A 288,358-nucleotide genomic window follows, 5' to 3' on the forward strand; every position below is an offset into this window, starting at 1 on the left:
CTTGGAAGAACGCTAACATCCTAATCCATAAGAAAGGGGACGCCAAAGACTTGAAAAATTATAGACCGATCAGCTTACTGTCCGTTGCCTACAAAGTATTTACTAAGGTAATCGCAAATAGAATCAGGAACACCTTAGACTTCTGTCAACCAAAGGACCAGGCAGGATTCCGTAAAGGCTACTCAACAATAGAACATATTCACACTATCAATCAGGTGATAGAGAAATGTGCGGAATATAACCAACCCTTATATATAGCTTTCATTGATTACGAGAAAGCGTTTGATTCAGTCGAAACCTCAGCAGTCATGGAGGCATTACGGAATCTGGGTGTAGACGAGCCGTATGTAAAGATACTGAAAGATATCTATAGCGGCTCCGCAGCCACCGTAGTCCTCCGTAAAGAAAGCAACAAAATCCCAATAAAGAAAGGCGTCAGGCAGGGAGATACGATCTCTCCAATGCTATTCACAGCGTGTTTACAGGATGTATTCAGAAACCTGGATTGGGAAGAATTGGGGATAAAAGTTAATGGAGAATACCTTAGTAACTTGCGATTCGCTGATGATATTGCCTTGCTTAGTAACTTGGGGGACCAATTGCAATGCATGTTCACTGACCTGGAGAGGCAAAGCAGAAGGGTGGGTCTAAAGATTACTCTGCAGAAAACTAATGTTTAACAGTCTCGGAAGAGAACAGCAGTTTACGATAGGTAGCGAGGCACTGGAAGTGGTAAGCAAATACATCTACTGAGGACAGGTAGTAACCGCAGATCCGTTTCATGAGACTGAAATAATCAGAAGAATAAGAATGGGCTGGGGTGCGTTTGGCAGGCATTATCAGATCATGAACAGCAGGTTGCCATTATCCCTCAAGAGAAAAGTGTAAAACAGCTGTGTCTTACCAGTACTAACGTACGGGGCAGAAACCTGGAGGCTTACGAAAAGGGTTCTACATAAATTGAGGATGACGCAACGAGCTATGGAAAGATGAATGATAGGTGTAACGTTAAGGGATAAGAAAAGAGCAGATCGGGTGAGGGAACAAACGCGAGTTAATGACATCTTAGTTGAAATCAAGAAAAAGAAATGGGCATGGGCAGGGCATGTAATGAGGAGGGAAGATAACCAATGGTTATTGAGGGTTACGGACTGTATTCCAAGGGAAGGGAAGCGTAGCAGGGGACGGCAGATAGTTAGGTGGGCGGATGAGATTAAAAGATGTTTGCAGGGACAACATGGCCACAATTAGTACATGACCGGGGTAGTTGGAGAAGTATTGGAGAGGCCTTTACCCTGCAGTGGGCGTAACCAGGCTGATGATGATGATGATGATGATGATGAATATTACATAGGATGCGCCAACCGGCCCGCCAATTTCTTTTCTCCTGCTTTGTCCGCCGCTTCGAGCACGATAGGGGAGGCCGGGGGACCTCTTGGCGGGAAAAAGCGTTCAGTGGACGCCCTATGTTGCCTGTGTTCGGCGCAGCTTCGCGTGACGTCTCCGTGCGTTGCGCTTTTTGTTCGCGAGAAGTCCGCGTCGATCGCAGACGCGAAATTTACAGCCTGCGGATTTTCACTTGGAGCAGGCGTACAGGTGCGAAGCAGCAGCGCAGCAGACGACGTAGCACACGGGCGCGAGTGCAGTTAAAACCCCCGCTTGCGTGCGCCTGAAGTGTTTACGGAAGTGTAGGGTATATTCGATCGACTCGTAAGGCCATCATACCTGCAATTCGAGACCCTCAAACTCACGCACTCGATGCACATTAGTTGGCCAAAACTTAACGTCTGCACCGCGTCTGCACCTCGGCATTTGTTTCGATGGTCACGTTGTGCATGCACTACAGAAATCGAGCTGCACTTCTCATGTGCCCTGCTGTGAACTGGTTCAGAGTGGTGTAGGCAAATCGAACGGACCTTGTGTTACAGCATCTGTAAGGAACACGTTTTGGAGGCGCCACTGATCATGTGGAATGTAGAAAAGGTGAAGAAATAGCTCTTTGGGGCGAGTGAGCGGGAAAGAGGCCGCATTGAGAGGCCAAACCGCTGCCGGAATTAGTTTTATTTTTGTAGTCACATATATATATGTGCAGTAATACATTACCGCAAACGTATGTTTATTTATTTATTTGTAAGACCCTCAAGATACATAGTAGTGCATTGTACTAAGTACGGAGGGGCGAGAATACAATGCTAGAATAAAACATACAAGGTTAGTTGTAAGAATTCACAGTATAGGGAGCAAAAGACAGTATCGAACATGTAGTAAGAGTGTTTTAGTTGAGCGTCTTTACGATACGCTCCGCTCCGAGTCGCCCCGCTAAGCCACGGCGAAAATGCATACTGCTGGCCGAGCGCTGCTGATGAGATAAACAACCCCCTGCGGCTTCCTCGTCGCCAGTCACGATGCAGCCGACTTTGTTCACCGAACGCGCGCTTGAGAGCAGCACAATGCCACTGCGCAAACGCTCCGTCACGTGGCTTCTTTTTTCATATTTCGCGGGCTTTCTTTGCAACCCAGAAAAAAGGACTACGTGAGACGTATCGTAAAGAAAAAACTCGATCGGTGGTTTCTGAAGGTGCTCTACAAATCTGCGTATCATACTTTGGGTCCTCAGCGAATAATTAATAAGTTGGGTAAACTTAATTAATTAGTGAGTTATGGGGGGAAAATGTCTGCGTTACATTGCGAATAGTATGCGTTCGGTTCGATTCCCTTCCGACGCGCCTTTCATTTTCAAATTCTTGGCTCAAGTTATGTGGTACACAATGTATGCAAAGCTGGATGTAAGCAATTAGGACACCATTCGATTTTGCTACACACTTCGAGTGCGTATACATCGAAACTGATGCTAGCTACGAAATTGGTTCCAACTGAATAGGCCCTGCATGTTGAAGGGCAGCGGATTGGGCGAGTTGGTGTTCCATGGGAACAATAAAATTCAAACAGCGCTAGACGACAGGACCAGAAAGAGGAGGAGACGAACACGGCGCTGAACTTTTCAACAGTTCTCAGACCAGGGTCGAGGCAAAACTTAGGTCCAAGGCGCAAGGTCTTTTCGTGCTTTGAATCCAAAACGACGTCTCCGAGGGCCAGCAGCTTTCCTTCTGCAGGAATACTTCTTGTGCCTTTCGGAAGGGATGTTCGGACCGTGTTCCAAAGGAATTCCGTGAGATGGTCAATGGTCACACACCACTCGCGAAACACACGCTGACCTCGGCATCTGGTCCGAAGTAATTCCTTGAACAGCCTCGCCTGGCGCCACCACTCACTCTTGAGAATTTTGCACATTCTTCTGTTGTGTCCTGTAGACGGACGTAGCCAGCCACAAAGCGCTTGTAAATCCGAAGGGCAGGTATCATACCGGCAATGCCACGACGCGGTGCGGGCTCGGCAGATACACACGTTACTGTTGAAAAGTTCAGCGCCGTGTTTGTCTCCTCCTCTTTCTGGTCCTGTCGTCTAGCGCTGTTTGAATTTTATTGTTACCTGCATGTTGACGGGATCTAATTCTACCATTAAAACATGCGCCCTAATGCCATAAATGAAAAGGACAATTAGCAAGATTTTTCCATTATAAATGCCTCTGCACTCACAACTTATCCAGAATGTGATTACCATCAGTTAAAATAGCCCAGCTGAAGAAGCGTAATGAGCTGGTATCTTCTGCCCTTCTGTTATCTGCGACAGGCATGAATCAATATCTTAAAGGGACACTAAAGCGAAACAATAAATCAGTTTAGACTAATGCAGCATTGTTTGAGAACCCGCAGGCAGTCATTTCAAAAAGATAGTTTGATTATTAGATGAGAAAATGAAGTTCCAAGTATCAGTATTTGAATTTCGCGCCGACACCCCGGCACCGGTACGTCAGCGTGACGTCAGGGATTCCAAAGTATGTTTTCGCATTTGTGCCGCGTTGGCTGAATAAAGGTTCCCGAAACTTGCCATGTTTAATATTTGGTTCCTTTAGAACACAATGTAGTCAATCTGTACCGCTATATATAATTAGTAGGCCCTAGAAGATGCCATCAAAATCCAAGACGTCACAGCACCCAGGTGCGGGAACATAAGTAGGCGTCGTCACCCGTATTTCGTTTTTGCGCTTTTTCTGGCTTACCAAACGTCTTATCGCTGTAAGAGTGGTGTTTTTGGTGTTGTAGAACGGTAATTTACTGATGCAGAAGAAATCATTGTTCACTTTAGTGTCCCTTTAATATAGAAATTGTAATGTGAATATAACATGATGTATATATAAACAATGAACGAGAAGAAAGAGGGTTAACAGAGGCCCGATATTTTAATATCATAAAAGCCAACAAACAAGGACAACACAGGGGAAATTACTTGTACTTAATAACTGAATTAAGGAAATGATAAATTAATGGAAATGAAAGTGTAACAAACAACTTGCCGCAAGTGGGGAACGACCCCACATCTTCGCATTACGCGTGCGATGTGCTACCGCGGCGCCGTTTTCCCATCCACATTCCGAGGTATTTATGTGTTACTACAAGAACTAACCCTGGGAATGTTAGCCAGCGCCACCACTCACAAACCTTGGTGGTGGATGTGGAACATCCTTTCTGCCGCAGGCATCACGAGAATGTGATCTTTTTGGGTGAAGGCAACTGGTCAATAAACCCACACGTGCTGCCTGAAGGCATCAATGTTGGCGGATTGTTTCGCGCTGTTATTCGTTCACTATGTCTCCAGAGCAAGCAAGAAGAGGGAAAAAAGCCCACACATTCAAAATACACTAAACAGCATCTGACCCAACCAGACGCACCACAGAACCAACAGCAACAAAGTGAGATAAACAGTGAAAAGGTGACCTGTCCATGTGCACAGCTTTTGTCACACTGTGCAAGCAGCCCTCCATATATTACACTTCATATATGCACACATAGTTCTTGTGGATGTGCCACTGGGAATTGTGAAACATAGTTAACATATTCGGGTGTCACATTGGAAATTCAAAGTATAAAGTTACAGTGCATTTCAGACATACAGCCACCATCACATTTAACTCAAACTTAAGTGTCTTCTTGATTCTCCTGCAGGTGCTGGTGATTCCTGGTTGGGGTGCCTTGAATGTGGTAACTTAATATGCGTCTTCCTTCCAAAGAATTTAATGGTTGCTCCTTACACCCATGTTTGTTAAAGTCAAGCCGCTAGAGATCCGTCTTTATTGTTCTGGTAAAGTCCAACAGCAGCTGTAACATCTACATTACAGCTAGCAAGTAGACTGTGTGGTGTGTCTAGAGTAGGTTTCCTCCCTTCCACAGTGAAACAAAAATTTTCCCAGTGGTATTCGTCAACTGCCAGTTGCCGTGTGCAAGTGTCATTCTTTATTCCAGACTTTCGTGCTTATTTTTTAGTGCATTGAGGGTACTTCGTGCACTTTCTGGGGGCTATCTAGTACATACACGTTTGTACCTAACCATTTTTCTGCCTTCCTGGGTCACGAGGTAGTCCGTGGTCGAATGGTTAGCTCATCGGGCTGCGGTGCTGAGATAACAGGGTTCTAAACCAGCCATCAGATTAACTTGGGTCCCGAGTATGAGCCAATGTGTGCATATGTGCCTCACTTCAATCAAGCTCTTTTATGCCCACTGGGTAGGCACCGCTGTTCGAAGAAACGCTTTGACGCCGACTTGGAGCACCAAGTATGTACCACTCAGGCAGCGCTGATCTTTAATGAATCTCTTTGATGCCAGCTTTGGTCACTAGGTGTGTGCCAGTAATTGTGTGCAGCTCTTCAATGAACCTTAAAAAAAGATCCCTTAAGTTTCTCCAACGCTGCGCTCAATCGAACCCTTGTCACAAGCGTTCTTCAAGGACAGCAACCTGATGCATTAGCAGGCTGCGCCACAAATGTGCGGGGTAGGTACTGCTTTTCAATGAATGCCTTTCACACAAACGCTTCAGCGAGCTGTGTCACGAATGCACTGGGTTTGTGCTGCCCTTCAATGAACGTCTCGCCAACTTGGGTCATTGAGCATGTGCCACTGAGTGTGCAGCAAGCTAGGGAACAATGCTCGGCACTTGCAGGCATTGGGTGCCAGTTTCTCCTCCCTAAGGCCACACGCAAACTTCTCGGCAGTGCCACTAGATGTTGCAGCGCATTCAGAATGAAGCGCGAGAGCGGAGCCTGATGGCTGCATGACGCGTTTCTCATCATCAGCGTGCAACGGTGCACCATGAATTTTGGGTATCATGCCAGGCTTTGTGGCGATGGCTCTAGATGGTGCAGTGTTCATAGGGAAGCGCAAAAGAGGAGCCCCTGCAGTACACGCTTCCTATATAACTAGTTTTGATGGCCGCAATACATTGTGTGGCTATATTGATTAAATGCTAACACATTACTATAGACAGTCATTGTGGAATGGGTACCACCACTTTTTTTTTCAACCTTCAAGTTTAAATACCAGATGTTATTTTTTCAGATATTTTGATAAAAACAGAGAAAACGAAGACCTGGATGGGGGAGCGGAGAGGATGCACTGTATTTACTGTTACAAACTTTTCATGCAAAAAGCAGTTCACCATAACTGCGTAACATTTAAATAAACAGGAGAGAGAAAAAAAAAAAAAAAAGAGTCCATGGAAATATATTTTTTATATATTCACCCGGCACATCCTTTTTATTTTTCACTTTTGATTACACACAAATAACTGCAAGTGCTGAGAGCAAATCCGCTCTAAACATGTAGGACTCCTGTAGCAGCGTGCAGTAGCATAAAAACAATACCTACTCTGCATTGCATAGGGTGTGGTCGTACAATGTGAATTGACTGCTAAGGCTACAGCAGTGTTTGAGGGCAGGGGAAAAGATGCTCACTTCCAACAGATCGCATTATACACATGCTGGTCATAAACAGTCAAATTAGTGCAGTTAGTACAGATGTGTAAGCAGCAAACAAACAAATGAGGAGAACGTTTCCTTTGCCATTCGAGAAACATTTGAAATTTAGCTGGTGCGCTTTCTCAGCACAGGAGCTTCAAGATAAAGATTGTTTTTTTACGCACATTTCAATGCAGAATTGTTTGCAGCACAGAGGAAACATCTGGTAGTACTTTTCTTACTTTTGAAACAAACTATATATTAACCAAGAGCATATTTTGAATGGAAACTCATTTCATTTTCCGTTCTTTGGTCTTCGCCAGTAGAGCTGAGTGGCTAATCCCAACCATAACATTAGCACAACACCGTCAAAGAGGACAAAAAGAGTGGAAAGTGAAATCGATTGTACAATTTTCTTTTGAGCACATTCATGTTTGGAAAGATATCTCTGCACAATACCAAGAAAGAATAAATACTGATACCAAACAATAAAATGACTAATATGGCACTCTACTACAATTACAAGACTGAAAAAAAAAAAAAGCAACTGTAACGTGTGAAGGGAGAAAAAAAATATCCCCATAAACCAACTAGAGCACAAGAGTAGAAAAACTGAACTAAAGGCACCCAGTGAGATCTATTGTATGAAGAGCAGCAAGTGGCAGCTTTACACTTCTGTGCATAGCCTCTGCCTATGAGATTCCACAAACTTAAAAAAAAAAATTTGATATAATTATAAGGTTTAGTGTCCAGAAGCTGCATTGTGTCCTATGAGGGATGCAGTAGTGGAAGGTTCTATTAATCTTGAACAACTAATGTGTGCTGAATGCACGGCATGCAAGCGATTCTGCATTCTGCCCCCATCGGAATGCAGCTGCTGCGACCTGGAATTGGACATATGACCTCGTGCACAACAGCAGGATGCTGTAGCTACCACGACGAGTCTTCACCAAGTTGAGCAGCTTACTTAAAATACATGCAAGTTAAAAATAAACCAACTACAAGCCATAAGGCTGGTAGAGAATAACAGACTTCCCAAAACACTAAGCACCTCTCAGATGACATAGTCCCCATACATGCAGAAAATTTGTTATAATGAAACAAATAAGAAATAGGAGGATTCCCCAAGTTTGTCACAACAGGACTATAACAATGTTCAAGAAGCTGAACACCATTTTTGAGGAAATGAAAAATTACATTGTAGATATAATAAACCACATATATATCAAGGACCCCACGGGCCACTTTACATAAAAGAAAGATAGATAAAAGGAAACAAGAAACTGTTGCTGGGTTGGGTACTGTAACGTTTTTATTTCCAGCAGTCCCAGCAATACTTTGCCTACATCATCACCAAGATTGCCAGTTGCGAGCAGGGAATGATAATGAAAGAAAAGAATCGAACAAAAGGAACTGTGACACTCTAACTGCCCTGGACTATCTTGCTGCCGATACCAGTTTCCAGTGGGAGAGTAGGAGTGCAGAGGGAGTAGTGTTTGAGAACAGTGTGTGCAGAGGATCTCAGACTGCATAGGGTACCCTTGTGCTTTTCTGAGAGCAGAGTAGCAAGGGGGAGGATGCCACACCAAGTGCCATGTGAAGTTTTTTTTTTTCAAATCAATGGGATTGGTTGTTCTTCTAACACAGGGCCATACACTGCCTTCCATAACATTTTCTTGAGTCTCCCCAGGAATGAAAAGCAGAAGTGGCATGACAAGCATCAGAAGACTCCCTAGCGCACCACTGACTAGGCAGCAGTGAGGTATGCAATTGACTGTAAAAGTGTGCCTGTTTGATCACTGGATCACAGTGCCCCTGCCCCACCAATGGAAGGCAGAAACGCTTGTGAACGCATTTTCATTTACACAATGGAAACTGGTATAAGCGCAGGTACAAAACATGAAATCATCTTCCTGAGGCATGCATATGTGCATGCAGCATCCTCTGTGTTAACATTCCACGAGTGCAAGACCAGAGCCAGAACCATGTACATAATATAGAAGGCTGAACGAGTTTCCCAGTAAGCACTTCTTGGTTCACGTACCTGACTGCACACATTCAAACACTATTGGAAATTTCAATAGTGACCAAGAGCAAGCTAGGCTGAGTGTAGATCTGGAAATTCAACCTCATATGACAATCTCGCATGCAATAACTTAGCAGCTACACAGGCATGCACTTGGTCAGGCAGCACACCACCAATGGCCAACACTATGCTCACTTCTGACTCTTGAACTACACGTGTTTCTGAATGGCAGAATAAAAAAAACTAATATCACTAAAGAAAGAGAAAGAAAGAAGCAGTAGCAGCTGTGCCTTTAGCTTTCGCATAATATGTACACACCATTGCTTGTGTAATTTGGGCCATACTGACTTGAGGGTTGTCGCCTGGCCAGTTCTTTACCGGCACAACCAGCCATGTGCACTTGTACTCATTCACTGGTTCAAACATCACAACGACATGCCAGTCTTGCTAGTTCCCCCTAGATGAATGATTGCACTACAGAGATGTCTGCCAGGAGGGCTTAACATTGCCGAAAACAACAAAAACTAGACTGTCACAAGACTAGTTGAAAAATGTTTTTTTTTTTATGCAGAGTTTTCTGTTGTAACAAGCTCTAAACGGGGAAGACAGTGAGAAGACCGACTTAATTTGTGTTTTCATTTCATCCTCATGTTTTCTCCAGAGAATTCTCTAAGAACCCTTTTCACCTTTTCTTTAATCATCAAACTATCTCACAAAACAATAACTGTTGGTTTTCTGGACTACAAGGAGCCCCCCATCCTCCAATCACCACTGCTGTCATCCACATAACCTTGGCAATCACGTGATAGTTACCGCCCATGCTGCATTATATTCTGCTCTGCTATAAATACAAAAGTACATATAAGAGATTTACCTAAATGTTACGCACTGAGTTTGCTAAAACTTATCACAAATTTTTCTACGCTGTTTGGTCTGATGATGCATTAAGTTTTCACAATAAATCTGCCACTGAGAGTAAGCATTCGTCTGTCCCCTGCCAAATTTCCTGTTTTCCCCTTGTACAAAGGTGGCAACCACGGTACCAGCACAAACTGGGTCATTCTGCATGCTCGTACAGTCCGGCCCACTGCTAAAGGGAACACGGGAGAACGGTTCACACTTTTAAGGCACTGCAGCTGCAATTGCTCATAGAAATGGCGTCAATGCATTGTGCAGGTGTGCAGAGAAGGCCCGACACCCCCTTGTCAAAATCTGTCTGCTGCGGAGCTGGACAGTAGCAGACTAGCAATACAAGAAAATTTGTTCGCAACATAAACTTATGCATTCTGCCTAACAGTGTATCGGACTGTTCAAACAAAATCTTGAGGTTGTTTTAGTGCCAAGTACAAAGGCAGTTGGAACACAAAGCTTTGAACATCCTTTGAAGTAATATGCAGGAGAGAACTGCGCTGGCACAGGCAGGTACAATGCTTCTATCTTAACATCCTTTAGCATGTAAAAAATGCGATTCCTAGAGCATGTGAGTACAAGAAACACCCTATCATGGTGCCCAAACATGTGTACTCCATGACTTGTGCCATCTGCAGCAAAGCTGGCTTCGAAAATAATGGTTTTCGAAGCAAAATTTGCTACCTTACCAATGGCACTCAAATCACGAAGGCCTATTTCTCACTTTAGACATGCATTTTGAAAACTGTGGCAAGTACCACTGTAACTGCACAAATAATACCAGCTAGCTAATGAGACAAGATAACTAGTGTTCTGGAACACCAATGCGAATGACATTTTAGTAACAAAACACACAACTGCATACATCTGAAAATGTTTTTTGGTAGAAAAACACAACTTGTCCCACTGTCGCCTCTTTGAGTCAAGACCAACAGTGTAGTTCAAACCTTGGCCCCAAGCATTCCAAAATAATGTTAAAACCATACAGAAGTGCAATGCCATAGGAAACCATAAGCTAACAGGCCTCCCAACAGTGGTCTTTATAAAAAATGTTATTTTGTAATTGTACTTATAAGGCACTGTCCTCAGAATACATTCTGGAAATTTTTAGAAAAGATGATTGGCAAAAGTTAAAGCTGCTTGAATAAGTTCAACTCTGCTCCGCATCACATCCTCTCTTCAATGCAAGTTGTCGCCAGTGCCCCACCTGGAAGTGTGGGGTGTCATGTATATCCTAGAAATGTCAAACATTACTAAATGACTTCATGGCATTCTCATGAAACACAAAAACAGGATTACAGCGTGCAACATTTTCATTTTCAGCACAAGTATTTAATGATTTGGAAATCAGTTTGCCAATGGTGTAAGCTTCCAAGAGCAGACAACAAATAATCTCATCCAGTCTTGTTTAATCTAACAGTTTCTATCAATACATGCCAGACCATGACCACTAGACTGCCAATGACTTATCGTATGCTACGTTGGCCATTTTGTTGATGCATAAATGTTTACATTTCACTCTACATGCACTTTTGCGGTCACACTCCATTCACAAGACAACTGCTGAAGCTTTTAAAAATGCCTTTGATATATATTCTAATTCAGAAGGTTCAGGCTAAGCTTTTGAAAGCAGGAAAATACTAAAATTCTATATCCCTACTCAACAGAGTCTGAAAGTTAATGAAGTTGTTGGCTCAGAATCAATTTTTCAGTATCATATTTGTGTTTGAATAACTTTCAAGGTACTGCTCAACATTCAGCACAACTCATTCCAGCATGAAAATATTATTATATTATTATTATTATTAGGTTAGAAGCATGTGCAACTAGAAAAAATATCAGTTATAACAACAGTTCTTGCCTTGCTGAGCTCCCTTAAAACGAGGTTTTTGTGCATCCTTCCTAAGACTTCATTATAGCTGCCTTCACTTCAACAAAACTGGCAGATTTCGCAGGCAAACAATGATGCTATCAGCCTGCAATAACAAAGACCATATTAACTGCTGTACAATCATTCAGCATCAAATTGTCATTTTGCAAAACAACATTTTTACCGTTTGACGCAGTAGTTCTGCAGAAACCCACAAGGTGGAGAGAAGTAATGAATAAAGGGAAAATCAGACATCCACCCTTTCGTAGCAATTGCTACAAAGGAAACCCATATGGGTTCCTCGAAAGAAAAGCCTCATAGTTGAAGAAAAATTTTCCCTTTATTTCCCTTTATTTTCACTTTATTCAACATTTTTACCACTCTTCATGCAGCAATGCCACCATCAATCTCCTTTTAGTGTTTCCTACCATACCTTAAGAAGGTGCCAGCACCTTTATGTTGAATTCCCACTAATTCTGAGTGCACAAATAGCTTGAATAAAGTTTAATTTAACTAGGGTTCAGCAGTGGTAAAGGAAAGTCAAGCATGGAGTGATTCAAATACTGAATTGTTTTTCAACTAACGCGTGTTAAATGTTTTTACAGCACCCTCATGACCAACATATTATTGTGAAGTGGTTGTAACGGGTATACTGAAAAGAGCAAAAAAGGACCTCAAGACAAAAGATGACATGAGTTGCTTCATAAAGGACATAAAATTGTGAGCGAAGAGAAGTGTTTATGTACATTTGCTTGCTCGCTGGCTCTTTATAAATAATGCCGCATAAGGGCTCTCTATTTTTAGCAAGAAATTCAAGCTGCACTCAGAAGTAACAAGTCTTGTGGTAATGTGGGCTTTTCCATGATTTTATCAGGATGACGTTGCACAAGTTATGATTGACACACAGACTACAATCAAAAACTGAAAGTGCTATGAAAATGAAACACAAAAGGCAACCCACAAGAGCATTTTATGGCTCTTTTGCATGCAAACTGCATGCACTAGTGTTTGCATGAAGCACTATTTTTGCTCCAGCTAGGCCGAGCTTCTATGCCATCACCCACTTCTGCCTCAGAACAAGATTAGAAAGCGATTGGTATATGCCTACAACATCGAGATCACAGGCCTTCTGAACCATTTGTTTAAAGCCAGAAGTTCAGGGAAGGCACTCTACGCAGAAAGCACCTTGAAAACACGAGCTCTATTTTACTCAACAAACAAACACAATAACAGATCACTACGTTTCTACAATCAGGTTAATGGAGAAGCACCTACGATGATTTCTGACATGGTACTACTTTATTGACTGCTGACTAGCAGTGGCCATGAAAGTAAGCTAGGCAACACAGAAACTTGGCATTCACATGCTGCACAGAATAGCACGAAAAGTGAGGTGCATGTGGGAAATTTTCATGTGAAACAACAATTCAGCACAATTCATGTAAATGTTGACGCAGTGTTGCGCCCTCTGAGGTTTACGACAAAGCCATGTGTGGACCTCGCTGGCCCTTGCTACTGACCCTTTTCATGGAGCAGTTTGTTCTAGAAAAAGAAGATGGGGCTTTCAGCGGCCCACCACATGTCACTTCAGCGACAGCACACGAATACAGAACCATTAGTGCTTCCACCTTGCTTCTGTGCCATCAACTGCTGGAAATGCAACCGAGTTTTCGATAACGCACTGTGCTTCAATCATGCTGAATTGAATCATGCAGATTGAGAATGTGTGCAGTAGTTGGCTGCAAAAATAGTGACTGGCATATTAAGGAATGGAATGAATCTGTGTAACCATGCTCGCAGACCATTGCTGCAACTGTCCGTACATGTTACCGGCACTTCGAGATGTACGGCTTTCTTTCAGGATACAGAAATTTTCTCATCCGCCAGCGTTGTATTGCTAACCTTCAAAGAAGGCAATTCAGCCCTGGAATGTCGGCAAGAGTGAGTACCGCTTGCTAAACAAATGAAAACGGGAGTAGCACTGCTTCCAGTCATAGTACGCTTCGCGCGAAGTATTTACACACATCTATCCCAACTGGCACGGAATCTTATGCCCACTCTATCGCCAATGCGTCAATAAGTGAATGGGCGCATACTTGAATATACAGGGTCCTAATATTTGTCTGTGCACATTCAAAAAAAGATTTTGTGCTCACCACTGCACTGTTTTTGCTCAAATTTTGCAGAATGAACGCATTTTGGCATTCTCGAACACTAATCTATCACTTTAGCTTGACTTAATATTTGCCTTAAGTGTCCCTTTCAATGGAGGCGAAAGGCAAGAACACCCATGTACTGTGTATTGGGTGCATGTTAAAGAACCTCAGGTGGTCAAAATTAACCAACTGTCCCCCACTACGATGTGCCTCATAACCATTACCATGGTTTTGGCACGTGAAACTCAAGAATGAAAAAAAAAATATGCATTCAATATCTGACACTAGAGTATTTACAGAGATTGCTCAGGTCTGCAGACGTTTCTGTAAAGACCGCACAGAATGTTCAGAAAGCTAATGCTGGCTGCTGCAGAGGCTCACCTGCTCCAAGATGTTAAGACTTTACCTGACTGAATCTTAAAGCACATAATTATTGAACAGCCATTAAGGGTCTTATCAATATCTGAGCTTGGTCAACTCGCAATTTGCAATTATGAAGTTTAATGTGACAAGGCAATAACCTGGGGGGAGAGGGGTATTCTGTAAATGTCCACCTAGTGGATATGTCCATTTTGTCTGCTGCTGAAGTGATGATTGGCTAGTGATTGGCTGGGACCTGTCACCTTCAGCAGCAGATGAAATGGACATGTCCACTAGGTGGACACTTACAGAATCCCCCCCCCCCCCCCTCCAGCTCCACTGGACTATGACAGGTAGTGGAGAGCTCCAGATTATTTGTGAGTGCCTGGTGCTCTTTCAATCCATACCCCGAACTTTTTAGCACAAAACATTTTAGCATTCTATTTCGTTCAGAATGTGGATGCCATGACTGGAAATCGATCCTGCAATCCTGTGCTTAACGCCACAGTGAATGTGGCACCGCACGACCGCATGTGTCTATTGGCTACAAAAATGCCTCGATGCCTCTACTCTCCTGCCTGTGAGAATCCTTAAGAGATACAAACACAGCCACTGACGACAACTGGAAAGGGGCATCGCTAGAGCTTATTTTTAGCCATGTGAGCTGCATAGAAGACACCAGATGCAACAAAGCATGGTTGAACTCTAGACAGCTGACGTGATTCTGTAAAGCTCGCACTTGAGCTAGACGTAAAGGAATACTTTTAGCTTACACAATGCCAATTTCGTAAAAGGGTCCACAGTAAGCCATAGCAAGTCATAGCCACAGCACTGTGCATTACTACAGCTCCAGTTTCATCGCAAAGGCATGGACAGTGCTTGAACCTGTCGACTACACAATGATAAATTCAGTAAGCACAGTTTCCAATTAAATTTTCAAATCTGTTGGATTAATTAAACTTTACCGTGGCACTACATGATACCCAACAGAATCAACGCATATAAACACAAATGAAATTTCAAATGCCACACAATATCATGCTCGGTGTTTTGAACATGATCTGCACATGCCACATTGCAACTAATATATTTACTCACATAATGAACACACTTTTTTTCCCCTGAAAGATCAAAGCAAAGTTGGAAGGTGCAATATGTGGGGTAAGTTTTATAGGAACTTTTTCGAAACAGAACAAATTTAAAGGTAAGATGGTAATGACTAGAAAATTCATTAGATAACTTAGCTTTGAAGTAAATATAGACGCACACAATTTGCAAACAATAACAGTTTCCTGTTGCGCCTTCCTGGGCAAAGCACAACGTGCCCAATTCAGCAGTGAGAAGCTTGTCATGCTGCTTCTGCCAGAAGCACAGGTGGACTTCACCCACACCAAAAAGCCTTCTGGCAGCACAATTACCATGCTCGACTGTATACTCCATAATATTTTACTTAAAACCAGCTGTATTAGTGGAATTGCAGCCCATGGCCTACAGAAAAATGCAACACGGGCAGAAAATCGAGCAACAGACAATGCCGTCATGGAATAGTTGCCTTCAAAGTGAAAAAAAGAAAAGTATGCATGGTGGTAATTGGTGCAAGCAAACCTTTGATGAGCCAGCAAGACAAAACAGTACATCGCAATAAGAAACGTGCTGTGTATTTGGGCCATGAACGCATACAGTAACAGTCATAAGTCACAGTGGCATAAAAGGCGAGTTTCATTCAGGGACAATATTCTCAAGAGATTGCTTTAGGTGATGCTATCACTGCGAGATTTCGCATGAGTCTGCACTAGATGCATCTAACTAGATGGCCGAAAGCATTCCTGGCACTGCGTGAAGATAGCATGGGGCAGTGCCAGAAATGTTGTGAGCTGTATGCGCCAATGCATTCAGTGCTTACTCACACAAGGCCTCGCGAAAATGATTGTATGGTCCAGTGACGGCTTCTACTCGGCAAGACAGCCGATGATGATGATGACATACCAAGTCGTGCAGAGGCAGGCAAAGAAAGCTTTGTTTCAAAAATAGGGCTAACATATTGCTTACCAATTCACTTGCTTCTAGCTGTGCAACTGTCTACACGTTGTTTTGATTAGCTGTTGCAGTCGTGCTGCAGCAGAGAGAATACATTTTTTTACCAAGGGGTGGCATGTGGCACGCGCTATCATGATCAGCTGGAGCGAGTGAAATGGGAAACTACAGCACAGCCGTACAGCACGGGACTGAAATTGAGGCTGCGATTATCACAAGGGGGGAAAAACTACAATATTGAAGAGTGAAATTGGGGGTGCGTTTATTATGCAAGTACATTGATTGTGCAATACCGTATAGTGCAGCTGTGAATGCAGTTGCTGCTAGTCTGCAGCCCCATACCTTCGTTATGGCTGAAAAGGAAATTTCCAGTGGTGCCTGGTAGCTAAGACTAGTACTAATGAAGTGCTTTTGGCTAGCTTTTTCAATCTCTAACTATTCTACGACAAGTATATGGCAGGAAGTGTCTTATAACCAAGCCATATTTCATCACTTTGTGTTTCAAGATGTAGCGTTCAAGCATGGCAAGCCAGGAGTCCTCATGAGGGCAAGCTCAATAGCTGTTGCTGTGCCGTACTTACAATACTGCAGTGGAGCACTAATCAGCAAAAATAAAGTTCACTGAGCAACACCCATGGGCTCGATTGGTAGCAGCAGGTCAGTTGTTTAGGCAACCAACCAAAACCAAGAACACCGTTCAGTCCCTAATTTATAACAACTTCAACTATGCGCTTTCACGATAGGGTGCATAAAAACTGCGTAAACATCACTAGTGACAAACTGAATGTCTTCAATGCAGCCTAGACAGCCAGCTAGTTGCTATTAGGCAGGACATGTCTGACATCTGCACACTGCAGCATTGTGATGACATGCGGGATGAGGTGGACAGGCAAATTTGGTGGTCAGGCAAATGCAACATAATCAACTATCTGAAATTTCAACTAGGTGGTATTGCATTGAAGTGTGAGACATAGCAACAGTACATTAATGAGGTTTCAGCACTGGTGGCATTCTAAGGTGCAGCAAGGTTAGTCTTTTTTAAAACCCAATACAGCTGACTCCCGTTAATCTGACTGGTCAATTTCATCTGAACCGAAGGCTCTGGCTAGCACCCATGCATTTCTATGGGCCAAGACTCAAATCCTGAAAGTGTCCCTCACTGAATAATTCAAGCTTCACTGGTCAGCACATGTGCACCTGACCTCTATGGCAACTCCTAATCATGGCCCTAATGGCTGCAGCACTCGTCATGGTGGCGCTAGCGGTCAGTGATCAGAGCCATGCTATCTCCTGCCAAAAATGATGAGTTTTGGCCTTGCCTAGGCAAAGTTTCAAGTGAAAAGGCAGTTCACAATTAATTATCATCATGGCTACCCAATATCAATGCCTAACATCAATATCTTGTCAATAGCCTAACATCAGAGCCAGCGTCATGACTGCTGTCATCACAAGGTGGTGACAGAACAAGTTTTCGTGTAAGCAGGTGATGTCGCTTCAATTACGAAAGAGCATTTACAGAAAAAGTCATTTTAGATGCTAAGGTAGAAGCAACAGAGTCGTGTTCCATGTTCTCAGCATGTTGCAGTCGTGTGTGCATCGCTGGATGAACTGGCAAAGTGGTTAGGCTACGCATGGGCCACCATCCCATTCGCAATGGCTGTGGAGTCATTCCAGAAATGCAGGAGATGAAACGCAGGGGACTGCATGGAGTACACATTATGGTCCATAACAATTAAAGGGCTGTCGGAGGATGACAAAGATGGACATTATATGTAAGAAATGCTTAATCTATGAAAGTTTCATTTTTTTTCTGATTGCACAAATTAGACGTGCGCTAATGTTTTCATGTTATAAAACTGGGTGCACATTATTTTTGGGTGTACATCATTTCCTATATACTTTGAAAGTGTAAGAGGGGGAACATTACATTCAGGTAAGCACTGTGAAATAAGAGCAGCAGTGGCGTCCTTGTGCCTTTTCTTTTTCCTTTGGCCTGATGGATAATTCGATCAATTCGATCAGTCCCATCAAATTTGAATTAACAGAAGTCAACTATCTATTCCGTCTGCTCTGTTAATAGGACATTTTCATAGTTCCCTCTATATCGAAAAAATTTTAGACTATTCTTGCCTGCTTTACCTAATCCTACTAAAAGAAATAACATATGAACAACATGTTAGTGCCAGCAGTTTTTGCGCAAATTTCAGCTGCCACATATGATGCACAGTACATACGTGATGAAGACAACAAATCAAGTTAGTGACACAATGATAGCATTTTGATTGGGTCGACATGCTGTGATCCTTATATTAAACACAGCTGACGGCTGTGCTTCATGTTTCTCAATGCAAGGCACATTTACATTATACAGTCAAGTCCGCTTATAACGATACCGGTTTTAACAATACATCGGTTATAACAATGACAAGCTACCGCACCGTCAACATCTGTGTGTTTTCCATGGTGAAATAACCTGCTTACAACAATGCCCCAATGCTGCATTATCAGTTATAACGATGAAGTCTGGCTGCTGGGTGTCCGTGCCGAAAGGTCGTGAAATGCAAAATCCTTGAAAAAAAAAAAAAAAAAAAAGAGAGAAAACAAGAAATACGAGCCACAGCACGATGCACCACTGCTTCAGCAGCCTCCGCGTACTCATTCTCCAGCCATCTCCGCGTGCCTCTTTCCTGTCACCCTTCAACCCACCCAAACACGAATGGGCTGTGCCCAAGCTCCCCACCCTCCGAAACACGAATGGACCACGCCAACTGCACTGCTTGCAGATTGCTCGCTGGCTCCTCATTCAGCGCAGTTCTGCAAACAGCTTAATCGCTCGTGTTTGTCTTTGTTGGCTGCGGCGAAATCGTTCCTGGCCACGTGGTTTCTCTGCCTCGTTTGACCAACAGTTGGTTTAACTTGCCGCCGAAGTGAAAGATGGCTGATGCGCCCACTGATCATTGGCAATGCTGGTGAAAAGGAAGCGCACGGCTATAGATTTGGAAACTAAGTGCTTCTAACCGATCAGGCTATCGTCGCGAACATGCTTGCATCGGATAGCAACGGCGATGACAGCAGTGATGACGCGGTAGGGCAGACTGCCTCAACGTTGTCCTCACAGAAGGCCCAGCAGAGGATTCAGTCCCTTCGAGGCTTCGTTTTCGCATGGAACCTTCCGCTGCACTATGTGGAGCACCTGGATGTCTTGGAGAAGGATGTTGGCAAGCTTCGCGTAAAGCATGCAAGGCTGACGGCGATAGGGTTTTCTCGTGCAAGCCAGTGAGAAGTTTGTGGCGAGATGCTTGTGGCGATCTCGCCTCAGCGTTTCTCCTGGATTTCTCAAGCTGACAGGCTGCCACAGCAGTCTTCTCGAAATTTTTAAAAGGCCCCTTTTGGGGCCACCAAAGCGATGCCTCGGTGGTGCTCACATATCGCTTGCCACCCATGACCCCTCTTTGCAGTTGTTATAGCGGTGCCATTCTTTAATTCTGACAGCCACGGCTTGTTCCACACGATCGGAGCACCCAGGAACCAATTAAACGAGTGAACACAATCCACAGCCGGATGGAGGAATGTGGTGGGGAGGGACACTGGCCTGCCTGCCATTATAGTTTTTTTACATCATCTCTGCCATCCCCCTATTTTGATTTTTTCATGCAACCCGGCTATAGCAATTATAAATTTTCATGGCACTTGATAATTGTTATAAGTGGGTTCGACTGTATAGCAATAAATTCTCTGCTGAATTTTGTTCTGGATCGGACAGATGATAAATAAATCAACACATTTACACACTATTTCCATTAAGTTTGTTATACCTTTGCTTTAGACATCCACTGTAGAGCCAGCACTAAACTCAATGGTCCACAGAGCAACTATAAGCAGTAAATCATCATGCCACAAATACTTTTTTTTACTAAAGCCAGTAGTGTCAGCACATTTGCATACAAGATGCTGCAATAGGGATCCATACAACATCTAGACTTCCTTAGAATTTTTTACATTTAGGGCTGCACCAGTCCAACATTCAAGCTTTTCATGCAGCCCTGTCACCACTTTTCTTGTTGCTGTTCCAGAGTGGCTATGCTTCAATGGGAAGCATGTCATACAATATAATTAACCAAGCACATGAACACACTAAACATGACCAACCTTGAGATGCTTGTATGGTGACTATCACACTAACCTATGCAGTGAAGGAGTGTAAAAGTAAAAGAAAAAAGAAAAGTTCTGCAGCAGCACAATACAATATTTAGCTAAAAAAAAAGCATGCAGACACCTTCAAACCCCTGCACCCCGTTTTTTGTCCCTTTTTTATCTTTCAACCCTTCTTGAATGCTCAGGGTAGGGTTTCACTGCCTGGTGGCCTTTTGATCCGAGGAGAATCACTTGTACAGCACCTAATCTACCACTGCTGCAGTCCAGTCTCGTGCCTGTGGTTAGACAAAGCACGGTCCTTTCTGATCACTACGGCTCTTTGACAAGGCTGGCAACGTAGCCCTTGCTCTGCAGGAAGCCTCGGCACTTGACAAGCACTGAATAGCGGGCCACCCAGGGTGCCGACCAGCGGTGGATGTCCTCCTCTGCTACATAGCCCTTGAGTAGGCGGGCCATGCCATCATGGTCAAGCAGTACTGCAGGGAAGGGAACGGTGCAAGAGACATTGCAGTGAAGTGCACAGCAGCCACTAATGCTACTTGTTAAAGTGCTTCCCCAAAACCTTTGCAAGGCTATGGCTGTAAACACTACGACATGTTGAAGCCACTATGTCATTAGCTTTAATTTAAGAGTTCATTGGCACAACATCCATTATTGGTTAATGTCTCTATGAAACTGCTATGTTCTGTATGCACACACACACTCACACACATGCATACACACATTGAGTGACATGCACGTACATACCCATGCAAAGCACAGCACCTTACACCCTTCCGCAAAAACCACACCTTATACCCCTGACACATGGGCACTTTAAGGTCCTTTAGGTAAGGGGGCATCTACAGAAAAGGCGTTCAAGTGCAGTGACGCATGATAAAGGAGCATCTACCTCACAGCAAAGTTTCTTTGCTGAAAAGCAGATCGCGCATCTACTTTTCGAGCGGAAAGGGCGTTACTTTTGCACATGGCGTGCACAACTCATCGGTAGAAGGAAACCTGACACAAAACTATGGTGTCCCATAAGTATTTGTTTTTTACCTTGCGAAAATGTTTTAATTTTTACCGGTAATGTGATTTGTTGAACAGAGAAGATTTACTCTAGCTATACTCTCAAACGCTCGGATCACGTCGCTTGTATCACAACACAAACATAAAAAAACAGGGCAGAAATGTGGGCAGTACTATGGCAGCACCACAAGAAACAGCATGCACAGCAAAACACCGACTGTCCATAGTTGCTGGACCAATTTAAATTGATGCTAAGAATGTTTTTAAAAACTTGAAGAAAATAAATGAATTTGTGCATTATAAGTCATCAACGATAGAAAAAAAAAGTTTTTAGGTTCTACAATCGCTAAATGTAATCTACATATGCAGCTTCTTTAAAATGTTTTCTCTCTTGCTGCTCTAACAAGCAGCACAATTTTTTTTTCAGCGTTTATCTGAGGAATCACCTAAAGAAGTTAGTGCAGTGCTGTGTGGCATCGGCGCAACTCTTTTCTGCTAAGGGCCCTTCAGGGTAACAAAAGGGGTTTACTGCAAAGGACTTTACTTTGGCCCGTGTGTCAGGGGTAAAGAAAGGAAAAGAGAAATAAAGAAAAGCTTTGCATTTAATAATGAAACATGGTGTTGCAAATGCTAAAAAAATAATTTAAAAAAATGAAAAATAAGTAATAATAAGATATTATGCACACGTGTTCTGCGATTCAATGTTTGTAGAAGGGTACTCGATTTTTTTTATTTTTTTTTGAAATTGACAAAATGAGCAACTTCAATATGTTTGATGGCCTGAAGCACAGTATGAGTGCTCATTCGAGTGGCATAGCCAGAAATTTATTTCAGGGGAAGGGAGCTTCTCCACCGACAACTACCCATCCTCCCCTACCTTCACTTCTCTCTCTCTCTCTCTCTCTCTCTCGCACGCACGCACGCACACACACACACACACACACACACACACACACACACACACACACACACACACACACACACACACACACACACACACACACACACACACACACACACACACACACACACACACACACACACACACACACACACACACACACACACACACACACACACACACACACACACACACACACACACACACACACACACACACACACACACACACACACACACACACACACACACACACACACACACACACACACACACACACACACACACACACACACACACACACACACACACACACACACACACACACACACACACACACACACACACACACACACACACACACACACACACACACACACACACACACAGTAGAACCTCATTGATAAGTGCCCGTAACATATGTTTTTCCGGTGCCAATGTTTGCAATCGAGAACACAAAAAATGATCGAATAGAGTTATGCTTATCTTTTGCTGGTTCATATGTTCCTGGAAAACACGACTTTTCAGCACCAACATTCAGTACGTCACCAAACTGCGATTGTGTAACACGTTTTCCGGCCACTAGATCTCATGAAAACAAGAAAATTCGCAATACACGCGCGATCGAGAAAGTATATAGCTGCCCGCTGTGGCAGCTTCACCACAATGCTTGCCCGCCTGCCTCACGTGAAAATGCTGACGCGCACTAAGTTTCCCATTTCGGTACCACCATATCTCTGGGGTTGTCGTGGGTGGCATTCACAGCTATCATTGTCAATCCTATTGTGATAACTACCTTTGCCTATCTGTTTCACAGTACGTAGGGCCGTTGGATAAGCACCTTCACCTATCTGTATTGCAGTGCGTGGTGCGTAGTGCCACTGGTACCGTACTAACCGCTTTTAGTAGGCAATAATCCAAATGCGTCACCGTTCCCTGCTGCAGGCGGCGCGATGCAGGCATCCCGTTTCGCTTTTGCGGCATCCGGCGTCATCCACCAGCTCGATTCCGTTTCGGTTTCCCGCCGCCCTCTTAAAACACCACGTAACAGGAAAACAACAAAACGAGTCTCAGGCATCCAGAGCACCACCAGCTCGACGCGCATTGGCGTCTCGTGCCGCAACGATCCGTGCGACGCTTCAAATTACATAGGTGTCAACAATAATTGTGTCTGTCAAATTTTTTTACTTACTTCGGATGGTACGTTTTCCTGGTTAGTACATTTTGCCCCTGCGGTTTTTTTTCTAAAAATGTATGAGTGAGCTTCTACTGTGTGTGTGTGTGTGCACGCATGTGTGCGTGCGTGTGGAGGTTGTACTCCTAGCATTCTCCGGACAAGAACGCTTTAATGCGGATGCACGTTTTTCCATTGTCAAAACAACACTTAGCTTAACTTCTGACAAAAGATTTTTATTGCCAATGTGTGCAGCCACTTCGCATCAAATTATGCTATCATTCTCATGCTATTTTTAAAAATGATGACATTAAAAAAAACTAAAATTTCATTTACGAATTGATGCATTTGTATAATGTGTATCGATAATCTAGCTGGTACATGACTTGGAAAAATAAACAGGGCTAAAAACGGAGCTGAACAAAACCAAGAGCGCCCACTATCGTGTGTCTTCTTGTAGGCAGGCCAGACTTGTTGCACCCAGGTAACAGTGGAGATAACCGATTCAAGCCTGATCTTCTAGTACGGCTACATATTTTGCAAATCGCTTATCAATCAATCACGCTGTTGGCGTTCTGGGCACGCTATATTATTCTAAATGTAAAAATATGGGAGCAAAGGTTTGCACTAGAACTTTAACAGAATCATATGATGCAAGTTTCACTCACTTTCGGTGACCTGCTGTCCGACTTGTTTGAAGAGATGTTTAGAATAACTTACGATCATGGCATTGTAGGCAACACGCGAGGCATATTGTTATTTGACCCCACTCTGGAACTGATGAGTCAGACAGTCCCAAGCAGGGCTGCTTCTTGTTTAGAACCCTTTGTGAAAATTACGGCATTCGTACTTAGCAGTAAAATAAGGGCCAGTAGCTCTGACAGATTTGAAAGTGTTGTGTCTCCCGACACCCGTATATTCTGAAAATTGCCAAGATGTTTAGTTAGGATGGGTTCTCCGCAGCAAGCAGAACGTGTTACGATGGGGTAGGCGAGCCTCAGCTAGGAGATTGGCTATGACCGTCTCATGCTGAGTGATCGGGCAGTAACGAGACGCTCTCCCTATGTCTACAATTATCCGCCAACTTTGTTCCTGAAGCCTTTTATGCATGTTCCCCCCCTCCCCCCTTCATATCCATCACTCCACTCCCCTTCTTAAAATTCTTTTCCGTTAGTCACTGTCGTACTCTTTCAACATTCACCGGGTTGTTCAATGGTGCGGTGGTTCCTAACATTCCTATATTTCTGTTTCTGCGTGGACTTCAATGCCATTCACCTACCTTCCCTACCAACTGCTTGTTGTGGCAGTTTCTTAGCTTTCCTGGCCCAGCACCCCCATCCTTAATATATTTTGCTGTGCGCAAATCAGCGTCCTGTAGGTCTTTCTTTCTTGTCCTGTTTATTGCCCCATTTTGCGCAATAAAAAAGAGGGCATTGTGCGCATTCGACGCAGCGCAAATGCCCGAACGAGTTTATCACATTGCCTTTCCTCTCTGCCGCGCTTCTGCCATGTATACACACACTCTGAACCACCCCAAGACGCGGTGTGCCAGGCAGCAACAGCAGCAATAGCAGCAGCAGCAGCAGTGGGAAAGTTGAAGGAAGAGGCGAAGAAAGCGTCACATTAAAAAAAAAGGGGGGGGGGGGTTGCTTACTATGCGTTTGCGAGACAAGCAAATCGCAAGATTTTCTGACTGCTTTTCTTCCGTGCAGCATGGTCGACAAATTGGTCAAGTACCAGAAATGAGAGGCTCTTTGACGACTAGAAGGCCTGGTGGGGAGCAACAGTGCCTTCAAGTTTTATGCACACTCTCGTCCCATCTAAAGGCCCTCCTTCCATCTTTCACCGACTAGGTAAAAGCGGCGGTGGCGCATGGATGGAGGAGCTTTAGTCCCGTATTTATCTCTATGTGGAATTTTTAACACTGATTCTCCCTCAGCAATTATGGTTAACACGATCCGGAATGAGGCAGAGGCGTACCCTGAGTGGGGCCGCAATGTTCTGTGCATGGGAGAGGGAATTGCCCCCATAACACCCCCCCCCCCCCCCTTTGTACCACCACTAGCTGTATGAAACTTGGACGGGTAATCGTGGATTTTCGGGGCAACCATGGAAGTGGCTCCACACTGCCCCCCGCTGTCGGCTAGGTGGCAAGCAAGTCTCCAGTGGTATTTACCCAGAGAAGCTAAAGGTTGCAAGAGTAGTGCTGATCTACAAAAATGGCGACCATAATGATCCTAGTAGTTATAAGCTAATCTCAGCGCATAGTGCAATTTATAGCTTGTTCGAGAAAGTAGCAGCTCTACAGTTAAAAAAATTTCTAAGTGTTCATAATGTAATACGGCCACAGCAGCATGGATTTGTATGCAACACATCAAGTGCCATGGCTGTAACAGCTCTCTCCGAGTATATCCATTCCACACTCAATCAGAGCAGCCGTGCTGTTGTGGTGTTCCTTAATATAAAAAAAAAGCTTTCGACACTGCTTGCCACTTTATACTGCTGAACATATTAGAGTACTATGAGGTTTCTGATAGTGTCCATAAGTTTTCTCCAGTTATTTGTCTTCATGCAAGCAAAAAATAGTATTTAGAACCATCCATATTGTATATGGTCTTGTGACATGCGGAGTACCGTAGGGATCAGTTTTGGGACCTATATTGTTTAAAATTTTTATCAATGACTGGCCTGAAGCTCTTCAATACTCTGAAATTTTAATGTGTGCAGATGATACTGCAATGTTGTTCACAGGTAATTAACTCACACATTTGCAAGATGAAACAACTCAAGAATTAACGAATATGATACCTTGATTCTCTCATTATCAGCTGTGTTTATATATAACAAAACAAAATATGTTAACTTTCATTAGCGCATCAACTACGCTTTTCAATCCTGCAGAAAGGGCGCTTCAACATGCCCACTCGGCGAGAGACATCGACAAGGTGAGGCCGGAGCGGCCTGAGCTGGGCTTCGTCATGTGGCTTTTGAAGACAGCAAGGAGAAACCCAAATGAAATCGAGCTGGTGGGCAACACCAAAATACAATGCCATCAGAGTGAAACATGATGCGCACACACTGTTATCGCCTATAAAAAGCGTGCAGTACACTTCTAGTGGCACTATGCTGCACGCGCAGACAAACAGTTAGATAAATGAAGGAAGTTATCGCAATATGGTTGGCAGCGACAGCTATGGATTCAATGTGCAACAACCTGTGAGGTTTGCTAGTACTGTTAGTGTAAAGTGAGATTTTTGAAGACGGCAAGGAGAAACCCAAATGAAATCGAGCTGGTGGGAAACACCAAAATACAATGCCATCAGAGTGAAACATGATGCGCACACACTGTTATCGCCTATTAAAAGCGTGCAGTACGCTTCTAGTGGTACTATGCTGCACGTGCAGACAAACAGCTAGATAAATGAAGGTAGTTATCGCAATATGGTTGGCAGCGACAGCTATGGATTCAATGTGCAACAACCTGTTGAGGTTTGCTAGTACTGTTAGTGTAAAGTGAGGTTTTTGAAGACGGCAAGGAGAAACCCAAATGAAATCGAGCTGGCGGGCAACACCAAAATACAATGCCATCAGAGGGAAACATGATGCGCCCACACTGTTAGCACCTATTAAAAGCGTGCAATACGCTTCTAGTGGAACTATGCCGCACGCGCAGACAAACAGCTGGATAAATTAAGGTAGTTATCGCAATATGGTTGGTAGCGACAGCTATGGATTCAATGTGCAACAACCTGTGAGGTTTGCTAGTACTGTTAGTGTAAAGTGAGGTTTTTGAAGACGGCAAGGTGAAACCCAAATGAAATCGAGCTGGTGGGCAACACCAAAATACAATGCCATCAGAGAGAAACATGATGCGCACACACTGTTATCGCCTATTAAAAGCGTGCAGTACGCTTCTAGTGGTACTATGCTGCACGTGCAGACAAACAGCTAGATAAATGAAGGTAGTTATCGCAATATGGTTGGCAGCGACAGCTATGGATTCAATGTGCAACAACCTGTTGAGGTTTGCTAGTACTGTTAGTGTAAAGTGAGGTTTTTGAAGACGGCAAGGAGAAACCCAAATGAAATCGAGCTGGCGGGCAACACCAAAATACAATGCCATCAGAGGGAAACATGATGCGCCCACACTGTTAGCACCTATTAAAAGCGTGCAATACGCTTCTAGTGGCACTATGCCGCACGCGCAGACAAACAGCTGGATAAATTAAGGTAGTTATCACAATATGGTTGGTAGCGACAGCTATGGATTCAATGTGCAACAACCTGTGAGGTTTGCTAGTACTGTTAGTGTAAAGTGAGGTTTTTGAAGACGGCAAGGTGAAACCCAAATGAAATCGAGCTGGTGGGCAACACCAAAATACAATGCCATCAGAGAGAAACATGATGCGCACACACTGTTATCGCCTATTAAAAGCGTGCAGTATGCTTCTAGTGGCACTATGCCGCACGCGCAGACAAACAGCTGGATAAATGAAGGTAGTTATCGCAATATGGTTGGCAGCGATAGCTATGGATTCAATGTGCAACAATCTGTGAGGTTTGCTAGTACTGTTAGTGTAAAGTGATTGCACACCAGCATTTTCATGTGACATGGGTGGGCTAGTACTATGGGGAAGCTGCCGTAGTGGGCGCTTACTGCCCTCGATTGCGCGTTCTTCGCGCCTTTTCTTGTTTACACAGGATCTAGTGACCGCAAACGTAAAAGGTATAAAATTTCAGTCTGGCAATGTATTGAACACTGTTGCCAAAAGATTGTGTTTTCCCGGAACATATTAAAACAGTAAAAAAAAGCTTAACTGTATAGGGCCATTTTTTGTGTCCTCGATTGCAAATGTTGGCACTGGAGAATCATATGAGAGGGGATTATATCCAACGAGGTTCTACTTATAATATTCACATATGAACATTACTACTAATATAACCTATCTTGACCACTTGCTACACAAGGTAGGAAACGTTCATTAGTTTTGTAACACCTACACTGACTATTATCCTTAACGAAACAACAAATTTTGGGAACAAATCGGGTTTCACCTGTTATTGATAAACTTGTACGGGGAGAGAAAATATAAAAATATTGAATTATTTATGAGTTTTACCCAAAAATAAAGGACTCTATAGGAATTGCTGCACGTCAAGGGGATCTCATACTATAAACTCCTACAGAACACATTGGTTAAGGCTTTGTGCTCTTTTTCCAAACACCCATGGGGTTCACAGTCTCACTTGAGGTATGTAAGCTGAGCCGGGCCAGTTTCAAAGAGGCCGAGAAGACAACAGAGATGACCTGCCTGCCACTACTTTCCTGCTGTTATGGGCAATCTTGTGTACCTAGGGCACCACTTCATGTATTATGGTTTTTTCATCCTTGCTGCACATATATTGCCCTTGACCTTTCTGGGATTGTCTATGCCACCAACTTTAGCAGTGAGCCGTGGAACTTAGCCATCCTTAGACAGGACACCGAAATGTGCAAAAGAGGTGTGCAGACAGCTTGCTTCGACAACTGGTTGTCTCATCAGCCACTGATTGTGATGACTTTTCCATGTCACTTCTAGTGTTACATTCAGTGCCTGCTGTCTCTCTGTTAACAGTATATACCTCAATTGTTCGGGAAAGTAATAGCTCTACAGTTTAAGATCAACCGCCACTGGTGTAAATTTTGTCTGTGTATAGTATATCCCTCAGTTGTGGCCTAAATAGGCTAGTCGGAAATGACTAGGGGGTACATATTACCGTGATGTGGAAATGAAGACTCAGATGAGGGAGTAGGAAAGAACACAGCGAGCGCTAATATGTACCCTCTAGACTTCAACCAACTTTCCCAGCAACATATTGTACTCAGAAGTTATTGCCTGGGTCATCTATGTCCATTGCAGTGTAAAATAAACAAAGAATAAATTTTGGGGTATTATGTGCCAAAAGTAAGATCTAATTGTAAGGGATGTTGAGGTGCAGGGCTCCAGATTAGTGTTGACCACCTGAGATTCATTAAAATGTGCCCAAATATAAGTACGCGAACGTTTCTGCATATCGCCCCCATAGGAATGCGGCCACTGCGGCCAGGATCGAACCCACGACTTTGAGCTTAGCAGTGCAACACTATAGCCGCTAAGCTACTCTAGTAGGTGTTTCTTGCAGTGTATTTGTCCCTCTAGTGTTCGTGTGTCCTTTACCAAACACAAACTAGTCCAAGATCTAAAGTTCTTCCAAAGCACGGAAAGTTTTGCACAAGTGTCACTACTTTGTCACCCGTCAACTTCCTGCGTGGCAGCTTACTGTCACTAATGTGAAGCTTTCTAGCCACTAGGATAAATCTTTCCATGCTAGCAGCCCTTGGTATGCAACAAAGTCAGCAACACACTAGTATTGTAAGAACTGAGCAGCTATGACCAGGCAACTATACAAGCACTCAACATGTTTCACTGATGCTAGTCTGAGCACTCTCTATCTTACCCTTTGGGTCACTGTGTGTCAGAAGCTGAATGTTGTTCGCCTTGGCAAATTCCTGCATCTCCTGGGGGATGACGCAGCATGAGTCGAGGTTCACCTGGTTCACGCTCGGCTTCACCTATGGATGATAACACACAAGTTTATCTGCCTGCTTGTACGAAGCTTTGTATTTTGCAAAACTTTAAAACTAGTTCTTGCAGAAAGAATTTACACAAGTGCACTAGAACAATTTTTTAAAGCAACTGCATACATTTGAAAGCTGATCTTTTAAAGATTTGCGAACACCTTGCCATACATTAGCTGCTAGCTGTGATGCAAAGCAACAATAAGTTAGCACTGAGAAAACAGTGTGTCCTGAAGATAGCAGGCTTTGCTGCACTAGATGTCATAAGTGGTCTGTGCTAAAACGGAAAAGAACAACACAAAGGCAAGATATGACAGACAGCAAACATAATTTAAGTTAAGAAATTTGGCTTGTTCATGCTTTTTTTTTGTGCAGCAGCTGATACAACTATTTAGAGTCACAGAAAAATTAATTTATCTTTTAATGCCAAAAAGTTACTAGCTGGTGCATTAAGCCCTAGACCTTACTTTAAGATTACATTTCACAACGGTTTATGTCAAATATCATTTTCATGCATGTATCGACCAATATTCAAACTCAAAAAACTCAAATGAGTGTTTTTTTTTTTTTTTTTTTTCTGGGTACATAAGCTGGGAAGAGAGGTGCACGGTATCTATAACATTCATTAAAATGTTTCGTTCTGACTTTCATACTAGGGACAGGCAATCAGAATGTGCAGGACTGTTAATTGTTAACAAAAGGGTAGGCATGAGGACTATGGTTCATTTAGGAGGAAACTGTGGGCCAGTATGGTGTCATCTAAATCTGAGGTTGCAGAGAATAACCTAATAGACATATTTTCTGTGGTGGCAATTTCTCCCTTGCCTTAAGATAGTTTTCACTAATTGGAGTTCATAATTATTTGTTATCATTCATTTGCCTCATTCAGCCTGACATTATTTACAGGTGTTTTGCATCAGATGTGCTGTGCAATCCTAATAGGATAGTAGGATGTCTGTGATCCAGAGATTCTTTGCGGCAGTGGTCAGCAAATCTGCTTCCTCGTTTGCTTGTATACCTACCTGTGTGGCTAGGTATCCAGTAGAATTAATGTCAAGACCTAGGCTTTGGCACTGAAAATATTCATGCCAGTACATTTTGCAATGAACGATGTTTCTTAATTCCCCCAGAACACACAACTTTTAAGGCAATCGAAGAATATACATATATTATTCCATGGAGTAATAAACGAATATTCTTCCTGGAAAAAAATGCCTACAAAAGGCAACCTTGACGCAGTGAAGTACCATCACGAATTCTTTTACATAAATTTGGCTGGTCGAGCAGTGTGCCAATCTTTCAGACAACTTTGTGTGGGTGGCTCGAAAACATGCAGTCACGTAGGCTGTGTAGCTGAAGCCCAGCTGAAGACTTGATAACAAAGCTAACATATTTTCAGCCGAACTGTACCCTTTTCTTCTGACACTAGCACTCACAGAAGGTCACAAATTTAGTATATCTGTCAGCTGCAGTGATTCTTCGAGTGCCTTAAAAGCTGTACGTTCTGGGGGAATTAAGGAACACAGGTTATTGAAAAATGTACTGGCATGAATATTTTCAGTGCTAAAGCCTAGGTCTTGACATTTAATTATGCTGGATACCTAGCGCCACAGGTAGGTATACAAGCAAACAAAGAAGCAGATTTGCTGACTACTGCCGCAAAGGACTTGTGGATCACAGACATCATAGTATCCTATTAGGATTGCACAGCATATCTGATACAAAATGCCTGTAAACACTGTCAGGCTGAATGAGGCAAACAAATTATAACAAACAAATAATAACGAACCCCAATTAGTGAAAACTATGTTAAGGGAATGGAGAAGTTGCCACCACAGAAAACATTTCTACGAGGTCATTCACTGTAACCTCAGATTTGGATGACACCATACTGGCCTACAGTTTCCTCCTAAATGTACCATAGTCCTCATGCCCAACCTTTTGTTAACCATTAACAAGTGTACAATGTTTTTTTTTTTTTTTTACTAGCTGCACTTCACAGAGAGCTTTAGTTTATTAAAAGGTGTTGCACACACAATGATGGGGCCCGCTGAGACCTGTTTCTAAATAATATCTTGCAAAATGTGGTAATGTAAGTAATCAGTAGCATAGATGACCTGCCTGTGACAACACCTATATAGTACAAAGCAATTTCCGAGAAATAGCCAGCGTTTTAAAAGTGACCACTGGTTCCTTTCTGTACAAAGGCTCTTGATAGATGATGTTCAAAATGCACCTGTGCAGACATGCAAACGCAGGTGGTGAACTGGATCCAGGTGTTTCAATGCAGACTTTCTTGCAGCTCAACAAGAACAAAATAATTGAAAAATATGTATAATCCAGTTGCAAATGCATGACGCAGTTATACCGTGATTTTAGTATGCAAGTTTCTGTCTGAGCCCTAAAATTTTGTGCAACCTTATAGCTTTCGCACATCTTTAGTGTTTTTTTTTCCTAGAGTACATGGCATGACTTTTTCTTTTTTTTTCCCCTTTTTGTCAAGGACATTTAAATTTCGATGTTCAAATCTCAGATTTATTTATATTTCTCTTTTCAAGTTAAATGTGGCATCATAGTGTTTTTTTGTACCTGCATGTATGTGTGTGTGTGAAACATTTAAACCAATTCTGTCTGTCCAGAACACCCTGATATTCACAGCTACCTGCAGTTGTCACTTACAAGAGTAGATGTTGCACAAGGACCAGTTGAGCTTATATCGCCTACATAAAATAAGTGTGCGATTAATTAAAACACCATGCGAATGAGTTTATTTCTACGACTGGGTGTGTCGCACTCAGGGCTCCATCTTGTGGTACACCACTTTCATGCCCATGTTAGAAAAGTCATCCCCAATTTGACTCGAAAGTAATGGTTCCCAAGAAATATAGGATGGCGAACATCCGAACCATAAATCCATGGTACACCAAGTCTGTAAGAATGCTTTAACTCCATCTTTAAAAAAAACAAAGGGTTCACAGGAAGGTGGAAACTTGAGGTGACCAACCCTAGGCAAATGTGGAAAGCCTAAGCCAAGAGCCAATGGTTCGATACGAGGGCTTGTCTTCATCAGGGCCCTAGCATTGCAAAGACTGGCTCCAAGCTGATGGTTTTCTTGGAATTGTTGAAGCTTCAATCACTTTATGTACGTCAAGTTGAAAATACAGACATGCAGTGCTGCTTCTGAACAAATAACCAATACCCTGAATCCTTTCCATTTGCAGAATAAATTATTTGCAGAGATGGATGAGGTGGCTGACTGCAGAAGAGAGAGCTAAAAATCCACGCTGATACTTATCAAGCATTCATTCCACTCCTAAAATGTCCATAAGATATTGATTCATCGTCCTTTCACACATTTTCCCCATACAGCTCGTCAAGGTGAGTAGTCAATAACTATGCCAATTATAAGGTATCCTTCCTGGGCTTTATAAAGATTAATAAAATTAATCTCCATGAGGTAACATCATATTAAATATTACAGAAGTGTATCTACAGTCAAAAGAGTCATAGTACTGGATTCACACGGACAAGAAAGACGACAGGACGTGCTCTTCTGAAATAAAACCAGTTGATAGTATAGCACATGTCCCGTCGTCTTTCTTGTTCGTGTGACTCCAGTGCTATGGCCTCATTTAATGTAGCAGACCAATTAGCCCAAAAATCTGCACTCCTCTGTATCTACAGGGCTGTGCTACAGAAATTTCAGCACTTCATAATTGAAGCTATCTGGTCTTGCAGCCTTACTTTCTATGCTGGATATTAAAAAAAAAAAAAATTATTGGGTTTTACGTGCCAAAACCACTTTCTGATTATGAGGCACGCCGTAGTGGAGGACTCCGGAAATTTTGACCACCTGGGGTTCTTTAACGTGCACCTAAATCTAAGTACACGGGTGTTTTCGCATTTCGCCCCCATCGAGATGCGGCCGCCGTGGCCGGGATTCGATCCCGCGACCTCGTGCTCAGCAGCCTAACACTATAGCCACTGAGCAACCACGGCGGGTTTTCTATGCTGGATATCAATGATTGAATAGCAAGACATATTTATGAGCATCTCTGTAGCTCAGGATAATAATTATTTCCTGCCCTTTCATCTCACATTTCTGATTTGGAACTTCTGTTAGTAATTCTATGAACTCAATACATCTAGAATATGAGTGGCGAAAATATTTGCCTGACGTTCCATGCCTCCATCAAGATCAAAGCAGCAAGATCAAATAAGTTCAATGATTACTGTTGATTTTGTACATTTTATCCCCAAAAGCTTTTGATTGGAGACAACTTGTCTATGGACCTCGCATAAGATTAGCACGATTTATTTTTTGCTTTTTGCCTTATCCTCCTCACCACAGCATGTAGATTCCTGAATTCGAAGGATTTATTCCTATTAGGTAGCATCGAAATATTCCCCAAGCTTGGCTTCGTTCCCACCACTCTGCCAGACAGTATATTTATTTCACCAAGGCTTCAGTCTATGAGGAAGCCGTCCACAAGAGCACAGTATTGTTTTCTCAACAGCATCCTTAATTTGTCTTGCTAGTATATAGAACAGGTCATGTTTATGGGTATTTCTTTAATTTCCCAGGGCTGTATCTGTGGTAACGTCTTAAATGTTATACAATTGCCAAGTTCGAGTTTCCAATAGCGTAATGTTTTAGGGAGTGCAGGTAAGTTCCGAGTGGCAGTACAGAAGATATGGTAGTCGTTACTACCTAAATTACTTCTGCAGATCTTCCAAGCCTGCTACTAATAATGAGCTGATGATACATAAATCAATGCATGACTCTGAACCAGTGGCAGCCCCAGAGATTGCTTTTGGCGAGGAAGGGGGGGGGGGGGCAAAAGCAAGCAAAACGGGGGAAAGCAAAATTTTTTCAGACAAAAAAAAAGGACGATTCAATTTTGTCTACAACCCGATGGATTTGGACAAGCAGCAGCGTTTTTCAACCCGAAATAAACAACACAACCTATTGTGACCCCAATCATTCTTATTCCTTAATTACTAAATAATGCTTCCTACATTGTGCAAACATTTCTACATTTAAAATACACTAGGAAAGCTTTGCGTAAGAACTTTGATAGTAACCCCGATAGTTTCCCTCACTTTCAGTGACTTGCTCCATGACTTGGCATCCTTCTTTGCTTAAATGAAGTTTGGATTGAACTCAAGATTATGGTTTTGTGGTTAGTCAATATACTCTTTGTGGTCCTCATCACACAACACCCATCATTATTTGATCACACTCGCGAACTGATGAGGCAGACAGTAATATAAGAGAGAGAGAATATCGGATGTCATTGTTATGCTTGATTGCCTCCATAGTTCATAGTGGAATAAAGGCTTGCAGCTCCAAGAGATTTTAAAGCATTGTATTCCGACACCTACTCCTGGCTGATGTTAACGCTCTTGTGAAGACAGCAAACATGTTTTGTTAGGATGGGCTATTTAGCTGCAAGCGACCCGTCTTACAACGGGGTAAGTGGGCCACAGGAGGCTAGCCCCCTTCCCCCTACATCTAGCATCGAGGGACCGAGCAGTTACGAGAGACACTGCTTAGCAAAACTGAAGTTTATGTACATGATGGAAATCAGAAACAGGAAGAAACGGGTAGCGACGATGGCTTGGTGGGAAACAACAATGCCCCTACTTATTCACCTAGCAGAGTTCTGTCACGCGCACTGTCGTGTTTGATGCTGAATGGCTGGCTAATCACGATCTGCAATGTGGGAGAGGTGTGCCTCCAGTGGGACCGCAAAATTATGCTGCTACATGCAGGGCACCTTCTTGCCTTGTTGGAACGCATGGGTGACTGAAGCACTTAGCATAGTGTTGATCAATATCCTCCTGTCACCAGAGTTGTCATCGATGTGTTATCCTTAAGCAAGTCATAACACTCACGAAGCATGAGACAATCCGTGCCAACCAACACCAACTTCACCCAGGCGGGGGCGATGCGGGAGAAGCCTTTGCTAGGTGTAAACCCTACCCACTGGTCTCTATCACCGGCTTCACGAATTGTTGTCTGCCCGAACAGTGGCTGTTTTTGCCCCATTTGTCCACATAGCGATGGCAACATGACATAAGTAAAAATGTTTTTTTAGGGTTAAGGGGGTGACAATCACCTCATCGCCTCCCCCCCCTTGGGACTGCAACTGCTATGAGCCTATTATTAGGAACAGTGCTTGCTCTGTCATTAATAAGTACAACAGATTGTCAGTACAGGTACATATGTTTGATATAATATCATGCCTCATGGATCAGTTCTCACACAACCTTAAAGAACAATGTACACTAATATCTTTCATTAGAAAATATGGTTCTGGTAATAACTGTAGGATGTTGCTTATTGCTACTAATGCTGAAGGAGGGAGGTACAGTAAGCAAGGTGTTATGCTTTTGCCTAGGCACAGTCATAGTGCCACTGGTTATAAGCTTATGTTAATCTGTATTTCTGTAACAGGGACTTCTTTCTGCCCATACAGCAATGATCACTCAATGGCCACTTTGATGCAAGTGTGCCTTTCATGCATGTATGCATTGGTGCAGTAAACATGCTGATGTCCAGCACCCCTTCTGCGAAGCTCGTGTTTGTCTTCATCTTCCGAAGTGCTGAAACTTTGTTTCATAATGCCAATAAGCAACCAGCACAAATTTCAACATTAGCCACATGTCTGCGGTGCTGTGACACATCGAACACAAGAAAGAAGTAAGAATGTAACTGCTTTTAAAAAAAGAGTACAATGCGCTTGCTGCCATCTTTTTAGATTTTTCTAAGGCCTTCGATCGTGTTCTGCACTCGCACCTGCTCACAACACTCTCCTCACTAGGCATACCTGATAACCTAATAGCACAGAGTGATCAATTTCTTAAAGGCGTATGCAGTTCATCTCAACAAACGGTTACCGCTCTTCTCTTACAAGTGTTACATCAGATGTCCCCCAGGGCGCCGACTTATCACCACTGCTATTCCTCATTTACATTAACGACCTTCCAGTATACATAAACGCTAAATTAAGACTATTTGCGGATGACTGTGTTATTTACAGCCCTATTCACCATCCTACTGATAGTCACCTACTGCAGAAAGACATAGCCACAATAGCCACATGGTGCGAAAGATGGTTCATGCCTTTAAACCTGGACAAATGCCAACTGCTGTTATTCTCCCGTAGCGCACTGTAATTAACCATTCATACAGCATTTACTCAGTCCCGATTGCCCCAGCAATATCATACAGATACCTTGGATTACACCTGATGCCTTCATTATCTTGGGTAACCCATGTCCAAAAAATATGTTCCAAAGCCTCACGCGTGTTAGGTTACCTAACGCTGGCCCACCAAACATTCGTCCGACCCAAACTTGAATTTGCATCGTCCGTCTGGTACCCATCTCAAGCATACCTCACTGCTGAACTTGAGACGATCCAGAACTGTGCAGCCCAATTTATCACATCCAAATATTCAAAAGAAACTAGCCTCATTGCACTCAAACGATCAATCTCCCTCCCCCACTTCAGTCGCGTTGCATCATCTCACACCTTTGTCTGCTGCACAGTTTTTACTATCATCCGAAATCAAGACACCCCATGCTAACACCACCGATCCAAACTTCCAGTTGACTTAGCCACAGTCACCCCATAGCCAATATCAAAAGCCGTACTCAGGCAATGACGAGCTCATTCTCCCCCGACGTAATAATCCTCTGGAATGCCCTACCAAACAACATAGTTTTGTGCAGCGATTGGAAATCATTTCACGTAAAACTCGCCACTCACCTTCAGGATACGTGAATATTTTGCAGACTTCACCATGTATCACACATTGACTTTGATCTGTGCACACTGCCGCACGTGCATTGTTTTCTGTATATTGCCATTCTCCTACTAATCCCTTGTTTATCTTTATTTATTCTGTTTAGCCCTACACCTTTGCAGTGTTTGTGTTCATTGTGACTGTATTTCTATTATGCATTGTTTTACACGAATTGTAGCTCCTCCTTATGTAATGCCCTCGGGCCTTTAAAGATGAAATAAATGAAATTAAATTAATCTGCAATGACCTTGGGGAGCCTTTATTTTAGCTTCATTTGTTACCTCACTCATTGTCATTGGAACATTAGCGCAGAGCTGGAGCAGCTCGAGTCTGGTTCACTGGAAGTGTTCTGGTCAAAACCAAAGCCATCCTCAAATGCAGGCTAGGATGTTGTGTAGCACATAAGGTTTCACACAAACACACACACACACACACACACACACACACACACACACACACACACACACACACACGCACACACACACGTGCACACACACACGCACGCACGCACGCGCGCACGCTCACACACACACACACACACACAAAAATAGAAACAGCAAAAAAAGAAACTGCCAGGGTTTTGTGCAGAAGCAGTTCCTTTTGATGATGTTTACTCTGTGTGCACTGTTAAACGCAAACAAATTTAAAGAAATAATATACGGGCAGAAAGTGAATGAGCAGTCTTCCTCCCTCTGCCTGTCCCCTATTTCTTTAACTCTGTTTGCACTGTGAACACCATTGAAATGCCAGGGTCCTTACAGGAAATGTGAACACAATGTTAAAATCGATGGCACGCACATGCGTTTCAGGAGAGACAGAAGCAACAAGAGTTCCCTGTACCAACTTACTGTGTGTATGAAGTGTGAAGTCTATGCACATTAATATGCACTCGGTGTTGTGGTAGGTGCTGCCTAGAGAAAGCAGGGTACGTTTGCATGAATGTGTGCACAGAGAAGCCATAGGTCAACAGGATACCAATTTCGTGACTTTGTGACAACGCTGACACAACAAGCTTATCTTTCACAGATTAGCAATTGTAGAACTGGAGAAATTTCAAAGTCGTGGAGGCACCACAGGAAATTCCATAATTGCTGTCATAGCCTTTAGAATGCACCTCTTAGCAGTGAATTAAATTTTAGAATTGTTGCTGTATGCAAACAGCTCTGCATGTTTTTTTTAAACTTTGCACACATATAGTATGGGAGACCGTGTATGCTTCAAATCAACAGTTAGGAAGTTTCACTCCAAATTCAGAAATGTTACTTTGAGAGTGTTAGTTGTACGCGGTCGTGTATTCAGCACCACCAATGTTGGTGCGACAGCTATGGCTCGGCGCAGAGGCACTTGGGAGGATGCACAAGGTCAGTGAGGAAGTTTCACAGGAACTAAGAAAGCTGCACACTGCAGCCCCTTTGCAGCAGACTTTGCTTCACTGGAACTTGGGTTACGATACTACAAGGTAGCACAAGTATGCTAGGGTTTCTGAGCAGGCATCTTCCTTTTCATGTAGGAATGACAATCAATCTTCGACGCCTTTTTCAAGAGTGCACCAGGGAAGTTCAAGAAAAGTGCCACGTGCCGATTGTTTCACATGCAGGTGTGTTCTTGTCTACCTTCATTTATAATTTGATTCAATTGTGAATAGTTATGAGAAAAAAAGTGCTGTCTGAAACAACTGCGTTTTATACCATTCTCTTAGTCTAATGTGATCTGAATGCTCTCAGCGTAAGTTAACCCTCTCAGTGTAGGCTTTTTTTCAGCAGTGACGCACCCCCAGCGTCGAGTTTTTTCTTTTGACATTGTAAGACGAACACAATGGTTTATCTTTGGTTGTGCAGAAATGAAAACATGACACGGATAATGGCAAATGCTATCTTGGTGTGGTCCTCACATTCCTATCTGAAAAAAGGAATGTCAAAAGGAAGGTGCCGAGACAGAAGCACGGAAACGTACCGGTATGTCAGTTGCGTTGAAAGAGTTAATAGCAATGAGTATATTACTTTTCTAATGCTCATCCGTGAATGGTAGCATACACAAAGTAGCTTCAGATGTAATTTTTATCAAAGAGTTTTGAACTTTTTCCTATGCCTTGTTCCAATGCACAAATCCTATACCATGTTCTTCCAACACAAACTCAGCAGCCTAATTGAGATGCATTCTCTCCAATAGTTAAAGGGACACTAAAGGCAAATACTAAGTTGACGTAGACTGTTTAAATACCTTTCCAGAAACCTTGAAATGCTTGTTTAGCTCCAAGAAAAGACTTAGCAAATTGCATCTGAAGGGACCGAACACCTCTATTGAAATTCAAATCTCCCGTCACCCAACCGGGGGAGTGGTGAGGTTGCATATGCCATCACCACCCTCTGCTGCTATCGGTAAGTAAAACGGTGCCTGACAGATGGCGATACTGAGCCAAGACAGAGCGGTGGATTCACTGCTGCATCTGTTGTTTGGTCAAGTGGCGTAGACCAATCAGGTATCCCGCGACATCACATGGAAGTTGAATTCTTTGCTACATGCAATTCGTGCGAGTGTTGTGAGCCAGCAAAACTAGTGCAGCACTACGTGATAACGAAACTACTGAAACGCGAAAGCGTGGGCGGCGCAGAGTCGAGCGAAAACGAAACCCTTTGACTGCCCGCATCATCGTCCGGGCTTATTTCAATGAGTACTTTTTTCTAAAAGTGAAATAGAACTGGACAAGTAGCATTTTATTTCATCTTATAATACAATACAAGGATGTTTTTTGCAACAAATGGTTGAGTACTAGTGACAGAATTTAACTGAGGAGTGCTTTCGTCATCGGGCAAGTGCTTGAATGTCCCAGGGGAGTCTCTAACCATGTCCTGCATTTACCTCAATTTCTCTATTATTAAGGCTCTGTTCGCGATAATATTGACACCTCAGAGATTCTCGAGCATTAATCTATCACTTTAACTTAACTACATATTTGCCTTTAGCGTCCCTTTAATACAGCTGAACCTTGTTATAATGAAGGTGAATCTGACGTTAAATACCTTCACTATGGGCATATATTGTTACCTGCTTATGTCGGTGAAAAGAACTTCAGATTTATTTCAATTATATCTGATAAATCATTATACAATGAAACCCCACTCACTTGAACTCTAAGCGAACCAAAACATTATCTGAATAAAATGGTATTCTAACAAAAAAGGTGCCCCTTTGAATATCATGGTATAATGCACGGTACAGTGCACAATACAGTTGCTGAACAATAATTCATATTTAGCGGGGAGAGTCTAAATGTCCAAATAAATGAATTCCAAAATGTCAAATTTGCCAGAAAATCACTCTTTTTTCCATAAGCGGGTAGAAAAGCTGGTCAATGCGTTGCTGCATGCACTCATGCTTATGTATGTCAGTATTTCGACCATTCTCATGGCTGTCGTTAAAGACAGACGAAAAGACGGCCTCTAAACGCACCACGTATCCATCCCCTGAAACTTGAACACAGGCTGCCTTCATTCCGATAGCCATATGATTATGGGTTCTTTCGCAACAGTCACTGTCCAGCAGTTCTCTCACTTAACCCTCCTCTTCAGCAGAGACATTAAGGGTGGAGTTGGCACTGTCTGGATCTCCTTGATTGTAACTGACAAAAATTCGCAATTGCAGTCAAAGAAGTCACCCAGGACCTTGTTATAATTTCACACAGAAAGGAATAAATCTGGATGCACAGAACTTGCATGACAAACTGCAAATGTAGTCCCTTACAACTTAGCACCTTGGCTAGGCTTGTTCCATGGTTTGGGGCTACGTTGGCTGCGACATATCAAAATATTGCTTTTTGTGTGCAACTCAGTCAACTTGGTAGCCGACTTGCATGTGGTCGTGCAGGCAGAACAAAACCGAGTCCAAATTCCTGAGTGACATGCTGTAAGTTGGCTGAAATTTCTGCGAAGCTGTCCGAATTATCGGTGGGTGACTGCACTGTATCACCGAGGGTTAGTGCCTGACCACGTATTTCTGGAAGCACAGTCTCAAAAATTACAGATCACTAGTGAGTGCAGCTGATTCGAGCTGGGAATGCAAAGGATAATTGCACTGGCGTGCCCATATATGGCACCACAGCATTTAGCACTGGTCATTCGTTGGAGATGAGGAATGCCTTAACCATTTGAGGGTCGATTTTTTTCGCCACATGCGACCGCCCAGGGTCGATTTTTTTTATTGCAGATTCCAATTCTTCTTAGGGACTTATTTCGAAAAAAATTTACCGTAATTTTTCTAGGGTGACCGTAAAGTGAGAAAAAATATTTTGCGTTGGTATATATGTACTCTTCATAGTAAAATATTTAGCGCGCACAATTGACAAGGACACAGTGAAGGGGGACACATGAGCCAATGTACTTGTCAATTGTGCGCGCTAAATATTTTACTATGAATTTGTACCAACTCGCCGAACTATCAGTTCTGCTGCAGTTCATATGTACTCTTCATTCATGAATAACAATAAAAAAGGAAATAGACTTATGAGAATGAAAAATTTGATGCACTGTTTTACACATAGTTCAAGGCTTTGAAAATGCGTACACGAGAATATTTTGCAAGACTCAAATGTTCCTGCTCTTACACTAATATGTACATCCATAGCGTAATCGAACTGCAAAGGTGCGCACACTCAAGAAAACTGTATGGTTGCGTGCCGATCAAAAAAGCTAAACGTCTGACGAACTTTTGCTAATCTTCATCTTATCGGCAACCAGAGGCAATTAATTTTCGTGTGTAAAAAAAAAAAAAGCAACAGAAATGCATGCACGGTGGCATCCTTTCTATGCGCACCCCTGTGAGCACTAAACGAGCGAGAAACAAGCAGTCGCCCTTTGAGCAATTAGTAACGAGATAGCCATCAGTTTTGCAAGCGCAAGAAGCTGAAACCGTGCACGGAACAAAACCCAAACTGCCGCATGCCCGCACGCGCGCCAATGTGCGAGTGGTAGTATATAGACGTGCGGGAGCAAACTAGCTCTAAAACAAACCATGCCACAAAAACTGAGAGATTCGAATTCTTCTTAGAGACTTATTTAAAAAAAAATTACCATAATTTTTCTAGGGTGACCGTAAAGTGAGAAAAAAATATCTTGCGTTGGTATATATGTACTCTTCATTCATGAATAACAACAATAAATAAGGAAATGAACTTATACGAATGAAAAATTTGATGCATTGTTATGCACATCGTTCAAGGCTTTGAGAATGCGTACACGAGAATATTTCACAAATGTTCCTGCTCTTACACTAATATGTACATCCGTAGCGTAATCGAACTACGTAGGTGCACTCTCTCAGGAAAACTGTGTGGTTGTGTGCCCTTCAAAAAAGCAAAACGCGTGACAAACTTCCGCTAATCTTCATCTTATTGCCAACCAGAAGGAATTTGTTTTTGCAAGTCTAAAAAAAAAAAAAAAAGCAACAGAAAGCATGCACGGCGGCATCCTTCCTATGCGCACGCCTATGAGCACTAAACGAGCGAGAAACAAGCGGTCGCCCTTTGAGCGATTAATAACGAGATAGCCATCAGTTTTGCAAGCGCAAAAAGTCGAAACTGCCCGCGGAACAAAACCCAAACTGTCGCCCGCCCGCGCATCAATGCACGAGCGGTAGTATATAGACGCGCAGGAGCAAACTAGCTCTAAAACAAACCATGCAACGAAAACAGAGAGGGAGGCGCACGAAAAAAATTCCCTGTATTCCCACATAGTGGCAGCACATGACAGAAAAGAAGAAGTTAGGAAATTGGCGCGCTTTCTAAACGTACAGATGGCGGCATAAATATACGGCATCAATCATTTTGAACTTGTTCGCGGTGCCGTATATTTACATCACTGATCCTGAAAGGGTTAAATAGATATGTTTTACACAGGTAGGAACACAGTTCAGGAAGTACTGAATTTTCATACATACAGAGTGACATCAAGGCCTTCACGATGCTTAGGGAGTTTGTATATATAACTGCTTTTTGGAGTTTTGATTTCCTTATATGCTTCACAGCTGACAATAGTGCGTAGGCCTTGGCCGTAAAGATACTTGTTTCCGGATGCAGTACATCGGATTTCAAGAAGGTTGGACCGATGGCTGCATAGGACACCCCGGCATGTGACTTGGAAGCGTCTGTGCAGAACTCTGTGCACGAGTGCTTGCACTGGAGTTCTAGGAAATGCATTAGGATTTCGACCTCTGGAGCATGCTTTGTAACTTCTAGAAAGGATACGTCACATTCTTCCACCTGTCACTCCCAAGGAGGTAACAGCTTGGTTGGATGCATTAAGCGATGCTCGAGGAGTGGGACATGCATTTCATTGCCAAGCCCCTTCACACGCAGCGAGAAAGGCTGTCTTACAAATGGATGATTACGGAAAAGTGTAGCATGTCATATCGTTAACGGCATTAAAACATGGGTGTTCATGATTAGAGTGTATTTTGAGAAAATATGCGAGGCTGAAGTATGTTCTCAGCAGATGGAGTGACCATTCATTTGATTCTGCTTATGAGCTTTCAATAGGGCAAGTCCTAAAAGCACCAGTGGCTAAGCGGACACCTTGGTGGTGGACAGGATGTAGCATTTTTAGCATGCTCAGGGCAGCAGAGTTATATACGATGGCACCATAGCCCAATTGTGATCGTATTAGGCTCCTATAAAGATTAATCAAACACTTCCTGTCGCTACCCCATGTTGTGTGGGATAGAATTTTCAGTGTGTTCATTGCTTTTAGACATTTTCTTTAACATATTTAATGCGTGCGATGAAAGTAAGCCTGGAGTGAAGTATAATACCCAGAAATTTATGCTCTTTGTTGACCCCACAGTTCTACACAAGAATCTGGGACCAGGCCTCTCTTTCTGGTAAAAAGAATACACATGGTTTTGTAGGGGTTGATTTTAATTCCGTTTTTGTCTGCCCACTTGGACACCTTGTTCAAGCAATGCCGTACCTGTCTCTCGCACACTGCAAGGTTACAGGACTTGAAGCCTATTTGAATGTCGTCCATGTAGACGGAATAAAAAATGGCCCGTGGTCATGAAGCACAAAGTGTGGTCATTTTAACGATAAAGAGCGTGCAGCTGAGTACACCTTCCTGGGGTATACCAGTTTCCTGTGGAAATGGATGTGAGAATACATTCCCGATTTTTACGCAGAAGGTACGATTAGACAAATAGCTTTCTATTAGGTTTAGCATGTTGCCACGGATGCCCTTTCCGGACAAGTCTCTCATAATTCCGTAGCGCCCCATGTTGTGTCGTACGCCTTCTCCATATCGAGGAATATGGATAAGAAAAACTGTTTATGTTCAAATACGTCACAGATATTTCCTTCAATGCATAGAAGATGACTGGCTGTGGACCGCCCTTCTCTGAAGTCACACTGATAGGGATTAAGCATTTTGTTCAGTTCAAGGAAATGGATGAGTCGCGGATTAATCATTTTTTCAAATAGCTTACAAAGGAAACTTGTGAGAGCTATCGGGCGGTAACTTGCCCGGTTTCAAAACAGGGATCCCAATGGCTTCTTTCCATGTGGATGGAAGGTATCCGGCAGCCCAAATAGTGTTGAAAAGTGCAAGTAGTGTAACTTGTGTGTCAGTATGTGTGTTTCTGATCACACGATTCTGTCAGGTCCCGGTGCAAAGCTATTGCATGCGATCAAGGAAGCTCTCAACTCGGCAATACTGAAAGGCTGGTTATATAGTTAGTTCTGTCTGCATTTACATACGACTGGCTTACGTTCTTCTATTTGTTTGTATTTAAGGAAGGATTGAGAACAACGGCTTGAGCTCGACACAGGCTCAAAGTGCTTCCCAAGAGAGTCTGCCTGGTCTTGCAAGGTATTGCCTTGTTCGTTCACCAGAGGCAATGGATGGATTTGTTGCCCTTTTAGCTTTCTTAAGCCATTCCACACCTTTGCCTCCTGTGTGTATGCATTAATACCCAAGAGGAACCTCACCCAGCTTTCTCTTTGCCTGACGTCATGTCCGCCTTTCCTGTGATTAAAATTTTGTAAATTGAATTAGATTTTCAGCATTTGGCAATCTGCGCAACACGCCCCATGCCTTATTCTGCCTCTTTCGAGCCTCTCTATAGTCTTCTTTCCACCAGGGAACACGTCTTATAAGCGATATACCATTCGTTTGCGGGATAAACTTTTCGGCTACATCAATAATTAAAGCGGTAAAATGTATAAAAACATCATCCATATTAAAAATCGTTTATAAAATCTTGTGGTAGATAAGTTGATTCCTTAAAATGCACCCAGTCTGCCGACGCTAATTTCTATCGAGTAATATGGGGTGGGTATTCATGCAGAGTTATCAGATCTAAAGTTGCAGCAAAGTGGTCACTTCCATAAAGTTTATTGATGAAGTTGCATTCCAAGTGAGGCAGAGGAGAAGAGCCTATTGCTAGATCTATTGATGAATAACTCTTGTGTTGGACGCTGTAACAGGTTGGCTCCATCTTATTAAACAAGCAGGCACGAGAGGTCAGAAGAAAATTTTAAATGAATCGACGTCTTGCATCACTTCGCGAGTCTCCCCACATTGTGCTACGGGCATTAAAATCACCCACGAGTATGTAAGGGTCCAGAAGCTGATCAACGAGTTTATAGAAATCGATTTTTCTGAGATGATAGTTAGAGGGTATGTATACAGAACACACAGTGATCAGTCTATTAAAAAGGATTGCTCGAACTGACACCGCCTCAAGGGGCGTCTGAAGGGCGACGTGTTGGCAAGCCACAGACTTGTCGGCAACTATTGCTACACGGCCAGAGGCGTTAGCCTCGTAGCGGTCTTTTTGAAAGATGGTGTAGTTGCGAAGAAATTAGTGTTTGTAGGTTTTTAAGATATGTCTCTTGAACACACAGCAACTTTGGATTATGTTTGTGTAGGAATTCTCTAATATCGTCAAGGTTATGAAGAAGTCCTCTAACATTCCATTGTAGTATTTGTGTCTCCATTATGATAAATGTGTTTGGTGCTTTGTGTTAAAGAGACGAAGATTAGTGCTCACGGGCCTTTTCCAGGCGCCATGACACGAGGTTTGTCCTTTTTGGAGCGATCGCGAGTCTCACTGCTCCTTAAGCGCGGGTGGCGCCGTCTGGCTGGTTGTTGTGTCCATTACATCTTGCGAGGCGCTGGACATGCGTTCTTGCGAGCGCTGCATTTGACGAGAAGGCCTCGTCTCGGCAGACGAGACCTTTGAGGCCACCAGCCCGGAGGTGGATGGTCCCTTCGGCTGGGGCAGCAGAGCAGCGCTAGCTGCAGCCACCGGGGGTGGGGGGGATGGCGTTACTGCCACCTCACTGCGTGTGGGTCGGACAGCCACCGGGGGCCATTGTGGCGTTGCCCCCAGATGTGCCACATTGGCAAAGCTGGTCTTTGGCAGGTAGGATACCCACCTGCGTGCTTCTTTGAATGAAATATTCTCTTTTACCTTTATTGTCACAATCTCTTTTTTTTTTTTTTTTCAGGATGGGCAAGACCGTGAGTATGCGGCATGCTCCCCATCACAGTTTACACAGTGGAGAGAGTTCTCGCAAGATTCAGAGGTGTGTTCATGGGTACTGCATTTCGCACAAGTTTGGCAGCCTCGACAGTTCTGCGAACTGTGGCTGAAACGCTGGCATTTAAAACATCGGAGGGGATTTGGCAGGTATGGCCTTATGCGAAGCTTGATGTACCCGATCTCGATGGACTCGGGAAGAACACTTGAGCCGAAGGTGAGTATCAGGTGTTTAGTCTCGATTACTTTGCCGTCCTGCCTCATCTTAATTCTTACAACATTGATCACATTCTGCTCACTGAAGCCCTCCAGGAGTTCCACTTCAGTCAGCTCCAAGAGATCTGAGACTAAGCTGAGACTACACCAAGATCATCTGAGACTACGCCAAGGGTGGTATTCATAGTACGGTGTGGGGTTACTGTTACTTGGGTCTCCCCAAATTACACAAGTTTCAGCAATTTCTCATATTGCTTCTGATCGTGGAGCTCCAGGAGGAGATCACCGCTTGCCATCCTCGACGCCTTATAACCTGGACCAAGAACATCAGTCAAAGACTTTGAAACAAGGTACGGTGAAATTGTTCGAACTGGTTTATCTGGTTTTTTTCAGAATGAATGATATATCATAGAGGAAAAGATTCTTTTTGCCGACCAAAAAACTGGAATACTTCATCGGTGCGCCCTCTTTTCTGAGGGCAATCAGAGAGTGGGGGGAAGGAACTAGCCATAGAGGAATGCATAGTTTTTGGCAATAACGCCAGCCACCCACCATGGAGCCCTACAAGAGAATGCTACAGGGACTGAACAAACAGGTCTTGCAGATGCCAGCTGCACGTTATCACTATAACCAAATATGAAACAACCTAGGTTGGCTATTCACCCAGGGTTAACCCTTGCTGCCTGGAAAAATTGGTATTAAAGGGAAGCCAAGAGAAGACAGGAAAAATGGAAAGTGAGAGAAAGACGAAGGTTGGAGGGAGAGAGAGAGACAGGAAAAGGCAACTACCAATTTCCCCCGGGTGGGTCAGTCTGGGGGCGCCGCATACACGAAGCAGAGGCCAAGGAGGAGTGTTGCCTCCGCCGGGGGCCTAAAAGGTCCGAACACCCAGCATCGGCTCAACCCCCAGGATCTCCCTTTCCCCGGACACGGCTACACACGGGAGGGTCCAACCCTCGTATGCTCGGGTATGTGGTGTCGCAACATACCAAATGCCTGCTGACGCAGATGCCCCTGTGGGACACAGCAGGCGAAGACCACATGCTAGAAGTTGATGGCATGGCACTTCACCCTAGTTTCGTGGAGAAGGTGATGGATGCACTGTGAGACGAATCACACAAGGCTAAAAGGCTCAATTTTGCTAGTGGTCATGGTTACAGTGGCTATCGATGGACCAGAATTTGGCCTATGGCTTGGGTTTGTTCGTAAGTCAGTCTGCGGGAGCAAGAAATTTTGTTAGAAATAACTATTAAGCATTACACTAGGAGTTTAAGTTCGCAGGAGTTTTTCCCTATTCAAATACATGTGACTCTGTTGGGAGCAGCCGTTCAATTCAAATTAAGAGATTTTTAATTATGGCAACTTCCCTGTATTTATGTTCATTATATCTGCAACACATTTTTCATTTATAGTGCTCAAGCAGCTCTTGCTTGGCGAACAGCTGATGCACTGGCTTATAAGTAAAGTGCTTAAAGGGGCCCTGAAACACTTTCCTAACTAATCATAGAATGGCATCACTATTAACAAGATTCTACTCTGCCAGCACATTGCCTCTAAGATTTTTCAGTGTTTCACAGGCAACCACAGGCAGTAGCTAACATCGGAGGTCATGTCAAGGAGTCTCATGATCTGAGTCGTGCATCACTTCTGGCGAGTAGTAATGCCGTGATTTTTTTTTGTTTCGGTGTCAGAAACACCTACTTTTGCGAGCCTTTTGCGACGCATCCACTCGTTTTTCAAACGTAAGATTTTGCATCGAGGTTGTTCTGTATCTACACTATCTCAATCTAAGCTTTTTACAAGGCCCAAAATTCCATTGCAGTTGGCCTTTAAAGGGGTCCTGAAACACTTTATGAATGCAGTAAGAAATCCTAGCCGATCTGTTGTAGAGGCTGCTGTGAACATGTCAGCTGGCAATTTACAATTTCGTGTCAAAAACGGCGAAAAATTCATTGCTCTTGCTTCCGCAATGCTGCCATGCAGCATCATCGCAAGCAGCAGGACCCACCAACTCTATTGACTGATTTTGTGATCATGAGGGCATTCTCAGTAATACAAAATTCCTAATTTTGAGTTAAGTAAATGAAAAATTTAAATGTCTGCAATCTCAAAATGACAGAAAGATCATTTCATCTCTGCACTGTGCGTAGCTGCGTCAGCTGTGCATGGCCTACAAGGTGGCAGCGGTGTTCTGCGTAGCATAGTCTACCGTGGCTACCACGGGGTACGACGACGAGCCCTTTTGCCACTGCGACACTCAACTTTTGGCCAGGTCTACCCCGTCTTGGCTTATCTGCTGTGTAGCTTCCAGCGCGCTAGCGGAGATGAAAAGAGAGAGAAAGCTTGGTATTGGTGTGATAACTCCACTTATAGTTGAAGGATTAAAAAAATTTTTTTCGGCATGACATTTAGAGATGGTGTCCTTTAATTTGAAACCTAAGGGGACCAGAAATTTATTCGAATAAAACACAGTTTTAGTCATGACTCAAAATATATATAATGCCCGATCAATTGTGCAGTACAGTGCGCAAAACCAGTACCATCACTGGGCTCACACTGAAGAAGTAATTAAGCTTCCTCCACCAGTGCACAACGACATGTACAGGAAGAAGCCTAGGTTCTGCATAAAGCCCCAGAGCGATAAGATTGCATCTCGTGCGCCATTTGCTGTAGATGCGAGGGAAAACGTGTGAGGGTGAGCAGAGAAGGATGGGGCTTTATGCGCACTGTCCTCCCGTGTACCCACTGTTAGAGATGACGTGGTTGACCGTGCGCCGCTCTGCTTGCTCCAGTTCAGTCTCAGCTTCCCGTGTGTCCTTCCTCGTACTTTTCATGGCACACGACAATAAGGCAGCTAGCGACGCATCAAACCTGAGCCATGGGCTAAGGTTTGTTCAAAAAGTAGTCCAAAAGTAGTCCAACAATTGCGCCATTTTCGAAGTTAGAATTCATGAGAGTTTTTCTCTATTCAAATATAAAGCACTTTGCCAGGACCAACAAAGCAATTACAATTATCAGACAATACGATTTATCAGGATTTCCCTGTACTTGCGTCACAGCCACTAACCACCAGGTGCACGTTTCATCTGCTTAGGCGCTATTAAAGGCTATTAATCAGAGAACTACATAGTTACTAGCACTGCAGCTTTGCCAAAATTACTTCAGAAATATATACTGCTCACTTATAGCCAATTTAACCAAAGTCAAATGACGTTGCAGTTGGACTTTAAGAATGTAAAAGGTTGTGCAACTTTGTTTGCACTCAGTCACAGGGCCTGGCAACATTCACGATGGAATTCTTATGTAAAGAGCCCCACTTTAGAATGCTGCCATGTATGTCGCCATGTCTCGTTACCAATAGAGCCGAGAAGGCCTTCGAGGTCACCATTCTTGCAAAACTACATAAACTGACGAAAAAAGCTGGACAGGACAGGGACAGACAGAATGCACATCCTGTCCACATACTTTCATTAGTCTCTGTAGTTTTATGCATCCAATTTTACAGTATTTACACACACCAACTTGCCTGCTGTCAATCATTATTTTCACGGTACCATGTCTAGCTGGCTAGTAACAGGGTCTTATTGGAAGTCATTACTTGATTGATGGACTACATTTTCTCCTTTCTGGCTACAAGGGCAAGCTGAATTTAGCCCATCCTCTTCACACTGTTTATATAATCTTCCTAAAAAGAAAAAAGAATGAACTCTTGGGTTCAGTCTTCATGGATTGACCAAGAGAAATAGGGCTGCTTTAAATGCAAAAATTTTGTGCTCGACTTTCAACTGCATTTCCTTTCTTTTTGTCCTTATCATGGAACCACTGTCATTATGCTAACAGAACGTAATTCATAAAAGTCATGGCTCAAAAGGCCCACAAACAAATGATGTCGCTAGTCCTTGCAGCATTTCTTTTATCTTGCCAACATAGAGCTACTCACAAGGCCATGTGCCCAAATGTGCACACCGCCAAGTGCATGAGTAAATAAGGCACATTCAGGAACAGGTGGAATAATTAAATGGAGAAAAAGATGGTCATCCCCATGACAGTACCTTGGAGCTACAAAGAGAAGCCATATGGTTTTCTCAGGAAGAAAGCTTCATAGTTGAAGAAAAATTCACCCTGACCAAGCGATTGAACTTGGTACCAATGTCTTTTTGTAGCAGTCAGCTAACCTAGAGGCTAGCGGTGCAAGGTTGAATTAACTCGAAGAAAGTGCTGGGACACATATTGAGCAAATCAGTTCTTCAGAAATCCACAAGCTGGAAGAGGAGTCTTACACCCGCATCCTCTGTAAATTAAGGTCAAGTTTACTGAAACAATGAATCTTCCCCTATTTCTTGAATGACCGTCACTCCGTAATCACCAGAGAAATCCTAAAATACACCAATGTGCAATACTATCATGCTCAAAATAGCAGGTAGTAGAGCATAACAGTAGAAGATGCTCTTCTGCAGAGCACACTCGGTGCTGGAAGCAATCACGGAGGAGATTCATGACTGAGTGCGTTTAGCACTTCCTGTACTGTGCCCATTGAGCATCGTCAGCCTGCTAACGATGGTTTGAAACACCGGTTTCGAGACTTTCAGCGCCGCTCACGGACACACTGTGCTATCAGACGTGAAGAACTGTTCTTTTGTTTTTTAAGCAGTTCACTTATTTCCCCCTCCAGGCAGTGATTTTTGAATGCGCTCCAAAGTTTTCACTATCGTTAAAGTAGAAAGAAAAACTGGCCGCCTGCTATCGATGGTTTCAAATGCCACTTTCCAGACCTTTTGCACCGCTCACGGGCACTCTGTGCCATAGGATGTGAAGGAGGAAAGCTATATTTTTGTTTTCTAAGCAGTTCGCTTTTTCGCCAATAGGCATTAATTTTTGAACGCATTACGGAGCTTGGCGATCGTCAAAGTAGAAAGCAAAAATGGCAGCTTCCGAGAGTGGCGTGCACTTCGAAAGATCACATATCTCACAATTCTGCTGCGTTTGCAGCTGATTTTATCAATGGATGGAGCAGCATTGACTCAGGATGCTGCCTTTTCGTCGGACTTTGACTCTGAGAGCGACGACGACGCAAGCCAGCCGGGAACATCGGCGGCCGCAGCCCAGCCCGCCAAAGTAGTAGTGCTAGCACTTAAATTTTTCTAATGGAATACCTATTCAATTAATTTTTTTTTTTTATTTTGGCGATAGTGCCTATTAGATGGCAATGCCTTTTGTATATCTCATACATTTTGTAAAATCTTTTTCTTAGTAGACACAACCGTGTTATTACAAACTTTGTTCAATTTTATCCTACAATCTTCATTCTGACAATTTACACCTTTTTTATGACATACATCTCGTTAATAAAGCTTTTATGCGTGAAAAGTGCATTCATTCTGCTTTTTGTTTATGTATTACATAAAATATTGAGTGCAGCAGTTCCTTCAGAAAGAAAATCTGGCATAAACTACAAAACACACCTATTTTCCCCATGGTAGAAAGAGTTAAGTGGCATGGAACGCCAATGGGAAGTGACCCATTTCTGCTCACGAGACCCTTAAAACTTTTGTCTTTTACAGGTTCCCTCCTGCTTGAAAGATTCAGTGGAGGTAATAAATATGAAGCGAAGAAGCTTGCTTTTAGTAGAGACCTAACATGGTGGCACTCAGTTATGCAGTCTGCAAATATGGGCATCCGAAAAGTGGAGATCCTTCACAAGTTCTATGAAATTCTTTTCCACCTTGGCTGGCCAAACTGATATTTAGGCGCCTTCCATTTGGCTTCTATAAACAACTTCAGAGCTGCTGGTAGACAAATTACACAAAATGAATCCATAACCTTCAAAAAAAAAAAATTACAATTTTTTTCCCAAGTTGAAGGATACAGCCCCCTTAGCGCATGTAAAATATACACAGTGAGTTAGCAAAACAAAATAGTCCTCACACAGGCAGTTCTGTGTAGCAAGAGAGCATGACATTCTGCCACTATGCACGGCAACAAAAAAGAAAACAGCTGCTATTAATTGCCTGGCATTTTCGATGTGGTGGCATCCGCCGACCAATACTGTCTGTTCTAAATGATAAAAAATACTTTCTTATTCACCTGAGCCCATGAGTGAAGATCCCGCAGCTGCGCTGTGTCCAGGTCGCAAACACCGACTGAGAGTGCCAGGCCCTGGCGGTAGAGCTGCTCAGTGGCAGCCCACAGGGGGCGCACTTGTTCTGTGCTAGACTTTGCACTTGGTGGGAAGGCCACAATCAGAGAGTCCAGCTCAGACACACCAAGCTCCTCCATCACTGAAAAATTGGGCATGACGCCACATTATGGTAAGCTAGTTATACAGCAATAGTCACAAGATGGTGCAAGATAAACTGAGCATATCCAAAAACAGACAAAAAGGTTAACAAGTGGACAAAGTGATGTTTAAATCAGCCTTAGTGTGCACATAGGTTCAAGAGACAAGTGCCAGTACAACACAATGATTTCTTTTGAACCAACTTTATTCCATTCTTTAATTTGCAATTCCAGACCGGCCCATTCTGGTGGTGGCACAGGCAATGTACCCCTTGAGCCAATGACAAAGTACAAAAAGGACAAGAATTGAAATAGATTCACTACATTATTTCGGCCCAGGAGTTCCTATGTAATTATCCTAGATAGTTCAGGACACCAACATAAAGGTCATCCTGCTGTACTAATGATACTGCATTTTGACCAGCTTAGAACAGTAAAGAGGCACGTGATGTCCCGCTAAATCATTGTCAGTCAAGTATGTGATAATTTTGAAGGCAAGGTCTTAGGCTTCAGACTGGCAGTGGCGGCAGCATTGGAGACACACGGCTTACGCTTGTGTATCGTATTCGGCCCTTACAGGTTAGAAATCACATCAGTATCTACTTTTTATGACTTATGTAAATATTGCTGTTGCCGCTGCCATATCTTGACTTGTCGTTCTTGTTTCTGTCGCCCTATTCTCTTATTCCAAGCATGACACCTGATCCTGAAATGTTAGAAATGTTGAAAGAAATCAAGCAGGAAATTCGTGACATGCGCGCTTCTCCGGAACGAGAATTTAGGAAACAGAGAAGTAAAAGCTAGCATGGAACTGATTAACCAATGTTTCGAAGAAATGAAAGTTAGCATGATAGCCATTCAAAAGGAAAATGCAGAAATTAAGGTTCAGAATGCTTGCCTTCTGTCTGAGTATGCACTCCTTAAAGAGCAGGTGCAAGCAAATGAACCAATAATGGTACAGCTGGAACTGCACTCAAGAAACAAAAGCCTAGAAATGAAAGGTATTCCAGTTTTGCAGTATGAAAGTCGCCTGAAAATTTTGCAATACATTGGCGATGCTGTCGGTGAATCAATTGTACAGGGCGATGTTGAAGAATGCCACAGGATTCCCAATCAAACATTCTTGTACAGTTTTACAGCAGATCAAAACGCGATGCAGTTTCAGAAAAGGCCAGAAACAAAAGATTTTCAACGGCTGATATTGGTTTCGCAGTCTGCCCCAGTATATATGAACGAGCATTTATGTTTCGGATTAAAGAAGCTGCTGGGCATGACAATTGTGAAAAAGAAAGAGAAAAATTTGCGTTTTGCATGGACAAGGGACGGCAAAGTTTTTGCAAGGAAAACAGAGTCTTCCCGAGCAATGCGTATAGCTTGCATCTAAGATCTTGATAAGATCGACTAGGAAAAGGATGTTTTCTTTCAACGACGTCACACCTACAAACACCTCCTCTCCTACTTTTCTCTCGCCTTGCGAAGTAGGTAACTTATATGCAAAAAACAAGAATTTATTATCTTTCATCCACATTAACGCACATTCAGCCAAAAATAAGGAAGACCAAATTGTTGCGCTTACTGCCTCGTTTGGTTTCCCCCCAGATGTGCTGATAAATGAAACCTGGCATAAAAATGAAATAGATGTGCTCAGTTTGCCCGGTTATAAATCATTCTTCGTAAATCGACCCTCTCTAAAAGGAGGAGGCGTTATGTTGATGGTAAAAAACACACTGCATTGCCAACTAATTGAGTCATTTTCCTTTGTTACTCTTGATTATGAACTGCTTTCAATTAAATGCAATGATAATGTATATTGTGTTGTATACAGACCTACAGGTACAAACATACCAAGCTTTCTGTCCTTTATAGATGAGTACCTAAGCTGGATTAACGATAATGGTTTCAAGCTCATTATGGCAGGTGATATAAACATTGACTTGTTGAAGACTTTTAAACCACGTGATGAATTGTATAGGACACTTGAATCTAATGGTTTTGCAAATGTAGTGAACTCTCCCACTCATATTTCCGCTGACTCAATTATGCTAATAGACGTCTTCATAACAAACATTGAAGATACAGATCTCTCATCCGGTGTTGTAGGAACTTGCATCAGCAATCACCTCCAAATTTTTTTATTTTTTAAACATGTCTATTGGAACCACGAATGACATTCCTTTTAATGTATAAGTCATTAATGCACATAGTTTAAACAATTTTCACAATGAAATATTGCTCCATTGACTGATCACCTCTACTGCTTATTACAGACCCCGAGACAGCTTACGAATATTTTCACGAAAAGTTTAAATCTGCTTACGAGAAATGTTTCAGGTGCAAGGTTTTGAAACCTGTGCGTAAATGTGGAAAGCCATGGGTTACGAAACAGTGTTCAAAAGAAATACGCACAAAAAATAGTTTATTTCATTACTTTATTTCAACGCAGTCTGAAGAAACTTTGCGTCAACTTAAGGTTCAAAGGAATAAAGTAAACAGTCTTCGGCGTCGCGAGAAAAGGATGTACTTACAAAATTTATTTAATGTTGGCGTTATGAAAAAGACAGATATTGTTTGGAAGCGTATTAACACAGTTCTTGGACGAAGTGGTTGTAATGAGACTATTAGGGAAATTACAATTAATGGTAATGCTATATCAGAAAAGGAACTAGCCGAATTTTTCAACAAGTACTTTACCAATTCAGCAAAGAGTTCTCATGATCCAAATTTTTCGCACTATCTAACTACAAAAACCAGCCAATCTTCATTTTTGACTCCTATGACAAATAGGGAAATAATCGACACTTTCTTATCAGAAATAGTAAATGTTGCGATGCCGATGGTTTTGAAATTGGGCCTGCAAAATTCGTACTAGATGCAATCACTCCGGCGCTGACATACATTTGGTACTGACATACATACATGGTACTTTTCCAAAAATCCTCCAGGTTGCTAAAGTTATAGCGTTACAGAAGGGCGGCGATAAAAACGATTTAACTAACTATAGACCAATATCCGTCTTGCCAATTTTTTTCAAAACCTCTGGAAAATTAATTCACAACCGCACTACATCCTTTACAACTAAGCATAAGTTAATAACAAACATGCAATCTGGATTTACGAGAGGTCAATCTGTTGAAACTGTCCTTCTAACACAAAAGGAAATTATATTAGATTGTTTCGAAGTCAGCTATGTACATTGGGTATTTTTGTTGACTACTCAAAGGCGTTTTACTGCATAAATCACGCTACCCTACTAGAAAAGTTTAATTATTATGGTTTTCGAGGTGTTTTTTTGAAGTTAATAGAATCCTATATCCAGCACCGCATGCAACACGTAGTTATAAAGAGCCACGCGTCTGATTTGAAACCACTTATCGCAGGAGTACTACAGGGCAGCATTTTGGGCCCCTTGCTTTTTTGCATGTATATTAAGGATCTAGTGACTATGGACAAAGACGTAAAATTTATTGTACATGCAGACGACATGACCATTCTTGTGACCGAAAAAAAATGCTGTAGATGTCATGATTAAAGCCAACGAGGTGCTGTCAAAATTATCATCTCAGAGTATCGTGAACTCGTTAACAAATGTTAGTAAAACAAAGGCTGAACTATTTAGGCAAAAAATCGAAATATTGATACTTGTACCCTTTTACAGCTTAACAACTCCATTTTGCCTATTGTTCCTTCCATTAAGTGTCTTGGAGTTATATTTGAGCAACATTTGTCGTGGAATGCTCATGTGGAAATGGTAATTGGCAAGCTCTCTTGGGTGACAGGAATACTATGCAAGTTGCGTTTTTTCTTCCAGAAAGTATTAAACTTATTTTGTACAAATCACTGTTATTACCATACATAAACTATTGTCATCTTGTCTCGGACACTACAACGCTTTCTAATATCAATGTGCTGCATAGAATACAGAAAAAGGCCATACATTGTTGTTGTAATCTCAGTGCTGACGCCCGTTATTGCAAATGGGTCGCAAGCCCCGAGGGTAGCGTTGGCCTGGCGGCCTGGGGCACAACTGGAAGCATCCGAAGGTCCCGGCAAAGCATGAGTCGACTGGTAACAGAACAACTTGTTTATTCTAGCATCGCAAAAGAGCGGGCGGTCAGGTCGACCGAAGTGGAGAGACGGGAGAGCACGTAACTCAACGGAAGAAATCGGAGCCTCTCTCTCGGCGTCCGGGGGCAGCTGCTCTTATACTCTCGGAGTTGAGGGCAAGAGGAAGGCCTCGTGACGAGACCACGTGACGGCGGGGCACGGACACGCTGAGAGACATGTTGAGACGAGTGTAGTGACGCATCCGCCGAACAGGCGCCAGTCAGACCTCCTCGCTTCACACTTGGGGAGCTCCTCTCCCCGGCTGCCGCGCTTTGACAAGCGTGGGCACACACACACACACGTACACACGAAGACACGTGGCACTGAAACACGCCTGGACGCGCTAGGCGGGGAGGCTTTGCGGGAGCTCCGAACGGGCCAAAATATCCGCCGCTTTGAACGAAGCCCCGGCGTCCGTTGCATCCGCGCCGGCTATACCGCGCGTCGTAGGCGAAACGTAACATTGTATACTAGATGTCGCTTACTTAACGCATACTAGTCCTCTATTTCAAAAGCTCAATTTACTGTACCTAACATTTATGAAAATATGTTACTACGAAATTATATGGCCAGTACTAAAAGAAACAATTACACCCTAAAACGTATTTCCAACTTAACAGCAAAACATAAGGCCATCAGTACAAGGAGTTCTGAAATATAAGAACTACCAAGGCCTAAAACAAATTATACTTATCAAACGCTACGTTTTCGACTACCCTACCATTTAAACAAGGCAAACATAAAGTAATGTTTATTTCTGTGCTAGGATAATCATACGAGGGTCGTTCAAGTCAATCCGGTACTTTTTTTAACAACAAAAGAACAAATTTCAAAGTGTGGAAAGTGGATTTATTTTTCCACATAACCTTCAGGTACAGTTATACACTTACCCAGCATACAACAGCCTGAAATGCCTCGGCATAGAAAGATTTATTATCACGATGGTACCATTGTAGGACACCATTCTTCATTTCATCATCAGTGTTGAAATGTTTTCCTCCAAAGAATTCGTTCAGGGGCCCAAACAGGTGGAAATCACTTGGTGCTAAGTCAGGACTATACGGGGGTGTGTGGTAATATCTGCCAGCTAAGTTCCTGGACTGTTTGGAATGTGCGTTGAGCGGTATGCGGTCATGCATTGTCTGGCAAAAAGACCACACCCTTTGTGATCAAACCGGGACGTTTCTTCCTTAAACTCATGTGCACATCAGCAGAACACGGCAGTAACACTCACTGTTGATAGTGACACCATGGGGTAAAAAATCAATGTGAATGATTCCCTGTTTATCCCAGAATACCCTTCCCATCACTTTACCAGCAGACGCAGCTGTTAGAAATTTCTTGGGAGGTGGTGATTCGGTATGCTTCCACTGCATCGATGCTCTTTTGGATTCTGGGGTGAAATGGTGAACCCATCTTTCATCATGTCATGATGCGATTCAGAAAATCCTGGCCTTCCCTTTCATAGCATTCCTTCAGTTCTCTACAGACTTCAACTCTACTGTCTGTCAAAAGCAGACAGCTGCTTTGGGACCCAGCGTGCACTCATTTTTCGGAACAACAAATGATCATGAATTATTGTGTTCACTGTTCCTGATGACAGATTACACACCCTTGCAATTTCACGACAGTTTTGCGACGATTGTCCACAGTCAGCTGCTCCACGCGCTGAATGTTCTCAGGAATGACTATTGTGGGCTGTGACCCAGCCCGATTGCGATTGTCAGTAATAAAGATACAGCCATCTTTGAAACACTTACACCATTCAAATGTCTTACTGTGACTGAGTGTCTTATCACCATAATGAACCTGAAGTCTTCTGTAAATTTCAGCAGGTTTTACGCCCTCATTCACTAAAAACTTCATCACAACACAGTGTTCCATGTAGATGTTCACACTGTTGTCCGCCATCTTGAATAACAGTCTATCCAGAAGCATGGGAAATGAGCGCAGTCTACCAGTAAAAGGACACAGGTGCCAGTTTCTACTGCATACAAAACTTCCAGACTAGGTGTCCATTGATTGATTTGATTTGGCATATCTGGGACCTGGCTATCTCGCAACCACTTCTAGAAAGATGGTTGGTTAGTTGGGGTTTAATGGCACAAAGGCAACTAAGGCCATGCTGTGCCAGTCACTAGACAAAAGGGAACGCAAGGTTAGAACAGGCAAACCTGCATTGCATTATACTTTGTGTAAATAACCAATTGTCTCTAAAAAGTGGAACAGGTTAGTAAATGGCACAAGCAGGTCATCTGTCAGTAATAGGGCAGGGTGTAAAGGTATATTTAAGTTATATAGGTTGTCTAAAAGTTTCTGTCGCTGTGTTTCAAACTGCGAACATGTTATAAGGATATGTATTACTGTAAGAGGTTGATTGCATTTTTCGCAAGTCGGCGGGTTTTCTTTTCGGAGGAGAAATTTGTGTATTAAATGTGTGTCCAATCCGAAGTCGACACAGGATCACCTCGTAGAACCGTTGCTGGTGAGTGCACAACTTCCACTCACCAATTACGGCTTTAGTAAGATGTAGCTTGTTGCTTAAGCAATGGTCCCATTCCTGTTGCCATTTTGATGTCAAGGCCTTCCTAATCGCCGTGATACTATCCTGATATGGAAGCGCCATGTTTGTTATGCATTTGCGCACTGCCATTGATGCACACCTATCCGCTGCTTCATTACCCGGTATACCAACATGGCTTGGTACCCAGCAAAACCTAATTGACCGGCCGTACTTGTTTAATGTTACCATGTGTAAAATATCCCCTATCAGGGGTTCACATTCGGATCTCACGTGTAGAGCCTTCAGTGTGCTTAATGAGTCAGTGTATATGACTGTGTTTTCGTGTTTGTCAGCGATGCCCTTTTTAACTACAGTCCATACTGCGCAGACTTCGCCTGTGTAGACAGAGACATGTTGTGAAAATCGAATACTTATTTCCCAATGTTCCGTTACGGCCCCCACACCCACGTGATTTTTTGTTTTAGAACCATCGGTGTAAAATTCCGTGTAATTTTCGTATTTGTCCTGAAGAACGCGGAATTCTTGTATAATGTGTTCGTGTGGGGTGTCTTTCTTCTTTAACTTCTAGAAAGAAAAAGATGGTTAGACTACATGTAGATGTCGTATTGAAATGACAATGGTATTAAATAATACCTTGTTATGCTGAGAATACGTAGGAATAGTCAGCAACTAAGGATATAATAAAAAATGAGTGTAAGTAGCCGTAAATAAGATGGGATGCAAGTCTCAGTGTCAATGTCGCCTGCTGCCATGCCGCCGCCAAGTACCATCTAACTTAACTGCAGCACTCTCTGCCGGATAGTGCTGAGTGCCTGAATTGAATAACGTGCCTCACTGCTCGTGTGCCGCTGCACATGGCGGGAGGGAGGGCGTGCATATCGTGGCACCTAGAATTCGGGAGGGATGAAAGCTAGGTCTAAGGAGCGCGTCTGAGTGCACATGTGTGCTGTCATTCTTGAGCACGCGGAGGTGAGAGCCGTGACCTCACTGATCTGTCCGGCCTTGATGAAGCTTTAGTACGGTGCAGTATCTCAGAATGTGTAAAGGGCAAGTTACACTCCAGCGCAGCTCAGATGCACGATGCACGGCACAGTTCTCCTACCCCGATGAAAAGTGTACGCTTAAACAGTCTATCGTCTGGTGAAGTCAGTATGACCAGCGGCATTTGGTGCACTTTGGCGCACTTTGGCACGACTGGCATGGGAGTAGAACATGTCCTATCTCACACCGCAGCCACTAAAGCAGAGTGCATGGTGCGCTAACTTGGCTAGCCAGCAGCATGCTGGCTTACAGTTCGGGTGCAAAAAAGACAGTGTTTAAGTTTGCACCTTCACCAAACGAAAAAGCGTTTGTTCTCCGTGCACTTGTGCAAATGTGTTGCGGCAACAGCTGATCGCTGTGCTGCTGTAGGCGAAGTTCAACATGCTGAACTATATAAGCGGCAAATCTTTAGTGATTCTGGCATCACTGGCCACTGCCTGATGTACTGAAAATGCCATACCATAAATTGATCCTGAGGGATTCATAATGACAACATGTCACTGCGTCAAAAGACAGCTGTCAACACTGAAGAGAGGAAACACAAGTGCACTGAGGCTGCACACGTTCGACGGGCCAATGAGAGTGCTGACACGTGTTAAGTATGCACCAGCCTTGCCAAGAAGGTGGCCGAAGCTCGCAAGGTCCGTCTCGCCCAAAATGTGTAATTTGTATGCTGCCCACCAGGAACTGCAAGACATCAAGCAGTGTCTGGGGGCCCTAATGGAAGAGAGTCACCCAACACAGACACACGGACGCCAAGCCTTCTGAAGAATACAATGAGCACCTCCTACATAATAGAGAAAATAGGGGGAAGGCAGGAGATGGAAATTCAAGACGATGAGCAAAATGAGAACAAGGTGAAAGCAGGAGCCAACGTTTCGAGAAGTGGACCTGTCATCTTCAAGGCGACATATACTTTCCTCGCCACAGTATATTTAGGTGGGGTTCTTCTAAAGGGGAGAGGGTGCAAAGCAGGTAAGTGCGGCAACGAGCTAAGGTGTGTTAGTGGCAAGGGTGTCGAATTGAGAATAAAGGAGTCCTGTGCACAAGGCCATGGACACGGCCTTCTGTCAATCACATGTCAACGGCCGTGTGCCAGCTGGCGTCTGGTGGTAGTGGGCTATTGTGTCACTGAAAGAGATAATAGAAGGAGCGACAGAAACTGGTGCTCGAAAAAAAACAAAGAAATATTGAAATGGAATAAATAAATAAATAAATAAATAAAAGAAAAAAGAAACGGAAAGAAAGAAACAACCACTAAGCAAACAAACTAAGTGTTGTTGCCTATAGCTTGAAATTTAGCATAGCGAATAGATTATAATGCTCCCTTTGAAACGTTTATGCCTATTGGTTGCAATGTCTTGAACTTATGGATAAGGCATGATTCTCTGTATTTTCTTTTTTTGTTCAGAACAGAAATTTGGCTGTAAGATGTAGGCTGTAGAGATGTAGAGGATGTAAGATGTAGAGTTTAACTTCATCAAAGTTATGACCTGGTTGGTTGAAATGCTCGGCGACCGCTTTGTCAAGCTTTTTAGCTGTGTCCGTGTGACGTCCGTTTAAACTGACGTTCATTGATTGTCCCGTTTTACCGATATATTGTTTCCTACAGAAGGAACATTCAAGCATATAAATCACATCCGGAATTGTACAAGTAAAGCTAGATTTGACTTCGTGTGTATAACAATTTGCGGTGCTTTTAATTTTAATGTCACTTTGAAGGTGCCTGCAGGTTTTGCACCTGGGGCGACAACATGCTTTTATTACGAAGGAATGATGTTGGCCGACTTTTGCGAGCACTAACATGTTTTTAAAGTTCCTGTTGCGGCGATAGGTAACCCTTGGTACATCTGGGAACGCTTCCGGGAATTTACTCAATGTAATGCCGTTCCCAACTGTACGTCTACTCAACTAAGCAGCTTCTGTATTATAAACAGCTACTTTCAGTTATCCGGAGCACTATCATAAAGACAATAATGAAGCAATTAAAGGAACGGCATGCCTCACATACACATGGAGACATAAACGAAGAGTACATCTGCTGTGTTCGTTGAAGAAAATAAGTGTGGGCACCAAGTTTTAATGGTTGGAGACATTGTGAGACTGTCAAAAAAATGTTTTCCTGGCCTGAATCAAGTTAGCAGATTTACAGGCTGCCACCAAATTGAATGATAGCTAGGAACTTGTTCAGCTGAACCGATTAGCACCCGTGCGTTAATTCTCTCAGGAACTGGTGTGCCTCTGTGCAACAGCCGTGCTTCTCCAGCATCACAATCATTCGGAATAAGAGTCCTGCACTTGCATCGGCCCCTCACCTTTGGCCCCTCACCTTTGAGACTTCAAAAGTGCTGTTATGCATTACATTCAAACGGAAACTGCTATTCGCTAATTTTTATTAGTGAATTCTGAAGTCGAATACGATCTGAACAGCAAATACCATTCAATTAGATTACATGTTTCTACTTCATTTCGCCTGCTGGCATGTTGAAGGAACATTGTCTGGCAGAAATTGCCAGACAAGCGACAGAGATTACATTGGTAAAGCCTTCCCGGCCTCCCCAATTTAGCCTGAGTACATAAGAAATATAATTTCCCTAACACGGTTGTTCATATTAACATACAATAATTGTCGATTCCTTTTTTTGGAAAGTCGATTGGTTTACCTGTAGCTGGTGCAGCTTTTAAAATAAACACGCTTATTACGAGCAAAAGTTGTCACTTTTTCAATCAGTGCATTTAGAATATTTGATAATTTTTCTCTTACATACATGTTGTGGATATATGACTATGTACCTTTATATTTACCTAGAAGTGCATTGGTCATCTGCATCTCTTCATGCCACGCATTTAATAAACCTGGTTTATTTCACTATAACATTGTTTTCTTTGATCATTGTCCCTGATCAATATTCCACCAACAAGAAGCGTGCATAAAATGACACAACATGAATAAAATTTTCTTATGCAGCTTCATGTTGCAGATAGGCGGCTTTTGTGGCAAAAATTATGTGCTACTTTTAGAAAACATTGTTAAAAATAGCTGTCCACCTGGGTAAAACTGCAAATGGTACAGGCCAACAAGAGTTGTGGGTGCACCAAAGCAAGTCAAACCATAAAAAATTTTACTGCACAGACTTTCTGCAATAAAAACTGGGCATCTGCCAGCGTCTGTGCAATGAACACGCACTCACTAGTAGACGATGCACTTGACAACGACAGCAAAACTGAAGACGTCATGTCGTATAATGCGCGGCTCAAATATGTATACGTAGCAAAAAGGCATCAATATAAATTTGGAGTTGAAATAAACCACCATTATAAGAGTGTATGTGTGCAATTGGTCTCACCGCCCGCAGCGAAATTACGTTGAATATACCGCGAAGCCTGCCTCCGCCCCAATCCAGTTCGCTTGCAGCACCAACGCAAAATTTTTCCACATGCGGCACCTCAACGGGCGAGCACCGTTTGGCCCACTCAACGATTGTCTAGTAGTACACTCTACATACAACACATGCACAGATGCCAATGTACCAGGGCCCCGATTTTGACAAAACCCTAATCTGCCCCGACAGCCTTTCTGACACGAAAATAATTTTTTTAAAAGATAAGCCCCAAAATGACAGTGGAGAGCAAACTGCACACCCACTATTTTACATATATCCTTGAACAATCCCTGGCCTCTGTTTCCCCTCTAACACCTCTCTTCACTAGTCCCGTCACACTTCATGTTCCAAGGAAACTGGTTACCTTAAAATGGGCCTAAGGAGGGCCACAGTGTCAGATGCATTAAAAACCTATGAAAATCTGCACTATTTAAACGTGCATGATTCAAGCTGAAGCGTTACGCATGAAGTTGAGAGTCTGACAATCTTCTCTGGTCCAGAGAATCACGCCAAAAAACAAAACAGATGACCAAGGTTGAAAATTCACTGACCAAGAGAGAGAGAGTGAACTTTAATGAGCACCAGCAGTTCAGTCGGCTGGGCCTAGGCCTCCCACGATGGGAAGTCGAGGTCTTGCCTCTTCGCCGCTTCGTTGGCCTGCTGGGTCGCCCAGAGTTGGTCGTCGAGATGGGAGCTGCGCAGGGCGGCGTGCCATCTCGACGAGAGGGTCACGGGATGAAGCTCTTGGTATTGATGTTTGCACTCCCATAGCATGTGGGGGAGTGTTGCCGATTCAGTTTTACAGACCTTGCACGTCTGGCTCGGGTAGATGTCGGGGTATATAGTGTGATAGCGTGTGAGGGAGGGGTATGTATTCGTCTGTAACAGGCGAAGGGTGGTTGCCTGTGCCCTGTTTAACTTGTGGTGAGGGGTGGGGAAGGTTCTTCTTGCGAGGTAAAATGACTTTACAAGGTCGTTGTATCTTGTAAGGCGGTCGCGTCCTGCGGGTGCACCTGCACCGTCTCCGGCACGGTTGACTAGTCCTCGTGCTACGGAGTGTGTAACCTCGTTGAGGTTGGTGAGGTGCGGGTGGACAACGCCGGCGTGTGCTGGGATCCAGACGAGGGCGATTTGATTTTCAGACAAATGCGGGGCTTGTCGTAAGATACGGAGTGATTGATGAGAAATACGACCTTTGATGTAGTTGTTGACTGCTGCGCGAGAATCGCTCAGTATGGTGTGACAGGCTGGGTCAAGAGTGGCCAGGGCGATGGCCACTTCCTCGGCCGTCTCGGCATTTTTGGTAATGATGCTGGCAGCATGTCGGAGCAAGCCGCCTGCTGTGGTAACCGCCGCAAAGCGCTGTCCATCTTGGTACTCAGCTGCGTCGACGTAGGTGACGCCCGCGGTGTTGGCGTAAGCTTTGATGAGGGAAGTAGCTCGTGCCTTCCTGCGTTCTTTGTTGTAGTCTGGGTGCATGTTTTTCGGAATAGGGTCGGCGTGTATCCATTGCTGAATGTCCCGTGGTATTGGGTGTTTGTCTCCATGTTGACGGTAGTAGGTGATATTAAGCTTGCTTAGAATGCTGCGGCCTGTTTCCGTGAGAGTCAGCCGCTCTAGTTGAGATCGACGTTGGGCCTCGATTAACTCGTCTAGCGTGTTGTGGATACCTAATTGTAGTAGAAGTTCCGTGCTGGTGTGGTTGGGTAGACCTAAGGCCTGCTAATAGGCTCCTCTAATGATGATGTCCAGTTTAGTCTTTTCAGCTTTGTACCAGTTGAGAAAGGGCGCAACATAAGTAATGTGACAGACGATAAAAGATTGGACAAGGCGGATGAGGCTTTCTTCCTTCATACCCCCTCGCCGGTTGGTCACTCGTTTCAGCAGTCTGGATGTATTGGCGGTCAGGCGAAGGATCTTTGAGATAGCCGTAGAGTTAGCTCCGTTGGCTTCTATGGTCATACCAAGAACGCGGATGCAAGGGACCACGGGTATAGGTCTGCCATCCCTCAGGTTGAGCTCTATTTCCTTGCATTGGCGTTTAGTCGTGGAGCCCCGCGGGGGGCGTCCACGGAGTGTGGGGCGGTATAGGAGAAGCTCCGACTTTTCAGGGGAACAGCGGAGTCCCGTGCCTTCAAGATAATTTTCTACGACATCAATGGCGTCTTGTAGGGCAGTTTCGATTTGGCCGTCACTGCCCTTTGCAGCCCAGATTGTAATGTCGTCGGCGTATATGGTGTGTTCAATGCCGTCGAGCTTTTGTAGTTCTTGTGCTAATCCGAGCATAACCAGATTAAACAGTATTGGGGAAATCACAGAGCCTTGCGGTGTGCCCGTGCTGCCGAGGGAGAGTTCCTCCGATCGAATGTCTCAGACCGACAGGAAGGCGTTCCGATTGGATAGAAAGTCTCTTACGTAGTTGTAAGTGCGTTCTCCAAGGTTGAGCAAGGAGATGCGCTCGAGGATGGTGGAGTGCCTTATATTATCGAAGGCGCGCTCGAGGTCGAGGCCCAAGATCGCCTTCGTGTGACGGGATTTACCATCTAGGATTTGATGCTGAAGTTGGAGCATACAGTCTTGGGTGGAAAGATGCTGTCTAAAGCCAATTATCGAGTGGGGGCAAGCACATGTGTCTTCGAGGTGAGCGTTTACACGGGTTAGGAGTGCGTGCTCCATGACCTTGCCTACACATGAAGTTAGCGATATGGGCCGGAGATTGGCGAGGCTAGATGGCTTACCGGGTTTGGGGATGAGAATTACTTTGGCCGTTTTCCATGTCGGGGGAATGGATCCCTGGCGCCAGCAGTTGTTGATGTATTCGGTGAGTTGTTGCACCGAGGGGTCATCTAGATTTCTTAGTGTTTTATTCGTAACACCATCTGGGCCTGGCGCCGAACGGCTGTTCAGCTTATGTAGGGCAGCATGAATCTCGGCCACGCTGAAATCTTCATCAAGGGCAGGGTTGGAGGTCCCTGTGTATGGGCCGTGAGGTTGAGTGGGCCCAGATGGGATGTACTTTTGTACTTCTTGTACAAAAGTACAAAAAGTACTTTTTCACTGACCAAGGTGAAATTTATTTAAAAACTCAGCATTTGGGCTCCCACATAGGAGCCTTGTTGAGTTCGTCAGCAACTGCTTTGTTTTTCACTTCACACATACTTTCGTGCCAGACAGAATGACGTACATTTCATTTGTGGCATGTTGAGCAGACGATACTCAGGAGGAGACGTTCTGGGCATACAATGCAATCAGTATCTTCTGTGAGTTCTAGATAGCTAACAATTTACACAAAATTTCACTTCTAACATCAAAAAGACTGCTATCTACACAACTGACTGCTTACTTAAGAAATGAAGGCAAGTGAAAAAGACAGTGAATATGGTGACAATGAAAAATTTGTAAAAATGTTCAGAGATTATGCTGAACTTTATCTATGAATAATTCTCAGACTTGTTTGCAGTGCCCTCCTTCGTCACATCCAAAGATAGCAACATGTGACGGTCCTACTGCTTTCAGCAGTTCACATGTCCATTGCGCTGCGATCATGTTCTAGATTCTTAGCACAGAATTTTAGGATAACACTGAAACATATGAAACAACTGGCCGAAGCTTCCAACTAAAGTTTAATGCCAGACACTTTGAATAGATATAAAGAGGAACAAAAGTAAAAAATAAAATGAAGAGACACCAGCCAATCGCATGGCAGAGTCGGCATGTATGCACTGTCGACAAATATTGAGCTGTCAATAGCTGCCATTGAGAAAACCCAATTTCATTTATAGATAAAGAAAATGATAGCATGCTCAAGCACTCATTCAGTGTGTTTCAGTATTAATTTATGACTCATGGACTACCAACTAGTCTGAACCAATGCTCTGCAATGACGCTGTGATTGTCGTCTTTAGTCCTAATTTCAGTTCATCGGTATGTCTCTCGATGCACTACGTCTGAACACATTTCTTGCATCATGGGATGCATGGGCTGACATATAAACATGGGAAAACAAGAAATCACCCTGTCTCACCCATTTCTATCACAATTATGCAGACTTGCAGGCCAAAATCTTTGGATAAGTGTTGCACACTGGAAAAAGCATGCCAGTGGATTTTCTTAGTCTTGGTCTACTCCTTGAAAGAGGTGAGAGTGTTTATGGCACCTTTGCATCACAACCTTCTCCTTATGCTGAGCTTCTGTGAGCAGTAACGCAACACCACTGAAAGCAGAGTTACATTTTCAATTACGCCCCACATATGCAACTGTCTCTTGTCTAGGTTTATTGGTTTACTAAATGAAGCACTAGTCTTGTCTTTAGCAGTAATTTAAACTAATATTTGTTGCATTATTGTCCAATTGGTCGTTGCAGCTGGCCATATGGTGTCTGAATATCACTGAAAGCAGTGCTGACACATAGTCAGGGCAAAACATTGATGATGTGATTAAGCTTAAGTTATTTTGGTCCCGGCCTTTGTACAGCAAAATCACAATATATAACCACTGTCACAAAAATCAACTCAAAAGAATAAAAGCACAAACGATTGTCACACTCAGTAAGCATACTTCATGTTGTGGGGGGTAGCGTTTGGTTGTGCTCTGGCAGCTTCACTGAGGGTACATTCAGCACTGCATTCCTGTGTCTTGATCTTATGAACACACCAAGCTGCCGTGCAGGCAGCAGTCTCTTTAAAGGGCCCCTCACCAGGTTTGGCCATCTTGGTCTGACAAGCACAGAGCATACATTGCACGATAATGATCGTGTCTGCAAAGTATTACATCACTACGCGACGCGGAAAGATCTTAAATTTCAAACCAAACACCACTTTTCCTTCTCGCGGCCGTGGCGCTCCACGCTGGATGGTGACGTACTCACGTCCCTGTGCCCACGTAGTCGTGTCCACAATGTGATGTTGCTCGTGGTGACACGTGACTTCCAGAATTATTAAAGACAACATCTGTTATCTGTGCAATCTGTTGCTTGAATTGACAAATTGAAGTTTAGAGAAACAATAAAACACACAAATGGAACGCCTGTGCATTTTTTGTTTTACTTTGCACCGAAGCAAGAGAGATGTACTTCCGCTTCGTCTGCTTGTTCCCACGATCGTGCGGCATGTGTGCGGGTACCGAAACTATGGCATTTTCTACCGTGTTCCAGCGCGTGATCACGCTCTGCGATCCGCTTGTTCTGCCTCCGTATTCGTGTAGCACTGAATTATACCGATGGCCATGTTTCCTTGTGCATAGTGCACAAAATCGTGCGCTGAGCGAACGAGACAACAGCTCGTTGGCGACGCCGTCAGTGGAAAAGCGTAGCGATCGGAAAAAAAAAAAAAAGAGAGAGAAAGCGAGGAGAAAAAAAAAAGAGGAAAAAAAATGAAGGCGGGGCTTGTGACATATGCGTCAGGCGATCCTCGAGGTCTGGTATGGGAGAACGGAGGGAAGGAATTTCACTTGCACAGGCTAGACAGGGCGAGTAAAGAGAGTTGCTCGCTATGCAGTGGAGCTCGCCTCCTGGAATCATGGGTTTGCGGCACTGAAACATTTATGTCTCGGCTATTAATGAGCCTATTTCAAAAATTTTTGTGGCACAACGCTCCCCAGAGGATATGTAACAACTTTTAGTGTATAACCAAAATTTGCTGTGGGGCCTGGTGAGGGACCTTTTAATGTTGAAGGTTTATAAAATCCCATTGGAACTCCAGAAGGCTTAACACCATGGCAATACATACACAGGTACTGTTCCACACACCCTTCAGTTTTCCTTGGGAATGTTGTTTGCTACACATGCCACGGACAAAGCCTCTTTCACAGGTGGCGCTGTTCACTAAAGCATTGGCGACACTGTACGACAGGTGCACAGTCCCTATATTGTAGCAATTGTTTCACCCAACTGAATGAAGCACACCGAGAAAGAAAGACTTGCCATAAAGCTAAAAATTATTACAATTTATCTACAATTAACTAACTATATTCATTTGAAAGCCCCAGCTCTAATCAAAATCCCTTAGTATTCATTGCATTACCACTGGATGTAGGTATCACGAATGTCATGACCTAGGATTGTATTGAACACTAAACATCACGACATCAATCACAGAACAGAAACTACAGAAATGTTATGGCTCACTATGTGATGGACATTAAATTATTCTACTCACAATTTGCTACAGCAGCGCGTCAGTCTCTCTAAGGGCCACTCAATGAAAAATTATATAATTAAGCCTCTGTTTCACACCAAGGTGCCAGCAGAAACATTATTTTTGCCACTTTTTTTTTGGTAAAAGAATACTGACTTGAGATTTTTGACTGGTCATCACTCTTCTTTTTATTTTAACCCCTTAATTCTTTCCATACCGCACCCACTGGGCATCGTTAGCGCACTAACGATGGTTCGAAACGCCACTTTCAGACACATTGCGCTATCAGACGTGAAGGAGGAGAACTATATTTTTGTTTTCTAAGCAGTTCAAGTAGCGACCGAGCATAGCCTCCACTATGACCGAGCTACAGGCATATAGAAATCCTTTCTTAATGCAAAGAAAGGGTAAGGCGTGCAGACACGGACACAGGAGCAGAGAAGTGGACAACACGAACTCCGCACGGCGGCCCGCGAACGGCAAACTGCGTGCGGCGAGTTGCCGTGCGAACGGGCCGAAAGCCGTCGGCCGGACATGTTGAGTGTCCGGCTGACTCCGAAAGGGACCAGGATATGCGGCGTTCGTGTTGTCCGCTTCTCTCCTTGCATAGTTGCATAGTTCGGCAGCTCGGAGTGGTCTCTCGTTCGCTTGGCCTTTCTCAATGTGAAGGCCCGTCCACGGAAACTCGCCGCTGCCGTTCGCGGGCCCCCGTGCGACGGCGGTTTTGCTCGCGAACGGTGAGATTTCCTCGCCATAGAGAGGACGGGCCCAGGACCCATTTGTGCGGCAGCCGTACGGCGAAGCGGCCAATCAGCGACCGAGGAGTGGTCACTCTGGCCCCGACGGCAGCCTCACCGCCTAGCTCTGATCGTTCGGCGCCGCCGATATCGTCGCTAGGCTTTTTCCGGTTCACTTCAAAGCTAAAGCTTACGGCGCTTCGGAATGAATCACCGACTCTCACAATCCGCAATATTTTCTTACCGTTGTTGTCGCTCTTCGCAATAATTATAATAATCGCGACATGCACTCCGAATCGGAAGTTGTTTACCTCTGCTGGCAGAGCAGGCATATGCGCGAGCAGACGACGCAGCATAGTTTTACGTCACTATTTTTGTGACCCACGTGACCAAGCCGTGTTGCGTTTCCTCTCCTATGACGTCATAGCATCACCCGGAGCCCAGAAACTGAAACCGAAATCGCTCGGTATAATAATGCCATTATTAAATTATTTATCGGGTACATATAAATCCCGCGGTGTGTATCGTGCTTCCTGAAGCAGTACGCAACGCTTGAATTGAAGAACGCATGAACGAAAATTTTCATGTCTCCACCCCTTTTAAGGCTCTGTTTGCGATAATACTGATGCCTTAGAGATTCTCGAGCACTAATCTATCACTTTAGCTCGACTTAGTATTTGCCTTTAGTGTCCCTTTAAGTATCCTTAAGCGATTTGAATGCGAAATCATGACTTCTCTAATTGGTTAAGCCCGTAATACGTGACGTCGCACATTGCCATGTGTCCTTCACAGCTCTACCTTAATCCACCTTGCTCTAATTTGTACTAATCTTAATCCACTTTAATCCATCTTAATTCACCTTCATTCACTTTACTTCACCTTAATTCACTTTCCTTCCTCCACTTTAAGTCAGCTTTCTCTATCTTGTTTTCTAATTCTGTATTACTACTGACGTCATATAAGAGGATGATGATGTCACTGATGATGACCTTCGTTACCAATCACTGCATACTTTTCTGCCTCATAGGACCTAGAACGCTTTTGCATTAAAGGGACACTAAAGTGAAACAATAACTCAGTGTAGACTGATGAAGCATTGTTTCAGAACCCTGCAGGCAGTCATTTCAAAAAGATAGTTTGATTATTAGATGAGAAAATGAAGGTCGAAGTATCAGTATTTGAATTTCGCGCCGAAACCCCAGCGCCGGCACGTCACCGTGACGTCAGGGCTTCCAAAGTATGTTTTCGCATTTGGGCAGCGTTGGCTGAGTAAAGGTTCCCGAAACTTGCCATGTTTAATATTTGGTTCCTTTAGAACACAATGTAGTCAATTTGTACCGCTATATATAATTAGTAGGCCCTAGAAGATGCCATAAAAATCCATGACGTCACAGCCACCAGGTGCGGGAACTTAAGTAGGCGTCGCCACCCGTATTTCGTTGTTGCGCTTTTTCTGGCTTACCAAACGTCCTATCGTTGCAAGAGTGGTGTTTTTGGTGTTGTAGAAATGTAATTTACTGATGCAGAAGAAATCATTTTTCCCTTTAGTGTCCCTTTAAAATTTGGTGGAAATCACGAAAGAACAGCGTTTTCAAGCCACACTATCTCCGGGACGGTGCAATCATGGAGGAAAGGAAAAACTGAGGAGAGGCTCTACCCACTTAGTACACTGGAAGAACAGTGTGGAGGAAGTCGCATGATAATTTTTCTATGTAGCAGCCACATTGTCAGGGCACAATGGTGGTTTTGTTATGGTGGTGTGCACTCATGCGTGTGCTGCCCTGTAGGTCTCATACCGTGGCAAAGGTGTCGTATGTGCAAGATTGCGTTAGCCTCCATTTTTTGTTCCGCTGTGTTATCTAGACCATGCTCTCCCGGTTGTTGTTGTGGCCCGGTGGGACTGGAAGTGAAAAGTGTGAAGCGAGCGCGCATGCGACACTGTACACCACGTACCACGCCACGGACGAAGGACAATATGGGAATATATTGGTCATCTTCGGTGCATTCATCCTAATGTTTCATCACAGACTGAAACCGCTGTGCTTCAGTATATGTACGATAAATGCCTTGCAGGTCAGTGACAGCTGTGTAGTGTTCCTGCTTTTGACAGCGGACGATGCATTTGTGGCACATAAAACAGCCACGTTGAAGAAAGGGAAAGAAGCGGTTGCTGCGAGTAATAAAAGGACAAACCCTGCATACCGCAGACATCTTATCTGTGTGCTCAAGGGGTGCAGGGAAGTGAAGGTTGGTGGATGCAATGCAAGAGTGAACAAGGCTCGACAGAAGAATGTATGCCTATGCGCACATCAAACGGCTGGTGGTCGCATGTAGGCCTGGTCAACACACAAGCCGCACGCATATGTGCTTACTGTTCGGCACCACACAGAGGATACCACAGAACTTAGTTTCCGTGAAGCTTCACTTACCGTGAGAACAACACATCTCAAGCTGCAGTCATTGTTTTTAAACGCGTAACGACGTTCTCCCGTGCAGGCCTCTCCATTGGCGCACTGAGGCTCGTCACATCTCCGCTGTGCACAGCCGTCCGAAACTTTTTCATAAAGCAAAACGATTATTATGAGGCTACAAACAGCATACGTGTTTGTTCTCATAAACTGCTGAGGGGCTAGCCATAGGTTGTGATGTGCGTAAAGTATGCTGCTGGCTATTGCCTGTGCATTCTTGCAGTGCAGTGAGAATGCACGGATTCATTTTCAGAAAGCCAGCAAAAGTAGCAGGGGACCGGCCTCACAGCCTAACTTGCAGAGTTTATTATGAACTCCTTTCAACGCTAGAGCACTACACTCGGACGATATGACTTAGGCAGCATTATCGCGATGGCATACACCGCAATTGAGTCCACAGGTCGGATCACTACGGCACAGAGAAAGAAGTATTTGAGGAGAGGAATCTGCTAGGCCGCGACAGCCCGCGCAAGCATCCCGATGAAGTCACGAAAAGACGAGGAGGAAATAATGACAACATTCCCAACGCATCATCTGTTGTGCTGCAGCGAAAACTGCATTTACATGTTGCTCTTAGGATATGATGCACAAAAACTGTGACATCATCTCGTATGTTGCCTCTTTGTAGAGCGCACCACGTGCGTTTTGCCTTCTCAGCGACCCAACTTATGACAGAGGGCGCATCGGCGCTGTGCCCGACAGCGTGACTTTAATGGAATGCCCAAGCAAGCACTGTTTCGCCTTTTCAATAATTCATATTCCGTGCACTACAGTGCGCACACGTTCGCAAAGCACAACGTGGTTGCGCACCAAAGGCGAGAAATGCAAACAAGAGAGGAGAATATGCCCCAACAAGATGGCGAAGTAACGCCAACTTCCGGCGTCACTGATCTTCGCAAAGAGTAACATCAGGACTCTCTTTAGCTTTTCCTTCCTCCATGGTTGCAACCACGACCTACTGTGTATATTGACCTGCCCAGTTGGTGGCGCTCTGCGGAGACGCCTGCGCCAATTCTTGTTCCAGACGTCGCTGCTAAGGAGGCGCTCGAGTTACACCTCCCATGCTTCGACAGGTGAATGGTTTCAGCACATGCAGGCGTGCTGTACAATTGCTTCACTCGCTCAATGTGCTGAAATTTAGGCATACTTTGATTTATTGTAATGTTTGTGATAATGAGAATATTTATCTACACTTCGGCCAACATTTCAAAGCATTTATTTACAAAAGAAGCAACTGAACCAAAGCTGGTGCATTAATTGGTTCTTCAGCAAATATCGTGCATGTTTATTTTTTTGTTTCGTTGGCGGTGCAAGTAAGAAATGAGATTATTTATCATACACGAGCTTAGCAAACCTTATTATGTGCTCTACAGTAGAGCCTTCCTGTGTAATTAGTATTTCGAGCGGTTGCTTGGAGGGCAGTTCAAATGGTTTCAAATGGTTTTTTTATTATTATTATATTTTAATATGGCAATAGCTCATAAGCTTTAGCGTCTACCTCATGTACGTAGAAACAGGACTCCTGTCTCGGCTACATCAGCCCGCCTTTCCAAGTTATAGTGATCCCCGCAATCGCAGCTACGACGGTAGAGCGTGGGTCCTCTAGCTATAGCTTTCCATGCTCCACTGAAATATCGCTATATCTTCTTCTGCAGCTCTTACTATATAAAGCTAGCGTTAATTTTTTTTTCATGCTGCTAGATTTGTTCGGGAACCTTTAACAATTATGTTGCATCCCGGAGAATGTTTAAAGTTCATTCTACTGTTCAAGAAAGTAAACAATAAAATTGAAAGGCCTGGCATCCAAGTCTAGGCACCGTCAACTTCGTAATCTTCTAAACTCTCATTGAAGGTTAGTGATGGATCTGTTTGTACAGATTGATGACTTATTGTTCTGTCACAGGCTATGCAACACGGGTAATGTATATGACCAAGGACTGTTTATTTACTGCATAAGAATTCGGCTGTATAACGTACGTGTTTACACCTCGTTCCACTTTCTTTTTGCTGATTACATGCGGCTTGCTTCTAGTACAACAGGCGCTGCATGTGTACCTATAGTAGAAAGGATAGAAGTATTGAAAGCATTGCATCGCCTTCAGTTTTTATGTTTGATTCTGGCCCAGAACTATCTCAAGTGAAGTAAAGGCGATATGCTTCCAATCTGAACTTCATTGTTAAGACAAATAATGAAAACGTACGCGATAAGCCACCAATGGTAATACAGTTTTTTTTTTTCTGCAGGACAACATATTTGCGTGAATGTTAGTTGCAAAAATATTTTGTGCAAGCCTTGCCTCGATTGCTCACGCAGGAAAATTTACACCGACAGCGAATGAATTCAGGAAATGCCTCGAAGTGAAAATAAATGCGTGGGTACATCTCGTTAATCATAGAGCACATACATATAGCAATTTAATGCATGTAGCTGCATCTTTGGCACACCAAATAACACTAGGGCATCCTCACCTTTTCTAGAAACTGCATCCATCTTTTTCGCACACATGCGTGAACCGGGAACTCAATAAAAAGTTGATGCCCGGCATCTTGCTTTGCTGTGATTTACTTAAAGGCATGCAGCAGTATGGCATTAACGTTGATTTTACTGAATCAATGCACGTTTGCTCATCTTCTTTGTTGTGAAAAATGCATACCCACGCAAACATCAAGGCTTGGCGAGAGCAGATGGCAGCAAAAGTGTGGTGCAGGTGAGGTAACTGGAAGTGCCATAAAGGTCGTAGTGGCAGAAATATGAGCTAGTACAGGGGTGCTGGCATTCTGCTCGCTGGAAAGGGCAGTATAGTACAGTAGGTCATGGTTTCAACCGAACGCTGCCATCTTAGTCTCATTGGAAAGTGCATTTCTCTGTCTTCAAATTTGCCACTTTGGCTACCTCTTCCATTCAGAAACAAGTGCACAAAAAGCAAATGAGTGAATGTCATTCTAGAGTCTCCGATTGGCCATGCCCACCACGCGAGTCTAGCAGGATTTGCCATTGGTCCAGCGCTCGCTCCGTACAAACGTCATCTGCTCTTCGTACTTTGCGTGCTCGATCATGCGAGATGCAAAGAGCAGGCGCACAAGCTCTTTGCACCTCGACCTTCATGATGTTGAAGAGTGTCAAAATGGGCACGACGTGGACACCACAGAAGTGCGGCCGACCCCTCCATCACTGGACCTCTCAGACACATGGCTAAGCATTCCGAGCATCGGTGACACAGACTTCACAACGAAGCATTTCACGCATGGAGCCCTCGGTGACATGGATAAGCCATTCAAGCATTGGTGCCATGACCAAGCACATCGTGCGCATACTCTTCAGACCCGTGGTTGGGAATTTAGCGCACAGGACTCGGCGATCAAGAACCTCGTGCGTATACTCTTTAGACCCACGGCTAAGCATTTCGCACATTGGCTCCATGAACTCGGCGATCAAGCACATTGTGCGCAAACTTCTTGGACCCGCAGTTAAGCATTTCACACATCGCCCCTCAGATTCGGCAACCCAGCATATTGTGCACAGACTCCTCGTATTCGCAGCTAAGCATTTTGCACGTTGGCTCCCTGGATAAGGCAATCGAACACATCACGCACGAACTCTCCGAACCCACAGCTAAGCATTTCGCACATCGGGCATTTATTCTATTTATTCATGTGTTTTTATTGGACACGGTTTCATGAGCTACAGTGCAGGTTGGGACCTCCTAGCTTTCTTGGCTTCATTATTTCAATTTGTTAACACCCAAAGTGTGTGTCTGGTGTGAAGTTGCTAAGAAAAATGAAAGTGCTAATTAGGGAAGGGGGCACCAAGAATGTTACATTTACCTATGCTCACAATATTCAACAAACCTTACACTGCATTCTGTAAGCTCTCCAGGCCCTCACAAGGTTCAAAGGAGAAAAAGTTTGTAAAATACAATGTTCTCAAAATATGGTAGCAGGTGCAAAAATTAGGCTGCAATAACACAGGGTAAACCTCAACATAAGTGCTGGCTTGCAAGGCATGCATGTTTCAGCTGCATTTCTGCCCATGTACCAGTGCCTTTTTCACGTGCAGTTAGCTTCTCAGTTGTTGTCCGGGAAACGAAATTCAAAATGCTGCTGAAAGTCTTTGTTTAGCCATTTGGTCATTGCTGCAAAAAGACATACATGTGCTAATGAATGTGACAGAGACATTAAGTGAGTGATGCTAAGGAGCAAGCCTCCCTGCTCCAGTAGAAACAGCCGTCAGCAAGACAGTATGCAAACACAATTCTGAGACCCACTGTGCTTTTGTGGGATATTGTGAAACATTTGGTCTGTAACCTGGCCGATATGCTCTTCACAGAGCAGTGGAGAAGGCTGTAGACAGTTTGAGGTTAGGGAGTTGGTCTAGCTGTTGTGTGGCCCAGTTTATGCGAGTGCTACAGTAAAGCGCAGGACGATTTCACACGCTGCTGTATCGGCCAATAACCGGAAACGAAGGATGCAGGTGGGTTCCACGAAGAGGGGACGCCGGAGACACCCACGCGTGGAAGGAAATCGGATTAGTGGTTGCGCTGTAGAAGAGGCGCCAAATCTGCGCACTCGCTCGGAACAAAAGGGGAGACGGTGCGAGCTGAAGGGGAGCGTTCGGGGAGACGGGCATGAAGATAAAAGGTAGGGGGTGCTTGATGTCATCGCCACTGCTAACGCTCATGCGCATCCCACATGTCCCGTCGACCTTCTCAGTCACGACTGCACTTTGTGGGCCTCGCCGCCAGACGTGGAAACTGGAATCAAGGCCGATACTCGGAGCCTAACATAGGGAAGAGGGAGATGATACATGTCTTTGAGCAAACCTATCCCCTGGCGTGTTGTAAAGTGTGCCACTGTTTCCACCAATGCTGTGTGCGGCACAAAGGTTGTTGCGATATTGGATCCAATGGTGTGAACTTGCATGTGTGATTGGCTGGTTTGTGATTCTTTTGTGCAACTGAGGGTTTAAAAAGTCATGTTTTGGTTGTGTAGGGGAGAGCGGAGCTCTGGGCTTGGACTTGGACAGATGCCTTGGCATTTGAATAAAGCGCCTCTTTACCGGACAACTGCTCTTCCTTAGCGCTGCCACCGTGCACTCGAATCATCGAGGGACACCGACTTCGGACCTTAAACACCTTCCTTCCTTAACTAGTGTTGAAGCTAGCGGAGGATAAAGGGAAAGGAAATTAACTGATGTCTTGGGGTAAAAAAAGGCAAGCAAAGCCTTTCAGACTAAAGGCAAAACACTCCACAAGCTATGCATTTGATAGGACATCAATGACTACAGCCCTGGTGCCTTTTGATAACTTAATATCGAAGGTACAACTTTGAAAGCCATTTTCTCAAAACCGGTTTTGTTGCCTCCTGCTGATTTCCTCGCGACTGCTCGATCCATTTCAATTCTGTATTTTTTACTATGTTCATTGAAGTGAAGTTCAGGGTGTGACATTCTTGCTTTTCCAGTAAAACTTTTTTTGAATTAATGATTCAACTAGTTGTTCATAGTCTAGATGCCTGTTCAGCCACCTGATAAACAATGAGAACTAATAAATCATGTTGTACATAAAAAAAAAATCTAAAGATGTCACACACTCGGCCATTCCTTTTGGAATGCACAGTGCTTTCAATGAGTCTTCCTTATTTCTTCATGAATTTTGAAAAAAATTGACAGAGGAAGTGGTAATGTTTCTGTGATGTTATCATAGAAATTTCAAGGTTATATCTCAACAACTTCATTACTTACAAATTTTGTCTTCTTATGGGCTTGTCCCAAGACTGAAGTCATTCAGTCTTGGGACAAGCCCATAAGAAGACAAAATTTGTAATGAAGTTGTTGAGATATAACCTTGAAATTTCTATGATAACATCACAGAAACATTACCACTTCCTCTGTCAATTTTTTTCAAAATTCATGAAGAAATAAGGAAGTTAATTTCGAGAGCCATGCCCCCCCTCGAATGAAGGTCAAGATCCTTTAAGCTCTAGAAGAAATACTAGTAAGCACCAGAGCGCCCTAAATAACTTACTGTATTACTAGTTTCTATGAACAAGTTTTGGTACCCGGCAAGTGGATGTGTCATGATGTCACGACACACTGGCTCGTTACGTTTCTGCGTTTGCTGCGGCTGCCCAATGCGAGAAATGTCATCACACATAACCTTATTGCTACACAAGGTCAGTAACTTTTGCTCTACGTCACAACATCACAATAATGGTGACAAGACCACTTGCGACATTTTGAGACCAATTATAATATCAAATAAAAAAGCCGAACCTCGACAGAACGACGACAGATATGACAAAATATTGGATGTAATGAAGTAAACATAAAACGCTTTTTTGCCAATATCAGTGTGTAATGAATATATTCTTTAAATGAATACTGGACATAATGAAGGCATTCTTGTGCCAGACGTAGATTCAGTATAAGGTGACTCGACAGTATGAGTGTTTCCAAATCTTCATACATGCTCATGGTCATCCATTCACACGTGAGAAGCACATAACAAAGTTTCTACAACTTGGAATATATGTCTCAGTGCTCCTTCAAATATATAAAGAAATAGGAAGCCTGTTAAAATTTGACAGTGTCACTCTCACGTTGCACAGACATGAAAGGGTAGATCAGATTTGCACTCGACAGCCATGGTTTTCCTGGCCCTCACACTGAAGTTAGAATAGTGCCCCCAGGCCCATTCTCATCACAAGAACAGTGTTTCAGATAGTGCAAACTAGGGCTTGAACTTGTGTGATTGCAGGAATTGTTATGTGAACACAGGTCGAGTGTTCCCATTTTACATTGGTACACAGTGCACATGGCCGTCCTTTATGAAAGGGTACACATGAGCTTGTGGCCTGTGCTCTGTGGCGGCAAATTAGAGCACTAGCAAGGGGAAGCGCGTCTGTTTTTGGCGTCATCTATTGGCAGCCAGAATCACCAGACATGGCCGATAAGCAAGCGCCTGCTGGATTTAGCTGGACTCCCTCCCCTGCATGACTGCTGCGCAAGGAGCGGGTACCTGCAATGCAGTGTCTGCTCCTAGTAAATTGCACTTGGTATGCAAGCGCACTGGAAACGTGGACATGTCAACATATGCCTGGTAGTAATTGGGCACTCCCAGCATATTTTAATGCATAAGCATACTAGGGCTACTTCACTCCGAAATCTGTCTGCCCGTCTGTAATAAGTCACATGACGCGCTCTATAGGTATCCATGCTGTCCTGTGGAGGTATATATGAGAATGCCTTATGACTACTGAGATTTACTATTATGACTATACTTGTATATAGGAAGTACTGATGAGTAATTAAGGTTAATAAAATGAATTATAATGAAATTAGTTCGCGCTACCTGTAAGACTAACGACAGGTAGGGCAGCCTAATGGAGATTGATTGCAATGAAATTACTTAAGCATAAGAACAATTATTTGAGGGTAATTGAGAATAGTGAGCCAAGTTAAAATTATTTCAGGTTAAATTATTTACTGCAATAAGGAGTAATTAAGGGTACTTAAGATTATTTGGCCTTGATTTTTGAAATCTTGAATGTTTTAAATAATTCAACTACAAATAAATGAATAATTTGATGATTATGCAAATGTGTTCATCATATGGCTAATTAAAGTGAATTATACAGTTAACTAGTAATAACTAATTAATTGATCAATTAAGTAATGTTGCCACTACATGAATAAATAGAGTAAATAACTATTTAATGAATTAATGGATTAGCTTAATTACCACCTCCAATGTTTGTTGCGAGTGCATCATTCTCTCCTAAATTGCTTCGAATCAGGTGAGGTTTATTCGTGCTATGCGGGAAAGTGGAAAGCCAGAGTTGCATGCTGCAAAAAGATATGCAAGGAGTGCAGTAAAACCTCGTTAATATGTACCCGCTTAATAAGCAATTCCGGTTGAAATACAGCAGCAATGAATCCCCCCCCCTGCCACCACTGAACTATGTATTGGCTGCCCGCTTAAGCCATAGTCACTTACGACATGCCAAACGGTTAGTGTGTAGCATTTTCTTCGTTTGTTTTGGCACTTACAACTACAAAGTCAGCAAAATGATGTGCGCAGACCATAGACAGGGAAATTGCAGCACACGCACACAACTTTTCATGGACGGCAGTTGCCACCAATAGTGACGTCAAAACATGGTGGCCATGATGTGTTTCCTGCTCCCATAGCCTCTGGCGCTTTCACGTTGTCCACGCCAACAATGTGGAAGCGGATGATGGCCCTTCCACATCCGACATGGTGCATGCATTGACCGTCATGAGGGTGTTTGCAGAGAAATGGGGCCTGCTGGGGAGAAACTAGCTCGTGGCCTTACGGAGTTTGAGGATGTAGTCGTCACTGCTAGGCCACCAGGCAACAAGTGAAAATCAGATATTTTTTTCCGCTTGCTTGCAAACAAAACTTGTCTTCGTGTACTTGAGTGTGAATAAAGACGTAGTTCTCTTCTGGCCGGTAAGTCTTCAGCCACTCATCTGACATTATCGGTTAATTAGTACACTGCTTAGTGTGTACCTGATCCACGTTCCTTGCCAACCACATATTATCGAGGTTTTACTGTACTTAATAACTACCGGGCAGCGTATTTTGGCACTTCCACATTTCCAGTGTGCTCGCGCACCAAGCATGGTTTTCTAGCTGCAGACGCTGCGCTGCAGGCTCCCCCCTTTGCGCATCCGTCTAGCAGGGGAGGAAGCCCAGCAAGCGCTTGTCCATCAGCCGTGTCTGGTTATTCGGGCCACCAATAGATAGCCATCACAGTGCACAGGCCATGCGCTCACATGTCCCCTTTCATAAAAGATCACCGTGTACATTGCCATTAAAATTGCAATTCTTTGCCTTGCCTACAACACCTGTACATGGGAACAACACACATACATCAACTGCAACAAATATCATGCATGGTTGTTTCACAATAAGCCATTCGTTCTCTTCCGCTGGGCAACTCCTTGCTCGAACTTTGAGTGTGAGCGACCTTTTTTTGTTTATGTTTTCCTCTGCAGTGCTGTGTAAATTTGTATAGTTTGTATGCTGCGCAACTGCGAAATTCCCCACTGCTGCCATAGACCTAAACAATGATGTGGTATGTAAAAATAAATACCGTAAATACAAAATAAAATAGAGAGTTCTGTTACTCTAACAAAAAACGACTGATCAAACATTGTTAGAACAACCAATTGCCCTAATAAGGATGGCAGCAATAAACTGTTATGTGTATTTTCATTTCGAATTTTTAGAACAATACCTTTATGTGTAGCAGATTCCAAGTCTACAGCGTTGAAGCCACTTAGGAAGACCTTCACTGAAAAAGAAATACCAATTCATGTAAAAAGCAGCAGAGCACTGTTGTGCCAAACGTGAAAAAATGTAAACTGTGCCTTGAAAGCCCAGCTTTATTTAATAAAAGAAGAGCCCTTTTGTAGATCAGTGCAAGCATGAAGAACAATGTCTGTTGAAAATGAACACATGAAGGTCCTCAAGGATTTCCAAAAACAATATTTAGCCAATTCTGGGATTTCGTTGGAGGTCACTGAAGTGTGTAGAAGTTTACTCTCTGTCAGCTGCAGTGGCACTTTATCGTGAGTACAGAACATCCAGTCGACCCGAGTTCGAACATTACCAAAGGTTATTTTCACCATAAAAGCATCCACCCATGCTTACAAGGTTCCTTAGTACTTGTAATTATTTAATTAGAGGCTTCATGTCTTCTCCACAAACACTTTACGGGACTTGCCAGTAAGTACACGTGCCTCACTCACTATTGGCAAAGTTTTAATAAAACTGCCCCTGCACACACTGAAGAATGTGGACAAAACAAAACAAGGCAGAGCATGAATGAGCTTTAAACCTTTTCTGGCCGTCTGTTGCAATTTAACGGCATACCAGTTTTAAGCTCACAAACCAGAACTGAACAAAGCGAGAGAAAGCTGGATTCTGACATTGTGTGTACTAATCCAGCAAAAAACGCAGGTGTGCCAATATTGCTAACAGAGCTAACAACGATCTTCACATGGAGCTTTCCAGTGAAGCTGAACATGCAAAGAAAACTGGATGGCTGCGTCTATTCAGGTGTATAATGCAGTCATAACCTTTGCTGTACCAAATGTTTTGTTGGCTGCCATAGAATGTACGATGGTTCACCTTTCAAGGTGAAGGATGTAAAGTTAGAAAACCAGAGGATAAATAACAGTTTTCATTCTAGACAACTACTTCAGTTTTACTAAAGAATTCCTCAAATTTCACCTTAAATTAGCAAATGGTGCACTTTTATTTAAGCAGAGCCAGCTATGTGGCATGCACTTGGCATCTTATGTTCATATTTCGTTTATATTTCCAGTGGCAGTCTCAAAACACCATGCAATAGGACAACAACGCCTGTCTTGAGTGGCTTAGGCCCTACCAGCTCGAAGTGTGGACGTCCAGGTCTTGTACCGCAACGAATCACACTGAGTGGGCACGTAAAGCTTTCCGCCAAAATGCCCCCCCTCGAAAGAAGCTACTGACCCAGGCCAAATTTAATGAGTGCAAACGTAAGTTTGCCGAAGCCATAAAAAATTCACCGATGATTACGATACGGCCTAATGCGAAATCTGAGTGCAGCACTATACGTGTTTTCATTTCACAATATATTAGATGGGGCGGACAATCTGTCTTGTGCGGCACATTGCAAACGGAGCGAAGTATGGCGCAACTGCCTCGCTAATCGGGAGATCGTGAGAGGCAGCACATGGGCGACGTGAGGGCGCGATTCACAGCAGCCAGTGCAGACAGACCTTCCAGATGATGCGCGCTACTCTGGCGCCATCTCGCAGCCATCGTCAGTGCACTATACGTTTCTTCACACACTTCTGCCATACCTTCCTCCTCTGCTTTTCGCCTCATGGTTCCGCTGCAGGCTCCTGCTCTGCTTTTCTCCCCTGCTGAACTCGCGTTGGCTCTTTCATCCTTTGCTGTGCTCGTCCACTCTGTTATACCGACGCCAATGCTCGCCACAGGAATAGGCACCTGAGAGCTGTGCTCTCAAACAATGCATGTTTCGGAGTCGCTAGAGCCCCACCAGCTCGGCTCGTGTCAGTGTCTCGTGCAACGACGATTCGTGCAACGCTTTGCAGTACGTAGATGTCAACTATAGCTGAGTCTGGCAATTTTTAGTGACTTCTGATCGTATGTCTTTTTTTCTTGTGTTTCTTTCTAAAATGTATGAATGAGGTTATACTGTAATACAATTTTTTATTTAACTATTTTCTAATAAAAATCTGCCTACCAACTATAATAATGTAAGTTTTGTGACAATGAAAGAAATACTCTTATCTATGGCAATTTGTTTTCTCCAACCTGGTTTGAAGCAGTTTGAGAAAAGTGAAATCCCTGTCAAAGGTACAAAACATTTTTTTCACCTAAAATATTTGGGTAAAGGTTTTTTCCAGTAATACTAATTATCTTCTATTTCTTAAAATAAAATATGAGATGGTCGAGCACATGGTTGGGACTGTTGGCATGGAGTGATCCCTATGCCTGAAACCAAACCAGGGCCATGATTTTGTAGCAATGCCTTTTCCTGGTGCTAATGCCTTTCAGTGCTTTTTGTGTTTGTGATTGGTCAAAGCAGTGCTCTGCATGAGCTTCACAGTGACCACGCATGTACCCAAAAGCACCTAAACATATTAGCATAGGGAAAAGTTGTCACTACAAAATTATGGCCCTGTTCTACCAATCTCTTTCCCGCCTATTTTATACCAATACTCCAAGCATCCCTTGCTTGTCTTGACTGCTGACCAGTTAATGCTTCCATCCACTGTAAATCACGGCACTTCTGAAAAGTGGATGTGTCTTACAAGCCTTGCTGGGAGAATATCTTGGCATTCCCTTCCAATGTGCCAAGTCGTTTCCAGACTTTTGCTGCAGCAAACACACGCTTCATCCTGTTGCGAATATTTGCTTCGGTATGTTTTTAAGGGAGCTTTTTCGTCATTCTAGAGTGGCAGATGCCTGGTTACCCAAACTGGTGTTAAAGATGTTGATTGAAGAGCGGCACACACTTACTGACACACACCCACTAATAAACCAAGTTGGCATCAAAGAGGTTCATTGCAGACCAGCACAGACCAAGTGGCGCATAGCCAGTGCTTCAAGTCAGCGTCAATGAGTCTCTTAGTTTTTACCCATTCCGCATCTACAGTGACCCATGTCGGTGTGAAAAATCTTTGAAGAGAAGCACTTATGTACACAATCGCACATCTTCAGCGACCCAAGTTGATACGATGGTTCGTTTCAAATTCTGTTACCTCAGCAAAGCAGCCCGATGCACAAAACAATCGACCGCAGACTACCCAGCGACCCAGGTAGGCACGAAAATGGTTACATACAAACATACACCGATACACACACACATACATACATAGCCCCCAGAAAGTGTGTGAAGTATCCCAAGAATGCGAATGCATTAAAACAACCAGCAAATGCCAGTGTTTATTCTAGCCTAGCTCCACGGAGAATAATTGAATGACACATGGCCTGTGCTATTAATAAAGTTACAGCCATCATACTGCAACAAATTTTCAGCCTTTAAAATTAGGTGGCGTGATGGAATTATGAAGCTTGCAGGCACAAGTCAGAATCAGCTGGTGCAAGACAGGGATAATTGGAGATCGCTGGGAGAGGCCTTCGTCCAGCAGTGGACATAAATTTGTCACGGTTGAAACACATTGATGTCACCTGTAACAAGGCCCTTAAAAGACTAGGTTACTTACATCATATGCTGCGTCTTGTTCCTCAAGAAACTAAACTTCTAACATATAAAACCCTCATTTGCCCCATCCTCGAATATGGCTGCATCGTATGGAATCCATACAGGCACTGTGACGTCAAAAAACTAGATTCAGTGCAAGAAAAGGCAGTTTGTTTTGTTTGTAGGCCATATGACAAGGACTCTTCACCACCTAACTCTCTTCCCTTACTTGGTCTCACTCCACTTGCAGAGCGTCGCAAACATGAATTCCTAAAATTCCTTAACCTGTTAATCAATTCTTGTCGTCTCTCCTCTCTAGATAACTATTTGACTTTTTCCAAACCCACAATTACGAGTCGTCACCATGTTCTAAATATCTCAACCTTTTTTGCCCGCACTGATTCCTTTAAATACAACCTTTTTCCATCAACAATTGAAGTCTGGAATTCATTACCAGGCAACATCCGTTCACGACCACAGAAACAATTCACGCAAGCTTGTTTATAAATGTTTGTATGTTCGTTGGTCATCCCACTCCTGCAATAGCCTCATTTAGGCTGCAGCATGCATAAATAAATAAATAAAAAATATAGGCTGATGATGCTGCTCACAACAAATTAAGTGTTATAACCTGAACGGTAAGCACAATGTTTAAATGCATGGCTTGCTCATGCAATACGATGCTCGGGCAAAGGGCTCGTGCAAAGGGCGATTGCAGCATCGTGGCGTTGGTAGTGGCAGTGGACTGACCACTCCTCATTGAAAAGGAATGGAGTTTTGAAACTGGAAAAGTATCTTTAATGTTGGTGTGTACAGTATGTACACAAGTTCAGTGAAACCCCTATTTTGTTACTTTGTATTATTAATAGTCAATAAAATAAACCACACCTTTTTTCCACCCATTTTTTTCACGTAGCTTTGGTTCATAAACTTATTTGAAGACCTCGCATAAATCTAGAAGACAAAGATATGCCTTTATTGTTTAAAGTATTATTTTTTTGTAACCCTTAAAGGGGTTTAAACAGTTGCATAAAAGAGGACAAGCACACCTGTGATTTTGAAGGTTGACCGTTCTTTTATGGCTACTCGACATGGCAGGTCTTTGTTGGCATACTTCAGCACCTTCCCATCCTGAAAATGTGGACAAGATATATTCCAAGCAAGCTCAGAGGAAAAATAATTCTGGGTAACAGTTTTATAAGGCATACTAAAACAAAAAAGCAGCGCAAAGGATAAAGGTCAAGTAGCAGCACTATGTGGGACAAAAAGCTAATGTACAGCGCAATTAGTATTTGGCATCAGATTACAGCTTAATTACAGCATGAAAAAATGCATACAATATTTTAGTGCATAACTGTCAGTCTAATGCGCCCTATCAGCCTTTTTCTTCTTTTTCTCTTTTCATAAAAAAGCTTCAAACACATTGGCTTTATTACTAACTAGGTGTTCCTTTAGGCAAGGGTGGACCATACTGTACATGTCAGAGTTAAAGCAATAACTGTAGCGTTAGTATGATGGACACAAGAAAGGCAGTGGGACGAACGCTACACTCAAAACTGTTGATACAAGAGGAATACTGAAAAGGACCCACTGTAGAAAAAAGATGACTGAGCAGAACATGTTCTTGGGCTTTCTTGCGTTCATCGTGCTACCACTATGGTCACTGCTTTAAGTATGAATTGACTAGCCTGAGAAGAAGTCTGGTACATGTCAGCCTTTGCGTAGACCTTTTTTTTTTTTTCTGCCTGCATCTTTACGTTCAGAATCACAGCCACCAACCTCGTAACTTTCTACCACCATAAGCAACGACTCCAATAAACCTTCTCAGGTGGAGCACGAGATTTGAGAAATAAACGACAGCAGAGTTTCAGCCCAGTGCAACATTTCAACGTGTGGTCTCTGCTTTGTGGGGGCAAAGTCTCCATGCTTGCCTCTTCAGGTAAGTTTGATGAGTGTGTAATGAAAAGAATTCTCAGTTCCAGGCCCACCCCTGCTTAGCTAACAGTAGTTCAGGACAACATTCATTTGGGCTAGATGGTGCATACTTGAATTAGGAAGGAACAGCGCCAACTAAGACGATCACAAGTGGGGAGAACGACACAGGACAAGCGATCGTCTTAGTTGGCGCTGTTCCTTCCTAATTCAACCAACAGTAGTCCCACCGAAAGCAACACCAGGGGTGTGATCTTGTACGCGTTCCAAAATCAAACGGAGGCGGTCCGTTCCGTTGTGTTTGTTCGATAGCAGACGACACGGAATGATTGACAGCAGATATCACGTCACAATTGACGTCATGGCATTCGTCACGGTTCAAATTGACCAATCGTTTGCGGCTCAGTGGAACTGACCGCCTCTGTTCTATTTTGGAATGCGTACAAAATCGCACCCCAGGTGCCTGTCCGACTCGTGCGAACTGTAACCACACACACTGTGCAGCAAGACCTCTATTAAATGCATCACTTTCGTCCCTCTAATACTTCGTGGAGTGCCCCAGAATTTAAGCACAACAGAGTTTCAGAGGAACATGGAAACTTGAAATGATCAACAATGGTCGGGCAAGAGATGCCTCCTGGAGCCAACATTTCAACAAGGGGACTTTATTCCGTCAAGTGCCTACGTCACGGCCCTGATGAAGATAAGTTCCCTTGTTGAAACAATGGTTCCAGCAAAATCACTTACTCGACCAATGTTGAACACAAGGTGCCTAGGTCACAAAGCACTTTCCTTTCTGGGGGACAGTCCTCATGAAATCCCAGCCAAAAGTGACTAGTGCTGCACAATGAAAAGAAGTCCACTTGCTGACACTTCAGTGGATGGCCCTAAAGTGCTATTCTAGTTTTTTACTACCAGTACCACAATGTTAGTGCCCTAAAATCAGAAGATGGACACTGCTGCCACAGTCGAACCTTGCTATAACGAAGTCACATAGGACACCAAAACTGCTTCGTTATACCCGTCTACGAGTGTGAACAGAAGAACACGCGCACCACCGGCAGTTTTTCCTGGAAACGCAGGGGACCACATGTGCATCTATACTTTGCTACTACGCCCATTGCATCTGACCTTATGCTCAATTGCTGAAAAAGTTTCAACATATTCGTGGCATGCTTCTTGCAATGGCCACCGGCTGCACTACTTAGCCTAACCAGCACCGCTTCGTCGAAAGTGAGCAGCTAAAGTTGTGGTTTCATGCCAGTCGATATGGTGGCAAGTTTTGTTCATGACTGCCATGTCTTAGGCATCCGACGCACGGTTTATGCCCGAAACGTAGTGTGGCGCCCGAGGTTTCAGTTATTGCCGTTATACATTGGTGTTATAGGTGTAAGTGGTGGTGCTGCAGGGAAGTAAGAATAATTGCGCATGTCTGAGAAATTGGGTGTCTTAAAGGGAAGCTGAAGAGTCTGTCGAATTCAATAAGACGCCCATATAGGGATGCGGGAACCTTATAAACCATGCACGTAAAATTTGGGCGCGATTTTTCACTTAGGAACGACGTAATCGCCGGTTAAAATTGCACTGTAGCTCCGCCCCCCGTAGAGCGCCGTGCGCTGCTGCTGACACTGACGATGCGAGTGGAGACCGGAAACCGCGCCGTAGTGACGTCAGCACTGGTGTTCCGCTCCTTCGCAGTCTCTGCGACCGTGCCTGACCACGCTTGTTTCTGCGTGCGTGCCATCATAATCTGCCTCGCTCGAGCCTGCATTCCTTTGTTTGTGTGTATGTAGAGTGGCAGTTGACGTGTGCAGCATCAATTGAAGGGGTGGGCCGATCATGCCGGCGTTCTGTGCTGCCTACCGCTACACGAACACCAGCGGCCGCGACGATATCTTCCATTACTCCCCGCAAGACAAGAAGCCTGCAGCTAAGTGGGAGGCTGCTGTAAATCGAAAGAATTTCAAGCGCTCAAGAACAACAGTGCCGTGCTCTAACCACTTCTGTGACGAGGATTACTACCAGAGTTTATCAATGAGGCGTGAATGAGTGATAGTACGACTTTCTGCTAGCAGGCTTTCTAAACGCAGCGCGAAAAGGTCGGGGCAACAAATGCACAAAGTCGGGACGGGTGCGGGCAGACGGTAACTCGTCTTGGAAGACCTTATGAATACACGAACTCGTCCAAACCTGGATTTTGATTTATTGCTAGCTCCTTCGTGTTAGCACACTGAATGGAAGGTACATGTTCATCTCCCACCCTTGACGCAGGTTTGGTCGCAAAACGCCGTTAATTTTCTATTCGCACGTGTGTTGTGAAACAGCTAACATGCAGCTACCATAATGCAGTGCAAGTTAAAATTTTCATGTGTTTGAAAGCCGGCGCACACCAGGACGCTGCGCTCCCCCTCGCGTACAGAGAGAAAGCGACTGTCTCATGTAGCCGACGGAATTCGCCGCCTTTACGGCTCCAGTTACGATTAGCGTGCGGATGGCGCGCTGATGAAGGCCACTACATGTGCTATAAGAGCCAGAAAGCTTTTCCCGCATGTAAACCGTCTGTGTGGATTGCCGACAGCTTTGAGGCAGTGCACAAATGCCGACGATCGCATCCCTCATTACGTTCCACGAGAAGGCATGCAGGAACATAACAGTACAGTTGTTTGCTCGGAAACGAACTCACTGGATCGCTGAATACATCTTTGCAAAAACATACTCACCAAAGAACATTTCTAACACGAGGAGATGCTAACACTTCGCTTTCGTTCGCATCGAAAGTACTGCTTGCTACTAGCATCTCTTACTTCTTGGAGAGGCTGGCTACGTATACATGTAGGGAGCAACGCCGAAGTCCTCAGAGAAACGCAAGCTCTCGAAATTTACCATTACCGCCTCACCAAACCGCAGTGCCAAACCACCTTGCACTGTGCTTCATGTGTGGCGGCAGCGGCCGGTCCGGACAAACACCAACGTTGACGTCACGAGGTGCCCGACCAATCACATACGGAAACGAGGCGCGCGAGCTGCCCGAGTCTGCTGCTGCACTTTTCATCGAAATAAAACCTGTTTGCGCTTTCTTTCGCTCAATTTCGATGCAATATTCGGATTCGGAGGGTTGAAAACCATTACGTACAGCTCTTCACTCATTTTTTCTGGAAAACTCTTCAGCTTCCCTTTAATAGGTCGGCAGCTGTATTTGACATTTTTGTTAGCAGAATATGTATTTTGAGGCACCTGCAATCAAAAATTTACTTTGCTATAACTGATACCGTGTCAGATCCCGTATCTTCGATTGTGTCATAGCAGTACAATACCCTATAGAAATATTTCCATCTATTTACCATTTAATAAAATTAAATTTAACAATGTGTCACCTTCAAAAATGCAAATTAATTTTGATACCAACAACAGTGACACCATGCTCATGAAACTGTAGAACTGCAACTGAAGAAGCTAGATGACTCGTCATCGTATGTTTTAATCTCAGTCAGACTTACAGAACAATTCACATCGTTGCCCGACGATTTCCACTTGACAAGTGCCAGTAACAGGCTTTGTATCAGCTGCAAAATCAAACGCACAAGAAAACCTTTTTTAGAACATTTTAGAAAAAGACAATGCATTCTGCAGGACTTCTCAATGCAGCAGATATGTATTGAGAAAACCCGCACTAATTCTAAAATGCGAAGAATTGCCAATCATTCAGCCTGGTTTCGCACATACACCACTGCAAGATTACAAATGTTTCCACAGGCATACCAATCCAACATATACATAAGCAGAAGCTAAGCTGACAACAGTGCCACGTGGCTTCTAAAATCGAATGAAAATGTCACATCGAGAAAACAAGCAGTAGCACAACACTCAGTATCTTGAAGCCAGGTAACCAGCTATTCTCCCAATACTGCTGAGAAATGGACCATTTAAAAACCAGTTAAGCAATGAAGGACAATTTCTAGAATGCCGGTATGTTACTGATCACTATCATCCTTACAGTATTATCTCTATTTCAAGCACTTTCCCCATTTCAATCCTCTCTGAAGGTCCTTTTTCTGATGCAGTTTGACACTTGATGGATCACTAAATGTGTTAATATTTCAGCTTTCAGCCTGGCCTTCACTGCTGGCAAGCTGAAAAAGCCGTAAAAATGGACAGGGTGGAACGCAGCAGCTGCAGTTTCGAATTCACGCACTTCAATACTGATATGAGCTGGAATATTATCTGCAGGTCAAAGCGTTCCCAGAACAATACCTCGCATGACTCTGCCTGCCCTATGACATGATGCCAGTTGTAATAGCCTCCCTCATTTTTTTTTTTTTTGATGAAAACATTTATCTGAGAAAACTGCTCCACGGCAGATGAACAGGATCAAAATAGACTCCAGAGTGTACTCCACACTGCCTCTTGATGTGGAAATGGTTTGACTCTCACTCAGTGAGGACTACAATTTTAGTGCTGCATGCCTTAACACAGGTTTTATCACTACCAACGATATGCCTCTATTACATAACCATGCCCACTTATTTTTGCGCATGCATAGATATCTTGTAATAAGTGTCAATGACAAAGATAGGTTACAGCATATTTAACATAACCTTAAGGACAGCAGGGGATGCTTGACTTTACTTGGAAAGTGCATTAATTCCAGACATGGACATGAAACGAAACATACAATGCCCCCTCCCTAAAAAGAAATGTAAATACTGATGATGTTACTCTTAGTAGGCACAAATAGCAATACTACTACAATAGCACATCCATTAGTATGTGACTAGAAGAGAACCACTGCAAATGCCGTGTCCCTAGGGCTTTGGAGGCTTCTAAGCCTATTTAATATGTAACCAGATCATGCTTGCATGGAGCCCCCCCCTCAATGTCATGGCTGATTCCAAGTATTGGGAACTAAAACAAAAGCTGGTTGCAATAAATTACAATAACTTATTACATGCAATGACTGTTGGGGTGTGTCAAGCTTCCTGCGCGTTACAGCATTTTGAGGTATCAGAGTCATTATTTTACTTAGTAAAAATTTCCTTTTCACTGACCTCTCGTGTTCAAAAGCATTCGGTTTGTCTTTTGTACAATTTTTAACACCACATTACTGCATGTTGCAATGCAGTCATGCAGCGCATGTCTTACACTGTATTTTTTGTATATGTATTCTAATTATTGTATAATCTTTGAGTGTACTCTCCCCCCTTACACAATGCCTCTAGGGGCCTGTAAGGTATATTTAAATAAATAAATATAAAAGATTATGGAATCTGGAGCGCTTGTTCCCACTGCCCCCCTTCCCCCAGTTCCAAAGCCCCTTACCCTCGTCTTTCCTTCCGACACAGTGAATCATCACTTGTGGGATGAAAGGAACATGGAGTGAAGCAGAAGGTTAGAACTGGCCTAGCTGCACGGGTAATGGCTCGAAACACTTCGGGTGAGTTGAGCTTATTTGTGGGGCTCTTATGTACCAGGCCTTCTGTGGCACAGTGTGTAGGATTAGTCCTGCAAGCATCAACCTTCTGCATTTACCATTAGCAGTTTCCAAATCGAAACCTGGGAATGGGAGCAATAAGTAAGAGAGACAGTCATGGGTCTCCTCGATTTGGCTGCACTTTCTGCACCAGTTCAGGCAGTGCCGCACTCTCGCACTCAATTTGCCAGTGAAGCTAGCGCCGCCTGCACTTCGGCACCCGATTTGGCGTCATGCTGCACAAGTTCATCCGGACTTCAGCACTGGGTCTCTTCGATTTGGCTGCACTTTCAGCACTAGTTCAAGAGTGCTGCACTCTGGCACTCGATTTGGCGAGTGCAGCACGCACCACCTGCCCTGCCGCACTTGACTTGACATCGTGCAGGCCATTTCATGCACGAGTTCTTTGCCCGCTGGCACTTGCTCCGCTGTCAGTTCAGCTCAGTGCACGAGGTACCGAGTTGTTGCAATCCGGCTGTTGCAGACGACAGTGTCGCACTGCACTTGCACTGACGACACCTGCACGACACTTTTGTGAACTACGTGCAGGAAGTGCAGCTAAATCGAGGAGACCTCATGACTTTAGTGATAAAACTGCACTATGAGACTGCTTGTCACCGTGCCTGCCACAGCGCAAGAGAATGATGAAGCTACATCAATTAGGTCCTTTTCAAGCTCTGCTTACTTTCATAACTGTAAATGAAAATGGACGAAGGAAGGATCACACACCAGAAACCACTGAAGGGTGTGTTGCAATGAGCGCAAATAAATAGCAATAACAACCAAACACATGATAGCAAAAGCTCAGTCATGAGAACACGCTGCAAAATAAATGAAATTCTGGGGTTTTGCGTGGCAAAACGATGAGCTGATTATAAGGCACGCTGTAGTGGAGGACGCCAGATTAATTTTGACCACCAGGGGATCTTTAACATGCCCCCAATGCATGGCACACAGATGTTTTTGCATTTTGCGCCTATCGAAATGCAGCCGCAGTGGCTGAGATTCGATCCTGCGACCTCGTGTTTAGCAGCGTAACACCATAGCCACTAAGCCACCACAGCAGTCCTGCTGCAAAATGAAACTAAGCAGGAAAAAGCTTACCAAAAGAAAAACCAAAACAACAACAAAATTTGCAACTTTCTGTGCATCGATATTACTATGCCCTGTAAATGTACACACATTCTGCAAGAGACTATCGTCAGGCACAGGAGGAAAAATCAGGTTCCATACTACAACTATTGCGTAAAATGACAAAGTATTGCATCAGAAAAAAAAACTTTTGTGCTCATACTGCTTTGAATGTAATGTAAGCTTACACCCAAGATGCTTAAAAAGTTTTCAGCCAGCACTGGCATGCATAGTAAGAGTACAAAGTGCACTTTGAGTGTCGCCATTACATTAGCAACAACAGCAGTAAATAAAAAAATAATAATCCTATGAGGCATTAACAGATTACAAGGGTCATAGCGATATTGATGAGCAACAATTTTTATATACCACGTATGAAAACAGCACAAGGGTGGGTGTTCTGTGGCAGGTGACACTGTCTCTTTTGTAATTGCTGGTTGCACGTGGAAACAGTTTTGTTGGGCATAGCCGAGTCATATACCCAATTATTGTCTCAGAGGAAAATAAAACCTCATCCGAATGAGTATACCTTAAAGACGGTCATCAAAACGGTCAAAATCAGCCTTGTAGCAGCTGTCAAGGCTAGGTTACCACAACACTTCTGGAAGGTGGAGAATTTTTTTAATTTTTTTTTAATGCGATTAGCTTTCTTAGGGCACTTCAAGCACTTTTCAGTATCTGTGGTTCTATGTCTCTAACCGTTTTCCTGCCAACTTGGGTCACTGGATAGTTAATGGCATAACGGGTTGAGCATCAGGCTGCTGTTCTAAGCGAACAATTATCGAAACCAACAGTCGGACCAACTTGGGTCAGTGAATATGCGACACCGGGTATATGCTCCCCTACAATGAACCTATTTGGCAACAACTAGGGTTACTGGGTATGTGGCACTTTTTATTGACAAAAAATTTTACTTTGACATCTCTCTGCTTCTGGGTGGAATCAAACCTGTGTCATGCATATTCAGACAATCTTGGCTGAATATACATATTCAGACACGCGCGGTCTTTACAGTGGCACAGCTAGATGGCGCAGTGTGACCAGTGAAAAGGAGCACGGCTGCATACACACGCCATACATGACGCAGTTTTGCAGTTGCAATACGGTGTATCGCCACAATGCTTCAATACTAATTGCATTAACATCGACATTCATCGCGAGATTGGTTATGCTGGAATTTATTTTATGTGGACTCTGTGAACTCGCAACAAACCACAAGTCGGGCACAGCACAAGGTCTGTCCACATTGCCAGACAAACATTCTAGAAGAATGCTCATAATGCAGTATGACAATGTATGCATGGCATGGAAGAAAACTGACAGAACAGAGTCTGGAAGTTCTTCCACACTCAGACCCTGCTGTTGTACCTGGAGTTTCTCAGCTGTTATCTGCGCGATTTGTGAATGATGTCTTTTGAAGTGAGTGCAGTAAATATCGGTCTCGCCAATATCCAGCATCAGAGCTACCTGCAATTCAGGCCGCACCGCCTCACTCTCTCTTTGGAGGGCTCAAAATATAGTGCTAGCAGATGGGGAAGTTAATTCTGGGAGTGTGGCGAAAGTCTGTGCACAAAGCAAGGGAAAACTGTGAGGGAATTCACCCACAAACACACAAAAAGATCAGCAATATTACGCTGAACTCGTTCAAACAATATCGTAAGGCTTGTTCCTTACTTTCGGCACGAACTGTGTGCAATTCATTATATTTGACTAATAAGCAGCGCTAGGACGATACAATGAAAGCCAGCGAGACTATGTCCAATTAATGCAGCACGGCTTTACAACCGCTTACGCGCCCTCCACGCTGTCCGAACTGTACGTAAGTTTGTCGGTAATAACGAGTCGGAACACATTACGGACGTGCTAGGCGACAGTTGGCCTCAGCCACGCAGCAGCATTGACGAGCGCTTCTAGGCACGCTTGCCGATCGTTATTTGTTGCGTAACTAGATCGTAATTATAACGCTGCAGCCACCCGTTGCAACTCAGAAGTGCGCAAGGCCACACATTGCCATCAAATTAGAAATTGCATGAGCTCACCAGAAATGTTTGCACAGCACAATTTCCACGGCGATTACATTTTCGGACAGTGTGTTCCGAAAGTAACTACACAGAAGACGAGACTGCGTCCTAAGGCATAAATGCAAAAATAAAACAAAACAAAAAACCGGGCAACTTGCCTCCTCTCCGAGTGACTGAAACACTTTTTTTGTGAGGTCCTTGCAGCCCAGGATGTTGCCCGTGTTCAGAATAACTTGCTGCACAGAGGCAGGCAAAACAGTTGAGCAGTCGTTGCTCATGGTCGCTGCAGCGGGGTTCGTGCCTGCAGCTTGGTCGCGTGGCGAACCACTGATATGTTGGCCAATGGCCAGAGAGCCAACCAGCTGAGAATCAATCTCGCTCGTTGATCTCGCCGGCTACGTCACGCCCTACGACAGCAGTAGTAGTATCTGGCGATGTTGCCTTGATGTTGCCTCACTATCACGTGGATCGCACTTTGGCCTCTTTGGCTTTTTGGCTTCACATATATTCCATGTGCTCGCGTTTGCTTTCCGTCGACGTGTCAGCGAGTGCACTTCATAATTCATATTTTCCGCACAACGACCATGTTCCTGACACGAAATATCCAACACGGCAAACGGGAAATACGAAATTTAAGTTTCGTTCTCGTGCTTTTCACGTCACATGCACTGCCCACTGCCACCCACGTTGATTTCGCCATGCGCATGCGCCTTCAAACATGTGATCAAATTTTGTGGATTGGATTGACTAGACTTCGCGTGCTTTGGGTGACGCCATTAAGTGCGTCAGAAACACAAACCTGTCTTTCATCGTACTAACTTTCAAGAAGTGATTGCGCAGCCTTTTCCTATTAGCTAGTACTTGCCTGTTTTATTTACTGTTTGAAATAATAACACGCATAATGGGTAATTGATGTACATGTCGTTCAAGTGGGTGCATATGCTGTGCTCATAAAAAAAAAAAGTCGCTTATTTTTGCTTTCTTAGAGCAGAAAGTAACTGCAAAAAATGCTTATTCTACTAAATGCTGTTTTATAGCAAAAACAGACATGAGTTGCACGTTGTGAATCACTTTTGCTTTTCCTTTTCTTTTTTCTTCGTTAGCGCAAGCCAGCAGCCTGCCGTCACCTTCGTGGTCAGTCATCTGTCGGCCATATTAGGTGTCCACCTCCGTTTCGAAGATTATTAAATCGCCGTGCGATTGCACCTCGGGACTCTGCTACGCGCCCGGGGCCCGCGTTGACCGGAAACAGTCAGCCAGGTGAGGTCTTACCCGTGTGCGCGCCGCCTTCGGGTCGCGTCCGCAAAGGACGAGCGTTCCCGATTCATTCCCCGAGCTGCGCACATCGTCCTCGCTGCTCCGCCTGTGTATATGTGAGCGACAGGCTGGCCACATAGCGGAGCGTAGAACGACTGGGTCGCCAGTTGCTCGATCTCGAAGCGTGTGCCTTTCCTTGGCGCAAACGTCTGTCGACGTCGACTTCGCGGAGGTAAAAAAGAAACTTTGAGGGAAAAAAAAATTGCGGTGGTCGCGTCGCTTTGATCGGCCCACAGAGGCCTCTTTGTTCGCCCCGTGGGAGGGGACGTCGCGAAACCGCCTGTGCGGCAGCCAGTGATCATACACACCCGTTTCACTCCGCACTGTATCCACTGTGCAACCACCTCGTGTTCTCAGGCTCGCGATCGCCCGCGAGCGACCCCGACGAGGCGTGTCGAAAGGAACACGACATCGCGGCCGGGCCTTGACCGTTTCCGTCATTCCCAGCTGGTGAGTTGCCAGCTTTCGGAACTCTTTTTTTTTTATTTGTTTGTTTATAGCTTTGTTATTAAATTCGCGTTCTCGCCTCAAGATTAGGGGAATGCGCGGCCACGTCAGTGTGTGAGTGATGAACGCCCCGCACCGCCCCTCGATAAACCTTGCGCGTGAAGTTTTAGTTTTGTCTTGTTGCCTCATCATCTTTCGGACGCCGACGGACTTGTCATTTGGAGACAGGAATCGACTTCGTGTAAGGCAGCAGATGTGGCGTGGCCGACTCTTGTAGCGGCTCGGTAACTGCGCTCGCGCTAAAGCAACCCTTGCTTCTCCGGACATGTTCGTGCATTTCCGATCTGCGGTATGCACGGTTCGTGCAAACTGTTCGTGCACGCGCGTAACATGCTCCACTGTCCTTAGTGTTTGGCTGCAGTCTTAGGTGTCATGGAAGCGTTGCGTTATGGTTTAGCCATTTAATTTTCTTATGCTGACGAAGCGCCAATGGGCCGCCGCATCCACTCCATTCAGAACAGGAACGGGCCGTGCGAGCATTCGAAACCACGCGTGCACTGGCTCGGCAGTGATCGTCTTTAGGACTGCTGTTGCCTTCGTTTAGAAGTCCTTCGACCATTTGTTTTCGTCTACGCGATAGTTTTAGAAAATGCCTCTTCTCTCTATGTCGCTGAATTCATTCGTTTCGTTAACTGCAGTGATTATTTACTTCGACTGCACGCTCGTCAGTGATCGTGACTTCTGCCCGATTTTGACGGTGCTGTAGCTGTATTTAATGCACATTTCCTTCCGTGTACATATCGGGCAGGCTTATGATATCCCTATTTCAGCACCACGTAATTCAGTCGATGGAGCTGAAAATTTCCGCACTTTTCTTGCATCGTTTGCTATTGTCCGCAAAAATCGGACAGTAAAACGCGGTAGAACATTTAAGTAGCGCCTTATTGGTTCTATAAATGGGCATTATGCACATGGAACCGCAAAAGCATTTCTGGATTAAAAGCAATAGTTTGTACAAAGTGTGGCGTCTGGAAAAACACCTTGGCATCTCTGATATCTCCGACATATTATTGGCATCAGTGGGAGAGAACCTGCTGTGCTAACACCATCAGCGACTTTAAATGTTTACCTTTCTGTGCTTTTAAGGCACTTTTCACAGTCGCGGATTTTGCAGCACTGGTCCAATCAGAATTTCCTTACATTCTATGCGATACACTTTAAACCTGGAAATTTTTTTTTTCCTTAGCGCTTGAGATTTTTGCTGTATGAAGTTGCAGACACAGCATCGCCTGGTGATATTATGCCTCCTAAATACATGCCTTCCATTTGTGACAGTTGTAAGCTTCATAAATGTGCCAGGCCACGTCGTGCATGCCATATTTTGTGGCAGCATTTTTGGCACTCATTTTGCTGCTCCTGTTGATTTTGCTAATATCATACTTTGGTGCACACTGATTTGTTTGCTCAGTACAGGCATTGCTGATGAGCTGCTTTGTATCTTCTTACCTGTAGTTGCGCAAATAGTCCAGCATGCAATTGCTGGCCTGTTGTGCAACTGTTTATACTGCCGTGCAGCTTTAACACAGTGCAGTGAGTAACAGTTTTTGCAGTTCTTTCTTAACGTGGAAGCCATTACACACTGCCTCGTTTTGTTGTGCTCCAACATTAGTTATCGCAAGGTCTTTGCAACCAGTACTCTGTGCTTTGTATTGCGCTCAACCTTTTTTGTAGGTTGTGCTGAAGCATTCACGTCAGTCTATTCTCTCATGTAATCTATTATCTTGCTTCAATTTCTAGTTGTAGAATGCTGGGCCCGCTTTGTCATTCTTATCACTGTCCTGCTCGTTGGCTTTCTGTTTGGCATACCCACCGATTGCATTCTCGTTTACCTGTGGTGATAGCACATTGCTACTATTATTCTGTATTGCTCCCCACATTCTGTAGTGTCCTTGCTGTTCAGTTAATTTTTTTGTATCGTTATGTGTGGCCCAAGTTTGTCATAGGAAAGTACAGTTAATCTTTCACCTGTGCAGCAGAAATTTTTTTACTTTTGACTTCTTGATTGAGCAGTTTCATGTATCTTGTTTGGGGCTTCTTCCTCGTTTATGCACGTGGATTGAGATGAATATGCAACTTCTCTTCCCTCTGAAGAAGGAGTCCGTGTTGATTGCACATTGCCCCTGCGCATATTGATATCTGCCCTGTGTTGAGACACATTGACAGTGACTGTAGGCAAGCGACAGGATACAGGCAATGGTTTAGGGCCTACTGAGCATGCTAAGGCTGGCTCTTATTCTTGTTTGTGTCACATTAAGGACACTGCTTCCCAGAAATGCATGCTGTTTGGCTGTAGATAGGGTAGCTGAACTAACCATTTCTGTTGCTAAGTGTAGGGGTGTCAATTGTGCCTAACCTTAATGTTGCATAATGACTACCAGCAGAGAAACAAAAGCAATTCTAGCGCATTTTCTACACTGGTAGTTGTCGTGAAACTGTTGTGACTGCATGTTACTGCAATCAGTTGCAGAAGCACAGCATTCCTGAGTCTCGGAGGCTTTGGAACGCACACCGTTATCAGTCTTGAGGTATGTCGCTGCCACTGATGTTCAGTGCATTGGTGTTTCTTCTTGCAGTGGAATGGGTGCTACCAATTCCACTGCTTCGGCAAGCCTGTACACTCTTCGAAGCTTCTGTAGGCTCCGATCATCCATTCTTTTTCATTGTGCCATATATTGATGGGAGTGCAATTTGAAAGGCCTAAATAAAGGTCTATTCAGTTTCTTCTGCCCATCAGAAAGCCAAGGTTGTTTCATTTATGTTGGGTAGCCATCCTGGTCTTTGACTTGCGTGGCCAATGAATCTTGACCCTAGCTTTCTAAAAACCTCGGAACAGATTAGTGTTTTTTCAATATCTGGTTGTATGAAACCTTTGCAGCTTTCTCATTACTGTATTGTCACTTCAGTGGGGCATGAATTTCAAAACAGCAGCAGTTTATTTCCAGTTGTGCATGTACCGCAGTGAAAATTGCTGCATCTTTTCTCGTGAGGCACAGTTCAGATTGCAACGTATCTTGACTCTGTGTCTGTGTGGAAATGTCATGAAGGCTGTATTCAACGTCGGTCTAGTTCTTTTTCATTGAAAGTGACAACCCATTGCATTCTTATAGCCTTGCATCAGATTGTGGATTTGTCTGCCTAAGTTGGTGTTATTTTAATAGTACAGTAATCATTTAGTTTTAGTTAACATACCCACAAAATTTATTTGAATGCAGAGCCTACACAAACGTATTGATTTCTTTGCTGTCGCAGCATGCAGCTTAAAATCCATCAGTGAGCTATGTGCACAAAGTGCTTCGATTCTGGGTTGTGTTACCTAGGTCATGAGGAATCAGTTTTTCTTGTGAGCTGTGCATCTGAAAACTTTTGTAAAAAAGATCTACAAAGCATGAAGTTGAGGCACTGCAAAATAAATGTTTTGGGTCTTGCTTTAAAACAGCTGCACAAAATCCTGATCCAGGAGTGAATCATTTGGAGCCTAAGCTTCTAGCATAGCAATATGTAAGAATGCAATGTTTCATGCTGAACCAGCTTGACCAAATTAACTACAAATTGTTAACCCAAATAAACATTAATGCTCATTTGGTAAAGTTTGCGATAAGTGAGTGCACCATGTATGGTTTGCAGAAGTTCAACACAGCCAGTTACCTGCTTTCTGGCTATTTCAAGGACCCTGTGGCAGATTTTTGTGGATTTCCCACTTTTTAAGTCAATGAGGCTGGATACCTTTGGGGGAAGGCATACTGTTATGGTATTTCGTGTGAGGAAAAAGATAAATGCAGAGAATCCATCTGTAATCGACTCAGTTGTAGATGCTAGCTAGACACATGCACTAGCCCTGTTTTTTGTTTTTGCTGTGCCAACTGTTAATGGAATCGTTCTTGCATCTTGCTTAGCTAGGTGAGCAAATCGAGCGAAATCCTTTTTCAGTCCGATTTCCACATGGGGACAGAATTTCAGGCAGTGGGCAAGCTACTGCCACACACACACACACACACCAAAAACAAAGTTTTATGCTCCTATTCAGCATGCTCTGTGACCAAAATTGTAGTGCCACTACCTGGTAGGAGCACTTAAAGCTTTGATTCCACCATGTATACTTTCATCCATGCATGCACGTGTGCATGTTACCTTGCACCACTGTTTTTTGATGGATGTTATACAGTAATAGGGTTCCTGTACTGCACTTCCTAAAGAAATTTTTTTTTTTCCCAAATGCCAAATTGTCTTTCAGCAATTCACTTTATGTAAGTGTTTGAGATGCCTAGTTAATTGTGTGTGCTGTTCATTCTGTAGAGTTCTTTTTTCTCTCCTGTGCTAACCCATCAATCAATGATTGCAGGTAACCCATCCAGTGGGAGAGTGGCAGATAGTGAGTGAAAAGTATCAGCCTGAGCAGCCACCACCACAGCCAGCAGGATGACTGCGGGGCCGTACAACTACTCCTACATCTTCAAGTACATCATAATTGGTGACATGGGCGTGGGCAAGTCGTGCCTGCTGCACCAGTTCACTGAAAAGAAGTTTATGGCTGACTGCCCGCATACCATCGGTGTTGAGTTTGGCACGCGCATCATCGAGGTGTGCGGTCAGAAGATCAAGCTCCAGATCTGGGACACGGCTGGTCAAGAGCGCTTTCGCGCTGTCACTCGCTCCTACTACCGTGGCGCTGCTGGAGCACTCATGGTCTACGACATCACCAGGTGCCTGGCTTTGTATTGTGACTTGTGCTCAACACTTTTTGTGACGAGTTCCAGGGTTCTGGGGTGTAGGACTAATTCGGGGGACCAGAGTTAACTGCTCTTGGGTGTGCAGCCGAGCTCGCTTGGTACTCCCTGCTCCATGAAAGCTATGGAGCGTGAGACGAGTGTCTTGTCCTCGCCCTCTAAACCTATGGAGTACAAGGGATTGCATTGTGAACTCCACTGCACGGACTAGAGTCCACTCAGGTCATGGCCCGAGAACTTTTGAAAAAAAAAAAGGAGGCACAATTTTGCAAACAGATTAGGTGCGTAATATGCAATCATGTGCAATACAATTGGTAGTGCACCAAAAATTAGACGAAGTGAAAGATGCACACACACAGCACTGGCTGGCAACTAAATGCTTTATTTGAAGATCTAAACAAAATAGAAATTCACAGGATAACAGACGCTTGAAGTGACTGACAGTGGTCGAAGTAGGAATGTCTCGGGCTATAGCCGTCGTTTCAACAAGGGAAGGGGACTTATCTTCGTCAGGGCCCTTTGTTGAAACCGCTCAATCGACACAACTTGTTTGATCACTCTTTGATCACCTTAAGTGCTTTATCATTTGTGCCAAAAGTGATCTTATTTTGCTTTGTGTATATATATCTGTGTGTGTGTGTGTGTGTGTGTGTGTGTGTGTGTGTGTGTGTGTGTGTGGCTTATTTTAATATTACTCCATCAAAAACCCTTCTGAAGCTTCTTCAGCCAACTTACTTTATGTTTGAAGCGTGAAAACTTAATTTTACCTCTTCACTATGCAACAGATATGTATTTGCCATTGCCACAAACGGTTCTGGTAAAAACAAGGGAAAATGCTTTAGCTTACTCTGTTTCAAAATCAACTATTCTTCAAAGTTATTTATAAAAAAAAAAAAATAATTTTCAGGCATGCTAGCATTTCTAAGGTCAGTCACAATTTAGAGGCGGCCTTCTTTTAAAGCGATAGCGTTAAGGGCCCTGTGTCGCAGAAAATCTGACATTGGCGTCCAGGGTTGGACGTAATTTCGGCAAAAAGATTTTCGAACCACCCATACCCAGGCCCTCCATGTGGCACATGTAAGTTATTGAACTGATTGTATTTTTCAAGCTAAAATATGTAGAAAAATTGTAAAGTATGACTTACACACAAGCTACAGGCATGATAGTGTCGAATTGTAATTTGAATGTACGAGAAAACATAGTTCTGTTACACGAAAACTCGAACCCCTTTTCCAGCATTTCTGCAATACATAGACAGGCCATGGCATCCACCATTTGTGCGCGCTGACGCGGTAATATCTCGAGTCCACAAAGTGGTGCACCCATTTCTTTGAAACAATTCCAAATGGCGCTCTCCTCCGTCGCATCGTGGTCCACCCAAGAGGTCGCGTTTCTATCAGAAAGCTCTCCTTCGTGTTTAGTGTTTTCCGCGAGCATTTCCAGGTAATCATTATGGTTACATACGCTGCAGTTGTCCGGAAGCACGAGAAGCAGTCAAGGATCTTCAAATGCTGTCTCGTTCCACTCTTAAAGGCGAAGCTTAAGCGTCCTCCAAATTTTTGCATGTGCAACTCACGTGCAAGCTGTCAGTAGCAGATGCCATCGTTTAGATCTCCCGAAAGGCTAAAAAAATATACAGTGCATCTGTGTTTCAATTATTTGTGTGAGCTGCGCTTCCATACATCTCTCTGGAAAAGAAATTCAGTGTCTTTACACACCTTCGTAAGGCATGATGAGAAGATCTTGACATACTTCTACATGTAAAAGAAGTTGAAATTCAAATACAGCATTAAGCTCCCAGTCAGCACTGTATGTATGCATGTATGTATGGCTCTTTTCCACTGCTTTTTTAATGTGTGACGTGATCATAAGCCAACTAGCCTGACAGTATATCCTCATGCATATGAAAATGTAACAATCTAGCCTATATGGTGCCAGTGTGTAGTGCTTGAAGTGCAGGTGAACGGAATATTTACCTTTATCTTTCTGAAGGAGTGCCTGTTAGGATAGCTTAGGTTGGATGCTGTATCTCCTGTGTTAGAGCGTAGGATTAGTGATCTTTAAAGGGACCTTGAAACAATTTTGATAAACTTGTACAAACTTACTGAGTGTTAGGTTAGGTCCTTTTGATCATTAATTGACGCATCTAAGTTCTCCGCATAAAGCTTGTAGTTTATTATAAGGTTTTAAAAATGTACATCACTGCCGATCGCAGCGCAACACTTCGCTGAATTTTCAGGCGCCCCTGACCATTTGACGCAAGGTGCCCTAATGACGCTATCCGACTGGCAGCCTAGGGTGTGTCATCAATAATTTTTCCAACTTTATGGTGAACGTATGTTGGTCGTAATAGTTGGAATGTTAGTTAATTTGTTTCTGTATAAAGCAAGTAACAGAAAGAGAATGCGCAAGGACAATTTCTGACTACACTTAAGCACTTCCGGCACAAAACAAGTGTCGTCTGCTTGTGTTACAACGTGCTCCATGTTCATAAGAGCTCCGCTATCAGTGTTGATCTCCATCTTCCTTCTCGTAAACACCATGGTTCGCCCTTGTTAAATTGTGGGCTGCAAACGTAGCGGCTGGCAATATGTCAAGCTCCGACATCACATCCCTCTGTAAGGCAGCAGACGAGCAGAGTGGCTGCAGCGCATCGGACTGTCGATATCCAATCGGTGCCAGAATCTGCATGTTTGCGGCTGTTGCCTTACGCTAGAGGATTACTACCACAATAGCGTTTCATGTGTCCGGTATTCGGGTAAATGCAAGTGCAAGCGAACTGGGCCTGGCCGTTTGACTGTGCAGTTTCACGGGATGAGCAGAGGTGCAAACGTGAATGGTCTGCACAGTGCAGCCACTTGGTGGCACAGAGCTCAACCAAACACAGTAGCAGTAACGAAGTGCGTTCTTCTTTGGTGCTGGTGTAAATTTTCTGCAGGGGTGTAATTGTGAACACATTTTTGTAAACGTTTCAAATGTTTTACACTTCGTTAAAGCAATATTAGCTCTTTGTTTGGCTGGTTAAGCTCTGCGCCACTAGGTGACTCGACCGTGCAGACCGATCAGGCCACTCACGTACATCTGCGCTAAAGCTCCTTCATCAGCCTGAGTTTATGCCTCCACTCATCCATCGAAATGCCCAGCTCGCCTGTGGTAACTGGAGTACCGGACACACTCGGTGCTGCGACAGAATGCTCACAATGCAAGCTGCTTTGATAGCTGTTGCGTGTGGTCGACTGCCAAGTGGCTGGCGGAGAGATGGGAGAGGCTTCACGCGTGCGCTTCTAGAGAACCGGAAGTAGACGACACGATGCGCCATCATGACACAGCGCAAGTGAAGGCGGGGCTTAGCCCCGATTGCTCGGCAAACGAGTTGAGAAAATGCGTGGTTGTGGAGGAGGGTGACTTGTAATCGTCTGTAGGTTCTCTTAATATGAGACACTTCACACAAGTTCTGGGGCGAATGATTGACTGTAGCTGTACTTTACGCATCTACAAAATTTGTCCGGTCCGTTTCATGGGTTCTTTAAGGATGTGACACACAGAATGGTTTGGAGCACACTTGTGCAAATCAATTCACTAATAATTAATTTGTAACCAGTAACGTTTTCTTTTTCTCACTGTTTTGTAATTGTCACTTTCATTTCTTGAGCAGTGACTTGATGGCAATCAAATTTCTTTTTCCTCACCTCTTTATGTGTCACTTTCTTCTAGATAACATGTTCTAACCAGCAATACATGCATGTATGCATGTAGACTTCACAGTAAACTGTTGGGAGTAGCGTATCTTCTCTTTCATGTCTTTCATAATGTTTATAAATTTGGGCAATTCTACAATATTATGAATCTTGCATCAAATATTACAAAAAATAAACTGTTTGCAAAAAGGTGTTAAAAAAGTGTTGAAACAAAAATTACTGGCACAGAATTGCAAAAAAAAAAAAATGTGTACGAAAAGTAATTCTGATGATACCTGCGCCACCCTCTTGTGGGCAGCGCAAGGTTCCATAGGCCAGAGGGGTATCTACTTCAAGCAAGTTTTAAACAAGTTTCTGAAGAAGGTGAAAGCGGCAACAGTAAAGTCGCTATCATCTAGAACCTATGTGTTGCTAAATAGACTGGGCTGCTCTAAGTTTGCAACTCTTTGTCTACTGTGTCTAAAAGTGAATCGTCATTAATGACTTGTGTATGTATATCACACAGTGTGTATTTGGGGTAAACATTTAATGAAGAATGCATGCTATTCCCGTGCTGAGCCCCCCCCCCCCCCCCCCCCCCCCCCCCTGTTGCCTTTAGAAGTCTGTGAGGATTTTATTTATTTTAAATTTCACAGGTTGGCAGGTGTGGAATAGATCCTTCACGACTGAAAAACAAGCATTTAGTACTACGGGGAAGCTTTGTGCATGATCTTGTTGAGACATGCCAGTTTGTGCTGCCAGCACTTATTGTGTGAATTCAGTAACAAAATAAATTAGCAACACCGCAGCTGTGGCCTGTGGAAACATGGTGAAAAACAGCTTTCTTATTGTGTTACGATTAAGTGCAAATAATGGAGCTTGAGCCAATGGTAATAGGCTTTTTTTTTATTATTATTGTTACGAGATAACATGGCCTGAAACATATAAAAAGTGAAGCACAAAAACTAGGTAAACATTTAACATTGCCCAGAAAAATTTTTGGTCCAGCTGTAGCTGCACAAGAAACTTTTGTTTCTGCTTAATATTGAAGTGATGCTTGTCACTGCTATTGCCCCACTATCTTTGTCTGACCATGAAGGGCTTTATAGCGGACAGGCAGCGCTTCTGTGGCTGTTCATTGATAGTTTTGACCATTTGGAGCCCATTTTCTCAAAAGAAATATGTTTACGGCAGATTTCACAACTCGCAGAAAAAGAAAGGGGCTGCTAAATTTGACGTGTGGGCCACAAGTGACTAGCACTAACCCTCCCACCTGGTTTGCTGTTAACAAAGTGTTCAAAATTTGGTCTGGTTGGCAATAGTTTCCCACTACATACCTGCTTTTTCACATGATAGTGCTAATGCGGCATACCATAATGAGTAAAGCTATTAGGTGATGAGATGGGTGGTTATTGGTCCTCTGCTTGTTTTCTTCCACTGTCACTTTCATACCATTGTGAGCTCATTCAACGCTGCACTTTCTTGTTTTTATTCCTCCATTCAGCATGTCCATTCAGCATATTTACTTTGTTACATTTTTGTTAATCGATGGACCAAAATTGTGTCTTGGCTATTAGAAGCTCCGATTTTCATCAGCTATGTAATGCACATTGTAATCTTGATGTGTAGGTGTTTTTGCATTCTATTCCACCGTCATCAGAATGTAGCAACCAAAGTCGAACCCATGCTCGTATGCTTGGCAAAAGAATGCCATTGCTAGTCTACGCACCATGAATAGTCCCTATAATGCCCTTTAGGCACACACTTGTACATACATACACGAGTGTGCATGTACATACTTGTGCATACTACATACACAGCACACGGAGTGCAACGCACGCATAATTAGTGGAGGTTGTGTGTTTGGCTCTCACTGGCGGCAAGTTATTTTTTCATCCACTTTCATTTCCCTTTAGCTTATTATTTCTACACTCAATTAAATCCACAAATAATTTCCTGTGCGATTTCCATAGCTTCATTACCTGTTGGCTTTGTATGGTTGTGTCTAACAAAATTGGGCCTCTTGGTTCGCCTTCTTGTTCACTCATAAGCGGAACTTTTGGATGCCATTTTTTTCTCTTTGTGCAAAATTTGGCACCCTAGAAATTCAGAAGTGGCAGTTTTAGTTGCTTGCTCCTGTCTCTAATACAAAACATAGCCATTGCAACTTCAAAGTGTGTAAAGGCATCCTTTTTTAAGTTTTAATAATCATTGGCATGTTTTTCCCTCTACTGCCTAATTGTTAACCCTGTATTGATTGCAGAGTTTCAATATTGAGTATGAAGTTTCTGGCTACATGTCTGGCCAACACTGAATGACAGGCAGCAAGCGTCATTTGTTGGTTTAGGGCAGGAACACAGGACGATGAAGCATAAGTTTGGCACGGGACTAGTTATTTTTTTCTTTAAGCACAGTCAGGGAAGTCAGACAGATGCAAGATCTTCAGCTGCAGTGGTATCGCATACACTTTTGACCGTTTTCACACCAGCTGTGTCATACTTTGCAGACAGACGCGAACGTCACCGTGGTTTCTACGCGCCGCACTTGTTTGTTTGCCCTGCCCAAACCTAGTAAGGAGGCCTTTAACCTTTTAATGACAGCACATATAAATATCTGAAGATAAAAAATGTGTATTTAAAAAAAATCTATAAATGCAAGACTCATCAGGAATAAGCATAATTGACAAATAGAAAAAAATATTTTGCAGAAACTCTTGTAGCATTAGGAGGAAACCCCAGGCATAAAAATGGAAGAGGGCTTCACCCCAAGCCACCTCCGGCTTCGTTTGGAATTTGTACCGACGGCTCTCGGCATATGTAAACCATAGGTGTACATTTCATGCGCTATAAACATAGAAAGTTTGGGCCCATAGAAATGCATGGGAGGCTGGTGTGTCTGTCTAGGGAGACACTGTCCCCCTTTGCCTTGACTAGCGTCTGCAAGTGGTGTTTCTTCCCTACTTTTTCCCACACCAGAACTGAGGGACTGTGGCACGGCGCACTAAGTCATGCTGTTGGACGCCAGACCAGCAAGCTTTGTGCTTGTCATGAGACAGATCACCTAGTCACTTTCATTTCACAGTGCAAATTCTACAAACTTAGACTTGAGGGTCTACAAGTGCGACATCTTCGACCAGGTTTTGGGACAGCTACAAGTTGTCTGCATATTTCCATAACCAACCCTCCCGCACTCCATTAAAAAATTTAGATGGAACAAAACTGTAAGCACCATCTAAGGATTCCCTCAAGTCCCTACCTTTAGGTTTTTTATTCATAACCACACGCACATATAACGGCTAAGCTAGCTTTAGGAAACCGGCTGCCGTGGTGCAACACATATTAGAGCCTTGTCCCATTTTTCTTGCTAAGGAATTGGGTGCAAGTTAGATTTATACTTTGTTTCAGAGCTTTACTGTCATTTCTATTTTAGTTTTCTGCTTTGGACATATGGAAAGTGAGTGTACTTTTGTTTCGGGGACGTGCTAGTATTGGGCAAATGCTGCCAAATGAATCAGCAGTGTGTTTTGGGGTTCTTGGGCATTTTGTCTAATTTTGATTAATTTCGTTGTTCCCGTCAGGGTCGAATTAACGAAATTCAACTGTGAATTAGTGAAGGCATCTGGGCAATGTGAGACGGCTCTTGCAAATGAAAAGATATGTGAATTCGGCCTTAGTCAGACTAGTGGATCGGAGACAGAACCACAACACACATTGGGCACTAATTGTACGGTCTCAGTTTTCATGAAGCACGAGTTGCATTGCTATATGAAGTGGCAGCTTATAAATTTCCTGACAAACACATCAAAGAAATGCACTCTTGTTCCCCCAGTACATGAGCCATGCTTACCATAGTCAAGATGAATTTGTGTTATAGCATACTGCAGTTATGTTCACTTAATGCGAGAAACCTAACAGCTGCTATTCTGTTAGCTGTGTTAATTGCACATATAAATGCACTTAACTTTCCCCTCTCATCATAACAGAGGTTTAGCTTGAGTATAGTTAGCATTCCCTTTGTAACAAAAGGTTTTTAAAGCTGTTATCTTAGTGCTGATAGTTTTTTTTTTTCAGTGCCCATTATAGTGTACTGGTAGCATTTATATGAACAAATTGTGTTTATGAATAAAAAACGTAAAGGTACAGACATGAGGTAATTCTTGGATGGTGCTTGCATCTAAATTTTTTAATGGGATGCGGGAGTGTTGGTTATGGAAATGGGCAGACAACTTATAGCTGCCCAAAAACCTGGTCGAAGACGTCTCACTTGTGGACCTCCAATCCCTATGTTTGCAGAATGTGTATTGCGAAATGAAAGTGACTAGATGATCAGTCACATGACATAAGCACAGAGCTTGCTGGTCTGGCCTCCAACATCATGACTTAGTGCAAAAGTAAGACAAGTGGTGAATCTAGTAAGTGTTCAAGTATAATAATCCTCCCTCCCCCTTTTTTTTTGTCTCAGACCCTTTAAGGTTTACAGTAAGCATGAGGCAAGATGTTGTAACCGGCAGTACTTTCTGTTGTGTCATTGTACTTGTTGAGGGTTGGTAGTTGTGTTAGGAATGTATTCCCACTCGCTTGCCATAGAATGGGGAAAGCCATGTGTTACCCAATGTGGTAGCTCATTGTCTATGGCATTCTTTTGCTGAGACTTAGGTCAAGGGGGCTTGATTCCCAGCCGTGGCAGCTCCATTCCAAGAGGGGCAGACTGACAAAATGCTTGTGTGCTAATACTTAGGTGTACACTAAAGAAAAGTGATCAAAATTAATTTGAGAGATGCTGCAGTGAAAGACTCCATAGCCCTAGTGTTGCTTTGGGACATTAAACCCCACAAATTATTCAGCCAATCATAAGCCGTCTGCTAAATTTCAGTAGGAGCTATGTGAAAAAGAGTGGCCCCTGCCTGATCGCTAGCTGTCTGTGGTCTTGAATGCACAATGAAGAGTGCCACATGGTTTTCATGTCTTGGCTGCAGGCGCAGCACGTACAACCATCTCAGCAGCTGGCTAACTGACGCAAGGAACCTCACCAACCCCAACACAGTGAGTCCCTGTTTGTTTGTGCCACGGCAATGCACTGCGTGCTGCGCTCCAGACATTGTATGACGGAATGTTGGCAAGTCTGCTGGAGCGGCAGTCTGTAGTGTTCAGTGCTGTCCTTAGGTTTCACCACCTCCCCATCTATAGTATGGTGAACGCATACTAGGCACTGAGCAGGGCAAGTTGCATACATGCCCCCGATGGTATGAGTTGCGTTATAAAGTGTGAAATACGCAAATGCATAGTAATGGCTGAAACTGCACATTACTGCTTGAATGCTGGTTGTACTGACTACTTTTGCTTCTGTCTTTTGGAAGGGTCTGCTTTTTGCTTAAAGCTTAGTGGTTTTGGTGGGCATAGAATGTAAAATGTATAGCAGTAGGTATATCTCTTGGTGTAGCCAGGTGAAATAAGATTCAAGCAATGATAGTATTGATTCAGAGGTTTTTCTAATATTAATTCAATGCAATGTTCTAGTCTTCCATTGTTATGTTTTATTTTGTAGGCTTGTGTTGTTTGTCCACACATGAGGATGTGGGAATACTGTTGCATTTTTATACCAGGCTGATAATTGTAGTTACAAGCAGCATGCATTTGCCCTGCCAGTAAAAAAGCTGCTATAAAACTAATTTCTTGTGCAAGGCAAGCATAAAAATTAATCTAAGATACCACAGATAAAAGGTGATCTTTTTGTATGCCATGTCGAATAGCACAAAAATTAGGAAAAGGCATATGTCAGCATGCATAGTAAAAGTGAAATGAAAAAGAAAAGAGAACTTGCCATCTGTGGGAACTGGAGGTTGAGGGTATGGCTTCCATCAGTGGCAGTTCTTCCACTTTCACTTACCATTTTCTTTACTAAGAACATAAACACTTTGCACATGTAACCCTCAATCATAATTATTTATGCAATTCAATTTAAATAAGAGTTACCTTACCCTACACTTTCCCTGGTTTCATTGCCTGTTGGCTTCACATAGTTATTGTAGAGTCTCTCTGTTCCCTCTATCCTTCTAACTCGAACAATACAGTTATGAATATTAGACGCGCCGTGGTTGCTTAGTGGCTATGGTGTTGCCTGCTAAGCATGAGGTTGCGGGATCGAAACCCAGCCATGGTGGCCGTATTTTAATCGGGGTGGAGTGTGAAAACACCTGTGTACTTAGAATTTGGTGCACATTAAAGAACCTCATGCGGTCCAAACTACTCCGGAGTCCCCCACTACAGCGCACCTCATAATTGGATCATGGCTTTGGCACGTGAAACACCGTAATTCTTTTATGGATATTAGCTTTCCTTAAGGGAAGTAGGGACTTCCATTTTTCAGGAAAAGTTTTTAGCAGAAAAGACAGATCAAGGCGAAATTTGATGCAGCATACTTTCTTTATTTTGCCCAAAATTCACGTAAATTTTTCTGTAGTTGTGACAGCCCTCGTTTGTTGGCACATGCTTTAAGAACAGCTACCCCACCTGCTTGTTGCAGTGTTAGAGGGAAGAAATAAAGATTTTTCACTTGACAGCTAAGTCATAACAGCCACAAATAAGAGGCACTCCTCCGTTGCAGTTGCCAGTTTCCATGCCTTTCCTACTGTGCTATGCTGCCTCCTGGTTTATAATTTTGCGTGTGCTTGTGGTGCTCTAAAACACCAAACTTCACAACAATGACAATTTGCAAAGCTTGTGTTATTTGTCTTGGAATGAACAGCGAAATAAGTGAAAAAAATAAAAAAAAATGGCCGCTGGGCACTGTTTGCAGGCAGGTAACTTTGAGAGTGCTTTATGGACTGCTCAATTTATAAAGCCTTGTTTAAAGATGAGTTCAACCTGCAGGCCTAGTTCAACTGCAATACAAAGGGATAAAAGTTTTTTCCTTGGCATTTGTGCTAGTCAACAATCTTCTAAACTGACTGATTGCAGTCTGTGTTATCTGGTATGTGCTTACATTAGTGATTAAAAGGAACGTTAGTACCTTTCGTTTTGAAGTAGTCGTTGCAGAGTCAGTGCACATTTTACAAAAGAGTTAACACATCTTGAATAGTAACAATTAGATTCAAGAACAGCGCAGGTAGATGATTTGTTATTCAAAAGCTTCAAATATGCGTACACCTGTCAATATGTGGAATCCTGATAGCCGGGTCTTTGGCAGGGAGGGCGTATAATTCATGGTAAGGGGAGGGAAGCCTTTCACAGGTATATACATGGTTTTAAGCAAATATATCTCATAGACTTGGGTTAACTCTGGCCGAAGACGAGGCAACTCGTTATCACGATAAGCGTCCTCTGGTGCGATAAGCGTCCTCTGGTGCCGATGAAGAGTTAATTTGTCGTGAACTGCCCGCAATTTTTTGCTTGTGTATATGTGCAGTTTTTTGTAATATTGAGAAGTAAATATAATACACAATGACTTTTGCTATGGCTTTTTCAACAAGACCAGTAGAAGTGCAGTAGGCATACCTGGTGTCATACTTTGTAGAAAAAATTGACACAAAATATGGAGGTCTCGGAAAAATGCAGCACTTCTAAAAAAAATTTTTCGCAATTTGTCATGGCAGTTAATGTAGACATGCACCAGCACTGAGTACATGCTGGTGTGCATCTACTCATCTCCATCCAAGGGTTAGAGACCAACTGCAATGAAAATTCACTTTGGATAAATTGCTGACAAATGAGTAATACTTTATACTGTTGAATCAGTCTTGGCAAAAGGCACCGGGTAAAAGCCACTGAGCTGGTAATTTTATTTTTTTGTAAGCAGCCTTTAACAGCACGATGCGTGTACCTGGTGGTGTCGCTGCAATGCAAGTCCCAGCATGCCGCATCATATTTTTCAGCGCACCACAGCTGCCGGCCACTCAGACTGGCTCGTGTCTGAGCGTCTGGGTGGCAAGAGGGCTCATCGCAGCACCCCACGCCGACCACAGTTTCTACACTATGTAGCAGCATGGTCTCTGAGATTGCATGGCTGTGCTGTTGCAATCTCTGAGGTCATGCCAAGGAGCCACGTGTTAGGTCATGCATCACTTTTGGCTTTGCTGAACAGAAAACGCTACTGCACAGTTTGCGCTGTGAATCGAACCCTCAGCCTGTATCTGTCTTTAAGTAATAAAGCAACAAACGTACTGTGTGATTGTTCAAGTACAACAATATCACCCTCTTAATCTTACTGTCAAGTGTTCCTCTGGCTGAACCACCAGCAATGATATTGTGATGCACTGACAAAAGCTATTGAAGCTTATAAAAGGTTGGCTTGCGGGGAAGGAAGGGCTTACAGCCCCACCATTCACCTGCCATCACTGCTTTTGCCAAGTAGTGCTAACCTTTGATGCGCACCATCCTTCCCTGATACATTGCTGCTCACACTTGTTCCAATCCCACAATTTCCACTCCCAGGGTTTCAGCTTCCTGGATTTTCCCTTTCACTGCTGTTGCAGGCTCGCACCTCTATGCAGCAGTAGCAAATGTCAGATGACGTTGCTTCTGCTCTGAACTAGATGCTGAGATGACGTAAGTTCCACTTAAGTCATCCGAAATCATCATGCCGGAAGCTAAGGGAATGAGTGAGAGAGGATTGCGGAGGAGGAGGGTAGGTTGCCGGTATTCAACGTAGTCGGCAGAAATGTATATGGAGGGGTTTTTGAAGGGGTAACTTGGCAACAAATAGAAAGGGTTGGGCAACATGATAAGCCCTGTTTCTAATCTCTGAGGTAGTGAAGAGGACGTTGGTGGGTGATAGATGATCAGAGAAAGGGCAATGGCAGCACAGTTAAGTATGTGCACATTAATAATAATAAAAATGATGGATATCCTGCCTGTGCCTGCTTCCAGGTAATGGGGTTTGCTCTCGTTTTGTTAGCCTTGTTGTATGGTTCACACCACAGAAGAAGTGATCTTTTATTCCAGATTCTTTTCATGTCAACTGTTCCATTGTTTCCCCCCATTTTGTGTGCAGGTCATCTTCTTGATTGGTAACAAATGTGATCTTGAAGCTCAGAGAGATGTCACGTATGACGAGGCAAAGCAGTTTGCTGACGAAAATGGTGAGCAGTGGAAACAAGCACATTGGAAGTTCTTTTTTCGTATGAATGAAGTAGTACAGCAGAAATAGCGTAAGTGCGCATGTGAGAAGCCTGAAAGACAGCTGCTTTTGCAACTGTGTCTGATCCGCAAAAATGTGCACTATTTTGCTGCCAGCTGTCCGCAGTCTATCCACAGCGTGCTTTTGTGCAGCTACATTGTTAAAAGTGTTTTAGAACTTCCTAAGAAATGAAACTGAAAATGGCTATAGAAAAGCTGCAGTAGATTTCTGTTAATTTGACTCCGGTTAATTGGATTTTTTGGTCATTGCGATCACGACTGAAGGTCCTATGCAGTGCCGTTCATTTCTGTGGGTTCAAACTATCGCTATTTCGGTCCTAACATTCGCCTTTGTTAGTTAATGTGAACTTGACTAGTCAGCACACGCATGCTTTTGATTCAAGAAAATGGGGCCAAAAATTGCCTGCGCGGTGCAGTCAGGAAATCAAAGCAGCTTTTGTAGCATTTCTATGCTTTATTGCATAAAGGCCAACCTCCATGGAGCGAACTTTTGCTGTGAATATTGCGTAGCGGAATATTCCAGCACGGAGCACTGCTGCATATTTGTCACCCCACACTTAATGCAAGCAAGAGCGGGCAAACACCGCTGACCGTGCCACTAACGCAGCCTGCGAGGAATTGTTGTGGCCAGATGAACTCGACTTAGGTGGCCAACGAAAGCCAACGGCTGTGCTACAATCATTGTTGCAAGCTCTCCGGTGCACGCAGCCACTTAGGGTGGTGGTGCTAGCTAGGTGGTGAATATCTGCAGAGATTAGATCGGCGGCAAACAGCCAGTTTTTGGTTGTTGAAAGTTAGCTTTTTTGCTCCTTGGTGATTGGCCTTAACACAGATGTAGTGCAGTGAAGTTGACTATAGGAAACCGGCCGCCAGTGTGCAACACCTAGTAGACCCTTGCCCATTTCTTGTGCTAAAAAATCGGGAGCATGTTAGATTTCTACTATGTTTAGGTGCTTTAATGTCGTTTCTATATTACTTGTCTACTTTGAACAGACAGCCCCGCATGTTAGAATAGGGCAGTGTGTTTTGGTATTTTTTCTGCATCTTAATCCACTGCCGGATAATGTAATTTTGTTGGTCCCGTCAGGGCTGAATTAACAGAAGTCTGCTATTATATTTTATTAGTTAGAGCGTTTTGAGGCTTGCCAGCATATTTTCTAGGGTTTAGGAGTCATGGACCTTAATTTAACGGAAAAAATGAGGAATTGAAAATATGGTGGCAGTATATTTTTAACCTATCGTGACTCTCAGCCAATTGCTAAGACGCCTTTCTAAAACTTGTTCACTACATCGTGGGAGTTCATGTGGCAGATAATTATTGTTATATTACTGTGAAGTTTTATTTTCACTGGTTAGCTTTAGTCAGGGGCATAAGTAAAAATGGCACTTTTCACTAGGCAAGGAAGCCATGCAAGATTGTACAACTAATTTGCCTCCAGCCTTTCAAGACTAAACGTGTGAATGCCTGTTGCTTTGTTTAAATGAAGTTATATACAGGTTACTTTATAGCAATACTGCTACATGCATGTTTGCGTGCTGTTCTCCTTTTTTTTTTTTTTCTAGAAAACTATGCAATAAGTGCGTTTGTGGCGTCAACAGTGGAGCGGTTTCAGATAGTCTTGTAGTGTAGTTGTCAGTTGTGCACTTAACACCCCAACCGTTAAACCATTCCGTTTCTAACTCGGAAAAAAAAGTTTGATGCAGGATGCAAGTATGGAAGCTTGTGTTAGTTGGCAATGGTTGTTTTCTCTGGTGTTCACAGCACGTATATATACACCGGGTGTTTCAGCGAGCACTTTCAAAATTCTTTAAAGGTTGTCTGTGCCAGATAGCACAATTCTAGTTCATGAGCTGGTCTGCTTGAAGGGACGAACACTGCACAAAAAATTGAAATGCATAATTAACCCCTTTAGTGTTCAGGACAAACAGAACTCGTCCTAGCCAAAGCATCCCCAAATTGTTTTGGATGAGCAGAACTTATTCTACGAGAACAGTTTTCCTCTTGAGTGTTTAGGACAAGAAGCGCTCGTCTGTGGCTTGGATTGTGTGTCGCCCACCAGATGGAAGCACTTACTTGATGTCAGTTTCTCTTGCGACAGGAGCGTGGTTTTTGTGTGAAAATGTGGTGTCTGGTTACGGCGACGCATGCATAGCTGGCCTGTCAACCCGAAAAAGAAGCTTTTTATCTTCATCTTCTTCCAAAGAAGATGATTCGCATACCGAATCTATATCTTGTGTCTGGATTAAGACAGCGATGACGCTGATTTGAGCAGTTTTTCTGGGGATAAGAACATCTCAGAAAAGAACATTGCGAGTGCTCATCAGTGGGTGCCGCTTGATGTCAACGATCCTTGCGCAAGCCTCCTCGGTTTCTATTTTTAGCCGTTCCAGCAAGACTTTCAATTCGATGTCGCCAGATGACCGTCTAGAGCACATACAGTAGTTTCTCGATGAGGAACTGGTTACACTAGTGGTCGATGAAACCAATCACAACAGGGCTGAAAAGTAAAGTGCTCTTGTCCCAGTGTCATTCCCTGCTTTGAAGTTTACTGCACAGTCTCGAAGATTCCCAAGTGAAGCCGCCAAAGGTTGACTAGCCTACTCCAGTGAGCAATGATGAAACATTTGCAACTGTTTGCTTTATGTGGTTTGTATTTCTTATCAGGAGCAGGCAGCTGGTTTCATATGTAGTGTTCAGAAATGAACTGTATTGTGTTGATTTGACTTAGAGGGGGACACGGGTTCTAAAAGGTTCTTTATTTTTGGTTCGATCTGGACTAAACTTTGCTGTTTCAATCAGTTTTTCATGCCGATTTCAAATCTATAATTGGTTTTTCGATACCTACTCTGGTTCAGAAAGTATTAAAGTCTAAAAATAAACTTAATGTGTACTTCTTACAGGGCTTTTTGGCAATTTCGCATTGCTAAGCACATAAAGTAAGTGCATGATGCTAATGCCAAAGACTTGCTCTAGGGGGGGATGCTATATTTATTTGTTTGACAGCATTCTAAAGGTAAGAAACCAGACCAACATTTACTGTGAATATTTTTTTATTATTTTTCACTCATTCTTTTTATTGTAATTTGCAAAATTATGCTATAGTAGCAGAAATAACATCACCCCCTAGATCATATCAATATGAATATACTGATACCAAACTTGTTATTGTCTATCAACAACATTATAGAGAGAAGCCCTGTAAGGCTGAGTGTGGTGTGTAAAAACATAGAACTGAGAAAAACTCATTTGAAGTTTAGATAGCTATATCTTTTTCTACAATGCAGCTACAGCAATATTAAAGGGACACTAAAGGCAAATACTAAGTCAAGCTAAAATGTTAGATTAGTGCTCGAGAATCTCTAAGGCATCAATATTATCGCAAACAGAGCCTTAAAGGACCCCTCACCAGGCCCCATAGCAAATTTTGGTCGTACACTGCAAGTTGTTACATGTGCCGTAGGGAGCGTTCTGCCACAAAAATGTTTCAAATTGGCTTATTAATAGCCAAGATATAAATATTTTAGTGCCGCGAACCCATGATTTCAGCAGGCAGGCTCCACTGCAAAGCAAGATGCTCTCTCCACTCGCCCCGTCTAGCCTCCGCAAGTAAAATTCCTTCCCTGCGTTCTCCCATACCGGACCTCGAGGATCGCGTGACGCATATGTCACAGGCCCCCGCCTTCATTTTTCTTTCTCCTCGTTTTTTTTTTTTTTTCTCGGCGTTACACACTTGCGCTGACAGCGTTGTGCACGAGCTGTTGTCTCGTTCACGCAGCGCACAATTTTGCGCGCTGTGCACAAGGACACATGACTAGCGGTATAATTTGGTGCTACATGAATACTGAGGCAGAACAAGCGGATCGCAGAGCATGATCATGTTCTGCAACATGGTAGAAAATGGCATGGTTTTGGTACCTGCACACGTGACTGCACGGCCGTGGGGACAAGCAGATGAAGCGGAAGTACATCTCTCTTGCTTCAGTGCGAAGTAAAACGAAAAACACGCAGACATTCTGTTTGTGTGTTTTATTACTTCTCTAAACTTTAATTCGTCAATTCAAGCAACACACCACACAAATAACAGTTGGTGCCTTGAATAATTCTCGGAAGTCACATGATACCACGAGCGACATCACACTGCGAACCCGAGTATGTAGGCGCAGGGACGCGAGTACGTCATCCTCCGGCTTAGAGTGCAGTGGCCGCGAGAAGGGAAAACGGTATTCGGATTGCAATTTCAGACCTTTTCGCAGTGCATAGCAATGTAAACAAACTTTGCAAACACCATGGTTGGCGCGCATTGTATGCTCTGCGCTTGTCAGCTCAAAATGGCCAGACCTGCTGAGGGGCCCTTTAATAATCGAGAAATTGAGGTGAATGCACGACATGATTAGAGACTCGCCTGGGACATTCAAGCACTTGCCCGATGACGAAAGCACTCCTCAGTTAAATTCTGTCACCAGTGCTCAATTACTGGTTGCTGAAAACATCCTAGTGTTGTATTATAAGATGGAATAAAATGCTACAAATCCAGTTATATTTCATTTTTCAAAAAAAGAACTCATTGAAATTGTCGTTGACAACAGCGCAGGCGGTCGAAAGGTTTTGTTTGCGCTCAACTCAGTGCCACCCACGCTTTCGCGTTCCAGAACTTTCCCAATCGCATAGTGCTGCGCTGGTTTTGCTGGCTCGCGAAACTCGCACAAACTGCAAGTAGCAGAGAATTCAACTTCTATGTGATGTCGCAAGATGCCCGAATGGTCTACGCCACTTGACCAAAAAGCAGCTGCAGCGGCAATCATACCACTATGTCTTGACTCGGTACCGCTGTCTGTCTGGCATCGTTTTACTCACTGACGGCAGGCAGCAAAGGGTGGTGATCGCGTATGCTACGTCACCACTCCCCCAGTTCAGTGGCGGGAGATTTGAATTTCGAAAAATGCATTTGGACCCTTCAGATGCAATTTTCTCGTAAACTAAGTTTTTTCTTGGCACGAAACAAGCGTTGCAAGGTTTCTGGGATGGTTTTAAAGCAGTCAATGTCGACTTAGTATTTGCCTTTAGTGTCCCTTTAATGACGTCATTTTGTAGCTATATTCTTGACGAGAAAGGCCACTAAATATGTATGACTGTACCCCCCCAGGAAACAGGGAAAAGCTTGTTATAAAGCCATGTACTGCCCCTAAACCAGCATGAGAAACTACATTTACTACTTCAAGTGCCTGTTCTAGTGACCTGCAAGCTTAATAAATACAAAATTTTTTTATTAAAGTAGCCTTTCCTTAGCCGAATAAACTTGCAATGTTAGTCAAAAACACGCATGGAATACTTATTGAAGGGCCTAAATTAATTATTGTCGTACAAAAACGCTTCGCTCTACAGCCTGCCAGTGCTCTATAAAAGGTCCTTTGCTGGCTTGTGCAGTTTTCAAAATCTGGCCTTAGTAGCACTACTGTCTGATGCTCCAAAGTTTTTGTAACGAGCAGCTTGAATTTGCACTTCTTGCACGCTCAGCCGACTCGCCCACTGAATACTGTATGCTGCATCAGCTCAGTCTAGAATGCCGCTGGACGCGCCAGCTGACAATCCAATGACATCAACCTGCAGCTAGGCCCAGTAGAATCAATGGCATCGGTAGAATGCCGCTTTGGACGCAACAGGTCGTTCTGACCGTTCCGTTCGTGCCTCTCGTTCCATTGACGCTTTTTTCTTTTTTTCCGAAAGCTTGACATGCCTTCTTTATACGAGCGTTTCCTGACCTGCCTCAGGACAAAAAGACGGTGCATCAGCCACGTGAACACAAGCTAAAGCAGATGAAGACCACCCATGCAAACCGGCCGCTTCACTCGCCCCAGCCAATGGGAGGCACAAGACGAGAGGCTCGGCTTGTGCACTTGCGCTCCGCCCAATCAGAGGCCAGAAATCTCGCTTTGTAAAAGCGGCGAGAGCGGTTGTTCTGTTTGAGCACGACCATTTTGAGCCGGCACAAAATGTGCACAAAGAAAACAGCTTCAAAACAAGTTCAAGATGGCGGTGTCAGATTTGTCGGTCGTAGCTGTAGAGATGAACTTGGGACGACAGGGCTAGGCGAGCAGGATTTAATTGCAGGATTTACATTTAAAGCATGACATACATTGGCAGTCTTGGGCGACTCCCATATGGAGCCCGCAAAACTAACATACAGCAAACAGTTTACGAGCACACAGCTCACTAGTTCATTTCTGGCATGACAAGGAGCACTCAGCTCCCGACAACGATCACGACACGAGCACTCCCTAGCAGCCGGCAAACGCTGCTTATAAGCTCTCTGCTTGACGTCATAGTTCGACGTCATCGTTCGGACGTGGACGGAGCACGAATGGTCGGGAAGGTTCGTCCAAGCATTGTAAACTTGCCGCCGCCCCACACTATCGTTTACGCCCACACACACGCAAACACACAGGTGCGAACCCATACACACAAAGGCTCCGGAGTCGACGACCGAGGGCTTCGTAGAACCGTGCTCCGTCTCGGGTGGTGCGGCCAAGTACCAATTTCCGGAGTTGATCGCGCGCCACGTGGCTGCCGGTCATCCGCAGTTCTCGGTACCGCCCAGCTTTCAGTGCCGGCGTCAGAGGGCTTCGTAGAACTGCTCCATCTCGGGTGGTGCGGCCAAGTACCAATTTCCGGAGTTGATCGTGCGCCACGTGGCTGCCTGCCGACCGCAGCTCTCGGAAGGGCGCTTCGACTGGTGGGCTTGGAACACGTGCAGCGGGCTGAAAGCTGGCACGTTGCCACCCCGTATGGCCATTCTTAACAGCTCCTCCATGGCCCGGAAAATCTCGCCTGGCCAGTGCAGGCAACCGCTGGGCAGGAAGAGAATGGCTGGCGAGCAAGACGATGGCTTTGCTCTCTGCAACCCCTGCGTACTTGGAATGCCTTCAACCATCTTACAACAACTGGCACAGAAGTCGACCCGGCAACACAATACCGCTCAGCGTTCAAACGCCCGGAATTAGCTGCTAACCCACCAGGCCTCCTATCACAATTTCCATGCAAGTCACTCAACTGGGAATCCCAAATTTTGCCCCAAAATTTCGTGCCGCCAAAGCGAGCGTTCACATTCCTCCGGAGTTCGACCAAACCCGACCGTCGCGCTGCACAACAGTAAAGGATTACGCAGAATTAAACCGAAGCCTTTCAAACACCAATACTCAAACATAACTTCAGCAGCCTAACTTCGCGAACAGCCTGTTCCTACCCTATCACAGTGGCGTACTTATCTCATGTACTGCTGCCACTGAACCGTCTGGCCAACTCCACAGGTACGTCATCACAGACGCGCTAAGTTTGAGGTCCCTATTCCGAACACGTGCTTGCATCATACAAAGTTTTCATCACGCTGACTCACATTTGTTCCTTTAGTCCACACAGGACACGTTCCTTAAATAAACAACCAAATTTGCGTAACTTACGCAACACAGAGGAACCTTCGAACAAATGTCTTCTAATAACTAGCTCTTCGCACGCGTACTAGAGAAGTCAGAATACGGCTGCCTTCGACACACCCGAGCAACCCAGTCATAAACGTTCTGCTTCCTTCCGTCCACACAGGACACGCGCTAATGGACCTAAGAGCTCTTCTCAGTGCAAATCACGCACTTACTGAAAATCTGCGCGCTTAACCTTAGAAAAATCAAAAACACCTAAAAAGAAAGAAGGTTAAATAACACACACGCGCGTTACGATAGGCCTCTCAACGATAACCTTGACCTACAGGTTCCTTACACACAAAAAAAGAAAGCCTATATACTTATTAATGAACACCTCACGAGACTACAGGTTTACTTTAAACGCGTCTTTCAAATCTCTAGCTTCTCAAACAAAACATAAACAGAGCTCATACCTTACTTATTGAAAGAAATCCTCAAATCGCGAAAATCTGCAAATGTTCAAAAATAAAACAAAACAACACTACTACGGAAGGGCTCTTGGCCTCCCTTTCCAAACGCTTTCGTCTGACTCATACTTTGAGTCGGACCCGAGGTGGCCGCGGTTTAAAAGCTACTCTGGCTACGGAGGAACAACAAAAGGGCCGACTCACTATCAACTCCCCCAAGACGTTACGGTCTCCTGCCAATTTGCGTCCTCGCGCCCCGCTTTCAACATGACCTCGACTGACCGCGTCGCTACTCCCCACCTGGTCTCGTCTTGCCACTTTGCGCTTCTTTGTACTGCACGCTGAGCTTCGAAGAGAACGACGGAACGACGAGGAATTTGACTGCCCCGTGCCCTTTGTCCGCGTCCGTGCAGAACAAGCTTCTCGGTCCCCCTTTGACCCGTGGCTCGAACGTTTTCAATGCGTCAACATCGTCAGTGACGACCGCACCTTCTTCCTCGCGCCCTGCCCTTTTGGGTTTCTCGCCATCTTTGGCGGCGCTACATTAGTTACCGTCTTTCGGTCTTTACCGCGCTTCTTATTTCGGCGCTTTCTCTTTGCACTCGCTTTCATGTCGCCTTCTCGTGCCTCGTGCTGGCCGGTACACATTTCGTCGGCCCGGATCGGTCTCTTACCCGTACAGTCTGAGCGATTTACATTAAAATCTACTCTCACTTTGCCTCGACTGGCGAACAGCTCAACCGACTCTGGAACAATGCAGCAGGCTTTACTCGAGTTAGACAACTCGCACTCTTGCGAACTGCCCTCTGCTACATTGCCCAGCTCACGCTGTGCATCGGCACACAGCCCGTCAGTATCGATCGCTGTCTCACGCGCACAGTCCGAATGATTAACAACTGAATCATCCCTATCTAGGCTATCTAGACTGGCGGAGAGCCGCACCGATCCCTGAACAATGCAGGTGTTCTCTCGTGAACTACGGAGCTCGCCATCCCGAGAACTACTCTCAACTGCATCGCTCAGCTCGCACTTCACTTCTGCACGCAGATCTGACTCGACATGGGTGCTCGCGTCTGTCAAGTCCGTAGTATTCTGTACCTCGCTAACGACCTCGCTACCATGAGATGCGACGCACACGCGCGGTAACTGTGCCAATTTGTTCGCAGCTGGCCTAGCTGTCTCTACAGTCCTCTGTTGGCACAGCACCTCGTCGCTCTCACTCTGGCCTTTAACGGCCTCTGTTGCCACTAAGGCATCGTTAGCTGCTAGCACTTCGAGTTCACTTGTAAACGTGCTGCTACTCTCACGGGTACTACTACTTCTCTCGGCTTTCGACTGAAATCTGCTGTCTATTTCCTGCCACTTTCGCTGCGTCCAGCCTACAGATTTCTCAAGCCGCTGTTGACTTCGCTCGATTAACTGCTCAAAACCTTGAAACTCATTGTTCAATGCATCAATGTACTGCCTCGTTACTTCTGTTAGGCCTTCTTCCTGTGTAATGCTTTTCAGTTTCTGCCTTGCTTTTTCCTGTTCTTGCTTAAGGTCTTCCAGTTCTTGCCTAATTGCTTCCTGTTCCCGCTTTTTGCTTAGAATTCGTTTGCCCATTTGTTCTATGAATTTCAAATCATTCTCACTTTCGAGAATTGTCTTACGAATTTCTGATTCCTTCAAGTTCTCATCTACGTTTACCCCGATCTCCTCGCACAACCACAACAGGTCAGCTCTCGTCAAACACCTTAGGACCATGGTCGCTGCTTTAAGCTTTGGCTCTGCTGTCACACAATACTTGTTGCGATACCCACGCAAATCAAAATACAAGTAACAGATCCCAGCGAATCAAATTCAAAAACACAGAAATTGAAGCCTGGTAAATCTTACAGCCAAAACCAAACGCTCACCCACTGAAGCAGCACCATATCACCAGTCCTTCCCCGCCGTATCCAGTCAGTTGCAAGAGGTGGTCAATCTCAAGTCTCCTCCAACTTGATCAGGATGCCGGTCGGTCACCATGTGCCAACGTCCGTCAGCTGCCGTTGCTGTCTCCGAGTCGTAGGCCGATCTAGGAGCCGTAGTCGGATCCCACCGCTGCCACCAGTTGTCAGATTTGTCGGTCGTAGCTGTAGAGATGAACTTGGGACGACAGGGCTAGGCGAGCAGGATTTAATTGCAGGATTTACATTTAAAGCATGACATACATTGGCAGTCTTGGGCGACTCCCATATGGAGCCCGCAAAGCTAACATACAGCAAACAGTTTACGAGCACACAGCTCACTAGTTCATTTCTAGCATGACAAGGAGCACTCAGCTCCCGACAACGATCACGACACGAGCACTCCCTAGCAGCCGGCAAACGCTGCTTATAAGCTCTCCGCTTGACGTCATAGTTCGATGTCATCGTTCGGACGTGGACGGAGCACGAATGGTCGGGAAGGTTCGTCCAAGCATTGTAAACTTGCCGCCGCCCCACACTATCGTTTACGCCCACACACACTCAAACACACAGGTGCGAACCCATACACACAAAGGCTCCGGAGTCGACGACCGAGGGCTTCGTAGAACCGTGCTCCGTCTCGGGTGGTGCGGCCAAGTACCAATTTCCGGAGTTGATCGCGCGCCACGTGGCTGCCGGTCATCCGCAGTTCTCGGTACCGCCCAGCTTTCAGTGCCGACGTCAGAGGGCTTCGTAGAACTGCTCCATCTCGGGTGGTGCGGCCAAGTACCAATTTCCGGAGTTGATCGTGCGCCACGTGGCTGCCTGCCGACCGCAGCTCTCGGAAGGGCGCTTCGACTGGTGGGCTTGGAACACGTGCAGCGGGCTGAAAGCTGGCACATTGCCACCCCGTATGGCCATTCTTAACAGCGGTGGTCGGCTGGTGGCTGCGGCCGCGGCACACCAGAAGTTTGAACAAGTTTTGCCTGGTGCAGGGCGTTTCGTGGCTCCTGTGGCACTTTGAAAGGCAATTTTTTTAAATCAGCGTTTATAATTTCAGGGCAGGTGCTTGAAGGCACATACATTCCTAAAATGCATATTTCCCAAAATAAATTTTTCCGACATTTCTTACCATTCTATAACCCGCGTACCCGCTTAATATGTGGTGCAAATATTTCTTCAACGTCGAGTAGTTGCTTTTTAGTACAACACGATCTAAAATTGGCAATAAAAAATAGGCCCTTTTGGTTAGGAAAATTTCAAAAAAATAAACACTTGCGAGGTTAACAGAAGTTTACTAATTAAGTTTTTAGCTAATTACCTTATGGCTCTTATTGCAATTTGCCCTTATTGCAGAGAAATGCATTGGCATTCCAGTTACTTTTGTGCTTCAATGCATAAAACTACGTTTTGTTAAGAAAGTAACTGGAACCACTGTGCGACCCGTGATTTACTTCTGCTTAAGCTGACTCAACTTAACTTGGACGTAAATGTACTCGAGCGGATAAAAAATTTTCTTTCTAACAGGACGCAGTTTGCAAACACTAATAACTGTAATTCTCGGTTTTCTAACGTACCAGCAGGTGTTCCTCAAGGGTCAGTCCTGGGTCCACTTCTCTTTCTAATCTACATTAACGATCTTCCAAACTGCGTTCTTTCCTCTTCCATAAAGCTTTTCGTGGATGACTGTGTTCTTTACCGTAAAATTACTAATCCTTCTGATTCCCAAGAGCTGCAGGACGACCTTAACCGCGTAATTGAGTGGTGTTCTAATTGGTGCATGCAACTAAATTCAAATAAACTCAAGGCCATGCGTATATCTCGTAACACTGCCACACACACATATTTTATTAATGGTGCACCTGTGACGTCAGTTACCTCTTACAAGTATCTCAGCCTTCACATATCAAATAACCTTTCTTGGCACTCGCATACTGACTATGTTACTAAAAACGCTAATTGCATGCTTGGTTACTTGCGCCGTAATTTTAGCTCTGCCCCTTCTTCCCTGAAGCTAACTCTTTATAAAACTTTAGTTCGCTCCAAATTGGAGTATGCTTCAGCCATTTGGGATCCGACTCAGTCTTCATTAGTTTCTACTCTTGAAAGTATTCAAAACCGCGGTGCACGCTTTTTCTTATCTAATTATTCTCACTATGCAAGTATCTCTTCAATGAAACGAACTCTTAACTTACCTGATCTTTCGTCATGCCGCAAATCTTCCAGTCTCCCTTTTTCACAAGGTTTTTCACTTGAACCCCCTTTTTAAAAAAAACCCTTCTTGCCCCTCAGTTTTATATTTCGGCCCGCACTGACCACAGCCTTAAAATCGGGGTGCCATTGTGCCGTACAAACCGGTACAGTGACTCATTCATCCCCAGGACAAGCACGGACTGGAATCGCCTTCCCGCCTCAATCGCACTCATCACCGACCCTACTAACTTAAAGACCGCCGTTCAGAATGCCTTTTGTTAATATTTTTTGTTAATACTTTTTGTTTGTATTTTTACTGCATTACTTCTTGTTTTGACTCCACTCCTTTCTGTAATGCCTTCGGGCCTTGAAAGTACGTGAAATAAATAAATAAACCCCAATGTATTTCTCTGGAAATTTCAGTAATTAATATCTCTAAACACGTTTCATCCTGAGAATTCGTACGAAGTGGATTCGCCTTGCAAACTCCACTACTAGAACTTGTAAATTGCAATATGGGCCATAAGGTAATTACTTAAACTCATTAAGAAAAATTTTGTTAATTAGTCGATTATGCATTTCGATTTGTTTTTTGTGCAAGTAATGTCCACCTCTTCGAGTAGACCAGCTCGTGAATTAGAATTGTGCTATCTGCGACAGGCAACCTTTAAAAAATTTTGAGTGTTCACTGAAACAACCTGTATGTCTGAGGAATATGGAACAGGCAGAGAGAAAAAGGGCGCTGACTTTGTAGTCTGCGTTCTTGCAATGTCTGCCTGTCGATGGTTTTCTTCTATCTGCGTGCGCTGTGAATGCCATGGAAAAGTCCGATAAGCCTGACAAGTTTACAAGATTTACATACAATTGTGTTTGTCCTTTCAGGCTGCCCCCTAATTCATTGCTTCAAAATGGTTACTCATTCTTCTCCTTCTTTGAATCCTCCTTTCTTTTCTTTTTCTCATCTTGCAGGTCTAATGTTTGTGGAGGCTAGTGCAAAAACGTAAGTCAGCTTTGCTTTGTTTTTTAATGCCATGGCTACGCGTTACAACTGCATTGATTCAAAGTCAATCTGACTGCGAGAAATATTCTAGTAGATTTTTGAATTACCTGAAAAGACAAAAACCTTGAAGGAGAGAGGCACAGTGCAGTTAACTTGAGCAGTCGTCGTTTTGCAAGAGGACTTGGTATATTGGTTGCTCTGGGCCAGCTGGTTTGCCTCGACGCAGCTTTTGGGAAAGATGGGCATGGTGCGAGATGTTCACCATGAGGCACACGGTTATTTTAATGCTTGTGAGGATGTTTTAGCAGCATGCTTGTGTGCCAGTATGGCATCCAGTTAGGGTAGGGCCATAGTGTTTTCTACCAAGATTACTAGAAGAGGAAGTATGGGTGACTGCTGCTGTTCAGCCACCGTAGGATTCGTAAACAGTACATGGATTTTCCTATGCTACAGCTTCGGTTATTGCTATTTATGTTCAATTGTGCAGCATGCTGGTGTCAAAATGATTGAGTTCAATGCTTTACATTCACAATTCATTTTGATGCATGATTTTCAGTGCACAAATTGCGCTGCAACCCATTTGAGTATTTGTGTAGCTAAATCTACATGAAAGTGTTAGCTAAGTAACACTCACCATTTATATTTTTTACATCCGATCATTGGTTATTCATAGTGCTACTGTTACTCATGTTTATTCTTTTCTCTTATTGAGTTGTATTGTGAGTGAGCGAGTGGAAACTTTATTTGGTAAAAAGGAATTTTAGAGCGCTGGAGGTGATGTTGGTAAGCGACCGCGAGTCCTTGGACCTTGGCGGCTTCCGCAGCTGGTGCAGTGTCTTGGGACAACAGTCCGAGCTGAGGAACATGGTCTCCCGCTGCTCTGTAGTAATTACTTCTCTTCTGTCCGCTTTGGGGCGTGCCCAGAGGATACGGAACAGATTTGCTGTTTCTTGGCAATTAATGCATAAGTTGGTATTATACTTATCCAGATAAATGTTTCTGTAGTAGTGATGGATTAGAAAAAGTATTAGTTTGCAGCCTCCACCAGGCTAATTCTTCTCATTTGCTTGGGGATTTGTGCGCAGCTGGATACAGTGCCCTTAATATTCTATAGTGTCGTAGGATATCGTGGTAGCTAACGAGACATCCCATCCTCTCACCCCTTCCAGCGGCTGTCCGGTCGCTTGGCTTGTGAATCCTGGAGCTGTGTTATGGGCAGCCACGTTGCCGGGCAGAGCTGTGTAACAGTTTCCCATGATTCCGACTGCATTACGTTTCGTCTGTCCTTCACTTCCTTTGTATATATCACTTGATGTATACAAAGTCTGAGTGCATTGTAAACTGCAAGATTATCGCATTTACTCTATTGTAACACACCTTCAATTGTGGCATGCACCAGATTTTTCATGGCCAGAAATGGAAAGTTGAATACCTCCGATTATAACTCTCACCTTGATACTGAAACATCAAAAATGCAAAATGCAAAACCCTTGATTGTTTATTTACCAGATTTTCATGGTAAGAGACAGAAATAGCAATTTGTTCTCCTTTGGAAAAAGAAAATTTACAATAAATTGTGGAGGTGCAATTTGATATTAGGGGCTGGTATTCGGACACCACCCATTGCAGTTCTAATTTCGTACTCAATTCTAACACGCATGCCATATTTTATTGAATTTTGGGGGAAAATATGCACACTAGAATAGCATAAAGTACAGCGAGCAAATGGAATCCAGCTGTGTATTGTCTTGCCTGTTAAAAGCCAGTTGAAGACACATTTCCCAGGTTCATATGCTCTTGAAGGTATTAAAACATTCCTGCTTTTCTGCTTGTTCTCAAAAATAGGGGTGAGCATGTTGAGGAGGCCTTCCTCGAGACTGCTAAGAAGATCTTCCAAAATATTCAGGATGGCAGGTGAGGTGGACAATTTTTTTGTGAAGAATGGGTTGCATTTGGTTATGTGAAATGGTGTTTCATATTGATCAACACGTTTCATGATGCCAGAAGAGGTGATTGTTTTTTAGTAGTATAGCTGGACAGGGTGTGTGAAGCTTTAAATTTTCTTAACACTTTGAAGCAAGACATACTTTTCACGTCATGACCATTGCACACTGCTTCTACAATCGGAGCAAGTAGATTTCATTACCTAGTAGCCTGATTTGCAATTTGTATCTTTTGTAAATGTGCATTTCACTTCCACTAAACTGACGTTGACAGTACCGGAAAAATTTGCCATAGTTGGTTGCCACAATTAGCAACCATCAGCTGCTATTCGTGCTAAAACCATGCTGGCATTAGCATACTACACAAGCTACCAGTGTCTCGGAAATGCTTCTCTGGCACTGGCCTCTTGCTAAAGGAGTACTTTTGGGGCCTGGAGTACAGCGTTGAGGTGTCTAGGCACACATTCTGGTCTGGTATTTATGCCAAATACAGTAGATCCTCATTGATACGATCCCGTTTTGTATGATTTCATGGTGGCAGCGTTCACAATTGCAAATACAGAAATTGACTCAATACAGTTAATGCTTCTTTTTATTGGTTAACATGTTCCTGGAAAGCACGACCTTTCGGCACCACTGTTCCATACATTGGCAAACTGCAATTGTATTATGTGTTTTTCGGCCACTAGATCCCGTGTAAACACGAAAAGGTGCGAGGCGTGCGCCATTGAAAGCAGTAGCCGCTTGATGCAGCAGTCTCTGCAGTACTCGCTCGTTAGTGGCACATGAAAACGCTGGGGTGGTCAGTTTCTTTTTCGGTGCAAGCAAATCTCGCGGCTCGATTGCACGCCGCATTCACAGCTTCCTGCTTTGCTACCAACCCTGTCGCGATAGGAATCTTCATTTATCACCATGTGGGGTGCAGCACCGTTGGTGTCTTGGAAGCATACTGCATTCATTTAATTAATAGGCAATAACCTGAACACACCGTTGTCCCTGCTGCAGGCAGCACGAAGGGAGCATCAGGTTTCGCTCTGGCAGCATCACATTGCACCATCGTCCGCGAGTTTGATTTCATTTAAATTTCCCACCGCCATCTTAAACACAATAGGAAAATGACAAAGCGTGTCCCGGGCCACTCAAGCACCACCAGCTCAACACGAATCAGTCTCATGCCACAGTGATTCTTGCCGATTGTGCCCGTCAAAACTTCTCAACAATATGCCCCACTGAAAGAAACTGCCGACTCACTCAGAGTTCAAGGAGCTCTAACGTAAGCTTGTAAAAGCCACAAAAACAACACTTGCCTCAGTACCGCTCGGGGTCCAACTGCTCGGCGTGTGCCAGTGCCTCATATTGCAAAGGTTCATGCAATGCTTCGCGTTAACATGCGTGTCAGTTAAAGTTGAGTCTGCCTTCTTCGGTTTTTTTTTTTTTTTTTTTTTTTACTTTGGATTGGGTGTTGTAAATTTTTTCTGAAGTCTCTTTCCAGAATGTGTGAACTAGGTTCTACTGTACTCGCCGTAAATGCCAATGACAGTCAAACTGCCAGTTAGTGCGCATAAGAGTAGTCAGGGGACTGCAGGCTTCGAGCTAACTGTAGATGCCTGCAGGAGGTGCCGTCAGGAAACAGCAGGCCAAAAATAGTCTTTATTAGGGTTGGTATAGGCAAGCTGATCCTGAATTTACCTGGAAGGTGCCTTCTGCAGATAAAAGGAATGGAAAGTACAGCCCGCAAAAATGTATTGCCACTAGCCAAGACCTTCAGATGGGGACAAATTGTCAGTGGAGAATCGACTTGTAGTCAAGCTTGTGGAAGCCTAGTGTTCATAAGTATCAACGTTGATGAAATGTTCATCCCCTTTTTGCATATCTTTCGTGCCCATAGCACATCTCGCACCTCACGTGTCGTTATCGTTTTCAGACATATATATTTCACACAATTTACAGCCAGTGTTTTTAGGCATCTATACAGCTGTGTTATATCTACCATCCAAAATTCACAATTGATGCACCATTGGCAACCCATTGCCATGGCCTTGGTGCTCTTTAGCCACACCTGGCCCTTGCGCCAATGACATCCAATTATCACTCGTGAAATGTCCAGCAACAGCAAGTACTGAAACCAAAAAAAAAAAGTCACTTAATGCCACTTCACTTGTTGCCACTGATAGCTGCTGTGGCATGACACAGTATATGTGTTCCTCTTTGGGCATTGGCGATGTCTCCAGCAGTTTCAAACTCGCCATACATGTGAAGCCATCTTGCGTGCCACATGGCAGTTTTTCAACGGTAGTTGAAACTATCTGTGTGACAGCTGTGTGTGTGTCTATCTTAAATCGCGTGTGTCTTTAGCTCATGTCTACTATATAGTCAAAATGTGAAGTTGCCATGTGCCCTTTGCCCTGTATTGGCTGATCCAGTTTGTGGTGCATTCCTGGCTGCCAGCTCTAAGCCGCCATGTTGTCACTTGTGCATTTAGGTCACTGCAATGCTTCTAGCTGATATTAAAAGCTGGGAAGGCTGCTGTTATGTGGAGTTGCCGTGCAGAACAGTTTGAGACAAGTGTCAATACTTTTTTTGCCGTTTAAAGGTTATGAACAGAAAAAAGTAGGGGTGTGCAGATACTGAAATACCGTATTTACTCGCATAATGATCGCACTTTTTTTGTAAAAAAAATTGACGCAAATTCAGGGGTGCGATCATTACGCGGTTTAAATTTCCCACGAAAAGAAACATTTTCTCTTTTTTATCCCGCATTTGCTGTGGGATGACAAGCAGGCGGCTGCCGCTGTCAGTGCGGTCAGTTCAGTGCATCAGAAAATTTTTGTGTGAGCTTTGCACCACATCTGCTAAAGAAACCTTAACTGCCCCTCTTAGGACTGAAGTTATGATGTATGTGTATCACAATATAAGACAGTATTGTATACCGAAATCGAACGATGACATGATGAGCCAGCTAACTTTCATGAGCAATTTTAGAAATTTCTACAATGGCAGCATGAATTAATTGCAGCAAGTATTGTAGTTTCAATTTTCAGTGTCAAATAACATGAAAAATCCAGAAAAAAAAAAATATGCCTTGAGGCATGTCAACACACTGGAAATAAACTTGGAAAGTACATAAAACTGCCAGGTGCAAGTCTGTGTGAGATTGGCGGTCAGTCTGTACTACTGTGCAAGCCATGGCAGCGATCACTTACATCGGGTAATTGTCTATGCTCTCATTTAGTCCAAAGAAAATGCACAGTCTAAGTTAGTACCAGCCACAATATGCAAGCAACAGGCACAGTGATATGGCATCTAATGCCTGAAGTGGGAATGGTGAAATTTTTCACACGAACCTCACTTTTAATAATCTTGGTACATCTTGCGTTTAGCTACTATGGAAGCAAACCTGTACACCGCCCTCTCAAAGTTGTTTGCCAGCACTATTTTGAAGATGTGCAGGTACCTTCCTCAAACAGTTCACTCCCGAATAAGACTGGGAGCTGGGCTGGGAGATGGATGCTTGTCGCTATATTTACTGGTTGGCAACTGGGGACAGGTTTTTGAACCGATGGCCTCTCACAGCCAAGGTGGACACTCATCTGCAATGCACAATAATCTAAACTCCATGGTGTGCTGACTCTGAGGTTTGCATTCATAGTTGGAATTTCCATAGCCATCCTGCCGTGGTAGCCCAGTGGCTATGGCATTCTGCAGCTGAGCTCAAGGTCGCTGGTTCCATCCCGGCTTCAGTGGCTGAATTTGGGTGGTGATGAAATGCTAAAAGGGTTCGTGTACTACAAGAGATGTAGATGCATATTAAAGCACTCCAGCTGGTCAAAATTAATCCAGTCTCTCTAAATGTAGTGTGCATCGCGATCGTATTGGGATTTTGGCGCTTAAAACCCCATAATTAAATAAATTTTTTAAATTTCGATAGCCAGCATGATTGTTGGCAGCAGCGTGGCTAAAGCTGGCGCCACCACCACATCAGAATGTATTAAGGCCCATCAGGGAGAAGGAATATTCATGCACACTACAAAGTACATTGTCTATAGTCGGGTACAACTTAGGAACAAAGGGGAGGCCCCGCCCAGGTGACCGAAGCACGACAGCCGATTGCCTCCGTGACTAAAATAGTCCCGCTCAAAAAAAAAACGTGCTTGTAAAGCACATAATTCTCGGTATAAATAGACTTTTCTATTTTGATGACTCGTTTGGTAGAGCTCTCGTGATTGGAATGCTACAGCATGTGCCAGATTGCGAGAGAAAAGTAACCCCATGCCTTCTACAATGCTGCGCATCGTCTACTTGTTAGCTTCATTGCAAGGGACAAAAGAAGAAAGAGCAGCTCTGCATGGCTTTTACACTGGTTCACATGTACACGGCACATCTACTACTTTTTTTCCGAGCCTAAAATGAATCTGTTGCTATTTAACATGTACAGTGCTCACGGAATGAAACGCGTCAATTTAGGGCTAAGTAATGCGCATACTTTCGCTTCAACCGGCTGCAGTTCGTGTCACATCGACGTATATCTGGCGCGTACACTTACATCGGAGCCCTCGTCACCTTTGGTGACCAAATTCCTAGCGACATGACATTGTGATCTCGCGTACTTTGCACATATGTAGGGTTGTACTAAATGCTTCGTGTCCTATTTCAATCCGTGAGCACTGTACTTAAAAAAATGCATTTATCGAAACCATTACGAACCTGAGGCAAGAAGACAATCAAGGCAGGAAGGATACAAAAATGCTTTATCCATCGTTTTAAATAGATTCTCCTGGTTTTAAATAGCATAAGATTTATAATTTTTTGTTTTTGTTTTCGCGAACTTATTTTCAAGAATGTGATAGGATTTTTTTTTTCCGTAGCTTCTGACTTTTATTTTTTTTTCTTTTGCAAGCCTGCAGTCTCGCCAATTCGCGTAGCGCAGTGTCAGCGATGCTCACTGTAATCTTTCGTCGCCGGATCACGGCTCACAATAAACGCCTGCGGCACAAATGGTGCATCGTAAGCTCGCAATAATATTTCCAGCATGGTAGACCACCACAAGCAGTTTGGGAATTCACTCTGGCCAGGGGCAGACGCACACGACTGACGAGACTCGACCCCATTCGAAGCGTGGGCGGCCATCTCCATCGGCGGGGTCACCGGCCGTCCGACTCATGTCAGTCTAGAGTGTGCGCCCATTGGTGGAGGCTCGTGTACATCTGCCTTGGAGGAGTAAACGCCCCTTTTTTCTAAAGTTGTACTCGACTATAGTTTTGATGAAAATGAACACTATATAAAAATCAAAATAAGAAAAAAATGTCGTTAGTTTTTCTCAAGATCTCTTAAACAGATGTTCAAACCTGAAAAAAAGAACATTAAAAAATGTGTTGCATAATTTTGTTTGCAATGACAATATAGGTGGTAGAAACGAGAGCCTCGCGAAGATGTGGTAGGGTGCTGTGAAAAAGGAAATGAGGATAAAAAAAAATGTTAAGCCTCTGACTCTGACTTGGTTAAACTTAACCGTGATTGCAACAAAAGGCAGTTTTGGTAAACTATAATTATGATTTCAAGCACGGCAATGTCTAACTTTCTGATGTAGATTCTGGTATTTAGGCCTCTCATAGGCCGTCATCCGCAATTTCATGTGAGGCTGTTGTAAGATTGTCTGTTTATGAGTTGATAGATTGCAATAGAAGGAGGAGTGGGTCTATGCAGGCGGTGGCAGACAAAGCAAGTGAAGCGAAGTTTTGTCGGTGTGGCTGCTGCCTTAACCAGAATGAAGCTACGTCCATTCCAACCATTTCGGTTGCGCCGTCTGTTATCGGCTCAACATTTCTACCACCTGTATTGTTTGCAAACAAAGTAATGCAGCATGTTTTTTAATGTTCTTTTCCTCAGGGTCTGTGAACAGCTGTTCACGAGATTTTGAGAAAAATTAATGGTATCGTTTCTTTTTCTTCTTGATTCTTAGTGTTCATTTTTGTCAAAACTAGACAGTTCAGGCAAACTGTAAAAATGGTAATTTGTGATACAGCAATATATTCAGCACAATTGTTGAACAAGTTAAGTTCTCACAGCCCACTAAATTTCGAAAGTCTACATGCATTGGTTTAGGAGATAAAAATGTGTTAATGTAGCAGCTTTTGAAAAGTGTTGCACATAAATTTTCTAAGACACTTCTGTTTGCACAGAAGCCCCAAGCAGTGCTGCCTGGCTCTTCGTTACATACACATTTTACACAGTAGAACACATTTTTGTAGCCGTAATATTTCGTACTTCACATTGCTGTGAATTTGCTAGTATGCCTGGTGCATGTAAATGGCGCGCCTCCACACTGAAGAAATTCAGCATTTTTTTTCACCTGGACTATCCATTTCCTAAAGAAGCAGAGTTCACTTTTGTACTACCGAGTTATATGCGCCTAAAATGTAAAATATTTAATTTAATCTGAAGTATGAATTTTCGGACCTGTGTTGATCTCAGGGAATCAGTGCCTGTGGTGATCTCAGTGCCCTACTGTAATCTAGCTTGAAACCATGAACGCACTAAACTAAAAGTTGGCTTGTCCTCTCATCACCGTCAATCCGCTGTTCATTGTCGTTGCCAGCCTGGACCTGAATGCAGCCGAGTCTGGTGTGCAGCACAAGCCCCAGACACGGACCACGACAAGCCTTACGAGCGAGGCTACCACAGACAAGGAGGCCTGCGGCTGTTAGGAACCCGTGCTTCTCTCCTCCCCCCCTTCCGGGTAAGTGCACACAGGTTTGTGCCAGAGGACATCTGGCAAGCTAGCTAATGTGAATGCACTTGTAGAAGTTGTGCACAGGTTGTTATTGCAGCATGCACTTGTCTGCTGCATTTTGGAATGCTGCTTCTCCGTTGGCAACGTGGAACCGTGATGGTGGCACTTTAATTTTCAGTACAGCCTGATCTCGATAATTCAAACTCGAAGGGGGCCTGAAAAATTTAAATTAAGCTCATTGAATGGAGGACTTGCATGCAGCATTGAGTTAAGGTGGTGCATGCACACTGAGCTAACACAGGAGTGATGAATTCTGGAAATGAGGCTTCATGGCAGCGCAGTGCGTGCTGCCATGAAGCCACACTTTCAGGCGAAATTTTGCTGCTGTGAAGCGACTACTCGAGGCAGATTTGCTTGTAACCCGCACCCTGACTTTATTTTGATATTAACATTTTTGGTGCAGGTTATACGCACTAAAATACAGTATTTGCAATAGAAGACTAAGCAGCAGCAGGCACACTGTTGGCAGTGCAGTATGTTCGAATCAGCTGCCACAACTGTTTAAGTGTTCAAATTACCAAGGGCTTTCTCAAATTGAAATACAGTCGAGCCCACATATAACTTATGGGGGGAAGAGGGGTTTAGAAACCTTTTTAAAAATTTTTTGACTAAATCTAATAAAAATTGTCACCCAGACAGTTTTTCATGCTGATTTCAAAAATATAATTACTTTTTAAATTGACTGAGTGGTTCCAGATATGATCAAAATTAATCACCTATTCTTTATCTGAACAATTTTAAGTAGAGTATCAGCCAGAATGTTTATAAAGGCATATGGCTGGATACTACAAAGTGTAAGCAACACAACTGTAGGACTACTTTCTTTATATTGCAGGTATTACCGATTTTACAGTAATACGAAGTTCTATCTCCAGACATGGCACTCGTGAGGTCCAATTGGTAGCCAGATTTTAAAATTGACAAAAGTAGAAATGAAAAAATCTGCTCCTAGCATTGTGTAGTACACGCATGTAGCTACATGCTGCCGTTAAAATTATGGTTCTATGTGCACTGAAGACCGAGATGGCGCTTCGGGGAGCTTAAAAAACATCAAAAATGAGATGCTGAGAAAACTTGAAAAAATAAAATGAGCTTACTTTTATAACGGAACACCACAAAATATTTGAATATATACAAGTGCTATTGCGTTAGTAGCCTCCAGAAATGTAGTCTGTCTGGCTAGTGTCGCTACGGTGATGCATTCTGAGCACCCGCTGCAAGTTTTCAGCAGATGCATGCTCAGCAGACGTAGCCAGCATCTCGTTTGTCCCGGCAGTAGTGTCGTCAACGCAATCTAGTAGTTCCGATTTTCAGTCAGTAGCTGGAGTTGGCGCTAATGCTTAAAGTTCACCTTGAGCTTCACTGTTAATACGCCGCAAAAATTCCGGCTACAGAATAGCTTCGGGGGACTGGGCCTAACACACCATTGGGATCTCCGGCGACGCGCAACTGCGGCAGTGGGCGGGCTAAATATAGTCCAACGTAGTGTGAGCACACACACGTTATGTCACATTGGCGAGAACAACAGCATCTATTGTTAGACCAATAGTTCGACACACTGGTATAGTCAGCGTAACCGTACGCTGCCAACGGACTCCGACGCTTGCGCGTGCGCCGATAATGTCAGACTATAAACGCGCCTTATCGATGTCATCGGGAAGCGGCGCGAGGGGTGTCGTTTGTTGACGCTGTACACCGACTTCCTTTTCCCATTTTTTTCTTCTAAATTTGAACTTTGTAGCGAACTTCAGACGAGGTCAGAATCGCTGTCAGTGTGGGAAACCTCGTTGGCAAGCATGGCTCGTGCGGAGTGGCCGCGGAGTGATGCAGACAATGCCAGCCTAGCCAATAGCGTGGCTAGCTGAGGGTCACGTGCCTTTGTCGACCAATTACAGCACACACTGGGTCTTCTTTTTGAGGCGGAATTTCTTCACTGCCAATTGCGGATGGAGCCGGTGGTGGCGGGAAAATGAAGACGAGAGACTGCTCTTTCAACCGAACGACTGTGGGGGCCGTCACGCTCCATGGAAAAAGCACTTTTTTACGGAAACAGCTCATTTTTAGCCCACACTGGTGCCAAAAATTTATTTACGGCGAAAATATTGATTTAGAATGCGTATAATTTGGCAAAGTGGTCGAATAATAGTTGGACATTCCGAAAATACAGGTTTCAAGATACTGTCTTTTTCGCCATTTTTTTGGCCTCTAAAACCCATGTTCCCCCTTAAGACGAACTTTCGCTTAAAACGAATGTGAGCCGTGCGACTGTCAAAATATACATTATTGCAATGCCTTAAAATTACATGTATAACGAACGTCTTTGAGCCCTGCCGATCTGTTACAGTGAATGGGCGATGTAAACCCGCCGCCACGATGCAAAATAACGACGACCTCCGACCCCTTTGTGCGTGCGGTCTGTTTTCCCAAGCCTCCTCGGAGGCAAACTATCTGTTTCGAGCTCCTCCACCCTCTCTCCTCTGTCACGCACTGCCCACGAGTGTCTGCATGTGGTTTCCAAGATCGGCCTCCTGCCCGTCCTCGCAACTCGGCTCCCCTCTCCTTGCTCTTTCTTGCAACTCCCACGCTGTCCCGGCACGCGTGCTACGGCGCCCGCTAAAATTAATGTTTTGTTTTATGGCCGTTACTGGCGAAGCAGGCCTCTCCACACTAGTCTCCATGCTTCCTCGCTTCGTTCTAGTCGGGCCCGAGTTGTAATTGAGGATGGCGGATGGGAATGCCGTGGCTGCAGTGGTCACGAAAGGAAAAGAGCTGAACATTGCAACAAAGCCAGCAATTTTGAAGGAAGTGTCTCAAGGTGTTAAAAACTGCAAGTTAGTGAAGAAGTACAATGCGTCTAAATCAACTATCTCGACAATTCTAAAAAGCAAGGAAAAGATCGCCAGCTCTGCAGCTGACTCAACGAACAGAAAGCACCTGCGGAAGGCCGCCTATGTGGACATAGAGGACACGCTGCTTAAGTAGTTTGCTGACACACGGGCTCGCAACATTCCGATAAGTGGACCAATGATGCTATGCAAAGCCAAAAACTTTGCTTTCCTGCTAGATTTTCCCGACTTCTGCCCAGGCAGTGGCTGGCTACATCGATTCAATGTGCGGCATGGGATTGTTTTTAAATTGATTGTCGGCGAGGCAGGTTCGGTAAGTAACCAAGACATTGCCACTTGGCTTGTAAGAAACAGAGCCATTACTGAAAGCTACATGGAGCAGGACTTGTATAGCACAGATGAACCTGCATTATTTTATCAGATGCTGCCGGACAAGATGCACATCATGAAAGGCGACTCGTGCTGGCAGTAAGCACAGTAATGTGCACGTTACAGTACTTGTGCCCTTTGTAATTGGAAAATCAAAGAAGTTGCGTTGCTTTTGGAGCTGTGTACCTGTGCGCTACAGGCACAATACTAAGGCAGGGATGACACGTAATTTATTTGCAGAGTGGCAGGGCAAGTTTGACCGCGACATGCAGAGTTAAGGGAGGTGCGTACCGCTTGTGCTCGACAACTTCTCAGCGCACAACGTGAAAACTTCTCTGACAGCAGTTATGTTACTTTTCCTGCCGCCCAATACCACTTTGAAAGTGCAGCCACTTGATTTAGGCATAATAGGTGCCGCATTGTGGAGCGCTTGCTCATCGCTGTTGACCGCTCTTCCACCAACTTGCCGCTTCGAGTTTCACCGTATTCAGCTGTTGAGATGATGAAGGTAGCTTGGGCGGAAGTGACGGCCGCTTGCGTGCGGAACTGTTTCCGCAAGGCCAGCTTTATCGATGCAGTCCCTGATGCTGAGCCTGATGCTTCTGAAGATGATCGGTCCGGCGGCGATTTGTGGCAGCGCGTCGTCGACTAAGACATGGGGGCTATTGGTTGGGATGACTTTATTTCTGCTGATGAAGACGCTGATATTGTGGAACCGTGCACAAACGAGGGCATCGCTGCAAAGTGCAAGCGGAGAGCGATGCGGAGGAATCAGTTGACGATGAAACTTGGGAGCCAGCACCCATAAACGTGCCTGTAGCAATGGGCTACGTAGAGAGCCTCAGGCAACTTGTCTATGCCAAGGGCCTCGGCGAAGAGGACGCTTCTGCGTTAAATAAACTGTTATTTGATTAGCCACTTTTCTTTTCTCTTCCTTTTTTTTTTTTTTTTTTTTAGCTGTCCACTTACTACGAGCTTCGGGGTATAACGAACAGACGCCGTGTAACGCTCTCAGGTTCATTATAAGCAGGCTCGACTGCACACAAAATTTTGACAGGACCGCACTGTCAGTTTGAATAAGCCAGAAGTTCAAATTAACAAGATTGCAGTGTAAAACCTAATTATAATGGTAGTTCAAGAGGGAGCTCAACTTACTTGTTTATGCCCATTACTTTATAACATTTATGTGCCGTGGGTGACGAACATTGCCCATGGATGCGGGTAAATTGCCGTTGGGTAAACCGAAGCCCACAGCACACCATTAACAGACCTGAACATTTTCTCTAATGCAACTGTCGCTGATAATCCACACGTGCCTGTCACGAGATGCGCAGAAGTAAAAGTGCAACAAGTCTAACAGAATTAAGCGTGCCGGGGGAGAGCTGCAAGTCTCCGATATGATGCGAAATCATTGTACTGTTTGTAGAACTCGGAACGCCACAAATGCACCCGTGTTGTACATTCATGACGTGGCGCCACCTCCTCCCCATTGGCTGCGCAGTCAGCTGCCCAATGACACACGCACTAAGCCACACCTTTAGTCAGCCAGACGGCTGCAACATGACGCAGGCACACATTTAGTCAGCCAGAATCATGGAGCCACCTTGGCGTTGGGGAAGTATGCTCGTCTTGCACCCTGGAGGCCCGGGTTTGATTCCCACCCAGACCGAAATTTGCCACATTTTCTTTTCAAAGCCATTAATTTACTTTGTTTACGAGAACCTCCCCGAGAAATTTTACAGTAATCCAAGCTTTTCTTTCTTCTTTTTTTTTTTTTTTTTTTTGCTCTCTGCGCCATTGGCCATTTTTGGTACCATTGTGGGAGGTGGTGCACAGTGGTAGCCACCCAGGTTGAGCACACTGGCGTGTTGTCTACTCGCACTACCTGCACATGGGCCCATCCTCTTCTTTGCTTGCTTTGGAGGTGATAGGCGAGTTGCTGTCTTTGAGCTGGGGAGGAGGCTCACAAACCTGGTAGAGGTCTGATGGTGGAGCCAGCGCGTGCGGACAATCTGTACGGGTGAACACAGGCGATATGGGACGACAAGGTGTGGAATGACACGACTGTTCAAATGGCAAAAGCAGTTGTGACGGAGTGCTCGAGGCGACATAGTGAGCCAGGACGGCTGCCCGCAAGTCGTCATAGAAGTCGGGGCCGGGGGGTAGCAACCGGAGCCTGGAAAGCAGCCGGAGCCTGGAACCTTGCTGAGAAGGAAGTGGCTGTCCAGCTGGTTGAACCAGATGTCGGCCACGTTGCAGGCCGTCTGTTGCGCTGTGCAAAGTGAGGTTGACCTAGTGTGCGTCCTGTGCAAACTCGCACGAAATCTCACGAAAGTGATTGTATCCCGGAATGAAGCTACAGTGAAACCTCGTTAAACCGTAGTTCTCCGGAGCTCGGAAAAAGTATGTACTAAACGGTAGTACTGTTTAACCGAAATAGCACGAGATCACCCACGTACCTGTCGAAAACAGCACTAAGAGAGAGTGCGATGAAAGGGGGAAGAAACATGCAGTATTTATTCACTTCGCGCGACAAAAGTTTTATTTTCGTTTGATGCCGCGGCGGCCTAGCACGACGACAGCAGCCTCAAACTTACTGAAGCTCCGTGCCAGCTTTTCAGCCAGCCCCCTCTTCTCGGCAAACACTTGCATGGCAGATTCCTTTGGCGTTACGTATTCTCCGTGCACGTGCGCAGTAATGCTGCAGAAGTCCGGGTGCCTTTTTCATTGCCGGGTGCCGCAGTTTGGAATACTTTTAGTTTGGAATAGTTACGTTATCGCGCCCCTGTTCTCGTCGCGACAATTGCAAGGCTGACATAACGCGCAGCTTCTGCCACTGTCGGGCCTGGATCGCCCGTGCTGTCGCTTTCCGTGTCGTCCTCATCACTGTCGCTAGTCAACACTTCGGCAGCAACAGAGGCAACGATGGCAAAAAGTCGAGCCTCGCTGCCGAGCAACTTCTTCGCATTCCTAATGCCATACACCGTAGTCAACAGCAGATCCCTGTTGCGTGCCAGCGCCGACTTCTTCGTGTCACGTGCGATAGCAAGGACGATGTCTAATTTTTCTTCTATGCTGATCACCCGGCGTCTTTTTTATCCGAGCTTCGGCATCACACGAGTCCTCGCCAGCACCACGCCACAACGCTCTCTGCCATGGCGTCGAAATTATGTTGATGTTTATGTGGCTTCACGCGCAAACGCACAGGGCGCTGGGAGGCCGTTGTTCCAATCTCTGAGGCTTGTTGTTCTGCCGGGCCGCCCGATAGAGACGACGCACCGCCGTGTTTGTGCAACAAAAAGTGGAAACACTACGTTGTAACCGATGCGTACGCAATAAACTGGTGCGGTTTATGCGGATACAAAACAAATTATGTTCAATGGCCACTGAGTCGGGGATTTGTCTTTACTACTTTTAAAACGAAACTATTGTTTAAGCGGGTACAGTTTAATGAGGTTTTACTGTACAGTCGAAACCCGCAATAACGAAATCGCCAGGGAAAGCAAAACATTTCGCTTTTGGCTTTTGCGGGAATTTCGTTAGTGCGAGAATGAGGCAGAAAAGACAGGGAAGGGAACTGGCTTGCAAAAAAAAAAATTTAGCCAAAAGTCAGTCAGCTTACTTTGCCGAGCCTTGCCTTGCAGCAATTTTACTGCTCTCGACTCGCACTGCAAGAAGTGGTCCATTGCCACGTCGTCGTCATGCTCACCAAAAAATGATCGAATTACATCGAAGGCATTCAACACATCCCGCGGGTTCGCAGTCCTCTCTTGATTTGGTGTCTGGTGGTCGTCAGCGTCGTCGGCACCTTGGCAAACGCTACTTATGATGACTTCATCAGTCACCTCTTCATGGACGACAACACCTTCATCCACACAAAGGAACTCATCGATGCTGAGACCATCTGGAACACCATCTGTCACGGCAGAAAGTTCATCCCATGCGTGGGCCAGCGATGGCGGCACTGCGCCGTCAGCACTGTCAACTAGTGCACCTTCAGGCGAATCTTCTTGCGATGCCACTGGATCAGCGCATGATGCTTGCCGAGTGGCAATGAAGCCAGCATGATTAAAACAATTAGCTATCACGTCTGGCGACGTCGCAACCCATGCGGCAGCCATCATCTCAAGCACCATGAACATGTCCACTACGGTTGGACGCTTCAACTGGAGGTTCAGCAGCAGACGCTGAATCAGCCTCTCCTTGTAGGCGCACTTGACGCTACGAATGACGCCTTGATCAAGCGGCTGCAGCACGGAAGTGCAGTTCGGTGGAAAAAAAACCAAGCGCAAGTTTCCCAGTTCCACGTCATCGACATGATGGGCACTGCAATTGTCCACAAAAAGGCAGACCGATCTGCCTGCCTTCCGCATGTCCGTATCGAAGGCCTCGAGCCAGCTGCCAAATATGGCCCGGGTCATCCATGCCTTCAGGTTCGCGGTGTACTGTACGGGCAGCCGACGATTTCCCTTGAAGCAGCGGGGCTTCTTCTGCCGATCACAAGTAGTGGCCGTTTATCTGTGCCGTCCATGTTGGTGCACAACAAAATTGTTACACGCTGCTTGCTGTGTTTCCCCCCGCGGCATTCTTGGCCTTTTAAGTCCAGGGTCTTCGATGGCAGCATCTCGTAGAATAAGGCCGTCTCATCTGCGTTGTAAATGTCCAAGGGCTTGTACAGGTCCAATACTTCTTTGTTGGTGAGCAGCCACGACGACGTTGTCAAAGGGTCGACGGCTGCTGCCTCCCCGGAAATGACTTTGGCCACTATGTCGTGGCGGGCTTTGAAACGGCTCAACCAGCCAGGGCTAGCCTTAAAATCAGCATGCCCGAGAATGCATGCGAAGTCCAGCGCTTTCTGCTGAAGAACTCTGCCAGACAGCGGCACTTTGTTGGCACGCTGTTCACAAAACCATGCAAACACCGCCTTGTCAACGTCTGGAAAAGCCGCAACGCTCACCGTTTTGTTTTTCGCACTCACACCATTTCTGAGCGCGCGGAGAATGGAGGCCTTGTTTTTCAGAATTGTCGATATCGAACTGCACGCAATTCCAAATTCTTCGGCGATATCCATTTTCTTCCTGCCCTTTCCAGCTTGGGCAATAATTTCAGCCTTATCCTGCAGTGTGATAAATTTCCTCTTTTTGGCTGGAGGTGGCATCTTAGCAGGCTGTCAAAGCAAATGGTCCGATCGGCACAGAGACACACAAGTGACACACTCTAGCACCAAACGACCATGTGCGGCGGTACACAAAGCCCACTGATACTAAAGCGTCATCCGGGTTATCGGAGCCTTCACGTGTAGTAGATGTCGATTTGGCTGCCACGCACGCAGGCGTTTCGCTCCACATTTAGCACAAGCTGTAATGGCACACGGGATTAAATAAAATGTGCTCACTGCGAGATCGCCTACGGTTCTTGTCTTCTTTTTTTTTTATTTGTATCATTTAAATGCCAATTGCATTTTTGGCCCGGACACTGCGCAGTCACCCGTTGCGATCGTCCCGTTGTGACGGGCAAACGACCACCATCATCATCATCGCTGTCTGTCACGAGAGGTGGTGCGAGGCTTTTTTTATTGTAAACAATGATGGCGGCGGCCACGCAAGTGTGCTGTGGCGGTAGTTAATGCAATTTAAGCGCACAACGAATGCATTTGAGTAGTTTCCGGACACTACTAGTGTTACATGAGTAGATTATTTGCGGACTGTCGTTTCAGAAAATTTCGTTGATGAGGGAATGCTATAGAAAAAAGTTTCGTTGTCGCGAGATAGGAAATGCATTGACTCCTATGGCTGTTCGCCGGGGATCCGGAAATATTTCGTTGCGGCGAGAATTTCGTTCCCTCGGGATTTCGTTACCGCGGGTTTCGACTGTATATATTTTCAAGCTGGCAGCGCATAAATGGGCCAATTACGCCAAGTGTGAGCCGCTACATGCTGGTAGCATGTTTACATTTATCCCGAGGCCAGCTGTCCCGGTGTTTGATTTTGCAAACTTCGGGCAGCTTTGGGTTGCCGTGGGATCCCAGTCCACGTGACTTCCTATCGGGACTGGAACTAGCTGGCTGCCAGCGGGCTGCCAGAACTCCGAAAATCAAAGAGGCCCAGTGCACCTTCTCCTTCTGTTAATGTGTATATTATTGATGTAGTTTAATAAAGTCGGAAGTGAAAACCTGCTTTCAATAATAATTACCGTATCTACTCGCATAATGATCTCACTTTTCGTAAAAGAATTGCCGCAAATTCAGAAGTGCGATCATTACGCTGGTTAAATTTCCCGCGAAAAGAAAATTTTTTTTTCATCCCACATTTGCTGCGGAATGACAACAGGTCAACAAACAGGCGGCTGCTGCTGGAACAGTGCAGGGCACCAAAACAAAAATCGCGGCCGGCGGAGCAAGCCGAACGTGCCGAAGGCAATTTCTTTTTCTTTTCGTGAGTACATTACGCGCATTGAATCAGTTTCTTCCGTGTCAGTAACGAATAATATAGTTAATATTGGCCAGTCTGTGGCAATAATGTAGCCATGTCCACTTTGAGGGGACAGAAACAGAGATTGGCGTGCTTAGCTGCCAGTGACATAGAAACACATGGCGGGTATGCTGCGGAAACTGTGGCATTTGTCTTCACTACTATCCTAATAGGGCACGTTTCCGTTAAGGGTGGGCGAATATCTTAGCTGTGTTACAAGCGTCGGCAAATGAATAGGGTACACTTCTAACGTATTGGTGTAAACGTGCCTACTGTCGTTGCCGCTCGCGATTTGTTGCGTGCCCACGAGTGCAGACGAGAAGAATCAAAAGGCGCCTTTTTTGTTGTTGTTGTTCACAACCATTATAAAGCCTACAAATAATAAAGCCTAGGCAAGTTTGGTTGTAGCCTTTTTTTCATGGAAGTGTGGAAAGTGATGAAAGGAATAAAATGGAGCATCTGCTTAATGTTTGGTGCGTGCAAACCGCTTGGTATGTCTTGAAGAGTCGTTTGCACAGCATTCGATAGCATTCGACAGATGGTAAGCACGATCATAGTTAGCTAGACTTGGTACACGGCATATCGCTGCAGCAAGTTCGGGGTGCGATCATTACATGGGAAAACACAAAAATCTAGTACTGACGACAAAATTCAGGGGTGCAATCATTACGCGACTGCAATCATTACGCTAGTAAATATGGTACATACTTGTTGAAGAAGCCAACTATCGTCTGATCAGACTCCTACGCAACCGTCCATGTAGGAATTTGGCCACCCTGCTTATTAGTGTCGTAGCCATCCAGTCTTGCTAATTTCGACTAGTTTTGGACACTCAACTAGCCTTTAACCACGCGAAACTAAAGGTCAGACCACACTCATGCTTGCCAGCATGCTCTCACTCCTGGTCGCTCCTGGTTAAGACGCCGTGGCAGACATCACTTTGAAATCGGCCATTGATAGCACTTCAAAAATGTGCAAGTTGGATGTGGCTACTATCCGTAGGCCAAGCAGGTGCAGGACAAAGCCAGTCCGCTCCACATAGCACAGGCAGACAGGAGCATATGAGCACGAGCGAGCACTTTAGCCCTGTCGTGCACAAAGCAAACGCTGCAGTTACATGTAGCTGCGGTCTGCTATGTAGCATAGATGCCGCAGGGTGCCACCATGAGTCCACTGGCTGAGCGCACTGCAGCTCGCTGAGGACAACCGCATTTGGCCATCGTAGGCACCAAAATCGGAAATGCAGTGAAAGGTCGTTAATTCACATTCTGCGGAGATGCTACGAAAATTCGAATTATACATAATTCCAAATAATGAAAGTAAAAAACTGTGCGGTTAAGGCGCGTATATAGTCCGACATAGCGCAAGTGTGCGTACACGCTATGTCACGTTGGTGAGAACAATAACGTCTATAGTTCGAAGCACTGGCGCAGCCAATGTAACCAGACGCGGCCAATGCGGTCTGACGTGCCCAACGTTGAGATAGCTCTTGCTTCGTTCGCGCGTTCGTCGTGCCAACCCACAATGCATGGTGCGGAGAAAAAAAGGTACCACGTCGCTTCGTTGACGGTCGCAGACAGCTGTTCAAAGCGGCGCGCAGGTTGGGGATCATTCTGCGCATGCTTGAAGAGAGCAGCGCTCAGGTACAGCGCGTGCATCCAGAATGAATGGTATTTCGGCTAATGCTGCGCAGCGCAGCGCAAGCGGTGTAGCGTGACTGACCGCCAGCAACGAGCACCAAAAACGTCAAACTATAAGTGCGGCTTTATGCCACCGACGCTCACTGCAGGAACAAGAGTTGCGCTCTAATATGCACTCACGAAATGCACCACGACCTGCTGCAACGTTGGTCTCCGTTGTACTTTCGTATCTGCACCGGTTGCACACTGCAGAGTCCCACTATACATATAGGTGGCGTCCAAACACATATCGAAGCGACGCTTTCCTTTGAGCAATAGCCACAAATATCAAAAGTTATGCTTTTTTGGTACTGCGAGCGCCGATACACGTCACTGGCACCATTTTTTTTTTTTAAGACATTACCTGGTGCCACTTTTCGGCGGGACACCTCATAGAGAAAGAGCATAGCCTCCAAGATTTAAAATGAAAAAAGAGAGGAAAAAGGCAAAAAAAAAACGCGCAGCACTGTGTTGGCATTTTTATCTTAAGGGGAGACTCTCCTCGAAACAACTTTTTCTTTATTACTTGTACTAAAGGTTTCCAAATTCAGCCAATTATAGAGTTTTCTATGCACATTTTAAATATGTCATTACTTTTTGTGTAGCTGTTATAGTTTTTGAGTTATGTGATGTACAATGGCAAAATATACTCATCTTTGTGGACACTTTATTATGTACTAAATTTTTACAATAAGCATCGTGATGTAGTTTGTTTAGCTCTTTGTAGATCACAAAGGGCCAATATCTAGCCAAACAGCGTGTACAATTACTGAAACTATGCAACAAGATTAGAGCATTTCAACTAATCTTTTTTCTCGATTCTCTGAAATCCAACCTTGTACTTTTGTAACTACTGCTTGGAGATATTGTAGTTTCAAGTAGGTATCAGTACTGTACAAATCTTCAGGAGTATGTATGCCAAATTTCATTAGTATAAGAATATTATTAATGTACAAGGTTATTTTTATGCGATTGTGGAAAAATTTAGTTGAAGTGTTTTTTTTTTCATAATTGCAGTAATTGTAGATGCTGTTTGCATAGATATCGGAACTCAGCAATCTACAAAGAGCTAAATAAGCTACAGCAGAAAGCTTTTCACGAAAATTTATTACACAATAAAGGGCCCACAGAATCACTATTTTGCCATTGTGTAGCACATAACTAAAGTACTATAGTGGCTACACAGAAACGAATGACATATTTGAAATCTGCTTGTAATGCTCCATGAGTGCGTGTATTTTCATATCTCTAGTACAAATTATTTTAGGAATGTTTTTTCAAGGAACATCTCCCCCCCCTTAAAGGTCTTAAGAGAAGGAGAGAACCAACCTGCAACAGAGGCGTTGGCCATGCCTGGCCTGGCACAAACGCGTCTCTCTCAAGTCGGGCTTAAGCAAAGGGCCGCAGATAGAAAGAGCAAAGCTGCAGGCCCACACAGCGATGCCAATGTCTCCAACGTGATCTCGCGCACTAGCCCTCTCCCCATGCATGTGGTGCGGAGTTTGAATTACCGGTAGCGGTGTGGATTTTAGTGTGAATTAGCGGGATGCATTAGATATTGCTTTCAATACATTTGTTGAACGGACTGCGGCGGCTACTTCGAATTGTCCTAAATTTCAAATTAACAAGTTATGAATTAACGAGCTTTTACTGTAGTGGCATCTGCGTGACCATCCAAAATCAAATTTGAATTGTGCACCACGGTGATGATCAGTAGGGGAAGCGTGGGCACATCCCGCTTCACTGTAGCCTTTGCAGTTCAAATCATTGGAGTGGAAGTACCGTAAACGGTATGTTTGATTACCAATAACTCCGCTTCTGCTGAATGCATTGAAGAACTTTTTGTGGCAAATTATTTCTCAAATAGTCTACTTTGACCTCATATGTTTTTCTCATCTTTGGTAAAAAGGGGTTCAAGACCCCTTTAATAGTGGGCAAGTTTTTACCAGTTGAGGGCATTAAACGTAGCAGCCTGGTGCTCACTTTTACCCTTTATATTATAATTTCAGCACCAGTAGATCTGTAATGTTCTGTCAGGTTGTGCCCATTTTGTCATCATTAACAACTTCGTTAGGGAATGGGCATGGGTGTCAGGCACAGGAAATCCATTGGCTTCCTGCTCCGACCACAGTGTTTAGTTCTGACTGCGTCATTCTTGTTACCAGTGCTGATCACATAATGTGGAAATGGCTTTCTGATTACTTACGGTGCCGATTAAAATGTATTTGCGTGCTCGTGTACAGCAGTGTTGCAAGTGGCCAAACGATCGCTCACCTGCTGTTTGATGCCTGGCATGGAAAGAAAACTTGCAGTACTCGCCTATTCTTCTGTGTTTAACTTTGCTACTAAGGAAAATCAAGTTGCTCGAGTATGTCAGTCGCGCTGGCGTGGTGAGGACCTAGCGCTGACTTGCGTGCTTATTGAAGTTCAACACTCCGCGATATTTTTTGCCAGTAGTGGCAGTAATGCTGTGTTGTTGCTGGAGGTGGTGTTAGCCTGCAGTCATTGCCAGCAACATAGGTTGATGGTTACCCGCCGTGGTTGCTCAGTGGCTATGGTGTTGGGCTGCTGAGCACGAGGTCGCGGGATCGAATCCCGGCCACGGCGGCCGCATTTCGATGGGGGGGGAAATGCGAAAACACCCGTGTACTTAGATTTAGGTGCACGTTAAAGAACACCAGGTGGTCGAAATTTCCGGGGCCCTCCACTACGGCGTGCCTCATAATCAGCAAGTGGTTTTGGCACGTAAAACCCAATAATTTTTAGGTTGACGGCCGTTGTGGCAATTGACTGTCCAATGCTGGTGCTAGAGCTTGCTGTGCTTGCCTTGTGGAAAGGTGTGCATGAGGAACAATCTTAACACAGACGCTCCTTGTGCAGCTCAGGCGGATCAAGCTCGCATAGTCTCATCCCGCACCTTCATCTCTGTCGCAGTTCAACTCTAAATAGATAGTGCTAAGTGAACCCTAGCCTCTCACTGGAACATTGCTGGAGCAGCTGGCAGCGGCTGATGCCTGTTTGCTCCCAATTTAGAAGGCATTCAAGCCACAGTGCGCCTATGGCGGCCTCTGGTGTGCATTGTGCAGACTTCTTGCTGTAAAAAGTCTATAGTAGTAATACTTGTTGGTTCTCAGAGTGCCAGTTACTTCTGGGTTAGTTGATAAAGGATTGTAATTATATACAGTCGAACCTCGATATATCGAACAGCGCGATGATCGCAAAATAGTTCGATATAGCCAGAATTCGATATATAAAATCACGTAGAAAACGCGTCAAAAACTAGCGCAAATCAATCAATGAACCAATCGTGGCCCAATAGATACTCACATGAAGCTTCAAACAAAGTATTTATTTAGTTCGCTGAAAGTACTGAAGCAGCGTAGCCGGCTTCATATTGGCAACCGCGTGCTTGACCACGGCGTCCTCAACATAGTCCAAACGGTCCACAATAGACAGTCCAGTGCCTTCTATTGCGCCGCAGTAGCGGCGTACAACGGCCAAAGCAGCTACAGCCTCAGTTGCAGTCGGGAGCGGGGCAACATCAGCGCTTGCTGGATCAGCCTCGGCAGCGTCTTCGTTTGGCCGCTCAGCAGTCACTTCTGCCGCGATCTCCACGTCTGTTAACTCCGCCACTGTTCCGGTGCAGTCGTCACCGCCAACGAAGTCCGCAATGCACATGATGTGTGGCTCAGCACCGACAAAGCGCTCCAACTGGCTCCACGGCCGCCTCGATCACGCGCGCACGGCGGAGGCAAGCCTCTCCGTGCGCGCGTGATCGAGGCGGCTTGCCCCGCCGTGCGCGCATAGGTGCGCGCGTGATCGCGGCGGCCGTGCTGGCTCCAAGCCGCCGCGTGTGTACGCCGCTACGTTCAAATGGCGCCCTCGGCGCAACCGATGTGGGCAGCTGTCGTACGCAGCAGTCTGGAACGCCGATCGCGCCGCTATCTTCGAGGTGTTGCGGGAAAGCTCGCCTCATGTCAACAGAGCGCACTTGGTCTGGGGCGGCGGAGTTCGATATACCCATTTTACATCCGGCCCCGTTCGAAATAAAGAATTAAAAATGCATGCGATTTTTCATGTGATATAGAAATTGTTCGATATACGCAATAATTCGATATATCCGTGTTCGATATATCGAGGTTTGACTGTATGTATACATATATATATTATCATAAGAAGCCAACAAACAATAACACTAAGGACAACATAGAGGAAATTACTTGTACTTACTAATTGAATTAAAGAAATTATAAATTACAGTTGCCGACCGTTTATTCGGACCTCACGGGGGCTGCGGAAATGTCCGAATAAACAGGTGTCCGAAAAAGCAGATGAAGAAAAAAAAATGACATTCTTTATTTCCACGCACTTATTCAATCTCGGCAATAGGCTTGATGAAATCATGAATGCGTCGTTGCACGCTGTTCCGTTTACGCGCAATCAGATAAACCTGAATCTCTGAGAGGGTCCAACGGTCACTATAGGCAGCTGAAAGCACAGTCGCTGCTTGCACACGCTCCGCATGCGACGGCAGTGTGGCACATGGTGCGTCATCTTCAGACTCTGAGTCATCGTCCGGCGGTGCAGCAGAAACCTGACGAATGATCTCGCCGTCGTCGAGTTCTGCGCATGTCAGTACAGCAGTGTCAGCACCTGTGAAACTGTCAAATGAGACGGTGTCCGGAATTGCAATGCAACCACCGCGCAGGTCTCGGCAGAACACTTTCGACGTCAGTAGGGAGCACATTGGAAGGCGACAAATCCTAGGCCTCCCGGCACCCGCTTGCCGGCATTCCCCAGCGCAGTCTGCACGGGCACTGTCGGCGCCATTAGACACCTGACGTGATGTTTCCGTATGCCGCATTGGATCACCGCAACCTCGACACAGCACACAAAGCAAACACCACCATGCCGCCACGCCGACACCAGTCGCACAAACGAAAAACGTGGCCTGCTCGCAGCGTCGTGCACGAAGAAGCAAATCAGCTGCTGGATTGTCTTGACATGGCTTACTAAGCTGAGACCGGAACTGCTGTAGCCACTCTATTGAACCAGGCCGAAACGATGATGATGAACGGGAATTTGCAGTAGAGCCGCTTCGTGGGGCAGCAAGGAGGCTCCGGAGCGTTCAAAACAAAAATGGCATTCAGCAAGTCAAACCATGCACCGCTCAGAGCCTGTGCATGGTGCTCTTGATCGAGTTGGCTCAAGGAGTGTCCGAAAAATCAGACGAGAGGTTGCAAGGTGTCCGAACTTTCGGCATTTGTTATACATTAAGGTCTATGGTGAGAATGGCGGTGCCGCGAAGCAGACCGAATAATCGAGCATGTCCGAATTTTTGGAGTCCGAAAAATCAGTCAGCGACTGTAATGGAAATGAAAGCGGATGAAAAAACAAAGGTGGGGAATGATCCAACATCTTCGCATTACATGTGCGATGCTCTACCAGTTGAGCTACAGCAGCGCAGTACTCCCATGCACTTTCTTGGGTATTTATGTTTTACTACTAGAACTAGCCCTGGGTGTGTTAGCCAGCGCCACCACTCACAAACCTCGGCGGCGGATGTGGAACATCCTTTCTGCCGTAGGTGTCAAGAGTACGTGATCTTTTTTTGGGTGAAAGCAACTGGTCAATAAACCCACATGTACTACCTGAAGGCGTCAATGTTGTCGGATTCGAGACCCTCGTTATGTAATGAATGAAAAGAAAGGGGTTAACTGAGGGGCCCGTTTTTTAATAATCATATCGTAAGAAGCCGACAAACAATGACACCAAGAACAGCATAGGGGAAATTACTTGTACTTACTACTTGAATTAATGAAATTATAAATTAATGGAAATGAAAGTGGATGAAAAAACAACTTGCCGCAGGTGGGGAACAATCTTGCGTCTTCGCACTATGCATGTGATGCTCTACCAATTGAGCTACCGCGGCGCCATTTTCCCATCCACTTTCTTGGGTATTTATGTTTTACTACTAGAACGAGGCCTGGGTGTGTTAGCCAGCGCCACCACTCACAAACCTTGGCAGCGGATGTGGAACATCTTTTCTGCCACAGGCGTCACGAGTAGATGATGTTCTTGGATGAAGGCAAATGCTACTCGTTCATATGTACAAGAAAGGGGGTTAACCGAGGCGCCCGATTTTTATTAAACATATTGTAAGAAGCCAACAATATATGAACAAGAAGAAAGGGGGTTAACCAATGGGCCCGATTTTTTTTAAGCATATCATAAGAAGCCAATGAACGTTCACACCAAGGACAACATAGGGGAAATCACTTGTACTTACTAAAGGAACTAAAGAAATGATAAATTAATGGAAATGAAAGTAGATGAAAAAACAACTTGCCGCAGGTGTGGAACTATCCCACGTCTTCGCATTACGCATGCGATGCTCTACCAATTGAGCTACTGCGGCGCCGTTTTCCCATCCACTTTCTTGGGTATTTATGTTACTACAAGAACCCTGGGAGTGCTCACCAGCGCCGTGACTCAAACCTTGGTGGCGGATGTGGAACATCCTTTCTGCCACAGGCGTCACGAGTATGTGATTTTTTTTGTGTGTGTGTGTGCGTGTGTGTGTGTGTGCGTGTGTGTGCGCGCGCGCTTTATTTTATAGGACAATAAATTAGGCTTCTTGGTGTAGACCAGAAACTACATACAGCAGTGTAAGGCATGAAAATAAGACTGGATGCAAGCAGCAGTGTCACACTGTCAGCTTTCAAAAAGTCCACCAAGGATTACCAACACGAATAAGCATTCAGTGAAGGAGAGGGACAGTGCGAGGCTTCTCATCAGGTGGATCTGAGGATACCAAATCCTGGTTTACGCGTGGGTCACCTCTACTGTGTAGGAAGTATGCCTGTGCAGTTTTTCCCAATGTTTGTGTCACCTAACTGGGAAGCTTGCATGCATGTTTCTGAGACCCAGCTAACGTCATCCTGTGCGTGCATTGCAAATGGTAATACAGAGGATTGCTGTGCTCCTCACCAGACCTTTGTAATGCTGGTAGGTGGGTGGCATGGCGAGCATAGTGAGTGTTGATTGCATGGTGAATGAAGGGTGGCATACAATTTCAAAACCAGAATGTATTTATTGCATTGGCAGTATGTACGTAAAAGAAGCGTTTTCAACGTTTACCCCTCAGAACTCTTAAATTATTGACAGAACTAAGAAGAGGCTGCATAAATTTCCTCTAATTTTTTTTGCTTTCCTAAGAGCCATTAAACAACCTCGCTGAGTATGATGGCAAACATTTTTTCCCATAGTAGAACCTCCTCTCGGGACTGTTACGAGGGAGTACAAAGGCGTGCATGGCAGCCTCTACGGTGCTTTTGTGGGGCGCTCACATATAATCACAAAAGTCCACAGGGCATTATGGCAACTCCCAGGGAGCTCTCGTTGGAAAGGTCTATAGGCCAGTCGGGGACCATTTTATCACTGCTTCACGTGAGAAAGCCTTGACCAATAGGCTTTGTTTGCCTTTTTCTTCCTTCATGTCATGCAGTGTGCAACAACTTCTGTGCAGTCCAGGACTGCCTTTCGACCACGGGAGGACAAGGGAAGCAGAGGAGTGGAGGTGGACGGAAGCTGCTTCGAACGGGACTACTACTACCAAGGGGGAAAAGAGGGAGGAGCCTAGAAGAAAGGGTTGGGGGGGAGCAGGGCAGGGCTGGAGGAAGCATCGGACATACACACACAACACACATGGGTCTCTCCTCGTGTAGCGAGGACAGTGGCGGCGACCAGACAGAGGAGGGAGGATGGCAGCCTGCCGGCCCCCTTTATTTTCTTTAGTCTCATTCCCTTACTCCCCGCTGTTGTAACAGGCCCCAGTACTGCTGCTGCCACTGCTTAACTCTGTTCTTGCCCTCAGTCTCTCACATAGCTCTCTCCTTTTTCTTTTTTCTTTTTATGCCTCCCCGTTCTCTTGTTCCTTTTTTTTTTTTTGGTGTGTGTGTGTGTGTGCGCGCTCACGTGTACCAGGGGTGGAGAAATAAATATGTGGTTTCTTTTCGCCATGCACATGCCACCCTGCTGCCATATAACCTCCGTTCAACAGGAGGCACCATCTCTGAGCAGCAGGACATACCCTGGCTGGAGATCTTAAAGTCTGAGCTCTAAAGTATATGTTGGGATTTGAGGAAGCAGCAGCTGAAACTCGCCTTTATATTAACATTTCAGCCTGTGCTTTCTGTTGATTTCTTTGTTTTCCCCTCTCTTCAGTACCAGGTCTAGTCAGACTTTAAGGTGCCCACTTTTTCAGCATTTGCACCATTCAGGTGGCTTCACATTGAAGGGCCTTGCTGAGGTGTGGACATAAGACAGAATTGGTGTCCAGTGCTTGGAAGGCTGCTTCTTGCTTGTGTAACCTGGTCAGAATTTATATTTTTTTTTTCTCTCTCATTCCTGCTATGCGAAGTTTGTAAATGCTCTTTCCTTTTTCTATTGTTAAATTTGTTGTTCTGCATTAGTACTGGCAAAGAGGGATGCAAATATTGCAGTGCAGTGTTGCATCTTATCTGTGCTTCTGGTCTTTGTGCATTGCCTCTGTTAAAACATTCCTCGCTTTTTCCCTGGGAGGCTCGGCACAAGCTGTATTTTTAATTGCTTCAGGGCTGCTGACAATACGTGGTTTGGGCAGCAACGACAGTCTCTTCTTTAGTTTTCCTTCATTCCCCCCTCCCCCACACACACACAATGTGAAGATCATATATAATTCCTGCCACTGTGCAACTCCTTTCGAATATAGCAATGACATCAACAACCTTAGGGCCATCAGCAGCTTTTTTGTAAGGCCCATCATAGTAGCTTACATTATTGTTGTAGAATCGAAATACCGCAGAGTTCCAACAGCGGCAGGTGCTCGGATAGGAATGTTTCATGCACAGATGACACTGGTGTTTTCTTGTTTGTGCTGCGATCTGCCTTTCCAGTGTCATCCGAAAACACCGAGCAACATGTGTTTTTATGGGTGTTGAGGGCGGGGATGGGGTGAGGTGGGGAGAGAGACTAGAAATGGGCAATGTTGGCTATTTGCTTTGAGATTTCTCTACTGGGCTTTACTTTTTCGTTCCCCGACGTATGATGTGTATTGACCAACTGTGTGGTCAATGAACTATTTTCCCTATGGCGCTTGTGTGCTGCTTTTGTGTGTTGCGTGTATGTGCGAGTGATTCATTTGATTGTACATTAAAACAAAATGGGGGCAAGAAAGAAAAAAAAAAGGCTTCTCACTTTGTTGTTCGTTGTTGGTTGCAGAGTCCTGTTCATGACCACTTGATGACAGGTGGTTATTCAGGATGTGATAGTCGTACACCTCTTCTTTTCCCCCTCCCCTTCAAGTATTATGGAGCCACTCTGTGTTGCGGATAGAGAGCATGCTACAGATTGGCCAGATGCCTAAAGAGGGCCACCATACGAGATTTTGTAGCCACTGCTGCTAGCCCAGCACTGGTTTTGTATAGCTTGTGGTCTTAAGACAACCAAGTACCACCGACTGAACAGTGGCGAAACGATGTGTGCTCGTTTTGTCATGCTGTGTGCGTGTGCACAGCTGCTGCTGCTGTGGTGGATTACTTGCAGGCCTTGGAAGCAGCGGACAGTGCAACCTGCATGTGTAATTTGCGCAGCACTCCTGTGACCCTAATATTGTTGCATTGTATGTAGGCTGTTCACAAGTTTTTATTTCCTCCCTAAAGACATCACCGGCAGTGAAAAAAAAAATGCTGTACTTCAATTTTTAAGCAGGTTCGGACCTCTTTTTGTTTCTTTTTTTTTTCCCTCGAATGTAATTATATCTTCCACCTACATAGCTGAACACTGGTTGGCACACATTGCAGGTGACATTGCTAATAAAAGGAGGAATTAAAAAAAAAAAAAATTTGCCTGTGTGTTTGCACTTTTTTTGCAGCTTTGTCAGTCCAAGCACCTCCATCTCGCCAACTACGTACAGTGCAGCAGAACCTACGGGTTGCATCAGCCAACCAGAACCAGAGGAGGGGCTGCTCCATTGTCTGCCGCCGGATTTCTCCCCACGCGTCGCCAGCTGAAAGGAAGCTTAATGAGGTGATCAGTGGCAGACAATGGGCGAGCCCCCCATACCTTCTCTGGAACAATCGGGCGGCTCTCAGTTGGTCATCATGACCTCTAGACTTCGCTGCAGTGAAAGGAGTTGGCGTGATGGAGTGTAGTTGCTAATGGCCAAAATTGTTCATTCAGCAGCTGTATCTTTTGCATGTGATAGTGGAAAACTTAGTGTACAAGAAGCCTGCACATGATCGACTTAAGTAGCTATGAGGTTACACAGTGACATTTGGCATGGTTTCACAGTGGCACGTACGGAGGAGGGTGGTTCATTAACTAATTCTCAATAACAAAGGCCCCCACAACCATTTTTCTGCATAGCGTATATGTGCATTTGGCATGCTTCAACCTTTGTGTTGCAACCGGTTCCGATGAGTGGCGCTGCACTGCTACAAAATTTTCTTGCGAGCAAAATGCTGTTTTACAGATTTCAGCCGTCAGTATTGTGAACTGCCCTAGTAGATTGTGCAATTTGCAAGTGAAGAGATTGTAAGGATACATATGCCTGCTCTTGGTTTGGTCAGCAGCTTAGTAAACCATGCTACAATAGTAACTGCAGTTTGCAAATGATCAGGATGTGCATATGAATATAGCCAGTCTTGTTGTGCTTGTAGATCGTATGCATGGCTTCTGCCTCCAGCATAACAATGTGCTGGTGTTTTACAATAATGGGTAGGTTCAAAGGAGCCTTGTTTATAGCTAAGTAGTCTCCGGGAATATCTTTCCTCTGTGTAATGCGTTATACCAGAAGGAAATGTATAGGGTTTCTATGTGCACAGCACTTTGCTACTTCATTGAATGGGTGTGGGACTTTAAGAGGACTGACAACTGGCCAGAATGTCTTGCGACTTCGGTGGAGATGAAATCATCGTGATTTATATCAATAAGAGTCCAGCACGCTGTTTGCGACTTAAGTAGAAATAATCTTAAATGGTCAAAGAAAGTGGCGAGGCCTGGCGGTGAAATCTTGGTACTTCGAATGAATTCTACGAGATGCTGTATACGTAAGTCAACTGTCTTAAAGTCGTAAGTCAAAGTCAGCATAACTTGCTTCAAATTGCAGTTCGTATATTATTAGACTCTCGTATTATTCTATTCGTCGGAAATCAAAATTGCACGCGTGGCTGCAGCCGCACACTGAACTCCGTATCACGTGTAAAAGTGCTTCGTTTTCGATCTGATTGGTTTTGTTTTGACTGGTTAAATACCAAAGCAGTTGCATAGGAAACCACGAAAACACGTAGCTATTATCGCAGAAATACTCAATTCATAAAACGTCAATCGCAGCAACATCGACTTGATAAACAAAATCATACTGTGTCACAGCTACGGCCACACTTGTCTGCCTCCCGTTAATGCCAGCGCATAATCGCTATCGCACTCGCCTGTCGCCGCTTTCAGCATGCTTCCAGTGAACGACTACATCCTCACTGCAGATAAAAAAATTGTCATAAAAAATGTTGTATGGCATTTTCCGCATTAGCACTTCATTATTAGGCTGACCAGTAAGCTTGCCATTGCACTAAAAAAATGAGTACCATGAAAATTGGTTCTCAGTCTGTTTAAAGCACGCCAGACACCTTTGCTGTGGTACCTCTCATTGACCCTTTGTTATTAGTTATTAGATGCCTGCATTGCATTTTAAAGGGACCCTGAACCAATTATTGTATGAAACTCTATGCATCGATACCCAGCGCCGCTTTCAGGGTGGGGACACCCACGCTTTTTGCGCCATCTTGGTTCTTTCCAATACGGAGGCGCTGGGCGTGTGGCGGGTGGAGATTAACCATCGGGCAGAAAGAAAGGGAGGCCGGTGTGCTAAGGGCGATACTGCTGTGATTTAAATGCAAATTTTCTGCTTTACCATCTGATAAGCAGTTTGCTTGCATAAATTACTCGTTTCAAACGAGTCGTAAGAAGCCAACAAACATTGACACCAAGGACAACATAGGGGAAATTACTTGTGCTTAATAAATGAAATAAAGAAACGAAGAATTAATGGAAATTAAAGTGGATGAAAAAAACAACTTGCCGCAGGTGGGAACCGAACCCACAACCTTCGCATTTCGCGTGCGATGGTCTACCAATTAAGCTACCGCGGCGCTGTTTTCCCATCCACTTTCTTGGGTATTTATGTGTCCTAGTAGAACCCTGGGAGTGTTAGCCAGCGCCACCACACACAGACCTTGGCGGCGGACGTGGGACGTCCTTTTTGCCGCAGGCGTCACGAGAACGTGATCTTTTTGGGTGAAGGCAACTGGTCAATAAACCCGCATATGCTACCTGAAGGCATCAATGTAGCCGGATTCGAGACCCTTGTTGTAATCGCACCGCTGGCACGAGTTGTTGGAACCTCAGTGCTGACGCCCGTTATTGCAAATGGGTCGCAAGCCCCAAGGGTAGCGTTGGCCTGGCGGCCTGGGGCACTGGAAGCATCCGAAGGTCCCGGCAAAGCATGAGTCGACTGGTAACAGAACAACTGGTTTATTCTAACATCGCAAAAGAGCGGGCGGTCAGGTCGACCGAAGTGGAGAGACGGGAGTGCACGTTACTCAACAGAAGAAATCGGAGCCTCTCTCGGCGTCCGGGAGCAGCTGCTCTTATACTCTCGGCGTCGCGGGCAAGAAGGAAGGTCACGGGATGAGACCACGTGACGGCGAGGCACGGACGAGCTGAGATACATGTTGAGACGAGTGTAGTGACTCAACCGCCAAGCAGGCGCCATCAGACCTCCTCGCTTCACACTTGGGGAGCTCCTCTCCCCGGCTGCCGCGCTTTGACAAGCGTGGGCACACACACACACACGCACACACGAAGACACGTGGCACTGAAACACGCCTGGACGCGCTTGGCGGGGAGGCGTATCGGCGGCGCTGAACGGGCCAAAATGTCCGCCGCTTTGAACGAAGCCCCGGCGTCCGTTGCATCCGCGCCGGCTATACCGCGCGTCGTAGGCGAAACGTAACAGACCGCCCCGCCGGGGGAAGGAGATCCCGATGGTCAGGGGACTGCATCCGCTGTCCGGAGGGATGTCGCTTGATGATGCTCATAACCGAAGTCGGTCGTCCTTCGGCGTTTCTTGAGCGCAGCGCACAGAGAAGGCCTCGTTCTCTCGTTCAGGTTCACACAGGACACTGCAAAGTGACTTCGGGAGAGTTGACATTTTTGTTCTCGTTCCCGGCAAGCGTTAGAACTACGCCGAAACTCAACCGCTCAGTCAGCAAGCACAGCACAACCCTCACTAAGCCATGCCAGGCTCTTTCCCCTTTTATACTACTGCCTAGTTCCTTACAGTAGTTTAGCAGCACTCAGAACGCGTCCACAAATCGGAAAATTGCACTAGAAAGCACATCATCACTTTGAAACACTACACAAAAGCAATATGTTAAAAATCCTGCCTCAGGAAGAAAAACATCAGTAACAAACAATTTTGAGGCTGATTCCCACGTTAGGGGCTTCGACTTAAGCCATCGGCGTTACCGTTGAGACTCCCCTTTTTGTAACGCACCTCAAAGGAATGTTGTTGCAAAGCGAGGCTCCAGCGCAGGAGGCGGCCATTTGTGGAAGAGATAGTCTGCAGCCATTGGAGAGGGCAGTGATCCGTCTCGAAGCATGCGAAGCGGAGATTGCAGCGAGCGACCGTACACTAGCTCAGCTGGCGAAAACCCCGTAGCCGCATGCGGCGCGGTCTTTAATGCAAACATCACCCCAGGCAGACACAGCTCCCAGTCAGTTTGTTGTTCAAACCACAATGCTCTCAACACGCGCTTCATGACGGAGTGGAGCTTCTCAACGGAATCCGACTGTGGGGGGTACACTGAGCTGTCTAACAGCTTTACCCCGCACCTTTCGAGAAAGGCTGTCGTCAAAGCGCTCGTAAACACCGTGCCCTGATCTGACTGGATTTCCGCAGGAAAACCAACTCGCGCAAATATGGACAGTAGTGCAGTGACTATCTCAACTGAGCTGAGTTCCTTAAGCGGCACTGCTTCAGGGAACTTTGTCGCTGGGCAGATCACAGTCAAAATGTGTCTGTACCCCGTGGCTGTTACCGGCAGAGGTCCCACTGTATCAATAACGAGCCGTCTAAAAGGCTCCGTAATGATAGGTACCAACTTCAACGGCGCCCTCGATTTGTCCCCTGGTTTGCCCACCCGCTGACAGGTGTCACATGTCTTCACAAAGTGGTCTGCGTCCCGAAAACACCCTGGCCAATAGTACTCTTGCAAGAGACGGTCCTTAGTTTTCTTAACTCCTAGGTGTCCGGACCACGAACCCCCATGCGACAAGCGCAACAGATCCTGACGGTAGCACTGAGGCACGATCAGCTGATCGAACTCCACTCCTCTGCGGTCTAGATACTTTCGGTACAGGACCCCACCTCTTTCCACAAAGCGAGCATTTTTCTTGGCGATACCTTCCTTGACAATGCAGCGGATGTTTTCTAGGCTGCCATCCTTCTTTTGCTCGGCTATCAAAGCCGCCCGGCTGACTTTTAGCAACCTATTAAGTCCGTCTGACGTAGGCGCGATGAGCAAATCTGCAGATAGCTCTTCTAACTTTCCCGCATCGGGAATTTCCTCTCCAGTATCTGGTGCCTTTAACGCTACAGGCTCAATTTTATTCAGTTCGGACGTGCTCTGAATATCAGCTTGCTGCACCTCTGACCCTTTCTCATTGTTCGACAACGTCGGCCCCGCAACTACCGCCTTTGCAGCGAGCTCCCGAACCTTCGATCTGGTTAAGGCCTGAACGCTAGCCTCACCAAACAAAAGCCCCTTCTCGCGCAGGAGGTGATCGGACCTGTTCGAAAATAGGTACGGGTACTGGGGGGGCAGCATAGATGACACTGCCGCCTCCGTCTCAAGCGCTCCGAAAGGTCCTTCAATCAGCACTTTTGCTACGGGCAGACACACGCTGTGAGCTTCCACGGCTTGCTTGATCCATGCGCACTCGCCCGTGAACATATCGGGTTCTACGTAGGAGGGGTGAACTACATCCATCGTAGCTGCGGAATCGCGAAGCACTCGGCACTCTTTCCCGTTCACGAGGAGGTCTCGCATGTAAGGCTCGAGAAGCTTCATGTTCTCGTCAGTGCTGCATAAGGACAAAAACACGACTTTTGTTTTTGTTTCTGGACACTGCGCCGAAAAGTGACCCGGCTTCTGGCACGTATAACAAACGCGCACTTGCCTCGTCTCGAACCGCTTTCTGCGTTCGGCTTCGGCTGCCGCCGTCTCCTTACGTTCGGTCGGACTGCTTTCACTCGCATCCGCACTACGTCTGTCCCCCTTTGCTCTCATGGGCGTGAACTTCGGCCTCTCAAACTTGGAGCCAAATTCACCCTTTTGACCGTCCTTAGCTCCGCGAGCCCGACGCGTCACAAACTCCTCGGCTAGCTCAGCGGCTCTAGCCACCGTACTAACGTCTGGCCTATCCAAGACCCAGTACCGCACGTTCTCAGGTAACCGACTATAAAACTGTTCTAGCCCGAAACACTGCAGAACTTTCTCGTGGTCACCAAACGCTTTCTCTTCTTTGAGCCACTCCTGCATGTTTGACATAAGCCTGTAGGCAAACTCTGTATATGATTCACTTTTACCTTTCTCATTTTCCCGAAACTTCCGACGGAACGCCTCCGCTGACAGCCTGTACTTTTTTAGCAGACTCGATTTCACTTTGTCGAAATCCTCTGCCTCCTCTCTCTCCAAGCGAGCGACTACGTCGGCCGCCTCGCCGGGTAACAAAGTGAGCAAGCGCTGTGGCCACGTTTCCCGAGAGAACCCCTGCTTCTCGCACGTTCGCTCAAAGTTAACCAGGAACAAACCAATGTCCTCTCCAAGCTTAAACGGCCGCATCAGGTCAGTCATTTTGAACGATACTCGTTCTCCTGCACCGTGTGCCTGACTTCCATTACGAGCGCGTTCCATTTCTACCTCGAGACGCTTCATTTCCAAAGCGTGTTGACGGTCGCGCTCTTCTTTTTCTTTCTGTTCTTTAAGTTCGCGCTCCTGTTTCTCTTTTTGCTCTTGAAGTTCGCGCTCCTGTCTTTTTGCCGTCTCCCTCTCCTCAATGGTCTCAAGGCATTCCGACAGCTCGTCATCCTCAGCCTCTAACTCAAGAATAGCCCTTAGCAGTTCTGGTTTTCTGAGTTTGTCTGAGACATCCAGACCCAACTCTCTTGCAAGCTCCAGCAATTTCGGTTTGCGCAACGACTTCAAATCCATGGCTGCTCTGAATGCTGCTTTCTCTACTGCCTACTATTGTCTTGCCGCAAACTAACCCGGCAGCAACGACAACCACAATTACCAGCTCTGTTTCTGACACTAACAAAAGCCTGGCAAAACTCAGAAGAAGAAAGTCCCGCACTCACCAAACCTCGCAGCCAAGAATTCAGCGCAGTCGTTCCGCTGCAGGCAACTAGTCATCACACAGGGCTCGTTGCACTGCTCCCGGATGGTCGTTGTGCTGCTCAGCATACAGTCAACCGCATCTCTTCGCTGCTGGCCTCCGTTGTCGCGATCTCACCGCTGGCAACCAGCTGTTGTGTATCGCACCGCTGGCACGAGTTGTTGGAACCTCAGTGCTGACGCCCGTTATTGCAAATGGGTCGCAAGCCCCAAGGGTAGCGTTGGCCTGGCGGCCTGGGGCACTGGAAGCATCCGAAGGTCCCGGCAAAGCATGAGTCGACTGGTAACAGAACAACTGGTTTATTCTAACATCGCAAAAGAGCGGGCGGTCAGGTCGACCGAAGTGGAGAGACGGGAGTGCACGTTACTCAACAGAAGAAATCGGAGCCTCTCTCGGCGTCCGGGAGCAGCTGCTCTTATACTCTCGGCGTCGCGGGCAAGAAGGAAGGTCACGGGATGAGACCACGTGACGGCGAGGCACGGACGAGCTGAGATACATGTTGAGACGAGTGTAGTGACTCAACCGCCAAGCAGGCGCCGTCAGACCTCCTCGCTTCACACTTGGGGAGCTCCTCTCCCCGGCTGCCGCGCTTTGACAAGCGTGGGCACACACACACACACGCACACACGAAGACACGTGGCACTGAAACACGCCTGGACGCGCTTGGCGGGGAGGCGTATCGGCGGCGCTGAACGGGCCAAAATGTCCGCCGCTTTGAACGAAGCCCCGGCGTCCGTTGCATCCGCGCCGGCTATACCGCGCGTCGTAGGCGAAACGTAACACCCTCGTTAAGTAATAAACGAGAAGAAAGGGGGTTAACCGAGGGTCCCGATTTTATTAGTCGTATCATAAGAAGCCAACAAGCATTGACACCAAGGACAACATAGGGGAAATTACTTGTGCTTCGCACACGAAATGCGAATCGCACGCGAAATGCGAAGGTTGTGGGTTCGGTTCCCACCTGCGGCAAGTTGTTTTTTCATCCACTTTAATTTCCACTAATTCTTCGTTTCTTTATTTCATTTATTAAGCACAAGTAATTTCCCCTATGTTGTCCTTGGTGTCAATGTTTGTTGGCTTCTTATGATATGACTAACAAAATCGGGACCCTCGGTTAACCCCCTTTCTTCTCGTTTCAAACGAGGTTGTTCGACACTTTTCGCGAGCATCGCAACCTGAAGGAGGTATGATTTTTTTGCGAGGTTACCCCCTCTTTTAGTCGCACACTTCACTCGTAACCGTCCCACAAATATTGGTGGAATTGTACACTTGGATGAAATTTTAAGTTTGAAGCTCTTTTAATAGTAACATGTTTTCTTGTGGTTTTCCCGTCATATTTTTGAAAGTAGGAGAAAATTTGGAGACGGGTCGCGTGAGTGGGCCTACAGCACTTCAGGTGCCTACTGAAGAAGAAAAAATGCACTGAGAACAGTTTTTAACAATCAAATACAATTTATTTACAAAAGTAAGCACTAATTCTTCGCTTTGTAAACACTCAGCGAGGTTACTTGGTTAAAATGTGGTTGCCTTACTGAGGCTCCAGTAAAAATCTTCCATCACATTCTGCAGGACTGTAAAATAAAAGTTACTCAATCAATAAATCACATCAAGGGTCGTGGCCAGTGTTGGCTGACATGGAGGCTTTCTATGGCTGGCCCGAGCTGCAGTGGCTGCATTGTTAGGGGCAAAGTGTGTGCTCAATTTTTTGGTTGCCCTACTGAGGCTCCAGTAAAATCTTCCATCACATTCTGCAGGACTGTAAAATAAAAGTTAATCAATCAATCAATCACATCAAGGGTCGTGGGCAGTGTTGTCTGACATGGAGGCTTTCTATGGCTGGCCCGAGCTGCAGTGGCTGCATTGTTAGGGGCAAAGTGTGTGCTCGATTTTTTTTTATTATTCGCCACGATCTTTTCATTATTTTCCTTTTTTTTCTTCAAGTCCACATCAATTGTCTTGTCTTTATATTTTTTTTATTTTTCATTTCTTTATGTGTGGCCCATTCCCCTGGTGGGTGCACACCATATTTAGAAAATCAACGTCAAAAATGTGCAGTACAGCTCTCTCTTAAGGGGAACACTCCTTTCAGACTATAAGGCAGGAATGTATGTGTGATACGAAAGTATTCACAAATGTCTGCCTGGTGCTCCATAAAAAACCCTCATTTTTCAGCAAGATGTATTGCGATCTTCTGTTTAGGTGCTGTCTTTAAGAGTGGAGCATACTGCAATTAAGGCATGCGTGGCTCAGTTCTTTGTTGGAGATAAGCACATAACACACTCGAGCACCCTCGTGCACCCTCGTAGAAAACATTGTGCCAGTATACAAGTGTAAATTGCTTATTACTCACACACTGCTTATTAGTATTCACAAATGTCTGCCTGGTGCTTCATACAAGACCCTCATTTCTTAGTGAGATGTGTTACGATTTTCTGTTTAGTTGCTGTCCTTAAGCGTAGAGCGTACTGCAACTAAGGCATAAGACATGGATGGTTAAGTCATGCGTAGCTCAGTTCTTTGCTGGAGATAAACATATAACACACTTGTTCACCCTCATAGGAAACCTTGTGCCAGTATACAAGTATAAATTGCTTATTTAAGGCATACTGTTTACAATGTGTATTTATTGAAGGCAGGATCACAATAGTCCCCACTGCTGTTTTTGTCGACAGCTCTGGTATCGCCAGTTTGTTGTGCTGGAACAAGGCAGGCCCAAGAAATATCTGAGAAGTGTTGCAAACCTCCATTCGAGAAGGTTTTCTTTTTGCAACAATTGTGCACAGAAAAGTCTGCAACAAGTTTGTGAACAAAACTTACCTGCCACCAGCATGGTCCACGCAATTTGACTAGTGAATAGTTAAATGTTAATGAAGAAAACATTGTTTACTGAAGGATAATTCAATTCACTGGTTTTATTCATGAACTGGTTTTATTGAACCCACTGGCCGCCATGCTGCGGCGGCTGCGCGGGCAGACTCGCCGCTATGCGCTTTCAATTTCAGTGGAACCGTAACCTCTTCTGGCTTGGCTCGCTTGCCGACGACGACTTCCTCGTTACTCGTCCTCGTTTCTTGGCACGCTTTATCGGCGGCATCCTCTCTTTGCGGTTTCGTCCCGTGGCTCGTAGCCCCGCCTTCGTGTTGCCCGTGTCGAAGCTCGTAGGCCCGTTCCTCGCGCGGCGTTGTTTCTTGGCAGTGTGCTTGTAACCGCTGCCCCTGGTGGAAAGGCTGACATTTGAGCGTGTTCGCTTGCGACTGCCACGCCTGCTGATCCGCAGTGATGCTGCCGCCGGCAAATCTACCGCACGCGCGCCGCTGCGTGACGATATAGGTTCACTTCTCAAGCGGCGCTGTTTCTTTGCCGCGGGCTCGTTAACCCTGGTGGAAACGCTGGACGAGGAACGCGTTCGCTTGCGACCGCCGCGCCCGCCGCTGCGCGTCGATGCGGCCGCCGGCAAGTCTACCGCACGCGCGCCGCTGCGTGACGATATAGGTTCACTTCTCAAGCGGCGCTGTTTCTTTGCCGCGGGCTTGCTAGCCCTGGTGGAAACGCTGGACGAGGAACGCGTTCGCTTGCGACCGCCGCGCCCGCCGCTGCGCGTCGATGCGGCCGCCGGCAAGTCTACCGCACGCGCGCCGCTGCGTGACGATATAGGTTCACTTCTCAAGCGGCGCTGTTTCTTTGCCGCGGGCTTGCTAGCCCTGGTGGAAAGGCTGGAAGCGGAATGCCTTCGTTTGCGGCCACCACGCGTGTGGCTCCGCGTCGACTCGGCGGCCACCGGCACATCACCTGGTACCACGGTAGTGACGGTACGAGGGCTCTTGGCCCGTCGTACCCCACTCGACGTCGACGGTTCGTTTGCAGGTGGGCTACCCTCCTTACGCTTGTCCATCCAGCTTGCTGTATGCCCGGGGGCGAGAGTTGACAGGCGTCGCCTCTTGCGAGCCCTTCCCACGCTCTCGGCGTCGTTCGTCGAGCGTTGCCGCTTGCGTTTGTTACTAACCCGGGAGCTACGCCTAAGGCCTAGCTGCTTTTTACCAGTGTTTGGCTGGGCAGCTGTCGAGCGGCCAACGCTCCTTTTGTTTTGTTCGTTTCCTCGGCCATTATCTGAACGGGCTCGATGATGCTTTACAGAAGGCGCATCAACGACTGCCGTGGCTTGATCATGACGCGGTCTCTTGCGCTGGCCTTGGCTACCGCTGATGCTATCCATAGAGTTTGTTCTTTTGCGTTTCTGGAAGCTTCGCGTGTCGGGTCGGCTCGTGGGCGAACCTGGTCGATTCTCATTGAAGGTTACCTTCTCCCCCCGCAAACGAGAAGTTTCCAGAGGCACCTTCAACCAAGCGGTCGCGTTAGGCTTAGCTGCTTCGGGCTGCCGCAATCCAGCATCACGGCGGCTCTGGCGTAGCATGTTTGATGTCGAAGTTCTTAATTACTTGCGTCCTTCGGCTGACAGTCTGGCCCCGGCACGGTATTTCTCGGGTGGCCCGCTTGTTTCCTATTGCACTAGGGCGCACCGTTGTAGTGCCGGCGTAGACAGGCGAGCTGACGGAATGGCGGCCTTCAGAAACGTCCTGGGGAGACAGGTTGCTCTATAACACTCGATGTCCCTCTTGCTTGCGCCTTCTGAAAAGACTGCAGTCTTCGAGGGCGAATTCGCCGGCTTTAAGACGGACGTTAAAGAAGAGACGTTTAAACGACAAGCGAGTTTACGATGAGGGTTAGATGTACGTCGGTTAACTAAGCCGGTAATTTTGCTTGCTTGCTTGTTCCTCAATCGTGGCGCTTACCCACTACGGGAGATTAGCCAAAAAGCCGGCGGTTAAAGGTTAAACGTTACAGGGAAGGGGAGAGAGAAAAAAAGACGTAAAATTAAATCGGGATGAAGTATATCGGTAATGCTAATTAAAAATAGATTTACGGGGCAGACAGAAATATTTTCTTTGTAATTGTATATAAACAGCAAATTTTGTATTCTCTTTTGGGTGGTATAATTTCGAAGACGTGATCAGTGATTTAATGATCTATCGAATTATTCCTTTCGGGAATTCACATGGTAGCCTTCTCGTATCATATATATATATATATATATATATATATATATATATATATATATATATATATATATATATATATATATATATATATATATATATATATATACATACGAGGAGGGCGCGTATGCCAAGTGAGCTCCTGAACAATGCTTTGCAATATAGCGAACGCATTTTCATCCGGGACGTCAAAGACGTGTGACGTACTGCTATCGCATTTTGCTCTCATTTTACCCTCAATCGTGACCGATTTTTTACTTGCGCTGTCCGCAGACGCAGCGTTGCCAACCCTCGACCACTCGGCAGACGGAGCTCCGACGAGCTGCTTTAACGCTTGCTCGATTTGACCTGCCTTACACTCAACACTATAATTATAAATTGGAATCCCCTATTAACCTTATCCAACAAGAGAATAACATACACGATAGGAAACAACATCTGGAAGAAATAATTGAACAACGGTTTAGCGCCGTCATCGAGGAATTTATTGTGAAGCACTTTCCAGAGACGTGAGAAGATTTCTTAAATGAACTCACGACGCCTTCCAGTTATGGGATCTTCCACGGGGAGCCAATGGAAATTTCCAAGTGCCGATTTTCACTGGATGTGACCAGCGCTCTTCTGCGATTACTGTGACGTTACTTGCCCTTGCCACTTTTCTTGGGCTTGGAAGCACTCGTCCGCTTGGCCCGTCATGATTTCGACGAGGACCTGCTACGGGCGTGGCCGTGCCGTTTACGTCCGGCACTCTTTGTGGTCGCGCTCGCGGCAGAAGAGCTGCTGACGGAGCGATGACGTCGGCTCTTGCTGCGTCCCCTCTTTCTTCCGCGGGTGCTCTCCGAGCGGGTGGTTGATGTCCCTCGGCGGCTGCCTCGGTGCTTGCGGCCACCTCGGCCGCTGCGGGACGAGTGTCGGGAGCGGCCACGGCTCCTTCCCCTCCTGGCATGGTGGCTGCTGCGGCCGGAGGAGTGACTACGCGAGCGGTGGGGACGCTTGGCACCATTGGCAGCTGCCGAGGAGGCATGGCTTGGGGACGAGCTCCGTGCTCGAGTCTTGCGGGTCACTCTGGGTGCCTTTTGTGAGCGTCCCTTGCTGGTGGACGGGCCGTTCACACCGGCATCTGGGGCCGGTTCATCGGAAGCCTTTCTTGTCTTAGCAGAAGCCCTGGTGGTGATGGCTTTCTGCGCTGCCGGCTTCACTGACCTGGACCTCGTCGTTGGGGTAGACGCACCTTTGGTCGCCTTCCCGCGCGGCCGCTTGACGACGGGCGCCTCTTCAGATGGACTGCCCCCATCGTCGGCAGCAGCCGGCTTTCGCTTCGCCCGGGTTGTCTTGGGTGGCGCCATTTTCTTGTTAGCTGAATCGTCCTCCTCCGTCATGGCGGCAACAGCTCTGCGCAGTCCCTCGGCCTCGATCCTCCGTCGGCACGCGCTCCCGCTGTCTCCCTGTCGTTGGCCTACGCCTTGAGGCTGACAAGTAATGGGGTGGCAGGCCTGGCTTCCAGAGCAGCCGCCCCCACAGTGCGAGGACCGCCGCCTCGCGCGATCCAACCGAGGCTGCTCTGGCCAGTCGAGCAGCGTTTGCGAGCCCCTTGTTACGGCGCGTGAAAGGCCGGGCTTCTTTCTCTTTCGGCGTGCCAATCTTCTGGCGAACACCCCTCACTTTTGCAGCATTCCAATGCTTGGAATGGTTACCGATGTTAATGCAAACCTCACAAAAAGTATGCCACATTTATTGCCACTTCGTTTTAACCCCCATGTTTACTATTTCCGGATGCTTCGCAGGGTGATACACGTCAGAATTCTACTCGGGCATTTCGTAATCGAATGTTTTCCAGTTAGGAGCTGTGCAGTACGGTTCTAACACAAAATCGTACCGATGTATACATGTATGGCTTAGAAAGTGGACTTCTATGCTATTGTATCTTAAGTAGGTTTCAATGAATATGTCTGTATTATTGGTCTTTCCACTCGCTGAATGTATGGTAATACATATACCCCATTCGGAGACCTATTACTACTTTATAGTAAAACAATATACTCTCTACTGCAATGTACCCATAATCACCCAGCAATTCTTCTCGTCAAATTCAATACGTTTGCTGGTATAGATGGTGAATGAACAAAACGCCTCCCTGTGCCTTAAGACCAGGCCACCAAGAATTTATAATCGCGGTGTTGACTACGGCGCGATTTCATATCGGGACATATATTCCGGCGTATGATTTTATAACAGCTCGAAAAGCGAACCGTTCGCTTGCCCTTATGTGATTGGTCAGAATGATGGTTGTTATGGCGGAAGCGCAATTTTCACCAATCACGTCAGGGCATATGAACGGTTTGGTTTGTGAACGGGCATGGTGGTTACACGGCCACCATTATCCGACATGTTGACGCCTGTCAGGATTGGGGGCTCAATTCCACCGTTCGTAACTCGTTGTCAAGATTGGAGTCGGGCATGAATTAGAAGGTAGCTGGCCCATGCTGTCGTCTAACTTATCCATGCTGAGGACGTTGGTGAAGGGAAGGACTGCTTCTCATAGAGAACGAGGAATATGGGTTTATTTACAGCATCTACATCAGGATGTCGCAGTTCATCAGTCTAGCATGACTGCGAGAGAAAAGTGCTGAGCAGCCGCACAACAGCGGTTTATGAACACTCGGTCCCCCCTCGATCCCAAGGTGAAGTCCTTACAAGCCGCCTCTCTGGGGGACGGCTTACACACACACACTTCCGCACAGGTTCACTCTCGGTCCGGAACCGACGTTAGACGGACTTCGTAGAACTCGGGGCTTACATCAGGAAAGGCGCCTTTTATTCCCTGAGCTGACCCCCACAGCGCGGCCGCCGTGGTGTCCATTGTCCGGCGCCTTGAACGGCGCGTGGGAAGAGGCCTCCGTAGAGGTTCCCGCGGGCACTCCACCGCTCATAGCAGAGCAGGTAGGTTGTGTCGTGTTCAGGCACAAAGCCTGCTTCGTCGAACGTATTTAGTCGCAACGGCGACAAGGCTAGAACGTAACGGTGGCGTTCCAAGAAAAAGTTGCCGCCGCTGTCGCAACTGGCTAGCAAAACTTGCACTTCAGCTGGCCGTTCTTAACACGCCCTATATACTAACCTTACTTCGTGTAGCAGTCGACGCTTCGCCTTACGGGTCAAACTGCGACATCTTTACTTTTTTTTTAGTTTTGCATGTTTATAGATATGACTTTAGTCCCTGTGTGACGTAATTGTTCACAATCATTATTATGAGTGTTGAAATCACAAACTTTGCTAGTTCTAAGCGACACATCAACGACACAAATAAACATTTTTAAAGACTACCACTTTTCCGCTACCTTCAAACATGCGGTAAGCTAAAATGTAGAAGCACGAAGTTTAGAAATCTGTAATTCTGAACCAAAAACAGATGTCACAGTTCTGTAAACTGCATCCATTAGATCATCATCATCATTATCATCATGTTTTATGTCCACTGCAGGATGAAGGATCTGCCTGCGATCTCCAATTACCTCTGTCCTGCGCCAACCGATTCCAACTAGCACACGCGAATTTCCTAATTTCAAGGCTCCACATATACTTCTGCCTTCCCCTACTGTGCTTCCCTTCTCTTGGTACCTATTCTGCTGCCCTAATGGTCCAATGGTTATGTAACCTGCGCATTACATGACCTGCCTAGCTCCATTTTTTTCTTTTGAAGTCAATTAGAATATCGGCTATACCCGTCTACTCTCTGATCCAAACCACTCTCTTTCTGTCTGTCAAGGTTATGCCTATCATTCTTCGTTCCATCGCTCTCTGTGTGGTCCTTAACTTGTTCTGAAGCTTTTTTGTCAGTCTCCAAGTCTCTGCACCACATGTCAGCACCGGTAAAATGCACTCATTATACACCTTCCTTTTCAATGACAATGGTAAGCTTCCAGTCAGGAACTGACAATGCCTGCCGTATGCAATCCAACCCATTTTTATTCTTCTATGAACTTCCTTCTCATGATCACGGTTCCGTGTTATTAATTGACCTGGGTAAACGTACTCGTTCACAGACTTTATAGGCTGACTGGCAATCCTGAACTCTTGTTGCTTTGCCTGTTATTCATCATTATCTTTGTCTTCTGCATATAATTATTCAACCCCACTCTTACACTCTGTCTGTTAAGATCCTCAATCATTTGTTGTAACTCGTCCGCAGTGTTGCTTAATGGAACAATATCATCGGCAGACCGAAGGTTGCTGAAGTATTCGCCGTCGATCCTTACTCCTAAGTGTTCCCAGTTTAATAGCTTGAATAGTTCTTCCAGGTACGCAGTGAATAGCATTGGGGAGATTGCGTCTCCTTATCTGACCCCTTTCTTTATAGGTATATCTCTATTTCTCTTGTGGAGAATTAAGGTAGCTGTGGGATCTCTATAAATATTTTCCAGGATATTTACGTAAGCGGTCTGTACTTCTTGATTACGTAATGCCTCTATGACTGCTGGTATCTCTACTGAATCAAATGCCTTTTCGTAGTCCATGAGAGCGAAGTATAGAGGCTGAGTGCACTCTGCGGATTTCTCTATTACCTGATCCATTGATCAGGTAATAGGGATTTATTGTAGAGTATCCCTTCCTGAAACCTGCCTGTTCCTTTGGTTGACTAAAGTCCAGTGGTGCCCTTATTTGATTGGAGGTTATCATGGTGAATATTTTATATAAAACTGGGAGTAAGCTAACGGGCCTATAATTTTTCAATTTTTTAACGTCTCCCTTTTTGTAGATTAATATAATGTTTGCATTTTTACAGTTTTCTGGGACGTTGGCAGCCGATAGACACTTCGTATAGAGAGTCGCCAGTTTTCTAAGCATTATGACTACTCCATCTTTGAATTAATCGACTGTTATTCCATCTTCCCCTGCCGCTCTTCCCCGTTTCATGTCTTGCAAGGCCCTTCTGACCTCATCACTAGTTATAGGAGGAGTTTCTGTATCCTGTTCATTACTGTTTCGAATGGAGTTATCCTGAGTCTTCTGGGTACTGTACATGTCATTATACAATTCTTCCTCTTCTTTTATTATAGCTTCGAGATTGCTGATGATATTACCCTGCTTATCCTCCAGTGCATATATCTGGGATCGGCAGAAAGCATGAAATCAATTTCATTGCTTGTTTCACCACTAGGGCTTTTCCAGGTCTACTTTCTGTTGCTACGCTGCTTGAAAAAGGTGTTCATTATTCTTAGCTTATTCCTTTCTGCAAATTCTACCAGCATCTGTCCTCTAGCGCTCCTAGAATTGACGCCGTAGTTGCCAATTGCTTGTTCACCAGCCTGCTTTTTTCCCCACTTTTGCCTTGAAGTCGCCCATTACTACAGTATACTGATTTCGCACTTTTTTCATGGCTAGTTCGACGTTTTCATAAAACTGATCTACTTAGTCATCATGGTGACTGGATATAGGAGCTTCGGCTTTTACTACCTTTATTCTATACCTCTTATTAAATTTGATTACGACCGCTGCTATTCTCTCATTAATACTGTAGAATTCGTCAATGTTGCCTGCTATGTCCTTATGGATTAGGAATCCCACTCCGTATTGCTTCTTATCTGGGAGATCTCTATAGCAGAGGATATGGCAGTTATTCAGCATTGTGTAAGCCTCACCAGTTCTTCTAATCTCACTAAGGCCGATGATATCCCAAACAATTTCTGATAGTTCCTCAAATAGTCCTGATAAGCTAGCCTCACTCGACAGAGTTCTGTTGCTAAAGGTTGACAGGGTCAGTTTCCACTGGCGTCTAGGTGGACAACTTGGATATATCAATTTGTATATGTCCTCAATTTGTTCCAATATCTACGTACTCACACATTAGTGGTCTATTTGAGTGCTATGTATAATACATCAATTTTGTCCTCTTTAGGTGTGCTATTATATGCAGTCTACAGAATTATCATATCGTTTTCATTGCTCCATTGTTGTAAACTTGCTAAATTCTTTTCCTGAAGATTTTCTATTTTTAACGATATGTGTCGTCCTAAATCAAAAATTCCTTTCCCACCACTGGATTTTAACTTTTTCTTTTAAATGCATCAACCTTCATGAGATCTGGTGCTGTGGTTGCCAGTAAAACGATTTCTCCGTTCCACGTATTTATATATATAGGAACGCCAGAGCTAATGCTTCCTTTTATCATGAGGTGCTTCACTTAAATTGTGACATGAATCTTTTACTGTAGCTGTACCCTACGAGCCAACAAAATATATCGAAATCGCTTCATGGACCATTTTAGGGGCACTGATTCCATTTCTGAACATGGCAAATGAGATAGCTCTCCCGGCTGGTTTAACCATGTCTGGTCACTATTTTTAAATTAAGTGAAAAATTTTATAAAACAGTTTTTGTGGCAGCAAAATCGAATCCAAGGTTAGTTTATCAAAAAGAAAACTACATGCGAATATTTCTTAATCCTTAGGCCACTATCCGCATTTTCCCAAATTATTAAAACAATAGTTTTCACACTATAGCATTAACGAGAGGGTGGCAGGTCTTGTTGTGAAACTTAATAAGAGGTACAAAATGAAGGTTGTACAGGTCTACCCCCCTACATCTAGTCATGATGACCAGGAAGTCGAAAGCTTCTATGAAGACGTGGAATCGGCGATGGGTAAAATCAAAACAAAATACAGTATACTGATGGGCGACTTCAATGCCAAGGTAGGCAAGAAGCAGGCTGGAGACAAATCAGTGGGGGAATATGGCATAGGCACCAGGAATAGCAGGGGAGAGTTATTAGTAGAGTTTGCGGAACAGAATAATATGCGGATAATGAATACCTTCTTCCGCAAGCGAGATAGCCGAAAGTGGACGTGGAGGAGCCCGAACGGCGAGACTAGAAATGAAATAGACTTCATACTCTGCGCTAACCCTGTCATCATAGAAGATGTGGACGTGCTCGGCAAGGTGCGCTGCAGTGACCACAGGATGGTAAGAACTCGAATTAGCCTGGACCTGAGGAGGGAACGGAAGAAACTCGTACATAAGAAGCCGATCAATGAGTTAGCGGTAAGAGGGAAGATAGAGGAATTCCAGATCAAGCTACAGAACAAGTATTCGGCTTTAACCCAGGAAGAGGACCTTAGTGTTGAAGCAATGAGCGACAATCTTGTGGGCATCATTAAGGAGTGTGCAATAGAAGTCGGTGGTAACTCCGGTAGACAAGATACCAGTAAGCTATCGCAGGAGACGAAAGATCTGATCAAGAAACGCCAATGTATGAAAGCCTCTAACCCTACAGCTAGAATATAACTGGCAGAACTTTCGAAGTTAATCAGCAAGCGTAAGACAGCTGACATAAGGAAGTATAATATGGATAGAATTGAACATGCTCTCAGGAACGGAGGAAGCCTAAAAGCAGTGAAGAAGAAACTAGGAAGAAGAAACTAGAAGAAGAACTAGAAGAAACTAAGAGACAAGGCCGGCCATATCATTACTAATATGGATGAAATAGTTCTAGTAGCTGAGGAGTTCTATAGAGATTTATACAGCACCAGTGGCACCCACGACGATAGTGGAAGAGAGAATAATCTAAAGGAATTTGAAATCCCACAGGTAACACCGAAAGAAGTAAAGAAAGCCTTGGGAACTATGCAAAGGGGGAAGGCAGCTGGGGAGGATCAGGTAACAGCAGATTTGAAGGATGGCGGGCAGATTGTTCTAGAGAAACTGGCCACTCTGTATACGCAATGCCTCATGACTTCGAGCGTACCGGAATCTTGGAAAAACGCTAACATAATCCTAATCCATAAGAAAGGGGACGCCGAAGACTTGAAAAATTATAGACCGATCAGTTTACTGTCCGTTGCCTACAAAGTATTTACCAAGGTAATAGCAAATAGAATCAGGAACACCTTAGACTTCCGTCAACCAAAGGACCAGGCAGGATTCCGTAAAGGCTACTCAACAATAGACCATATTCACACTATCAATCAGGTAATAGAAAAATGTGTGGAATATAACCAACCCTTATATATAGCTTTCGTTGATTACGAGAAAGCGTTCGATTCAGTCGAAACTTCAGCAGTCATGGAGGCATTGCGGAATCAGGGTGTAGAGCAGCCGTATGTAAAAATACTGAAAGATATCTATAGCGGCTCCACAGCCACCGTAGTCCTCCATAAAGAAAGCAACAAAATCCCAATAAAGAAAGGCGTCAGGCAGGGAGATACGATCTCTCCAATGCTATTCACAGCGTGTTTACAGGAGGTATTCAGAGACCTGGAGTGGGAAGAATTGGGGATAAAAGTTGATGGAGAATACCTTAGCAACTTGCGATTCGCTGATGATATTGCCTTGCTTAGTAACTCAGGAGACCAATAGCAATGCATGCTCACTGACCTGGAGAGGCAAAGCAGAAGGGTGGGTCTGAAAATTAATCTACAGAAAACTAAAGTAATGTTTAACAGTCTCAGAAGAGAACAGCAGTTTACGATAGGTAGCGAGGCACTGGAAGTGGTAAGGGAATACATCTACTTAGGGCAGGTAGTGACCACGGATCCGGATCATGAGACTGAAATAACCAGAAGAATAAGAATGGGCTGGGGTGCGTTTGGCAGGCATTCTCAAATCATGAACAGCAGGTTGCCACTATCCCTCAAAAGGAAAGTGTATAACAGCTGTGTCTTACCAGTACTCACCTACGGGGCAGAAACCTGGAGGCTTACGAAAAGGGTTCTGCTGAAATTGAGGACGACGCAACGAGCTATGGAAAGAACAATGATAGGTGTAACGTTAAGGGATAAGAAAAGAGCAGATTGGGTGAGGGAACAAACGCGAGTTAAGGATACCTTAGTTGAAATCAAGAAATAGAAATGGGCATGGGCAGGACACGTAATGAGGAGGGAAGATAACCGATGGTCATTAAGAGTTACGGAATCGATTCCAAGGAAAGGAAAGCGTAGCAGAGGGCGGCAGAAAGTTAGGTGGGCGGATGAGATAAAGAAGTTTGCAGGGACACCATGGCCACAATTAGTACATGACCGATGTAGTTGGAGAAGTATGGGAGAGGCCTTTGCCCTGCAGTGGGCATAATCAGGCTGATGATGATGATGAACTAAAATATTTTTTATTGCGGTAGCAATTAATGGGTAATTATATAGAAATTAATGGAAATAAAAGTGATGTTCAAGTCCGTCCGCTTACATATGTAGGCAGACTGCTTGCCTCGTCTCCCCGTCGATCCTTGTGAAAACGATGATCTCGATTCCGGCACTTCCCTTCTGGCCATTTCTGACTTTCGCAACAGAGTTACTGAACAGCGAAAGGACGACTCTCTACGTTCGATAATCGAGCGCTTGACTTCTCGTCAATCAGATCGCTCAATTAGAATGTTTGTGCTCCATGGCGACATTCTTTATCGACGCAACATCAGCTCTGATGGACCAGATTTAGTGCTAGTTGTCCCTCGTCACCTCCGTTCTACTGTTCTTGCTGAGCTCCACGACGCACCCAATGCCGGACACCTTCCACCTGCAGCACTCACGACAGAGGGCGACGTCGCTTCTTCTGAGCGGGCCTGTACCGATCTGTGCGACGTTACGTTGCGGCTTGTGACCTCTGCCAGTGGCGAAACAGACCACGTGCGCAACCTACTGGCCACCTTCATCCAATCGATGTACCCAAGGAGCCCTTCCCCGTTGGCATCGGGGTTCTTCGCCCCTTCCCCATATCGATAAAAGGTAATAATTGAAAAGCCGTTGCAACAGACTATGCGAACCGCTATGCTATTACACGTGCCCTGCCCACCAGCTGTGCTACAGATTTAGCAGACTTTTTACTTCAGGACGTGATTCTTCACCATGGCGCGCCAAGGCAGCTTGCTAACACATGCTGACCGGTACTGCCTGTCCCAACTTGTCGAAGACATATATAATTCGTTCCTGCTCCACCGAACACAAGCTCACAACAGCATACCACCCACAGACGAACGGACTGACTGAACGACTAAATCTGAGCATTACTGAGATGTTGTCTATGTACGTTTCAGCAGAGCATCGTGATTCAGAGAGCACTTTGCCCTATGTGACATTTGCATACAATTCGTCACGTCAGGATACCAGTGGTTTCTCGCCTTTCTAGCTCTTGTTCGGTCGCCGTCTCACTCTGCCTTTTAACACCGTGCTACATTCAGTGTCGCGACACACAACGGAATACGGTCATGACGCCGTTGGTCGGGCTCCTGTGGCTCGCCAGATTGCCTATGATCGACTTGCAGCGGCTCAGGCGTCACAAAAGACTCACCACGACAGTCGCCTCCGGTACCTTGACTTCTCTCCCGAAAATCTCGTTCTTCTGTGGACTCCAATTCGCCACATCGGCCTGTCCGAAAAGCTGCTGTCACGCTATACCAGGTCGTACGGGGCATTACGATGATTAAGTGACAAACTACGAAATCGTCCCAGTAAGAGAGACGCCATCGTCATCTAAGCTACGCACTGACGTCGTCCACGTGTTCCACTTAAAGCCCACACTGTTCATCTGGTTCACTATCATTTTAACAAGCGCCGGGACGGCACTCCAGCCTCCGGGGAGTTACGTTACGGTGCATTGGACAGGCCCATGCGCGCAAAAGGGGGACCAAGAGGAAGTGGTATCCTGTATACTGGAGCTGTGATCTTTGTACCAGCCTGCGCGTTTACCACTAACTTTTCCCTATGTAAACAGTTGTATATACGTTTGTGCGTCGGGCTTGTTCTTCCTAAGAATATAGCTCCCTGAAGCACTCTGCTGAGAAGCACTCTGCGGGTCCGTGCGAGTCGCGAACGTTCGATCATGACAAGAAAAGAAATCGATTTGTCAAGGAGAAATAGACGGAAAGACAGGGAGGTTAGAAAAGTTTGCGATTCGGATGCCAGCCACACGTCATTCCAATGCCTCACTCCTGCATTTTCCACTGCGCCAAACGCATTTATTCATTTGTTTTTTAAAACACTGGAACAAGGATTCCCAGGTGATTTGTGTTGCAGCGGCGAGCGTTGCCCATTCGTCTCAGAAGGCGCGGGCTGTCGTGAGTTGACAGGTTAGGGCGGATGCCCGCCTTCACTGGACGGAACTGCCTCGTCTTCCGGTTATGTCGAGTCGTGCACATGTGTTCTGCCAGCTTAGAGACGGTTGGCGTCAGCGAGATCGGGCGCAGGTCGCCGATAGTATCTTGTCTAATTTTAGAATCGTGGTTCACCATGAATTGCAAGTTTCGAATCTGGTGGTATGCCTCGATTTGCATCCGCACCTTTTTTTCATAAAGTTCCGACGCTGCTGTTTTGTCAGTTCGACGAGTTTACGCAGTACGGGCCATGTTATAGAATCTTGCCGGGCGCGATATGGCTGTTCCTATATTCGAGGCCAAAGAGTAACTTTGCAATGTTGAACAGCGCAACTCACGGTACCATCGTCGTTTGGAGGGACTTTGTACATAAACGGAAGGGCAGGACGGCGTGCGTGGCTCTCCACGTTTCATGTTCAAGCTGGGACGTCGTAAGTTCTGTTGCCGACAGAAGTGTTTTCTGTCGTGTTAGTCTATTTCGTGTTGCCTTGTTGTGTTTGGCATGTTATACTACAGTTTGTGAATGCCTGTTCTCCCGTTCATATGTGCATAGTGTATATGCCGTCCTGAAGGTCCACCACAGAAGCTTGGTGAGCTTTAGAGATTGGGCTGTCTCACGACGCACATTAGATCTTTGCGCGTGCGGAGATTAGTCGGGTATTGGGGGGGGGGGGGGGGGGGGTAAATTTCTTGTTCTTGCCGTAGATTTAGGAAGTATTCTTCCGGATTCGGGGTGTTGTTTATCAGATTCAGTGTGTGCTGCTATAGCTATTTGAACTGTTTTATTTAAAATGGAATTGCTGCCTCATACTTATCTGCCTGTGCGCAATATTTAGCCGAATCAATGAACTGCATCACCCTCGAACTCGTGCTGAGCTCCACGAAAAACGTATAGTGATTGCGGTCAATAGGGTAGGGATATCGGCCTCACTCAGTAACGAACCACCATAGTGTCTTGACAAGTTGCAATGCGAAAGCGTTAACTATCCCATGAGGCAGAAAAGCCGGCGTTGTTGCCCGCGACGAGTGGTAACAAAAATCGATGTGATGTCGTGGGCATGTTGTATGACGTCAGTAGTAATACAGAAGATAGTAAATGTTATGTCAACGTTAAGTAGTAGTAATTATGGTTAAAATGTGAAATAATGTGAGTTAACGAGAACTAAGGTTATTTAGAGTTAATTAAAGTGAATAAAGTTAGAACAAGTTAGAGTAAGGTGCCTTAAGGGGGAGCAAATTTAATTAAGGTGAAGGGAATGAAGGCGAAATAAAGTGGATTAAGGTGAGTTTTTATGATCTGGATACAGTGTTGTAGTTGCATATTTTGTGCTCATGCCACTTTCATGAGTCATAAATTTAGCATATCTTTCACATTGTAGCTTAAGTGTGCTGCTACATGTTTCGTTAGAAGCTGCAAAAATTTGAGTGTGGGGCCTGCCCACTTATCTGATAAGCACACCGAGTTGGAATACTAAGTTCAGTGCTATCAAGTGAAGAGTGAGCGCATACATGTGTCAGAGATGGTATGTGGGCAAGTCGTCCAGTTGAAGCCACTGCATCTAAATTCAAAACATTTCAACTATCAGCGTAGTGCAAGATGTCGTGTCCACTTCGACGAAAGGGAGCACCAGTACAAATATCTGGGCCTACTTGTGCAGGGCAGCAAGTGCTTCTACACTGAAAACATTTCAAGTACCAGCATTTACGGTAGTGCCATTGCCAGCGGAACTGTAGAGTACAAGGTGGTGTGCTCCCAAGCTGTTCATCAATGGAACTGTGCCTGGACTCTGTGCCAAATATTTTTGGATGTGAAAGTGAGGGTGAATGGTAAAGAATGTGCTCGGGGCTACATGTGTGAAATGTTTTTGTCATTCAGAGTGCGTTTTACAGTGAAGCTGTTAGCTCCTAGTTGGTCGGCATTTTTGGTGTCCGTCTCCGTTACCGAAAATGTGGCCCGATCGCGGCGGCAGTGCAGGGCGACAAGCGATGGCTTTTACCCCCGCAAAGCAGAGGCTTCAGCGAGATGAAGCGCACAGTGCATACATTCTTTGGAGGCACGGATGCAACATATAGAACAGCGTACCTTTCAATAAAGAACAATAGGAAAACAAGCATCCGAGCGACATAATTCATAACGTGCGCCTGGTAACAATGCGAAGCACGTAGCGCTCCCCGCATACGTTTCCCGGTAGCGATTGCTGCAGCGCAAGCTGCCGCGGCGATGGCAGCTTGCGACGTGGGAAGTGACGTCCCTAGCCTTGCGTATACGGAATAGCCAGCCTAGCACCTGATTTCAGGGTTGTTTCATCAGTGCTACGGGCGCCGTTAAAATTACCATCACTCTAAAGCAGTAAAGCACTGCATACCCCCACAGCAGCTGTAGTTTTAAACAGCCTCGCTGGACATCCACTTTTGCAGGGCCAGGATGGCGAGCCAATTTCTTTTTTTTTTTTTACTTTAGGAGACGAGATGTGCGCAATGTGTGCTAATGCATTCATGGGTTTCCAAATGATTCATTGCGATGTTGTGCCTGTTTTTGAGAGAATGGTATATATGTGCCTTTTGTACAATGCTGTTTATAAAAGGATTTGTGTTTATTATGACCGGCACTCCCTAGGTTACTGAAGCGCAGCTTTCTGTGCATTCCACTTAATTTCCAGGTTCAAAGCATTAAATTATGGGGTTTTACGTGCGAAAACCACTCTCTGATTATGAGGCACGCCGTAGTCGGGGGCTGCGGAAATTTGGACCACCTGGGGTTCCTTAACGTGCACCTAAATCTAAGTACATGGGTGTTTTCGCATTTAGCCACCATCGAAATGCGGCCGCCGTGGCCGGGAAATATCCAGATTTATACAATTTTATAATAATGAAGCTTGCACATTCATTTCTCGTGTACTAGAGTACTAAGATTGTTTTAGTTATGTATAGCGTTACTCAGTCTCATCGTACTCTGCATTACAGTGGTGCTTCCATGGCAGAGTGTATAAGCGCGACTGAATGAGGACGTAGAAATAAACAGATACACGGACACAGCGCTTCAAACTGCTAACTGCTAACGTTAGCTAGGTGCTAACTTGTTATACAGATTTCCTTGTTTGAGTATTCTTTAGGATCATTCACTAGATTGTTTTTTAGTTTTATGGTTCTTTTAATTATTTCTCCATTACTATATTTGATGCACCGTACAGGCAATATTTTCTAGTTTAACATTTTCCCGTTGTTTGGTTTTTATCACAGGATTGATATTTGGTGGTGTGTGTCGTTTTTCCTTTTTGTGTTCTTTTCAAGCTTCTAGATTATTGGTAACATGGCTTGTAGGCAGATACCATGCGTATAAATCTCGCATTTTCATTCTGCTTGTAGTTACTGTGATATCAATTTCTAAATAACTCTAGTCTGTTCATCTGATAGCATGTGCTCTTTACTGTACAAAATAAGAAACCTTAGCACACTTAGGGTTCTTGCTGTTCGTCATCGTATGCGTACCTACGAATTTCGTTTATGTATGTTCTAGTCATTTTTGATCAATTTCTAGTTAATTAAGAATTGTTTCTGGTAATTTTAGTCATTCTTGATGTGCTTTTAATTCGATTTAATTTCCATTTCTCATATATTTTGCTCAAAGCTTGCATGAGTATTATTTTTACAATAAAGTGTTGCTTTGTGATATGCTTATTTCATGCGCTCTTGGCACAAAAGCCCTGGCCTGGCCGATTGTCTCGAAGCACCCATTTCTTAGCGTGATGTCATTCCCATTTTTGGTTATAAACATCATTGCGGCATACCAAAGGTGGCATTGCGGATTCATTTTCGTGGACATGTGCCTTTTCAGGTATCTTGGTTGAGAATGCGTCGGCCTGCATAGACAACAGCTGCTTGACGCTGCGCCAGGAGCTCAGTAGCACTAGACGCCGACGCTTCGACTCATTTGGAAACCGCGAAGACGAGCTTCAGATTATCGTAAATCTTTCAACACTACCTTTAGACCAGCTTTTAGACAACATCCTAAAAGCCTTTAGAAATCATATATGAAAAGCGCTGACAAAGGGATTATTTGTGTCTTTCCCCATCCTATTTCAAGAGCAGCTTTTCGAATACGTTTTGAAGAGCTGTTCTAGATCGCCTGAAAAAAGTAATTAAGCAGGACATTAGCAGACATATACGACATATTAACAATGAAGTTGTCTTACTCGTGTGTTGTGTAAACCGTTTCTTTCGTCTCGTATAAATGACATAGAAACGTTATGTATCTCTTTTGTGCTACTTGGGAGGCGACACCACGGAAGCGTTCGCACGTCAAATCAACACTTCAGTGCCCGCCGCGGCAGCTTTGCGGCTATGTCACTTCTGGATATGATCGCGACTGCGGCTGCCGCATTTCGACGGGAGCGGAATAAAAAACGCCGTAATTCAGTTAAGGTTTAATACTCCTGCCACGATGCGATGTGCCATGTGAGGCAATGACAATACTCAACCCTCTCATACGTTATAAAATATGGCGCTCAACCGTCCCTCACGCAAACACCTCTCCCTGTGCGTTCTCTGTACTACGCTGACAACTAGCAGGGGTGCACGCAAGGTAACGCCTAACGTCAACTAAGCACCCTCGCATTGGACGGAACGTTGACGAAATATGAAACATTCGCCGTCAACATCACCGCTAATTATCGTTAATCAAAGCAAACAGCACAGAAAGCTTCGCGTACTTCGATTCCCACAGTGCGTAGGATCTGCATAATTTTTCCTTCATTCCCACTACCCGATGTACTCGTCGATGGGCTTGGTGGATTCCTGGCCCAAACACGTCACTTCGAGCCGCAACACTCCCAAGTACAGGGTCGTCCACTCTTAGGGTGGTGGTAGTGAAAAACTGTTATTGATGAGAAGGCCAAAAGTAAAAACAAAGTAAAAAACAGCGTTGTGGGCGGCCTTGAGGCTGCCGGTTGTGGCGTCCAGGCCATGCCTAGTCGCGACGTTCTGCGCCCAGTTCACGAGCCGAAGTTGGATATCCGGCTCGGTGCTGGACAAAGCAGCCTCCCACTGCAGTGCTGCGGATTGGTTAGGCGCCAAGAGGTAGGGGCAAGTGTGCCGGGCAGGAGAATAGGCGTGAGCGTAATCGGCGCGGGAGCCGTCGCATAAGCGGCAAGCCGGCGAGTCTGCCGCGGGGTGGAGGAGGGGAAGACGTGCGGGAATAAGATAGGTTTGGGCCTAAAGGTGGCGCCATAAGTGTTGGTGGGGCTGGGAAAGGGAGTGGTGCGGTGGGGGGAAGGTGAGACGAGAGAGGCTACGGAGGAAGGAAACTCAGGAGAGGCCCTGACGTCACTCTTTGTGAAGCGAAAGTGAAGCCGGAAGTTGGCGTTGCTCATGGCGTTGCTCCGCCTATCGGGCCAGCTCTCCTCTCTTGTTTACATTTCTCGCGAAACCACGCCGCGCTGCGCGCATCCGTGCTGCTCGGACCCGCGCGCTCCGCAGCAATACTAAACAGTCGTTAGCACGTTGGCATTATTCCGCCAAAGAGGGCAAAATTTCCCGCGGATATTCCTTCGTCCGTTGCCATTGCCGTGGCGCGGTACATTGCGTACAGCGTTGCATGCGCGTTCATTTCACGAAGAGCAACATCCGGTAGAGCACGGTCCAGATAACGCAGCGCAACAAAACACGGAGACCAACGCAAACCTGCCCGCACGGCGCCTTTGCCACGGTACGAAACCTACGGAGCAACACGTGTGAGCGCACAGAACAATAACAAAGCCGCCATTGTGGCCCGAAAGGCGGGGCCACTACAGCAAAGAATTAAAAAAGGAGCAAAACAAAGGAGAACCTACTACGTCATTTCCTCCACTCTTTTCTCCTAGCGCGCGGAGGGGGTAGGGCCTCTCCTCAGTTTCCTTCCTCCATGAGAAAGGCGATAGTGCAGCGTGATATCGCGGTACGTGAGGAGCACGTCGCGCGTATCCATTCCCGGCGGGGGCGGGCTTGCTAGGTCAGCCGAATCTCGAGCGATGGGATTGGCCGCCTCGTTACCAGGATGGGCCGCGTGAGCGGGCACCCAGATGATTTGGATGTGGCGAGAGGGAACGGTATCGGAACGCAAGATTCCTATTGCCGGGTGTGCCACTCGTCCAACCGCGTAGTTGTAGACCGCAGGTTTCAAGTCGCTGAAGATGTACTTCGCGGAGGTTTGCGTGATGGCAAGGGCAATAGCTGCCTCCTCGGCCTCGACAGAGGTAGAAGTGTAGACTGAGGCAGTAAGAGTGGGTCGGAGGGAATCCGCCTCTTTCATGTTCCTGTGCTGCCCTCTGACGCCCGCCGCTGGAAACGTTTTGGATGGGTGTCGGGGATTTCGCCGGTTGATTTGTGTACCTGCGCCCATGTTGAGTGTGCGGCGGTTGTGCGTTTCGTGAATCGCGATTAATTATTAATGGTTTCTCCGGGCAGCATGTCGACTATAGTTGGTGAACAGGCCCGAGTGCGCTGTTGTGGTAACAGCTCGGCCGATAAAGACACGCCGAGTTCCGTCTGCCGATGCGGCTGCCTTGGAGTTCGTTGTCGCTGATGTCTGTGCTCGCACATCGCTTTTTGTAATCCTTTTAGACATTCACTAAACGTTTTGCATCTTCAAGAAGCCTTCGAGTGCAGCCTCCCACGTCGGATTTGCCAAAGCGATGCCAAAGCGATGCCAAAGCGATGCGGAGGTTTGCGTGATGGCAAGGGCAATAGCTGCCTCCTCGGCCTCGACAGAGGTAGAAGTGTAGACTGAGGCAGTAAGAGTGGGTCGGAGAGAATTGTCAGTGACGGCAAGGGTATGTGCTGGGTAGCGGCGGTACGGGGCAGCATCTACATAAGCCACGGCGGCCTGCCATTCGTACTGACGCCAGAGCGCGGAGGCTCGCGATGCTCTACGGGAGGGGTGGTGGCCTGGATGCATATCTTTAGGGAGGGGATTAACGGTTAGGAGAGGGGCGACATGGGAAGGGATGGGCAGTGATGTGGGAAGAGGAATAAGAGGGGAGGGGTTAAAAGTGGAGAGAAGTGCACGACCCGGGCGGGTGCGGGAGAGACGGAGGAGCTAGGCCGTGCGATGAGCCTCCGTCAGCTCCGTAAGGGAGTTGTGGACGCCCATCGACAGTAACCGAGCCGTCGACGTAGATGTGGGAACGGACAGGGCTGACTTATACATCTGGCGAATTAGGCTGTTGACTTTGTCTTCCTCGGTACGAGAAAGGTAGAGATACGGAAGAGAATAAATGAAGCGGCTGAGAACAATGGCCTGGACCAGGCGGCGGAGGTCGTGTTCGGGCATGCCGTGGTGGCGGTTTGCAATGCCGCGCATGAGGCGGACAGTGTGGTGTACGGTGTTTGTGAGTCGAGTGATGAGAGAGAGAGATTCTTGATTTGGGAAGGAAAAACATGGGGTAAAGTGCAGCGCAGTAACTGTCTCTCAGATGAGGACACCTCAACTGCGCTGCACAAGAGGGAGAGGGAATTGAAAGAAGGGTGAAAGAGACGCGGCGGCGTCGGCCAAAACGGCGTGCGCGGGCAAGTTCGTGACCTTCGCTTATGTGGCACGGTGATGCGCCTATTCATGATGAAGCAGTGCTTCCTGCGCGGCGAGAGCCGCGTCACACATGTGACGTACGTTGCCGTCGATCGCTGGGCACTGGACAAGGAGGGCACGGAGTGCAGCCGCGAGAGCGGCTATCAAAGCGTCCATGGGGTCGCTGCTCGGCGTGGTTGAAGGACCGAGTGATGGCTGAGCCGCAGCTGTCTGGATGTTGCGGCCGCGCAGGGCGTCATATAAGATCGACCCTGCGGGTTGCGAGATGTGGACGGAGTGGCCGTATGCGGCTCGGCCGATGCGGCGCCGGCCAGCTCTAACGCTTTCTTGCGCGAAAGGGGCCGCTCGGACGATGACAGCAACACGGCCGCCTTTCTCTTGCACTGCCACTCAAGGCAGCTCGGCTCAGTCGTCGAGTGACGGCCGCCGCAATTAATGCACCGTGGCTTCTCTGCGGGGCAGTCTCTAGTGGCATGCGACTCACCGCAGCGGAGGCAGCGGGCGTCGCGGAAACAGGTGGCGCCGACATGGCCGAAAACGCCGCAGCGGTCGCATTGGAGCGGTCGGGGCAGACGAGCACGAACGGCGCGCAGCTGTTTGAACAGCCGCACGTTAGTCGGCACGACGCTCCCGACGAAGGTTACGATGACGCTTGTGCCACTCCGTGAGCAAGAAAGCACCGCGACGGGGGCTTCAGGGTTGTCTCGGACTGTGCGGGCGTCGAAAGAAGGGTCGACCGCATGAATGATGCCCACACAGGAGTTGTGTAGCGCCTTGGGGCGCACCGCAACGTCACCGATGTCGCGCACTTCGAGGAGGGGCGCCAAGTCGGCACCGCTCGTCACGTCAGCAGCCACCACATTTCGGCGGAAATTGACGCGGACGGCGGACAGCTGGGCGGCGATACGGTCCCGCGAGAGGGCCAGAAAAGTGGCCCTGCGCTCGATGGGTCGGTAGAGAACCGTCACGTTCGTATCCGGAGCGACACGGCCGTCAACGGGTGGGGTGTGCGGCTCGAAGTCGACGACGGTCTCCTTCGTGCGGGGTTCTCCGGCTGTAACGCTGCGGGCCGGCAGGGTTGGGCGTCTTCGGATGCAGCGAGCAGCAGCGGGGAGTTACGCGGAATGAGCTCCCCTGTTCCCTCAGGTACTGGGGCAGGGGTAGGCGCTCTCGGCCGGCTCTCGTTGGACGAGGGGCCGTCAGCTGGGTCGTCGTCAACGACGGGGGCGGCCACCGCCGCCGAGAGTGAGCCCTTCTCCGCCGCAGGTGCGGTGGGCTCGGTGTTGGTGAGCGGGGCCGACGAGCAGGCCGTCTGCGACGACAGTGATGGAAAATCCGGCCGGACAGGACTTGCCTCGGGCGAGGAGGTCGCGTCCGTGCGGGAGGACGTAGTGTCGGCACCAATCATGCTTGCGGTTGGCAAGAAGAAGGTGCCGGCACTCTCGTCGGTGTCGCCGGTCGACGGGTAGCTGGCACCGTCGTCGGTGGAGGCAGCCGAAGTGGGGGCCTCTGAGGTGGTGTCCGTTGAAGCGGACGTTGCGGCGTGGTGGCCGCTGGCAGTCGTCTTCGGCGCATCAAAAGGAAATGCGCGGAAGGGAGGGTCCAGGGCAGTTGGGGCGCGCGCAGACGGCGTTGCACTCCCTTGCGTAGGCGGGCATGACGGCGTGGAGCTCGACAAGTCAGCCGACAGTGCACGTAGCGTACGTGCTTTCAGCCCGCGCTTCCATCGCAACGCAGGAGGCGATCTGCCGGTGCGTGGTTGCCGTCCACGTGGCTGATGTTGCAGGGCTCGTCGGTGCTCCGAGTCGTCGTTGAAGCCAGGAACTGACTTCTTCGGCCTCTTCCGATGCTGCTTCTTCGGAGGGTCACCCATGAGATGGGGTCTCCGTGCGGTAGCGTGGCTCAGGAAATCGTGCCAGCTGCCGTGCGAGCCCTGAAAAGGGCTGCGCTCATAAGTGCGGTCGAAGGCGGAGACGTGCGCGCGCGAGAGGTGGCGGGCGAGCCGTAGTCGTCGGAGCGAGGGGCGATGCGACCGCTCGCTTCGAGTGTCTGGGAACGTCTTCGAGTGATGAGGGTGGTGTGCTTGCCATTGGACTGAAGAAAGAATCCGAGGATGCGGAGGGTAGAGACGAGAGGAATGGGTGTGCCGTCAAGGTGGACGAAGCGGCGCAGGCGCACACGGACCCGGGGGAGGCGCTTCGCGTCGTCTGCTACAGCGCTGGAGCGCGCCGCTCTGGATTTGGTGCGAGTACGTACATGTCACCAAACACAGGCGATCAAGCTGGCTTCGTGGGGAAGCGCGCATCACTCACAGAAGCATTTTCCGGCTGGTTTTCTACAGCTTGCGAACAGCCTGCTTAGGCAATGTGCATGAACAGAAACGAGCTTCTCACCACATAATCACTTACAATTTTTTTTTACAAGTGATGAGGTTAAAAATAGTCATTTTTCGCGCTCTTTATTAGGCTGGGACAATGTTATTTTACTCTCACAGCACTTGGTGCGGTGCATACCGAGAAACCTATTAGGCGCGCCCTTTTTTTTTTTTTTTATTGAAGTGAATGTTAGGAGAGGTTGGCGCCTTTATGGTGGCACCGGCTACTCCTTGTCAGTTGGTAAACGAAACAAATTTGCGTACAAAGGAAGAATAGCGACACAAAGTATAACACTCAGTAGAACACCGGATCAATAAAAAATATGCAGTCCAGCAGTACATCATGAGTCGCAAAGTTCTGCGCACTAGTTCAGTCCACGCACGCATATATAAAGTCAGATGTTTTGAACAGCCAAAACACACAACGCATGTAATACACTGCAAGTACAGAACAGAATTAAACATATTGCGTAAAAGATGCGATCACCCCATAAACCAATTATGAACCACGAACAACGTTTATGTAACTCATTTAGCGTATTCGGATCATCTGATACTTAATATTTTCCCAAAATGTTGGTGTCCTCTAAAAACTTTTTCAGAGCAAGAAGGGCTCTCTTTTGAAGGCCCGCAGTTGGCCATGGGCCAAGTATCTTTTTAAGAGTGAATGGTCTTCTGTCTAATAAAAACAAACTAGCTTGCAGTACCGTTCTTTGTGTATCGTATTTCGTGCATTCGAGAAGAAGATGATGCACATCTTCGTCTGGATGGCCGCAAGAACACTGCGGACTAGAGATGCATTTTATTCTGTACAAGAAGTGTTTCGTAAATGCAGTACCAAGACGCAGCCGATGTACCAATGTTTCAAATTTTCTGTTGTCTCTTAGAGTTTCCGGCATTGACAAGTTTATACATGGGTCTATAGAGTATAACTCCGAGTTTTTAGTTTGCTGGTCAAACCAGGTAGTTTTGCTGAGGCGACAAGAAATCTGTCTCAGGATCAGACGGACTTCACTACGCAGTAGGGGAAGATTGGTTGTCTCTGCGTTATTGTGCGCTCAATTCGCAGCTGCGTCCGCCGCAATATTACCAGGAATATTGCAGTGCCCAGGTATCCACTGAAATGCAATCACGTGGTTCATTGCGTTTGCTTTTGTAAGTTCTTTGAGCGTCTCATACAATAGCAAAGTGTTCAAAGAATTTTTCTTATTGCTCTGCAGTAATGTGAGAGCGGCTTGCGAATCGCTAAAGATAACCCATTTTTGCGAATGTTTTTCTGACGTTATGAAACGCAAAGCACACAGGATTGCAAATAGTTCTGCCATGGTGGAAGATGTCTCCCGCGTTAATTTAAATGTTTGCTCTAGTGCTAAATGTGGAATGACGAATGCTGAAGCCGAGGAATTTTTATGACACGAACCATCTGTATAAATGTGGATGTACTGGGGATATATTGAGTAAATTTGGAAGAGTGCCAGTTGCTGTGCGGCTACTATGAACATGTCTCTCTTTGATATAATCCCGTCAACCGATAATGCTATTTTAGGGCATGTTAACATCCAGGGAGGGTAACTAACATCCACTTTGCATGATTCAAATCTCGGTAATAATGCTTTATGTTCTCGAACAATATCGTGAATTTTGCTTTTGTTTCTTTCGGTGAGCGCGAGGTTTAATGGATGATTCTCGTGTTGGGTTAAGATGCGATAAGTATGTCGGCATGTTTCAACCGTTCGTATGACTGGAAATGGGGGGTGACGAGCTTCAGCAATTACTAAAGAACTCGAGGTAGCCTGCGGAACCCCAAGACACACTCGTAGCCCCCTTGCTATAGTAAACGTTGAAGACGTTCCTCAGAAGTTTGTGATAAACCATGGAGAATAGGGGCCGAGTAAGCAATTTTTTGTTTTATGAGTGCGTTATGGACTTGTAGTAGCGAAGAGACTGATCCCCCCCACGTCGTGCCAGCGAGTCGCCGAAGTACGTTTATTACTGCATTGGTCTGCTTTTCAATTGCGCGGATGTGTGATGCCCATGTTAGCTGGCGGTCAAGAATAACTCCAAGAAATTTATGCTATTTCACAAACATCAAATTTTGCCCATTAAGTGTAAGTTGGAAATTATTTACCTGTCGTCTAGTGAAAGGAAGTACGGCTGTCTTCGCGTATGAAATACTCATGCCTCTTTCTTTTAAAAAGGTGTCGATACTATCAACACCCTCTTGCAGCGTTGTTTGAATGTCTTGTATATGAGATCCAGAGGCCCATATGCAGATGTCATCTGCGTACAGAGAATATTGTAGACCAGACGGGAGTTTTTGTGGCAAGCCTGCCATGACACAGTTGAATAAGAACGGACTGAGAACACTGCCCTGCGGAACACCATGCGTGATGCTGTGATAATTACTTTCTCGCGCCCTTCTTCGTTGGAGTCATCACGTGATGAGCCTAGCGCGCTGTGTTGCGCATGTCTCGATCCTAGAACGAATTTGCTTAATTGACTTAACAAAACGACCGAAACCCGCAATAACTTTCGCAGAAAGTTAGAGAGCGATTGTTCAACCATGCATCATCATGTTTGGCATCGATTTTACCATTAAGGAGGGCAATAATATTACTTCGACAGCAACTAAGAAGTGACATCCGCTGCTTCGCGACTCTCTTATTGACGCGTTAATGTCGCTGGTAGGGGTGCATGGAGCGCTTTACGCCATGTAGGAAGGTGCTCTCCCCGGCACAGCAACTGATTTGGCGGCCATTTCACTCCCCCTTTTGATCTTTGTACATCCCATAAAAAAATAAAATTCCTTTTTGTTGTCACAGTTTGGATAAAATCACCGAAGCTTCGGTGCTTCGGTGATTTCGTCGGTCAATTATTTGATTACATTGATTAGTTGGAGTAAAACATGTGGCGCCGACGTTGTTTTTTTGTTGTTCTTTGTTTCTTTCTTTTTGGAGTCAATGCTTGGATCAATGCACGCCGCATGCAAATACTGTTTCTATCCGTTTTGAATAGGTAATTGGAGTGGAAAATTTATAATCCACATGTCTGTTTTCTAGCTTAAATTGCGTCTTGCCGGGTAATTAAGTCGTTATTCGCTTCTATTTCATTTCAGTATTTCCTCGGAATAGGCCATATGCATATTCTGACTAGCATATAATAGTTTGTTAATTGTTTGTTATTGTTTGTTAATTAACGAGGTTGTTCGACACTTTCGCGAGTATCGCCACCTGAAGGAGGTATGATTTGTTTGCGAGGTTACCCCCTCTTTTAGTTACACATTTCACTCGTAACCGTGCCACAAATATTGCTGGAATTGTACACTTGGATGAAATTTTAAGTTTGAAGCTCTTTTAATAGTAACCTTTTTTCTTATGGTTTTCCCGTCATATTTTTGAAAGTAGGAGAAAATTAGGAGACGGTCGCGTGAGTGGACCTACAGCACTTCAGGTGCCTACTGAAGAAGAAAAAATGCGCTGAGAACAGTTTTTAGCAATCAAACACAATTTATTTACAATAGTAGGTACTAATTATTCACTTTGTAAACTCTCGGCGAGGTTACCTGGTTAAAATGTGGTGCCCTACTGAGGCTCCAGTAACATCTTCCATCACATCAAGGCTCGTGGGCAGTGTTGGCTGACATGGAGGCTTTCCATGGCTGGGCCGAGCTGCAGTGGTTGCATTGTTAGGGAGAAATGGTGTGCTCCATTTTCTTTTTATTATTCGCCATGATCTTTTCATTATTTTACCATTTTTTCTGCAAGTCCACACAAATTGTCTTGTTTTTATAATTTTTATTTTTACACCTTTTTGTTAGTTATTTCATTTCTTTATGTGTGGCCCATTCCCCTGGTGGGTGTACACCATATTTACAGAATCAACGTCAAAAATATGCAGTACAGCTCCCTCTTAAAGGGAACACTCATTTCAGACTATAAGGCAGGAATGTATCTGTGATACGAAAGTATTCCCAAATGTCTGCCTGGTGCTCCATAAAAAACCATCATTTTTGAGCAAGATGTATTGCGATTTTCTGTTTAGGTGCTGTCTTTAAGAGTGGAGCATACTGCAATTAAACCATGCGTGGCTCAGTTATTTGTTGGAGATAAGCACCTAACACACATGTGCACCCTCGTAGAAAAACTTGTGCCAGTATACAAGTGTAAATTGCTTATTACTCACACACTGCTTATAGGTATTCACCAATGTCTGCCTGGTGCTTCATACAAGACCCTCATTTCTTAGTGAGATGTGTTACGATTTACTGTTTAGTTGCTGTCTTTAATAAGAGTAGAGCATACTGCAACTAAGGAATAAGACATGGATGCTCAAGGATATGCAAGTATAAATTGCTTATTTCAGTCATAGTGTTTACAATGTGTATTTATTGAAGGCAGGATCGCTATAGTCCCCACTGCTGTTTTTGTCGACAGCTCTGGTATCGCCAGTTTGTTGTATTGGAACAAGGCAAGCCAATGAAACATCTGACAAGCGTTGCAGACCTCCATCCGAGAAGCTTTTCTTTTTGCACCAACTGTGCACACAAAAGTCTGCAACATTTTTGTGAACAAAGCTTACCTGCCACCAGCATGGTCCACGCAATTTGACTAGTGAATAGTTAAATGTTAATGAAGAAAACATTGTTTACTGAAGGATAATTCAATTCACTGGTTTTATTCATGAACTGGTTTTATTGAACCCACTGGCCGCCATGCTGCGGCGGCTGCGCGGGCAGACTCGCCGCTATGCGCTTTCAATTTCAGTGAAACCGTAACCTCTTCTGGCTTGGCTCGCTTCCCGACGACGACTTCCTCGTTACACGTCCTCGTTTCTTGGCAGGCTTTATCGGCGGCATCCTCTCTTCCGGTTTCGTCCCGTGACTCGTAGCCCCGCCGTCGTGTTGCCCGTGTCGAAGCTCGTAGGCCCGTTCCTCGCGCGGCGTTGTTTCTTGGCAGCGGGCTTGTAACCGCTGCCCCTGGTGGAGAGGCTGACATTTGAGCGTGTTCGCTTACGACCGGCACGCCTGCTGATCCGCACTGATGCTGCCACCGGCAAATCTACAGTGCGCCTGCCGCTGCGTAAGCGGCGCTGTTTCTTGGCCGCGGGCTCCTTAGCCCTGGTGGAAAGGCTGGACGAGGAACGCGTTCGCTTGCGACCGCCGCGCCCGCCGCTGCGCGTCGATGCGGCCGCCGGCAAATCTACCGCACGCGCGCCGCTGCGTGACGACATAGGTTCACTTCTCAAGCGGCGCTGTTTCTTAGCCGCGGGCTTGCTAGCCCTGGTGGAAAGGCTGGACGAGGAACGCATTCGCTTGCGACCGCCGCGCCCGCCGCTGCGCGTCGATGCGGCCGCCGGCAAATCTACCGCACGCGCGCCGCTGCGTGACGACATAGGTTCACTTCTCAAGCGGCGCTGTTTCTTAGCCGCGGGCTTGCTAGCCCTGGTGGAAAGGCTGGACGAGGAACGCGTTCGCTTGCGACCGCCGCGCCCGCCGCTGCGCGTCGATGCGGCCGCCGGCCAATCTACCGCACGCGCGCCGCTGCGTGACGATATAGGTTCACTTCTCAAGCGGCGCTGTTTCTTGGCAGCGGGCTCCTTAGCCCTGGTGGAAACGCTGGACGAGGAACGCGTTCGCTTGCGACCGCCGCGCCCGCCGCTGCGCGTCGATGCGGCCGCCGGCCAATCTACCGCACGCGCGCCGCTGCGTGACGATATAGGTTCACTTCTCAAGCGGCGCTGTTTCTTGGCAGCGGGCTCCTTAGCCCTGGTGGAAACGCTGGACGAGGAACGCGTTCGCTTGCGGCCGCCACGCGTGTGGCTCCGCGTCGACGCGGCGGCCACCGGCACATCACCTGGTACCACGGTAGTGACGGTAGGAGGGCTCTTGGCCCGTCGTACCCCACTCGACGTCGACGGTTCGTTTGCAGGCGGGCTACCCTCCTCACGCTTGTCCATCCAGCTTGCTGTATGCCCGGGGGCGAGAGTTGACAGGCGTCGCCTCTTGCGAGCCCTTCCCACGCTCTCGGCGTCGTTCGTCGAGCGTTGCCGCTTGCGTTTGTTACTAACGCGGGAGCTACGCCTAAGGCCTAGCTGCTTTTTACCAGTGTTTGGCTGGGCAGCTGTCGAGTGGCCAACGCTCCTTTTGTTTTGTTCGTTTCCTCGGCCATTATCTGAACGGGCTCGATGATGCTTTACAGAAGGCGCATCAACGACTGCCGTGGCTTGATCATGACGCGGTCTCTTGCGCTGGCCTTGGCTACCGCTGATGCTATCCATAGAGTTTGTTCTTTTGCGTTTCTGGAAGCTTCGCGTGTCGGGTCGGCTCGTGGACGAATGTGGTCGATTCTCATTGAAGGTTACCTTCTCCCCCCGCAAACGAGAAGTTTCCAGAGGCACCCTCAACCTAGCGGTCGCGTTAGGCTTAGCTGCTTCGGGCTGCCGCAATCCTGCATCACGGCGGCTCTGGCGTAGCATGTTTGATGTCGAAGTTCTTAATTACTTGCGTCCTTCGGCTGACAGTCTGGCCCCGGCACGGTATTTCTCGGGTGGCCCGCTTGTTTCCTATTGCACTAGGGCGCACCGTTGTAGTGCCGGCGTAGACAGGCGAGCTGACGGAATGGCGGCCTTCAGAGACGTCCTGGTGAGACAGATTGCTCTATAACACTCGATGTCCCTCTTGCTTGCGCCTTCTGAAAAGACTGCAGTCTTCGAGGGCGAATTCGCCGGCTTTAAGACGGATGTTAAAGAAGAGACGTTTAAACGACAAGCGAATTTACGATGAGGGTTAGATGTACGTCGGTTAACTAAGCCGATAATTTTGCTTGCTTGCTTGTTCCTCAATCGTGGCGCTTACCCACTACGGGAGATTAGCCAAAAAGCCGGCGGTTAAAGGTTAAACGTTATAGGGAAGGGGAGAGAGAAAAAAAGACGTAAAATTAAATCGGGATGAAGTATAACGTTAATGCTAATTAAAAATAGATTTACGGGGCAGACAGAAATATTTTCTTTGTAATTGTATATAAACAGCAAATTTTGTGTTCTCTTTTGCGTGGTATAATTTCGAAGACCTGATGAGTGATTTAATGATCTATCGAATTATTCATTTCGGGAATTCACATGGTAGCCTTCTCGTATCACATATTTATATATATATATATATATATATATATATATATATATATATATATATATATATATATATATATATATATACGAGGAGGGCGCGTATGCCAAGTGAGCTCCTGAACAATGCTTTGCAATATAGCGAACGCATTTTCATCCGGGATGTCAAAGATGTGTGACGTACTGCTATCGCATTTTGCTCTCATTTTACCCTCAATCGTGACCGTTTCTTTACTTGCGCTGTCCGCAGACGCAGCGTTGCCAACCCTCGACCACTCGGCAGACCTCCGGAGCTCCGACGAGCTGCTTTAACGCTTGCTCGATTTGACCTGCCTTACACTCAACACTATATCTATAAAGTGGAATCCCCTATTAACTTTATCCAACAAGAGAATAACATACACGATAGGAAACAACACCTGGAAGAAATAATTGAACAACGGTTTAGCGCCGTCATCGAGGAATTTATTGTGAAGCACTTTCCAGAGACGTGAGACAAGATTTCTTAAATGAACTCACGACGCCTTCCAGTTATGGGATCTTCCACGGGGAGCCAATGGAAATTTCCAAGTGCCGATTTTCACTGGATGTGACCAGCGCTCTTCTGCGATTACTGTGACGTCACTTGCCCTTGCCACTTTTCTTGGGCTTGGAAGCACTCGTCCGCTTGGCCCGTCGTGATTTCGACGAGGACCTGCTACGGGCGTGGCCGTGCCGTTTACGTCCGGCACTCTTGGTGGTCGCGCTCGCGGCAGAAGAGCTGCTGACGGAGAGATGACGTCGGCTCTTGCTGCGTCCCCTCTTTCTCCCGCGGGTGCTCTCCGAACGGGTGGTTGATGTCCCTCGGCGGCTGCCTCGGTGCTTGCGGCCACCTCGGCCGCTGCGGGACGAGTATCGGGAGCGGCCACGGCTCCTTCCCCTCCTGGCATGGTGGCTGCTGCTGCCGGAGGAGTGACTACGCGAGCGGTGGCGACGCTTGGTTGGCTTACATCAGGAAAGGCGCCTTTTATTCCCCGAGCTGACCCCCGCAGCGCGGCCGCCGTGGTGTCCATTGTCCGGCGCCTTGAACGGCGCGTGGGAAGAGGCCTCCGTAGAGGTTTCCGCGGGCACTCCACCGCTCATAGCAGAGCAGGTAGGTGGTGTCGTGTTCAGGCACAAAGCCTGCTTCGTCGAACGTATTTATTTGCAACGGCGACAAGGCTAGAACGTAACGGTGGCGTTCCAAGAAAAAGTTGCCGCCGCTGTCGCAACTGGCTAGCAAAACTTGCACTTCAGCTGGCCGTTCTTAACACGCCCCATATACTAACCTTACTTCGTGTAGCAGTCGACGCTTCGCCTTACGGGTCAAACTGCGACATCTTTACTTTTTTTTAGTTTTGCATGTTTATAGATATGACTTTAGTCCCTGTGTGACGTAATTGTTCACAATCATTATTATGAGTGTTGAAATCACAAACTTTGCTACTTCTAAGCGACACATCAACGACAGAAATAAAAATTTAAAAAGACTACCGCTTTTCCGCTACCTTCAGACATGCGGTAAGCTAAAATGTAGAAGCACGAAGTTTAGTAATCCGTAGTTCTGCAACAAATGGCTCCACCTAGACTTCTGCCTTCCTCTGCTGCGCTTCCCTTCTCTTGGTACCCATTCTGCTGTCCTAATGGTCTAATGGTTATGTAACCTGCGCATTACATGGCCTGCCTTGCTCCATTTTTTTCTTTTGATGTCAATTAGAATATCGGCTATACCCGTTTACTCTCTGATCCAAACCACTCTCTTTCTGTCTGTCAAGGTTATGCCTATCATTCTTCGTTCCATCGCTCTCTGTGTGGTCATCAACTTGTTCTGAAGCTTTTTTGTCAGTCTCCAAGTCTCTGCACCACATGTCAGCACCGGTAAAATGCATTCATTATACACCTTCCTTTTCAATGACAATGGTAAGCTTCCAGTCAGGAACTGACAATGTCTTCCGTATGCAATCCAACCCATTTTTATTCTTCTATGAACTTCCTTCTCATGATCAGGGTTCCGTGTTATTAATTGACCTAGGTAAACGTACTCGTTCACAGACTTTATAGGCTGACTGGCAATCCTGAACTCTTGTTGCTTTGCCTGTTATTCATCATTATCTTTGTCTTCTGCATATGAATATTCAACCCCACTCTTACACTCTGTCTGTTAAGATCCTCAATCATTTGTTGTAACTCGTCCGCTGTGTTGCTGAATGGAACAATATCATCGGCAGACCGAAGGTTGATGAAGTATTCGCTGTCGATCCTTACTCCTAAGCGTTCCCAGTTTAATAGCTTGAATAGTTCTTCCATGTACTCAGTGAATAGCATTGTGGAGATTGTGTCTCCTTATCTGACCCCTTTTTTATAGGTATCTCTTTATTTCTCTTGTGGAGAATTAGGATAGCTGTGTGATCTCTATAAATATTTTCCAGGATATTTACGTAAGCGGTCTGTACTTCTTGATTACGTAATGCCTCTATGACTGCTGGTATCTCTACTGAATCAAATGCCTTTTCGTAGTCCATGAGAGCGAAGTATAGAGGCTGAGTGCACTCTGCGGATTTCTCTATTACCTGATCCATTGATCAGGTAATAGGGATTTATTGTAGAGTATCCCTTCCTGAAACATGCCTGTTCCCTTGGTTGACTAAAGTCCAGTGGTGCCCTTATTTGATTGGAGGTTATCATGGTGAATATTTTATATAAAACTGGGAGTAAGCTAAAGGGCCTATAATTTTTCAATTTTTTAACGTCTCCTTCTTTGTGGAATAATATAATGTTTGCATTTTTACAGTTTTATGGAACGCTGACAGCCGATAGACACTTCGTATAGAGAGTCGCCAGTTTTCTAAGTATTATGACTACTCCATCTTTGAATTAATCGACTGTTATTCCATATTCCCCTGCCGCTCTTCCCCGTTTCATGTCTTGCAAGGCCTTTCTGTATCCTGTTCATTACTGTTTCGAATGGAGTTATCCTGAGCCTTCTGGGTACTGTACAGGTCATTATAGAATTCTTCCTCTTCTTTTATTATAGCTTCGAGATTTCTGATGATATTACCCTGCTTATCTTCCAGTGCATATATCTGGGATCGGCAGAAAGCACGAAATCAATTTCATTTCTTGTTTCACCATTAGGGCTTTTCCAGGTCTACTTTCTGTTCCTACGCTTCTTGAAAAAGGTGTTCATTTTTCTTAGCTTATTCCTTTCTGCAAATTCTACCAGCATTTGTCCTCTAGCGCTCCTAGAATTGACGCCGTAGTTGCCAATTGCTTGTTCACCAGCATGCTTTTTTTCCCACTTTTGCATTGAAGTCGCCCATTACTACAGTATACTGATTTTGCACTTTTTTCATGGCTAGTTCGACGTCTTCATAAAACTGATCTACTTAGTCATCATCGTGACTGGATATAGGAGCTTGGGCTTTTACTACCTTTATTCTATACCTCTTATGAAATTTGATTACGGCTGCTGCTATTCTCTCATTTATACTGTAGAATTCGTCAATGTTACCTGCTATGTCCTTGTGGATTAGGAATCCCACCCCGTATTGCTTCTTATCTGGGAAATCTCTATAGCAGGGGATATGGCAGTTATTCAGCATTGTGTAAGCCTCACCAGTTCTTCTAATCTCACCAAGGCCGATGATATCCCAAACAATGTCTGATAGTTCCTCAAAGAGTCCTGATAAGCTAGCCTCACACGACAGAGTTCTGTTGCTAAAGGTTGACAGGGTCAGTTTCCACTGGCGTTTAGGTGGACAACTTTGATATATCAATTTGTATACGTCCTCAATTTGTTCCAATATCTACGTACTCACATATTAGTGGTCTATTTGAGTGCTATGTATAATACATCAATTTTGTCCTCTTTAGGTGTGCTATTATATGCAGTCTACAGAATTATAATATCGTTTTCATTCCTCCATTGTTCTAAACTTGCTAAATTCTTTTCCTGAAGATTTTCTATTTTTAACGATATGTGTCGTCTTAAATCAAAAATTCCTTTCCCACCACTAGATTTTAACTTTTTCTTTTAAATGCAACAACCTTCATGAGACCTGGTGCTGTGGTTGGCAGTAAAAACGATTTCTCCGTTCCACGTATTTATATAGATAGGAACGCCAGAGCTAATGCTTCCTTTTATTATGAGATGCTTCACTTAAATTGTGACATGAATCTTTTACTGTAGCTGTACCCTACGAGTCAACAAAATATATCCAAATCGCTTCATGGACCATTTTAGGGGCACTGATTTCATTTCTGAACATGGCAAATGAGATATATCTCCCGGCTGGTTTAACCATGTCTGGTCAATATTTTGAAATTAAGTGAGAAATTTTATAATACAGTTTTTGTGGCAGCAAAATCGAATCCAAGCTTAGTTTATAAAAAAAAAAAAAAACTACATCCGAATATTTCTTATGCCTTAGGCCACTATCCGCATTTTCCCAAATTATTAAAACAATTGTTTTCACACTGTAAATAAAATATTTTTATTGCGGTAGCAATTAATGGGTAATTATATAGAAATAAATGGAAAGAAAAGTTCATATACAAGTCCGGCCGGTTACACATGGACGCCGACTGCTTGCCTCGTCACCCCGTCGATCCTTGTTACAACGATGATGTCGATTCCGACACTTCCCTTCTGGCCATTTCTGACTTTCGCAACATAGTTACTGAACAGCGAAAGGACGACTCTCTACGTTCGATAATCGAGCGCTTGACTTCTGGGCAATCAGATCGCTCAATTAGAATGTTTGTGCTCCATGGCGACATTCTTTATCGACGTAACATCAGCTCTGATGGACCAGATTTAGTGCTAGTTGTCCCTCGTCACCTCCGTTCTACTGTTCTTGCTGAACTCCACGACGCACCCAATGCCGGACGCCTTGGCACCTGCAGCACTTACAACAGAGTGCGACGTCGCTTCTTCTGACCGGGCCTGTACCGACCTGTGCGACGTTACGTTGCGGCTTGTGACCTCTGCCAGTGGCGAAACAGACCACGTGCGCAACCTACTGGCCACCTTCATCCAATCGATGTTCCCAAGGAGCCCTTCCCTGTTGGAATTGGCCTTCTTCGCCCCTTCCCGATATCGATAAAAGGTAATAAATGAAAAGCCGTTGCAACAGACTATGCGAACTGTTATGCTATTACACGTGCCCTGCCCACCAGCTGTGCTACAGATTTAGCAGACTTTTTACTTCAGGACGTGATTCTTCCCCATGGCGCGCCAAGGCAGCTTGCTAACAGATGCTGACCGGTACTGCCTGTCCCAACTTATCGAAGACATATATAATTCGTTCCTGCTCCACCGAACACAATCTCACAACTGCATACCACCCACAGATAAACGGACTGACTGCACGACTAAATCTCAGCATTACAGAGATGTTGTCTATGTACGTTTCAGCAGACCATCGTGATTCAGACAACACTTTGCCCTACGTGACACTTGCATATAATTCGTCACGTCACGATACGAGCGGTTTCTCGCGTTTCTACATCTTGTTTGGTCGACGTCTCACTCTGTCTTTTGACACAGTGCTACATTCAGTATCGCAACACACCACGGAATACGGTCATGACGCCGTTGGTCGGGCTCCTGTGGCTCGCCAGATTGCCTATGATCGACTTGCATCGGCTCAGGCGTCACAAAACACTCACCACGACAGTCGCCTCCGGTACCTTGACTTCTCTCCCGAAAATCTCGTTCTTCTGTGGACTCCAATTCGCCACATCGGCCTGTCCGAAAAGCTGCTGTCACGCTATACCAGGTCGTACATTACGATGATTAAGTGACATAAACTACGAAATCGTCCCTGTAAGAGAGATGCCATCGTCATCCCAGCTACGCACTGACGTCGTCCACGTGTTCCACTTAAAGCCCATACTGTTCATCTGGTTCACTATCATTCTAATAAGCGCCGGGACGGCACTCCAGCCCCCGGGGAGTTACGTTACGGTGCATTGGACAGGCTCATGCGCGCAAAAGGGGGACCAAGAGGAAGTGGTATCCTGTATACTGGAGCTGTGATCTTTGTACCAGCCTGTGTGTTTACCACTAACTTTTCTTTATGTAAGCAGTTGTATATACGTTTGTGCGTCGGGCTTGTTCTTCCTAAGAATATAGCTCCCTGAAGCACTTTGTTGAGAAGCACTCTGGGGGTCCGTGCGGGTCGCGAACGTTCGATCATGACAAGAAAAGAAATCGATTTGTCGAGGAGAAATAGACGGAAAGACAGGGAGGTTAGAAAAGTTTGCGATTCGGATGCCAGCCACACGTCATTCCAATGCCTCACTCCTGCATTTTACACTCCGCCAAACGCATTTGTTTATTTGTTTTTTAAAACACTGGAACAAGGATTCCAAGGTGATTTGTGTTGCAGCGGCGAGCGCTGCCCATTCGTCTCAGATGGCGCGGGCTGTCGTGAGTTGACAGGTTAGGGCGGATGCCCGCTTTCACCGGACGGAACTGCCTCGTCCTCCGGTTATGTCGAGTCATGCACATGTGCTCTGCCAGCTTAGAGACGGTTGGCGTCAGCGAGATCGGGCGCAGGTCGCCGATAGTATCTTGTCTAATTTTGGAATCGTGGTTTACCATGCGCTGCATGTTTCCATTCTGGTGGTATGCCTCGATTTTCATCCGCAGCTTTTTTCATAAAGTCCAGACGCTGCTGTTTTGTCAGTTCGACGAGGTTACGCAGTAGGGGCCAAGTTATAGCTTCTTTCCGGGCGCGCTGTGGCTGTTCCTATATTCGAGGCCAAAGAATAACTTTTCAATGTTGAGCAGCGCGACTCATGGTACCATCGCCGTTTGGAGGGAATTTGTACATAAACGGAAGGGCAGGACGGAGTGCGTGGCTCTCCACGTCTCAAGTTCAAGCTCGGACGTCGTGAGTTCTGTTGCCGACAGAAGTGTTTTCTGTCGTGCTAGTTTATTTCGTGTTGCCTTGTTGTGTTTGGCATGTTGTACTACAGTTTGTGAAGGCCTTTTCTCCCGTTCGTAGGTGCGTAGTGTATATGCCGTCCTGAAGGTCCACCACAGAAGCTTGGTGAGTTTTAGAGATAGGGCTGTCTTACGACGCACATTAGGTCTTTGCGCGTGCGGAGATTAGTCAGGTATTGGGGGGGGGGGGGGGGGGGGGTAAAGTTCTTGTTCTTGCCGCAGATTTAGGAGGTATTCCTCCGGAATCGCGGTGGTGCTTATCAGATTCAGTGTGTGCTGTTATAGCTGTTTGCACTGTTTTATTTAAAATGGAATTGCTGCCTCACACTTATCTGCCTGTGCGCAATATTTAGCCGGTTCAATGAACTGCATCACCCTCGAACTCGTGCTGAGCTCCACGAAAAACGTATAGTGATTGCGGTCAATAGGGTAGGGATATCGGCGTCACTCAGTAACGAACCACCATAGTGTCTTGACAAGTTGCAATGCGAAAGCGTTAACTATCCGATGAGGCAGAAAAGCCGACGTTGTTGCCCGCGACGAGTGGTAACAAAAATCGATGTGATGTCGTGGGCATGTTGTATGACGTCAGTAGTAATACAGAAGATAGTAAATGGTATGTCAACGTTAATTGGTAGTATTTATGTGTTAAAATGTGAATTAATGTGAGTTAACAAGAACTAAGGTTATTTAGAGTGAAGTAAAGTGAATTAAAGTTAGAACAAGTTAGAGTAAGGTGATTTAAGGGGGAGTAAATTGAATTAAGGCGAAGCGAATAAAGGCGAAATAAAGTGGATTAAGGTGAGTTAAAGCTTATTAAGTTTGCTACAAATTAGAGCAAAGTGGATGAAGGTGGATTAAGCTTGGTAAAAATTAGAGCAAGGTGGATTAATGTGGAATAAGGCGTATTAAATTGAATTAAGGTGGATTAAGGTTGGTACAAGTTATAGCAAGGTGGATTAAGTTGGAGGTGTGAAGGACACGTGACAATAAATGACGTCGTGTATCATGGGCGTAAGAAATTAATTAGAGAAGTCATTAAGCTTTCGGCTTCAAATGTAAGGATACTTAAGTGACTGTCAAGTTTTCGTTTTTACTGTTGTTAATGAGCCTCGCACGCTGCCCACGAGGCAACCCGTTTAGGCTCATAGAGGAGATCGGCTACGTACTGTGCGCGTCACCCTTTTATACAGAGAGCGCGAACTGCGGCCGCCGGGGTGCTCCGGAGCCAACAAGCGACGTCTAACGGTAGCTGCTAGGCTCGAGATAAGAAGTGTCTGCGCACGCGCGGCCGACGCCTCCGATCTCGGGCCCAGCCACTACTGTTAGACGCCACTGGCTGGCCCCGGAGTGCCGCGGCGGCCGCAGTTCGCGCGCCCTGCATAAAAGGGTGACGCGCACTGCACATACTCATTAGCGAGGAAGTCCTATCAACAAGAGACGCTTCACGGTGTGAGAGGCATATTCTTTATTTGGGGACAGTTCTCGGCTTGCTTGCGAGATGCGATCGGCCAGATAAAGTAGCAACGGCGCGCGTCTATCGGCCCTGAGATGGCAGCGGGCACCTATTGGCGGTGCGACGCAACTTCAAGATAAAAAAGGTAATATTCGTTTTATCTCCCGTTGCAACTGGCGCTTCGCCGGAAATCCGAAATTATTGGCTGACACGCGAAAGTAGGTAACTAGGTGAGGGGAGAGCGTGGGGGAGAGGGCATCGCCTCGACGGAGCAGATACGGTGACGCGAGACCTGTGCAGACGCTGTTCTCTGGTTGTATTGCGTTATACGCGCGCTCCTTGCTCGCGCAAGCTGTCGTCTGCGTTTTACCAGAAGTTACTCAGTCCCACCGATAGGTATCCGCTGCCGCCACCGGGCCGATTGAAGTGCGCCGATGCTGCTTTGTCTGGTCGATTCTTTTACGCGAGTGTCCTCACCGAAAGAGTATAAATCTTACACCGGGGTGGTCATGTGTCACCTCGTGTGAAGACCTTTCCGATAGACGTCCCCAAATTCAAAGGCCTTTGGAGTGCTGCAAGTACTAAAAATAATCCATGGCAATATATATATATATATATACATATATATATATATATATATATATATATATATATATATATATATATATATATATATATATATATATATATATATACAGCTATCAAAAAAGAAAAAAGAAGCGAACGTTATGGGATGTATTCTTACTGACGTTGCGGCCGGAGGGCCGGCTTTCGTCCGAAACGTCAGTACAAATATATGCCATTCCGTTCATCATCTTTTCTTCCTTTTGATTGACATATATATATATATATATATATATATATATGAACTGACCCTTGCAACGTTTAACACCCGAACCCTCTCTAGTGAAGCTAGCCTAGCAAGACTCTTGGAGGAACAGTAAGGCATTGTTGGGGATATCATTGGCCTTAGTGAGGTTAGAAGCACTGGTCAGGCTTATACAGTACTGACACACGGCCACGTCCTCTGCTATAGAGGACTACCAGATCAGAAGCAGTTCGCAGTAAGATTCCTAATCCATAAGGATATAGCGGGCAACATTGACGAATTCAACAGCATTAATGAGAGGGTAGCAGCAGTCGGAATAAAGCTGAATAGGAGGTATAGAATAAAAGTACTACAAACCTACGCTCCAACCTCCAGTCACGATGATGAAGAAATATAAGTTTTATGTAGATGTTGAATTAGCAATGCGAAAATTGCAAACTCAGTATACTATAGTAATGGGTGACTTCAATGGAAAAGTGGGGAAAAAGCACGCTGGAGAACAAGCAACTGGCAACTACGACGTCGATAGCAACGCTAGAGGAGAGATGCTGGTAGAACTCGCGGAAAGGAATAAGCTGCGAATTATGAACACCTTCTTCAGGAAGCGTAGCAACAGAAAGTGGACCCGAGAAAGCCCTAATGGTGAAAGAAGAAATGAAATTGATATGATACTTTCTACCGATCCCAGTATAGTGCAGGATGTAGAAGTGTTAGGTAGGATAAAGTGCAGGGATCATAGGTTAGTGAGGGCTAGGATTCACCTCAATTTGAATAGAGAAAGAGTAAAATTGGTCAAGAAGAAACAGGCCAACCTAGACGCAGTAAGGATAAAAGCAGACCAATTCCGGTCTGGCACTTGCAAACAAATATACAGCTTTAAAACAGAGAGATGAAGATGATATAGAGGCAGTGAATGAAACCATAACTACGCTGGCTTGAGAAGCAGCAGTTGAAGTGGGTGGTGAGGCACCAAGACAAACAGTAGGTAAGCTCTCCCAAGTAACAACGGACCTAATAAAGAAACGACAAAGGATGAAAGTGTCCAACCCAAGAGATCAGAAAGAATTCGCGGAACTGTCAAAACTGATTAACAAGGAGAAAATAAGGGATACTTGAAATGATAACGTGAAACAGACTGTGGAAGCAGTAAAAAATGGAGGCAGCATGAAATTAGTGAGAATGAAACTTGGCATCGGACAAACCAAACTGTATGCACTGAAAGAAAAGCAGGGTAATTTTGTCAGCAATCTCAAAGATGTAGTAAAGGCAGCCGAAGAATTTTACACTGACCTGTACAGTACTCAAAGCAGCCGCGATACCTGCATTCGAAGTAGTAATGAACAGGTTACAGAGGCTCCTTATATAATCTGCGATGAAGGAAGAAGGGCTTTGCAAGACATGAAACGGGGAAAGGCGCAGGAGAAGATGGAATACCAGTTGATTTAATCAAAGATGGGGGAGACATAATGCTTGAAAAACTGGTGGCCCTTTATACGAACTGTCTATCGACTTCAAGGGTCCCAGAGGACTGGAAGAATGCCAACATTATACTAATCCACAAAAAGGGAGACGTTAAAGAATTGAAAAATTATAGGCCTACTAGCTTACTTCCAGTATTATATAAAATATTCACCAAGATAATCTCCAATAGCATAAGGACAACACTGGACTTCAGTCAACCGAGGGTTTCAAGTTTAAGGAAGGGATACTCTACAATGGATCACATCCATGTCATCAATCAGGTAATCGAGAAATCCGCAGAGTACAATCAGCCTCTCTATATGGATTCCATAGATTACAAAAAGGCATTTGATTCAGTAGAGATACCAGCAGTCATAGAGGCATTACGTAATCAAGTAGTACACGGCGCTTACGCAAATATCTTGGAGAGTATCTACAGGGATTCCACAGGTACCTTAATTCTCGACAAGAAAATTAGGAAGCTACCTATAAAGAAAAGGGTCAGACAAGGAGACACAATCTCTCCAGTGCTATTCACTGCGTGCTTGGAAGAAGTATTCAAGCTAATTAAATGAGAAGGCTTAGAAGTGAGGACCGATGGTGAATATCTCAGCAACCTTCGATTTGTAGACGACACTGTCCTATTCAGCAACACTGGGGACGAGTTACAACAAAATGTTGAGGACCTTAACATAGAGGGTATAAGAGTGGGGCTGAAGATTAATATGCAGAAAACAAAGATAATGCTCAATAGCCGGTCAAGGGAACAAGAGTTCAGGATCGCCAGTCAGCCTCTAGAGTCTGTTAAGGAATACCTTACCTAGGTCAATTCTTCTTTCTTCTTCTTTCTTCTTCTTTATTCAATACTGCAAACCTTGTACAGGTCCAAGCAGGGTGGGTCAAATGACAACAAAACAATAAACAATAATAACAAAGTTTTAAAAAAATACATCAAAGTGTGGCGAAAGGCAATAAGGAATCATTCCAGTCGGTTACCGTGCGAGGGAAAAATGAAAAGTTTAATAAATCTGTTCGCGCAAAATACGGTGTCAGGGAATTAGGATGATGGTGGCGTGTATGCCTTGACGTTGAAAGCGACAGATATGGAGAAGGGTTAGTAGCTAGATCTTCATTCCAAAGCAAGAAAAGAAATTGCAAACGTAAATTTTTTCTTCGTTGTTCAAGACATTGTATACCGTTAATCTGCATTAATTCAGAGGGTGAGTCATACGGGGAAAACTTCGAGTAAATAAACCTTACAGCTTTTCTCTATACCTTTTCTAGGCGGGTGTTATTGTGTTTATTAAATGGGTCCCGCACAACGCATGCATATTCAAGTTTAGGTCTAATTAGTGAATTGTAAGCAAGTAATATTACGCTAGGGGGAGAACTTCTTAGCTTATGTCTTAAAAAGTACAGTTTACGGAATGCGGAAGAACAGATGTTATCTATATGTAAATTCCATGATAAAGTATTAGTTAGTGTGACACCCAAATACTTATATTTAGTCTCTTCCAGCAAAGGGGACGAACCAAGCCTGTAGTTAAAAGAAAGCGGAGCTTTTTTGCGAGAGAAGCGAAGAAAGACGGTCTTATCTGTGTTAAGTTTCATGTCCCACATTTCACACCATTCAAAAATCTTAGCAAGAGAGGAGTTAAGATGGATTTGGTCGTTAATTGAAGTTATTTCTTGAAAAAGCACACAATCATCCGCAAACAACCCGATTTGGACATTCGGATCAAGTTCAGCAGCAATGTCATTAATATATAATAAAAACAATAATGGCCCCAGCACACTTCCTTGGGGCACGCCAGAGCCGACCGGTAGGCAACCTGATTGCTCCTCATTAACTGTTACAAATTGGTAGCGATTGGTTAAATAGTTTGATATCCATATGATTAAAATTTCTGGGAGTCCAATGCGTCTGAGTTTTAAAATTAGTTTGTCATGGGGAACTCTATCGAAAGCTTTACTGAAGTCAAGAAATATTGCATCAATCTGCCCGTTCCTATCCAGACATGAAGCGAGTGAATGTATTACTGTCACTAATTGTGTAATTGTTGAGTACCCTTTTCTAAACCCGTGCTGGAAATTAGAGAGGACTGCGTGTGCATCTAAAAATTCATTAATCTGGTTGGCAATAATATGTTCGATTAGTTTACAACATGATGATGTAAGTGATATTGGACGATAATTTTGTGATAATGTGCGGTCACCTTTCTTGTGTATTGGCACAACCCTGGCTATCTTCCAGTCGCTCGGTAATTTTCCATGAAATAATGAAATACGAAATAAAATAACTAGAAACTTTGCAACAGATTCCGCATATCTCTTCAGAAACACGTTAGGAAGGTTGTCGGGACCACATGATGATTTAGTTTTTAAATTTAGTAACATAGAAACTACGCCAGGGTATGAAATAAAATTTACATCACAGGGGTGAAACACTGCTTCATTGGATGGACAAGCACCGGATTTAGAAAACGCACTGTGAAAGTAGTCATTGAATTGGTGCGCAATATCCCCGTGATCGGTAACCACAGAACCATCAACCAAAATTTGCGACACCGGTTTCTTTTTTTCACTTATATAATTCCAAAACTTTTTTGGTTGCTCTACAATGAAATTTGGCAGCACTGTATTAAAATAATGTTCCTTCGAAGAGTGTACTGCACGTGCAAGACCTTCTTTTAAATCCTTTAAATGACCTAAATGCAAGCGCTGTTTCTTTAACCTTTTTATCTTTCGCTTTAAGTGGATTATTTCACGCGTCATCCACGGCGTTTGTCTACGAACAAATTTACGTTTGCTCGGCACAAGCTTATCGATACAGAAGTGGCACATATCTTTAAAACGGCGCCAAAGTGTGTTGAAATCAGTATCATTAAAATCGATAAGGCATGTTTCCAAATGTTCTATAGTGGATGCATCATCTGCACGTGAGTAATCTTTGAAAGAACAATGTTTCACAGTGTTATTAGGTAGAGTACAAGCGACAATGAGTAAGTGAACACTGACAAGCAGGTGGTCAGAGATGCCTTCCACAATTTCAACAGTGCAATCAGGTAATCCTCTTGGCAAAAATACCAAATCCAGTACAGATTTGTTAGTTCCTTGTACACGTGTCGGTTCCTGAACTATTTGAATGAGGTCATGTGTTAACATTATGTTAAGTACACTGTTTAAATTATTGCTGTTTTGAGGAAGGGATTCAAAACGCTCCCAATTAACGCCTGCCAGGTTTAGGTCACCAATAAGTACCAATTTGTTTCTCTGGAACCGAGACATGTGCTCTTCAAGTTTTAACAGATAACCAGCTGATGCATCAGGAGGTCTGTAAATGGCAAACAGAATCAAGGTATGGCCGCAGCATGAGATCTTTATGCACAAACACTCAAGGTCGGGAATTTCTTCCAAGAGAATAGCCTGTATGTGGTCTTTAATTAGAACTGCCACGCCACCTACCCTGAAAGGCCGATCCCTACGAAAAACTTGGTAACAATTAGGGAAGACATCCTCGTCGGCTATTTCAGTCCGCAGCCACGTCTCGGTTATGACGGCAATATGTGGGTCATGTTCTAGTAAAGAAACCTCAAGGGGTTCCGTTTTGTTTACTACACTACGAGCATTTAGGGTGATTATGCGCAAGTGCTTGTCACATTCTTTGGAAAGGCGTCAATGCTCGGGCTGCTGAGAGCGTTGATTGTTTATCTTAACGCGCATGTTTTTTGCCTCATCCCAAAAGAGCCAATATTTATTGACGCTAAGTTTATTATGAAGTAGGCGTACTTTTTTACCCCGCAGTTTTTCATCTTTCGCGCTTTCCCACAGAAACCTCCGTTTTTTTAGCGTTGCTTGTAAGTACTCATTTTGTACAGACATGCCTGAATTTTTGAGCTTGCTGCAGTTTTCAAATATAAGTTTCTTTTCGTTAAAATCCTGCAGATAGATGATGACCGGTCGTTTGCTGCCTTGTCGGCCTAGCCTGTGAATGCGGCCGATTGATTTGCACTGTACTTGCAGCTTATCCCTCATTACCTCGGTGAGAACTTTTTCTTTGAGGGCTGCTTCCGTTTCGTCGTCACAATCAGAAATGCCATGAATAATTACGTTTGACCGCCTATTTCTGTCTTCGAGATCAGTTAGTTTCTTTGACTGGAAGCCAATAACATTTTTTATAGACTTGAGAGAAGTTTGAACCTGATCCCCTTCCGTCGGAGAAGATTCAGATAACCTTTTGTCAAGTTGAGTGTACGTCTGTTGAAGGTTATTTATCAATGTTTCTATGTTAGACAGCTGGACTTTCATTTCTGAAATATCGTTACGGATAGCAGTTTGACCCTGAAGCAACTCTTCAAACAATTCCTTCTGCGTAGGACCTGGGTTTGATTCAATGTCCCCACAGAGAAGCAACTTGCACACAAGAAGACATTCATAGGCAAGGTCTAAACACTTCTGTGGGCACGGTAGGACAAAAACTCCACGACAATCAGTCCGTAAAGAACTACTGTAAGACCCGCCGTGGTTGCTCAGTGGCTATGGTGTTGGGCTGCTGAGCACGAGGTCGCGGGATCGAATCCCGGCCACGGCGGCCGCATTTCGATGGGGGCGAAATGCGAAAACACCCGTGTACTTAGATTTAGGTGCACGTTAAAGATCCCCAGGTGGTCGAAATTTCCGGAGTCCTCCACTACGGCGTGCCTCATAATCAGTAAGTGGTTTTGGCACGTTAAACCCCATAATTTAATTTAACTACTGTGAGGACTAACCTGCAGAACGCAGAACAGAGTCCTAGTTAGCGTCATTGCCAGTCCACGTCCGCCGTGCCCACAGAAGATGAACCGGTGAGGTGCTTCTTTTATAGTGGTGTTCTCAGGTGACTTCACACCGCGACTACCAGGTGGTGTCCCTAGTGGAGCCAGGTCTCCAGGAAATAACCATGGTGTCATTTGGCCAACAGTGTTATCCGGACGAAGTTGATAGACGTCGATGATATCGCTTTTATCCCGGCACGTGTAGCCGCTCGTTTCCGTAGATGTGCCGATCTGGAAAATGCCCTGCAGAACGCAGAACAGAGTCCTGGTTAGCGTCATTGCCAGTCCGCGTCCGGCGTGCCCACCTCAAAGGGGACTCTGATCATGAGAACAAAATTTACAGAAGAATAAAAATGGGTTCGAGCGCATTCGGCAGCCATAGTTAGATCCTAACTGGAAGTTTACCATTATCATCAAAAAGAAAGGTGTACAATCAATGCATTCTACTGGTGCTGTTATCTGGGGCAGAAACTTGGAGACTGACGAAGAAGCTTGAAAACATATTAAGGACCGCGAAAAGAGCGATGGAATGAAGAAGGTTAGGCATAACGTTAAGAGACAGAAAAAGAGCGGTTTGGATCAGAGAGCAAACGGGTATAGTCGATATTGTAAGTGACATAAAGAGAAAAAAACGGAGCTGGACAGGTCATGTTATGCGCAGGTTAGATCACAGTTCGGGTTACAGAATGGGTGCCAAGAGAAGGGAAGCGCAGTCGAGGACGGCAGAAGACTAGGTGGGGTGATGAAATTAAGAAATTCGCAGGCGGTAGTTGGAATCGGTTGGCACAGTACGGGTAATTCGAGATCACAGGGAGTGGCCTTCGTCCTGCAGTGGACATAAAACAGGCTGACGATGAGATATTAGATGAGGTGTTTCGGCCAAGAGTTTAAGCAATCTTTCAATATCACCTGTGGCAGATAGCACAATTCTAGTCTTTCAGCTGGTCCACTCGAAGAGGCGGACATTACTTGCACGGTAAATCAAAATGCGTGATCGACTAACTAAGTCCGCTGAGGGCGGTATACAACAAACATATTCAGTCAGCCAAAACCCCCTTCTGCGATTCCGCCGGAATAACTTTGACCCCTCATGATTCCTAAAGTGCATCCAAAGCACGTTACTCGTGTGTCTTTTATTTCCACCCCATGGGAATGCGGCCGCCGCTATCAGGAGTTGAACCCTTGACCTCGTCTTCAGCAGCAGGACGCCATATATGCTCTGATTCACTGCGGTTGGTGGATTACAACTTTAATAAGTGAACGCGCACATTTTTGAAATCCGCAAGGTGAAGATGATCCTATAAAAACTGCCTCCTACCCAGAAGCAGCGCAAGAAAAAAAAAGAAAAAAAAAGAAGGTAAGGGACCAGCTTGGCGAAGACAGCATTGAAGTCGAGAGCGATGCATTGTACTTTGCTGTCCAAACAAAATGGCGGCTTGACAGCCTGCTTGGAAACCCGCCCGGAAGTTCTCCCGCGCACAAGAAAACGTTGTCATGCCTCTTTTATCCACCTAAAGCAAGCCACGTTGTATTTTTCGTAAGTTCTTTGTCTTTCCTTTTGGTAGACGCGCAGTGGCGTCAATTCCGAAACACTCTTTAAAAAATTTACATTCTTTGGGGCTTATCTCGTCCCACAACGATAAACGTCATCTGTCTTTCCCATATTTCCTTTCTTTCACACTGCGAGCCCGGTACTTCCAAGCCACGAATGGCTTGCGCCATAGAGTTTCATACTACTATAACTAGAGGGAAATCAGGCGCTGCGATCGTTCTACCATCATGGGAATGACAGGAAGTACATCCACAGATTGGTGTTCTGTTGAATGGCGAATTAGTCCACAGGTTTTTTTTTTTATTTATGGCAGTTTTTGGTTTCGCTCCAAGCGCAGTTGATAGCCCGCAGTGGGGCAGCGAGGCGGAAAGCTCTCTGCTCTTGTTCTGCCGCTCGAAGTGGCGATAGCACGCTGGGCTATCGTGCATTACCATTTCGGCTATAAAGCGCATTACCATTTCCGCGTGATGTTATCCGTTGCGGCGATCGTTCTGAATGTTATCGTCTTATCAACCATGTTATGACGCATGACCTTCATGACCGTATAGAAAACGTTGCATGGCGGCGTTCCTTCGCTCCCTTTGGAGGGTCGGAAAGCACAATAAAACGCAATAGCGTACCCACCAATGGGCGACTTTAACGTCGACCTAGTGCGCCCTGACGGCAAGTTGATTGTGTTCTTCCTGTATGGAACGGTTTGGAATTGTGTGCTACACGGACGTGAATGTGCCCACCACAGCGTCACCGGTCGTGTATAGATTTAAGCTTGGCGAGAACGTGTCTTGCAAAGCTGTACAACCGATCGCGGTGTGCCATAGCGACAACAAAGCTATAGATCACTGTGGTAACGAATGAGACAAAATAAAGGCGATAAAAACCACGAAGTTACGTGTATGTGTCTTTATTCAATCAATATAGCAATAACCACATAAATCAATATAGTTGTCAATATACTCATCCCAATACAGATTTGCTGGTTATCCTTCTTCACAGAGTGGAAGGGTACAAAATTTTTTTCTTGTCTGTGCGAGATTAAAACTATAGCAAACTTACACAGACAAGAAAGGTATGTATAAACGACGTCATGAATACTGTAATGCTGAATTCACATACATCATCGCTCTTAGAATGGGGGCATATTGAGCAAAATTAGTGTGACGCGAGCAGTATGTGACACGATAGCTTTGTGGGCGCGGGACGTCCTGTAGCACCGGGTTCCCTGCCGGCTATTTATTTCCCTTCGCTGTTTGTAGCGGCAAGGTAAATAAAAATGAAGGATTGCGGCCACTGTAAGTTTCATGGACTATATGAAAAGGGAAATGAATTTGGGCAGAATTTAGCTACTGCTAATTTTGAAAGTATTCGAAAGCGTGCTCGTAAGTTTCGGTGGTACATATTTATATATACGGTAGGTACAATGATGTCAGATCCAATTCGCACCTGTTGGAATCTGTGTGAAGTTTTCGTGGTGCGGTTAGTTGTATTATATAAAGCTTTTCACATTCTGAGCCATATTTAACAGCTTGGCGATTACCGAGCCTAGCATGACAGCGTCCCAGTTTACTATTAACAATCTCCAGGATCGGTCCATTTCTTCCGACTCACGGTAGATGTATCGGCAGCTGTAATCAAAGTGAAGTTTATATACCTCGTATGTCGTACACCTCAAGTTTTCTGTTGGATGCCTCCAAAGCCGGTGAAGTGCCTATAATGCTATAAAGAAATGCGTGACCGAGTGCGGGATGAAACCTTTGATTCCAGCACAGCAGCCCAACGCAGTAACCATTAGGCCACGAACGCACGATTCCCTCGCGCAAAAGTCGCCCTTCGAAGTTCCAGCTTCTCTCATTCTTCCCTCGTCACAGCTAGAGCTTCGAGACGCTGTCTTAGGCCGCAGCGCCTTCGGGATAGGCCCACGTTTTCGTAAGACAGTATTACTCCAATGGTGAGCGTGCGGATTTGACCCTTCTCTGGATCGCACCGCACCAGAGGAGCGGCACTCGCTCGCTAGCACTTTCGCGGCAGCCGGTGGTCCCTAACACGCGGTTCGCTGCGAGTCGCCACCACGGCGGGTTCAGGCCAACGAGGACCGAAGGGACGCACCCGCAGTTGTATGCAACAGACAACAAAGAAGGCGTAGTGACGGAGCTTTCCGCGCAGCTGCGACTGAGACCGCAAACGGATGAAGCACACGACGAGAGTATATAAAGTTTCAGCGCCCCTCGCGTCGCTCCGCGCTCTCGGCCCCGGGGAGGAGAGTCGCTCACCATGGCCGAGGCGCTGCGGGGGAGCCGGCGGCCCGTGGCTGAGTGAGTTGCGGTCAGTCGCTTGCTCTTCAACTGAAAGTAGCATCGGGGCTTCTCCCCGAGCTGCGGAGCCTCCCCGGTTCCAAGAAACGGGGGTGCCTCGGCTGCAGCTTCACAGCAGGGCGCGAAAGGAACTGGGAGTGCCCGGCAGGTGGGGAGTGCTGCGATAATGCCCACTCCACGCAACTTTCCGACGAGCGCGCGTGTAATCGTCACGTGATAACTACGCGCGACCGCTCTTGAGATGCTGGATTGCGCGTGTATCCCCACAACGCGGATACCTACAAAGTGGGTGAGGTCCCACTGTGATGCTGTCGCATAAAAGATTCCCACCCACCACGGCAGCTCAGTGGCTACGGCATTGCGCTATTGTGTGCACGAAGACACGGGTTGTATTTCTGCAACGACGGCCGCATTGCGGTGGAGGCGGTATGGAAAAACGCACGCTAAACACCCATGTGGTCAAGTTATCCGGAGTACGCCACCATGGCGTGCCTCATAATCAGATCGTAGTATTGGCCTGTAAAACCCCAAAATTTACATTTAAGGAAAATTTAGTTACCTGTCAGCTGCATGCAGATAGAGCTGTGTGTTATATTGAGTTACGATTCTTTCGTTATCTGTGATAAAAAAAAAATCACCGAAGATTTCCATACTCCCTAATGCGAAATTTTAGCGCAAGTCTATACTTGTTTTCATTTCGCGATATATTGGCTGGCGCGGACAATCTGTCTCGTGCGGTACATTGCAAACGGAGCGAAGACTGGCGCGCCTCTGTCGCTGATCGGGAGATCGCGAGAGGCGCGTTGGCGCGAGCAGCCGCCGCAGACAGACACCGCTCATGTAGTGCTTTGTTTCCACATATGGTATCGGTGAACGCTCTCGCCACGTGCCTTATCGATGGCTTCATCAGTGAACAGACGACGGCGCGCTGCTCTGGCGCCATCTCGGAGCGGTCGCCGCCGCAGAGCCCGTCTTGCGTGCCACTGCGCTTTCGACGCTTTCGCCGTACCCTCATCCTCCGTTTCCCTCTTCGCGCTCTCTTCGCTGTTGCTGTCTTTCACTTCCCGCTGTGCTCCGCGTTCGCCCTGTGCTCGTTCACTCTGTTACGCCGACGCTCAACGCGGGAACGGGCGCCCAAGAGCTGCTCTCTAAAGAGATTCGTCTTTTTGTCTCCGCGAACTGTAACACGCAATCTGCTGACCGTGTTAACGCACCGCCGCTTCGAGTTCCGTAGTTTATATGGCTGAACTCAGCGACAACATAAAATGAAAAAAAAAAAAAAGGGAAGGCCGACACGCACTGAAGCAGTGAAGTTGTAATTGCGCATAATCTTGCTACTTCAGTTTCGCTGGAGATAAATGCTTGCTTATTACTATGCCAGAGTTTGCTGAGCATATTGATTTTGCTAAATGACGGAGCAGCAATGTGATCTGGGTAGGCGCAATGGAAACGGAGCGCGCAGAAAATAAAATAGAAGCAGCACAATTTTTCACAAGAGAGTACAGGTGAATGCGAGCTTCCCGCCACATGACAGTTCGCTCTGCGCTTTTCCCGCAAACGTGTGGCCTTATTCAGTATATATATATATGCTATCATTTCAATGCTATGAATGCATTTCATTTGGCACCCCCCCCCCCCCCCCCCACCTCTCTCTACCCTAGAAAAAAAAAAGCAGATTGGAATAAACTGCTGACAATGAAACGCCACTGCGCACACATTCCTTTTTTTAAACGTGTCTCGTCTGGCGCCTATATCCACACTAGTGCAGTGTCGATGCGGTCACTGTCGGGTTCGTCTCACAGCGGCCGGTTAACAAGAAACTAATCTCAGCGACATTTCGACGGCTCCCGCACCTGGAACGAAAGCCTCGAGCCCGGTCATTCAAGTCTTCCTGAAACGGTAATACGGTTCCGCCATGATAAAAAGAAAGAGAAGAAAACACTAATTGTACGTCTCGAGCGGTATCGCGATTGCCTAAGTGAATACTCGCTGCTCGTTAGCACCGACTTTGCGCGATGCATTTGCACGGCCGTCCGCACTTGGCTGTTGCATGTCCTAGATGCGTGCCTGCGTGCCCATCGTTGTTCGTTTTCGCGCAGGGCTATCCTGTTCAGGAGAAAAAGAAATCCGTCCCAAAGATTTCTGGCAGCCTCAACCGATGGGTCGCCGACGACAGCGGCGCCATATAACCGACGCGAAGCCAGCGGAGGCCAGCCAGCCACCATCCTCCGAACCAGCGCCACCGGGCCCACCGCTGACGGCAGCTGCAGGACCGTTGGTGCCGGTAACCGCGCAGCCGACGTCAACTACATCGTCGGAATCGCTCTCGCCGTCGACGTTAGCCGCTGCGGCGGGTGCGACCGCGGACGCGACGCAGGATGAGTGTGTTGTATACCTGCGGGAGCTGTGGTCGACCATCCCCGTGGCCAGAGCCCGCTACTGTGAGCCCCGCTCGTCCACGATGAGCGCACCGCAGGCATTTCCCCCGTCGCGGTCGTAGGCACTTGGCAGCTCGGCGACACGAATAGCACACACATTATATCACTTTTATTTTCATCCTGTTAGTCCTCGTCTCGTCCCATCTCTCAATGTCTTAGCGAATAAATGTGTGTGCCACGCGTGCTTTCTTGTCAGTGTCGACTACAGAGCCTTCCTGGGATACTGAGCCGTTCGTCGCGCTTCGCATGTCCGGGGCAGACGTGACTGAAGCGTGAGAAAGCCTGTGTAGCAGAATTTGCGCTTCTTGAGCTGCCGGGGTCATGGCTTAATGTATTTCTTGTGCAGTTTAGGTGTCCTTGGTTTAAGAAATACTAGCAAAGAGGAAATAGTGTCACATATTGAAATACGCCTTATTGTACCTGCATGCAAATACATTAACGAAACAGGCAGCAAGGCACTCGAGAACTTGCTTTACGAATAAAGTTCGCATACGACGCTAAGTAAATTGAGTGAGAAGAAAGGTTTGTGGAAGCAATAATAGGCGCTGTGGGTTTCGATTACCTAGAATGCAGCAAGTGCGAGTCGTGCGCTACCCGCCGCCTTAGCTTAGTGGCAATGGCGTTGCGCTGCTAAGCTCTAGGTCACGGGTTCGATCCCGACTACGGCGGCTGCATTTTGAAGGCGCTAGTACCCAGAAATGCACGTGAACTTATTTAGATGCATGTTGAAGAACCTGAGGTGGTCAAAATTAATATGCAGTCCCCCACTGTCGCGTGACTTATAATCAGATCGTAGTTATGGCCCGTAAACCATCCACAATCTAACGTTATCTTTTAGGTTATGCGCGCGATTTCGACTGCTATTGGCGAAAGTGCGCTAGAAATGTGTTTGTGTGGTGGGCTTTAAAGTTTGGCCTTGCAATGTTTGTGTATAATTACTGCTTGCGCTAACAGAGCAGTAGAGGTGTATGGGCGCCGGCTGCAAATGGAAGAGTAAACACCAGTCTTTTGTTTCGTTTTTTTTTTCTTCCCGGCTTCAACGCTTGCAACAACCTTTGATGCGCTTCTTTGTTGCGTTTTAGACTGAGCTTGGCGATCCAGTCAGACATAGGAATAGCGAGACAGCATCATACATTTCGAGTGCAATGTCCGTTATATGCTATGAACAGCGAAGCTGTTTCCACACGCCGGCCATGCAGTGATCGTTGGTGTCATGCGCCGAGGTGTTTCATTTTAACGTTGACAGAATTTTTCAATACTACATGTGGATGATGCAGTCGAGACCACATAGAAATAATACCTTCGTAGCACAAGACGTGCTTGCTGTCAAAAGATTGTTATAATAGTACTTTCCTGCAAAGTTACTGATGAACTGAACAAGGCGTAGAAGAAACACTTTATTGCCAGAAACGACGAGCACGGCGCTTACTGGCAGAAACCACTGAATTAAGTAGGTTCTAAGTTCTGTAAACTAAATAATCGGGTTCTCGGAGTTCGCCAAGATGTTGACGTGATCTGAGACGAAGCGCCTAACCATTTGAGGGGGGGGAGGGAGGGAGGCGGCTGGAAGGGTGCATGTTCTTGGTCATCCTCACCACCCGAGTCCTCCATTTCCGGAAGTCGTCGCACCTCTGCAGCTGTTTTTTTTTTTTCTCAGAGGTGCTCTCCTAAGCCCCTTCACTGCCGAAGCCATCGCAGCTCCGGCAAAACCAGTAGCCGCCACTCGGTGAACACGCACGGCGCCACGTCACGACGCGCTTCCATCCCCCTCCTAGTGCCTCCGCGGCGTGAGGGAGTGGCTTTGGAAAGAAAGAAGAGGAGGAGGGGGGGGAGGAAGGGCCTCTCCGGGGAGAGGGTAGCATTGTGTGCCATGCGAGTAGAGTATGCCGTGTAAGCTTTTGCTTTCACCTTTGTGACGAAGGTCAGACATTACCAGACCATACGGTTACCACACAGTTACCGCTCCTATTGAGCGCTCGTCGCAGCGTCTGCGACTAGAGGTGGTCACAACTGCTGGACGGGGCTCGGAACCGGTCCCTGAGGAAGCGACGCCCGAAGTACCGGTAGGCTTCGCACGTATGGGCAAGGCGTGGTGGTAAGGGGAGCGAGCGTCGCCCATAACGCATGGATCAACATAGCTGCACAATGGCCACCTCCTAAAGCATGCTAAACGGATTTTTTCATAGCTGCAAAGTTAGTTTTTCATAAACATTATTTTATATATTTGTGAAAATGTTTTGTTAAACGTGTGAGACGTTATTGCGTCGTTGATTGCGACGTGCCCCTTTTATTTATTTACGAAATAAGAATCTTACAATAATTGGGTTGTGACCATGAAATTTTGCACTTACAAATACCGAAATTCGCACGTGCTTATATACATCTCGGAAGACTATTTTATACCAAGGGTGTGTTAATAACTGAAATTTTGAATACGAGTCTAAGTGTTTGCTATTTCATTCCTACACAATTAGAGAATTCACGATTAGAATTTGTCGAACGTTCGTTTCGTTCGAGTGCCTATGAGGGACAACAACAGTTCTTGCAATCTACAGGGAGAAAAATTGATGCCAATAGATAGACTCGTCTGAATCATTCTGGTCTAGCAGAACCGAAGTTGTCGAGCTGACGATCGAGGTCTTGAACAAAGACACGAATTAGGTCACTTATGCGCAAGAGTCGTTCAATAAGCATGTTTCGCTTTAGGCAAACTGAATTCGTTGTCTCGATTTAAGCAAAGCAATTTATTATTTGACCAATCTCAGCATGTTTGGTTTCTTTTTTTCAAAATGATGAGTGGTGCCGTGATATGGCCTTTAGCTCTTCCAATGAGCACTATACTTGTTACGTGCCTATGAGACGTGCTGTTGCTTTTTTTTTCTCATTACCTTCACTGCCATCGTGCAAACGATGAGATTTTACTGCGCTTTTGTTTCTCCCCTACAAGGTTCCTAGTCGACCTGACATCCAGTTGTTAACTGCATTACATGTATCAAATAATGTAAACAAGTATTTTGTTGAACAGCCTCCGCATTTTTTTTCATAGCTTGTGTTTACATCGGCTCCATCTTCTCGAAATGTTTTCGCCGCGATTTTCTGTGCATACCAGCCCTAATTTTGTACCATTCGAATCGTGAGACCACCAGGACTCTGTAGATACCAAGTTATCAGGTGGGACATTTAATTTTCCGGTACTGCGACCACTTTTGTGTTACGATCACGCCGTCGCCGCGCTAAGGCTAAGCGCGTGCGCCAGGTGCTCGGCCTACCAGGCTACCTGGCACGTTCCCGCGCGTGTCCGTGCGAGCTCTGCTACGACGCACAAGCCCCTGGCCAAATCTGCGAAGCATGGAAGTCGAAGTATGTGGCAAAGATATTTCCCCAGAAGAGTTAACCGCCGAGATGGGTTGGTGTACCGCCCGTTCCCGTCGGTGTACCGCCCGTCGCCCAGACGAGCAGCGGGGCCGAAAACTATCCCAAGAACAACAACCTAGGACGCAAGACTCTCGCTCTCGCTATAGACCCAGGCAGCAAGTTAGAACTCAGGTTCTCAAGGCCGGGCGCATGCTCCCACTACCAGCAAATGAGATCAAGATCATCGTCAGACCCAAAGGAGCACTCAATATTTCCAAGGTCGGCAGCCCTACAGTGACTGCAGCTATTCTTCAAGCAGCGCAACTTAGCTCAGAAGACAGTCAAAACGACACAATATGCTCGAACAACCAGCAAAACATCATGGTGATCAGCACGCCCAGCCCGCAAAATGCGGACCGGTACGTCAGAATCAAGTCCATCCAAGTCAACGGGGTGACCCTCGAGGTCAGCGCGTACGAAGCCGCCCCAGATAATACCACCAAAGGAGTCATCAGAGGCATCCCTCTCACCGATGACGCCAGACAAGTCGATGCTAACATCATAAATGATCGTAATCCTCTAGCCCTGGCCGCAAAGCGAATCGGTTCCACCACGACCATCATCATTGCCTTCGACGGACCTGACGTACCATACATGGTTCGGTATGGCGCAACACTAATCCCATGCTCCCTGTACCGCAAGCAGATCGATATATGTTACCACTGCGGCCGCCTCGGGCACCGCATGGACGTTTGCCCGTTCCCTAATAACAAGATCTGCCGGGGCTGCGGTGCTCGCAACCCAGATCAAGATCATCAGTGTACACCCAAGTGCATGTTGTGTGGTGGACCCCACCCCACAGCGGACAAAGCCTGTACTGCCAGATACAAAACGCCGTACGTTATACGAAGACGCCTCGGAGAACGCCGAGTAGCACAGCATTCAGCCCTTCATTCAGAAGATTTCCCGTCCATGGAGACCAAGCACCAGTCCCGGTCCCGCTCCGTCTCCAGACCGATGTCGGATCGAGGTCGGTCCAGATCAAGATCCACGTCGACTCCAGGAGCCAGATATACCTCAGAAAAGGTGAGCTTCGCAGAGGCCCTGACGGGCGTCTCGCGAGAGGGTCACGTTAAATCCCCCCCACTGCCTAAACCCAACACAGACAACACAGATAACACAGACATCGAACACCTTAAGAAAGAAAACGCAGTTATGCGTGATTTAATCCAAAAGCTTACCCAGGAGGTTCACAGCCTCAAACAACCCAAAACCCAACCCACACCTAACACCCCAGAACCCGCTACCAGCAGCCAAACCGAAGAACTCTCAAGACCAGCCCCAAAAAAGCGAGCCCTCCAAGAAGGAGCTCAGGGCCAAGTACGCTCCGAAGTCAAGGATATGCTCATAACACTCCAAAGCACGGTGGAAACTTTACAGAATTCTCTAATCGCCCTTATGCACAGAGTCACCACCATGAAAGCTAATATTCAAACCCTTTTCACACAACCCGCTTCCACCGCTCAAACCGTACCCATGGACACCACAGGAACCGTCGCCGCCACCCTGCCACCTGTGGCATCCCCTATCCTTCATCATGGCCCACACTAAAACTGACACAACATTGTGGCAGTGGAACTGCCGCGGCTACCTCCATAAACAACCCGTTCTCCGTCAACACCTCCGTGCTACTTCATGTCAACCCGACGTAATCTTGCTCCAGGAAACGCACAATACTCCGGTCAGCCTTCCAGGATATCACTCTTTCACTGCGAACAACGCTCCACACGGAGTCTCCACACTCGTTCGAAAAAGAATTACCGCAATCGAACACGATCTCAACGATCGGCGCACCGAACACCTCTTCATTGAGCTCATCCCGCACAGAAAACGAAAGGAAGGAATATTTATCCTCAATATCTACAATACTCCATCTCAACGCCATAGCCGATTTCTAACCCTCTTCAAAAAGGCCCTTAACATCGCAGGCAGCGGCCCCCTTATCATCGGAGGTGACTTCAATCTCCCGCACACAGGATGGGGTTACAGACGCAGCTCTGCTGCAGGTCGTAACTTATGGCAAGACTCCCATGATCTCGGGCTTACGCTCATTACTGACCCAGCCTTCCCCACTCGCCTCGGCACTTCTACTGAACGAGACACGACGCCAGACCTCACTTTCACCAAAAACGCAGACAACGCCCATTGGCGCAACACCCAACACGACCTCGGGAGTGATCACTCTATCATCGAAATTACTCTCCCACACCTAACAGCCGTTATGAGACGAACAAGGGACTTTACTTGGACGGACTGGGATGCGTTCCGTAAACGCCGTGTAACAGCAGCGACGGACACTCCCATTACCGACATAGAATCATGGTCACGTGATCTACTGTCTGATACTAAATCGGCCACCCGCATTATCACAACAGACGCCCCGACTGAGCGCATGGACAGTAGACTCGCCCACCTTATCGAGGCCAAATCATCCATCCTCTCTAGATGGAAGGGACAACGACTCAATAGAAGACTCAGACGGAAGGTTGCACTTCTCAACAAGGAAATTGAAGCACACTGCCGCGTTCTAAGTCACCAACAATGGACAGAGCTCTGTCACTCTCTAGACGGGCAACTCCACCATCCCCGCTCGTGGAAAATCCTCAAACATTTGATTGATAGCACCACCACCCGCTCATATCAACAAGATCGCCTCACCAAGCTTTTATTCACAGAAAGCAAAACGCATGGCCAGGACCACGTTAAGAATAGCTTATGTGAAAAGTACATCCCATCTGGGCCCACTCAGCCTCACGGCCCATACACAGGGACCTCCAACCCTGCCCTTGATGAAGATTTCAGCGTGGCAGAGATTCATGCTGCCCTACATAAGCTGAACAGCCGTTCGGCGCCAGGCCCAGATGGGGTTACGAATAAAACACTAAGAAATCTAGATGACCCCTCGGTGCAACAACTCACCGAATACATCAACAACTGCTGGCGCCAGGGATCAATTCCCCCGACATGGAAAACGGCCAAAGTAATTCTCATCCCGAAACCCGGTAAGCCATCTAGCCTCGCCAATCTCCGGCCCATATCGCTAACTTCATGTGTAGGCAAGGTCATGGAGCACGCACTCCTAACCCGTGTAAACACTCACCTCGAAGACACATGTGCTTACCCCGACTCGATAATTGGCTTTAGACAGCATCTTTCCACCCAAGACGCTATGCTCCAACTTCAGCATCAAATCCTAGATGGCAAATCCCGACACACGAAGGCGATCTTGGGCCTCGACCTCGAGCGCGCCTTCGATAATATAAGGCACTCCACCATCCTCGAGCGCATCTCCTTGCTCAACCTTGGAGAACGCATTTATAACTATGTAAGGGACTTTCTATCCAATCGGAAGGCCTTCCTGTCGGTCGGAGACATTCGATCAGAGGAACTCTCCCTCGGCAGCACGGGCACACCGCAAGGCTCTGTCATTTCCCCAATACTGTTTAATCTGGTTATGCTCGGACTAGCACAAGAACTACAAAAACTCGACGGCATTGAACACACCATATACGCCGATGATATTACAATCTGGGCTGCAAAGGGCAGTGACGGCCAAATCGAAACTGCCCTACAAGACGCCATTGACGTCGTAGAAAATTATCTTGAAGGCACGGGACTCCGCTGTTCCCCCGAAAAGTCGGAGCTTCTCCTATACCGACCCACACTCCGTGGACGCCCCCCGCGGGGCTCCACGGCTAAACGCCAATACGAGGAAATAGAGCTCAACCTGAGGGATGGCAGACCTATACCCGTGGTCCCTTGCATCCGCGTTCTTGGTATGACCATAGAAGCCAACGGAGCTAACTCTACGGCTATCTCAAAGATCCTTCGACAGACCGCCAATACATCCAGACTGCTGAAACGAGTGACCAACCGGCGAGGGGGTATGAAGGAAGACAGCCTCATCCGCCTTGTCCAATCTTTTATCGTCTGTCCCATTACTTATGTTGCGCCCTTTCTCAACTGGTACAAAGCTGAAAAGACTAAACTGGACATCATCATTAGAGGAGCCTATAAGCAGGCCTTAGGACTACCCAACCACACCAGCACGGATCTTCTACTACAATTAGGTATCCACAACACGCTAGACGAGTTAATCGAGGCCCGACGTCGATCTCAACTAGAGCGGCTTACTCTCACGGAAACGGGCCGCAGCATTCTAAACAAGCTTAATATCACCTACCACCGTCAACATGGAGACAAACACCCAATACCACGCGAAATTCAGCAATGGATACACGCCGACCCTATTCCGAAAAACATGCACCCAGACTACAACAAAGAACGCAGGAAGGCACGAGCTACTTCCCTCATCAAAGCTTACGCCAACACAGCGGGTGTCACCTTCGTCGACGCAGCTGAGTACCAAGATGGACGGCGCTTTGCGGCGGTTACCACAGCAGGCGGCTTGCTCCGACATGCTGCCAGCATCATTACAAAAAATGCCGAGACGGCCGAGGAAGTGGCCATTGCCCTGGCCACTCTTGACCCATCCTGTCACACCATACTGAGCGATTCTCGCGCAGCAGTCAACAACTACATCAAAGGTCGTATTTCTCATCAATCACTCCGTATCTTACGACAAGCCCCGCATTCGTCTGAAAATCAAATCACCCTCGTCTGGATCCCAGCACACGCCGGCGTTGTCCACCCGCACCTCACCAACCTCAACGAGGTTACACACTCCGTAGCACGAGAACTAGTCAACCGTGCCGGAGACGGTGCAGGTGCACCCGCAGGGCGCGACCGCCTTACAAGATACAACGACCTTGTAAAGTCATTTTACCTCGCAAGAAGAACCTTCCCCACCCCTCACCGCAAGTTAAACAGGGCACAGGCAACCACCCTTCGCCTGCTACAGACGAATACATACCCCTCCCTCACACGCTATCACACTATATACCCCGACATCTACCCGAGCCAGACGTGCAAGGTCTGTAAAACTGAATCGGCAACACTCCCCCACATGCTATGGGAGTGCAAAGATCAATACCAAGAGCTTAATCCCGTGACCCTCTCGTCGAGATGGCACGCCGCCCTGCGCAGCTCCCATCTCGACGACCAACTCTGGGCGACCCAGCAGGCCTACGAAGCGGCGAAGAGGCAAGACCTCGACGTCCCATCGTGGGAGGCCTAGGCCCAGCCGACAGAACTGCTGGTGTTCATTAAAGTTTACTCTCTCTCTCTCACTGTTTTAGAAATTGCGAATAATCAATATTCGATTGGATTTCCGAAGGTCGCTTTTCTCGGATGTTCGTATTTGATTCGAGTGACAAACTTCGCTATTCGAACATCCTTATGAATTTATGCACGTACTCAGTATGGATGACGATAAAGGGAAACGCAGAATAGAGGGAGCGCACGGATGGACACGTCAAGGGGCCGCACTTTTGGGACGCCGCTAACCAATATGGCCGCTTGTATGCGTACGCCTGCTGGTTGCTGCCATAACGTCAAACTTCATTGATGTTCGCGTAAAAACGTCGACTGCTCACTGCCATGTGCCGGGGAGCCAATTTCTTCTACCTTATACAGACGAAATGCGCATGCGCCGTGTAGACAAGTCGATAGACTATGCAGGGCGTTGCCACGGGGAACGATAAAGCTTGCTGGGGCAGAACCGGTTAGTGCTGAGAACCGGTTGACGAACCGTTATAAATTTTTATCTATAAAGCTTACAAAAATTTCACAATTTATATAGAAAAAACAACAAATGGAGCTGAACCTGCTCTAAATGTGAGCGTGTCGATCCCGAACCTAACCGGCATTTCTTTTGGTTCGACACCCTGCTTTAAACTACACCCAGACACTTGTTTGGCAAGACGAAGTGCAGCTACATCAACTATTTTTACCAATACTTTTCAGGGACCTTCATATATTTATAGCACAAAACCACCGAGACCGACCGTGAGGACACAATGCAAACACTTGTGCTGAGGGCTTCCTGTTCGCGTCTGTGGTTTTGCCCTATAAACTAAGATATGCAATTGTGGACCACCCTCATTTTAGAGTGGTTGAATAGGATGAGTCTGTACAGCCATGCTGTTTTGGCGTAGGTGCAGGAACACAGCAGTGCCCGGGGGGAAGTGCATGGTTCAGCTGTAATAGAATGAACAAGCAGCGAAGTGGCCGACACTAAGCAGACTCATATATAGAAGCATGAAATCTTGAGCGTAATTCACATACCTTAAATGCATTATTCTCAGCCTCATGTAAAGTTGCTTTCTACGTAACGAATCATCACGGCTGTGATTCGTCAGGTTATTTTACTCCACACACAGCGTTGCAATAAGGTCTATGCAATGGTAAGTAATACGAAAAGGAATAAAATATACCTGTTATTTCTGAATTTGAATTGTACATGTTAATGCGTACCCAAGGTGCCAATTTCCATTTTGTGTGGAAGAATTTTGCGTTCGGCACATAGACTGAGCCACTGTGACCTCTTGAGTGCAAATTTCTGTGTCCCCTTTCCCAGCGCGTGTGTGGTTATTCCGCATTTGCTTGGACACTCGTGTAGTCAGTACATGATGATACAAAACATCCAGTGTGCATGTAAACTTACAAAGAACATATTGTGCATTAATCACAAAGCTGCACTCAAGGAACTGTCCGTTGGTTTGCTTTGAAAATAGAGAATTGCAACAAATGTTTCTCGAATGACCTGTGCACAGTGCTAATAAAGGAGCCTGCGCAATTTTTTGCAATTAATTGGATTGCTAATGAACTAATATCTATAAGGCCGACATTGTGCTCTTTCATTAGTGTCTGGTGCAACTTGGGCAGACTCAATGAACATGCATTTGTCGCCTAATAGCTATTGTGGGTTGGAAATTGTATGTAATTTGCTCTGGCATTAAATGCAGTTACTGGCAAACTGTTTATGTTATCCTATGCACTTTTCACTTTTTTAAATGTGACTTTGCATTAGCTAGCGAGGTTGTTAATACACAAGAATAAGGTCCACCCACTCATGCCGAACTCACCCAAACAAGAACTTGGATAGAGCTTGCGAAAGTTTACCGTCCTCATGAATCTTTTACAAGCTTTTTTTTTTTATCTAGGGAAAGAATCGGAAGAGAATACACGCACGGATGATGCTGATAGCATCAAATGGTTTCAAGACGATCAGCATTGATTGTTACCATTGCTGAGAAAGGAAGCATGCCTGTCATGATACTGATTATTTATATGCATTTTGATAGTGTGTCATAAGTTGTATAAGCGTTCAACACGCTATCGGTTAGCGAAATGGGAATATGTTGGCCACCTAGGCCTTCTTGCATGGCCATTGCTGCCTTGTGTGCCCCAGTAAGCCTTTGAGATCTTAGAAGGGTTCGGGGGCGAGCTAGTTGGTACGGGTCATTCATTTTAAATAGCGCCAAAAAAACACACGGACAAGGAAGAGCACAGGACCAGGGCTGACTGCCAACAGCACCTTTATTGAAGCCCGCCCAAATATATACTATTCGCAACGGGCTGAAACAGAGAAAGGAAGAAAGGGGAGGCGAGTCATCGTCAGTAAACTCCCGCGGCGCAAGCGTCAAACGTAAAGCTATACATATGTAAAATACACAATATGTGCACAATCGAAACTGGTTAACTTCTAAGGAACTTAAGTTCCTTATCGCAAAGAGCGATAGAAGGGGCGCTTACGCAAGTGGCTCCTAACATACAAATCGAAAAGGCCTCAAGGATTTCCCTGGCTGTCTGATGGCTGTATCTTCTCAGCACACGTGTGTCTTTCAGGCGAGGTGAACAGCCACATTTTGCACCATGAATAGCTAGATTACTACCAGTCTTAATCTTGACACAGTACGCATGCGCACGTAAACGTTCATTAAGGCAGCATGTATATATTTGTGCGGGCTTCAATAAGCATGTTGTTGGCAGTCAGCGCTGGTCCTGTGCTCTTCCTTGTCCGTATGTGTTTTTTTTTTTTAGGCGCTGTTTAAAATGAATGACTCTGTCATCTTTCTGGAAAGAATGAAGTATCAATACTGCTGTTTGCGGCTACATTTCAACCAGCAACAAAAATTGTAAATATGCGATTTCAGTCCATAGAAGGTATCTTGTCAACAATATTAAATAATATTTGCCTTCATATAAATATTCTGCTATTGAACTAGCATTTGTTAAGCATCCCTACGTGCATAAGGCGATTATTATACGGAATATTGCTCTTACGTCAGTCATAGTGAATTGTATACTTCTAACAAACAATTAACCTTCCCTTCCTTGCTGCATCAAGTTAACCAATTGTGCACAACGCTTTTAGACGCGTTAAGAGTTTCAATCAACTGCTGAGCCCATTTTTAGTTTATGTAGTTGAGTTAAGGTTTCATTCGGTTAAATTCCCGCTGGGCCTGTTTCAAGTAGCACTTCCTCTGTGGCACTAATTTTCCATAAGAAAAAGTGAGCATGCTATGCGCCACAGTATTTTAAGCTGACATTTAAACTTCGCAGAGTAAGAAACATGAAGAACAATGTGCACGTTTCTTAGCAAGCCGTACTTGAAGCTTTATACGCGTGCTGATTGATAAAATGAAAAAAAAAAAGAATTACCCGTCAGGCTGCGCAACGGCATACCACGGCAATTGCAGCATCTCTAAGGAGGAACGCACAAATCAAATCAGTTTATTTCAGCACCAGAGGAGACAATACAACAGTCACAGCAGCTATGCTGTGGGGCTAAAGCAAAAATCCATCAAGGCTTGACGAAGGCTTTCACACCATTTAACACATAGCAAACAGCAACACGAAATCATGGGTATTATACAGTGACGAAAGCATTTCTTTTGGTATATTGTATGGATTGCATTCTAAGCGCACATAAAAAGAGGATGTTTGGAGAAATAGAACCGTATCATTCATTTATTGTGTAAAACCTGTTTACTGTTAGTGGCAGTAAATAGTTCGTCATTTGGCGGTCATAGTTGGTACGGGTGTAAGGGATCTTCCAATCATCAGTGGCTCGCGTGATATACGGATAGGTGCGTGGTGTTAAATGCGTAACTGTATAAAAAATAATAATTTTTTTCGGCAAATACAATATCGCTTAAGTAAAATCGAATTGTAAATGTCAGGCATTGGTTGTAAATTTAGGGCTTCGAAGATGGGTTTAGAGTGTGCATCGCGTGGAGGACCTGCCATTATACGTGCAGCTTCATTCTGTAGTCTATATATTCTGCTTAAGTTCTCTTCTGTTGTAGAGCCCCATACTAGATAGCAATAACTTAGTGTAGATAAAGATCGAGAATTATATAGTAAAAGTTTAATTCCTTGCGGCGAGAGAAAACGCAGACGCGATAAGACACTTACGCTACGAGAAAGTTTAGAGTGAACAAGCTCAGCCTGAGTTTTCCATAGCATACTTTCGTGAAAAATCACTCCCAGTGTTTTCACTATAGGTTCAATTTTAATTGTTTCCGGGCCAGTCGTTAGGGTCAAATCGCATTTTAAGGGCTTACTTTTGGGACGACAGAGTACTGATTGTTTTAGAGGTGTTTGTAATTAACGAATTGCTTATGCTCCATGTGTTCACTAATTCTAAGACACCGTTTGCTTTATCCACAACTTTATGCAAATTGCAGTCCTTAAAAAATAACCTTGTATCATCTGCATAAATAATGAAAGTTGTACTATTATCGATGTTAACCAAGTCATTTACGTAGATATTGAAAAGTAGCGGACCCAGTATACTACTTTGGGGCATGCCAATTGAGAATTCTTTAAAATTAGGTGCGTAGCCATTAATTTCAACTTTTTGCTGTCAGTATTCAAAATATGACTTTATGGCATTTAATATGTTACTGCGGAAGCCATAGTGGTCTCTTTTATTAATTAGTGTAACGTGGTTAATTCTATCGAAGGCTCGTGAGAAGTCAACGAAAATTCCGAGTGTATATGTTTCCTTTTCCAATGCATCCAGTATGATTTCTTTTTTCGTTAGTAGCGCAATTTCGCTTGAACGCTGCTTTGTGAAACCAAACTGAAAAGGCATCATAATGTGGTGCTTGGTTAAGAATTAAACTATTAATTTATCTATTAGTTTTTCAATTACATTAGAAAAAAACTGGTAGTATGGAAATGCGTCTATAATGTGATATGTTATTTTTGTTTCCACCCTTGAAGATAGAGAACTTTGGCTATCTGAAGACACCCAGGAAAAGTTCCTAAGGAAAACATTAAATTAATGATATATTCTAAGACAATACAATAAGAATAACATCTTTAATTGGCCGAATTTCCAGGCCGTCAGCGTCACCACACCTGCTGTTCTTTAGGGACGTGAAATCAGCCGTAACCGCCTGTGTAGTTACCGGAAACAGAAATGCACTTTCGCTTATTTACGCGCCCATGAAACGGCTGAAATTACTGTCATGTGAGCTCCCTCCAATGGAGGTAAAGAATTTATTAAAGACTTCGGAAAGGTCATCACCAGTGAGGATCTGGTTGTCCACGGTAAGTTTAATCGGGTGTGTGCTGCCGTTTGAACATGGATTAAGCAACATGTTTAACTTTTTCCAGACGGCTTCAGATGTTTTGGTTTCCTCAAGGTCAAAAAGGTTGCTGAACTATTCAAGTTTGCTGTTCCTTAAAAGAGAATTTGTACTATTCCTGTGTTTTCTAAATGTCTTAAAGTCTTCTTTGTCTCTAGATTTTAAAAAGCGCCCGTAAAGTGTATTTTTTTATTTTATAGCTTTAAGGCACTCTGAAATAATCCAAGGTTTCCCTGCCATACGTGGCCGCTTTTTCTTAAATGGAAATCACTCGTTGTAGGCTTCTATGAAAGTTTCAATGAAGACATTATATGCTGTGTTAGCATTGTGTTCACGGAAAACGGCGTCCCATGTTATCGTGGATATACATGCAACAAACATATCAATGGTGCTTGGGCATATGCACCGGAATTGTGGATGCGGTGGCTTTGCACCCCTAAACTGAAATTTCTTTTGGCTTAAAATTACATATACAGGTAGCTGATACCTAATATGTGTTTTAAGGACACCAGAAGAAATAGGTGCCGTTGTGCTATTTGCTATAGAGGAATCTGTATGTGTGCAGGAATGAGCATGGAATCGAGTAGGTTCTTTTATATAACATATATGTAGATGCGTTAGATTCCAAGATATCACAAAGGTCAAGACGTTGGGGGCTTCAAGATGTCAATATTTATATCACCGCCGATAGTAAGGTTGTAATCATTTTCATTCGCCCGCGATAGGAAAGTGTCCAAAAGCGTAAGAAAGATAGACATGTTACATTTAAAAAAATTCCCGAACTACATTTCACAGTCAGCATCTCGTAATCGTCAGTAATGATAGAAAAAAAAAAGAACCTCAACTATTTCACACTCAAACACATCTTTTACTTAAAGCATAACCCCACCACCCATCTTATCACCCCGGTTCAAGAGATAAGTAGCATAACTAGGTAAACGAAAAACTTCAGATTCGTGGCGATACCAGGTTTCGGTAACCATGATGACGTCGAAAGAGAATTCAAACGATTCAAGCAGTATGGTTATGTCGTCTGACTTGTTTCTGGCTGATTGTGCATTTACATGAAGGAAATAAATGTGGCGGTTCTTTTTTTTTTTTTTTTTTGCGGATAGCGATAGACTCAACTCGTGTGGCGTTAGAAAGTGTGCAGTCGTATTGATACTTTTTTTAAAGATGAAACTCAACGAGTTCAGATGATCTTTTCTAGATCAATTTCATTTGTTAGCTGAAGCACCTACGACTTCTCATCCTTTCGCGTAAAAGATTTGCCGCCCTTTGACCAGGCAAACCTCCATTCGGCTTTCTTCTTGCGCACAGTTTGTCGAAGTAGCTTCTTTAACTGCGGGCATAGGCGTTCATTTACGTAGAGAAAGGTCTTTCCTGGGCAACCAATATCGGCTGTCTTTAAACGTATCTTCTTCGTCTTCTCTAACACTGCGTCCCGCTTTGACCGGCTGTTGAACTGCACAACAATATGGGGGCAAGAGCCGTGTTTAGTGGTCAAGCGATGGCAAATTCCTATGTCATCTTCCCTCACGGATTCGCCGACAGCTTCACCAATTTTCTGAATTTTCTAATAGATAACGCCGCATCGCTACAGCCTGTGCCGCGCTGTTGCCGCGGCAGGCCTTGATTCTTGTAGCTGGAGTTTAAAACGTGTCTTGGGCGTCTTTATGTGTGTGTGGCGTTCTTGCAAGCTGCCCCCCCCCCCCCCCCCCCCACTATGACATATAACTACAAATAAAGTGCGCCATGCCAGCGGACACACCAGCGTAAACGATATATATGTCGTTGCGAGCCGTGTTTGGCTGAGATAAAACGATTGCGCCGCGTTTCAAGGGTGGATTAACGCGTCCATGCGACGCATGCTACCGCAGAGCCGAATGTGGCAGTTCAGAGGCCGCGTTTTCGCCGTGGCGCTGGAACTTGAACCCACATCGACAAAAAAAAAAAATTGCGTTTCGGCTGCCGTTGGCGATAGCTGCCAACCTCGAACACCTTTGCTTCGCCAAACGGTTGCCACTTCACGGCTGACGGGCGCCAACATAAGGCTTTGTTGCGTAGAAAAGTGCCACCGAACGTCATGCTGCCGCTCCTTAATTTCAGCCGCCCGCGCCGAAACTGACGTATTTACACGTCACCACCTCTGCCACTCCCTGCGAATCAGCCACCTCCGTCTCAACTCGCATCCGCGGCGTTCCTCGAGCCGACCACCTCCCGCGTTTCGTTGGGCCACGCGTCGCACAAGAGAGGTACCACGCTCCACGACTGGTGGCGCCACCCTAATTTCCTATTTGCGTTATTTCTATCGCTTACAAAAGCTCCGTTCTCGCTGCGAATCACAAATTCTTTATTTCAGAAGCCTAATGTTTCAACCTAGTTCGGCGTAATATTTTCCTTTAGTGTCGCTTTAAAGCCAAGACAAATGTGAGCATAATATACGGCTGTGTCGAACTTGTTTTAACATACAGACACTGAACTGGAACGACGGTAGAGAGTACTTGAGGTATTCTTTGTTGCGCACAGTTGTTCACCTGGCCATGTTATATAACAAAGGCAGAGAAAAATTTCGTTTTGTATATATAGGTAAGCCAGGACACGCAGGAAGGATCCTCCTTTTGTTATAGAGCAGTCAAATGCTACACGTGCTATACCAAGTAATAATATGACAAACAAAACTATGCAGTCATTTGAAACCTAGCCTTTTCCCGCTCAGTACAGTTTATTGTAAACCTTCCCTAAGAGCTCATGAATTAGGCGCAGCTATAACTACGCTGTACGAGACAGTCTCGACAAATCACATGGGGTCCTAAGCAGAGTCTTCAAATGGAAACTTTGCACGCAAATCTTGCACGGGAGGAGGAGGAGGAGGAGGTTTCCAGTCGCAATACACGAAGAGAACAGAACTCAAGAGGCACGGCTACTTGAAGAAAGAGCACCTCGTCTGAGGATTCATGGGGTCGCGGACGCCGCAGTTGAAGGCCCGGCTGAATTCTGCAAAATTGGCGACCGCCTTGTTGCACTCGCCCCTGAGCGAGTCGAGCGTGGGTGCAAGGTTGCACAGGCTGAAGCAAGCGGTGATAAAAAAGATCTGGTCCTCGGTAAACGCCTTAGTGATGCGACCGACTTGCGGCGTGTCGCCGCGCGAAGCTTCGTAAGCGGCATGCGCCAGCTCCAAGGCTGGAACTTCAGGGAAGAGACTTTTGTTCGCAGGTGATCCGGAGCATTCTGTTGACCTTCTGGCGAGTGCTTCGAACCACTCCTCTGGCGCCCACGAGTTGGCGCCGACACGTCCGTCTGCGTCAACCTTGAAGCCTCCCTGATTGAAAGCCTTCACCAGCTGCAGGGCGTAAGAGAAACCTAGTCCGCCGTACACCATTGCTCGAGTTCCCCGCCCAGTGTAGGCCGGTAGGCCGAGGGCTGCAGCTGATATGAGTACCTTATTCAAAACGTAGTCGTACGCAAAGAGGGGCTGCAGGTAGTTGATCGGGAAGTCCAGCACGTCATAGTACTTGGGTTCGCCCCGCAGTGCGCGAGTGGATTTCATGGCGTCAATCCAATACTCGACCAGTGATGCCTCTTTGGACGAGAAATTGGCGTATATAGCGGACAGTCCTTCGTTCGTCAACAGTTCCTCGGGTGGCCAGAGGACCGCCCTGGTGTTCTGGAGCTTCGAGGACGCAGTGCGCCTGAACGAGTCGTCGGCGAACCAGGACAGAGCGGAGATCTTGTTACGGGCTATCTGCGTCACACGGTCGAGATACCTGTCGATTGCGGCTCTGGACTCTGCCGTGAAACGGGAAACCACGACGAGTGACCTCACCAGCAACCCGTACGAGTCCTCGATTCGAATGGCGCACTGCCGTCGGCGCCTTACGTCAGACGGCCAAGTCTCTTCCAAACTCTTCGGCAGGTCTTCAAGCGGGGCAAAAGTTTGAATGAAGAACCACGACAGATGCAGCAACAGAGAACGCCGGTCAAACATCAAGAAAAGCCTGTCTATAGTTTCCAGGAGCGCTACGTCGCTTGCGATGATGAGGTCTGACGGGCCATAACCACTTTCTACCCGGGCGTTGATGTTCAGTTCTTTCATCCATTCGGCTGAGGGCATGCTGGTTGTGACACTGGAAATATCTTTCAGTAAGAACCCGCCCGGCGTAACCCGTTCTGTCTCGAGTAGCTGTTGAAGCTGGGAAAATACGCTCCTTTCCACAGAGTTTATTGCCTCTATTTCGACGTCACTACGGCGGGGCTCGTCCATCGCGAAAGTGTCCTGAAATTTGTTCCAGTAGTTCAGGACTCCCTCCACTCGAATGTTTTCATCCTTATACGCATTCCACAAAGGGACAAAGTCAGCCGTCCTGAAAAGCAGGATGTGCGGCTCTCCCTTCTGCATCCTCAGCGGCCTCAGCCGAAACCAGATGTGAATGTTCCAATTGTAGGCCAGATCCAAGAGGACGCCAAATGGACTAGCGCTAGGTAGAGGATCATTCGGCCACGGTATCTTTCGATCTAACATGAACTGCCTCAATAAAACTGAGGAAGATCCATTAGCAGCGTTGTTAGTCAGGCAAACCTCAAACATGCCACGCGCCTTCTTGACTGCGCTGAGGTGGTCAACTCCTCTGGTAATCAAAGTGTGGAAGCCGTTGAACCACGCTATGATGGCGTGACTGGCCAGTGCCGAGCCATACGCGTAGGGGTCAGCCGACGGCTTCCACTTAGAGCAGACAAATGATTCGAAATCGTTGCATGGATTGACGCTCCAGTTCACCTTCGTCAGAACAAGGTGCCGGTGATCGAGGCACTCACTTCTGCGGCACATCAGGCTGCCCCGTTCGTGGGGCCAGGGTAGAAGGGCTGATCGAATGTAGGCCACCAGTGCAGCGCTCACAAGAACGACCACCAAACAGGCCACTACGGAGGGCAACGCTCCTCGTGCTCCAACGCCGCTCGGTTCCGAAGGTGCAGCATCCGTCGCCTGGAACAGAATGTATGACTGTCAAGAAGCTGATACTCAGTTGTGCGCGTTTTAAAAAGCAGCCCGTAAATTTTTTTGCTTGGCTATTATATCAACCGCTGCACTCTACTCCAGCCTATGGCTTTACTCGTCATCATCACATTTAACGTCGATAGTACGTAAAACGCGAATGCATCGTACGGCACGGTACAGATTACTGCAACAAACTAAATGTAGAAAGCGACAAACTGTTAACAAGTAACATTGCGAAACGATACGGCTATATAGAGAGACCATAACAAGACTCGTGGTGAAAGTCGTGTTGTTGGCTTATTTCACCTGGGCTTTCATTGAGGAATAGGCCTTTCTGCGAATGTTTTCTATGTGCTACTGCGAAAACTGACTACCTTCTGCTCTACCTTGCCACCATTACTCAATTTGTGGCCAAGTGCAAAATAATGTCTTTCCGTTTTTAGTACAATATTATTCTTGTTCTGCAATGTCTGCTTTTTCCTTTTGCTCTGTAGTAATGAACCTGTCACGCATTTCATATACTTTTGTGCAGGTATATAAGCAATTTCCTTTTTTTTGGTATGGCTGTCAATAAAACAATCTTTGCTTTTTATTCAATTTTTTAAGGTATTTTGCGTGTCATGGCTTTTGCCATTGCAAGTGAATTTTAGCTTTCTTTAGTTGTCATAACTATGTCATACACATCGTCCAGCCTTGTGCAATATCTCAGTGTATATATCAGAAGCTCTTCTACACTTTGGTCTTGAGGGCATTACATAAAAATCTTGTTTTTTTTTATGTGTACATGAAACGGCATTGGCGATTCCTTGCGTTTTATTTTTTATTTCACTGTCTGTGAACTTTTGTGTTGTTTAGTAGTCATGTACATGCCATGTATTTTTCTCTTTTGTTTCTTTTATTAGCGTGTATCATACCACGTTATAAGAAAACGCTTTCGGAAACGAAGTCAATAAAACGAGGCCAAAGGTCTGTTGTGTTGGAAGTGGAATTCATACTTTTTTATAGACTCGCACACGCTAGAAGAATTGAAAGATACTTGGACGCAAAAGACTGCGTGCGCGCAAACACATAAAGAACCCACGGCGAACTACGCGCCAGTTCACAAACAATGCCAATGCGCGGCGTAGTCGAAGCGCGATAAAAAAAAAAGAAAAGAAAAAACATGCGTGGCTCTGCTTCTAACTTTTGCTGGGCTTCTCCCAGCTCCGCTGGTCTCTGGTGTTTGCGATAGCAGAGCCACGCATAATTTTTTTTTCCACTGCGAAGAAGAGGACTGCCGAAGCGAGCGCACGGGTTTTTATCGGAGGGCAATGACGTCACATCACCTGTGCCCCGGCCGCGCTGCTCCTTCTCTAGGCTCCACTCACCCTCGCCGCGTCGCTATGCTGCGCGATATTATATTTTTATACTCTGCTTTAACTCTCTCAGCTCTCTATTCCCCAGTTCGGTGAAGCTGCGGACGTCAAGAGAAACCCAGCCAGGTTCGAACAGCTCCACTGCAAAAAATTTCGAGCCCTTCCTTGTCCTGCGTGCACTTGACCTTCGTCACGGTTAACACGGTTAAGTAATCCACAGGTAACGGTGCCGGATTGCTTCGCCCTCCCGCTCTCTCAGCTCGGGATGTTCTCGTTGCATTCGGATTGCCTGGGCTCGGGCGGCTCTATAGAGGCGCGTTTATAGTCTTAAGCCCCAACCAGACGTACGCGTTGGAACGCGTCCGCACGCGCCGCACTCACTCGACGTCGCGTCGCGCGCGGCGGAGGAAGACGGCGCGCACCCGACCAATGCAGGAGTTGCCGCGCGCTCGTCGCCGCGCGTTTCGTCGCGGCGATTCAATGCAGCCCAGCCTACGCTTAACGGTCACGTTAAGCAATGTGCTAAAGATGGCAATAACACGCAATAAGTTTTAACTTAAAATTTGTTTTTATATATTAAAAATGATATAGCGGGAGTCCTAGAGGCTCAGTCAGCTCAACTGTCAGTATTGTGAACTCGGTGAAACCTGCAGCAGCGTCGGCATAGCATCACTCGCATGCTCTGTGCCTTACGCATCCTGCACGCTGTGTCAGGTTCCGAGCTTCGGCGATGAACATTTCGTTAATAATGCACCCGTTACGGCTGAAGACATCAGTGGCTGCCATCATTTTGACGTCCCTGCCATTTCCGGTTGCGACGTTGCTTTCTTATTTTTTTATTTTTTGCTTGCTGTTAGTTGTCCCCACGATACGTAGATTGCGACGGTTACAACGAGCTCCACTTTCTTGACATGTGGGCTTCTATGGAAGCTTCGCTACCAGTTTACATATACCTTGTCCGTGGCGTGAGCGCGCGCCTATGCAGCTGGAATCCTTGATAATGATGCACGCTGCGGCGTCGGCGCAGCTGTCAATTCATCAAACCGCCTTTCATGAAACCACCACCGAAACTTGTGAGCCAATACAAGCTTCGCTTGAAAAAAAAAGACGCGCCGCGTACAGGCAAAAAGAAAGCAAAATTGAACGGTGCACGCGGCATGGGGGAGGGAGAAAAAGGGAGCGGAGCGTGTAGGCATAATAAGAACGACCCGGGCAAAATAATGTTTCGTTTCCCTTTCCACTCCGTCGACCGGGTCGCAGCATTGGCTAATAAGAAAAGACGAGGATGAGGAGGTGCCGCGCGGCTGCTGTTACTGTTGTCATGACAACGTAAAGAATCGTGTGCGCCGCCATTTTTCTAAAGTATCGCCCGCCTACCAGGGCCGTAAGGGGGGCCTTGGCGCTAGCGTCGAGAGAGCGTCTGTATTAAAACAGCCAATGGCAACCATGCGGAGATTCATCTCTCGGATACTATCGCGTTGGTTACGCCTTCGCCATCGGCGCGCGCTGATTGGCTGTTATAACAAAATAGGATGAGTTTAATGGCTGATTGAGGACTGAGTCATTCGATTTCGCTCAACCAGCCTCAGCGCACGCCTGACGGCAATAATAACACCGAAGCGATAGTATCACCGAAGTGGATCGTTTCAGAGTACGTCCCCTGTATATGTGGCGCACCGTCACGTCGACTGGCCAAGCTGTGTCGAAAACGGGCAGTCGCCTATGTATTTGCACATTTAAAGAGCAGGAAATAAAGCCCAGGAATGGAGGAGTGTTTGGGAATCGAATGTTTTTGTCATATTTTATGTATGGTATCTTTTGGAATGAGTCGGGTATTTTTGACACCATGTATGTAAAAGCGAATTGCTTTTGTAATGTCACCTATTCACCATTGGCGCACGTTTCCCCCTCTACTCGTAGTGTTCCTAGAGGTCTAAATACCAAAATGACACATGCTTGCAATTTACTTATTTTTCAGTTGATGCCGTCCAGTGAAGCTTCGTGCGGGAACTACAGCTGCTTACCTGGTGCCAGAAGATTGGATGAACGCACCAAAAGCCCGGAACGAGCATTTATATAAAGCAAAATAAACACTTCCTTATTGCAGAAGACGTCTTGCACTATATGAAATTACACGTTGCACAGGTTCGATGGAAGGCATGTAAAGATCGCTCGCAGTCATATCTATTTTCCTAAAAAAAAAAAGGAGAAAGCGATTCCTCACCAATACGGCGTGCGGTTGAGCGGTAGAAGCAAAAACAAATGCCACGTCGATAGCGCATGCCGTCATAAAGCGTAGCAACTATAGCGTTCAAAACGCGCGCGCCTGACACCGGAAGTGTGGTTCCGGTGTTAATGCCATCCGCTTGGTGCGCTACAGTCAATTCGGCCGCTAGGGGCTATGGGAGTGTCCGCTCATGTTGAATGTCTTCCTCTATGATATAGCCGTGTACTAATTTGCTATCGCAAAACGATGCTTCGCCTATCTGGCGATACTGCGACTTTTTTTTTTTTTTTGCTAGCATTGCGGCTCGAAGAACATTGTAATGATGCTGACAAGTGTCTGTCCCGACCGCGCTCACCGCAGCGCAAACGCTCAAGTGATGTAAGCAGTTGCATTCCCGCTAAGCAGTTGAAATAGTTAATGCTCGAAAGATGACGCCCATTACAACATTGGACAGAGCGTTTAGCGGCCGCTCCTCGCACACGCTGCATGTCCTCGCTCCACTGCCAAACTGATTGAGCGGGACGGGACGATGGGTCCAAGCATAGGCGGAAAGTTTTCATTTTTCCGGGGAGGGGGGGGCATATATAAGCTAATATATATATATATATATATATATATATATATATATATATATATATAACCTGTAATAACAGTTGTACTTGAAGAAACTTCGTGTGACCTCGAAGAATTGTTCCCTCAAGTGACGGCCTTATATGAGCATATAATATACGAGACCTCATAGTAGGAGGCAGTTCAATTTCACTGTCTGAGTCCTCTCGCACCACCAAGAATCTGACGTCTCTCGGAGGTAGAATGTTCTTTCGTGAAATTGTTTCATACTTCGCTATCCCTAATACTGCTTTGCCTTTCCGGAGAAACTACAGCATCTCTCCTTTTTTTTCTTCTGCTGGGCATGAGTGCTGTTGATTCTGATTTTGAGTGACTCCGGCTTGGCCTCATTTCGGTTGCTGAGTGAATTATAGTGTTCCCCCCAACTTTCATGCACTAATACTTAAGTAAAGAGCAATTGCGTTACTCGAAGAAAGCCTATAGCGCATATTGTTTACTGTACAGTGGAGTAACCGCCAGTGACTTTTTTGTTACTGAGATTTAATCAGGTAATTACAGTTAATTATCTAACTCGAGAAGTACTGTCGTAATTATCAAACTGTCAATGAGGCATTTGTAGGCACCCCCGACTGACATCTAAGCGCGACGTTTTCAGCGACGCACTAACTGCGTAATTTTTTTTCCGATAGATAATGAAGGTTCGCGAAAAATGAAAAATACCACGTGACTGCGCTCCCAGCCGCATCACAAAGCATCGCCCTCAAATAAGCTGATGGAAAGCAACTGCTTTGCTTGTCGCAAACCCGAAGAGACAGGTGGTACGGATGATGGTACGGAAGGAGCACCAATAGCAGGTTTCCCGGCTTCGCAGATATTCCTTCCTTTCATTACTACGTCACACTTATTATCCGTCCGTCAAGGCCGACTGATCACACTGATAACAAAAGCGCCTTGATAACGCTGCCGAAGCGCCGCTCTGACCACGCGCCAAATGCGAAAAGCAATGGAATAGGCATAGAATGTTTCAAAACCCCGGCTCTGCTCGCACCGCATCGATAGAGTGCGCGAACAGCGATATTTCGCGCCAGAAACTTACCTCGGACCAAAGCCAAATTAAAGTGACAGTTTTATTTTTCATGAGAGTGTATACGTGCTGCAAAAAACAGGTTCGTGGCAAAAATAAAAACGAAATGAACAGACCGGGAAGCGACCCACGTGTAGAGAGAAGGCAATACCGATCATTCAAGAAAGTAAATGAGCCGACTTAGCAACGGGACGTCTGCACACACACACACACACACACACACACACACACACACACACACACACACACACACACACGCACACGCACACGCACACGCACACACACACACACACACACAGCGAAAAAAAGAAAGAAAGAAAAAAAAGATCCCGGCAGAATCTTCTCTGGGATTTATCTGAATGATGCGTAAGCATTCCGTAGAACTGTCGTGGTGTTTCATGTTAGTATGCTGGTGTGTTTCGTATAATTGCGAGAACGACTGCGAAAGAATAGCGAAACGGAAAAGCGTGGTTGCAACACCGAACGGTTAAGTGAGACCTGCACGAGATGACGTAGAGGAGGCGAGTGAAAGCAATGTACAGTGGTGTTACAGATAGCGCGCAGCGCGTGTGGACGTGGGATGAAATCATGAACGAGATGTAGCAAATGAAGGAAATACATGCAACATTTATTAGGTGCACTGAACCATTATGAACCGTGATCGACCTTGCTCCGGCGGTGACTACGTCTTTCGCGGCGGTGCGGCCTGTCTCTTGAAAGCGATCTTCGAAATCGGCAGAGTGCGGCATGTGCTGAGAGCTTCGTGAGGGCGCTGTGTTCTCGCCGCTTCATTGGCGTTGAAGCGAGAGGCAGCACGCAGGTGAATTCGCTCACTGCTGCGGGTGCTATGCTTGAACACGATCATCTTACGGGATGGACGGAGGGACAGTATTTCCGTTGGGTAAGAATAGAAATGCTTACGCGTTTAAAATCATCAGATTTCAGCGTACCCTTATTATCTACGAATTCGTAAGCGCCGTTGAACATCAGCTGCTGCATATAGGACGTGTTCGAATAGGTCGCCTTCTGCAGCTACGCAGTACTGAATCAGCTTTATCACATCTTCTGTGGCTTTCTTGATGATGGACGCTGTCATTCTAAGGCAGACATCTGTTATCCTTGCCTTGAGCTCATCTGACGTCCGTCTCGGTCATGTATACATGATCTTTCACATAAGCCCAAAGAATGAAATCGAGTGGAGAAAGGTCAGGTAACCTAGCCCGCCAATTTACAGGCCCGAGCCTTCCAATCTACTGCGCATTAAACGTCGCATCCAGCCGATTTCGTGCTATATTGCTGCTGTGTGCTGGGGCCCCATCTTGCTGATGCCACAGAAGTGAAAGACGTGACAGCGGGATTTCGCTGAAAAACTCATCCACCACTCTTTCCAGGACTTCTTCCACATAACGCTGTCCAGTCAGTATGTGATCGAAGAAGATGAGACCAACTATAGCACCGGCGTAAATTCCGCACCACACATTGAACGACCATTGGTACTGGTGCCGAGTGTGCTTTACCTAGTGTGGATTGGAGTCACTCCAACAGTGTGCATTATGCGAATTTATCTGGCCGTTTCTGCAAAACTTGGCTTCATCCGTGCACCCGATGTTGCTCAAAAAGTCCGGTGACTCATCGGCTTTTGTGAGGAACCAATTCGAGAAATCTGGACATCCCTATCTTAATAGCATTGGTGCAAGTTAAGGTGGTACGGGTGAAAGGCCGAGTCATTTGGAATCCTCCAAATTGATGACTTGGAGATTGGTACCTGAGCGGCCACGTCCCGCACGCTAGCAAGAGGGTTTGAAGCCATAAATGCTACAGCATCCGTGCGTAGGCTAGGACTCAAAGATGGAGTCCTCCGCCGCTGTTTCTGGAAGCGGCCGGTTTGTCTCAGGTTTTCACAATTTCTGATGATAGTCGATACGTTTGGTCTACCTCCACACTTCCATGACTGATATATATTTGCGGAAAGGCACGTACCCAGTATTTTTTTTTCGGGGCGGGGGTGGGGGGGTGGGGGGGGGGCAACCCAAGGTCAATTTTCTATGCGCAGTAGAGGAGGGGGGAGTAGCTTTACTAGTACAATTGTGAATAATGCCCACCATTCGCCGTAAAGACGCGTAAACAAGCAAACGAGAAATGAAATGAGGCGTATCTCGCAGGTACGCCTCTGAGATACACCTCTCCTTTTCTTGACAAACAAGGAACCACATCAAATGGACTCGTGCAAAAGATGCGCAGGAAGAACACTGCCAAGAACAAGTGAACAAGCTAAAGTGTAAAATAAAGATTTCTAGCTGCGTTATATTTAATTAGCTCTGGAAGAATTACAGATAAATGTATATTTGCGCAACAATTCCAATTCTTTTGGATCCCTTGCTTACTGCTCTACCAAGTTCAGTGCCAAAACCGACTTGTATTGTTAGTTGGGAAGTAGTGTAACAATTCGTGGTCCCCAGTCCCGTACAACCGCGTAGAGCGCAGGACACTGCTGTTCTAGACGTATACGGCGCCCACCGCGGAAGGTTAGAAAAACACCCAGTTTAGCAAAGCAGTGAAGTGGCTACACCAGAAGGCCTGACTGAGAACTGTAGAAGCGCCATTCAAAACACACGTAATCATTCTCCTCTTCCGGCAGCGTTTTCTCTACTTCCTTCTTATATAAAACGATGTTGATCCATAAATATTTTCACAAATAACGGTTAAATTTGTTAATTTTCGCTTTTACTTCCTGTTTGACTGTTGCCTCGGCTCTCTCCTTTAGTAGATCGCTTAATTTCTCAACTCTTTGCGACTCTTGTTTCCAGTTGCCAGTATTGCACGAAAAGTGCCGTGCAATTAGGGAAAACCCAGACGAGGTAACGGGCGACAATCATATTGCTTATTGGTTTAACGGTTATTGCAGGGTTTGATGATGGACGCTGTTTTGCATTATTTTATTTTCCACCTGATCTAACACATATCGCGGGCATATGGGTCCGAGGATCCGCCAGCGTCGCGGCGAGCCGTAACTTGAAGAATTAATGAAGCAAAAGGAAAAGTTAAACGCAACTGGCGTTTTCTCCGTCCGCAACTCGTTTCACGAGCATACAGACCAGCTGACTACGAACTGAATCCCTTTCCTGGTCCCTGGATCAGTCTAAACAAAGAAGCTTGAACTAACGAAGCAACAGCGATGTGCGTGACCGTTAATATAGACGTTGACAACTGAACGCATCTCGAGTTAATCGCGCGGTCACCGAATCAATGAGAAAACTGGCCTTCACAGCCCAGGAGATGCCGATAACTGCCGCCATCCAAAAAGAGTGAAAAAGCCAGCAAAATCTTGACCACTGAATGCTGTCAAGTCTCCAGATTGATTTGACGGCGCTTTGAGAATGTGTGTGAGGAGGGGTGGCGTGTGCGGGGGGGAGGGCGGGCTAGCCGCTTAAGTTCAGGAGGGGGCGCCTCCCCCCCCGAGCTTCTCTCCCCCCCCCCCCCCCCCCGGGTACTTGCCTGTTTGCGACCTTCGTGTGGCCATTTGCAGCTCCCTAAGCAGGGATCATGTTTTCCTTCTGCTCATTAGAAAAAGACATGGTGACTGGGACGAAGCAAAACGCACCTTTAAACCTTTGCACTGACACTGTCAATTATCTTTTACGGTGATAGCTTTTGTCGCAAAAAAAATAACATAAGGAAAACCATCCGTACTAAGACAACAGCTATCACAGCTTGTTCCCAACACCTAACGCGACGTGTTACTTCGGTCGGCGCACGGCAGATAAGGAACTAGCCCGATCACGATGTTTTTTCTTTATTTCATTTATTTCTTTCTGGCTAACTCAGAGGGAGCTTGTTCGAGAGCGCTGGTTTATGATGCGGGTGACACTATTCCCCCCCCCTCCTCCCCACCCTCCCAGTGCAGTCACGTGTAATTTTTCATATTTCGCGGAGTTTATTTATCAGTCGCAAGAATTAGTACGCATGTAGTATGTGACTGAAAATACCGCAGTTAGGTGTCTCTTAGCTTTGCTTACAAATGCCTCTTTGACACTTTGATAATTGGAATAGTACGTCTGGAGTTAGATAATTATTTACAATTACAGAATTAAATCTCAGAAATAAAAAAATTACTGGCAGCTGCTCCACTTTACTGGAAACAATACGCACTAGGTTTTCTTCGAGTAACGCAATTTCTCTTTCTTTAAATCTGTGAGCATGGTAGTTAATTGGCACACCCTGCATATATTTATGAGCTCTGCGTGCATGTGACGATGTTTCCATTCCTTATAAATGTTGTAAATTATTAGAGGAGCTTTTTTGCTATTCGTTAGCATTGCTTACTGGAAAGAGAATCAATACTGAGTCCCATATCCTTCATGAGCATTCACACGCCATTGATAAAAGACTCTACCGAAGGGGTCACTGAAGTCTTCAGGGTCTGAAGTCTTGCAGGGTCAAAAAATCACGCAAAGCAATTTGAAGCGAGATGAACATACAGCAACTTATCCATTCTCCGGGCAAAGCCTATACATACATACTAAAAAAAATTTTGCGTCAAAACAACACATACCTATATCCTGTAGCCTATAGAGTGAGTCTTTGCTCTGTCTCTTCGCTTTTTTTCGACTTAAGGAGGGAGGTTCTTGGGAAGAGAGGACCACAGTTTAGGCTGTCGGCTGCAAATTGTGATATTTTAGAGATTATTTTGATAGGAAGTACTGAATATATTTTAAGTCACATCAAACATTCGCGACTTCTATCCCGCGAAGCTAAAATGTGTTTGTTGACGTTATTTGTAAAGCGAGAGAATGAAATATATCTAATAATAATTTATGTATTGGTCTGTCCAGTCGAATTACACGTGTTGTTCAAATCGTGTTTATGTGTTTGAAATAAGGTCCCGTTAAGTGTGATTGTTATATTGACCTGGCATGCGCTCTACCACATGAACGTTCGCGCAATGCTTATTTTAAGGGCTCATTATCGTTTTGGCAGCATATAAGTAGAGAGATTTCTGTGGACACCATAAATGCGAAAAATCTTTTTTTTTTCTTTAAAGAATAGATTAGGTACATTGCAGGCAACAACCCGCCGCAGAGATAACAGGCCACAACACATGCTTTTAGAGTAAGATAGATTGTGCTTAAATATATATGAAACGTTGTTAGTGCTTCAAAAATACGCCTTTAGTTACGAGGCACGCAAGCGCAATTAGCAAACAATTATAGAGAAACCGCTTCATTTGCTCTAATTAGAGGAATGGAATGGCTCAGCTCACCTATCCCACTGAGTGTGAATTGTCCAACTCTCACCATTCCGACAAGCTAAAAAATGAGTGAAATTACGGAGGTTTCCACCCTACAGAATGGAGTGGGAATGGAATGGAGGGCCCTGCTCCAACCAACTCCGCAGTCACGACGGGTCAACCACTTCCGAGAACAGCATGCAAGATCTTCGGACGCCACAAGTAAAGCTTCACTTCAAACGTCACGGGAGAAATGACATGCACAAACGGACGACTTACGCTGCCCTTGTGCTTTTTTCTCCTTTGTCGTCGCTGGCCTGCTTTTCTGGCCCCGTCGGCCTTGGCTCTCCTGGGACGGGGCCCGAGGTGGCCGAAGGATCCAGAGGGAGACGGGGAACAAGCAGCGTCCACCTTCCTCCGCGGTGGCCTTATCGTAGCCCTTTCAGCCGCTAGCGCTGCCGACGAGACTTCTTCACTTCCTTTCGCCATCCATGCGCACACAGAGACATCAGAAGGTTAGAAAAGAAAAGGAAAGAAAAAAGAAAGGCGGGAGAACATTGGTTGCGAGAAATGTTTGCGGAAAAGGGCCTCATGATGATCTAGTTTGCACACACTGTAGAGCTTTAAACAGCAGAATAAAACGCCTTATGACCGATCGCATTTTTGTGTCACTAAGTTACAGCTCGACTAATGTGATACGCTGTCGGTTAACTGAACGAGTTCGGCTGAAACCAGCAGTGTATAGCACGTGGATTCGTGACTGACTGATTGGACTGATTGAAAGAATTAACGATATACGGTCTGCGAGAGACGCCGCCCTGGAAGGCTCGAGATTCTTTAACGTTCGCCATTGCAATGGGCTGCACCCGCGGACGAGAATCGACTCTACGACCTCGCGCACAGGAGCGAAAGCTGCAAAGAAATCCCTAGGTGTCCACTGGTAATGATGAGCGAAGAACCTGCGTTGCTTCTTTTTTATTATTATTTTTAGTTTCTAGCATCGTGCTGCGTTCAGATGGATGCCAGCTCTCCCTTTCGAGAGTCGTCAAGGATGCCGGGTTCATTGTGACTAAAAATAGAGCCAGCAGTTCCACGTGGTCATGCATTAGCAGCAGGACTCTACGTATTATTTACCCGTTTGGTCCGCACAACACAACACAAACACTTGTGCGAACACCATGAGTGCACTACGAGAGAGTGGGCGTAGCCCGTTATGTGAACGTCTGGATAATATGTGTACATATTTTTTGCGGATTTATAAGGCGACCCATACTTTTCCGAGTTACTGAACGCCAAAAATTCGCTGGCAGTGTTTTCATTTACAGGCGAGGTAAAAGCCGCTTACGGAACAGTGCTGACTGGCAGTAAACCGAGACTTATAATTGGACATAGACTATACTTACCTAAACTCTGCAGTCATCACCGTCATCATCTTATTAATGTCAACTGCAGGACCAAGGCCTTTCTCATCGATCTTCAATTAGCCCTGTCTGAAGCATGAAGCGAGCAAGATTGCGGCTCGATAAGGATACCGGCTTCATGCTCGGTTGATGGTGAGGCACAGACAGTGACGTCACTGATGGCCGTCTGCTAAACGCGTGAGATTCGCGCTCTTCGGCAGTTTCGGTTTTCTGGGTGAAGTAGGCCGGAAATTTCAGAACGCTGTAGGAAATTAGGCAGCGTCAACATTTTTGGATATCAGGAAGCGTTTATGAACCTTCTCTGATGACTAGTTTCAAATCTTGCGTTAGGACCAATCGTCTGGCTCTTTCGGATAAAAAGTTAATGCAATGTGCATAATTACTTGCCTAATTACGAGTTTGAGTGATTTTACTATGTACTCTTTTGCGGTAAAAGCAATCCTGAGTAAATTGTTTCGTTAACACATCTTCACTATATTTAAGTAATTTGGAACGCATTTCTGAAACGCCCTGTTATAGGGTACCATGCGATCATATGTAGTTATTTAGGGCAGTGGCTATAAAGCATAAGTTTATTCCATAGTTTTTTATTGCGATGGCCCAACCGCATTCCACTTTCTTTTGCGGAAGCAAATAAATGTGTCGATGGCGGCATACCTTTCGTCAAAATATTTTTGTGTCTTCTTTTTGGAAGAGAATGGCAGTGAACAACAAGGAACATTATATAGCACGACCATGGCTAACTACAGCGTCGCAACGTCACAACCAGTGCTACTGCCCTCTGATATGTCGTTGTCTAACCTGCAACAGGGGTTCCGATAATGACTTAAAGAAATTGTTAGTTATTGTTGCGGGCTGCTCTTGGGGCGACCGAACTTTTCCTGGATCCTCTCTCAGCGGCTGTCTTTAGAAAAATTCGCGCTCACCCACCGTCCCGGAAGTAGGTAGCCAGCTGTCTTGACAAGGCTTGCGGTTTACCTGAAGGACTTATCAAGAGGGCGGCGGGCTTTGGGTCGTGACGGACGGAAGTCACGCAAGGTTACATGACTTGCAATGTAGGAGACGTGCACCAACGCTCAAGGCGATCAGTCTTGACAAGGCTTGCGGTTTACCTGAAGGACTTATCAAGAGGGCGGCGGGCTTTGGGTCGTGACGGACGGAAGTCACGCAAGGTTACATGACTTGCAATGTAGGAGACGTGCACCAACGCTCAAGGCGATCATCATTTTTCCGAACGCGAGCTTTCAATGTGCTTTCTGTCTCTGTACTTGGCAGCGCGGTGCTGGCAATTTCTCGTTTGCGTCGTAGTCACACTCGCTCTATATATTGGTGACGACAACGGGGTGTTTGTTCCACGTACACCGTATCATAATCATAATAAAGGTGGGTGAGATAAACCTGCATCTTTATCGCACGACGGGGTTTTTTTTTTTTTCTTTTTGCCGTGGAAGTTATTCAGTAGCGTCGATTGTAACTATGGTGCACTTAGTGCACCGTTGTTTCAGTCAGCACTTAGTGGTCCCTCAGCCTCGCTACACCAGACACGACGGAATGTAAGCGCCGACTTGAGAAATTGTACGTCACTGTGCAGCCACGACCGAAGCGGACTCAGCTTGTCTTGTAGCAGCGGCACTCTCGTTCTATTGGCACTGTCCTACTTTCAAAGTGTGAAAACCTTACAAAATATAAAAGGTTCTATATATAGCCTCACAGCAGCCCAGTGTGCCAGCCACCGCGGAGCACCGCAAGTAGTTCGTAACACCGGCGCAGCTATAGATCTCCGTTGCGCGCGGCGATGGGGTGCACTTTTTTTGTGGCACGGGTGGGTCCAATCGCTTACCTGAGTCACGTCGTGAAAGGGTTACGAGATGGAAACTGCGCGGTTCGTCGTGGGCAGCTTCGGCTGGAGGCGACCTGATCGCGGGCCCCTGCGCAGGCCTCGCACGAGCAGTGACGTCTGCGGCCTTGTGCTTCGTCGGGTCCTCGCGTGGCTCGGAAGACGCCGGCGCCTCGCGCGGCATGCCCGTATCGGCCACACCGGGGCAGTCGTCCACGACATTCGCGTGGCGCTGGGGCGTCTCGACTGAGGCGAGCGCTTTCGCCTGGTCGCTTTTGCTGCTCAGGAAGGAGATGCGTGGGGACGACTTGGCCGATTTGCGAGCCTTGCCACTTTTAGCGGACCTCAGATCAGGTGTCCATGGTTCCATTCTTTCTTTGGGGGGGGGAGGGGGGGAGGTTATGGTTGGTGGCGATGCTAATTGCTCAACACATGGCACTTACCCATGAGAAATATTGGCTACACGTCGAGAAAAAAATTAAGTACCAGCCGCAAATATCAAAATTTCAAATAAACTAGAAAAATTATTAACACGGAATTACCGGAAAGGTAAGGAAATGTGTCTGGAGTTCCGCGAAGACAAGACGCGAAGGCCAAACAAGGAAAGGGGAGGGGCAAAAAGAAGGAAGAACAGGGAGTTGTAGAGAATCAGGGCGATTTCCTCGTTAAATTCTTAAAATTTAGCCAAATTTATTTCTTCAGCTATTCAAAATTTCTCAGTAGTGATCTTTTTTTTAGATTCGAGCAATCTTTTTCTTAAATCACAAGATCCTTGGCCAATCCCCCATAGTGGGTGAAAGCCACTCTCGGAGGAAAGGGAAGCAAAGCAGACCATAAAAACGGAGGTACGGCAGTAGTTAAATAATATGTGGCAAAACGAAATCGCAGCAGGGACAGCAACGTAACCTGCTGGATACGCCAATGAACTGGCGCAGTGCTGGACGAATTTTCACGTGGTTGAGACGAACACTATACAGCTCCAAACGGTAATAAATTTCAACAGTCATTTTTATGCCCCGCTCGTCTTACTCGGCATCATCTACTTCTGCATAACGGGCCAGAATCACGGATATCTTTGGCCACTGCGGGCTTGTGACATCTATTCTCGGGGAACAGAAATGACTAAAATTGCTGGAATATTCCCTGAAAACAAATGAGCTTCCATCTAAGCGAACATGTTTGGGTTTCATTGCGTTTTAGAGCGAAGAAGATGTAGCTACTGCATGACGGCGCGTAGCGCGTACATTTAGACAAAGTGTTTGTGAAAAACCGGTATCGAGTGCTGCTGCAAGAAAGGCTCATCAGATATGACTTGTGGAGCTACTAAGCAAGTGCTTTCAGTTGGAAAACTTTCATTGACTATGAAGGAAGGAAGGAAGAAAGGAAGGAAGGGGAAAAATTATTTAAGGCCAGAACTAAAGCCCAGTAAAGGAGTGCGCTTGCTCCGTTAAGGCCCGTTGTTGATCCGCCGTGATCTCACCCTTGCGCACCTTTAGGTGGCTACGAAATTGCGCGTCGAAAAGCTAGTAAATGAGTCGTTCAATGCGCGTACGCTTACGCGAGCGGTTGCGGCTTTTGAAGGGATAGATGCCCGCTTTATACTTTGACAAATCTGCAGCCCATTTTATTGGAAGATAGAGCTGTACTTTCTTTCACTGACCGGATTTCGCGTCCCGTAGGTTGCACCAGCATGCATTACAAATTAAAGTTAATTGTGAGTTTGAAACGTACCGCAGCTGCCTAGTGGGTTATGAGGAACGGAGTTGTAGACGGCTACGGATAAATTTTGACTACCAGGGGTTCCTTAACGTGGGCCTAAAGCAGTGAGATTCACCCAGTGAGACCCGTAGGTAACGTACACCTTCCAGAAGTGCTTGGACTTCTAGTGGACAGAAGCATCAACCGGTCAGCAGTCGAGACAAGAAAGATAAATTTAGAGTATGGGTGAAAAAAAAAGGCAAGAAAGAGATTGATACGACCGGATCCGTTACAGGCATAGGTAGCGGTACAAGGTATACAGAGAAATTTTGAGGCAGAGAAAAAAGGTTAAAGAGGTGTATACAAAAAAAAAGTTGACTTGTCATCCCGGCCCTGCGAAAGTGCATGTCCAGCGAAGCTGTTGCGAAACCATCACCACAACGGCTGAGGGGTTATGCAATGCTTTATAGATGGCGAGGATGCTTGTTTTGAGCTTGTTCTTTATTGAAACGTATGCTGTTTGTTGTGCGGGCAATTTCAATGAATGTATGCACTATTCGCTTCACTTTGCTGAGCTGTGGTATAGCCGATGCCTTACGGGGCTATGAGCCACTGCATTTCTGCTTGCTTACCGTGGCATGAGTTATTGATGATGATGATGATGATGATGATGATAGGTGGTTGTTCTGGAGCTTGTCCTTTATTGAAACGTACGCTGTTCTGTACGTTGCATGCGTGCTCTTGCTACCGATGAATACACATGATATCACTGAATAAGTGCCGTGAACGTCGCCATAGGAAGAGTAATTACGAATATGTTAGAAGTGCCTAGACTAGTCAACGAAGTCACCAAACACACGGGTGAATAAAAGTGCAAGTTAGCACTGTACCGCCGATGTAATTCCGCTGCATACGTCGGCGAAATGCCTGCTTGGCAATACCTGCTTGGAAATATACAAAACTAGATCTTACCAACTTTTCAGTATTTTCTTTTTCGATTGTTACGGAAGAGTAGAACCACACGATATAGTTAGAAGCGGGGCAGCGCCGGCCAAGGTAGATGCATGCGCTGGCGGCAAGGCCGGGTTTACTCTTTTGCGGTGTTAGTAATTGTACTCCTATACGCAAAAGATAAGAGAAATAATTCAGTTTCGTACAAAATGCACACGCAAAAAGGCACTGTGCGTGGTAAGTCTGCTCAGACAGCATCAAGGTGTAATGACTTCCCAAATATGATGCATCTTTTTTTCTGTGAAAATCGAACAGCAATATCATATGCAGTAGCTACCAGCAATCCTCGCTCTGAGCCACGTGTTTTCTAATACATTTCCCAAGCAACCACAAAATCGAAGATGTCCTCGCATGTATTCATTACAATGAGACACGGCGTGATTTAAGCCCCTTACAAGCGAGTCCAGGCGAAAACCTCGTATTAAAAAAACAATTACGAACAGTGTTACATGAAGGAACTACGTAGTAACAGTACAACATGTTCGAAGTGCACACATAAAATAGATACAATAACCCTGGGACAACTGGTGAGATAATTTAACGGGCCGCGTAAAGCAAGGTCAGTCCTTGCAAGCCCCAGGAGCTCAGGAACACAACACGATGCACTCTTACAATCGTGCACCCTACAGTGACAGCAGCAAGGAAAAGAAGCGGTAAATGGTAAAGGCGGCAAGTGGTGTTCACAACGTAAGCCAAATGCCACACTGCGGACAAACCGAACCAAAACATGGGTGTAGGCCATGATCGACTTCATCGCTTAACCGCGTAAACATTATCGAGTGCAACGAAGATCGACAGGACAAAAAAAAAAGCGTGATGACAAGTGATTTCCCGCCGAACGGCGGCGATACATTCCTGCCGTTGATCCCGCTAATGAGGCCTAATCATGTCACCGGCAAATTTTTGCAGGTTTTTGAGCACGCCACAGCGCAACGATCGTTCTTCGACATGCCTTAAATCTTTAGCCACCACACACATGCGACGGGTACAATCGCTCTCTCTCTCCCTTTCAGCTACCTCTCAAGAACCTGCGCGTCCAAGCAGACTGAATGGCACTCGCTCTGCCGTTACCGTTTCAACGCCAGATGTAATAAATCGCTTTACGGTTTAAAAAAATGACAACCATTCCATTCTGTGAAGATGGAATGGCTGCGAAAGCTGACGACAGTTAAAGCTCTCAAACGAAAAGCAAAGTGCTTTCGCTGCCATAAAACTCCACACATCATCATCATCATAATTATTTGTGTTGCGAGTCTGGCGTCGTTGCTCGTTCGGAGGTGCGCGGGCTCGCGATTGTCGTTTTCGTTCAGCATCGCGGGAACGTTCTTCGTCGGTGGTCGTTTCGCGCAGGCGCCGTTTACATTCTCGTTGCTGTTCCCTCTGGCGCTCCTCGTACCAATGTTGTTCTTCGGGCGTACGAGCTATACGTGTCCGCCCCATCGATAACGCCGCTGTTTTTAGCGCCGATACCTCTCCTCCTTATATACTGTGATAACTTTGACGTCACGCTATTGTTGTAATCTGTTCCGCATTTTGACACCTGCGCCGCCGCACTGCAGTCGTATGGGCTTGCTAGAAATCGCGAAGTACGTTTTCGTTGCCGGACGCCGAAAAAACTACGGAAGGTTAGTCATGCATAGCTTTTGCTGTAATTTGGCACCTCGATGATGATGATGATGATGATGATGATGATGATGATGACATGACGTTTTTTTCTTATTGTATCGGGCGGACGAATAAGTTACATCCTAGCCTGTTCTTGATGTCAATGTGCCCTCGTCCGGGAGGGTGCAAAACGATTTGCTCCTGTCGTGTGAGTTTGCCGCTGATCCTTGACCAAATCAGCACTCTCACGCAGAACGAACGTTAGCGCTAATTGCCGTAAATACATAAGTCGTTAGAAGGGTATCGTTTCTCGGCGATGTTAGTTGAAATTTGTTGAAATTTGGCGGATATTTGAAATACCAATTCTGAAAAATTGCACCCACTCAGTTACGCTGGTGTATTGTCGTGAATTTCCAAAGAGTGCCGAAGGGGCAATGTCCAAAATTCCTGGGCAGGGCACTGTCAAATTAAAGACGAAATTGCGGCACTCCGAGAACAAATGCAGAAGGTGCAGCCAAAACAAGGAGACCCAGCGTCCGATGGATGATTCGTGCTTGCGGCTATATTCCGTGTGTTGCTTAGGATGTGCCTCAGCTGGCGTAATATAAACAACCGTATGTTTCCTTCTCCAAGTAACTGAGCCTCCTTGTTCAAAGTGAACGAGCAAGTTGTTCTTGATTCGTATTTAAAGAACTTTTCCAGTGCAAGAAACGAGAACGATGGCATAGAAACACACGTGGTCCGGGCGTGCTTCTCTACTATCCTTTTCGTTTCATGAACGAGCACCCCTTATTAATGCGATTAGCAGACTTTGCCTATTGGAGCAATTTTGAGCGTGCTTGCCTGCCTGCCAGTCTATCTATCTATCTATCTATCTATCTATCTATCTATCTATCTATCTATCTATCTATCTATCTATCTATCTATCTATCTATCTATCTATCTATCTATCTATCTATCTATCTATCTATCTAATCTGTCTGTCTGTCTGTCTGTCTGTCTGTCTGTCTGTCTGTCTGTCTGTCTGTCTGTCTGTCTGTCTGTCTGTCTGTCTGTCTGTCTATCTATCTATCTATCTATCTATCTATCTATCTATCTGGTTGCTTACGTCTACCGACTGCCCCGGGCTGTCTAATAGCTTGGGCCACTTGGTATGTGCTTGTGGTCGTGATGTCGTCATGGTCGTTCCATCGTCCTCATTTCAGCTTAGTCATCTGACTCTCCTCATACCGTTGTCGTCACGCTTCTAACACCGACCCAATGACGAAGTTATCATATGAGTGAAACAACTTTATTGGAGGTCCGGCGAGGACGCGAACTCGTCGCGCACCCGGCTAGTCCCACGTCAGGTACCGGCAGGTCTAGCCCACCGGCCGGTCGCGGGCACGCCGGACAGCAACTTGGGGTGAGGGGGTGGAAAGACCCTTCTGGACATGTAGAATTTCGTAACCTCGTTGTGAGTAGCAGGAGCGTCCCTGTGGCGGTAGGGGGAGGGAGTCGGCGCTCCTTACAGAGGAAGCACGGTAGGTGAGTTCGGGCGCAGCCTCGTGAGCAGACTCACTGAGGTTCGTGGGAGCACCCTCGACCGACCCTACGTGAGTGGGAAACCAGTGAATCGAATAATGCCTGAAAGCGTACGGACTCGAGACGCTAACAAGACGAGCAGCTTGCTCGGCGATTCAACCCTTCTTAAAAGCCCTAATTGACGTTTTGGAATCGCTATAGATCTCAGACCCACGACCGTCTAGCAGGGCAAGGGCGATTGCGGCTTGCTCAGTGACTTCGGTGTCTGAAGTGCGAATCGAGGCGCTATTGGAAATCTTGCCGCTGGAGTCGACCACAACGACGGCAAAAGTCTTCCCATCGCTGTCGACAAAGCTTGCTCTGATGCCTTGTTGCTTGATCTGTTTGAGGATCGATGCTGCTCTGGCCATGCGTCTGCCCTCGTTGTGGACGGACGGACGTTTCGGGACATGGGGGCCACTTCGAACTTGTCCCGAATGCAGCTAGGGATCGGGTTACTGACCATCGAGAATTCCGCAGGGTGGTAACCCAGCTCTTCGAGGATGCGTTTACCTGCCGCTGTGGTGGTCAGGCGAGCGAGTTGCGCGCGTTATTGGGCTTCGGCAATATCCTCGGTGGTTTTATGTACCCCCAGCTTGAGGAGATCGTCGGTAGGGTCCCGAGAGGCCTTTTGACTACTTTGCGGATGAGAGCATTGAGGTTGTCTCGCTCCGATCTGAGCCAGTTGTGCTCAGAAATCGTGCATGTGAAGTGGCATAGTACGAAGGCGTTGATCAGCCTGAGGAGATTGTTTTGCTTCATGCCTCTGTGTCGGTTTGCGATTCTGCTAACGAGGCGTAAAGCGGCGTCCGTCTTTGCGATGATCTTGCGGAGCGCCTTTCGGTTGCCGCCGTTGAATTCGACAAACATGCCCAGGAGCCGAATGACGTTCACCCTGAGTATTAACCCCCCCCCCCCCCCCCCTTTTGTCACAAGTGCGAAGACTGATGCTGCTTTCGGAGACTGGCTTCCAATCTTTCGGTCTGCCTCCCTTCTCTTTTCTGTAAAGCAGAAGCTCCGACTTGGCGGGGAAGCATCGAAGTTAGGTGCGGCAGAGATACTCCTCGATCACGTGCATCACCTCCTGCATGGTTTCTTCGACTGTACCCTCGCAGCCACCGGAGAACCAGTAGTGAGGTCGTGGACGTAAATGGTGCGCTTGACGTCCTCGACGCGTGCCAACCTCTCGGAAAGACCAATCATACAGATGCTAAACAGTGTTGGGGAGATGACGGCGACTTGAGGAGTGCCTCGTCCTCAGAGAGGCACATCTTTGGAGCAAAAGTCTCCAATGCGAAGCTTGGCCTTCCTGTCCGTTAGAAAAGAGCTGTGGAATCTGGAACCGTGGCTCAGGTCCGAAGTGGCCTTGGTGATGAAAGTGTATTGTCCAAAGCCTTCTCGAGGTCCGGATCGAGGAGAGCCTTGACGTCTCTGGAACGGCCGTCCACGATCTGACCCAGTTGTCATATAGCTTGGGCCACTAGGTCTGTAATGGTCATAAGGGCGTCGTGGTAGTAGCGTTGTCTTCACACCATCGTCGTCATACAGCCGTGATGCATTCATCATTGTACCGTAGTCGGGATGCCGTCGTGGTAGTTCCATTGTCGTCTCTCCTGCTTCGTCATCCGTTATTCTCATCATGCCATCGTCGTCCCACCATACTCCCTATACAATCGTTGGCATGCAGTCGTCGTCACGCAATCGTCGTCATATTTTCGTAGGCATCTGATTGTCCTCATACCGTTATCATGTCATCGTCGTCATGCATTTTTGCCATGCATCTTTGTGATGACGTCATGGTCGTTCTGCCATCGACCTTCTAACTTCGTCATCCGAAGTTCACCATGTCGTCGTCAACACGTCAACGTCATCATCCATCCGTCGATATGGGGAACCAGCGCTGGATAGGCGGCGCGTCGAAAAGAGTACGTTGCACGCCGCCCTGGCGACGAAACGCGGCATATTACAGCCGCTCGACCAGACGACACGTCCGCGGCCGTTTCATAGTTCGTATGTTTCCGTTTTCGCGCCGCTTCAAGTGGACAGTTTTCGTAAAGAAGCTAGCGCCATCAAGTGAAGAAATGACGAAAGACGCTTTTTAAGCTTTATATATTTTTCGCAGTGTGCCGCGGCGACCACGTGCGTTTCTTTAACGGTTGCCCCGTGTGCCGTTCCCATGCTTGTTAGGCAGCCTGCCTCGCAAATCTAGCAGCTACGGCGCCGGTCTTGCTGCGCTATGGTTTCGGAAGTATTAGTTGGCCTGAAGACATTCCATACTTCTCCGGCTAGCCGTGAGAAATGCTGATGTTACTTCGCCACAGCAGTCAATGGAGAAGAAATCTTTATTGCATCAGCTGACTCGAGCAAGCAAAGGTTTGAGTGCTCCGTTGCTTGATCCGTAACAGCCCTGGCTACATTTAGCACTAATTACATAAATTTACCGGATGCATCTCAGCGCCGAGTCCTCATCCGCATGCGTATCTTTAAAAACACATAGGCGGCTTATAGTCGCGCGTGCGCTGGCAATATGCGCACACAACTCGTATTAGAAAGCAGCTTCCCTGCCACATAATTCTTGGCAAGGAATGGAAACTATTTACCTTTCTCATCGTTCGCTTGGTGTGGTGGCATTGGAAGGAGCTTGGCGGTGGTATTGCGAAGGAAAAATGGTTGGTACACGGTCGTCCACTCTTAGTCAGAATGCCGCTCCGTGCTGCCGGCGCTCCGCGGGGCGCCTCTGTCGGGCGCCGGAGAAACTATTGCGCAGGTGCAGTGAGAGCCGCAGGCGGGGCTTCGCGCGTTGTCTGCTACAGTGCGCCCTGTACTGCGTTGAAGTGGACTTTAAATTTGCACTGCCTCCGCAGAACGCCGATCGGAGAAACGTTTCTGAATAAACAAAAGAGTGCTGAGAAGCCTATCAGCTGCTTTTATCCCGTTGCAGCAACCGTAGCAGTTTCCTACGGGCCTGGTGAAGTTGAAACACACAAATAAGCATACCGGGGAGAAAATGCGCGCCGCGTAATATTCGAAGCTTTATACTACTGCTGCAGCACTACGATCCGCCAATATTTTTAATTTTTGGCGTCTTGCTGAGTAGCTTGTAATAAGTGTTAGCAGACGACTGCTGTTGTCTGCTGAAATCTCGGCGCAACGAAAATTAATCGGAGCGGAATAGTAATAGTGGAGGTGGAGCTACATTTTCAGTCTCCTATTTTACCTTCCCACGGATAGCGGTAGACGGCCAGGTAGACTCATCAGCGTTTGTAAACAATCCCTAAGGTTTACTAGGCCCTCAGTATTGTCCACATTCTCCACATACCCAATTCAATATGTCCTGCTTCAATACGCCAGCCACATACTTTGAACTTAGTGGGAACACAGTACGGCATATTTTCCTGCGGCCACCTGTGAACTGTAAAATTCGTTGGAGGCACATAGATGTTTATTAACTGCGGGAAGGCGAAAGCCGTTTGCGACTCATTCCCCTGAGTTGAATTTGCCGCGCTTGAATTCATTTCGTGACAGATGAGAAGAGCAGCTGGCGCAAGCGTGGCAGAGGGATCATGTGACACCACGACGCGCTGCACCGTGATGTCACGTGATATTAAGGTCACGTGACCTAAAATGTAACGGACGGACGCTAGTAGGAACAATTAAACGCTATCGCCTGAATAAATATCCTCTCAGCAACTACTTAAAGCCATTCAAAGCTGAAGACTGAAGTCCTAGTAAACCTTAGGGATTGTTTTCAAACGCTGATGAGTCTACCTGGCCGTCTACCGCTATCCGTGGGAAGGTAAAATAGGAGACTGAAAATGTAGCTCCGCCTCCACTATTACTATTCCGCTCCGATTAATTTTCGTTGCGCCGAGATTTCAGCAGACAACAGCAGTCGTTTGCTAACACTTATTACCAGCTACTCAGCAAGACGCCAAAAATTAAAAATATTGGCGGATCGTAGTGCTGAAGCAGTAGTATAAAGCTTCGAATATTACGCGGCGCGCATTTTCTCCCCGGTATGCTTATTTGTGTGTTTCAACTTCACCAGGCCCGTAGGAAACTGCTACGGTTGCTGCAACGGGATAAAAGCAGCTGATAGGCTTCTCAGCACTCTTTTGTTTATTCAGAAACGTTTCTCCGATCGGCGTTCTGCTGAGGCAGTGCCAATTTGAAGTCTACTTCAACGCAGTACAGGGCGCACTGTAGCAGACGACGCGCGAAGCCCCGCCTGCGGCTCTCACTGCACCTGCGCAATAGTTTCTCCGGCGCCCGACAGAGGCGCCCCGCGGAGCGCCGGCAGCACGGAGCGGCATTCTGACCAAGAGTGGACGACCGTGTACATATTGCCGGATGGCGCATGCCATTGTTCATTTTGTTTCCGACGAAATGTCGACTGCAGATTCTGCTGTTTGGTACTGGCTGCCACGCCTGACCGTCTTCACTATCGAATAAAACAAGCACGCACGCGAAATTCGATTTGGAAACCAGCCCGACACCGCTTGACAGGGCGACAAGACGGGAACTTACCCCGCTCGCCTGACTGCTTGGATTCAACGCCGCCTCCGTTCTTGTTCGTTGGGTTTAGATGGACAGACGCAGAAGGTAAATCCTCCCTCATTCCGACGTAGTCGTGACACTTGTATACGCAACAGTACTGTCGGCGTCCTTTTGTTTTCCTTCGACTTTCAGCGCACGCAACCCCGCTACCAGTAGCAATTTTCGTCCGCGGGAGCGGCTGCATTGTGCACGTTCTGACCGCCAGGGTGGCGCTGCAGGCATCGTGAAAACTCCAGCGCTGGTTCCCCATACCACGTTCGTTATGCCACCATCGTCACGCTGTCGTCTCAATATCACCATCACTTCAGACACGTCATCTCATTGTGGTTATGCCATTGTCGTCTATACGTCATCGTCGTCCAATCGACGTCATTTCTAATTCACCATTCTACCATAATAAAGCTGTCGTCCTTCATTGGAGATTATGCCGCCATTGTTATGCCTTCATCATCATTGCGGCGTCGTCAGGCAGTTGTCATCCAACATTTGTTGTCGTACAGTCATGGCTATGCCGTCGTGGTCGTTCCATAGTCGTCTTTTCAGCTTCTTCATCTAGTTATTGTTAGCCGTCGTCTTCATGCCATCATTAATCATAGTTTTCGTGATGCAGTCATCGCTACGCCATTTTCGTCATACAAATGTCGTTGGCTCATTGTCATCATCCCGTCGCCGTCAAGCTGTCATCGTTGTACCATTGTCATCATTTTAAGATCGTCATATCATTGTAATCATGCCGCCGCCGTGATATCGCCTCCGTCATTCCATCTACGTGATTCCTTCGTCATTCCATCGTCATCACTGTGTTCTCGTCAAATATTCATCGTCATGCCGTCATGCTTATGTCAAACATTCGTGTTTGTCGAACATTCGTTTCCAAACATTCGTCGTCATTCTGCCGTTGTGGTCACTCCATTTCTTCATTCTAACTTCGTCATCTCACACTCGTCGCTTTTGGGGTCACGCCATCATCTTCATACCGTCATCGTCTTCCTATTGTCCTTACGCCGTTGCCGTGACTATGTCGTCATTTTATCATCGCCAATATTTTAATATCGTCATCAAAATGTCACCATGCCGTCGTCGTTATACTGCCGCCTTCCTTCCATCGATGTACATTGTTCTGCTGGTCATCCGCCTTCACAGAGTGGGATGACTGAATTTTTGTCAATATGGTGTGTCGCTACATTGCTTGAATGCTAATCGAATTACCTTCGAGAGTCATTGTGAGATAGGTGCTCCAGGAATGTTTCAGATTATCGGGCACTGAAAGACGCAAATAGCCGCTACTGCTCGAGCCTCCAGGGTGGCGAAGAAGAGGAAAAGAAGAGGCGCGTGTCCCACACTGTGTACCAGGCGCGTGTGGTGCGCTTCGAACAGCCGTTGACGCTCGCACCTGGGAGCTCAGGTACATCGCTATGTATCCCCCGATGCAGCCCTGACTTGAACCCTTTGGAGCCGGCCTATCTAGAGACGCTGGGAGCCTGGTTCCTGAGTGTCACCAAGCACTGCTTGCGAGAAGAGCGCCGGAGGCGAGCGACCGACTGACGGAAACAACCGGGCGAAATCTTAGCGCTCAAATCTGCCTCTTATTTCGAGAGTGCCAACATGGCGGGCATCTGCTTCGCTTGCGATCAGCCGGAGGGAGAGAATGATGCTGGAGCAGCTCCCCAAGAGGCACCAGCGGATATCGGCGATCCTTGCACATCCGGGTTCGTCGGAAATGAAGCTTCAGCTCGGAGCAAGGTTCCGAAAAATCTACGCAATACCGACGAGTCGTCAAGCATCGCGTCGACGATAACCGCTAGCAGCGACAAACGCGTAGGAAAGAAGAAACAGAGCAGAACTGGAAGGAGCAAGCACACTGCCAAGAATGTTCGCAGCTCAAGGAAAGACTCGCCTTATGTCAACCCAAGAGGTAAAAATCGCATGACCAAAAAGAGGCATGCGTCAGAGGAAAGGTCTGCGACAAGCACCAGTTACACAAGCCCGACTAGGTCATCGAGCAGCGGCAGAGAAGAGAAGCGCGGGACTCAGACGGCCCACAAATGGAGCAAAGCTAGTGGACAGAGCCGCACTGCTAAGGCTCGGCGACCAACAAGCTCGTCGCCTAGCGGCGGCAGTCGGCGTAAGCGCAGAACAAGAAGTCGAAGCACTGCAACAAGCAGGTCTTCGAGCAGCATCAGCAGCAGTATTAAGCATGGCGTTAAGAGGGACCGGTGGTCACGGAGCTCACGCACAGTGAGTGGGCACAAACGAAAAATCAAGAAGGCGCGCCGCTCTGGAACTACGTCGACGGTGAGCAGTGGCGAGAGCGCTGTTGAAGCTAAACGACAGCGTCGATTGCGAAGCATGTCAAGACACAGTGGAGGCAATAAGCACAGGGTTAAAGGTCGATCTGTGTCGGAGAGCAGTACGCTTAGCAGCTTGAGCGATAGTCACAAAACCAAGAAGAATCGCCGTGCTGGACGCCGCTCTTCGAGCACTCGCAGCCACCACGAGAGCCGACGCCCAACAGACGCCCCGTCAGGTAGCCATTCATCACCCACTGTATCGACGCGCAAGAGCCGCAAGGCCAAGGCAGCGGCGACTCGAAAGAACACTCGGGGTGCTGTTGAGAAGGCTACGGTGACAGCAAAAGCTCCGAGAACGCCAAAGAGTAAACTAGCATCTGCAGAAAAGAAATCGAGCTGTCCAGCGGTTTCCACAGTGAAGAGACCGACACGCAAACTCAAAACCAAGACGTCGGAAGACGAGGCACGCAGCCAAGAGACCGTTGCGTCAAATCCGGGTATGAATGCTGAGTCAACACCAGGAACAACGCGAAAACGCAAAGCCACTACATCCAAAGGTGCAGTAGGTGCTCAGAAAACTGACACTTTGCCAGGAACGGCAACGACGCATACACGCAAAGCTAGGACGTCCGGGGAGGCTGACAGCACTGAGAAAGCCAAACCGACGCCAGGACCTGCAAGGACGCGTACACGCAAAGCTAGGACGTCAGAGGATGCCGGCAGTGCTGAGAAGATTCAGCCGACGCCAGGACCTACAAAGACACGGTCACGCAAAGCTACGACGTCCGGGGAGGCTGACAGCACTGAGAAAGCCAAACCGACGCCAGGACCTGCAACGACGCGTACACGCAAAGCTAGGACGTCAGAGGATGCCGGCAGTGCTGAGAAGATTCAGCCGACGCCAGGACCTACAAAGACACGGTCACGCAAAGCTACGACGTCCGGGGAGGCTGACAGCACTGAGAAAGCCAAACCGACGCCAGGACCTGCAAGGACGCTAACACGCAAAGCTAGGACGTCAGAGGATGCCGGCAGTGCTGAGAAGATTCAGCCGACGCCAGGACCTACAAAGACACGGTCACGCAAAGCTACGACGTCCGGGGAGGCTGACAGCACTGAGAAAGCCAAACCGACGCCAGGACCTGCAACGACGCGTACACGCAAAGCTAGGACGTCAGAGGATGCCGGCAGTGCTGAGAAGATTCAGCCGACGCCAGGACCTACAAAGACACGGTCATGCAAAGTCAATACATCTGAAGACGTTGGTGGCGCTCAGAAGGCTGAGAAAGCAGCAGGAACATCGCGAAAGCGCAAAGCAACAACATCGAAAGATGCAGGAGTCAATGTAGAGACTGAGACAGCAGTAGGAGCAACAAAACGCAGAACAAGGACGGCTGAGTACGGAGAAAGTAGTCAGAAGATTGATTCGAAGGGTAAAACAGGCATGACGAGACAGCGCAAAGCCACAATGCCGGAAGACAAAAAAATCCCTAAAAAGACCGATATCCCTGCCACGGCGAGAAAGCACGGCACAAAGTCGTCAGGACATGAAGGAAGTGATAGTGCGAAATCAACGACACTGACCACGATACCCAAGAGCAAACCTAGCACATCTAAAGACACGAACACCAGCAAAAAGAACCATGACAAGACACCAGCTACTACGGCGAAAGAGCACACTGCGGAAACAACTGAGGACTCGGGATGTGAAGGCAGTGTCAAGTAAACGGCAGGAACCAGCTATGCTACAGAACGCAACTAAGCAACTTGTGGGAGTGGTCTGAAGACTGACGAGCTGTTCATCGACCATCAGTACAGTTGATGGCGGAAACTGTTCCAATCCTCCGCACAATATTGGCAGCTTTTATTTCTAAATTGCGATAAGAAATCCAAGGTCCAAACTGCAGCCCGGGCGGCGGCTGTACGCACACAGCATGAAGTCCAACTCATCGGCTTGCAGGATTGGTCGTTATATGCTTAGATTTGGAGACTGGTCGTGAATGTCGCACAGTAAAGCATTTCAGCTACCTGGTGCGTTTTCTTTCAATATTTTACAGCTATGGGCTCATTGCAGCAGCCGTTTTGGTTTGCGATGTTGTCCGCCGCCGCCTCCTGTGTCCGTCGCAGTTTTCGCCAGGAATGGGAGAAAAAATTGCTTAGTTCCCGCCGGGATTGAACTAGGGGCCCCAGTGATAAACACCTGGGCCGCATGTTGCAGGTTCGCTGCTTAACCATCTGTACGGAGTGCTTGGGAGGTAATTTTACAAGGCCTATTTTTATGTTGTATGTTTTATGTCCTTTTTCGTTTTTCATGAAGTGTGAAGTACCATTAGCGAAGATGGTAAGGCACTTCGGGTGTCGGTCGACACGCGCTCGGCCTGCCACCGCTTCTGTCGCTGCTCCGTCCTTGCTCGTCGCTCGGCCTCTCGATCACGAGACGAACAGGGCAAGTCCATAGCACACATAGAAGTCGCCGCAACTGACAGAGAAAGTCAGACCACAGAGCACCTATATAAACTTACAGAAGGGCAACTGTACCTCCCACTGTGCAACCGAAGTAAGAATAGTGGTGGCGTTGTGAACTAAGGTATGCCACCGAGAGATGGCGCTAGTAAAATCGAAACTAACATCGTCTTTATTACGTAGTGAGCAATATGGCCGCTACGGTAGCGGCTGGTGGGGCTCGTCGCTCTGCTCGCTCGCTAGTTTCGGTTGCTTTGTTACCGCTTTCGGGGTGGTATTCGTGTGTACGGTACTGTAATATGACTACAGATATACTTATTATGCCGCCAGGTGACCCAGAGGCCTCAACTGCCAAAAAAGAAAACAGCTGAAGCAAGTAAGCTTATATCATTTATTGTCATGGTGAATAAAGCAGTACATGCCACAGTTTTCGTACAGGTCAGGCAGAGTTAATGCTGTCAGTCACTTAGTTTACAACACAGGAACACAAATAGCCATCTATTCAATGAAACTGAGTTTTCTCATCGCGCTCTGCCAAAGCAGGGAGAATGAAGTTTCAGACAACGATATTTATGTTGAGCTACCCTCGTACTTGTATTGCGTACAGTGCTGCTTGACGTGCTTCATAGTACATTGTCTGCGTTCAACGATTTCAACTATATCAAAAAAGAAAGGTAAAAAGTGCTCGGCGAAGATGTGCTTTCCGCAAGATAAGCTCGAACTGCAATGTCCCATTGTTTTCATAACACATAGGCGAGAGGCACGAAGTGTAGGGGTAAAAATAAATAAATAAACGTTATGCTAAATTTTACAGCAAACATTGTCCGCTCTTGATGTTTCTACTGCACAATTAGTGTTCAGCTGCGGCAGGAAAGGCTTCGACGCAAGTGGAGCACTCGTAGGAACGTGAGGAACGTTGTGGAGACAACAGTGCTTACGAGGACCTTTGCAAATATTATGTGAATAAACAAGGACACTAAATAAACATGTAAGACCAATTAATTCTCAGGGATCCTTGGAAAATGAAATTTACGGTTTCATGTTGGAAAAACATCTAGATTTGCTTATTCAAACAAGCCAAAGAGGTTGCAAGGAAATGAACATTTCAAATGAGTAACAGAGGTGAGCAAGAGAAGCCTCAGCCGGGAGCCAACGTTTCAACCTGCAAACGTATTTATGAGGGCCGTGACGAAGACAAGTTCCCACTCTGAGGCTTCCCTTGCTCGTCCGCTGTTGATTGGTTGAATGCTAAGGCAAACTTACGCCGAGTATATTTCAAAAAGTTTTTGGGAACACACTGCTCAGGTTTGTTATCTGCTGTTTCAAGAGGAAGAAAAATTGTTTGAGTGATTTGTCATGTTTGAGAAGTGTGAAGTAGGCCGACTGTGTGCATCTGCCTTGTCTAGCTATCTCTTACGGTGCAGGGCTAGCCTATTGATTTCATGCAAACTGTACATGACGCCTTTTGTAGTTAACAAATGTAACATAATGCGCACATCCAGATCTAATTTTAATCCTAGCACTTACCATCTGAACAACGTTCTCTTAGATTTCATCATGTCATATAAATATCTTGGTGCACGTATTACAATTAGCTTAAATTGGACCATTAATATAAAATGTGTCATTAACAATGCTGATCAGATGCTCGGGCACTGATGGCGCAACTTTTCTAAAGCACCGTCTACTTCAAAACTACAGCTTTGCAAGGCTCTAATACACTCTGTTGGGGTCTCGGTGCTGACGCCCGTTATTGCCAATGGGTCGCAAGCCCCAAGGGTAGCGTTGGCCTGGCGGCCTGGGGCACTGGAAGCATCCGAAGGTCCTGGCAAAGCAAGAGAAGACTGGTAACAGAACAACTTGTTTATTCTAACATAGCAAAAGAGCGGCCGGTCAGGTCGACCGAAGTGGAGAGACGGGAGAGCACGTAACTCAACAGTACAAATCGGAGCCTCTCTCCTGGCGTCCGGGGGCAGCTGCTCTTATACTCTCGGCGTCGCGGGCCAGAAGGAAGGTCACGGGATGAGCCCACGCGACGGCGGAGCATGAGCCCACGACGGCGCGCACGGTCGAGCCGAGAGACATGTTGAGCCGAGTGTAGTGACGCATCGCCAACCCGCCGACGGACAGACCTGCTGGCTCCTCACTTGGGGAGCTCCGCTCCCCGGCTGCCGCGCTTTGACAAGCGTGGGCACACACACACACACGCACATACGAAGACACGTGGCACTGAAACACGCCTGGACACGCTTGGCGGGGAGGCGTTGCGGCGGCGTCGAACGGGCCAAAATGTCCGCCGCTTTGAACGAAGCCCCGGCGTCCGTTGCATCCGCGCCGGCATTACCGCGCGTTGTAGGCGAAACGTAACAACTCGAAACTTGAATCGGCATCTGCAATACGCGATCCTACTAGCGTTAATCTTGTTACTTGACTCCACTGGTTTCATTTTTTTTTCATTATAACCGTACAACGAGTATCTCAATAAAAACTAAGCTAGCACTTATTCCACTAGCTGACCGCCGCAATGACGCCGGTCGCCCCCCCCTCCCCCCCCTCCTTTCGCTACTTCATAAATGTTTCCATTACACCACACTTGGTGTAATGAAACTACGACGACTTGATACTGCGACCTGAGTGCATTTCAAACCACGTTGGTCATCGCAGTAAGGTAGGAATTTATTCATGTTGCACGAAGTCTTTCTTTAGATTGTGTGTTTTTACTTGCCAAAACCGCTATCTGATTATGAGGCACGCCGTAGTGGGGGACTACGGAAATTTCGACCACCTGGGTTTCTTTAACGTGCACCTAAATCTAAGTACACGGGTGTTTTCGCATTTCGGCCCCATCGAAATGCCGTCGCCGTGGCCGGACCATAGCCACTGAGCAAACAAGGCGGGTGCAGTCTTCCTTTCAATCTTTCATCCTCCGTACATCTCAGGAATGGAACCACCTTCCCTCGAGTATAGTAACCATTACCAATAGCACTTCTTTTTGCAAAATATTAGCTAACATTGTATACTCAGGAGAATCATTACGTTACCAGAACTCACTGCACTTCTATGTGTGTTTGCTTTACTCTACTGCTCCGTTAAAAAAATAATTAAGTTATGGGGTTGAACGTGCCAAAACCACTTTCTGATTATGAGGCACGCCGTAGTGCAGGACTCCGGAAATTTCGACCACCTGGGGATCTTTAACGTGCACCTAAATTTAAGTAGACGGGTGTTTTCGCATTTCGCCTCCATCGAAATGTGGCCGCCATGGCCGGGATTCGATCCCGCGACCTCGTGCTCAGCAGCCTAACACCACAGCCACTGAGCAACCACGGCGGGTCTACTGCTCCGTAACCACTTCCACTTTTAATGCCACATGGCCCTGAGAGCACTTTAAATAAAAGGTACAATAATAAACTGAAGAGTGACTGCCAGGGTTTCAGTCAACATGAAGTATAATTTCTTCAAAATTGCATTGAGCGTTTTTCAAAGTTTTAAAATTATTTGAATTTTCATGCAACAAGCTAACGTTGTGAGGGAGCATGTGATACTTTGTGGTAATGCCCGTAAAGCTGATTTGCAAAGAGCAGATGACATAGTTTGTGAATTATCGAGTGGAGCTTGCTACATTGTTTCTGTTCTGGTCATCATGGCTATAACGACTTGAAAAGAAACAAGTTGGCACTCAACATGTTACTTCTCCGGTTGTCATCAGTCAGACGCCCTTAAATGCAAGTAAGCTTGTATGTAAAAATGTAGCATTCCAGCTCGGTACGATACAAAACTCTAGACTGTTGCTTTCCTGATAGGGCTCACACCCCTCTATCTGGTAAAGTTGCAAACATTTCATGGTGGGGCACGTAGTTCAAGAGGACCTGCTGTCATTGTGGTGACTGTCGAGCTTCTTATGGCTTGGCGTGGGCAGCTTGCAGGCCAATAATCTCTCCTTTGTCCGTCTTCCTGAAAAGGGAAATGATGAAACCATGATAAACATACAAGAAAAGAATGGTAAAACAAAAGTTAGTCAAATGAATGAGCAAATCACGGTTCTAGGTGAAGTGTTCAGAAACATAACTTGTCAGGATTGTGGCCCAGTGGTGTCACATTCCCTGTTGCCTTGTACGTTCAGAGACAATAGAGTCCAAAGGGGCGAACAAATATGAGCAGCGTCTTGGAGGCTGTAGTAGAAAGAAAAAAGAGCCTCAATTACAATGGCGGAAGTGTGGGTGAGAAGAACACACGCACAAACACTGTTTTGAATGTGCATTTCTTTCAATGGTGTCTTTGTGCGGGCTGTGAATAGTGAAGCCTCGATTAGATTAAATTTTTTGTCAGATACCAGGTAATAAACACAGTAATTTTGATATGTACCAAATGCAATCAGTCCAACTATCACCAGAAATACATTTGCACTAATGCGCAGTGAATTTGTCACAATGTATCTTTAATGTAGAAGCAGACAAAACTATTTATTATTTATGCTGTATTCCGTGTTGGGAATTTTAGCAACGTGGCAAAATAACAAGAGCCTCGTTCGAATTCTCTTTGAAGAGCGATAACCTTATAATTATTATTTTACACTTTTATCATATGACTACCGAAATCTGTTTTATTCGCTTCGCATGCAAAGAATTGCAAAGTTTAAAATGCGAAGCAGTGCTTTTTTACTCACCGGTGCACACACCCAGAGGCTGCAAGGTTTATCCGTTTGCGCGGGTAGTTTCCAAACGGATGGTGATCGGTTCCAGCGGCTAATTTTCGCGCTAGCTAGCACATATTTTCAAAATCAAGACATCATTACGCGGCCAGACGCAGCAGATCCAACGACTGAAGCCGTGCATGCAGCCGTTATGCTAGTGAAACGCCGCAGCTGTTAAGATTCACCGTCTTCAAACACGTTAGCTTGGTGGTGGCTATAGAATGTTGGACACATAAACTGACTGAGATATTATTGTTATCTTATTAAAACGAACATGCCTGATGATGCTCAAAGAAAACGACCACCCCGTTCGCAAACATTTTACCGCAGCACAATTCAAACCGATAAACGACACGGACTGCAATCGATACCAGTGGGCTGCTGCGTACCAGACGCCAGTGAGGTCTCAAAACCTTTATACAAGTAACAAAACACAAACTTCAACAATACAAGTTCACTAAAAACAACTGTCTACTTATTTCGTAACAAAACGACATGTGAATTATGTTTGTCTGTTATTATATGTACATTTCTATATCAAATATTTAGATGTGTAGAGCGCCCCTAGCAGAAAAAGATACAAATTAAAGTATGCGAACAAATTACAGTAGCTACACTTGCGCGCTTCATAATGGAACGCGCCGCAGTTGATTTTTCGCACTTTGTGGCAATTGCTGGAACTGGCGATGCTGGGTATAGTGTACTAGAATTATTCTAGTACGCTATAATGCTGGGCCTGTTTAGCCAGTTCAGCCCATCAAGCCTCTGCCTACCTTGCTCCTGCGCTACTGTTCGTCAGAGTGGCTGAAATAATCTCATGGGTGGGGGCAATGGAAAAAAGCCTGCCATGAGTAACCACTTAAGAGAAAAAACGAAATCAGGAAAGAAACAATTTATGATAACTCAAAGGGAAGCTCATTACTTTTCGAAGCGAGATCAGGATGCCGTAGAACACGCACCTATAAAGCGAGATATAAGAAGGAAGAAGCATGTGCTTCCTGCGGTAAAGCTAGGGAAACAATGGAGCATGTTTTATTAGAATGTGAAGATATCTCCCCAGCAGCCGATTTAGGCACCACTGGACTCCGCGAAGGCCTTGGGTTCAGCGAGAGCAGGGGCAAAGTAAACATGTCCGCAGCAGAGATTAGTAAGAGGCGATTGGAAGATTAGTGGACGAAAAGTAGGGGAAGGAGAAAAAACGGAGACGTACAAAAACAAAGTTCACAATAGGGGGCCAGAAAATTTGGTTATGGGAATTCATCGAGCGTTTTTTTTTCTTTTTTATAACCTAGGTAGGACATTAAGCAGTATAATAGCAAGAGCTTGGTGGCGCAACCCACCACCCCGTTCCAAGGGGACGCTCATAGGTTCCATCCACCCATCCTCTGAAACCCCTTAAACTTCGCAAAGTAGCGCCACTCTCGTCCTCCGCGTTTGCTCCTCCTCGTTTCTCCTCTCTTTCACGCTCCCTTCTCGACCGTGACGCCATCTACACCGCTCGAGCGTAGCAGACGACCTTTCGCGAAGTGAATGCACGCATAGCAAGGTGGTGCGCTCTGGGCGTTCGCGTTGGCTTTCTAGCTCCGAGCAACTTCGTGTACAGCATCTAATTTCTATACGGACGGTTGTAAAAATTCAGTGACGGCAGATGTTTTCCTGTTTTGATAATTATTTTAAAAAAACACCTAACGCTGTGCCATGACGACTCCGAATGTATCGCGTTCGCTGCGATTAGGCGCACAACATTCGTCGAGTGAGTGTCACAAGATGCTGTTGCGAATGGTTGTAAATAACACATTTACGATTGAATGCGAACATCCTGACCTCCAGGAAACCCTCAGTAGCCTAAATAATCCGCGCCGTCCTTACCATATGAATTTGCGGTGCGTATCAGCTATGACGTACAAAGACCGACAGAGGGCACGAACGATGGCTGCTCTGAAGGTTCGAAAGAGTATTACAAGCTACAGTGCCGCCAACGTGCGTGCTTGCCAATCTTCTAAGCACGCGCAAAGGCTCAGAGGTGGGCACTTGAGTCATTGTGTTTATCGTGCCTCAAAGTAGACAGAAATACGCGCGGCCGATCGTCGGGTCGGGATTCTGCGTATACAGGGTGTCCTTGCTAATTTGGACCAAGATTTTAAGAACACCCAAGAGCTCTAGAGAAATCCTACCGACTGCATAGTAGCCGTAGTCATATGTACTTACGGCCAGCATATTTTTCATCACGAAGTATTGCATAGTTAATTACTTTTAATTAGTTAACTTTTTAATTAGTGCTTGAATCGCAAACGTATCAACTACAAAGTTGTAGGGCCCCTTAAGTAACCTCCGAATCAAGCATTTATTTCGTGCTGAAGAGGTCCTGGTTGTTTTTCCCAAGAAAATACAGAAACCCGCGAAATACGCGACATACGAAATAGATGCGCACTCGCACGCCGCTACTCAAGCGCCTACAAGCAATCATTGAAATATATACGGCTGCATTCTCTTATCGCCGCATCGTACAAGGCTCCGCAACGCTTATCATTGCGTCAGCGGCGTATTATCTTGATGCCGCGACCATCACATAGCGTGAAGCCCTGTATCGAGCTGCCGCCGCTAGTAAAGCCGCGTATCTGTGGCTATTCGCTTGGGAGTACTTGAGTAGCGGCGCGAGAGCGCCTATTTCGTATTTTGGGTGTTTCGCGCGCTTTTATGTTTTCTCTGAAAAACCAACGAGGCAAACCTCAGCACTAAACAAATGCTTGATTCGGAGGTTATTTGAGGTGCCCTACAACTCTGTAATTGATATGTTTGCGATTCAAGCAATAGTTAAACGGTTCACTAGTTAAAAATAATTAATTGAGTAATTCTTCATGATGAAAAATATACTGACCATAAGTACATACGACTACGGCTACTATGCAGTCGGTACGATTTATCTAGAGCTCTTCGGTATCTTTAAAATCTTGGTCCAATTTAGCTGGGACACCCTGTAAAGAAAATGAAATCAGTTTTTTAGTATCCGCTCGCAAAGCGGTAATGCAATAACAGCGCTTTATTAAGACTCAAACAAGTGCATTATTTTTTTAGGTTAGTGACTCATCACGAATAACATTTTATCGTGCGTTAGCTCGTCCATTCACGAAGTTACGTATTTGTCGCGAACCGAGTTGCACTAAGGCGCATGCATTGAGGGTGGTTGCACTTACTCCGAAATAACATTTGCGAGATATGACTTTAGTGAAGTGATGACCGCGCAAAGAATTGCCGAGCTATGCCGCGGCCGAAATTGCGGTAAGTGAAACGATACAGTCGTTCAATTGAGGCATCATTTGTTGTCTCATTACATGTCTCAAAGGCACAGTGGTAGAACGAGCTAATAGTCTAACGAACGAGTAAGCGAACGAGCAAACGACGACTAAACCAACCAGGGGACGAGCGAGCGACCGGACGTTTTCTTTGCGAGTGCTCCACCGCCGCATCTTAACTCAGACACTTTAAAGCTGACACGAATTAACGCGTACGTCTCAAACACTTACGGTGCTGTCGTTCGGCGACGAACGCGGTTTCGGGAGAGCCCGCACACTCTTCCTTCGTACCGCAAATCCACCGGGCGAACGCCAATGACGAACACGAACAAAAATTGAAGGACACTTTGTAAATTCCAAAGTATGTTCGGCGAAAGCCTGTGCCCATTCTACTGACTATTCCATATATTTTTTTTTGTGCATGACACTCCCAGAGGAATGGGCACAGGCTTTCGCCGAACACACTTCGGAATTTACAAAGTGTGGTTTGAAGTAAACGATGGACTGTTTATTCATGAATTCTTTGTGTCTTTGTTTTATTGCCCCATGAATTCCTTATGCTTGGCTGGGTCGACGTCTACGATAGCTGCCTTGTGATCACTGAAATGTACTATACTATACTCGAGATATGAACTAACGAGCTATGGAAAGAAGAATGATGGGTGTAACGTTAAGCGATAAGAAAAGAGCAGATTGGGTGCGGGAACAAACGCGAGTTAATGATATCTTAGTTGAAAACAAGAAAAAGTGGCCATGGACAGGACATGTAATGAGGAGGGAAGATAACTGATGGTCATTAAGAGTTACCGACTGGATTTCAAAAGAAGGGAAGCGTAGCAGGGGGTGGCAGAAAGTTATGTGGGCGGATGAGATTAAGAAGTTTGCAGGGACAACATGGCCACAATTAGTACATGACCGGGGTAGTTGGAGAAGTATGGGAGAGGCCCTTGCCCTGCAGTGGCCGTAACCAGGCTGATGATGATGATGATGTACTCGACATCTTTGGTGGTTGGATATGTATGGAAGACGAGATCAAGACAGCTGCAATGCTGCGTGGTGGCTGTTGTCGTCGGTGTGACCAACTGTAACGCTAGTGAATTTTGTAGACCACTGACCAATGCATGTCTGTTCCTAGCGTCTTGGTTGAAATCCCGACAACGACCATCGGCCGATGCCTGACGCTTGTTGGTAGGATGCGATTCACAAAGGCAATGGCTGCTTCTTGTCCGAGGTTTGGATCCAAGTACACACAGACTACAAAGAACCCAGTTGACAACCTGACTGCACACGCTTCCCCATGGTCAAAGTGAACGTCGTCCATGACTGCGGCAAGCTCAACGTCTTGCTGAGCGTAAATTGCAACTCCAGCAGCTTGGTTTCCCGGCCGACTGGCCCCGGTTACGAATTGGTACCCCCTCACTTCTGGTGGAGCCGTTTGCAGACTCGTTCACGTTGCGGTTAAGCATATGGGCTTGCATTTAGCTAGCATAGGATCATGTGAAACGTCAGCAGCATGAAGCGGCAAAGAACGCACATTTACACAGTCGACTGGGAACTGTTGTCACTTCCGTTCCGCTTCCCCGGCCCTGGTGCCCGGTGACATGTTAGCCCGCCGCATGCGCATTCGCTCATTCTTCTGCTGGCGTTTGTTATCGGGGAAATGCACATTCTTGGGGCGCTTCTCCGAACCCCTTGCCGTGGAATCATCACCGGGCCGCTTGGGAGTCATCCGACTAACTCGACTGCTGCAACGAGACGTCTGACGAAGGAACGTTGCCGCGCCCGCCGCTGTACCGGCTGTACCATCACGTGATTGCTGAAAGAGTATAAGAGGGAGAGACCACAGCTGTGGCGGCGCAACTGTTGCTATGTGCCGCTGTGCCATCACATGATTGCTGAGAGAGTGAGAGGGGGAGAGGCCACAGCTGGCACCGTTTCAGGGCACGGACGGACGCACGGTTGGACGCCGCGCGTATCTAACCCTCAAGCAAACACGACACTTGACCTTCTTCTGCAAAACAGCGTCAAGCTTTAAATTTTTTCCTAATTCCTTCAAGATACTGGCTTAATTGACAAGTTCTAGCATACTAACATGAGCACTATGTCCTTTGTATTCCCTCTATAGTACTCCAGTGACACAGACGGACACCTGAAACAAAATATATGGAAGGAGACACGGTCCTTTGTACTCGTGCTCGCTCTACTTGGCCATTGACCGAATTGCTGTCGTGACTCTTTATTAGCAGGATAAATCACGCCTACAGTTAAACAAGTGCGTAGAATAATGTGATAATGAGTGATTTTTTAAATATCTAATGCCTTCTAAAAAGAGCCTACTGAATTTACTCGAATCACAGAAGGGAAGGAGAAGAAGGGGAACTGGGAGGGCCGATTTTTGTTAGCTACAGCCCCATGAAGCCAAAATAATGAACTCAAGGACAGCATAGAAAATGTTATAGTTAATTTTTAATTGAACAGTAGAAATGCCAAGATAAACGAAAATGAAAGTGGACGGATATCATCTTGCCGGGAGGGAGGTGAACTCACAAGCTTCGCATTACGCGCGCTTGGCATTAGCACTTGCACTGCTGTGGCACTTGTGCTCGCTGTGTTTGGCCGTTGACGAAACGGCTGTCTTGACTTCCATCAGCATGATGAAAGTTATAAAATGCCGAGAAATGAATGGGGGACTATAAATGTGGACAAGAAAGTTAAATTAATAAAGCCGTGTGGTCCGTAATTCCATCAACTATTTCGCACTGAGAATAATTCTCTCCAAGGCCTGAACTTTAAGATACAACGTCAAGCAAAGATTTCTACATTGTGGAACCCTGGACAATTTGTGTTACGTCGCAGAACAAGGTGAGGCTAATAAGTGGACCTGCGAGAATGCCGTCATATCGAAAACAAGTGAGCATATCCCCATCGACACCAGGTACGTTAAGGTCTGCCATAGTTATGAGATTTGACATGTAGAAGTTGCGTCATATTTAAATGGGAGCGTAACCGATTACAAGGACGCCTATCGTCGACGGGAAGGCGAAAGGATTCCAGCGCACTTGGGCGTTATCCGAACATACGGGGGCTTGATAATTGGAAATGAATCATTCGTGTGGAAGATTCAAGTGCGGTCTCTTCAACCTAAGGAATCAAATCTTGTTGGAACAAAGTCGGTTGATGCACGCGATGATTCCAATGCTGAGACACGGGATTCTATGGCATCCAGTTGAACGTTATCCGATTTCTGTAACTTTCCTAAGTCCCGAGCCAATCCGTACATCAAGCAATACAGCAGATATGTGCTGGGGCTATCGCTGGCCGAAGCTTTGCCTGCATTACCACTTGAAGCAGAAAATGCTTCTTTCTATATAGACAGATGTACTATTCGAGCGTGTTAGGCGTGCTGTGTCAGACTGGTCAGATGACTCGGTATTAGATGACTGTGCAGGCTTCGGTGCAGGCTTCGTTTCGCGCAGCGCATGATTTTGCGCGCTGTGCACGAGACCACAGGACTAGCGGTATAAGTGTGTGCAACACTAAAAGTGAAGCCGACACAAGGGGATCACACAGCATGTTCGCGAGCTAAAATACGGTAGAAAATTACATAGTTTCGTTCTTCGCGCCGGCGACTGCACGACGTGGGAACAAGCAGACGAAAGGGAAATACATCTCTCTTGCTGCAGTGCGAAATAAAACAAAAACACGCATACGGTCGGTTTGTGTGTTTTCTCTTTTATCTAAACTTTAATTTGTCTATTGAAGCAACGAATTGCACAAACACGAGTTCTTGCCTTCAATAATTCATGAAATCACATGTCACTATGAGCGACGTCACAACACAGACATGTATACGTAGGTGCTCTTGCTCACATGGCCACCTATCCGGTTGGGAGCGTGGGACAACGCTACATAGTTAGCGTGCACTGTAGGCACTGCGCTTGTCAGTTCAAAACAGCCAGATCTCGTGAAAGGTCCTTTAAAAGCTTGGCAGATTCGACCGCTGGACCCGTATTCACAATGAAGTTTTTACACTGGAACTGTTCTCAAGAACAAGTGCCAATCAATCATAATGCTGGACATAATAGCCGGCGAATGTGAAAAAGCTTTGTGAAATTGGTCCCGCTCTCTTGGTCCATAAGCAAAATCATCGAATGCCCAGTGATTGAAGTCTTTCACACCTTATTGCTGCTACGTTCGAAACGAAGTCTGAAGTATGTTTTCATGCTTTTGCTGCCGTCCTAAACTTCACGTACATTTAAAAATAAAGTTATTTTCTTCTTTTTTATCAGGATCATCGACAACTGGCTTGTATGCGAAACAAGACTCGCTTTATTCTTTGTACAGATAAATAGTGGTAACAAGATAGGGATGACACTTAATTCGCACTTAAGAAAAAAGAAAAACAAAACTTATTGCTCATTTAAACAGATGAGGTGTATCCACCCATGACCTTCGACATGCCAAGGCGTGTAGTCAGCGATGACAAGTCCGCACTTTGACTCCACAATTTGGAATCTCATCGTTTCAGCGTTGCGAATGAAGTATCGCGCGGGTTTTTACATCCATTCCGCCATCTTGAGCGCTCATACACGGGTAATCAATATTATTTTTCTCCGCAGCAGCTTCACCAATTCTAATTGTATTCAATTTTCTACACAGGAGACACCAGATGATGCCTCTTTGATTCAATGCGCAGCCAATCCCTTCAATCGTCCAAGCGATCGGTGTGCGACAGTAGAAGGATCTCTTTTTGCACAACATTCCTAATTTTTGGCTTCCTTATTCAGAATGATCCCAGAGACACACAATGCTTCCCACAGAAAGCGAGTAGAGCGTGGTGCTTCTATAAAAGTGTATTTTAAAAAAGTGTACACGCATAAACTCGATATTACAGCTCAAGCGAAAAAGCGCTTTGACCTCCGAAACCACGTCTTCGGTTTGTACATAAGGTTCATGCGCGTTGTACCAGTCCACGATTTACTACTTTAACAGCCTGGTACACAAAGAGCAAATCAAGTGTTTGTAGCGAATACTAATTTTATCCGCTTTTCTGGAGCCTGCTATGTGCTCGACAACGTTGCCGGTCTCTCACTTTCATAGTCCCGGTTTGCCGCTACTACTACTAATACTACTGCTAGTATTAGCACTAATAATAATATTAAGGAAATAATAATAAACAAGACGACCTAAGAATAAAGCTTTTGCTTGCCACGGGATTGTTGGACATGACGACATATCCAGAGTAAGACAGGTCCGCCATGAATGATTATCCTAAACCTCGACAATATTCAAAACAGTCACGGTGTAAATAGACGCTCGTGGTTGACCACACTACAGCCGGGTTTAACTGCTTCTTCGCAGCCTGCGATGAGAAAGAACAGTTAGCTCCGACGCCATACTGTTTATTTGACACTGAAGCTTCCGAAGGTTGCTCTTGCTTGCGCCATCTTATCAGCAGAAGCCCATTGTTGGAACAGAGATCCTGTAAAACTGCTCTGTCACACAACGCGGCACGTAGTAACATCATGCTATAGCAAAAAAGCGATAAGGCGAGGATATTTCATACTCGCTACTAGAGACAAGAATGGTTTACGTAGTCAACTAAAATATCATAACAAATGGGAAAGCTATTTTTTTTCTACAGAGTATTCTTCAAATTTTCTATTCACGATACGCCCGCATCTTGCGCTTGTGAAGAGTAATTGCGGCAATGAGTATCGGTTATGAAGAGTCAACTGTCAGGCTCAGAGTAATCTCCGACATCATACAAGCCAACAGCTCGCACACACACGTGCACGGCAAAAGCAGGCCGACGCGCATATGTGCATATAAACACACACGTGTGCAGACACCTACGTGCCAGACACATGCGTTCACCAACACCATTGCTCGTAGTGGGTCAATTGCGATGTAAAACCGGGATTGTCGGCAGACAGTCGAGTCATGGTGGAAATTCCTCTGCAAAGCGCTGAGATGAAGTCCAACCACGTAGCTATGTTAATGTCCTTGTTTTCCCTCTCTTTATGTGCTCAAACTGTGACCACAAATAAGGGAGCTTGTCGTTCCTATTCGGGAACGTGCACAAGACCGTTACTTCCTCAGTTGCCGCTAAGTTAATTCTTCGGTTTTTCCGACTTCATCTGCTCACTGAGATTGCTCGTGAAGTTCTCTGCATTGTGGTCGTTCTGGTGAGTGAGTTACTTCACGGTAAGGAGAGCTTTCTAAACAGCTTTAACGTAGAGAATTGATACTAGGTGATCAGCCCATGGTGTAGACAGGAAGATTAGAAAAAGCGAGACATCGACCTTTCGGAATGAATGTTTGCCTGTATCTCCACTACTTTTGTTCTAGTTTCCTTATTGAAGCGAGCTACGATTTTATTTCAAATCTAGAACTCTTGTTGCTCTGCGATCTCTCGCCGAGCACTAGACGGGGTAATGCAACGCGGTGTTCACCAAAACGGAAAACGTTTACACAGTTTACAGGCATGTAAACGCAGCGAGACCTATCATATATGCTGTCGGATAAACGCGTTCAGTGCTCACACGCCTGAGCCTTTGATTGCCTGTGTGCATGGACGAACTTGACTGAGGGACACAAAAGGAAAAGAAGGACTGCGCAAATCCTCAGCTGTACGAGAAAGAAGCAGACGAACACAGGCAAATTTGCCATGAATGCTGTGTATTAGCTTGCTGAGTTTGGCGTAAATTTATGCACTTCTTTGTCGTGAATACTAGCTAGACCTGTTTCTCAACCGGTTCCATTTAGGTGATGTGCTAAATTATATTCAAACCTTTCCTCAACGTTGAAAGAACGCAAAAAAAGAAGGAACCAGGCGTTTCTCTTAAAGGCTAAACTTTAAAACATTGATTCCGTTGCAGTGCTTCGATTGAACACAATATTATCGCTCTTCTCCCTTAGAATATATATCTTTTTAGGCTCTGAACCTGGAGGGTGAATAAAAAAAACGAGTATAGCTTTCGATCTGGAAAGACCATGTCCAACTTGTGCATAAACATAACCCAAGGTTCCTTTTCACACTCATCGTCTGAACTCCGTTCTGGTTTCTTTACAACTGCGTTGCAATGCGAAAGTTCGTGATCGAAGCTTTCAGCACACATTGTTGTAATGCGCAACACTATGCACAGCGCGGGGTTATACAGCCGTTTCATTCTTCTAGCCTGCAATAATATTCGTCCCTATGCCTTCTTCCGCAAAACAACGTCAAGATTTAAATTGTTTCTTCATTCTTTCAAGACACTGGCTTAATTGACAAGTTCTAGCATACTTACATAAGCACCACCTCCTTTGGTTTCCCCGTACAATACTGTAGTCACAACTATGGACGCCTGCAGCAAATGATGTGAAAGGAGACGCGGTTCTTGGTAGTCGTTCTCACTCTGCTTGGCTGTTGATCAAACCACTGCCGTGAATCTTTATTCGCAGCATAAATCGCGCCTAAAGTTAAACTAGTGCGAACAATACTATGATCATGCACTTTTTTTTTTATTTCTAACACCTGATAAAAAAAAAGCCTACTGAATTTACTCGCTTCACAGCAATGAACGAGAAGAAGGGTAACTTTAGAGTCCCGATGTTTGTTAGCCACAACCACATGAAGCCAACAAATAATGAAGCCAAGGACAGCATAGAAAAAGTTATATATGTAGTTTTTAATTGAACTGCAGAAATGCGAAAGGGGAATGAAAGGGGACGCATAATTTTGCTGTAGGAGGGGGCTGAACCCACAACCTCCGCATTACGCATGCTTTACACTACCAATTGCTCTATGATGGTACTTGTGCTCGCTACGCTTGGCCGTTGTCCTAACCGCTGTCCTAACTATCCTCTGCATGATGAAAGTCATAAAATCTCGTGAATTGAATGCGGGACTTGGAAACTGGACAAGGAAGGGGAAACAACACAGCCTTGTTGTCCGAAATTCCATCATTTCGCAGTGAGAATAACTCTCTGCAAGGCTTGAATTTTTTTTTAGAATACAAGGTCAATGAGAGATTTATGCACTATGGAGTTTTCCTGTAGGAGTTGCTTTAGGACGCATGACAAATCGAGGCGAATTAGTTCACCTGCTTGAAAGGCCTGATGTCGAAAAGAAGTGTGTGTACCGTAATCGACAGCTGGTATGGTAAAGTCTGCCATAGTTCTGAGATTTGAAACGTGGAAGTTGTGTTTGCGCACAAATTCATCGAGCAGATGTGTACTGTCAGTGGAATAAGCAGGAGGACGGTAGAAGACCGATAGTATTAGTGTGTGCTTCGCCGAGTAAAGATTGCATCACAAAGATTCAAGATTAAATGGCCAGGAATTACAGAGAAGCTCAGGCCTGACCTAAATAAGAGAGTGACACCACCAGCTCGGCATTTGTTACGATGCAGACAGCGACGCAGCCGGAAGGTGCAAGTTCGGAGTCTAGGTTTCCGCCATGTAGCCATGTTTCAGTTCTGTAGACTATATGCGGAGAATACGAAGTTGTCAGAGACAGAATATCAGTGAACTTGCTCGAGATGCTTCTAGCATTTATTTATTTATTTATTTACTTATTTATTTATTTATTTTAATTTATTTACAATATCTTAACAACACAATTTCTCGATCGTGGCCTGGAAGTCGATAGAGTGCACTACTGGAGTGGGCCACAACGTAAGCGGGAAAGACGTTCCAACCTCGTGATATTGCGACAAAAAAAGGAATGAAGAAAAGTGCCAGCTATGCAGCTTTTTTTGTGACTGTTGCGATGCTAATGATGATGGGCTGCCTTGATGGCAAAATTATTGGATGACGCTTGATAAAACTCGAAGATTAGGCGCAGACGTGCTATACCGACGCACGACGAAAGACTTTCAAGGCAAACACGATATTTTAATTCAATGGCACTTGACTGATATGAGCAATCTGAGAAAATGAATCGGGCTCGACAGTGCTGTAGAAATTCCAGCGTTTCATTATGGTTACATTGGTCAGGGTCCGGAACTGTGCATGCGTATTCAAATTTCGGTCTGATTAATATCTGATAGGCGAGAAGTCGGACCGAAGGACCGGCTAGGCAAAGGTTACGACGTATACAACCAAGGGCGCAGTCAGCTTCGTTAGTAACGTGCGTTAGGTGAAGTGATCATGTTAATTTTGAAAACAAATTACCACATAAGTACTTGCGCCTACTTACGCATAAATATTCGGAGTTGTAAATCATATAATTCGTCAGTCAGTAACATAATGCCGGCGATGAAAAAGAAGGAGTGATGTTTTGCGCGTGTTTAATGACAATAGTCACTTGTTACACCAGATTTCGATTCGATGAAGTTCAGACTGAAGTGAGTGAATGTCAGATATGTTAACTGGATGATAAAGGACGCAGTCATCTACGAAGAGTCTGATGTTGGAAGAAATATTACTCGGTAAGTCGTTCATATAAATTAGGACTGGGGAATATATTATATGGAGTATAAAGAAAGTTGTTCAAAGGCGGAAGGGGCGCAGACAACGGCGAGTTGTGGATTATGAAGTAAGTTCGGTAGTATAATTCACAAAACGGTTAGAAGATTCATCCGAATGGTAACGAACGCCGTCAATGAAAACGTGGTCGTACTCGAGCTACACAATGGCACCGTTCCTGGGAAATTACGTAAATCCTCGGAAGCATGAAGTGATGGGAACACTTTCGTTTTGGCACCTCTATTATTACGTCTATTTTGCTTCGAAAGCCTAGTAACCTCATACTCAAAGCACGCTAGCGCTCACTTCCCCTTCTTTCGATGCTGTTTAAAAACTTTATTGAAGGACAAACAATGTTGAGCTTTTGGGAGAACTCCGTGATCGTGTCTTTAAGTAGGATGTTCTTTTCTTTCTTGTCTTCTGTGTGTCTGTGCCACATGCTGTTTCGCCTAGAGTGATTATCTGTATGGTCATTTTTTGCTATATTTTCTTAAAGGGGGCGGCAAGCGCGTGTTTAAATCGGAGCGTAACTGACTGCTAGGAGTAGCGTCGTCAACGAGAAGGCGGGAGGATTCGAACACACTTAGGCGTTATTCTAACGTACGGTGACTTGATTGTCGGCATTTAACAATTGATGTAGATGATTTAGGTGCGGTAATGTGATATTCTAAAGAATCTGATCCTGTTAGAGCTGAGTCAGTTGATGAATACGATGGTTCCAATTCTGACACGTGGAAACCTATGGCCTCCCGTCGATCGTTACCAGAACTCTGTAATTTGTCTGGGTCGCCACTCATTTCTTTCCGTAGATCAAGCAAGGCCGCAGACATATGTTGGGGCTATCGATGAGGAGGAGGAAGGAGGAAGTAAACTTTATTGCCCTAGAAAGAGTAATTCAGCGGTCGGGCCGGATGTCTTCATCTTCTATTGGTTGATGCCGATCTCCGGCCTGCATGGTTGGCGCCCCTATTCCAGGGCACCACTGAGCGTGGCTGCTCGTCGGGCATGATCCACCAGCCTCCGCTGGAGGCTAGGGTCGCCGCTGGAGAGCACGCTCTCCCACTGCTCCGCACTCGGATTTTCTATTTTGTGGAATGCCTTATTCGTATTGCACTCCCATGTGACGTGATAAAGTGTGGGTATTGCGCCACACCACGGGCATGTGTCCCTGTATTGACCTGGGAACATTTTGTATAGTTTATGTAAATTTGGGAAAGTTCCTGTCTGCAGCTTTCGCCAGTAAACTGCCTGTTCTTGAGTGAGTGTATTGTGAGGCGGGGGATATCTGATCCTCGTCCCTCTATGGTAATTTAGTAAGTCAGAGTACGTTGGGATCACTGTCATGAAGTCCTCAGGATCTCTGTTTAGGTCCGCTCGGTTTGTATGCTCGCGAGCGATCCTATCTACCCTTTGGTTGCCCTCAATCTCAGTGTGCCCCGGTACCCAAAAGATGGTGTGTCTAATGGGTTTATTCTGTTGGCCTGCGCGGAGGAAGATTTGGAGCGCTTTTAGACCGATTCTGCCGTTAATGTAGTTTCGGCATGCTTCCTTGGAGTCTGTTAGAATTATA

At 45.7% G+C, this 288,358-nt stretch overlaps 4 protein-coding genes and 2 long non-coding RNA genes across 10 annotated transcripts; 3 read left to right on the forward strand and 3 right to left on the reverse strand.

Moving 5' to 3' along the window:
• The first annotated feature begins 4,285 nt into the window (after positions 1–4,285).
• Positions 4,286–18,803, forward strand: LOC140214006 (uncharacterized). The gene is made up of 2 exons (XR_011890896.1): positions 4,286–5,669; positions 6,450–18,803. It is a non-coding gene; the product is annotated as an uncharacterized lncRNA (long non-coding RNA).
• A 1,285-nt stretch (positions 18,804–20,088) lies between these two features.
• Positions 20,089–98,264, reverse strand: Gclm (Glutamate-cysteine ligase modifier subunit). Of its 2 annotated transcripts, XM_050196022.3 has the most exons (7): positions 97,716–98,263; positions 92,436–92,501; positions 88,056–88,137; positions 83,524–83,580; positions 53,680–53,873; positions 29,920–30,034; positions 20,089–20,833 (listed from the first exon to the last, which is right to left on the reverse strand). In XM_050196022.3, exons 1-7 carry the CDS (start codon positions 97,833–97,835, stop codon positions 20,667–20,669), a joined length of 801 nt encoding a protein of 266 aa, XP_050051979.2. In that variant the 5' UTR covers positions 97,836–98,263; the 3' UTR covers positions 20,089–20,666. The 2 variants fall into 2 exon arrangements, with proteins under 2 accessions (XP_050051979.2, XP_054919336.1); XM_055063361.2 differs by lacking the exon at positions 83,524–83,580 and having other exon boundaries at positions 97,716–98,264.
• A 389-nt stretch (positions 98,265–98,653) lies between these two features.
• On the forward strand, positions 98,654–159,903 carry Rab14 (RAS oncogene family member Rab14). Of its 4 annotated transcripts, none has more exons than XM_050196023.3 (8): positions 98,654–98,817; positions 103,721–104,081; positions 112,758–112,824; positions 116,771–116,858; positions 129,890–129,920; positions 131,766–131,834; positions 138,459–138,599; positions 157,528–159,903. In XM_050196023.3, exons 2-7 carry the CDS (start codon positions 103,798–103,800, stop codon positions 138,565–138,567), a joined length of 648 nt encoding a protein of 215 aa, XP_050051980.1. In that variant the 5' UTR covers positions 98,654–98,817; positions 103,721–103,797; the 3' UTR covers positions 138,568–138,599; positions 157,528–159,903. The 4 variants fall into 4 exon arrangements, with proteins under 4 accessions (XP_050051980.1, XP_050051981.1, XP_054919338.1 ...); XM_050196024.3 differs by lacking the exon at positions 98,654–98,817 and adding an exon at positions 98,836–99,324; XM_055063363.2 differs by lacking the exon at positions 98,654–98,817 and adding an exon at positions 99,442–99,562.
• On the reverse strand, positions 146,298–147,026 carry LOC140219027 (tigger transposable element-derived protein 6-like). Its single transcript, XM_072288877.1, has one exon. The coding sequence runs from the start codon at positions 147,024–147,026 to the stop codon at positions 146,298–146,300; it is 729 nt and encodes a 242-aa protein (XP_072144978.1).
• A 23,057-nt stretch (positions 159,904–182,960) lies between the features above and the next one.
• Positions 182,961–221,712, forward strand: LOC129380987 (uncharacterized). Its single transcript, XR_008609219.2, has 3 exons — positions 182,961–183,073; positions 206,731–206,775; positions 221,190–221,712. It is a non-coding gene; the product is annotated as an uncharacterized lncRNA (long non-coding RNA).
• A 16,655-nt stretch (positions 221,713–238,367) lies between these two features.
• On the reverse strand, positions 238,368–254,531 carry LOC140219028 (endothelin-converting enzyme 1-like). Its single transcript, XM_072288878.1, has 3 exons — positions 254,165–254,531; positions 251,183–251,382; positions 238,368–240,428 (listed from the first exon to the last, which is right to left on the reverse strand). Exons 1-3 carry the CDS (start codon positions 254,529–254,531, stop codon positions 238,368–238,370), a joined length of 2,628 nt encoding a protein of 875 aa, XP_072144979.1.
• Positions 254,532–288,358: the final 33,827 nt, after the last annotated feature.

Source organism: Dermacentor andersoni, chromosome 1 (genome assembly GCF_023375885.2).
Source record: "Dermacentor andersoni chromosome 1, qqDerAnde1_hic_scaffold, whole genome shotgun sequence".
Taxonomy (NCBI): Eukaryota; Metazoa; Arthropoda; class Arachnida; order Ixodida; family Ixodidae; genus Dermacentor; species Dermacentor andersoni.

What these genes read in the sequence shown, in the direction of transcription:
- Gclm (XM_050196022.3), bottom strand. Translation starts at nt 97,835, where the DNA reads ATGAGCAACGACTGCTCAACTGTTTTGCCTGCCTCTGTGCAGCAAGTT. An exon ending in TTCAGTCACTCGGAGAGGAG is followed by an intron (nt 92,502 to 97,715) that starts GCAAGTTGCCCG and finishes TTGATTTTGCAG; the next exon opens with CTGATACAAAGCCTGTTACT. An exon ending in GACACACAGTGACCCAAAGG is followed by an intron (nt 20,834 to 29,919) that starts GTAAGATAGAGA and finishes CCTTCCCTGCAG; the next exon opens with TACTGCTTGACCATGATGGC.
- Rab14 (XM_050196023.3), top strand. Translation starts at nt 103,798, where the DNA reads ATGACTGCGGGGCCGTACAACTACTCCTACATCTTCAAGTACATCATA. An exon ending in ATGGTCTACGACATCACCAG is followed by an intron (nt 104,082 to 112,757) that starts GTGCCTGGCTTT and finishes TCTTGGCTGCAG; the next exon opens with GCGCAGCACGTACAACCATC. An exon ending in ACCTCACCAACCCCAACACA is followed by an intron (nt 112,825 to 116,770) that starts GTGAGTCCCTGT and finishes TTTTGTGTGCAG; the next exon opens with GTCATCTTCTTGATTGGTAA.
- LOC140219027 (XM_072288877.1), bottom strand. Translation starts at nt 147,026, where the DNA reads ATGCCACCTCCAGCCAAAAAGAGGAAATTTATCACACTGCAGGATAAG.
- LOC140219028 (XM_072288878.1), bottom strand. Translation starts at nt 254,531, where the DNA reads ATGGAACCATGGACACCTGATCTGAGGTCCGCTAAAAGTGGCAAGGCT. An exon ending in CCTTTCACGACGTGACTCAG is followed by an intron (nt 251,383 to 254,164) that starts GTAAGCGATTGG and finishes GGATGGCGAAAG; the next exon opens with GAAGTGAAGAAGTCTCGTCG. An exon ending in GAAAAAAGCACAAGGGCAGC is followed by an intron (nt 240,429 to 251,182) that starts GTAAGTCGTCCG and finishes ATTCTGTTCCAG; the next exon opens with GCGACGGATGCTGCACCTTC.